The following is a 225,916-nucleotide window of genomic DNA, read 5'->3' as shown; positions in this document are numbered from 1 at the left end:
TCTGACCCTATAACAATAACGTCTATTGTTTGCTCAGGAAATACAGCGAAATCTGCCAGAATAAACCACATGCTGCATCCTGAGTGGCGTCTTTATTCCACTCATAAAGAAAGAAGAAACGACAGATGTAGCAGAATGTGGTGGATTAGAAAATACAAAAAGACATCAAAGGAAAAAGGCCCCCAAAAATGAGATGATTTCGTACACATACTTTAAAAATGTAAAAAATCTACTTCTGACTAAAAGAAATCAAACCTCATGACGTTCATGTGCAATAACTAAAATGTAAAATAAATCAAATAAAAACAAACAAACACATTTTTGCATCCTCAGGCTTGAGGGTTCGATTCCCGCCTCGGGTTCGGTGTACATTCGCATGTTCTCCCCGTGCCTGGTGGGTCTCCAAAGGGTTCTTCGCTTTCCTCCCACAGTCCAAAAACACGCAGATTACGATAATTCCTGTTAGCAAATTGCCTGTAGCGTGTGTGTGTTTGTGTGTGTTTGTGTGTATACTTGTAATGGATTGGTATTCTGTTCAGGGTGTACCCCACCTTGTGCCTGAGTCCCCTGGAATAGACTGAGATAAATAAAAACGTGTGAATATTATATATATAAAAATATATATAAAAAATATATATATATAATATATAAAACATTATATAAGTCCTACATGTTAAATTTTTTTTGCTTTTTTTAACATGCAGAAAATATTTAAATGAAAGGATGGAGGGAATTGAATATAAAAAATACTGCATGGCGTATACGTGATTACGTGATCAGTTAAAGTGATCCTAAAATAAATAAATCATAAGGAAAAAAAATTGTTTATTTAAAAATGTGTTATTATTACTCATGTATGAGGTTTGTGTAATTACCTGAAAAGTAAAAACTCAAGCTTTTTTGTGCTTCTTAACTGATTGATTAGTTGGTCACTTGTATTGTTAATTGATCGACTGATTAGCTAACTAAATGATTTATTCATTGATTAATTCCATTCATTGGTTGAATGATTGCTGGGTAATAAGTTGGTTAGTTGGTTAATTAGTTGGTTAATTGATTGGCTGATCAGTTGATCCCCTGAATGATTAATAGACGGAAAGTGAAAATACAGTAAGATTAGTTTTATTGATTGATTGATTAACTTTCTGTGTCTTGTGTGCTGATCTCTGAGCCCTCACTTCGAGATGTTCCTGTGTTAATCTTTACGTTTCTCCAGATTAAATCTGTCACGAGAACCTAATTCCCATCTCAGTTTCACGTCTCTTTCCCGCCGCAGGCGCACGCGGTTCTGCCTAAAGTGGGATATCCAGACTTCATCCTGAACAACACCTACATCAATGAGAACATCAAACAGGTAACTCCCATTCTCATTATTATTATTATTATTATTATTATTATTATTTACTCGATGACTGCAGCCCCCCCCCCCCCCCCCCTCTCCAGTTGTCGTTTTCAGAGAAGGACTATTTTGGGAATGTCATGCAGACGTTGCGTTTCATTGCTCAGTCGGACATCGGCTGGCTCAGAACCTCGGTTCCACGCACAGAGTGGGTTCTCTCGCACAAATCTTGAGTTGTAGATGTTTGTTTTGATTTGATTTTTGGCAAAAGGTTTTAAATCTCTCTACTTGTGGTTCAGGTGGTTCACGAGCCCGACGACTGTGAACGCTTTCTACAGCACCTCCACCAACCAGATCAGTGAGAAACACACACTGCTAATCTCTCTCACAACACTGTGTGTGTGTGTGTGTGTGTGTGTGTGTACTTGTATATAACTAATAAAGTAACTTGCTTGTTTAGGATTTCCAGCAGGAGAACTTCAGAAGCCATTCTTCTGGGGCCTGAACTATCCTCGGTGGGAACCAACACACACACTCACACACTCACACACACACACACACACACACACACTTGTTGTTTCATTTTCTAATCATTCTGTTCTATTTGCTGGTGATTCCTCTTCAGGTCGTTGAGTTACGGAGCGATCGGCGTGATCGTCGGACACGAGCTCACACACGCTTTTGATAACAACGGTACGGTGGAGAGGAGAGAGAGAGCTGTGTGTGTGTGTGGTTCTGTGCGAAACTAGGTTCTCATCACTTGTGTGTGTGTGTGTGTGTATTGATCAGGGCGGAAATATGACAAAAATGGGAATCTGAGCCAGTGGTGGAGCGACGCTTCAGTCACTAACTTCAACCAGGAGGTCCAGTGCGTCATCGACCAATACAACGACTACTTCTGGGAGGAGGCGGAGCTTAAAGTACAGTCACCACAATACACTTCCTGTTTAATTTCTGAACGAATTTTCTCTTCTACAAGTTTAGATGTTTTTCTCCTTGACCTTCTTAAAATTCAGGAAATGTTTATAAAATATTTAATAAATAAATAATAAATTAAATTAATTCATAAATAAATAAAGTTTCAATAATGGACTTCACATTTTGCAGTTGTAAGTGTAATGTCAGAACATTATACCATACCATAAATATGATTTTTTTTTTTTTTTTTTATAATTAGAGTGTTATTACATAGATCGGGGTGGTGTGTTGTGTGTAAGCGGTTTTTTTTTTTTTTTTTTATGGAATAAGATCACTGTCAAAAATATTTGTACGTAAAAAAAAAGATTTGTGTGTAATTCTGTCTTTTGTCTGAGTTTGATTCCAAAATCTACAGCCACGACAGCTTACAGATACGAGATTTTGTGTGTTTGTTACAATACAACTCTGAAATATACAAAACTCGTTTTTACAACTCCTCTGTTTTACGGACGAATTGCGAAATTACGCACAAAAATGCTGTGTGTTAAACAAAAATACGTCATCAAGGCCACATGCACAGGCATTACTATCCGAGGGAAGAGGAATCGATTCGGCGAATGCTCCCCGCCACCGTTTTAAACTCCGAGTAGCGCAGTGGTAAAGTGCTAGCCCTATCATCCGGAGATCGCTGTTTCGATCCCTGGGTGATGCTGAATGGTAGTAGTAGCCTTAATGTAGAGCCCCCTAGTGACGGGGAGGAATTGGCCACGACTAAATTAGGAAGAAAATCTGAAAAAAAAAAAAAAACCTCCTAAAATCTTACCTACTATTGTTAAAACACATCTGTAATTTTACTTCTCTTAAACATGTCCGAATCTGTGACAAAAAAGCGTACCTGAGACGATGAGAGAGCGCTCGGCTGCTAATCTGGCATTTTGGCGCCAGTGGTTTAAAACGGTGGCGGGGAGCATGTGCCGAATCGATTCCTCTTCCCTCGGATAGTAATGCCTGTGCATGTGGCCTTGATGACGTATTTTTGACAGTGGTTTAACACACAGCATTCGTGTGCGTAATTTCGCAATTCGTCCGTGAAACAGAGGAGTTATCAAAACGAGTTTTGTATATTTCAGAGTTGTATTGTAACAAACACACAAAATCTCGTATCTGTAAGCTGTCGTGGCCGTAGATTTTAAACAAAAGACAGAATTACACACAAATCTTTTTTTTTTTTACGCACAAATATTTTGACAGTGATTTTTTTTCCATATTTTTTTTTAATTCATGTTTTTATTCCCTTGTCTTCATGCTCAGGTAAACGGGAAGAGAACGCTGGCAGAGAACATCGCTGATAACGGAGGAATCCGAGAAGCTTTCAGGGTGAAAATTTTAGAAAACTCTCATAGTATCCAGAAATTCATTCAGAGGAAAGGTTGTGAGGATCTGTGTGTGTGTGTGTGTGTGTGTGTGTGGGTGTGTTTGTGTGTGTTTGTAGGCGTACAGGAGGTGGGTGCAGAAGGAAAGGTCAGGAGTCGAGGAGCCGTTATTACCAGGACTGGGTCTGAATAACAATCAGCTCTTCTTCCTGAGTAACGCTCATGTGAGTGTTTCACATCTACAAGTGCTTTATTCCTCTTATACCCCAGCAGGGGGCGATAAACTAGCCCTAACCCTGACTCTGACACTGGAGACTCCTTACATCAATTTTAACACTTAGAGACAATTCTTTTCGATTATTAACACCTTCTGACCAGAACTCAGCAAGACTCTGCGGTAAATACGGTGTGTGTGTGTGTGTGTGTGTGTGTGTGTGTTTCAGGTTCGTTGTAACAGTTACAGACGCGAAGCAGCTCGAGATCAGATCCTCAGTGGGTCTCACAGTCCTCCTAAATACAGGTGAGACACTCGAACCTTAAGAATTCCTCAGATGTCGTTCTACAGGAACTCTCCATGTCAGGTGGTATTCCAAGTGTCTACTATTCCCATATCGGAATCCTTTATTATCCAAGAAACCAAATATTTAGGACCAGCATGATAAACTTTTGACAGGTTCTACATAATATCTTCTTTAGAAGTCTTTAGATTCCTTAAACTAGTTCTATTGGTTTTTTCTCCTGATATGAAAAGTCTTTCTCACGGGGTTCCACACGTGTACGATGTTCTCTCGACAGGCTCGCATTTCAACCTTTTCTCAAAGGCATCTCCTCTGTTATCAGGTTTACATGGTTCTTTTAGGGTTCTGCCAGAAGGACAGATTAAAGAACTCTGTAGTACTTAGAGCTTAGTACTTGCAGTTCACTACAACAGCCGTCTTCAGATGTGTGCACACACTCTTTTTTTTTAGAGGTTTATTGTTTGAACCTCTGGAAGAACCTTTAAAAGTCCTAAATGTAAACTTGAACCCACAGAGAGTTCCATTTAGAATACTTTCAGAAGGCAAAGAACCCTGAGAGAGCTTCAAGGTTCTTCAAGGCTACGCTTCATGATAAGACAACACTTTAGCATTAGCATTAGTTCTCAAAGTTCTAGAAAGGTTAGAATTTTGCAAAACACATTAAGGGAAAAATTTAAGACCTTTTTTTCTCTAAAAAATGTTCTATCTAGCTGCCACCTGATTAAGGGGTTTTTCTTCTGTGAGAACCCATAAAGAGTTCTTATCAAGAAACCATTCCAAATAGAACACAATGATGTCAAAGAACTCTTTGAAGAACCCCTGAGAATAGCATAAAATGCTCTTTAAAATAGCTCTATGTAGAACTTGTTCTGAAAGGCATTACAGGGAAAAGTTTCTCCGGAGAATAAGCTCTCTTTAGATTGGAGTACACATCTGCTTAGACTTTGTTCTTTGTTTTCTAAAGGGTCATCGGTGCTATGAGTAACTTTGAAGAGTTCCAAAAGACCTTTAACTGCCCTGCGACGTCAATCATGAACAGAGGGGATGCGACATGCCGGGTATGGTAGCACTGCAGATCATGTCAAGCTCAGAGTTTTTGAACATGGGCCAAACCTCGACCAATGAACCACGCCACAGTGTTCTAACCCGAATCAGGCCCTCTGTGGACCACTCTATCTCCAGTTCTCCTCCACTGGAACCACGTTTTACATGTCGTCTTCTTCTCTTCACCACGGCCTCCTGATCTCTGCTGTACAACAAACTGGAACAAGTTTTTGGAATCTGAATATACTGCAAATGAGATCCATCCTCCACAGTTCTTCTTCCTCCACTCATGTAGAAGATTTCATGGTTCTGTGTGGGACCCAACCCCATACCTGTAAAACCTTTTTGGAAAGGTATAAACATTATTTTTTTAAGCATAACCTTGAAATTTTAGCTCCTAAGAAGAACCTGACTGTTTCAGGTAGGATTTCTTACATCTAATTAACCTAAGTTGCCCAAATTCATTGGCTAGGATTCTGCACAAGACATTAAAGGTTCTACCAAATGGTGGATGTATAAGTATTATAGATAAGTCTTTAAAGGATTACATTTTGAATGCTTGAGGGTTTTCTTGGGGTTCCTCTGGAGAACGCTTAAATGTTACATGTGGAATCCTACAGTAGCATGTTTTTCTCCCAGAAAAGCTCAAGGAAGAAACATTTAAGACCATTTATTTTTAAATCTAACTAGGTAGTTACATTTCTGAGAACTTAGTTAGCCAGATTAGTTAGCTGTTTAGGGTTCCACGCAGGATATCCATAGATATATTATTGAATGATGAGTTTCTATTTTATTAAATTTTTTGCCTGGAAGTGTGGTATGGCTTTTGCATTTAAAAACAAATTAAATTTAGAACCCTTAAGTGTACTATTGGTGTTCTTTGAAAAGTAAAAAAAAAAACCCTACAGTCAGGCTCAAAATTATTTAAACAAACAACCTCCGTTTACAGTGAAGTCAAGACTTTCAGCTTTAAGTAAAGGGGTTTGACAAAAGTGTGGCATTACTTATTTAGGAATTGCATCCATCTTCATTCACACACACACACACACACATTAAGTCTTGACATTTTGCTTGACTGTGTTTTCAGTGTGCTGGTGTGTGAGGCAAAAAAAAAAAAATTAAGTTCCAATAATTATGAACCTGACTGTAGGTCTGTACATAGAACTTTTTTTTTTACGTTCCCCAAAGGAACGCTTAGTGGTTCTACATTTAAGCTATATTTCTGAATGCAGCAGTCTTACAACACTTTGTTCAAATATTTAAGACCCTGGCGGTGAAGTATAAAAGAACCTTTAGAGAACCTTTTGATCCTTAATTTAATAATTCTTAGCTTCTTAGTTCTAACTAGAAGTTCTACATTGTACTAGCCGTGTGTGTTCCCCGATCAGGTGAGAGTACACCGCTTTACCACGTCACCTACGTTTGTTGTATTACTTTAAATAAAAACTTATCTTGCTCCTAGCTCGCTAGTTCACCACCTGGACACGTGATACGACATTTTAAATAACTTTATAATCCAGTGTTTACGGTACAGTAATTACTGCAAAAATCTAATACCTGACCTGAGGTCCATTAGTGTTTATAGCCTTATGCTGTTCAATAGCTAGCATGTTAGCTTATCTTAGCTGTTAATGAGCTTATTTATTATTTTCATTTTTATTATTATTATTATTATTATTGTTATTATTGTTTTTTTTAATAGTATCTTGGTTGTGAGGTGCTGGGAGCAGCATTATTCCAGGAGTAAAGCACTGTATCTGAATGTAAAATAGTAAATAATGTTCCTGAAATGTTCTTCTTTTCTCTTTTCTCAGTAGCCATAGCACTACATTGGGGCTTCGTAAAGCATTCATAAGCACTTCATTATGAGTGAAAAGTCACTCTGAGTTTTTAGTGCTTATATAAAAAAGACAAGAGAAAAAAAAAAACATAATTATTATATAGATGACACAATCATTTATTGTAATATTTAATGGTTTAATTATTTGTGTTTTTCCATGAACAGAACATTTATAAGACTTTATAATGCTTCTAGTTTTTTTTTTAGATGTTTAGACCTTATAACACGTGTAATACTTTATATTACGGCCATAAAAGTGTTCTCAAACGCTCTCAGTGTTCTCATTCGCTCTTAAATTAAATATATTATTTATATTATTTAACACTCTTATGAAGTGTTGCGCATTCCTCATACAGCTTTACTTATTCATAAACAAACAAATACATTTTAAACATAATTGAACAATATTACATTTATTTTAAATTATTATTATTTTTTGTTTAAAATAAGAATTAATTACAATTAACTTACATTTTAAGCTCTCTACTAAACATGACAACACTATTCTGTTGTTTTATGTATGAAATAATCCTTATTTATTCTTAAAAAAAAAAGTGTGTAATGTTTATAATTTTGTTATTACTGCCCTGTGTAGATTTATTCATATCCTCAATTTTTTTCCCAAAATGATTTGTTACTGTAGACACAAACTATGCAATGTTCAATGTTTTGGACCAACTTAAAATCTATTCTAGTTTACTCTGGTGATGTTTTAGACAAATTAAAATGATTTATTTAAAAAAAATGTTATATAAATATTTCTAGTAATTTGTAATAGTTTTTTAATGTGGCTAATATTAAGGATAAAAGTGCTGTTAAAGTGGGTCTCTCTCTCGCTCTGTGTGTGTGTCTGTGTGTGTGTGTGTGCGCGCGTGTGTTTGAGGAGTCTATTTCCAGGACGTCTTTTGCTATTTTTACTTCACCCCAATTTCCTGCTGTATGCCTCAAACTGCAATTACACAGATGAGCACACACACACACACACACACTAAATTCATTTTGGCATAAGGAACGCCATCATATACAAAATAAATAAATAAACAAATAAATAAATTAAATAATAATTAATAGTAGTAAGAAAAAAAAGAAGAATGCTTACTTGTTTTTATTTTCATCTTTTATTAAGTTATGGAAATTAACGTATGAAAAAAACCCAGATTTTTACGGTAAGTTTACTTCTCTTATTCATCTGATTTTTTTTTTTTAAGTAATAAAATAAACATAATAATTGTGGTAAAACAATCTGGCTGTATAATTCAGTAAATCATTTTTAGAATGTTGTACTATTAATATTATTATTATTATTACTATTATTATTATTATTACTACTACTATTATTATTATTATTATTATTATTATTATTATTATTATTATTATTATTATTCATAATCAGGTTTTGTGCAAGGTGTGAAAAGCAACAGGTGTTTGTTAGAGATTACTCTTATTACATCAGGCCCAAATATACAAATAAACTTTTTTATTACCCAAAAAAAAAAATATATATATATATATATATATATATATATATATATATATATATATATATTATCTTTGGTTAACTTTATTTTGAAGGTGTTATTTCAAAAACCTGCCACCAGGGGGATCAGTTTGAGAAACTCAGTTCTTAAAGTGAATTTTTTTAGCCTCTTGACATTTGAAGCTGTCAGACAAGCAGACACGACACACACACACACACACACACACACACTCCCTCTGCGTCGTCTTTTGGTAGAATTCATCCCTGGAGGCCTGAGAGGAGAAGATCAAGGCAGAAATGATGGAACATTCCAGAAGGCATAAGACTAAGAGCTGGAGGATCGAATCTGATGTGTTCTGGAACTTTCCTGCTCTCAGTAACCGTTCCTACTGAGAATTCCTCCCTTTGTCAACATGGAGGCAGTTTGGTGTCACAAGAGGTCGAGTCATAATAAAGATCTTATCTGTCACCAGATCACAAACATCTTACACACACACACACACACACACTGCTGAGACACTACGTACTTGTTTCTCTGCTGATGCTAATTAGTGGAGCACCGTCTCATGTATGACCTTATCTTGTATCATCCGCTATTTTAAAGTCTAAAAAACACACTGCAAACAATTAGTAAAGTTAATAAACTATCTTTTAACAAGCCTTTTACACCATTTAGACTGAAGCCAGCTTTGAGGTGAGCTGATGTGCTAACTAGAGAGCTAATTTTTAAACATCAAGCTAATTGCAACCGCAATCAGACTTAGCGGGTTCACGGAAAGATGGAACGCGGAAAGTTAGCTGTAAGACGCCTCGCTCCTTTACCTGATACTCGCTGTGTCGCAAAAATCATCCCGCCGTGACTTCCTCTGAGTTTGAGACGCTGCTCGAGGAAACAGATCTTCTGATAAACATAAGCGGCGGTTTAAAAATAATAAATTTGTTCAGGCAGGAAATTCACGACCTTTTCAACATGTATGAAGAAACTGGACACGTCCAGACAGTGGGAAAGATGGACAGGAGAAAGTTGTCCAAAACAATTTTACACTAGAGACGGCGAATCGTCCACTCGAGCTGAAAATATTAATAAATAAACTACGTGACTCAGTTTTAAGTGATTTCTATGTGTTATTTCAAACACTGACCACCAGGGGAGCAAATTCAAAACATTTCTGGAGAAACTTAATTCCTGCACTGGATATTTCAGTCTCATGACATTTGGAGCTGTCAGACATGCACACACACACACACACACACACACACACACACACACAGAGAAAAGGCGCCAGTTGTTTACATAACACTCTCTTAGCGTCATGCTTTATTGGAATTCAGCTAACATCCCACATAATCACACACACACACACACACACACACACACACACACACACACACACACACACTCACATATCCCATTAATGAGATCGGCCCTCTAAGATCCCTGATTGGCTGATTGCGTGTTAGCATTTAATCAACATAACAGCAAAATAAAAAAGAAAAATACACCAGGATTACAGTCGTGTTTTTGACAGTCACACAGCCAGATGGTAGCGGTGCAGCTGCTGAGACAGTGATCTATAGGCACGCAGTGTAGCGCTGCATAACACACACACAAAACGCTGTGTGATCATCTCTGTGTGCTAATAATACAGCAGGTATAAATGCAGACGTATACAATTTCCATCTTTCCTCTATTTTTAAGCGACTTCCAGTTTAGCGTTTATTGATTTCATCATCAAAGCATTGCAGTGTTATTTATAAATTATTGATTTGTAGTTTATCAGTAGAGCATTAAATATCAAAACAGTTTTAATAAAGTCATATACGAGGGAAGAAAAGTTCTCTTCATACACCAGAGATAAGCCATAGCAAAAACTCTATTATTTGTCACATGAACCTTACAGAATAGTGAAATTATTATTTTTATATCATAGAAAGGAAGCTGGGATCAACCAGAATACAGCGCCCCCTAGAGCATTAAGAGTTAAGGGCCTTGCTACAGTGGCAGCTTGGCGGTGCTGGGGCTCGAACCCCTGACCTACTGATCAGTAACCCATTGCCTTAACTGTTTGAGTCACCACTGACCTAAAATGTTATGGCAGAAGTGGGGTTCAAACCCATGCCTCCATTCAGAGGAAGGTCTGAACCTTGAGTCTGGCGCCTTAGACCACTCGGCCCTCCTGACATTAAAATCTTCTCGAACATCTCATACAATTCTCCTGTGTTTGACTCTTATTTGTTTTTTTCGATTTTTGTGTTTTGGAGTCTTTTATGTCGAAACTTGTCCTGGACTTCAGTTCCCATTACGTACTTCAACACAACCACATTGTATTAATTGTATTCACATGCTGTTTAGTTCACCGTTGCCCCTCCTGTTTATGCTTACTGGTGTTTTTTTCCTGTTAGTGTTACCTTGTTGGCCTTAGCTAAACTTACAGTAGTCATAGTCTTAGTTTTCAGGTTTGTATTTTGCATCAGTGTTTGTTTTCTTTTTAATCTTTAACTTCACTTTAACAATCCACCATCTGCCCTCGAGTCCTGCCTCTCCTCCATTAACATGACATCAATAATATACTTAACCAACAATTAAACATTTTACATCAACGACGGAATTCTGCCGATTTAACTAACCGACAGGAACGCCTCTGACCAATCACGAAGCGGCTTGTTGGAACGTCACTCGACATTTTGAAAGGGTTGTTACGATAAGATTTAACTGCAGACACGGTTAAGGTGCGGATCAGTCGTCTGCCTGAGATTGCCCCTCGGCTTCTCCAAGCGTGATATCAATCAGCACCAGCGGCTCCTCAAACCAAGCAGAGAAACTCTATGTTCTCTTCTTCGCCTTGTACAGGGTGGCTCCAAATGTAATTTATTTTTTATTCAATAGAATGAGCACAAGGTCGTCACCACCTGATGTGGAATCCATGTTTTGTAGTGTGAAGTCCTGCACTCGCATCTCCATGTCATGTTTGATGTGAATATCTCTGGTGCCTTTAATTCACCTTTAATTAAGACTTAAATGGCAACTTAAGCATTACAAAAAAAAAACAGATCAAAACTAAGAGTTTTGTTTTTACTAAGAAGTCAATTTTAAAGTTATTCTTTAAATGATTCTAAAGACCTGACTTAAATTAACCTCCTAATATATATTTTTTAATTAAAGGTAGACACATGGAACACACCCTAATGTGGGAGCTATGCTTAAAAAATATATATACGCTTTAGCCATTACATTAAAACCACCTGAGTTTTGGGTTCCCCTTGTGCCACTGTGGCTCCCCTTGGGTGTGCTGTGGAGTCTATCACCAGGTCATTGGCAATGGGTTTACTGGACCTCCGGGTATCAGACTTTTTTTGCCATTCCATGGAGCTCGATCGGACCGGGATCTGAGGGGTTTGGTGGCCAGGTCAGGGGTCTTTGGTTCTTTACCAGCAGTGGGCTGTGGTGCACTGGGTCTTCTGGTGTCCTCCTTTCAATACCAGTACAGTGGTTTGTGCTGCATAATATTTGCACAATATACTTTTATAATAAAAAATAGAACAAAATGTCTGGGTTTAGATTTTAGTTGGCAAAAAAAATATGTTTTAAAAATTGCAGAAGAGGCAGAGCTTTTAAACATAAATCGAAACATAAATGGTAAACAAACGAAAAAGGGAAATGATCATTTTAATAAATAAAGATGAAAATATTGGAAATGCCATCTGTGGGCTAAAATTAAGTGCTTTTTCCCCGGGCCTCTCAGACTCAGGGCTATTTTCTCCCAACAGGCCGCTTATCAATAATGCACTCATCAATAGGAGTAAATAATTCATGACTGAGGAAGAAGTGAAGACGGGAAGTGCCTTTTCATTTCCAGACACCCGGTTTTTAACAGCTCACACGGACCTGTAGCTCTCCTGAGTCTCCTGTAAATCACCTGCTGTTCATTAACAGAAATTAGAGCATTAGTGAAAAATTAATCAGATTTTGTTTACAAATGATTCACAGATTTTAAGTCACTGGAAAAATAGTTAATATTTATCTCTTATTGAGCCTTTACTTTACTTTATATTTAAAGTAAACTTAATAATGTACATTATTATTATAGTCCATAAAACCAGAAAGTCTGTTTGTCAATAAAATGTTCTCTATTTTTCAGCAGGTCAGCAGGTCAGTGTTTGAGTCAGTAAATCCTGAATCAATGAATCAGACGAACCTTTTTTCAGTGAATCAGTAAAGGTGATTGAATTTGTGAAGCCCGAGTCAGTAAACGTGTTCGTAGTAAATTTTTTATTAAGTGGATTAATTTGAGTTTGACTCAGGAAGTCACAGTTTATAAATTCTGAATCAGTGTTTGATTTAAACAATGCTAAATCATCAAATCAGTCTTTAGGTTTTTTGACTCTTGAATTTTTGAGGCAGTTTTTGAGTGAGGCAATCTTGTTAGTGAATCTAGAGTCAGTTAGTGATTTGCTTAATCAGTTTCTAAATCTTTGTTTAAAACATCTAAATTTACATTTAAATTCCTTTTTAAGTGCATCAGTGTTTAGGTCCAAGTCTGAGTCAGTGAGACAGTGTTTTTTTTTTTTTTTTTTTGGGGGGGGGGGGGGGGGGTGTAGGGGGGGTGATTTCATCATTATGTAAAAGTTTTCATGAAAATGAAATATTAAAACTATCTATGTATGATCATCTATGAACTATAAATAACGGCGATTAGCCAGTCAGAAATCAATATAGTAACGCGCCGCTCACAAGCTCACGCAAGTGTTCGTCATTCTTCACGCTGTTGCCATTTGCGTGACGGCCGAGAGAATAGTTCAAGCACAGCTTATGACATGTTTAAAATAAATTGTATTATTTCATTACTAATGTTTATCTAGATTTTTATTCTACTCTTATAGATTGTCCTTTCCAGATGAAGCCATGGAAAGGATCTAATGATGTTTTAACAATTGCATGTTTAAGTGAATATGTTTTGTTTTGGTGGCTTCAAGTTGATTTATTAAGCCTCACAATTTGTTAATAAAACTGATCTTAACAATTTGACATATTTTGCAATCATTTTGTATGGATAGTTGTAGCATGTAGTTGTTTTTTTTTTTACAACTCGACCAGTGTATATCAGTGAATCCCTAATCAGTGAGTCTTTGTTTGATCCAGTGAATCATCTCAGTGCGTCCGTGTTCATGTGAGTAAATCCTGATGGGATCCAGAGTTATTGCATCAGAGTTTGACTCAGTTAATCCTGAAGTAAAGGAAAATATTCGGTTTAATGGCTTGTGAGTCAGATGAAACTGATGGATGAGTAAAATCCTGAGTAAGTGAAGAGATAACTTTATGAATTAGTTAATGAGTGCATGAGTCAGTCAATGCTGAACCAGTGAATCACGTTTCAGCACCTGAATCAGTCTTTGAGTCAGTCAGGAGTCTTGAATGGTCGAGTTGTAACTAGATTTTTTCCATCACGGTCGGTTTGTCTGCTAAAAGCATGTTGCATTATCTCAGACTCCGGCAGCCTGATCGTGTGGTTTAAACCTCCGTCCAGCCTGAGAGATTAAAGTCCAGGCTGAAAGATTATTACTGCTGAACTCCATCATCCAAGAAATTGAAAAAACACATAAATCTCATATGTTTAGAGAGTCAGAGTCGGGTCTCACCTGCTCTCACCTCACCTGTATCTAAATAAAAACGCTTATAGTCACTTCATTATTTAATGCAGATGTGAATAATATATCAAACCTCTTTAGTTAGAGATGGAGGGAAGGAGAAAGAGAGAGAGAGAGAGAGAGAGGGTGTGAATTTCAATTGTTGGAAATCTCTCTCTCTCTTTATTGGCATGACAAATATTCACATTCATATTGACAAAGCTTCGAAATATGTTGGGGAAAATAAAAAGAGTAGATAAATAAAAAAATAATAATTCATTAATAAAAAAAACAGAATAGTATAAAAAGAGTAATAATAAACAAATATATACAAAATAAGAGAGTAAGACATTTAGTTCTGACACTATTTGCGCTTGGTACATGTCTGTGAGTGATATGATCCCTGTGTGTGTGTGTGTGTGTGTGTGTGTGCCCTGAGATGGATCGGCACGCTGTGTACCCCGCCTCATGCCCTAAGTCTCCTGGGAGAGGCTCCGCCCCCTGCAACACTGTATACAGAATAAAGCTAATTAGACGATGAGTGAGTTTAAAGATGAGCTGATTTTAATCAACAAAATCATTTTAAATTAATGATAATTTAATGAATCTTATGTCACTTAATCAGTGTTGGAGTCATTGGAGATAGTGAGAGACAGATACAGAGAGAGAGAGACAGAGAGAGAGAGAGAGAGAGAGAGAAAGACAAGGAGAGAGAGAGAGAGAGAAATTGCCTCCAATAGTATTCCTTTATTTCTACACAATCACTCTCATTTCCAAGGACACCTACTGAAGACATCAATTATTTTATGCATCAAAAGATCTCTGTGTGTGCTGCACGTGTGTGTGTGTGTGTGTGTGTGTGTGTGCATGCGTGTGTGTGTGTAGGTGTGTGAATGTACGTCATACTGTGACTCACTTCAACAAAAGTGCTTCTGTGCTGCTTTAGAACCTGGTGATCTCCGACCTCCACACAGCTTTTAATAAAAAATAATGTTTGTGGGAAAAAAAATAATAATGAAAAACTGATTGAAAAAAATAACAGCTAAAAAGCTTAATTCTCACCCAAGTTTCACCCAAGTTTTATCACCAATAATGATCCTGGACAAGAGGGACGGGTCGTCCATGGCAAAGCGCTCTTAAAGCACGCGTCACTCAAAACACCTCAAACGACTCGATGCAGTAGAAAGTGAACTAGCAGGATCGTGTTAAACATGACTGTGGCAGATTTCCCTTAGTTTCACACACATTTTCACGCTCCCTTTTTGTTCTAACTTGCCGTCCATGATGAAATAGCAGATGTGATAATGCATGTGGTCAGAGCAGCGACAGTTGCACAGCTCCTGACGTACACAGGACGATGTCTTTTGGCACGCTGACTTATGAAGGTCGGTGCTCACTGTGACCGTGTGTGTGTGTGTGTGTGTGTGTGTGTGTGTGCAGCCCAGTGCTGCCATCTGTTGGCGTGTTATAGAACTAGTCTCCAAACTTTTTGATTCTACCTCGTATGTTATGGTTTCCATAGTAACAGCAGTAAAGTACGGTAAAGGAGGTAAAGGTGTAGGTTTTTGTAAAGTTTTCTGACACCATCAGGGGAAAGGATTTTACAGATCTTTATGGGATTTTAGTGACACGAATAATGAGCAGCATTTTTGTCTTTTTAGCTTCAATATAGAAAATAAAGGGATGGAGAAAGAGATACAGAGAGGAAGTTGCAATAAGGTATTTGACAATCTGAACTATCTTCATGAAAGTTTGACAGCATTAATTGTAATACTCAATGGATTAAAACTTTTCTAATGGCTGGCAAATCTCTCTGCATTCTGTAGATGTTCTGCTTAAAATACACACATCATTTAGAGTTAAATCCTTGATGAACTGGATCAATCATCATCTGTATCATCATTTAGGTTTATTTAACACATTTAATTTTTTTAAATCTACCTCTACATACACTATTACAAACTCTTTATTCATTAAAAGGCCACGCGAAATGGATTTTCGAACGCAGCTGAAAGACTCAGTCTAATCCTGCTGTTGCTATGATACAGCCAGTTTAGTCTTACACGTTGCTCATTTGTTTAACACACACACACACACACACACACACACACACACACACACACACACACACACATCAAAGAAGATCCAAGAAAAAATTTCCTAAAAAATTAGTTTTATACATTTGAACAGAACTTGTTACGAAAACGAATTAAAAAAAAAAAAATCTTGTGAGAATCAAAGCAATGTTTAAAAGGTACAGAAGGTGGTATTATTTATATTTATATTCTAAACGCTGGCTCTGTCCATTGTCTCACTCACTGTCAATATCAAAGAGTATTAAGTTTGTCACGTCAGATTTGATGTGTGTTGCATCAGTGAGAAAGTTTATAAGAAATAGAAAAACTTAATTATTCAATGAATCAATCAGTTTGGAATCAAAAAGACAATTTTCCCCAATCATGAACCAATGTCCAAGCGAAACAAATCCCTAAAAGGCTGATAAAGTGGTCTGTATTGACCCTATTAGTGAGTAAAGAACCTTTAATTATTCATTAGACCTTAATGAAGCTTTGTGTTCCCAAACTACATCACAGGAAGACATTAACCCTCTTATACCAGACTGTCAGTATAATCAGACCCTGTGCCACGCCGACACACCAGGCTGTACTGTAACAGGCAGAAGTTTAGTAATCTGGCTACAGAGTAATACCAAATAACACCACAAGGGGCACAGAGGAAGTAGTTCTGTTGCAAAGCGGCTCGGATTAGTGACCCCACTAGGTCTAGCGAGCGGTGTAGGGTGTGACCGCTACATTCTACTGTTCATGTACAATTAATGAAAGTCGTATCACCAAGAACTAGCTTGTACAGTCCATATATATAAAGTTACAGTATGGAATTCCACATTCAGACAGATTTTTCAGTTCTCTAAGCTAACTTGCTATCTTGGCGATAATGCTAACCGCAGGCGTTGTTGGCTCGACATTTTACATTCCGTTTCTTCCCTCTGTATGAATCAATCGTCAATCCTCATTCATGTTTTATATGTAATGTGGAGACGTACTGTAGTATCGTAGTGTGTTTTAAAAGAGGATAAAAGTGCGACGTCCATGTTTTATTAGAATACTTGCAAGTGTAGTCGACATGCAGGCTGGTGTCTTAAAAATAAGTTTCTAAATTAATTATAAGCAGCAAACATACATTGTTTAGTTTTAGCTACTGTAACTGCTTGGTTATTTGAACACAAAAATGTTTATTGTCAGTAAGTGTCATATAAGATTATAGGAGCTGCAGAAAATACATTTGTTCACTCAAATCAGCACGAGGAGTTTTTATTTTTTGACTGCTCACTCATCATTGATACCGCTTTATCCTGTATTCAGGGTCGCAGGAGGCGGAGCCTATCCCAGGAGACTTAGAGCATGAGGCATGGACAAGGTGCTAATTCATCACAGGGCACACACACACACACACACACTACAGGTAATTTGGGAACGTTAATAAGCCTAATGCTTTTAGGACCATGGGAGGAAACCGGAGAACCCAGAGGAAACCCATCAAGCACAGGAAGAACATGCAAACTCCATGCACACAGACCCCGAGGTGGGAATCGAACCCAGACCCTGGAGGTGCGCGGCAAGGGCGCTAACCACTAAAGACAGCACTTTTTAACATCTGGTTCTAAAATGTGTAACGATGGACAATGAAAAAAATAAAATATTATTTAAGAACATACAAAATGTATACAGTTTATAAATGTTGCTGTTTAGGGTTTTTTTTATGCAGCAAAACTCAGCAGCATTTTTGTATTTGTCTCAAAAGTGCTCTTTTACATAATATACTTGTTTCTTTTCTGGTCTACAGATATTTTGCAGTACTGTACATATTTTAATCTATTGCTTTCAGTGCAGTCTGGCTCATGAACATTATTTATTTATTTATTTATTTATTTATTTATTTATTTATTTTGCTGCATGTAGAATGTAACTACATTTTGTGAGTGACAGTCTGAAAGAGCAACAGAAGTTTATTAATTAATTTATATATTTGTTTTATTTACGGTAAGATTTAAGATTTAAATGGTATATTTTGCTGAACCGACTGTCCGTGAAAGTGGACACTGTAGATAAAAGAGTTAAGAGATGGCCTCCGAGTGGCGCAGCAGTAAAGTGCTCGCCTCCGAGTGTGTGACTCCGCCCCCAACGGTGCGTGCACGAGCAGTTCAAAAAGATGCGGTCGGCTGGCGTCACGTGGTTCGGAGAAAACATGTGATAGTCTTCGGCCCTCCCGACTGAGTGGTGGTAGTGGCCTTAATGTCGGAGCCCCCTAGTGACGGGGAGGAATTGGCCACGACTAAATTAGGGGAAAAAAATGCATAACACATCTTAATGAAACCGTATGTGAGAATAAACCCACACGTTCTACATCTAATCAATGAATACTAGTTTAATAAATTGACAAAAATTTAATAAATTAGTTATGTGGGGACACAAAGCGTACTTTAATATAGATTTTTTTTTCTGTAGGTCAAATTTTGTTAGTGTGATGAGTTACAGTGGAACCTTGGATTACGAGCATAATTCATTCCGGAAGCGGGCTCGTAAACCAAATTGAAGTTTCCCATAATGGAAACTCAAAAAAATTATATAAAAATAATTAACTCAAAATATTAGGTAAAAATAAAAAAAAATTAAAAATAAATCCTGACAGATAAGTGTTTCCGTTTGTACACAACAGTTTGTCGCGTGTGTGTGTGGCATGGTGTCCAATGACGTGCGCACACAGACACAAAAATCAGGCTAATACAAAGAAAGAAAATGGATCTTTAACCTCTCCAATGAGACTTGCTTTTGCTTTAAACGCGCACTGTACACACATACGTGGTCACAGTGTTATAGTAAACAGTACATGTGTACATGGATGTTGATTATACCAGTAAGAGTACACTTAGACCCAGCAGCAGAGACGATTACCCACAATTCTGCAGCGCAAGAGAGAGAAAAACAGTTGGCTCAGTTGTGATCACGTGATGCTCGGCATCAAAACAAGAAGCGTATGCGTGATACATAATACTCGGTACTCGTAAACCAAGATTTGTTTGTTTATCAAGTCAAAATATATTAAAAATCTTTGCTCGTCTTGCGGAACACTTGCAAACCATGTTACTCGCAATCAGAGGTTTCACTGTATTGAACTAAACTTAATTCAACTAAAGTTTCAAAAAACTTAACTAAAGCACTTCAGAAATCTTTCACCCTGATTACTTCATCAATTAAAGTCAGCCTTTTTACAGTTCCGAATCTCCTTCTCGTTCTCAGTTACTCCATTTCAGTTTTCACCTGTACACACTCACCTTCCCATAAAACTCCTGTACAGCCCGTTCTTGTGCTAATTAACTAATTAATCTTTAATTGCACTCGGAACATTCATTGCTATTTTCTGTCCCTCAGGGGACAGCCGGATGTCATCCTGTTCATTTTTCCGGAATCACATTAACACTGAGAATTAAAGAATCCTCAAATAGCTTGGGAATGACTTATTCAAATAAAAGGCCGCGGTGACGGGAAATGTTCCGCATGCTCGAGCGCAGGATTCGCCTTTTCTCTGGGAAGGTTCCGTTAATGCCTGAGCGCTGAGGGTTCTCTGTGTGACGGCACAGAATCAGGACTTTTCATAAGACTTGCTTTGAAAAGGAAAGAGAATTTTATGCACAGGGTTAAGGCAGAAATCATGGCAGTGTGTTATCTTCCTCAAATACGAATGAAACAGGACAAAGACCTGCAGAATAAAGCCGAAGACGAAGAGAAACTTGGAAAGGCTGACCAAGACCTTTTTATTGATGTAGTATCTTCCTAAAACTTCCTCTTCTATTAATTGACCATCAGACATCATCGTTTTCATTGAAAAATTCTTCTTAATTCTCCAGAAGTCTTTATTTTTTTAATAAACAAGTCTTTCCAAGTCTTTAGCTTCAGTCCCGTTTGTGTTTAACTCTTTGTTTTCAATGAAGAAGTCTTTTACAATCGACATGTCTTTGAAGGTCGTTATACTGGAAGTCTTTGTAGGTTGTGTTTAAACAACAAGGCTTAAGGAGCCTCCTAAACAATTACAAAGACTCATGAAGACATAAAGACTGGGCGCTTGAAAACAAATACTTTCTGGTTAAAAACAAAGTATTACAAAGACTTTTGAATTAAAGACATTGAAAGATTTTAAAAGACTTTTTCTTTGATTCCAAAGTAATCAACAGTCTTTGGCTTCAACCATCAAGTCGTCCTAAGTTTTTGTCTTTATTCAATTAATCTTTATTAAACAAGTCTTCTAAAAAGAATTTGTCTTGAATCAATAAGTCCTCATATAACCTTTATTAACATATAACTATTATTAAGTATAACACACACACACACACACACACACACACACACACACACTTTCATTCCAAAGATACAGTATTGTGTGCACTCAACTGCTGTGTGTGTGTGTGTGTGTGTGTGTGTGTGTGTGTGTGTGTGTGTGTGTGTGTGTGTGTGTGTGTGTGACTCACTCATGAGTACTGTATGTTGTGTTCCTGTGAGCATGTGGTGAGGGGTTACCCCGCCGAGCGCAGGCCCGGTCTGATCCAGCAGGCTGCCGTGACTCAGACGTGTGTTTCCTCTTCATCCAGACCGTCACTGTGCTTTTCTCCTCTCAGATTAATCTCATTTCCCTCTTTCCTGTTATGTTTTATTCTCCTCTGCGTAACCCTGAGATTTCATCTGATCTTTAGGAGCAGACGGGATGATGAAGTGAAGCACCGGGAGCAAAGCAGAGCCAGGGTCGCGGGGAAGGGGGCGGGGTCAGGACCTGAAACAGGGTGGTGTATGAAGTGGCACAAAGGAAAACAAGAAAACAAATTAATTAATTTATTAAATGTGAAAATAAAGTACATTGTCATACTCTATAATATGCTGTATTGAGCTCCTTTTTTATTTGCTACAGCAGAGACTGTATTATATGCTGTATTATTCTTTATGGTGTCTCTTGCTAACTTCTCTACAGTTTTTTTCTATAAACAGATAAAAGCTTGAAGAATAAGAGGTTCTTTAATGAGCAAGATACATATACACACACTCACACACTCATTTACACTACAGCAATTTCAGAACGCCAATGAACCTAATATTCATGTCTTTGGACTGTGGAGGAAACCGAGGTACTCGGAGGAAACCCACCTAGCACAGGGAGAACATGCAAACTCCAGCACAGAGACGGGAATCGACCGTGGCTAAAATTCGAACTGTTTCCTCCCAAAGTCCAAAGATAGGCAGGTTAGGCTAATTGGCGTTCCCAAATTGCCTGTAGTGTGTGAATGGGTGTGTGTGTGCGTGTTTGCCCTGCGATTTTAGAGTGTTCCAGGCAGTGTATAGTACAATAATAATAACTGTACTGTAGCTAAACAGATGCAACAGCCCTGTATCAAAATTACTATTAAACTTTAAAAACTAATTTTAAAAATAATGGTCGTGTTTTTTTTTTCTCAACACTGACACAGAAACCAAATATTCATTTCAACTATTCTGAAATCTTTCCAGACCACAGCAGAAACTCTCTTTTTATCAACACAGAATCCAAGAATCACGACCACACAACAAAAGACTCCAGAAAATCACACCAAGCACCTGAAACCTAAAGGTAACCATGGAAACACTAACCATATACGTTTTTGTTCATTTGCTGGACAAAAGACAGTACTGCAGAAGAAGAAAAGTCAATGGTTTCCACGACGATAGTTCTGCGTGAATCTTATCATAATCACAGGTCAAAGGTCAGGGAGAGAGTGACAGAGAGAGAAAATTTGGAAAGCAATCTTGTTGGGCCTAAATATCCCTGATCACACAATGAAGACCGGAGCAGTGTGTGGAGTGTGTGGAGAGGAAGCAGTGCAGCTCTCGTCTCCAGTCTCACTTAGTCATTAGACATGCAGGGTCGAGTCTTCTCGCTCACACAAGTACTCTGAATATCTCTATACCAATAAATGTCCTGTACTCCAGAAGCCACCCGCCCACCAGTCGAGACTTTAGACACACACCGCGGAAACGTTTACCCGTTTAACCCGATCTCAAAATCCACTGCTGGGGTACTTTTAGGAATTTGACGCAATTTTAGGATTTACCCCAAAAAAATTGCATCATCTTCTTCATACTGAACTCATAATTGTGTCACATGACTGTAGCTGTTGAGGAAGAGACAATAACGTGAAAGGGCTCCTCACCTCTACACACCTCCCAGTTCCGTCCTGAACTCAAGTCACTGCAATCTCCAAAATTCACCAATCAGTACATTACTGGATTGCTGAAGGAAACCACAGAACCAAAATAAGAAGATGGGGAGAACATGCCCAGTAAGCCCACACAGACAGGATCAAACACTAAAGCTGTGAGGAGTCAGGAGTTCCCACTGTACCACTGTGCTGGATGGACTGTAGGATTTGATTAAAGACAAAACTCTCTAAATAAAATTAAAAGGATTTGAGTAGAGTATCACACAATATCACACTAATATCACAGAGTAGGTCTAACTCCAGAAAAATAAAGAACTGTTAAAGTGCACGTGTGGGTTTACTGTGGGTTCTCCAGTTTCCTCCCAAATCTCTACAGTGCTTCTTCTTTATCAATTAAATCTAATTTAAATTTTTTTATTTATTTCTGTTTTCATTAGATATTATGCAGATGGTCATAATGTTATGATCGATGTAGTTTTTTTTTCAGGTACCTTATGCAGCAGTTTTAAAATGCATACAGTTTGTATGTCAAATATATTGCTATGTTTCGTTAACTTTTCTGGTGTTAAATATTTTAGACTTGAATCTTAATTTGTTTATATGCATATTAAAGAGTTTATACTTATTCTATTCCTTTACCTAGAGACATTAATTCATTTAATTAGATCAATGAAAATAATATGAAATTGTTTTGTTGTTTGTTTATTTAAGAAATTGTGAAGATGCATAATAATAATTCTAATTTTATTAATAATAATAATAATAATAATAATAATAATAATAATAATAGAAGAAGAATACACAAAAGGATTAATACACCAGTGGAAAATAAAAACTTTTCTCTGTATTTTTTTTCTGTCACTGAGGTGGCATCACCACGGTCCAGTTATAATCCCTGTTTTATTTTAAAGATTTATTCTTGATGTGGCCGGTTTAACCTGTTAAACTACCTGGTGGAAATGAAGCATTTAGTTGCTAGGATCCTCTCCTGGTGTCCAGCATGAATGCACTGATGAGAGAGAGAGAGAGAGAGAGAGAGAGAGAGAGAGAGAGACAACCTCCTACCCTAACCCTAGAGACCCTGATGTTGTTGTTCTTTAAATTATTTACCTACTGATTTTCTTTCATATTTAACATATTTATAATGTTTTATATGTTTATAAATTCAGATGTATATTATATATAATAATAGCCTATTTTTCTTTTTTAATTGCTTTGGCAACAATGCATTTTTTGTCAACATTTATGACAATAAACACTGAGAGAGAGAGAGGGAGAGAGAGAGGGAGAGAGTGCGCGTACCCGTTATATTCGTGGACGAGCCCCGTAAAGGCGGAGTCAGCCCGTACCTCTCTCTCTCTCTCTCTCTCTCTCTCTCTCTCCTTCATTAGGAACTTCTCATTCAGTTCTCCGGTGATGGAGAGTCACATCCGGTTCGTCTCGTGCTGAAGCCGCCTCTGTCTCCCCGGGACCCACCGGGGGCTGAGTGATGATGTAGTCCGGAGCATCTTCATCATCATCATCACCATCATCATCACCTGCTCCCGCCTGGTCCCTGTGTGTGTGTGTGTGTGTGTGTGTGTGTGTGTTCACCTTCAGAGAGACACAACGCGCGGATGCTGGCGCTCAGCCGCACATGACTCGCTTCACACACCTGAAGGACGCAGCGCGCGCGGCGGCTCGGATTAAAAGCCTCTCGTCGCGCCGCACGTGCCGGGTTTATGCGGAACCGGATTCGGTGGCAGATTTAGGACGGGAACTTTAATAAGTCTCGCTCTGATTGCAGGAGAAAGAGGACAGAACGACAGGACCTGATGGCGTGAGGACGGAGGTGTGTGTGTGTGTGTGTGTGTCACGTTTTGTCCAGGATGTGTCGGAGATGACGCGCAGGTTCCAAGTTGGATTTATTTCTGCCTGCATGCCGCATAGACGCCGGCTCAGCGTGCGGCTCTCTCATGGTGTGTGTGTGTGTGTGTGTGTGTGTGGTCGGTTACCGCTGCATATTGCGTAACAACAGTCCTGAGACTTTATCCTCGTTTCTCTCAGCATACTAGGAGGATGATCATGTGTACGAACAAGGCGTAGAGGCGCAGATCACATCACACATCACATTACACATCACACATCACATCACACACCACACAGCGCATCACATCACATTACATCACATTACATCACATCACACACCTCACAGCGCATCACATCACACAGCGAATCACATAACATCACATTACATCACATCACACACCACATCACCACACCACACAGCGCATCACATCACATTACATTACATTACATCACATTACATCACACATCACACAGCGCATCACATCACACACCACATCACATCACACACTTCACACATCACACACTTCACACATCACATCACACATTACATCACATCACACATCACATCACACATTACATCACACATTACATCACACATCACATCACACATTACATCACATATCACATAACACATTAAATCACATCGCACATTACATCACACATTACATCACATTACACATTACACATCACATCACACATTACATCACACATAACATCACACATCACATCTAGGACGTCAGTCATCGCACATCAACCCCCCCAGTTGATGCTCGGGACCCCCGGTGATGACGGTGCGCACGCACTCGCGCACGCCCTCTCCGCCCGCGCGCTAGGATGTTGCGGCACGCGGTACGCTCGGGGCTGCGGGCGTCCTTCCACAGGCTGGGCCACTTCGTCGCCAACCACCCGGTGTTCTTCGCATCGGCGCCCGTGCTCCTCTCGGTGCTGCTCGGGGCCAGCTTCAGCCGGTACCGCGTGGAGGAGGAGGTGGAGCGCCTGCTGGCCCCCAAGCACAGCCTGGCGAAGATCGAGGGCAACCTGGTGGACAGTCTGTTCCCCGTTAACCGCTCCAAACACACGCTGTACTCGGACCTGCAGACACCGGGCCGGTACGGGCGCGTGATCGTGACCTCACGCCGGGGCAGCGTGCTCGAGCCTCAACACGTGGACCTCGTCCTGAAGGTGAGAAGATTAGAGTTCATCTGTGTGTGTGTGTTTGTGTTTTTCACACGTCACAAATCACACACATCAGTGCCCTTATAAGTTATTGTTGAATTAATCCTGAGCCTAAAATCACTCAAGCAGCTCTAAAGGATCAATAACCTCCACTTAGACCCAATGTATCAATAGAACTAAAAGAAATGTTTGGTCTGTATATTGGTCAGAACTCAGGACGAAGTTCTTTCAATGATATCGTTGTGTTTCATACGTTAGACCAGTCTCAGAAAATATCCTGTCTGAAATAGAAGTTTCGTTATGACCAGATTTGTGCCAGATTAAAACACAGCATCCAGCTTTTTTTTTCTTTTTGGAAGAATAAAGTGCTTTTTCCTTTGAGATGGGCGTGGCTATACAGGTCACTCAACAGAGCCAATCAACGGCCTAGTTTACTGTGTGTGCTTAAAATATGCAGAAGACACAGAAATGACCATAATGCACCTACAAGCCTATCCCAGGAGACTTAGGTCATGAGGCAGGGTACATGCACACACACACACACACACACACATGCTCATTCACACACTACGGGCAATTTGGGAACGCCAATTAGCCTAATCTGCATATCTTTGGACTGTGGGTGGAAACCAGAGTACCCAGAGGAAACCCAAGCACGGGGAGAACATATGGGAATCTAACCTGGGGCCTGGAGGTGCATGAAAATATTCTCTGTTTAAGTTTAGGTGTTGATGTTTAGACTTTTAAGCACTCGAATCAGGGAGTCGACTCTAAGCTCTGATCATGTAGTCTGTGATGTTGCATGCTTCATAACAGACCAACTACTTTGTATTTAAAATGAGCTTTTAACTGAAGAGAACAGAGGAAGTGATGTAAAGGAATCTCACTCACTTCAAAATATATTTAAAAAGTTCCCTTATAAAAATATTCATTTTATGTATTTTATGGTTATTGAAAAAAAAAAAAGAATAACCAAAAAAGTTTTTTTCCCAGAGGTCCGAGCTCCTTTAGGGAGGTTTGAATCCGCTCCAGCAATTACCGATCATTTTATTTGTTTTTGTTTTCTGCGCTATGTGTGTTTAACCAAATGAATTTTAAACAGGAAGTAAAAGTGAGCGTCCTTGGAACTATGCCATGCTTCCCTGTTGCCTAGCAACGGAGACCCTGCAGGTCTCGCCAGTCATATGCGAACGCTTTAAGGATTCGATACAATCACACACACACACACACACACACACACACACACACACACACACACACACACACTAAACCAGTAATTTCTCTGTCAGCTGAGCTGCAATTTTTTTAATTGTCCTTGTGGACATCTGGGCAACATATGCCTCCTTTTATTCAGGAGTTGGAAACACAGCTGTTACAAACGGGTCGGCTCTAATTTCATGTTATAGCATGGAAAATCCTCACTTCTGATTGGCTGGCGGGTGTACTCCGTGTGTTACTGGAATATGATATCCAGAATAAAATAATGAGTTACTTTTACGACTAGAAAGCTGACTATCTTCTAGAACAGCATGGTTCGATTCCTACCAGCGCGCGTGGAGTTTGCATGTTCTCCCCCATGCTTGGTGGGTTTCATCTGGGTACTCCGGTTTCCTCCCATAGTCCAAAGACACACAGATTAGCTTAACTGGCGTTCCCAACCACCAATACAGACCAAAGTATTTTGGGGAAAAATAAACACAACAGGATGAGTGTGTGCCCTTAGCACATTGGCACCCCATCCATGGTGTACCTCGCCTCGTGCCTAAAGTCTCCTGGGATAGGCTCTAGTTCCCCGTGACCCTGTATACAGGATATAGCGATACAGATGATGAGTGAGTGTTCCTTTTCTCGCTTATAGCAGCTATAAATATTCATTCCCTCACCAGCTTTAAGGAAGACACAGCTTGTCATATTTTCTCCATTAATCTACTAATTTATCAAATGTACGACAAAATAAAATGCTTAACGTGACCATGTGTCCTTCTCAACAGCTTCACAGTGCCATCACCCACATCCAGGTGCCGATGCTCGGCTTCAACTACACCTTTGCTCATCTCTGCCTGCTGGACGACAGCAAGAACTGCATCATAGACGACATCCTGCGAGTGCTGGAGGAGATGCGAGCAGCCCGTGCCTCCAACCAGACCGTTCCGCCGCTACGCTACCCCATCACACGACTCAAGGACGGGCGAGAGGCCTACATCGGACATCAGCTTGGCGGGGTGCAGACAGTGGGCAGGGAAGGCGTCCGCTCCGCCCGCGCTCTCCAGCTCACCTACTACCTGCAGGTCGCCAGCGCGCTGAACGAGGTGGTGGCGGCTCGCTGGGAGCTGCTGTTTTGTCTCGAGCTGGAGCGCTTCAGCACAGCACACCCCGAGCTGGTGCTCTACCCGTTCACCTCGTCCTCGCTGCAGAGGGACTTCCAGAAGACGAGTCACGTATCCGAACGCCCGCTGCTCTTCAGCCTGGCCGCGTGCCTCTCTGTCGCTGTGCTTTGCTCTTCTATGAGAGACTGTGTGCGCACCAAACCCTGGCTGGGGATTCTGGCGCTGGTCACCATCAGCCTCGCCACTCTCACCTCCGCCGGGATCTTTAACCTCACTGGAGGGAAATACAACTCCACGTACCTGGGCATTCCTTTCATCATGCTGGGTAAACCATCATCACAGTCACTAATCATCCTTCCATTCTGTAATAGTAATGAATAATGAAAACTCTTGTTTTATTTAAATTCTAATTATAACGACAGCTTTTGTGTTCTACTATTCTGAAAAGGTATTAGGGTATTTTTCATATCTTAAGACACTGCACTAGCATATGACTTCAGCATTTATTAAATGGACAGATCTCCACTAGTCCCTTAGAAACACTGAGTGATGCAAAAAAAAAAAAAAGTTTCATATATATATAAAGGAGACATCAATGTAGTAGAAGTCAGTAGAAGTCATTTCTCTACAAGCTTGTAAGGATGAGGAATTAGTGTGTTAGGTTTAAAGTCCTCTGGTGGCTCGGAGGAAAATTGCAACTGAAACAAAAACAGTTTCTCTTTGTTTGATCTCACGCCTCATTCCCTGTCTACAGGTATTGCTGATGGATTAAAAAGGAAAGAAAGAAAGAAAGAAAGAATGTAATGCATGATGCTCATTACAAGGACATAAAATATAAACACTAGTGTTTCCATGGCAATAATTTAAATCACATCCTTACTAACAAATGATTAGTACATCGTGCCTTTCCTCCTTCATCCTCATCTTGCTACGTCTAAAAAAGATGCGATGCGTCCTTTAAACAAAGCAAAAAGCACCTTTTAATCGCATGCAGTAAACCAAATTGGGAAAGTGAGCACTCCTGTTAAACAATCATCACCACTTGTAGCACTGCTTTTATAATCTCATTAATCATTAAAATCCAGATCAAAGAACCAGCTCGGAGCAAGCGTGCACTCTCAACGGGACTGCATGCTCTCATTCTCTTTGTACTTTATCCTTTAGGAACTCACAGACACATCGAATAACTGAATAGAACCAGAATCTCTCCGAATAATCCCATTTACAAACACAGGCCAAGACACACACACACACACACACACACACACACACACACGAACGGCGTACGCTGACAGATCGCCTCCGTCTTTATCTCATTCTCTCACTCCCGCTATTGTTCTCTATCTTTCACACACTCTGTAATTAGCACCGTGTGTAGGAGGAGGTTTCTGGAAACTAGAGCACTCTGTGGAAGTAACACGATGGAAGCGTGACAGACAGAGAAGAGACGCTCGAGAGGTTAGGAGCGCGCTCCGGGTTACGAGGAGGTAGGGCATGCAGAAAGGCACCTCGGGCGAGAAGACATGGAAGTGCAGAAGCGATGCACGGCTTAAAAGACCCCGAAGACACTTTCCTAAAAGGGAAACCGGTAAAAAGACAGTGAGCGTGCTGTCTAACGCTAGCTCTACACTCTGCACTTTCAGCCTGATGTGCAATTCAGATTAAAATCTAAGCATGAGCTGTGAAGCATCTCCAAAATCCACTTACAGGAGAAACCCAGATACAGTACTGGCGATGGAGAAATGTAAGTGAAGCACGCTAAAGAACAGGAAATGAATCTCCAAATTATCTCGAGGTCTTGGACGCCTGTTTTTCCACCAGCTGATTTCCAGATCAGATTTAATCTAAAGGTTGTATTTTTATTTTAGCTGCCTTGCCAACCAAAGAAAGGCTAAAAACATAAAAATCCTTAATGACTTGGCGAATGTTTCCTTAAGAATGTACACTAGCTACATTTCAAAGCAAAGGCCATCACTGCTCGGTGCTAGCATGGATTAGCTGCTCTGCGAGGCAGATTATTTCGCGTTAATTTGCATGGATAGAGAATCATAAACACTCAAGTGCCAAGCTGTCATATATCGCTCCTATTCACTACACGAATGATTTAATATACACTTTACGGCCAAAAGTATGTGGACACCTGCTCATTCAGCCAAAACATGGTATTGGTGCTAAAAATTCTCTCACCTGGGTACAAAAGATCTTATAACACTATTTTCATAATACTTAATGCTTCTTATCTCCCGATTCATGCTTCGTTTTTTGTAAACACTTTTTTATTTTTTATTAGATAAAAAGAAACACATTTGCTAAATACAATTTCATGTTTTTTTATGTTTTAGTGTCTGTAACATGTTTGGATTAAATTTTTTAAATGATCATAATTGTCATTCAGATAAAATTTTACGTGAAAAGAACCGGAAAAAGTGTAAAAGTATTATTTTAAAATGCGAAACTGTTAGGATATCACAACAGGAATTTGACAGGGTTACGGACACTACATATTCTTTGCTTTTTATGCTTTTACCAAAGAGCGGAATGCTTCAATGTAAGCAAAAATTTTTACACGTCATACTAAGCTTACACCAATTTTAGTCTCAATATTTATAAAGAAATATGAATTATTTGCAATTTAAAGCGAGTTTAAAGCGAGACAGTATTTCACTAAAAATTGCCATTTTTGGAGCAAATATAATTTTTTATGTCTTGAAATTTTTTTTTTTTGAAATTGAAGCAAGCTTGGTCACGTCCATGTTGCATAAACTTCTGAAGTAGCTTGTTTAGCCACACACATTTTCTGTGTTTTATCTACAACATTATATTTATTTTTATCAAACCAGTGCCCGAGTTAATCACTAATGCTGTTGTAGCTCAGTGAACTCAAATCCCCACTGAACGCCTTCTCAGGTGAGTGGAGCGCATACAAGAGCTAAAGGGATTAATCTGGAGTGAGATGTTTTTAAGATACATGTGGTTCTGGTTGGGGTTGAGGCTGGGGTGCACAAACTTTTGGCTGTAAAGCTGCTCAGCAAACTGGAGTAACAGCTTGTTTATCTAATCTAATGGACTGACCAAACGTCATTACATTGTTACGTTAGCGAGCAGTTGTTTTTTTTCCCGTAATTAAGATGCATTTTGATTCACCACCGGCGCGTTTCTTTGCCCAGTGAGCTCGGTAAAAAACAGAAGGATCGGGATTCACACTTTGAGGTCAATCACTGCTTCCATCTGTGCTCGAGTTCATCCATTGTGCGGCGAGGGAAAATAGAAACATGGGACGTGGTAATTACAGCATTACAGACTTCTTCCAGCGCAATGAGCGCTTATCTCTGTACTCCCCCCCAAAAAAAAAAATCTAATTCTATTACATAGACATCAGCTGTTGAACGACTCATTCGATAATCCTCCAACAATAACAGAACGACCGACAGAGGAGGTATGATGGGTCGTAATTGCCGGGATTAATATTACATTTATTGGGAGGAAGCTCTGGTTGCGTGCAGTCTAATGCGCTACCGAGCACCAGAGTGGTGCTAAAGATGCATGTAATGAGTTTTGTGATGCTCGTGATGTGCAGAAGGAGAAGGATTCCACACTCTTATAAACTGCAGGTTGATTCAGTGGAAAAAGAACTGGAGCAGGGCTTCTCAGAAAATATGAAACGGGTCACACGAAAAAAAACTGAAAGTGGGAGATCTTCTGAAAGATATACTGTATAAAGGAAAGAAGAGACAGAGGGAACGCGTTGAATAGCAGTGAAGAACGGAGATGAGCTCTTTTGATTAATTCTCTAAATCAGTATGACAGGTTTATTATAAAGTATATATATGGAAGTTCCCTCGTATTAAAGTCCTCCAAGGTCCTCAACTATCTGAAACGGCTTGTCATGTGAACATTGGAGAAGGTGAGAATAGGACAGAGGGTCGTTAGAGAGTAGAGGGGACGAGAGCTGTTACAGTACAAGGACATTAGAGAGAGATTAGAGGTGTAACGACCAGAAAGAGTAAACGTCAGAGTGAGAGTTATTAAGTGAGGTTTCTTGGTGGACGTTCGAAGAGGTCCTGATCCTCCCTGGGATACAGTAGATGAAAAGGCAGCATGAAAAATAGGAGATACAGTAGGTTGTGTCGAAGACCTCCACCTCTGTTGAGAGAAGGATGACTTCTTTCATGTCTCTCTTGAACCATCTATCCTCTCTGTCCAAAATGTGTATATTTTTATCCTCAAACATGTGTCCTTTGTCCTTCAGGTGAAGGTAGACTGCTGATTTCGGCCCCGTCTTACTCCTTCTTGCTCCTTTTGTGTTGATGCATCCTTTGTTTTGTCTCCTCTTATGTTTTGGTGTGCGGACTTTAGGGTGGACGAGTCTCTGTCTTAGTGTGTTGGTTGGTTTGAAGTGAAGCGGTATGTTGTGCTTTCCAGAAATCCTTTTTAGCTCATCTGACTCTCCAGCCACATACGGGATGATGAGATTCGTGTCTGGGCCTCAGCTCTCTTTGACATCTTTCTTTTGGATCTGGAAGCTATTTAGTTGAAGGCCCACTGATATTATATTAATATGCGCAGATCTCGAGCGCTGCTTTAAGGTGCTTGTGTTCTTGCTGTTTAATGTTTGTGGAAGGAGTCTCCAGTGTCAATCCGGACAGTGTAATGACCAGGACAGCAAATTTTACACAATAGATAATAAATTGCAGTTGCAGTGGCGTAAGAGGAATAACTGATAACTGATTTTAGAAAAAGATAATCAACTTCAGCCTGTACATTACTCAGTACTTTACTATAACAGAACAGAGCGTCTTATTCCTTATGTTTCTGGAAAACCAAAGCTTTGACACGGATGCTGAGTCACCCTCATCTGTTCCCCTCCTCTCTCCCTCTATCCTGAGAACTCTTTCTCAGGTCTCAGCCTGTAATAATTCACTCCATCCTGCGGGCCGTTTTAGAGGTAATAACTCACAGCTTCGGTTTAGGGGCCATAAATCCTAGTACAGTACCCTGATTTAACCCTAATCCTAAACCTAACCCTAACCCTAACCCAATCGTCCTATCTCCTAAGTCGAGTGAAAAGAAAAGGCCATGTTGTGTAGAAACAGATCTCAGGTCAGCTTAGAGGAGTTTACGGGGAATCTCCGTCATGGTGATGAGTCACCGGTGCCGTGGCAACCCTGGACGTAAGAACAAGAACAAGAAAGAAAGAAGAACAGAAAGAAAATACAAATGATAAGAATGTGTGCAAGAACAACTTATTAATTACACACAAACAAAAAATGTTTAAAAGATAAAATTTAAATCTGTTAAAACGTCCATCATCTTGCTCGTAGAAGCTTCTAAAAGTACCCTGACCCAGTTCCTCCAGCATCTCAGACTTACGCAGAGTCCCTGAGCACCAACACGAAGCTCTTCCAAGGCACAGTGTGTACGAGATCTCTCCTCACATCACGTCAATTATACATGACGGACCGCGCTGTGTGCACTGAGCTAAGCTATTAGAAATGTCTGCTGCTGATTTGCGATTCCTATAATGGTGTTATGAATCTTCAGGCTTAGTTATAGTTACAGACAGCGTCTTTCTATAATTCTCGCACACTCACAGTTCAGTAGGTCTATACGCTAAGGCGTTCATACTAGTGAGCAACAGAAGACCGCTTGTTTCCTACAGTACGGTGGCACAGAGCGTGTGCGACAGCGAGCTGCGATTTCCATGACGAGAGACAGTGTGAGAATTTTGCAACGATATGCAACTTTGCTATGGCTATGACATAATGATTACCACGACTGATATAACATACTGTAATGTGTTTAGAGTATGAGCAACAGCATAAAAGCAAGTACAAGAGAAAGCCACCTTCCTGTTACAGGCTGTTTGCATGCTGGGTTAAACAGAGCAGCAAAAGAAGAAAAAAAATTCTAACCCTTCTTCTTCTCAAATGAGTGCATCACATACTGTAAGCCTTCACTATCTCCGGCAGTTGAAGCAAATCAAATCTGACAAGCATGCCCCAGGCAAAGTTTGCGCTGGTATTTTTGGATCAGAATTCTGCCGCTGCTGCATAGTGGAAAAAGTGTTGGAGGAGTGATCTGTGACGGATAGATAAGATAGGGATAAAAGTAAGACTTGATGATGCACTGGCTTCTAAATTGCTCGTTGTTTATCATATTAATGAGAAAGCAAGTTTAGAAGTAGTGAAGATGCTGGCGCTAACCTTACCCGAATGCAGTGCAGCGGTGTGATGCAGGAGCGCGACGGAGTCGATGGCGCTATTAGCACGAGAGCTTTGGGAAGCCGATCCGTTTGAGAAGGTGTACAGGTGAGGAGCTGAGAGACTTGGACGGAGTAAATTCAAGGAAACCATTAACTTAGTCAAACTTTATAAATATATATAAATATAAAAATTGGATTCTGCATGATGTTCATGATGAAAGCTAATATGTGTGTAACGCTCAGGGTGGAATCTCTCTTTTCTGAATGTTACAAGTATGTCTATGGGAAAGGTAAAATAAGTAAAATAAAAGAGCGACTTAAAGGCCTGCGACATCCATTTGTTACTGATGTTTTAGTCCAAGAATCACCATCTTGTCAGGCTTTTAGTCAATTATTTATGCTTCCCCTTTCCCAGCAGGCACCTCTGTCACTTTAGGTGAAAGGCACAGCAACTTGAACCACTGAATGTTCTGGATAAATTAAGATTCTAAGAAAAACATCTCTCTCTCTCTCTCTCTCTCTCTCTCTGTATAAATCTCTCCTTCCTCTTTCTCTGTCTCTTTAAGGTCATGGCTTGTTCGGGACGTTCGAGATGCTGTCCTCGTGGCGACGGACCCGTGAGGACCAGCACGTGAAAGAGCGAGTGGCTGCTGTATTCTCAGACTGCATGCTTCCCTTCACAGCCAGCACCGCCCTTCACCTGGTCACCTTCGGCATCGGCGCCAGCCCGTTCACAAACATCGAGGCCGTGCGTCTGTTCTGCCGCATCGCCTGCATCTCCATCCTCTTCAACTACCTCTACATCCTCACCTTCTATGGATCCAACCTGGTTTTTGCAGGTTACCTTGAAAACAACTATCGCCACAGCCTGTTCTGTAGGCGTGTCCCCAAGCCTGATTTACTGCAGCAAAAGCCGGCGTGGTACCGCTTCCTGATGTACACGCATTACAACGAGGAAGCGTCTGAACCCGGTGACTTACATGTCTATGAGAACCATCTCCTGGTGGCCTTCATGAGGCGCTACTATTGCGACTGGATCACCAACACTTACGTCAAACCTTTTGTAGTGCTTTTTTATTTAGTCTACATCTCCTTCGCATTGATGGGCTACTTACAGGTGAGCGAAGGCTCAGATCTCAGTAATGTTGTCGCCACAGAGACCAGCACCATCGCGTACACCCGGGCACAACAGCGCTACTTTAGCAGCTACAGCCCTGTAATTGGATTCTACATCTATGAATCTATCGAGTACTGGAATAGCAGTGTGCAGGAGGACCTCCTCGAGTACACCAAAGGCTTTGAGAGGATCTCCTGGTTTGAGAGTTATCTAAACTACCTGCATGGTCTGAACATCACGACCAGCCTTTCGCGCAAAAACTTCACCGAGAACCTGCGCTCGGGCTTTCTCCGCCAGACCCGCTTCCTCCATTTTTCAGACGACATCATATTCGCCAAGCGGGCTGACGGAGAGTTTGACGTAGTGGCTTCCCGGATGTTCCTGGTGGCCAAGACAACAGAGAACAAGCGAGAGGAGATGTCTATTTTGTTGGACACCCTGCGCAAGCTCTCGCTGACCTCCAGGGTGAAGTTCATCATCTTCAACCCTTCTTTTGTCTACATGGACCGCTACGCATCATCAGTGGGTGCACCAGTGAAGAACTCGTGCATTGCTGCTCTGTTCTTGCTCTTCTTTTCTAGCTTTTTGGCTACCGACCCATTGGTGAACGCCTGGATAACTGTGACGGTGGCCTCAGTGGAATTTGGTGTGGTGGGATTCATGACCTTGTGGCAGGTGGAGTTGGACTGCGTCTCAGTGCTGTGCCTGATTTATGGGGTTAACTACGCCGTGGACTCGAGCGTGCCTCTAGTGTCAGCTTTCACTCTGGGACGGGAACTGACGCGTACGCGCTGGGTGAAGGTGTCCCTGGAGCGGCACGGGGTTCCTGCCTTGCAGAGTTACATGTGCTATGGTGCAGCGTTGTTGCCTTTAGCGGCCGTTCCGTCCAACCTTACACACACACTATTCAGGTGTTTTTTCCTCACTGCCCTCATAACAGCCTTCCACTGCTTGGCTATCCTTCCAGTCCTCCTGACATTCCTACCTCCCTCCAAGAAAAAAAGGAGGGAAAGGAAAAACATGGGTGAGCACCGGGAAGAGATTGAGTGCGTTGAGATGGCAGACAGTACCCGAGTGGTTGACCAGATTACCACCGTCTGAGGACGAGTCTGAAGTCTGACCGAGAGTAACATCAGGGCTTGGCCTCGCAGACCAGGAAGGAGCGGTCATGTCACAGAGGCAGCCATAACCTGAGCAAATGAACCTGAGCAGAAGAATTTGATCTCTCTGTTGTTGGAAGGAGGCTTTGTTGTCATGGTAAAAAAAGTGCTAGAAATGTCTCGCTATTAAGACGAGGCTAGGTTGTCATGGTGAAAGCCCCCGTGAAGGTTGTGCTGCACATCTTCCATCCCTGTGTGGATGCAGAGAGAGAGAGAGAGAGAGAGAGAGAGAGAGAGAAAGAGCAGGTCTTTGTTCACTGAGCTGAATGAGCCAAATTTTTTGGGCCAGCTGCGGATAATTACAGAGCAGCTCCCAGACTAGCGGCTAAATGCTCTCGATAAGGTTTCGCCTTAATGCAGTTCATACGTACTATACAAACCAATGAAACATTACTGTGATATTAAAATAAAAAAACCTCCACCACTCACATTTACAGGTGGTCAGGAGGTCCTCGTTGCTAAATCAAAGCAGCCATACTTGTTTCTTTAAATAGCCATGTCCTTTATTAGCCATATAAATGCAACCTCGGTCTAATTTGTGGTTTCAAGTCTTCACTGTCAATCGTGATTCATTTCTTTCTCGTCCTGTATGTTTCTGTAATAGTAGTCGATCTCTGGTTGGGAGTCGGATGCGGATGCTCGCACGGAGGTCGCGGTGCACTGCATCGCTTCCATGGTAACCCCTCATATCTCCGCTGCTGTCACAAATTACTCTTAGATTATACTGTAAAAACATCATTTTATCCCCCTCGAGTATTCCGTCTGCTCCTAATAGCTTCTAATGGGAGTCCAGGGCTGATTAAGTTATGCAGACAAGCAGGTTGTAAATAACCTACAAATGATTTTATGCCAGAGTTCGTGGAGTGCATAATTTTTTTTTCCTCATTCCACAAAAAAAAGGTTGAAAATCACACTGTCACACACACACACACACACACACACACACACACACACACACACACACACACAAGGCCTATCATTAATATGTATGAGCCAAAATCACTCTCTTTGTGTCCTTGCTCTCTCGGTATGAGAGGCACAAAGGAGGGAGGAGGTAAGCGCAGAGAGACACACAGAGAAAGAACAAAACAAACAGATATAGTTTTTGTTTTTTTAAGTTATAATGATAAGCCTCATTATTCTTTTCATCTAAGCTGCTGGATTCTGAGTCAGGATGTGTTGATTAATGTGCAGGCAGTCCTGGCTATAAGACGAATCACAGGTTGACATCAATGTCCTCATACTAATATGTTATCGTTGCCGTGGTAACCGCTTGTATACAGGGAATGACTTATGTACAGTGGACGCTCCACAATCAGATTTAAAGGTATAACTTTAGGTTTTTTTAAATCTTCAGGATAGAAGAGTTTTACGCTTGTTTGTATTTTATTTATTTTTTTGCAGTACCATGAGTAACCGGATGTTGAAGGAAGGAGCGTTTATAGCTGCTGAAATAGACGTAGAACACCAACTAAAAACATTAAATATATAAACTGATTTTTTTTTAAGTTTCCCATGTAATTTTTCTTTTTTAGTTAAATGAAAAATGTTACCATTTGCAAATTTTCAAGGAGTAACAGACATCAGGACGTGCTGTTGAAGGACAATAATCAAGTGTCAGAGCGGTAACTGACTCTGCCGCTCTGTTTTATTATACCAGCATGTGCGGATAGTGAGGATGATGCTGTAGGGGAGCGTGAATCGGTGTGTGTCGTGTCTCCTCTGGCAGCTCACCAACACAGCTGCTCTTTTCTCCTTATTCACGACAACACTGGATCTCATGGAGGAGGAAATCCTAGTGCTAAAAACTAAAACAAACCAAGCTGATGCAGTTCTTAGAGCTCTTACAGCTCCTGCTCGCTCAGACGTAGTACATCTCACATTCTAGTCTGTACTATCTCATACATCTCCCTCACACATTTGGCTTTTAGGCTCATTTTAAAGCGTTTCAGGCGCTTGCACCGTCTCAGTCCTGTTCTAGGTCAGAATGTACCATTGCATTACAATCTGGAGTGGACCAAATCCCAACCTGGATCAGATTGCACCTCTTTTTTAACTGTAGAAATAAGTCATCTTTTTGTTTTTCTACACATGTTATAAAGAAATCATACTTAAAAACTTGTTACCCTTAACAGATAATCTTTTTTTTATTTTTCATTTTAGAAATTAATCCATTTTTAAATCCACTGTATTTTGCATCATGTACATACATCTTACACATGCTTTTCTTTTCAGTGTAATCTCTGATTAGCTGCTGGTTTTAAAAAATATAATCCACATATAATGGAAAATATTGTTTCCATTATTGATGTTCCTCCATATTGATTAAAATGAGAAATCCATATAAACCCTTCGGTAGAAAACCTATTCACTCTTAAATCTCTGAACATGTCCTTGATGGTTTTTATTTTTATTTTTTGTTTTAACTAGGACTAAATTTTAAACACAGAACACAAAATATACACAAATTTATGGAAAATATTTGACGGTTTTCTATCTATTTGTATAAAATCCAAACTAATAAAGCCACGCAGAACATTTAAGCATTTTGTAGTGTTTTTTATTTTTTGTGAATTTCTGTTTACGTGTGCTGTACAGTAAATGCATACGTAAAACACTCAACCTCAACATTACTGCACACTGCCCTCATGTGGAGAACAGAAACACCATCCGGTCTGATTGCACATCATCATGCCATCCATAAAACTCTCGTCATATAAGGCATTGTTCAACACTAACACTAATTTTTTTGTTGATAGAAATGAGATTTTATCCTCTGATCTATCACACTGTCTCATCTCTGTAGACACGATGTGCATTATAATGAAGACACCATATGGGGTCTTGTAGAATAAAACAATCTTGTAGAACAGACAAACAAACACAGTGTGAAACGTGTCTCCCAGGATGTGTTCACAACTAGACAAAGGACAAAAAGCAACACAGAGGCATAAGGAAGCTCTCAGCGTGGAGAAGGTCTTCTCTGGGTAAGAAGTTTTATCATTTTTTGAATACATCCTTCTCTGTATCAGCAATTGATACCTACAGTATAAACATAATGTCTGCAAACAGAAAATAGAATTATAGACAATGTAGTTTCAATATGAGATTTCATGTCCTCATATGAAGACATTCAGGTCTCGAAGCGATTAATGGTTTATAACTCCTTTTAATTGTTTTGGGTTCGACTGAATCAGCTTTTTTTTTTTTTTTTTTTTGTCTTTCGGCTGCTCCCATCGAGGGGTTGCCACAGCGTACCATCTGTTCCACACACAACTTGGCACAAGATTTTTTACGCCGGATGTCCTTTACACGTTTCTAACTGGGCGATGGATTGGCACTGGCTGGATGGTATGGGTTGAGGGTCTTCCCCAAGGACCTAACAGGGGCAACCCACCGGCAGCAGGGATCTTAAAAGTAGGAATCCACAGACAGTGACGTTACTGTACATCAGCGGTTCTTAAACGTGATCCTGAAGAACCTCGTGTCCTTCACACTAGTGTCTCAGTCCAGATTTAACTAATTAGCCTGATTTAATTAAAAATCTTTTTTCCTTAACCGGAGCCAGATCTAAATTAAACCTGGACGATGTACAAAACATGTACAAAAATTAACAAAATTTAGTTGGCAAAGGTTTTATCAATATGGAATTAAACTTAGTCATCTTTTAGCCTATCAACTGTCCCTACCTTTAATTTCAGAGGAGGACCAGGCTTTCTTTAACACTCCTCTTACAAAAGGAGAAGCCAAAGGGTTGGATGGTTTTCCTCTAGATCTTTTTAGAAAATTTTGTCACAACTCTAACCTATTGGAAGACAGTCTAAGCTAGTGCTGGGCGATATGGAAAAATCATATATCACGATATGGATTATTTTATATCACGATAACGATATATATCACAATATACCACCCACAATAAAGTAAGTTTTCAGTTTAACAAAAATATCATTGCATACTTTTTTTTGCAACTTTATTTTGAAGTGACATTTAACTGAACAGTCACAAATGAGAAAAATACATTTTAGTTTAGCAATATAAATGTATCAACTGACAGATGTGGTGGAGGTAGAGCTACAGTAGCCTTCACATTTTTTATCCACATCATAGTTATTTAAATAGTATTATCAAAATAAACTTTATTTAAAAAAAAAAAATTAAAGTGCACAACCATTTCAAGTTTCGCGTCTTTTGGCAGAGTTTGCACATGATTTTCTTCTGCTCCGTGTCAAAGCTCTTGAAGCCAAAATGCAACCAAATCACTGACGTACCCCCACGTTTCGGTAAAAGTACTTCTTGGGCTGCTTCCTGCATAGCAGTTTCAGTTTGTTGCGACTCCGAGCATTCATCTTCAACCTCTTGCGTCTCCATCTTTAAGCACTCACGAGTTAACTAGCGTAAAGCATGTCGCAACAACGTAAAGCGTCATGTCGCAAAACCACAAGACGGAGTTTCTTTGCGAAAAAGTTCATTTTTATTCTTGATCATCACTTATATAAAGGGTAGAGTATGCACTGCATAGCGATAAGACTTCATTATTTTTTTAAGGCCATGTCTCTAGTATCTCTGAGTCTCCGTTTGCCTATTTAATGCAATATTTTCTATAGTAATTGATAAAATTAGGTTAGAAACGATAGAAACGATAGAAAAGAAATAGGACGATAGACACTTTTCTATCTTCCCCACGATATATATCGTCATATCGCCCAGCACTAGTCTTACCCCAGGTTCCTGGAAGACTGCCTCTTTTAGGTTGTTTCTCAAAAAACGAAATTCAAAAAAACGAAAAAAGGACTCATTGGACTGTGCCTCATACCACCCAATCAGTTTACTAAATGTGGATTTTAGGGCTAAAGATTTTAAGGCCAAAGCCTTGGCTCGCCCTCTGGAGAGAATTCTACCTAAGATCATTAAACCTGACCAAACTGGTCAGCAGTTCAGACAGCATGCGTCGTCTCCTGAATATAATACAGTATATCAGTTAAATACAGATGGTGACCTGGCCGATATAATATCTCTGGATGCATAAAAGGCATGGATGCAGTGTTGGAAAAATTCAATTAGGGCTCCAACTACATCAGACTAGTTAAACTTCTTTACTCTGATTCAACAGCTGTGGTTAACACCAGTGGATTATCATCAGGTAGATTATCAATTCACAGAGGCTGCTGTCAGGACTGCAACCCGTCGCCTCTGCTGTTGGCCTCATTCATCGAACCCTTGACAGAAAGAATCCGCATAACGGCATCCAGAGGGTGAAGGCAGGTGGGATGGAACATGAGGCAGCCACAGTCATCAATTCCTTGTGTGTTGGAGACAGATAATCAGTATAGACAGTGTAGTGGATACAAAAGAAACTTATACAAAAATAAAATATTAAATTACAATGTCCATTTTACATCACTGACCCTGGGTTTCCGAGTCTCTAGTGTCTCCGAGTCTCCCCATGTCTCTAGTGTCTGTCTCCGAGTCTCCCCATGTCTCTAGTGCCTCCGAGTCTCTACATGTCTCTAGTGTCTCCAAGTCTCCCCATTTCTCTAGTGTCTCCGAGTCTCCCCATGTCTCTAGTATCTCTAAGTCTCCCTTTGTCTCTAGTGTCTCCGAGTCTCCCCATGTCTCTAGTGCCTCCGAGTCTCCCCATGTCTCTAGTATCTCTGACTCTCCCCATGTCTCTAGTATCTCTGAGTCTCCCCTTGTCTCTAGTGTCTCCAAGTCTCCCCATGTCTCTAGTGTCTCCAAGTCTCCCCATGTCTCTAGTGTCTACGAGTCTCCCCATGTCTCTAGTATCTCTGAGTCTCCCCTTGTCTCTAGTGTCTCCGAGTCTCCCCATGTCTCTAGTGCCTCCGAGTCTCCCCATGTCTCTAGTATCTCTGAGTCTCCCCACGTCTCTAGTATCTCTGAGTCTCCCCATGTCTCTAGTATCTCTGAGTCTCCCCTTGTCTCTAGTGTCTCCGAGTCTCCCCATGTCTCCAGTGTCTTCAAGTCTCCCCATGTCTCTAGTATCTCTGAGTCTCCCCTTGTCTCTAGTGTCTCTGAGTCTCCCCATGTCTCTAGTGTCTCCGAGTCTCCCCATGTCTCTAGTGTCTCCGGGTCTCCCCATGTCTCTAGTGTCTCCGAGACTCTTGTCTTGTCCCCGTTTCAGCTTCATGTTAGCTTGAGTCTGTTTTTCGTCCTTAAGTTTGTGTCTCAACATGGTGCTTATATTTTGTGTAATGGGTATTAGAGCCTGTGTATTGTCAGTTAAGCAGGTATTTCAGCATAATGCTTATGTTTTGTGTCTTGTCATAGAGCCTGGGTATTGTTTAGTTATGGGTAGTATAATTTGAGTGTGTTAGTTTCTTTGTGTGTTTTGTTTCGTTGTGATTCCTGTTGTTCTATGTCCTGATTAAAGACTCTTTTGTTCGAAAACACCCCTCTGTGCCTATGCCTGCCCTTTTCTGCCCACGGCAATAACAGCCTATTAATGACAGCAGATGCAGGGGATCCAGTGTCTCAGGTAGTGAAGAAATGATGAAGCCTCTGACCAGCCACTCACAGCACATCACAACTGAGGTGATAATCGTGGGGAAAGTAGGATGGCGGTCCTTTGGGAATCTTTTCCCCTTAATGACAAAATTTAAGCAGGATATGAATAGGTGGACCTCTTTGTCAATTCTTTTTATTTATTAATTTTTTTTTTAAATGAACACAATTAACATGAAAGTACTTCAAGCAGCTGGTGGCCACACCAGATACTGACTGGTACTTTTGATTTTGAGCCTCCCTTCATTCAGGGACACATTGGGAAACATTTTTAGTTTATGTCTTATGGTGTTGACTCTTTTAGTGTTCATACAAATATTTACACATTAAGTTTACTGAAAGTAAAAACAGTTAAAAGTCAGAGGAGGTTTCTTTTTTTACTGTATGTATTCAAAATGATTAGATTGTCCCTGATTCTCCCTGATTCTCCCTAATTGTGCTGGTGCTGAGGACTCTGTGCAGATTGCCGCCTGTTCTTGAAAGATCGATATTTCTATATTGGGCAAAAGCTTCTCCGTGTATCGCATGATGGATTTTGTCACAGTGGCCTTGTTTACACAGAGGATCAAATCAACATCTGTTTCTCCTTCTGAAGCGGATTATAAAGTTCTTATTCAACTCCTTTGGGCAGATCTTATATTCCGACGGAACCGATACATCTATCAGATGATGAAGAATTCAGTATATATGATGTCAGACCAGTTGTTATTAATCTTAACATCAGTTTGCACAGGCATCTCACATAGGACTTTTGGCTGAGGAATTTTCCCTCATCTTGTCCTCCTTCAGATTCCAGTTCCACCATTGCCCCGGCACGTGGAACATGCTGTCCTCTTGGCTAGTGTCCGGTGGATGTTTTTCACCAGGTTGTTGTGTTGCCATATATACAGTAGGGCGTGTTGACCATTGTTTCACACATACTAACAATATAATTGTTAAACTACAACTAACAAAGCAACTGACACAAATTTATCAATCAAAGAAAACATGGTATCGGTGCTAAAAAGTGGAGTGGAAAAAGTAACTTTTCAGATAGGATCATAGAGCATAATTTTTATAATACTTACAGTAATGCTTTTTATCTCCTGATGATATATCATCTTTATTAAATATGCAAATACAGTTATATTGTTATCAGAAAAACACACTTGGTAATATACAATTTCATGCCCTTTTAAGTAGTGTCCATAACTTCTTTGTTCAAATTCAAATCTTTCAATGATCTTATTTGTCATTCAGATGAAACTTGGCCAATTAAGATTTGACAAAGCATACACCTGAAAAAGAATATTATTCTAAAATGCAAAACTAATGTAACATTAATTTGACATGGTCATGGGCACTACAGATTTTTTATTTTTTTTACTTTTAACAAAAAAGAATTTAAGCAACATTTTTTTTACAGGTCACATGCTTCTAGAAGTTTACACCAATTTTAGTACTGTATCAATACTCTTAACGAAATATGAATAATTTGCATTTTAAATGATTATTGTTTAATGTAGAAAAATTGCCATTTTTTTGGGCTCATATAAAATCATCTCTCCAAAACAGCTAAAGTTAGCAACTTAAAATGTTTATGAAAGCAAGATTGGTCACTTCCATGTTAGACATAACTTCGTCACACACATTTTCTGTATTATATGTATAACATAAATAAATAAATAAATAAATAAATAAATATATATATATATATATATATATATATATATATATATATATATATATATATATATATATAAAATCAGCACCAATCCTGTTCCGTTCCAATTGTTCTGTTCCACCAATTGGCCGATTATTATTATTATTATTATTATTATTGTTGTTGTTGTTGTTTTTGTTGTTGCTGCTGCTGATGTTGGCGCAGATAAACACGTATCATCATAATATCAAGGTAAGAAAGATTATTAATGTGACAAAATTATATTTACAAAACACAACCACTAAAAGTGAAATTCCTACAGGTGATTAATTTCTCACGTTTGTGTTGGTGTGAGCCATCAGCTCCTCCTCTGTAGTTTCAGGATATAATGAAAGCCACACCTTCCTCATTGAATTACAGGAGTGGTTTAATTACATCCTTCTGTTTCACGTAAAAAGGGTGCCAGCTTACAAACGCACACAATCACTTCATCTCCCGCAGATCGCACTTCCGGTCTTTCAGTCAACCGAGAATGATTAAATCTCATTAAGGGTCAAGTGGTGGGATCTGCGGCTACCCAGGGGACACACAAGCCCTTCTACAGCTGAGGGTTTTTCTCTGTTCTGTCAGGTAGGTCTGATTTACCGGCTACACCTTTTAATGCTTTATGCTTTATCAATGTACAGTATTATCTTCTATCATAAAAAACTGAATTATATATATATATATATATATATATATATATATATATATATATATATATATATTTATATATATAATATGTATAATATATATAATATTATTTAATATTATATATATAATAATATAATATAAAGCTATATATATATATATATATATATATATATATATATATATATATAAACACAAACAGAAGCTGTTCAAGTCAAAGCGGGACTTTTGATTGTGCAGATTATCCCAGTGTTTCTCTAGTTCTTGTGTACTATCAAGGTAAAAAGTATTTGTCCAAACCTGTTAATCTTTAAATTCAGGTTTTTTAATCTTATCGCCAGTAAAGGACACTAGTTGGTTGGTTTAGGAATTTTCCTGGCTTTATTTATAAAATGTATTTAAAAAAATCAAGCTTTGAAATACAATATTCCTTAATTTGTGCAATAATTAACAATTTAACTTCTTTAATACTCCTTAATTAGCTTGAACAAAAACCCACTTTAATAATAATACCTTATACAATACAAATATGCAACTGGTGAAGTGGAACAGAGGAAAATGTACACAAAACAAATTACGTGAAAATTTGCATGAATAATTTTTACTTCAAAAAATTGATTTGAGGGCGCAGTCTATTGTCATATATAAACTTTACAAAACCTAAATTAAAGTTTTTTAAATATTCAACTCATTTAAATCCCACAGATTAACTAATGACGCAAATGCACTGCTTGTGATGGAGACGATATTGATAAACACCTTTATATAGGGGAAGAGCTACTCTACCAACACGCAATCTGAACCACTTATGTCATTAAATATATATTTATATATAATCTAGCCATTCAAGTTAAGGTTAGCGCTGTCCTGAGTATGATTGTTTATCATCTGCATATGAGTCTACTTCACTTAAGAAATGTCAAAATGACTTATTTGAACAACATACTGTCAAAGGAAAAAGTCAAATAAAGTGTTGAAATATGCAATACTTCTTAATTTACTGTTTCACTTTAACCGTAACACGTTTTCATATTTTACAAATCAGCAAATGAAATGAACCCCTAAAAAAAATAAATTAGGAGTGAATTAGACTTTCAGGTACAGGTCACAATCAGCTTTATATACAGTATAAAAAAAATTTACAAACCCGAATTAACCTTTTTAAAAAATTTATTACTCCTATTTAAATCCCACAGATTAACTAAGCAACAGCTTTTCATCATTAAAGCACAAATATACAGTATGAAGATACTGAAGACCATAAGCGTAACTGTCCCACTTTACCAATATTCACCTAATTTACAAACAAACAAATGATAATAATTGAGTTATTTGACACACTTGTCAAACCTAAAGTATATCTATTAAATCATATTTCTATATACTTAATATGAATAAAGTTTATTGTTTATTAAACACATTTTTTATTTTAATACTTTTATAATATTTGCATTTAATTTAATTCAAATGAGGAATTGTTTTAATGATATGTTTATTAGGCAACTAATATTTTAAAATCCTATTATCTGATATTTTTAGGGGGAAAGTATTGAAAAAGATTTCAGTATCATCCACAGATTACAGAAACACCAGTAGAAATCTGGAGACAGTGCAGTGTATTACCCGAGACACACAGAATAAAATAAAATTCTAATTTTATTCATCACATTTACAGCTATAATAGTACGATATGCAATAAAATGCTTATCTGATACCTAAAATAGAAAATTGAGTATTCAAATAAAGTAATAAAATATGAAATAAGAGAAAATTATACAAATATAAAAACTGTTGGACAATTTACAACATGTACAAGTGATAAAATAGTATTCAAATAGATGTTAAGTGTATAGGTTATAGAGAATAAGTTACTGTACAACTGCGGGCAGTTAGTCCTCATTTGTGTAAAAAAATGACAATGTCCAAAGACAAGCAGAACAATGTGTTAAGAGCAAAGAATAGTTTTAGAAAGTCTTTTATTCCACAGGATGTTTTGCCAAATAAAGTTTTAAATCGTTTTTTATTTATTTCTGTACATGCAGTGCATTTAATAATAGCAGACTGAATCTATCTAACTATATACAGTATCTGACTGTCTATCCATCCATCGATCAAGGCATGTCGAAAATGTTTGAAGAATGTTAAGAATGCTCTTAATGATCTTCATTGTTGGCTCAAAAAACCTCATTATTTCATTACATATATTTTTTCTTACAGGAAGAAACTAAATACGAAAATGGGCACGCATCATTTCCATCATCTTCTTGGCCTTTGTGTTTTCCTGCTTCTCATTTCTCAAGGTACAAACACACATTTTGCAGATCTACAGAATGATAAAGTTAATATAGACTTTAATATAGAGCGCACAAAATGTGCAAACATCACAAAAAAAACAACTAAAAAAAACTAAAAAAAAATACAACTACTGGAGCCTTAGTCTGAAAAATTTACATTTTGGCATTTGGCAAGTACCCTTATCCAGAGCATTAAGGCATTTTTATCTTATTAAAAATGCGAGCCATTGAGGGTAAAGGGTCATGCACAAGGTGCCTAAAAATGGCAACCTGGGATTTGAACCTGGGACCTTTTAGAATCCTAAGTGAATCCTTATAGAAAACAGTTTTCAATTTTCTTGTCTCATATTTAAACATAAACCCAGGTGTTATTGTGACCCTATTGACAAGGTCTCTGTAATAAATAAATAAATAAATAAATAAATAAATAAAAGCACCATGTGGTTAATGTGAATGACACAGGAGGCTTATGGATAGTTTAAAGTCAGAATAAATTAATGCACGAGCTGGTTTGAGCAGAAGTGTTTACCTTAAGGCAAAACAGTAAATTAGCATAAATTCCACTTGTTGATGTTCTTTAATAAATAGTTTAATTAGTTTGGCTGCATTCTTTTGTTTATGATGAAGAAATATGTCAGCATGTTAAAATCTAAAATGTTAATTTTAATTGGAGTAAAGTAATTTTGTACTGTATTATACCAACATAACACCAATTCTAGGCCAAGGGTGGAGACAGAGTTCCTGGAAGCAATCAAAGCAAATATTTTAATCATTACAGGAGTGATTACTTCAGGTGATAACTGGGTACAAAAATGTTGCATCGCAATGTATTTCTCAACTCCAGTCCACACCTTCATCTGATAAGAAGGAAGAACCAGTACGCAGGAGAGTCTTTTCATGTGTAGTCCTTCTTCCAAACTTCAGTTAGTCCTTAACGCCATACCCTTGGGTATTCTGGTAGTCGATCACTAATGCCGGGTATTATTAAACCTCAGTGAATACAACCAATACTGTCTTTATGATACTGAAAATATTACTATTACACATTCTGTGGTTATACTGTACACTGCCCTGCCAAAAAATGTCACCACCTGGATTTAAGCAATAATAATTACTGCAGTGATTAATACGGTTCAGCAGCAACACGTCTGAACAACTAATCTTTTTATTTCTATAAACAACCATGTCATTGTGGTCGTGAGGAAGATGTTTCAGAAGGGTCAAATTATTGTACTGCATCCGGCAAAGACAACAAAAAGCAGATTGCTGAAATTGGGTTCACAATTTTCCAATACATTATTAACACCTGGAAGGACAGTGATTTCGAGGGATTTTTTACTTTTAGCGGTTCAACTCACCCATCATCAACACAAGTTTTGGAGAGACACTAATGTAACTCTGAACAGCAATAAATCTTGTGACATTGCCTAAGTTTATTGTACCTAGGCCACAGTGAATGCATGCCACAATCAAAAATTTGGCTGGGAAGAGTATTTTTCTTGCAGCCAAAAGATTATAACATGGAGCTCGCTCATTAACAATACTTTCATGAAAATTGTCGGCCAGTCAACAACCAAGTCCGTGTTTTTGCTAAATGCTGGATGAATGTATTACATGAGTATTTTAATGACACAAAAATCTAGAAAACAAACAATATCACTATTTCCCATTTTGTTTCCTTTTTCCCAGGACACAGTGACTTCGCAATTAATTCAAAGGCCGTTCTGCAGAAATGCACAGACCAGTGGACCCTGAAGGAAACCCAACCTGTACCGCGGCTTTCAAAAATGACCGTATGCCTGGACATGCGCTTGTTAACCATAGGAAAGTGGATGGCCTTCAGCTACACCACCCCTCACTCACCGTCCTATGAACTGGCACTGCAGGGTGACAGGGATGCCGTGTACGCCTGGCTCCAGGGTGTGCAGCACCGTTTCCCTGTGCGACTGGCACCTGAACATTGGCACCGTCTGTGTCTACACATTGACTCAGTACGTAACCGCATCAGTCTGAGCGTTAACAGCAGTAAGGATGTGCATGAGCGTATGGTGGCTGTTAAAGCCTTGCGACCCAGTGGCAACCTACAGCTGGGGTTTCATTCCTGGGAAGTCTGTCCAGGAAGCAGTATGGCCACTATTGAGCTACATCTGTTCAGAATATGGGGGGACATGAGGGAGCATTCAGACTGTGAGGATGGAACGATCGTAAGCTGGGACTCAAATTTGTGGAGAATCAGTCGAGGCCAGACCTGGATCCAGGACAACACACTCTCCTGCAGTGAGTACAATAAACATAAAGAGTTTGGCTTTAACCAAAAAGATTTTTAATCATTTTGGAAGTCTGGTAGTAACACACCTTAAAATTATGACAACAATTTTGACTGGAAAATAATGACATAACCATTCTTGAAAAAAAAAAACAACAACAGGTATGTAAGGGTAGTAAACCCCAGGCAGGATAGAAATTAGGATGGAGAATGAAACAATATTTAAGCTTCATATAACATTTGTATAGTATCACACACTTTTGTAAACTATGTACTTGTAGTTGTGATGCTGAGTTTACGTTCATGTTTCTATATAATCTGCATTATGACTCTACTCTCTTTTTATCCATGCAGAACCTTACACTACTACTACAATTAAAGCTCCAGTTGCTAATTCTACAATCAGGAGTACAACATTGAGAACTACACATAATTCATCAACTAATACATCTGCCACAACATCACATACTTCTAGTATGGGAAAAACTGTTAAAAGTACTACTGATACTCCGAAGGTATCTCAGTCTTCTGGAGATTCTACAAAAAGGTCTTCTACTTTGCCCAATGGTGTTAAACATACGACTCCTACATCCAAGGGTACTCAACCCACCAAAAATTCATCTTCTTTGGCCACTAGTGTTAAATATACGACTCCTACATCCAAGGGTACTCAACCTACCAAAAATTCATCTTCTTTGGCCACTAGTGTTAAATATACGACTCCTACATCCAAGGGTACTCAACCCACCAAAAATTCATCTTTTTTGGCCACTAGTGTTAAACATACGACTCCTACATCCAAGGGTACTCAACCTACCAAAAATTCATCTTCTTTGGCCACTAGTGTTAAATATACGACTCCTACATCCAAGGGTACTCAACCCACCAAAAATTCATCTTCTTTGGCCACTAGTGTTAAATATACGACTCCTACATCCAAGGGTACTAAACCTACCAAAAGTTCTTCTTCTTTGGCCACTAGTGTTAAATATACGACTCCTACATCCAAGGGTACTAAACCTACCAAAAGTTCTTCTTCTTTGGCCACTAGTGTTAAATATACGACTCCTACATCCAAGGGTACTAAACCCACCAAAAGTTCTTCTTCTTTGGCCACTAGTGTTAAATATACGACTCCTACATCCAAGGGTACTCAACCCACCAAAAATTCATCTTCTTTGGCCACTAGTGTTAAATATACGACTCCTACATCCAAGGGTACTCAACCTACCAAAAATTCATCTTCTTTGGCCACTAGTGTTAAATATACGACTCCTACATCCAAGGGTACTCAACCCACCAAAAATTCATCTTCTTTGGCCACTAGTGTTAAACATACGACTCCTACATCCAAGGGTACTCAACCCACCAAAAATTCATCTTCTTTGGCCATTAGTGTTAAATATACGACACCTACATCCAAGGGTACTCAACCCACCAAAAATTCATCTTCTTTGGCCACTAGTGTTAAACATACGACTCCTACATCCAAGGGTACTCAACCCACCAAAAATTCATCTTCTTTGGCCACTGGTGTTAAATATACGACACCTACATCCAAGGGTACTCAACCCACCAAAAATTCATCTTCTTTGGCCACTGGTGTTAAACATACGACTCCTACATCCAAGGGTACTCAACCTACCAAAAGTTCATCTTCTTTGGCCACTGGTGTTAAACATACGACTCCTACATCCAAGGGTACTCAACCCACCAAAAATTCATCTTCTTTGGCCACTAGTGTTAAACATACGACTCCTACATCCAAGGGTACTCAACCTACCAAAAGTTCATCTTCTTTGGCCACTGGTGTTAAATATACGACTCCTACATCCAAGGGTACTCAACCCACCAAAAGTTCATCTTCTTTGGCCACTGGTGTTAAATATACGACTCCTACATCCAATGGTACCCAACCTACCAAAAGACCTTCTACTATAGCCAGCACTCTAACATCTGCTTCATATCTTACTCCATACGCTAAAGGTTCTACTTCTTCGAAAGGGTCTACTTTTAAGCCCAATTCAGCTGTTGTGACTGTTCCTAGCCTTATTAAAACTTCTCTCATCAAAGATGCGACTACAAATCCTTCTCCTACCAACGCATCAGCACGTGTAACAAATGTTAGCGTGACTTCCACCAAAGCTGTTACAACAAGCAATACAGCCCAAACAAACACTAGAAGAAGTGTTACCCATAATTCAAATTCTGATACTTTTACTACTACTACATTTAATCATGATGCCACCAAAGACACTACAAGACAGACTAATCATACTTCAGTCTCTACTCCTTCTACTACTACCAAAGCTGTTACATCTAGTAATGGAATCACCAAAAATAATACGAGAAACATTAGCCATAATACCACATCTAATGCAGAATTACCAACTGCCAACAACACTACAAGAAATAAATCAGAAAATACAACTTTGAAGACTTCTACTCCTCGCAAGGCTGTTACCACCATGGGTACTATAAGAACTACTATCCATAGAACATCTTTGAATCCTTTACCTACTGTTAAATCTGTAACAAGTAGATCAAGCACCACAAAAGGTACTACATAACATTGGGGCCATGGTGTAACTTATTCTTTGCCCACTGGTATTACATATAGGATGTCTAATTCCAATGCTTTTTTTGGCATATTAAAAAATCTGCTAGGAAAAAAAATCATTGACAACAATGTACAGATAACAATATACAGAAAGCATGCATAAGAAGACAAATGTTAATATAATGTAGTTTCAGTTCACATATTCATGTTAATTTTTCAGTGCACTACTCTCTTTTGAACCGAAAAAAACTTAACATGCTGGAACTACCTTTGTGTGCGATGCATCTCTCGCGCAGTAGCTCTTGCCCTGTTCTTAGGGTCTCTATGTAGCAGCACCAGGCTTGAACTACAGTATATTGTAATGATAACGCCTGTCTTTGTTCAGACAACAGTTTATATTTTTGTGTGTGTGTGTGTGAGACAACCTGAAGTTGTGTCAAAGACACAAATAAATTATGTTTTTTGTTTTTGTTTTGTAACCATGTGAATTTAAATTAAATCTGTTGAACTCATAAATAAAATCTGCCTCATCATTGCTAATGTAATGTTTTTCAATGACCATAAAAACGTTGTAGTATAGAAAATGCATTCAGCATTTGTAAAAGATCTTAAAACCCTTTAACACCTTTGCAATACAGTATATAAGGTATATACTAGCAGGTATATACTATATACCATATACTAGCAGGTATATACTATAGCAGTATAAAAGATATATTATAACAACCTGTAGTTAAGTGATTTTGATTTTATATATTTATATATTTATATAATATGTTTAAGTGTACATTATTATTAATTGGAATTGGCCAAAAGTATAACAGCATACTACTGCTGCAATAAGAATATAATAATGGTATATTACTTGTATATTCATTAATCGTTGTGTCCGTTATGTATGTTATGTATGCACACACACACACACACACACACACAGACACACACACACACACACACACACACACAGCCAAATAGTGGCATACTAAGTGTACAACGTATACTTGAAGATGTTCTACTTTAGAACATAAAAGTAGACTTAATACAGTTAAACCTTGGATTGCAAGCATAATTTGTGCGCTTTATATTGTATATCAAAGCAAATTTCACCATAAGAAATAATAGAAGCTCTGACAATTCGTTCCAGAACCCAAAAACATTCATATAAAAAGAATTAGGACAAAATGTAAAGTAGAATAAAAATAAATTAACCTGCACTTTAACATTGAAGAGAATTATACTGTAACTGGTGTTAGAGGATGGAAGAAGCAGGAGCAGGGAGACTACTTCAACAACTTCCACATACACACACACACACACACACACTAACCGAATCAATCCTTTCTGACAGAGTCTCTGGTCACTGGAATCTTCTTCTTTTGCGTGACTTTAATGAGGAACTCTACTAGAATCTGTTGGAGAACTGCTCGAGACTTTTAACCTTTTTTTTTCCTCACGAGGGCAGTTGTTGCAGTACAGTGACTAAAGAAAAGTCACTACACTTGGACACAAAATTTTAAAAAAGCTTTACATGCGCTCACACATGTGGTCAAAATGTTACAAAACCAGTACACACACACACACACACACACACAGATGTTGACTATATAAGTGACGCACGTGGACTGAGACTGAGCATGGGAGACGATTACCCACAATCCCACAGCGCAATAGAGAGAAAAACCATTGGCTCAGTTGTGATCATATGACACTCGGCAGACACAACGATTAATAAATACACAACTCCAAGTGCATGCGTGCATGCGTACTACTCATATTTCAAGACCTCACTTGTTTGTCAAATACATTTTTTTTTGTACATTTTGCTCATCTTGCAATACACTCACAGACGTAGTTACTTGCAATCCAAGGCTTTACTGTACACTTATAATTATAACTTAAATACTAGTACAAAATAACAAAATAAGCAAAATAACTTATAGCTTATTTTTAGCTTCAACCCATTTAAATATTTTTACAAACTCGTTTTCCTGTCAATGACGGGTACTTCAGCTACATACTGTATAAGTATACTAGTCTGGCTGAAAGCACACTTACAGTGTCCTGCAAAACTATTCATACCACTTGAACTTTTAATGGCAGTTGGTTCAACTGGATTTTAGTTAAGTCAAGTCAAGTAAAGTAGGCTTTTATTGTCATTTCACCCATATACTATACCCATATTAGTGGAGTTTGGCGTTCCACAGGGTTCATTTTTAGGTCCACTGCTTTTTTCCCTCTACATGCTTCCTCTGGGCAACATAATCCGTAAGCATGGTATTAGTTTTCATTGTTATGCTGACGACACACAGCTTACTAAAGTTGAGCAATGTTTGCAGGACATAAGAAATTGGATGCTAACTAACTTCCTTCTGCTTAATCCGGATAAGACAGAAGTTCTAGTCATAGGACCGCATACAGCTAGGAGTAAAATTTTAGATCACACCGTAACTTTAGATGGCCTTTCTGTTCCATCAAGTGCAACAGTGAAAGACCTTGGTGTGATTATAGATTCCAGCCTTTCATTTGAAGCTCATGTAGATAATATTACCAGGATATTCTTTCACCTCAGAAATATTGCCAAGATAAGAAATTTATTGTCGCTAAACGATGCAGAAAAACTAGTTCATGCTTTTATCACCTCTAGGTTGGACTATTGTAATGCCTTACTGTCTGGTTGTTCAGCTAGATGCATAAATAAGCTTCAGTTAGTCCAGAATGCAGCAGCGAGAGTCCTCACTAGAACCAGAAAATACGAGCACATCACCCCTATCTTATCTACACTGCATTGGCTCCCTGTGAAATTTCGCATTGATTTTAAAATACTACTTTTGACATATAAAGCATTAAATGGTCTCGCGCCGCAGTACCTGAGCGAACTGCTAGTGTCTTACGAACCGCCACGCCTACTTCGTTCAAAGGATGCAGGCTGCTTGTCAGTACCGCGTGGATGCCCCGTGTGTCTCTTTGGGATGCGTCTGGTGTCTGGGGATGATTCTCTCTACCTAGAAGATGGTTCTGGCCTTGACTGGTGTTGGCAGCTGTTTCTCTGGGGACTTGACAGTTTGATAGTTCAGGACTGGAACTTCCTACAAGTCTACCTGAGTCTCTAATAACTACCTGGACTTCATATTTCAGTTTTCGACTTCTCAAATGTTTTTCTGAACATTGTAACCGGCGGAGCAGCGGCACTGTTGAAATGCTTTAAGAAGCGCAGGCGGGGGAAGAGAGCCGGCGCGCTCGTCAAGCTCCGACAGCGCGGCTTTAGAACTGCGCTGCCGAGTATACATCTGGCGAATCTCCGCTCTTTACCCAATAAAATGGACGAACTTTTCCTGCTCTCCAGGAAAAATAAGGACTTTTCAAACTCTGCTGCGCTGTGTTTCACGGAAACCTGGCTGAATGAAGCCATTCCGGACAACGCGCTACACCTGCCGGGCTTCCAGCTGTTCAGAGCGGATCGCGACACGGAATCAACGGGGAAATCGCGAGGCGGCGGGACATGCTTTTACATCAATGAACGTTGGTGTACAAATGTGACACCATTGAAGAAGATGTGCTGTCCTGATCTAGAGGCATATTTCATCAACTGCAAGCCTTTCTATTCGCCGCGGGAGTTTACCTCGTTCATTCTTGTGAGTGTGTACATCCCTCCACAAGCGTGTGTGAACGCAGCATTGCAACAGCTGGCTGCTCACATCACAGACACGGAGCAACAACACCCGGACTCGGTTTTAATTATACTTGGGGATTTTAACAAAGCAAACCTTAAACGTGAACTGCCTAAATACAAACAGCACATTACATGCCCCACCAGAGACAAAAATACTTTGGATCACTGCTACACCACAATAAAGGATGCATATCGCTCCGTCCCCAGAGCAGCTTTAGGACTTTCTGACCACTGCCTGGTTCATCTTCTCCCGACCTATAGGCAAAAACTTAAAACTGCTAAGCCTGTAGTAAGGACAGTAAAGAGATGGACCAGTGAAGCAGAGCAGGAATTACAGGCCTGTTTTGACTGCACTGATTGGAGTGTTTTTGAAGCTGCTGCCACCAATCTGGACGAGCTCACAGATTCTGTAACATCCTACATCAGTTTCTGTGAGGACATGTGCATCCCTACCAGGACTTTTTTAACATATAACAATGACAAACCATGGTTTACAGCAAAACTCAGACAGCTTCGTCAGGCCAAAGAGGATGCCTACAGGAGTGGGGACAGGATCTTGTACAAACAGGCCAGGAACACACTAACAAGGGCAATCAGAGCGGCTAAGAGAAGCTACTCTGAAAAACTAGAAAATCAGTTTTCTGTAAACGACCCTGCTTCTGTGTGGAAAGGCCTGAAAACCATCACTAACTACAAGACGCCAACCCCCAACTCTGTAGGGAATCAACAACTGGTTGATGACCTGAATGAGTTCTATTGTAGATTTGAAACACCCAGTTTCACACCACACCCCTGTCCTGACCCTCTTTCTACACCACCATTATCACCCAGTTTCACACCACACCCCTGTCCTGACCCTCTTTCTACACCACCATTATCACCTCTAGCAACCATCCTCTCTTCCCCCCCTGCACTCCAGGTCTGTGAAAAGGATGTTCGCCAGATCTTTCTAAAACAAAAGAGAAGGAAAGCTCCAGGCCCAGACGGCGTGACACCAGCCTGTCTGAAATCCTGTGCTGACCAGCTGGCTCCCATCTTTACACAGATCTTCAACAGATCACTGGAACAATGTGAAGTGCCTTTGTGCTTTAAACGTTCCACAATCATCCCCATTCCAAAAAAACCTAAAATCACAGGACTTAATGACTACAGACCAGTCGCCCTAACATCTGTGGTCATGAAGTCATTTGAAAGACTGGTGTTGGCCTATCTGAGGGACATCACAGGACCCTTACTGGACCCCCTGCAGTTTGCCTATAGAGCAAACAGGTCTGTTGATGATGCAGTCAACATGGGACTGCACTTCATCCTCCAACATCTGGACAAACCAGGGGCTTATGCAAGGGTCTTGTTTATAGACTTTTCATCAGCTTTTAATACGATCATCCCAGCACTGCTTCAGACCAAACTAAACCAGCTCTCTGTTCCTAGCTCTATCTGTCACTGGATCACCAGCTTTCTGACAGACAGGCAGCAGCTAGTGAGACTGGGGGAATTCATGTCCAACAGCCACACCACCAATACTGGAGCCCCTCAGGGATGCGTTCTCTCCCCACTGCTTTTCTCCCTGTACACCAATGACTGCACCTCTACAGACCCCACTGTCAAGCTCCTGAAATTTGCAGATGACACCACAATCATCGGCCTCATTCAGGACGGTGACGAGTCTGCTTACAGAAGTGAGGTTGAGCAGCTGGCTGTCTGGTGCAGTCTCAACAACCTGGAGCTGAACACGCTCAAAACAGTGGAGATGATTGTGGACTTCAGGAGGAACCCACCTGCACTTCCCCCACTCACCATCATGAACAGCACTGTGACAGCAGTAGAGTCATTCCGGTTCCTGGGCACGACCATCTCTCAGGACCTGAATGTGGGACATTCACATTAACTCTATTGTTAAAAAGGCCCACCAGAGGTTGTATTTCCTTCGCCAGCTAAAGAAATTCAACCTGCCACAGGAGCTGCTCACACAGTTCTACTCAGCCGTCATTGAATCCGTCCTGTGCACTTCAATAACTGTCTGGTTTGGCTCAGCTACGAAAACAGACATCAGAAGACTACAAAGGACGGTTCGGACTGCTGAAAGAATTATCGGCACTGCCCTGCCCACGCCACAAGAACTGTACACATCCAGAGTGAGAAAAAGGGCTCGGAATATCACTTTGGACCCCTCACACCCAGGCCACATTTTATTTGAACTTTTGCCGTCGGGTCGACACTATAGAGCACCTAACACTAGGACAGTCAGGCACAAAAACAGTTTTTTTCCCCAGGCAATCTCCCTCATGAACAGTTAAACATCAACTGTCAATAAATATATGTGCAATATTGTGTACAGTATCACAGTGCAATATACTGTATAATACCACAGATTTCAGATATTTATATAACTTATTTTAAAAGTATCTCACACCCTACTCCATTTGATGTCAAATCTTTTTTTTTTTTTTTTTTTTTGTCGTGCTGTTTTTGTCTTGTCATTTGTTTTCTGTTCTGGAAGCTCTGTCACTAAAACAAATTCCTTTTACGTGTAAGCGTACTTGGCAATAAAACTCTTTCTGATTCTGATTCTGATTCTGATATTAACATCAGTTAACATCAACTGTTATACCTGAACTGGCTAACACACCTAACACACAGTATGAGTGCAGATCAATCCCTGCTATCCGTTATCACCCAGATGAGGATGGGTTCCCTGTTAAGTCTGGTTCCTCTCAAGGTTTCTTCCTATTACCATCTCAGGGAGTTTTTCCTTGCCACTGTTGCCCTCGGCTTGCTCACCAGGGACAAACTGACCATTTTGATTCATACAAATTCACATTTCATACAAACTTAAATTATTCTTTTGATTGTGTAAAGCTGCTTTTTCGGCAATTGCAATTGCTAAAACGCTATACAAATAAAATTTAATTGAATTGAATTGAATATACAGTTCACTACACAGTTTAACAAAACAGCGTTTCTCCAGTACCAAGGTGCCTCATAGCTAGCTAAGACACCTAATTAGCTGACTAGCTTTGAAAGTACGTTCAAAAGGACAACAAAATGACAACATAAAGTGCACATGCAAATGTGCAAATGAGAAACACGACAAAATTTTTTGTTGAGATGGCAGGAGGGTGAAGAGTGTGTGTGATCAGTGTGTCTGATTAGCCACAATTCTGGTGGCTTTGCGGAGGCAGTGTGTGGTGTAGATGTCAGTGATAGAATCCAGATGATCTTGTCGACTGTCCTCACATCGTCCTGATCTTGCTGTCTGAGATGACGGTGATGCAGCTGCTCCAAAGCGCTTGATAGTCCCCCTATATTAGGATTGGTGATTGAACCCAGGCCTTCCTCACCCTTCTCAGAAAGAAAAGATACTGCTGGGTATTCTTGTGCAAAGAGCTGGTGTTGACGGACCAGACGAGCTTCTCCTCCAGGTGGACACCCAGGAATTTTGTGGTGTTGTTGATCTCCACAGAGGAGCCATTGATGTTCAGCAGAGACTGGTCGCTCTCTGTCCTCCTGAAGTCCACAACTCCTTTTGTTTTATCTGTTTAGAGACAGGTTGCTGTCAGTGGGTCTAGAAAGGGGGGGGTGGGGGTGGTATAGTCTTTATGTGTCTTATTCATGCGGCAATGAAAATTGCTAAAAGCGCTATACAAATAAAATTGAATTGAATTGAATTGATGAGCCTCTCGAAGCACTTTATGATGATAGGTGTGTGTGTGGAACAGGACGGTAATCATAAAGACTGGACACAAAAGACAATTGTGGGGGTCTTGAGGCACATCATATGAATAATGGCGCTGCTTAGAGAGATGTTAAAGATCTCGCTGGATTTAAAGTTGCACATTCCACAGAGATTGCCCCTTTGTCAGTCACTGAGAAGGTGCATGCTGCGAGATCAGCTAAATACTTATCTGTCCTCTTCCCCCTGGAACTGTCAGCTGTATTTGACACAGTGAACCACAAGATTCTAATATTTGTTCTTACATGCCTTGAAAACTGTGGGACATTATGGCAATAGTTTGCTTCTTAGACCTAGAAAATAGGTCATATGAGGTGACAGAGGGGATTCATATCTGCCCCACGCAGACTCTCTACTGGTGTCCCAAAGGGCTCAGTACTGGGTCATCTTCTGTTCTCCCTCTATACCCGATCTCTTGGTAAGGTCATATTTTCGCAATGCTTTTCATACCATTGTTATGCAGATGACACAAAACTTACTCTCTCCTTTTCTCCCTCAAACACTCAGGTTTGCACCTGGATCCCAGCATGTCTGGCAGAAATCTTATCCTGGATGGCAGCTCATCAGCTGAAGCTTAATCTCAGTAAAACCAAATTGCAGTTCATCCCTGGTGATCCATCCCCAGGTCAAGGCCTTGTAATGTCCCTGGACAACAATCCGTTCTTCAGTCACTGCCCGCAGTCTTGGGGTAACTCTGGATGATCACCTGTCCTTTCCCCCACACATTGATAACCATACTTGCTCTTGTTCAGCAGAATCCACCTATTTCTTTCTTCACATCCTACTCAGGTGCTTGTTTAGTCCTTTGTTATTTCAAGACTATACTACTGCAACTCACTCCTGTCAGGTCTGCTTCTGTCCACCATTTGTCCTCTGCTGCTGATCCAGAACGCAGCTGCACGTCTTGTTTTCAACCTTCCCAAGTTCTCCCACACTTCTCCACTCGCTGCACTGGCCTTCTGTAGCTGCCTCATCAAATTCAAAACCCTGATGCTTGCCTACAAGGCCAAAAATGGCCCAGCACCACATACCTCTCATCTGTAATCACACCTCGCACTGCACCATATTCCCTCAGATCCTCCAGAACTGTTTGGTTTGTCCCACTATCCCAGGGATTCAGGAAGGTGTGCATTTACTGTATACGCTTTTCCCTTCTGGCACCTAAGTGGTGGAAAGAACTTAACAGTGGTGGGCTAAATTTCTGTACAACTGAGACTCTGGCAATCTTTAAAAGACGACTTAAAACATATCTGTTTCTTTAGTATGTTAATCTTTCTGTGCCGTGTGACTGCTGCCTTTGAAGTGGTTGTGGATTTTATGGGTATTTGCATGCTTCACCTCCCTGATGCCCCAGGAAATTTTGTCACTTGTTGTTTTTAGAGCCACCTTGTCCCTCCACTCTAAAGGCAGTCTCGACTCTTCAGAAGTGCATGTACCTTTGCAGTAATCCTAATTTTCTTGGAGACAGTGACATTATTGGTGGCCTTGTTGATGCAGCTGGTTACTGATCATAGTGTCATATGATCACAACTGAGCCAATGGTTCTTCTCTCTCTCGCGCTGTGGAATTGTGGGTAATCATCTCCCATGCTCAGTCTCAGTCCACGTGCTCCTCCAAGCAGCCTGCCTGAACATGTTCCAGTCAGAGTTCTCATAACAGTCCTGAAGAGCAGAGATGTCTCTTGCTGGCCAGGTTTTCACCTGCTTCAGAGCCAGTTTCGAACACCTGATGAGTGGTTTGTATGCTATCTTTATATGTATCTGTATTAGCGCTAAGTGAAATTAACAATCCAATTATGAAAATAGTGGTGAATTTCAATGGTAAATAAAAACGTTACTAACAATGAACAATAGCTAGAAACCAGCAAAACGTTTTAACACCATTCCATGTTGAAATAAACACAGAGCCACCGCCACGAGTCTTACCACACAGATCTACGTTTCTGTTGGCATGTAACGCGGTTAGTCCCTCTAGCTGAATGGCAGCGTCTGTGATACTGTCGCTGAGCCATGCCTAAATTAAACAAAGATGTGGTAGTCTCTAAACTCACGCTTTTTAGCCTGTTGGAGTCAGATGTAATCAAATTTATTGTCCAGGGAGCAGACATTGGATACAATAAAGGACTGGAGAGCCAGCCGGCTAAAGATTGTTTTTAGCCTAGCACAGACCCCTGCCCACTTGCCGCACTTTTGCTTCCTCTCGCAACGCTTTTGATGTCCCCTCCTCCAAACACTGGCATCAGACGATGCTGAGGGCTTGAGGCCTGGACCCTGCAGCAACCCGAGAATGCATAGTTTTTTCTGCAGCTCATCCTGTATGTTGTTTATTGAGTTGTTGATTTGCAAAAGTGTCTGGCGGTGGTATGTACAAACACCAGTTGTTCCAATGTCCATATACGTGCTACAACATTCAAAATAAACAAAAGTCACACTTACGTCTGGCAAAGGCCCCACCCAGATATTACAGGAAATGCTTCCAGCAGTACAGCTAATCCCTCTAAAACTACAGAAGGAGTTACAACTATTAATGCCACTCCCAAAGATACGTATTACAAGTACTATCTCTACTACATCCCCTGGACTGAGCGTATCTCTCTCAGCATCACATTATTTCTCCATTTCAATCACAAATAAGTTTAACTTTGTTTTTATGTTTTAGCCAAAAAAAGTTTTTTTTTTCCTGTTTAGGAATAAAAGTACCTCCATAGGTTTAAAAGTGTTATTTAAAATGTAACATTTTAGCTTTATTACAATTATGCCACTTTTTCTCAGGTTGCCATATACAGTATATGTCCCATAGATTGGTTAGTGGTAGAAATAGCCTTCTAGCTGACGCACTGTAACTGGAAAAGTGTTAGTTAATCAGATAGTTTAGTGTAGTTTAGTTTTTAGTGACTGAGTGAAGTACCCTATTTTTAAATATATCTGTTAGGATAAAAATACAATCTTCTTCACAGTCTTGAATTCTGAATAAAGTGGTCGCATGTTTTTGAATTTGAAAGCTGATCAAGAAGAAGCACAAACAAGAAATCTGAACACCTTTTTTTTTTTTTTTTTTACTTTTTTCCCTTACCAGACCCAGTTGTCATGAAGTACACCTAATCACATTTATTTGATAAAAAAAAAAGTTAGTAAGAACATGTTGTACTGAAATTTTTTTTTAAACGAATTCACATTGTCTCTCAATTGTAGCATATTACTGGATGATTGTCAGTATCACAATAGAAGGAGGCAATAAAAGCAAAAGAGATGTTTAAGCCTCTGTATGTAAACCATTTTATTTAAAATGAATAAAAATATTAAGGACATAAAATATGTCACATACGGTAATTGAACTGAAAAATGTAAACAAATGAATGCAACAATTATAATTATAAACCCTATTATTGGTTTACATTCCCCTTTTATATCATCATTAATTGTGAATTAATGTTTGACCTACTGCACAATCTGAGTAATTAAGCATTGTCATGAGAGGGAGCGCTGTGTTGGTTGATGCATGGCGCGAGCATTAGAGCTAATCTTTTTCCGGAAATAGTACACTCAAGCGTCAAGTGTGATACTGCTTTTAAACAACAGTTCAATAAACAACATTTATTATCAACAGATTATGATTTATTTTTTATTTAATTATTTATTTTGCTCCGCCAACACGTATCCTTTAACATGGGTGAAAGTAGTTTTAAATTCTTACTGGTAGCCTGTAGCCAAAAGACATTAGAATATCAGCTCCGTTAACATCAGGGTTCTGGGGTCGAATCCCAAATAATGTTAAATAGAAAGCTAGGCTGCTATGATGGCTGTACAAACACTTGTTCCACACTTTTGGCAGTGCCCTTGATCAGGGAATTAGAAAGGGATTTGGGATTGAGCCTTGTTTAAGAAGCGAGTTTGCTTTGTAGCGTTAGCCGTGAATAAAAGAACACAGACGGTTCAGAGGCGATTCAGAAGGACTTAGAAGTGATTAGTGCAGAGACGGCGTGTTGTTTAAGACGACACAACGTTATCAGATGTGTGTTCTTACTGAAAGTGCTTCTGTGACTGGGTGTGAATGTGGGTTTAGTCAGACAGCTGCTCTCTCCTCAGTACTGCGGACCGTACAGACCTACTCTCACCCACGCTGAGACACACAGTTAGTGTCATTAACCACTGGACAACACCTGGGACACGCCCACTGTCAGATCCACAGTAACTGTTGTCAAATACACGTATTGAACACATATCTAGGGACTATTAAAGTAAATTGTGTCATATTGTACTATACTGCAACGCATCATATTAGATTCAGTGACACAGAATTGTTTCCTTTTGAACAGAGAGCATATTGCGTGGTAGCCTGAGGTTTAAACCCATTGTTCCAAGTGTGCTAACACGGTATGTGCAGCTGATACAGAATGAGTTTGTTGATATTTGTGTTGCTGGGTTTTAATTGTTCAGATACTGTTTGATGATGATGATGACGTACTTCTGGAATCCCCAAACCCTTCATTAGTCAGACACAATATACCATTATCTCATACATTATATATAAATTACTTGTTCATTTTAAAGCATGATTACAGTAATGAGAGTCTATGTTTGAAATGTGATTTACACTAAAGTAGTATTTACTGTATCGCTATGACCAAAAGACATTCTTGAAATATCTACACTAACTGCTGTCGAAATGACAAGTAAACACTAAGATTTTTTCCCTCTTTCTATTAGTTCTCCGATCTTTTTCCATCCATACATGTAATGTTTTACAAGAAATGAAAAATCCATCCACTGCATATTCAAATGAAGTGATTAACATAAAACAAACAAAAACAATATCACAAGAACAATACCACATGCCTAAACAGGTCCACGCCAAAATTCCAGGTAATAGATCACAGCTTTTGTGTTTGGTACAATTTCAAGACTTAATTGCTGTTCTTATATGTGATGACTAAACCCTGAGGGTTGATGCATTTATTTATTACAAAACATTAACCTGAAGTGTATAGAGGACATGAATTTTAGGTAAGTCACAAAAAATCCACTAACACTAAACCAGAGTTGTATTTTTTTTTTTTTTTTTTTTGCTTTTATCATTAAATCAATCAATTAATCCATAAATCAATCAGTCACTCAGTGCTGTCTCCTCCAGGACAGAAGCACTAAACGCTTCAGTTAACAGCCTGGTTCGATTAATCATCTTTATCAGAAAAGCAGCAACAGCACTTTATGAGCTCCGCTAATGGGAGAGGTGGAGAGACTGGGGGAGTGAAAGAAACTGGATTTTATTCTTATTAAGTATTTAAGTAGACGTTCACAAAGTAGGTCTGCTGATACATCGGTAACCTCAAAACTTAAACAATATTCCAGGGATGGGTTATTCAACTATTTTAATACTAATTTACAGTACCTCCATGGGTAAAGGATTGCGCATAGATGAGACCGCACCACCACCCGGAGGGAACAAGTATGATATTGTGGTTTGTTTTGGAGATTTTCACATATTGTGAGTTATTAAATATATAGAGTACGATTTTGGACTGAAATTGGAACTGTTATTCTGCACAATTCAAAGTCCTGCATAGACTGGAACACTTGTAATTTGAGTTTACATCTATATTTGATTACATATACATCAAAGAGAAAGAACAACATTAATGAGTTATTATTGCTGAATTGCTCTTACTGAAAATTTTTTGTCTACCCGTTTCTTATTGTGGTCTGTTTTTATCCTCAGCTCTTCCAACAGTTTTCTGGTTAACAGGTTAAACAAGATTGTGGTCCAACCCTGCACTAACTAAAACACCACTGTTTAGTTGGAATGTGTAAAGATCATGACTTGTCATGTCTGAGATAAACAGCTGAACTCTCGTGACTGTTGAACATCCAGTAATTTGACACTGTGCCGGTTCACAAACATGCACACACACTTAAGGCGAGAGAGAGTCTGTGGACCGGCACGTTGTCAGATTACGCGCGCACACACATAACGTTAGGCGAGGGAGAAATGCATTTTTAACCTTGATGGAACAGAAAGGCCATCTAAAGTTACAGAGTGATCTAGAATCTTACTTTTAGCTGTATGCGGTCCTATGACTAGAACTTCTGTCTTATCTGGATTAAGTAGAAGGAAGTTAATAAGCATCCAATTCCTTATATCCTGCACACATTGCTCAACTTTACAGTACACATTAAGTGATAACAGTTGTACATCTTTAACCAGGATAAAAGCCGTGCTCGATAACAGTGGAGCTCACTGAAATATTTACACTTCTGACCTGATTTGACTTGTTCACTTACGGTTAACTCAATTTCGTGGTCTGTTATTTAGACAATAAAGTCTGCATGTTGAGTTATTGTTAGAGGACAGTAGATCTGTACTGACACACAGGCTGCACATTAACGACTCTAAAGTAGATCCAAGTTTCATTTCTATAGTATTGTCCCGTGAGATCAGGTAATAAAGTGGTTGCTGAAATGTGAGGGGTGTACTTACTTTTGTGAGGGTATACTCACATTTCTGAGATACTGTATCTATAGCAGAGGCTCCACTAATAATAATAATAGTAATAATAATAATAATAATAATAGTAATAATAATAAAGTTTTCCTGTGGTGATGTCCTCTGTGAGGAGAAATATGTTTATGTAACATCAATGATACACAATCTGCCACAATTGGCAGAAAACCACAATTGAAAAAAATTATATACTGTAGTATGTTAATTGAATTGTTGTATCACCCAAACGGGGACGAGTTCCCTTTAGAGTCTGAAACCTCTCAAGTTTTCCTCTTCATGTTCATCTCAGGGGGAATTTTCCCTTACCAACTCACACATTTCTTAATCTTTTTTTTTTTTAAGTTTAAAATCTAAAATTGAAAGATTTAATGCTTGTTGTGACAATGCCTATTATTAAAAGTGCTATACAAATAAAATCAAATAGAATTGGATTAAACTGTATTTAATTTTATTTTGTTACACTTACTTGTATTTTCAATTTGCATCTTATCTTATTTTATCTACATTTTTGAATGAAATAAATGTTGCATTACGAAATTTTGACGTAACACTCGTATAAAAGGTGCTCCATGAAGTTGTAATATATTATATAGTTATGCATATTCTTATTAAACACCTTACTGGATTTTATATTGATGTTATTTTACTCTCTTTCAGGAATCTGTGTAAAAACATTTCTACAGTTTCTTGTGACGCTCAGATGAGCAGCTATTATGTTTTCTTACTATATATTTATGTGCTCATGCCATAACAATGGATAACATTTGGTTGTAGGTTTTTTAGGTGTGTCTGATTGCGTGTACAGCTAATCAAACCTAGATTAGTCTTTGGAACTACAGTGGCAAGTATGTGAACCTTTTTGGAATTTTATTAGTGGTGGCCGGTCATTAAGAGGCGTTGGGGCGCCGCCCCCTTAAAGTTAGGCAGAAAAGAATGCTACTTTAACATGTAATTATTTAACATAGTAATAATTTATTTTTATAATAAATTTTGTTTTTAAACGAATCTTTAACATGACTCAGAAGAACTAGTATCGCGGAGAGTGATTTGTTCATCTTCTACTGGGCGCGCATGCGCAAATCATGGGTTATGTACAGGAAACAGAATTGAGCGATTCTTTCTTAATGACTCTTCTACTTCGAGCCATTTGTTCCTTTGTCACGTGACACACATAGATGCTATGCAGTGCAAGAGATTTAAAAGAATGAATGACTCAGACTGGAAGATATAAGAGGTGAGCTACTCAATCTCACTCACTTACTCACTCACTTACAGACTCAGCTTCTATACCGCTTTATCCTGTATTTAGGGTCGCAGGGCTAGTCATTCTGTTTATTATGATATGTCCTTAGCTGCATTGTAATATTTTCATTACTGGAACTATGGCCAAAATTTTTGTATGTATGGAATGGAATGGAAGTATGTATTGGGACTCTTTTTATTGAAAGTGCAACATTTTATTTTATTTCTGATCAAAAGAATGAAATGAACTAAATGACTCAAAAAATAAGTCGTTCATTTTGATGAACGAAATTCAAAGAAAAGTCACTAAAATGATTCAAACTTCCCATTACTAGTAGGCATATAAATTTTTGAAAAGCATGTGATTTGAGGCTGAGCTCTAATTGGATTTTTTCAAATTATCCTTGGGGCGGATTACTGTGTGCCCCGAATCCTCCCACTTTTGTTCTTAGTGAATCAATATTGTTTTTAAATATTTGGGCTCATGTGATTGGACCATTCTCAATGAGTCTTATTAACGCTCAGCGGATTGTTAGTTAATGTATTAAATACAGTGGTGATTGACGTGGAAGCAGCTAAATATGAGAGAAAATTCTGTAATTTCTTTGCTAAAATACCCCTTCGCAAGGCCATCGGGTGAAGAAAGAACAAAAGGTAAAGAGCTTGGATCAGATCGACCTGATCTTCTAATTAAGCAGCAGTCACGTGATCACAGCTGAGCTTACACTGGGTGCTTTTCCAGCACTTCCTATGGCTATTTACAGGCGATTATTAAAAGTTTAACTTTAATTTTGTTCACACATTCTGATCTTTTATGTCTTTATTGAGAACAACAATAAAAACCTCATAGTGCTAGTGGAAATACTGTAGTATGTGAATCCTTGAGTTAATGACCTCAAAAAAGCTATTTGGTTTCAGGTGTAGCATACCTAGGGTATGAAAATGTGTTTGGAGGTGTGGACTAGAGCTACTTTGACTGATAAAAAACACTCAAACTTTTTGAGTTTGCTGACCACAAGAAGAGTGCGCTAATGTGAGCCACACCTCGCCAAAAAGAGCTTTCAGAGGATCTACAATCTTGAATTGTTGATTTACATGAACCTGGAAAGGGTCACAAAGTGTTTTCAAAGATTTTATAAATGCACCAGTCTATAGTTAGGTAGCTTGAGACACTTTGGGACTGTAGCTAATCTATCGAAAAGTGGGGGCCCAGTCAAGATGACCCGAAGAGAGAACAAATGACTCATTAATGACAAAGAGGCAAAGAAACAACCCCAAGGGCCAGCTAAAGATTTGAAGACATCCTTGGAAGTGGCTAACATCTGTGTTCATGAGTCTACAGTACGTAAAACATTAAACAAGTAAGAGGTCAAACACAAAGAAAGCCACTGCTTACTAAAGAGCACACTGTACAATTCCTTTTATGATTTTGAGATGTACGTCATATAATTAATATGATTAATATTTCTTTTGATTGTGTAGAGCTGCTTTGCGTCAATGACAATTGTTAAAAGCGCTTAAATGAATTACTGGACTTAATTATGGTTAAGAGCTAGGATTAATTTTATCAAAGCTTAATTACATTCGAGTGTATTATTTTAATTATTATTATTATTGTTATTATTATTATCATCATTATTTTTCCTGATTTAAAAGACTCATTAAAATTTTGATTCATAAAACAATTCTATTCTTAAATCATAATTTGATCGTTAACCATATGGTTTAAATGCAATCCTTAATGTTTCACAAAATGTATACAGATATTGATAAGTATAAGATTAGTATTTATAAACACAACTTTTATTAATGAACTTTAGTTATATAGTGTAATATAGAGTAATTGTGTTAGTTGTAGTAGTAAGGGTTAATTTTAATATCAATTTCAAGTTAGTTTTAAATTTTCTTAGGCTTACACTTTGTTTGAGCTCTGTTGTATTTTCCTTAATTTAGTAAACCGCAGGATAAATTCTTGCCATAGCTTAATTTTGACTCATTTTGTAGGCTGGCATTTTTATTATACAGCCTATAATAAAAGCAGTGGCGGACTGGCCATCTGGAGCTCCAGGAGTTTTCCCGGTGGGCTACTGGCCAATGTGGGCCAGCCCAGTCAGTACACAAATATATAGAAAATTCCACCCATATGAGTCCGTCGATCGCACTGACGCCGCAGACAAAGAGCACGTGTTTTATGTTACCGCGCATGCGGATGTATTGGCGTTCCCTAATATTAATTATTTTGGTCTATTCCACCTTACTACTCATCAGTGTAAGATATAGGGTACCACTCATCAGTGTAAGATATAGGGTACCACTCATCAGTGTAAGATATACAGTACCACTCATCAGTGTAAGATATACGGTACCACTCATCAGTGTAAGATATACGGTACCACTCATCAGTGTAAGATATACAGTACCACTCATCAGTGTAAGATATACGGTACCACTCATCAGTGTAAGATATACGGTACCACTCATCAGTGTAAGATATACAGTACCACTCATCAGTGTAAGATATAGGGTACCACTCATCAGTGTAAGATATAGGGTACCACTCATCAGTGTAAGATATACGGTACCACTCATCAGTGTAAGATATACGGTACCACTCATCAGTGTAAGATATAGGGTACCACTCATCAGTGTAAGATATACAGTACCACTCATCAGTGTAAGATATACGGTACCACTCATCAGTGTAAGATACACCACTCATCAGTGTAAGATATAGGGTACCACTCATCAGTGTAAGATATACGGTACCACTCATCAGTGTAAGATATAGGGTACCACTCATCAGTGTAAGATATACAGTACCACTCATCAGTGTAAGATATACGGTACCACTCATCAGTGTAAGATATACGGTACCACTCATCAGTGTAAGATATAGGGTACCACTCATCAGTGTAAGATATACAGTACCACTCATCAGTGTAAGATATACGGTACCACTCATCAGTGTAAGATACACCACTCATCAGTGTAAGATATAGGGTACCACTCATCAGTGTAAGATATACGGTACCACTCATCAGTGTAAGATATAGGGTACCACTCATCAGTGTAAGATATACAGTACCACTCATCAGTGTAAGATATACGGTACCACTCATCAGTGTAAGATACACCACTCATCAGTGTAAGATATAGGGTACCACTCATCAGTGTAAGATATACAGTACCACTCATCAGTGTAAGATATACGGTACCACTCATCAGTGTAAGATATACGGTACCACTCATCAGTGTAAGATATACGGTACCACTCATCAGTGTAAGATATACGGTACCACTCATCAGTGTAAGATATACGGTACCACTCATCAGTGTAAGATATACAGTACCACTCATCAGTGTAAGATATAGGGTACCACTCATCAGTGTAAGATATAGGGTACCACTCATCAGTGTAAGATATACGGTACGGTACCGTATATCTTACACTGATGAGTGGTACCCTATATCTTACACTGATGAGTGGTACCGTATATCTTACACTGATGAGTGGTACCGTCGGTACCACTCATCAGTGTAAGATATACGGTACCACTCATCAGTGTAAGATATAGGGTACCACTCATCAGTGTAAGATATAGGGTACCACTCATCAGTGTAAGATATACGGTACCACTCATCAGTGTAAGATATAGGGTACCACTCATCAGTGTAAGATATAGGGTACCACTCATCAGTGTAAGATATACGGTACCACTCATCAGTGTAAGATATACGGTACCACTCATCAGTGTAAGATATACGGTACCACTCATCAGTGTAAGATATAGGGTACCACTCATCAGTGTAAGATATACGGTACCACTCATCAGTGTAAGATATACGGTACCACTCATCAGTGTAAGATATACGGTACCACTCATCAGTGTAAGATATAGGGTACCACTCATCAGTGTAAGATATACGGTACCACTCATCAGTGTAAGCTGTAAGTACAGCAGGTCAGTGATGATGGACCAGTGCCTGCTGATGATGACCAACATCTCTCCCCTGATCTAAGTGAAAAGAATGGCAGGTAAGCTAAAATAAAATCAGTACCAGCATTAACTAATTATTATGGTAGTCAATATTAATTCAAAATAACGTTTCGCTGCATTATTTCGAATAAATATTGACTATCACACAGAAACCTGTTACATGTACTAAAATGTAATATGTGTTTTGTACATAATAATTTCACGTTTCCAAGATGAACATGAATAAATTATGTTGTATTTACACGAAATATAACAACTTGACATGTATTAGATTCAATCATGTTGAGATAAACCAAAGAGATCTTGTCACAATGAAAACCGGAAATAGCAAAACCGGAAATATCGCGAGAAGATATCGCGAGAAGAGAACACAGCGTGTTGAGAAGACAAACGTTTGGCGGGCGTGTGGAAAAGGTAAGCAGGAATTAATTCCTGTCTTTCTAAATAGAAACGAAATACCGAACATAAATGTCACCTGCTGTTTAGCGATGTTTAGTCACGTTATTTTGGTTTAAGCTATTTCTTGTATTTTTATTCACACTTAAAATACCGACGGTTATATGCGCGTGCTTAATCTGCGGTTCGGTTCTGGTTCGGTCTGTTCTCATGAGTTGTGAAGCGAGAGGAACAAAGTATAAATATTGTTAATTGTTAAAATATTTTAATTGAATATCTATCAAGATATCTATCTCTGTATTTTTCCACAGGTGTTTGTGAGTGAAAGTGTCCTGTCTGCATCTGACTTCAGGAGTTACCTCAGTGACCAACCGTCTCTAACCGTCATATTTAAAAGTCATAACGGACAGTTATAAAGTACAAAACGGTTCTGTTGGTGTTTAATTGTTTTTCTCTGATTAATACTTATTTGTGGTGTTTTATGTTTTGTACCTTTTAAATTGAGACCTCATTTGTAAGTTGCTGCTGGTGTAAAACAGGGTTTTTCTATTAAATATAAAATAAAAATCTCTGTTTTATCCTGTTTGTCTTATGTTTTTTTCCTTCACAGAATTCTATTAATCAGGGCTTGAAATGTAAATTTACTTAAGTTGGATCAACCCTGTTCATTTATGTTAACAGTATTAAATTATGTTGGACACAGCTGGAGTAAATAAGTTCAATGAACCTAATAAAATTAATTTAACTGATTAATTTTTTAAAATTAAAATTTCATAAAAAATGTAAATAATGTAAGCACTAAGAAATTGTTAGACTTTTCAATGATAATGGAGTATCATAGACATAATTCAATTACATTACAGTTGCACAATCAATTGCTATTGCAGTAAATTATAAAGATTGTTATGTCAACATGATTCTTTCACACAAGTTTAACATGAATGAAATACTTCAGTTTAGCAGGCAACATTTTTTGTAATTTGGCCACATTTTGATGATGTGGGACCGATGTACACATTAAAATCAAGTAAATTCAAAGGATTATTTTTTTCAGTGCAAATAATTAACATAACCTAAGTAACTATGTAGTTTACTAGCGTGAGCTTCTACTTTTTTTGTTTCAGCTTACCTGTTCAGTTTTATTGCCATTCTTTTTAAAATATTGTCTTTATAGTTTTTTATGTTGTTTGTCTTGACATCCTTTCCCTTGTTTAGTTGTTTTACTAATATGACCCAATATATGTCCAGTGATGCTTCAAATAATATATTTAAATAGCATTAATTTCTGTATTGTGTTATATTTTTATACTAGTAACTGGTAACTAATTAAAAGTGTATATCAACATTAATAAGCCAATGTATTATGATGTGGGCTGCTGTGGGCCAGGAAGCCCCTGCGTTAAAGTACTCTTTCCTTTTGTTTTAATCTAAACCCGTAGCTGCGCTCATCTCGTCCGAGGATTCTCCTGAGAGCTGGTGCCCAGACCCAAATCGGTATAATAAAAAAAAAAAATGCAACCAGTAAGCCAGAGGGCTTCTGGTTATCAGATGTTAAACATTGACTTGCTTGGAGAGCTAATTTACCGATATGTAATTTAAATGCAAGACATTTTTTTTACAGGGTCTGGATTCGATTCCTAACAAAGTATGATTCCCGTCTCTGTGTGCATGGAGTTTGTATGTTCTCCCTGTCCTTGGTAGGTTTCCTCTGGAAGGGATTGGCACCATGTCCAGGGTGTACCCTGCCTCGTGTCTTAAGTCTCCTGGGATAGCCTCCGCCCACTGCAAACCCTGAATACGTGAGATGGCATAGATCATAAGTGAGTGAGTGTGTACTCCTCTAGTGTATTGTTTTTCAAGTCAAATAAAATTGCTCTTTTTATCATTCTTTTTTTTCCGTTTGACTGTACAGAGGTACGACAGTTGTGCAATTTAGTCGTCCGCTGGACGTGTGTATTCTCAGTAAGGTTCTGGATACTTTGTTTTGGTCCAGTGCTGTAATCATCTATAATGGCACCGTCACAAGAGTAGGTGAGTGTGTGACAATTTGCATTAAACACGCCACTCTTAAAGGTGAGTTTCTTTTTATCATGCTTTAGTCTATGTATATAAGATGCATATAATAATCTAATTATTATATAAGTTAATTGGAAATGACACGTTAAAATAATTAGCAGATGGTCATGGTGACGGTGTGAGATTCTTATCACTGCTTAACATCTGCTCAGTTTATATTGTAAAGTCAGCCTCATGTCAGCATGATATGGTGGAAGGTAATTAAGTACATTTACATTGTTACATTGTTACTGAACTTTAAATTTTAATAAATACAATTTTTACTTGACTACATTTCTGTATGATGTTGCGTTACATAACCAGAGTGGTGTTATGTATCTGAAGTGGTAATATCGCCACCTGCTGACAGTGATTAGTAGTTGCATAATCTGCCTTCCCTCTGTGAAACACTCAATTATGTAGCAGGTCTTTAAAATCAGAAGTGGAGATGGTTTTAGACAGCAATGAAAAGAGACTGAGGGAAGATGAGAGAAAAAGAGGGAAATAAATAGAGGCAGAGGTCTATGACTTGAAGGCTACTGTGAGCTAAAACAAGTTTATTACTTTTGATACTTTATTAAGGTTGAAGGTAAGAACTTTTTTACTTTTACTAATGTAAAAATGTAAATGCAGGACTTCTACCTTCACTTGAGTTATATTTTCCCTAGGGTTCCTCTACTTTTACTCAAACACCCTCACCTGCTCACCTTACTCAAACACCCGCACGTGCACTTGTTTGTCTGTTGTCTGTAAAAAATAAAATAAATCCTTGTAGATAGTCTTCTCTAGATAGTTAGTTTTTGTTAATTTATGTTGTAATTTGTGTTAGGTCAATCTGTCTTGTCTCTGCTAGCCAGCTGACTAGGTAGCACCTTGGTCCTGGAGGAACGTTGTTTCGTTTCACTGTGTACTAACTGTATATGGTGGAAGTGACAATAAAGCCTACTTGAACCTGTTACATTTCACACACACAGTACAGCTGTGGTCATAGCTCTCTTTGAACATTGTTGGTTCTGGCATTTGTTTAAAATCTCCTGGTTTTTACAAAAACCTGAACAAAAAAAGCTGGCACTTTTTTTCTGTTTTATTTTTAGATATAAACACTCAAACTGTACATGCACACTTTCAGATGAACTGTTTTGGATAAGTTTGTACTTTTTGCAAAAAGAAAAATGTTTTTCTCAAGCATGTCTGAATGCACTTATCTTATTTTGCAGTGAAATCCATTAAATAACTATCAAAAACATACTCATTAAACATATTTGTGGTAAATATCCTTTCAGTGGTTTGTAGCAATTTTGACACAAGATGTCAGGAGTCAGCTTTCTTTTAGATCTCTTTGCAGCTCTATGTGGGATCGCCGAAGGAATCGAAAGCTACACTCTTTAGTTCAGTGTTGACTTGGAAACCCTAAAGTAAAAAAATGTGTGATCTATCAAACAACCACCTGCTCCACTCCCTCAGCAACCAGTCTAACTGGAAAGCAATGTCATCAGAATGTTTTAATTAACATACTTTATCATTACTGGTAATTATCTCGGACACAATGTTTCCAACCATTATTCCCTTATTTTTCTTTATTTGTATATTATACAGTACTCAAGGTCAGGTACGAGCTTTACTGCTAAAAGAAACACCTCTCTAGACCAGTCCCAGAAACTACAAACATACTAAAACTGCCATGACGTGGCACAATCGAAGTTTATCCTAAACACACTATCATTTTTCTATAATATAAAGATTTAATTACCATCCCACATGACATGACATAATCAAACACCATTTTAGGCAACTAAAGTATGAAACAATTAGTTTGTAATCAATTTAAAATCAAACATGCAATAAACACAAATGGGTGTTAAAAATATAACACCAGTAAGGGTCCATGACATGACATACAGTAATTAAACCCTGTTATAAACACAACTACATCATTATTATTACTGGATAATGCAATATACAGTGTAATCAAACACAACCTTAGATGTTACAAAGTCATCACCATTATCATCATTATTCCATTATTAACCTGACAGAATTAAACTTTGAATGTTAGAAATATACAAACACCATTTTACATTGTAATAGTTACAGCATGACATGACAGCAGTTTGTCCAGGACATGAGAGAAGCCAACACCACCATAAACACTTTATCAGCATTAACCCATGACATGGCAGAATCGAACACCAAAGGCAGCTTCAGTAATTGTTAAATTGTTAATTCATTACATCATCATCTCATTACATTGAAGGTGTCACAATGACACCATCCTGAGTACACAGTGAAACGGAATCAAACACCACATGAGACATTACGAGTCAAGTTTAAGTCAAATAGGCTTTTCTTGTCATTTCAAGCCTTTACAGTTCAGTACACAGTGAAACAAAAGTGGTTCCTCCTGCACCAAGGTGCTACATACAACACGTTACTGTACAAATTAACAAAAGTTACTAACTAGGTAACTAAGACACCTAATTAACTGACTAGCTGAGACAAAACAAATGAACACCATAAATTTATTATTATAAACTATTTAAGTACTATACAAAAAAAAAGACATCAATGTGCAACAACATGACACAATGCAATACGTTGCAGTAATGAGTTGAGTGCAACTTGTCCGTAAGATGATCGATGAGAAACAGTAAACAGTTCTTGTTAAAGTAGCAGCAAAAACAGAAAAAAAATATCAGCGTATTCAGTGTGTGTGTGTGGACGTACAGTATGTTTATCAGTCGTAACTTGTTGAGGAGACGGATGGCTTGTGGAAAGAAGTTGTTGCACAGTCTGTATGTGAGGCCTGAATGCTTCTGGACTTTTTTCCAGATGGCAGGAGGGTGAAGAGTGTGTGTGAAGGGTGTGTGTGTCTGATCAGCCACAATGCTGGTGGTTTTGCGGAAGGAGAGATCCAGATGATCTTCTTAGCTATTTTCACTATCCGCTGTAGGATTCTGCGGTCCGAGATGGAACAAATCCCAACCAGACAGTGATGCAGCTGCTCGGGATGCTGTCGATAGTCCCTCAGTAGAATTCAATTCAATTCAATTCAATTCAATTTTATTTGTATAGCGCTTTTAGCAATTTTCATTGCCGCAAAGCAGCTTTACATAGTCAAAAGAATTATTTAAGTTTGTATGAAATGTGAATTTGTATGAATCAAAATGGTCAGTTTGTCCCTGGTGAGCAAGCCGAGGGCGACAGTGGCAAGGAAAAACTCCCTGAGATGGTAATAGGAAGAAACCTTGAGAGGAACCAGACTCAACAGGGAACCCATCCTCATCTGGGTGAAACAGAAAGCAGTAAAAGATGAAGTAGAAGATGGTTAGAATCGGCTGTGGAGTGAAAGAAAAGATGCTACTTGTTTGAAGGGCTGGTGTTAAGGGACCCGGAATTTGGTGCTGTTGATGATCTACAAATTAATGTTCAGGAATTCGGAGTGGCCACTGCGTGCTACTGCTGCCCCGCCATCTTGTGTATCCAACACCCACGCTGTTCCGTAGCATGAATGCAACACAACAGAAGAATCGCATCCTTCCTAGGAAAGTAAAGAGTATTACCTGTTAGAGATCTTTGGTCTACAATTATTTAAGCTTCGTTAGCTGCTTGTTGAGGTGTGTGCATACTGTACAGTAAGTGTTGAAGCTATTTGAGAATTTTAAGCTTCAGTTCGTCTCTGAAACATCCTGAGCAAGCTGAGACGAACTTCCTAAAACCACCAGATCATTTACATCACTTTTAACATCACGAGCTCCCGAGTCATATAAATAAATATATATTTAATCTTGTTAAATATATACTTTTTATGGAGACTCATTCAGATGAATTGTTTCACAATTAGATTTTTGTTTTGCATAGTTTATAAATTCATAAATGGTATGTTAAATCGTAAATGTAAAAAAAATAGTTTCAATAATACACTATTATATAGGTACTGTATTTTTTTTTAATTCAATATGCAAATAAAATTCATTATTATACATTAAAAGTTAGCAGTCATTTTATTAGGTACAACCACAACCTTTATCTCAATCATAAATATTTATTATTTATATGATATTATAATATTAAAAAAACACCATACAAATAGCATTTTTAAACATTATAACCACTGAAATACTAAATGTGTATGTGCGTGTGTGTGTGTGTGCGTGTGTGTGTGTGTGCGTGTGTGTAAGAGAAATTTCCATCACGTCATACAGCAAACAAATACAAGGTGACCGTAAATGATCATAGATGATTAAGTTAAAAATGAAACTAAACTAGTAAAGAAATTATATAAACCTGCAAATAAATAGAAAAACCTTATGGTGCTTTAGTGCTTAGTAATCTCTGTACCAGTTTCAACATCAGACTCAAAATAAGACAAAATGTAGAATAAAAAGTTTTACCAAAATCTAACATAGCGTTACGTCCTGAAGTTCCACCCCATATTAAGCATCAGGAAACAACCAGAGAACAGGATCTAGATTATGAACAGAAACTAAACACGCTGGAATGCATTAAAGCTAGCTAAAGCTAACTACTACCACATAATAGCAACAATAAACAATAACAAACACCCAAAACAAAAATACACCCACCAATCAGAAACATAACACAAAACAAATGAAGTGATTAAAGGCATGAGACACTCCGGGGCTGATAGGAGATGTAGTCCAGTGTCTCCAGGAAGATTTATAAGAATATTTATTCTTTTTATAGCACATCAATTACAACCAATTTTTTTAATCTATTTCTACTGTTTCTAGTACATTTTCTTACGTGTAAACGTCTCTGTCCTGAAAAAGTTGGAAAGGTTTACATGAGACGTGTGATATTTTAAAGCACTAATACTGAAGACTCCTTCCATAGAAATTCAGTTATTCCATAACTTTTGCCAAGTGTTCAGCTCTGAATAGAGCAAACAAGGTGTTTAGATAAACAAGTAAGATTAGCTGCACTCAATTAGTCAACTCATTAACTCATGCAATTACATATGACCTTTACAATGCTGTAACAACATTTTTTTCATATTTGATACTAGGGATGGGAACAACCCGTCACCACCCGAAACGATGTTATCTTTATACCTCGATTATATCTTTATAATCATGTATATCACGATTTTATAAACATCCCAATTAGCTATTAGAATTTTTCAAATTTTGGTACAAATTTAAGACCATGATCCTTAAAAAAAAATAAAAGTTTCCATAACTCGAAAGTTTTATACCTTAGCTTTATTCAGCAGCTTCACAACTGAATTGAACATGAGTAATTAAATGTAGCGTGTTCTTTATAACATTAGTTTTCACACATAAAATCCAAGAGAGACATTAAAACAATGCAAAATAACTTCAACTTTAAATGTTACAAGAGCGTAACATTTAAATGAAACAAAAGGCTACATTGTCACTGAGCAGCACGTACCTCTGTCATCCGCCATGATTATTATTATATTATTATTATATTACCAGAGGTGGGTAGAGTAGCCAAAGTAAAAGTAGCTGTACTTCAAAATAATATTAATCAAGTAGAAGTAAAAAGTAGTCATCCAAAATATTACTCAAGTAACAGTAACAAAGTATTTGGTAAAAAATACTACTGAGTAACTGAGTAGTGAGTAACTGTTTCATTGTAATGTCCGATTCATTTTGTTTAGAAATTATCTAAGCAGCCAGATAAAATGATAAAATAATGTACAAATTCTGACATTTTCAAATATTAAAATAATCTGTGAAGAAGAATGTTGTGATCAACAGTATTAAAGAGCCGGAGACAAGTCCAACAGGATGAGAATCGATGGAAAACCAGCATCAGTCGACATCAGCAGGTCATTCGTGACTTTAACCAGAGCTGTTTCCACGCTGTTGCAGGGGCGGAAACCAGAATGGAATTTCTCTAACAAATTATTTTGTTTTAGATGAGACTGAAGCTGTGCAGCAATTACTTTTTCCAGCACTTTTGAAAGAAATGGGAGGCTAGAAATGGGCCTGTAGTTTGCAAGTACTTCTGGATCTAAGGTGGATTTTTTTAAAAAGAGGTCTGATGACAGCAGAATTCAATGTAGCGGGAACATTTCCATTCTAGAGAAAGTGATTTATTATCCTGGTAATCAGGGGACTTAAAGCACAAAGGTTGGATTTAACCAAAACTGTAGGAAAAGGGTCCAAAGCACAATTTAAAGGTTTTATCTTTCTGACAATGACCTCAACCTCTTTCTGCCCAACTTTAGAGACACAGCTAAAGGTTGCAGATTCCCTGGCTGTGGGTCATCCATCAGGACAGGTAGTGCAAAGGAACTTGATAATGACGAGCGGATGGTATCCACTTTTTTCCTGAAGGACGTAATGATGATATTGCATTTCTCCTCCGTAGCTTCCAGATGAGATTGAAATTGTGGTTTCAATAGGCGATTAATAGAAGAGAAAAGGTGCTTAGAATTTCCAGAGTTATTGTTAATGATATTTGAAAAAAAAACTGTGATCTTGCAGCTCTCAATGCTCTTGCATATGCCTTGATGTTCCCTGTAAACTTGCTTATGAACAGTGAGTCCTGAGGTTTGTAGACGTCGCTCAAGAACACGCCCAGCTGTCTTCATCTTCCGCAGCTCACATGTATACCAGGGGGCTGAACGTAAGAAGCAGACAGTTCTATGTCTGACAGGGGCATGGAAATCAAGTAGATTACTGAGGGATTGGTTGTAGAAGTCAACTGACTCAGTGACTGAGAAACATTCAACAGAGGAGAGATGATGAAGATCTTTGCTCAGAGTATCTGGGTTTCCAAATTTCTGTAACATATTTGTCGTTTTGCTTTTGTAAGGAAACAAGTTTTGTGGGAGTGACAGCTCCATTGAAACCCGTGGTCGGACACCCCCAGATCATACGCAAAAAGGTTGCTAATGGGTACAGAATTTGTAATAACCAGATCCAAGTTATGCCCTCTGAAATGTGTAGGAACATTCACATGCTGTTGAAGATTAAGGCAGTCCAGGCAGTCAACTGCCAAATTGCAGGAGAAAGTGTCTACATAAACATTAAAGTCACCGAGTATAATTATGTTGGCAGAAGTGGTACAAAGGGATGTAAGAAACTCATGTATATGCTGAAATGTCTGTCTGTTTTGTCAGACAGAAAAGACACCGCATTATGAAGCTGTTCTTTTGCACTGTGTGTAAGCAAAACATGCTTTTTAAATGAGGCCAGGGGTGTTCATCCTCTTCTGTTGTAGCATTGAAGACAGACGACTCGTTCTCCTTCACGCCTGAAGATTTTTTTCCCGCTGTGTAGCAAGTTTGTGTGTGGCCATATGACTACATGTGGTTCTTGTTATTGCGGATGCTCGGTCAAACGGAGTCATGTGATTATTGTTGCTATGCCTAATTGATGAAAAACTATCTAATGTGTAGAATAAATGGTTAGAAAAGTAACGGATCGTGTGGAGCTGAATGTAGCGGAGTAAGAGCAGCGTTTCTCCTCAACAACTCTACTAAAGTAAAAGCAAAAAGTATGGTGAAGTAAAGCAGGGTGGGTGAAAATAAACTAGGGAATATTTAATGGGTATAGAACCCATTGTAGTATCACTGGAGCGCCACCCCATGGTGCAGCTCCCCATTTTGCTTTTCCTGTGCGTGCGCAGTTAGACCAGGATGATCCAGGACGTTGGCTGGGACGACACAGACCTCAAGGACGGCCTCAAAGAAGTCCAGATCTCACCTCATGTGATTTTTTTTCCTGTGGGGCGATGCAGAAGAGGAGGTGTACGGGACAAAGTCTCGTACTCTGGAGGACTCGAAGACATGCATTTAGCAGGTTCTCAGCAATATCCCAAACCACTTCCTTCAAAAGACTTTGTGTTCCATCCCCAGCCGTTTAAAGAAATTGGTTGACGCCACCACTGCCTGCGTTAGAGATTTACTTTCATCTTTTGTACAGTATGTAATAAAGTACATGTACAATTGGTTTCAGTAAATTTGTATGAGGAATATGGACTTCATTACCAATTTCTAATGCCTAGTTACTCCATACCCACACTGTACAGTAGTATCAGATACATGTATTTCGCCCTCTAGTGGATTACACACTGTATAGTCCAGTTAAATACCTGGAATATCATTTGTTTGTCCTGTCAGAGTTTTCAAAGATATGGATGATTGATGATTCAGACTTTAAAGACTATCAAACTTACCAACAGATGACCTGAACAATTTGTACAAACACATGTAAATATTTAAAGTGAATAAATTACTTCCTATTTGGAAAGGAAAATGGTAAATTTTGTTTCTAAAATCTCAATTTGGGATGACAAATAACCCCAAATTATGAAAAACCAAGACATCATATTTGGAGGGCATTATATTTATTCTCATTTTCCTTCTAAATGTGTGATAAAGAGTTCATAGTAAAAGATTTTTATTTCATTTATCAGACTTTTAGTTTAATGCAAAAAGCTTACAATCTTATAATATATAGCATGTAGTGTACTGTCTCTAGCATGCATTTTCTTGAACCAAAGAAAACGTAAATTTTGCAAACAACTGGTTTCTTTTTGCACCAGTGACATAGCTCACATTCACTCCCTGACTTCATGCAACTCATAAACTCGTGCATGACTCATAAGGACATAAAATCGATATTACAATTAATCTGACGTGTATGTGGAATGAAAAACAGGAAGAGGCGTATGGCAGTAAGCACACTAAATAAACCCAGAGATGCTAAACCGGTCTGCACACCTTCACACCATCTAATATTTAATATCTAATATCTAACGCATGTGAACACCCTGTCCTCTGGATGTGTTCCCGGCACCAGAGGACACCATGCTTATGATCTCTGCTTCAATCCATACGTTTTATGGATCACACTCCTTTATCCACATGTTTCATCACAGTTCTGTGTACTTGCCCTAAGGATAGCTACGTATAAGTTATTGACTTGTCGTCCTTTCAGTCTGATCCCCTTACGCAAAAACATGACACCACATCAAAGCCCTGAGGTTGATTTGTGTTTTTTTTTTTTTTTTTTTTTTTTTATAAAACTCACAAACAAAGGATGGGTTACATTTCTGGCATCCACAGCACAGACATCCTGGAAATGCCCAGATCCTGCTCACATCCTGATCCTGATCATGATCTTGATTCCAGAGCAGCTGCTGCATGAGCTTTTTAATCTCATTAAATCCACTAAAGTCACACCAAAATCTCTCTTAAATGTGGTTCGATGAGAAGTACAGATTCTGTGGATTGTCAGTAAGACCAGTGATTAAGTTTGTATTATTGAAAATGTTTAGTCCAAAGACATGCAGGGTAGACTAAATGGCGTTTATAATCTGCCTGGAGTGAGAGTGTGTGCTTGTGTGCCCTGCAGATAGGCATTACGCAGGGTGCACCCAACCCATTGCCGGGCACATGCACACACCTCCATCTTTCAAGATAGGAACATTTGGAAACACCAATCAAATTCAAATTCAAATTTTATTTGTCACATCAGCCTACAGTGCATGTTTTTGGCTCGTGGGAGGAAACCTACCAAGCATGAGGAGGACATGCAAAGTCCACACACAGATAGTGGAGGCAAGATTCAAACCTCCAATCCTGGATGTGCGAGGCGATAGTGGACAAACCTCCCGGGCCGTCTTTGTAATTTTAAACTCCCTGTGGCTTAAAATAGTCACAATTAACTTTTACAACTATTTAAAATGCAATTTAAAGCATGAATAGGGGTGTATTATTATTATTTTTATTATTATATAAATAAAAAAAGTTTTTGTCTGTACATTGGGTCAGAACTCGCTCTTTCAATTATATCTTTATGTTTCATATATTGGAGGACAGAATTTTATGAAACTTTGTCAGTACTTAAGGATTTGTCTAATTTAAACCTGCTTCATTAATTAAATCAAAATGTTAAGTAAAAGGAAAGTTATGAGGAGTGATGTGCCAGATTATAAACCACAAGTTTTAAGAGCGTACTGCGCATGCATCAAATTGTGGCCGCGTCTTAAATCCACCACTGGACCATATTTAATGAAACTTTTGCAGTTCTTACAGTACAGTAGATACAGTGGTGGACTGGCCTCCCGGTGGGCCGCTGGCCAATGTGGGCAGGCCCAGTCAGCTTGCAAATATATATAAAAACAATGACGGAAACCATAATATTGCATCTCTTTTCTATGCAGACGAATAAGTGCCTCGATTGTGTGTTTGTGTGCATGTGAAAGTATCGCCCTCCCTATTAAGGGTTTATTCCATACATGTCCTAATTCCATAGTAATTTACTGAGGAAGAGGTATTGACCCCTTCTCAATACAGTGAAATAATTAATAATTTCCATGGATGAAAATGGGGGGAAAAGAAAAGGTTTGGGCTGAAACGTTACATGAAAAAAAGAAAAGGTCTTGAAAGGTAGATGCTGTAAAATGCTTTAAATTAACATATTCTGCCTTTGGTGTTAGGGAAAGTTGCAGTTCCACAGGGTCTGACGGCTCTAACAGAGTCAGTGATGATGAACCAGTGCCTTCTGATGATGACGAACACCTCTCCTCTTCTCTACCCAATTCGAGTAAAAAGGATGCCAATCAATCTGAACCGGTAAGCTAGAATAAAATCAAGCTTAGCAGCATTAGCTCAGGCTAGTAAATTAATTACTCGTTTTTATTATTATGGTAGTAAATATTAATTAAATATAATGCTGATAAACATTATTTGAAATTAATATTGGCTATCATGATAATTAATAGCCTGAGCTAATGCTTCTACTGATTTTATTACAGCTTACCTGTTCAGTTTGATTGGCATCCTTTTTACTCTGCTCAGGCAGAAAAGTTATTAATGTCATGGTATTAATTATAAATGAATTATATAACGAAATGCAGCGGAATATTGTGACTAAATGACTTTATTTTAGTATTAAAATAAATAATTATTATGTTAAATAATACATGTTAAAGTAGCATTCTTCTCCATCCTAACTTTAACTGGGTAGCACCCCTGCGGCCCTTATTGACCGGCCGCCACTGGATACAAGATAATACGTACTGTACTGTACACCCCGACCAGCTAAAATATTATCTTTATTGTTTTATTTCTTGTTTATTCTTTTGTTCTTTCCTTTGTCTTTTTGTTTTAGAAATATAATCCAACAAGTGTTCAGTGATACTTCGAGTACTATGTTTAAATGGCATTTATTTCTGTATTGCGTTATATTTTTATACTAGTAAGTAGTGTTAAAAATGAATCTTCACATTAATCAGCCAATGTATTATGATATGGGATGTGGTGAGCTGCTGTGGGCGGAAGTCCAGGGTCACTTTTTAGTCCCAGTCCGGCCCTGCTTAGATCTCTACCTGTAGTTTAATCTGCACCATCAGTGAATCTAAATGTAGAGTAAAAGTGATGTTATGAACAGTTATGTGTGGGATTTAATAATCTACTTTAAAATAATCTACTGTCTCAATGTAAACAAACACCTGCACCAATAGATATTAATTAGAAAAGATAAAGTGAATATTTTGACTGGGATTAGTTCATATTTTCACTTTGGCTGAAATAACAGCGCTGAAGTGGTATAAGTGAATTTTAACACGCTGGAGTGGTTTTAAGACAAAACTTCATCTTTATCCTTTGATCTACTTTTTTCATTTCTCATCTGTGATTCACTCTCCGATTACCGAACAGGGAGTGTATTTGTCTGAGCACCAAAGAAGGACAACTTAGTGTAAACAAGGCGTAAGATACTCAACCTTACAGAATGGGATTTCTTTGTATTAATAAGTTAGACAGAGAGTTCTGCTGTACAGAGAGACACACAGACAGACATCAGATTAAAAAAAAAAAAAAATCTTTAATCTTTTAACTGTTTCTGCAAACTATTTAACTGTCCGAGATGCGTCCTAACACTAGTAATTGTGGTTTGTCTGGATCTGATCCTCTGTAACCGACTTCACTACCAGGAATGGATGGATGAATCCCAGGACGGATGCGTGAGGAATTTCGGTCTTGTCGGAGACACTGCGGGTTTGTGGAGGGTGTGTCCTGTTTTCATCTCTCTAACACACACGCACACACCTGTGGCACAGACAGAAACAGGTTTATAATGTAGCGCTGCTCCTCCTGCAGCAGTGAGTCACGGTACAGCCGCACCGAGCAGAGACACGGCGCTTCCATTAGCGGCTCGCGGCGCGTTTAGACCCGCGCTGAACGGAACACGCGACACGAACACGCGGTGCACTCTGGGGTCACCGCGCGCAGCGCATGAGGAGGAGCCCCGCGGGGGTCTCCCGGGAACACCGGAGCGCACGCGCTGCTCGCGCAACGTAGGATGTGCGCGCGCGGCGGCGGCGGCGGCGCGTCGAGGCGGCAGAAGGTGAGAGACGGGGGAGGGGGGTGGAGGGGGGTCAAAATATGCAAGCACTACTGTATGTGAGAACCTTTAGCGTGTGTCCTGTACCCTGACCGGCGCGTGTGGTGTCTAAACATGAAAGGCTTTAAAATCGAACTGTAACTCTAAACATTGTATCCTCATCGCTCCCGGTGCACGTGCTGGTTACAGACTAAAAGTAAAGAAAGTGAAAGAAAGTAACGATCAAAGTACAGCTGATACTTATTATATTATATTATATTATATTATATTATATTATATTATATACTAATGCTATTATTCTATTCTTCCAAAAGCTACTTATGTCCCTTAACTGTTTTATTATATGCACGGTGATGGTTTATATTCTCTGATACAATAGTTATAACGACTTGCCTATAAGAAAGGTACATTTTACTACTGCTTTCTTCTTTTAACGGGGTCGGTCGGGGGTAATAAGAGGGGGGGGGGGGTGTACTTCGCTGTTAAATTAGAAATTGTATAAAAATTTAAAATGCTTTCATTTTTTAAATTAAAGTGATAGAGATTTCGCTTCACATATTCCCAGATGAAAATTACATATTAAAAGTAAAAGAAAATAACAAAGCACAGCTGATACTTTATTTATTTAAAGTATACACCTACACTACACTCTGGTAATACAGGCCCCAAGCTGTACTTTGTCCTTCCCCTTGCATGGTACTGTCAGGGCTACATCTTTATCTGTAGTATCTTTTACATACTGTCCCTTAGATGCTTTATAACATTTGTTATATGCACCATATACTGTATATGTCTACCATATATGTTCAATATATGTACAATTTATCCACTTTTCTAATTAAAAGAAATGTGTGAAAGGTAGAAAAAGTGTAGCAACCAAAGATATTCAGAGTGTAGGCTGAATACTTGTTAGACTATCACAGGGGGAAATTGTACAACACTGTAAAAGTAGAAATTCTTTAAAAATAAATCCATAGACCGTGGGGCTAAAGCTAACTTTTCATTTTTTAAAAATGGAGGAATAGAATTTTCCTCTAGCAGTATTATAAAGTGGCATACCTTTTTTACCTCTAGGAAGTGTCTTTAAAGCTTTTATAAATAAACTACAGTACGTAATCGGAGACCACAAATGAAAAGCTAATAAAAGCTATGTGCCCCTGTATCACATCAGCAATAAGAAATACCTTTATTTATCAACATCTCACATCTATATAATGTATATACACATCAGGAAAAGAAAAACTTATTTAAAAAAAATTACATTACTAAATTTTTATTATACATTATATATAAATATATAAAAACGTTATTAATACTATATTAATATATTATACATCATAAAGTGTATACATTTTTTTGGCTGACATTGTCTCTCCCTCTGGCTGGGCCACATCGTGTGTCTGAAATTCTCTGTTTATCAGCAAAGAGAGAAATATTCAAGCTTTTTGTCAGGTGCTCTGTGTTACATACGTCCCATACATCAAAAGTTACAGTTATCAGCATGTAAGTCACAGTGAGACCCAGAGATAGACAAGATGATAACCAACACTTAAGCATTCTCTGGTTAGACAAAAGGGGTTCAGCAAATGCTGTTTGTATGTATATACGTCTGGACACAGGCTGGAGGAAGTGTTACCATATATGGAATCAGGAAACACGTACAGAGGCATGCCAAAGCACATAAAATTGTTAATATTTAACAGTCAATTAGTGAATAATATAATAATTGTGCTAATAAGAAGTAGAAGAACACTCCTCTCGGTACAATAATATTTGAACAATACTAGTTGTGTTTTCATTTCAGAACTTCCCACACACTGGACCCTGTTGATATTAATATCTTGATTCTTAGAAATATGTATGAATATCTATGCTCCATAGTTTAGCCAAATGCTAGCTTTTTCTTTTGTTTTATTATTTTTTTTAGAAAAGGAAAACACAAAAAAGCAGACGTCACACACCCGCCTCAATGTAATTCTCAGCCTACGCTGGAACACTTGCTTGTCATGCCTTTCATCTACTAATTAAACAAAATCATCTAAATAATCCTGACACACCAGTTCCACCAGTTTAGTTCAGAACATTGATTGCTTTGCACGCTCACACACAGGCATTTATGCACATTTAGAACGCTCAGCTCAAACTTCCTGACGCGAAATCATCACTAACAACAATTTGAGTAACAAACTGTCATCTGAATGTAACAGGAACAAAGAACAAAACACCACTTTAGCATTTTAAGATCACTTTACATGTACAAAAATGTTGTGCATCAAAAAAATGTATATAAAGTTGGTTAATCAAACAAAAAATGCAGTAGCAATAAAAAAAACTGCTGGAATGTCACATCCTGACTCTACTAAACATATTTACAGTAATTACCTTAAAATTAAATATTAAAATAATATTTCAATGTGTTAATGCCCTCATACTCAAAGAAAGCAAGAAAGAATCAGGTAAAGTAAGAATTAAGTAAATAAAAACTGTTCTTAATAAGACCTGGTCCAGGTTGAGTTTGGCAGGGGTACCTCAGTGGTTAAGGCATTAGACTACTAATCATAAAGTCCCAGGTTCAAACCCCAGTACCACTAAATTGCCAATAAATTGGGCCCTTGAGTGAGGCCCTTAACCCTCACTTGCTCATACTGTATGTTTAATGAGATAAAAGGTGAGTTAAATCTAGATATGAGTGTCTGTCAAATGCTTTAAATGTATATACGTACATGAGTTCCAGGGTTCTGGTTCTATGGAAAGTCCTGAACCCTGCAGCAACAGAACAGCTGGATCTGTGAACATGAACGTGGTCTGAAATGGTGTTTTGTTAAGGTTGTGTATTTGCAGATGTTTTTGTTGCTGAAATACTGAATAAGTGTGTTCAAGCGATCAAGAGTTATCATTATCATCCAATAGAGTTTTATTCTATTTACGATGCAGCAGTTCGCCAACAAGTGCGATGTTGTATTTGTTGAATTTATAGGGTAAGCTCCGCCGCTTTATAGTTTATGGTTAACAAGAAGGGCATATTCCACTTTAGGAACTAAAAGTTTTATAATAAAATGATTGAGGTCAGTCCTGGTTTCTCCAGCTCATCCTGAGTTCTTGCACTGCGAACATGTTTATGATGCTTTTTGTCCTGCTGCTTTTTTCATGCACTAAACCTCAGTTATAGGCCTTTAAAAAAAAAAAGAAAAAAAAGATGACGTCTGTTTACTCTCCTGGCCGCAGGTCTGTCTATATTTGTCTCCAAAACAACAATTATAGGAAACCTTTATAATGCAAAACAAGCCAACTTCTTTTTAGTGTTTGAGAGAAAGAATGGTTTTTGACATATTTTTATTTTATAAAAACCTGTTATAAAACCAGCACTTCTCCCCGTATCACTTACGGCAGAACCTAAAGACCAGCTCCCGTTTCAAAATCTTTTGTGTCAGAGACTCTCCCTGAGAGACCTTTGAAACATGAGAGTGAAAACATACGAGTCAAAATGAAGAAAAGTGCTAAAGTGCTTCTGGCCATTTGGGGAGGATGTTTGTCAGGCTGCATGTGTGCTTTCTACGCTGTGTTCTTCACAATTACTGCACATTTATTTTTTTCTTTCTTATTAAGAACTGTTTACAGCTGCTATAACATAAGTGAGAAAATGAGTTGTTTCATCGATGCGCTAGAACATTTACTGTAAAGTAACTCTGAAATTACTGTACTGTGTTAAAAACTTTTTTCAAGTAAACCTTAAATATTTTTTATTCTTTTAAAGTTACATAGTAGATGGAGAACAAATATATCTATATATATATTATAGTCCTGCCGCTCTTCTCTCTCACAGGATGATGCCTCAAACATACAGAAAGCTTTTTCCCGGACGAGAGAGGACGTCCACTTATCTCCTCCGTCTTTGGATTCTGATTCCTCTCATTGTTCAAGGTACAAATGCTACATTATCAGTTTATTGATAAAATTATAATTCTTTAATTTAAAAACATCTGTAAACAGATCAATCTGATAACAAACAACAAGCAAATAAACTATGAACTGATTTAAAGATAAGAATAAAAGACTAACCTGTTTCACTGAAACATAATCAAAATACGTTTAACAGGATTCAAAACTTTAGAAATGAAGTGATTTATATGAGGTGCGTTCAAGTCAAAGTGGGACTTCTAGCTCATGAACAGTTAAATGTTTTTCCTCGGCAATAAAGCTTTTCAGTTTCTGATTCTAAATGATTGTTTAGAATAACGAAGAAGTTTTTATACAAGACAGACATGAGGGAAAGTCTTAAAACTGTTTTTTTTTCTCGACATGGGATTCATGAAGTAAAAAGTAGTTCTGGGTTTAGATAGATCTAGTTTATATTGTCCTGAAGGTTTTGTCGCATCCAGACACTATCAGAGAGACACACAATTAAAGTGAGAAGATTAACCTAGTAACTTAACCACTCATTAAATGGAGAATCATTTTCAGAATTGACATCTTTGATTTTATTTTTATTATGGTACAGGTAGGCACTTCCTTTAAAATAAATAAAGTATCAGATTACCACCTGGACAACTCTGCAGTCGTTTGGTTGATTTAATCTTGTCTGTGATTCAGCAACAATCAAACCTTATCTGCTTTCCTTAGGAGGAAGAAGTGATAGAAAGGGTTTGTTTATCTTTGTGCGATGAGTAAAGCGTAATAGCTACCGAGTACCAAGTAGGTGTAAGATGTTTAATTTTGCCTCTTCCTTCTTTAAATGCACTTTTATTATTATACCCGGGAAGGATAGCGCTGAATCCATTAACTTCAGGGAAGAAATGCGATTAGAAAAACATCCTAAATGAGTGTGATGGGAGATCACTTAAACGCTTAGTGAAGTCGTATGTTTCATAGTGAAAGCAAGAGCATTTTACACACACACACACACACACACACACACACACACACACACACACACACACACACACACACACACTCACAATGTAATGATTGGGATCATGATTTGGATAACTGTGTGTCCATAAGAAAACCACTTTTTATTGGGACTCATCAGAAAAAACCCTTAGTTTAAGAGCTAGAGAGAATAAAGACTGGACTTTGGATTGATGGGGAAAAGGTCATGTGACCTGATGAGTCCAGACTGAGCCTATTCCAGAGTGATGGGCGTGTCAGGGTGAGAAGTGAAGGACATGAAGCGATGCTCCCATCATGCATAGTGTCCACTGTACAAGCCTCTGGAGACAGTGTTATGATCTGGGGTTGATCAGTTACTCAGGTCTAGACTCAGTAACGTTATGGGGCAATAAAATGAAGTCAGCTGACCACCTGAATGTACTGAATTACCAGATTCAAAGCCAACATCAAAGCTCGTCATCCTTATGTAGGATAGTCTTATACTGTAGTAATGCATCCTTTAGATAATAAATAAATCTTTTAGATCTATCTGTTACATCAATTATCTCTTTTTATGCAGCATTACAGAAGAAATGCAATGTAGAGTAGAGAGTGTAATATGCAGTGTATAAAATGTATAAAAGCAGACCAACATGCAATATCTCCACCATCTTATCTTTAGAAAAATGTGTATTGTACTGTATCTGTGCCATATACTGGGTTTGCCTTCGAAATGTTTCTAATGAACAACAGTCTGGAATCTGGTCTAACACGACTTGAACACTAAATGAGCACATCGTCATTCCTACACTAAGATCCTGTAGTGACGGACTGCAATGGAATTCATTACCATAGCTACAAAGATTCTGAAAAAAAATGGCTATCCTTTTAATGGTTCTCTTCACAGACTAGCAGTGTGTGTGTGTGTGTGTGTGTGTGTGTGCACGCGCAGGTAGGGTGCTGAGATGTTGTGAGCTATCAGCATTAATGTAGAAACCTGAAGCATTAACCAGGTAAAGAACTCTTTGAGGAACATGCTGTTCTAGGAGTGGTGTCTTGAGGGTTCTGTTCCATAAGCTGTAAAAGTTGACATCATTAGAATGTAATTATCCGTGATTGTGGAATGGGGAGAGAGATTTTTCTAAAAAAAAAAAAAAAAGGATCTAAAAAGTAAAATCTTGGCCCAAGAAGGAGGCTCTCTTGGCAAACCATAAAAGGGCTGAGAAATAATGTTGCGTGATACTGTACGCTCTAGATGTGTTTAGATCTCTAGCATTTAATTTAGTTAGTTGGCAGAGCTGAGAATGTGGCGTGCCATGGTCAACCGTGGTATTATGGAGCAAGATTTTATCTTTGCAGGACTTTTCACTGGACTGGAGCAATTATGATAATAACTTATGAGTAATCCTGGTGTGATGGATTTTGGGAAGGGACTATAGAGATTAAGTGAGCTAGCACCCTTAAGCTGTTAGATAGAAAAGCTCTTGTTTGCTTTCTTGTGGCCAACACACAGTTGGTTACAACTGGTGTTATGACTGCTTTATACCATCATTCTCTCTGAGAGCCAGTGACCACCACCCAAGGAACAGACAGGGAACTTTACTATTTAACCACTGAGCATTTCATTTAAGGCTTTCACTCAACACTGATCCAATTTCTTGTACATAAACTATATATACAGTGGGGGAAATAAGTATTTGATCCCCTACAGATTTTTTAATTTTGCCCACTTACAAATAAATAATGGGTCAAAAATTTTTATCATAGGTTTATGGTAAAGGATTGAGATAGAATATCAACCAAAAATCCAGAAAAAGAACATGTTACAAATGTTATGAATTAAGTTGCATTTCAATGAGGGAAATAAGTATTCGATCCCCTAACAAACCAACAATAATTCTGCCTCTCACAGATTGGTTATGTGCTCTTGTGGTACATATTAATTTAAGAAGGTGCTCCTAACAACAATGTGTTATGGGTATAAAAGCCACCTGTCCACAAAATCTCTATCTTCCATTCAAACCTCACCACCATCGACAAGACCAAAGATCTGTCAAAGCAAGTCAGGAACAAGATTTTAGACCTGCACAAGGATGGAATGGCCTACAAGACCATTAGCTAGAAGATTGGTGAGAAGGAGACAACTGCTGGAGCGATTATTTACAAATGGAAGAAATACAAAGTAACCATTAATGGCCCTATACTGTATGCAAGATTTTACCTTATGGATTAAGAATAATCATAAGAAAAAAGAGGAACCAGCCCAGGACTACACGGGAGGAGCTTGTGAATGATCTCAAAGCAGTTGGGATCACAGTCACCAAACAAACCACTGGTAACACAATACGCCTGCATGGATTAAAATCCTTCAGCGCAGCAAGGCTTCCCCTCCTCAAGAAGACACATGTACAGGCCCGTCTAAGGTTTGCCAATAAACAGAGATAGATTGGAATAAACTGCTGTGGTCAGATGAGACCAAAATTGAGCTCTTTGTCATCAACTCGACTTGCTGTTTTCAGAGGAAGAAAAATGCTGACTATGACACCAAGAAGACCACAGTCCCTACAGTCAAGCACGGAGGGGAAAACATTATGCTTTGGGGCTGTTTCTCTGCTAAAGGTACAGGTTGACTTTGCTGCAGTGAGGGGCCAATGGATGAGGCCATGTGTTGTAAAATTTTGGATGAGAACCTTCTGAAGATGGGTTGTGGATGGGTCTTCCAGCATAAAAATGACCTCAAACATACTGCCAAGGCAACTAAGGAGTGGCTCAAGAATAAGCACATTGGAGTCATGGAGTGGTCGAGCCAGTCTTCAGACCTTAATTCAATAGAAAATTCACGGAGAGAGCTGTAACTTCGAGTTGCCAAGCAACAGGCAAGAGACCTTAAACATTTAGAGAAAACCTGTAAAGAATAGTGAATCAAAGTGCATCTCAAGATGTGTGCAAGTCTGGTAAACAACTACAAGAAACGTCTTCCCACTGTGCTTTCCAGCAAGGGGTTCTCTACCGAGTACTAAGTCATGTTTTGCTTGGGGATCAAATACTTATTTCCCTCATTAAAATGCAATTTAATTCATAACATTTGTATCATGTGCTTTTTCTGGATTTTTGGTTGATATTCTGTCTCAATCCTTTACCATAAACCTACAATAAAAATTATAGACTCTTCATTTCTTTGTAATCGGGAAAATCTTTAGGGGATTAAATACTTATTTCCCCGACTGTAAACACAAACGGTCAGACCTATACATTTTTCATCCTACTGTATGTCTTTTAAAATTGTATCTGTACATTGGCTGGCCAGAAAAAGTCACCATTTAAGCAAGATCAAAATGTCCTGCATCAAGCAAAGCAAACAACTATAGAGATTGTGGTAAAACAACTGGAGTTAGGTTAAAAACTGTCAAACACATTATTAAACCCTGGTGACCCAACAACTACAGATAGGAAATGTGGTCAGAGAAATATCCTGAATGATGGGAGATCACTTAAATGCTTGGTCAAGTTGCATGGTAACATAAATGTCCAGTAGAAATAAGAGTTATGTTTAATAGTAAAAGCAAAAGCATTTACATACACACACACACACACACACACTGTATGATGAGAACTCAAAAGATTTGCACTAAACAGCTGTGTGTCCATGAGAAAACCACTTTTTCCTTAGTACGACTAATCAGAAATAAAGGCTTCCGTTTGCTAGAAAGCATAAAGACTGGACTTTGGAGTGATGGAGAAAGGTCATGTGACCTGATGAGTCCAGACTGAGCCTATTCCAGAGTGATGGGCGTGTCAGGGTGAGAAGGGAAGGACATGAAGCGATGCTCCCATCATGCATAGTGTCCACTGTACAAGTCTCTGGAGACAGTGTTATGATCTGGGGTTGATCAGTTACTCAGGTCTAGACTCAGTAACGTTATGGGGCAATAAAATGAAGTCAGCTGACCACCTGAATGTACTGAACCACCAGAGGATCACATCTATGATGTTTTTTTTTCCCTGATTGTGGATGTACATGTTTTTGATTGGTTCTGGGAGCATGAGGAATCGTTTTTACACATGACCTGGACACCACATTGTGCGCTGTAATCAAAGCTAAAAGTGTTTGAATGAAATATGTGTGCACCCTTTATTTGTTGGCCAGGCATTGTACTTTTTAAAGCAGCTAGTATTAAGTTAAATCCTTAGAAGTCAGAACCAGACCAGCCTGTTTTATTCAGGGCAAAATATTGCATTTCATGATGGTACATTGCTGTCATACACTAGGACAACGACAGCAAGAGAATTAGGCAGGTGTATTGAGGGGACTGCAGTCTGAGCCACAGTGGCTTCCCACAAACTTTGAAATGAAAAAGACCCAAACCCTTTTTTGTTTTTATGTTTGTTTGTTTGTTTCGCACATTATGGGTAAATTGACCAAGCTTAAAACTATCTGAATTGAACTAAATTTCACAGAAACACCGTAGAGGCTGTTAATAAGGTAATGAGGCTTATTAAGTTATTAAATATGATTGCTAATTGCAATTACGAAAGCAAATTCTTTCTGATTGTTGCGGAGACGTTATTATCGGGATCAGAAATGGGTGTAGCACACATTCACAATCGGAAGGGCTTTTATGAAATGCATGTCATATTTTACACATTTCTGACGTATAGATACGAACAAAGACTTACAGTTTCTGGGGATTTTTTTCTTATACTGTAAATCTTGTTAGTTTCAATTAAAATGATTTTGAACTGGCTGCATTTTAGCATTTTAGTTAAAAAGACTTTATTTTAAACAATTAGAAATTAATATCTGAGGCATTTAGGAAATTCTAATTAATATTATTATTTCTTTTGTAATAAATCAATAAGTGACTACAATAATAAATCATTCGTTGAAAATTTACAGATTAGCCGTTAGCAACGTCCCTGTGGACAAACAGCACAAGAGAAAAAAAAAAAAACCTCTGGGCCATTTCTACAAAAAACTGTAATTAATGTACATGTGAGTGATGTCTATGGATGTAAATTAATTTATTAATGAATAGAAATTAATATATCTAAAGGTATTACATGCACAAAGTATTACGTACACACTTTGCCCCCATTTAAAGACAAAAAAACTGAAGGTTTCAAGATTTGTCTCCATGTTTTAAAATAATGAACCATCAAGAAAAATAATGAAACCTTCAAAAAACAAAATAGTTATTTGTGTTTTGTCTTTAAATGATGGAACGTTTTGTACTGTATGTAATACAGTTGTAACGATTCCTGTATTGAGAATCAAGTTGTATGTGTTTGTAACATGATTCTTGTAATACTAAATTCTCAATGAGTTGATAAAGTTGGCATTCTGATTGTTAAGACTTGGTCTTGCGTTAGGTGTTTACTAGGGTTGCGCGATAATGCCCATTGTCATATCGTCCTATCGTCAGCCTGTAAGATCGCCGATACACGATAGTAGTCAAAGCCCAGGGATTCTGCGTGCTGTCGCGTTGTATTCAGAGAGTAGTACATATTTTTGTGGTTATTTTTTTTTTTCATTTCATGTCTGTTGTTTTATCGATAAATCTGCTCATATCTGCGCACGCGTTTATCAGCCTTTTGATCAAAAAGTTGCACGCGCAACTCACTTTCACTTTGCACAAGGCAGTGTTTATTGTTTAGTGTATATTTAAAGCGCATAAACACAATAAAACAATTGTTTTAGGCTAACATATCATACCTCATTGTAGTTTTTTTGCACACACGCGCGGGTGCGTTACAATAATAAGGAAAAATCACCATAATAAATTCGGAGCAGTACTACTAATAATAATTATACTGAATGAAGAAAGCGCCGTCGAAGAAGTATCATCATTGAAGGAGAGAAGAAAATGAAGAATTAATACATATCAGTATTTACAGTTTGAGCTCGACATGTTTATGAGCTCTGTCGCTTGCTGTCAATGGGTGACTAGGAGAGAGAACACATTTTCGGCTTCAGTAGACACACAATACTTCAGACTGAAACACGACTGCCCCCTACAGGTAATGAAGGGCATTTTCACAGCTTGCCGTGCGCAGCCGTGGCAAGTCACGGGATTCCTTTTCTTGAAACGTGGGTTTTTAATGGCGACATCTGTATCGTCCATATAGCTGACTATCGTCGATAGACGAGACTATCGTCGATAGACAATAGTATCGTCTATCGGCACAACCCTAGTGTTTACCTCAAACACAGAAGATTGAGACTAGTCAGGAGACGAACCCTAGTCACGGCTCATGATCATGTAGTCATTGTCTCACCCAGGCACTTTTTCGCAATAACTCACCGCCTACAGCAACAGTCAAAGAAACATAATGAATATACACACTGCACACGCAAGAACCCACCAGCACCAGGATCTCATTCCTGTTCCCTACCATGATTTTTAACCCTTCCTGAGGCCCCGACCTGCCACCTCTCACCTCCGCACAGTCAGAGAAAGACGCATGATTGGAGTTTCAGATGACTGCAGGGTGTGTTGAAAGGCAAGAGGAGATCGGGGCTATTTTTAGGCTAGTTGACATTCCACCTCTATTATTGTATGATTAGTAAAGAAGACAAAGAGGTAGCACGTAAATGGACTAAATAAACTCAAAGGTCATTTTAAATTATGTCTGGTTGATCCCTGGAATAAACAAACTGCACAAGAAGGGTTTAACCTCCAGCCCTCTAACCAGTGCATCAGGGCAATCAACCCCCAGACAAGGAGACTCAAGAACAGTTTCTTTTCTAAGGCAATCGATAATTTCAATCAAATTAAACATGCAAAAAAGAAAAAAAAAGAAAATTACCATTCTATGGGAAATATTAGAAATGATCTACACCATGTTACAATAATTATGCAAACAAATATATTTATTTTAAACAGAATTTTTTTATGTTATTTACAGTATTTTTAGTTAACAATGGCACTATTTGAAGTAATGCTCTAATTTCATTGTATTGTGAACAACACAATATTCATAAAAGCTTTCTGTTTGTTCTCTCCAAAGTGATTCGGTCAACAATGTTTCAAACGTTTTAAAAACCTTTTTTCTTGCCATCAATTTCAATTATGCACTGTATTAAATTTCTTGGAGCACAGGGAAAAATTCTAATAGTAGTATCGGTTATATCATATTAAAGCGACTTTCTATGAAGCTACTGAAATGATAAATATAAAAAATTATTCAAAATCAATAAATTTAAATTAATACTCTGCATTATAATGATTGATCTAAAGCAACAAAAGAACAATGTCTCTATTAATGTTTTTTAATTTAAATTTCTTACATTATTTATTTACATTAGTTGTAGAAATAAAAAAAAGAACAACAAGATTTTATTTAAATTTATTTTATTAAAGCAAGGTTTAAACTGGACTTAAAGCTAGGCAATTTATCTCATCTATAGCTAGCTATCTAACATTCGCTAACCAGCCTAATATTTTAAATATATAAAACATCAGATTTTTTAAAGTTGTCAATATGTAATTAGAATTCAATTAGAATTACTTATACAAAATAATGATAAAATATTCTGGAGCAACGTTGAGACAATGACCCTAGAATATCATTGAATAAATAATGTTGTACTGTAAATACAACCTCAAAACACCATACAGGCATGTTAATATATTTATGTGTTTTACTTAAGAACCTTGAAATACTTATAGTACTAATGCTTTTTTTTTTTCCTGCCAGTGATTGCACCAGTTCTTTAGACAGGAATCAAACCCGGTCTATGGCAGTTAGAGAGCTGAATGCTAGGCTAGCCACTGGTCCACCTGACTGATGAATCCAAAAATATCCCTTTTTAAACATTGTGCACTACAAAAGAACTTCTGCAAGCACTAAAAATACTATACAGTATTCTATTCTATACAGAATTTTGATGTGGGCACGAATGGACGTTAACGATCATAAATGCTATAAATGAACATTTATATGACATTGTTTTGAGGTTGTACGTAACTGCAACGTTTTGGGTATCATTCGTTTGACATTATCGTATCCCATCATAATTTTATATATTTTTTTTAAATCGTTATTTAAAAAAACACATTTTAAAACTATGTTGAAATGATGTTGTGCTTTAGGTGATGCCATCACAAGCTAATTATAACTATATGACAAACATCATAGAATGTTAGAGATCATGCTGGGATCCCAAGTTGTATATTTCTTTCTTGTTTTTTTGTTTTCTCTTGTTTAAATTATAATTGCTCAGATTATACATGCATAACATGAGATTTTAGATTTGGTCTTTTAGAATTTTGTTCAGCATCATTTTTTTTTTTACATTTGTATAAAAAGCATATTTAGCAATAAAATGTAGTCCATAGGAACACACGGTGACATCAGAGTTACTTATTTAGCTTTATTCTTGACTTTAAGTCTTGAAGTGTTAAAGTGATGCCTACTCAACATCCTGGTGCAGTCTTGTAACAGTCTGTGAATTTGTGTACCTGTGACATAATTTCCATATTTCACAATTTCAGTAATTTAATAACATCTCATATTTACTATTTAAGCTGTTCTGACTGCATTTCTCAAACAAAGTGAAATAAAGCAAATTAAGAAAATACAGATGAAAAGTTTTTCAAAATTGTGTTCCATGTGGTCTTTTTGGTCTGTGTTACTGTATATCCCCTACTGTATATTGTCTCTTACAGGAGAAATGCATCTGGGCTCTTTTACGGTAAAATACAGTAAAACGAGAAACTTGCCCCAGCCATTTTTATAGTCTAAAATAATCAGTACAGTCTGTTATTATTCTAAATAAATTTTACTCTAATATCACATTAAATATTAATAACAAGTGTGATACGCTGGATATGCGTAGAATGTGAATTTTTTTAGAGCGTGTGAACATTCCATTCCAAGTGACATAACCAACCAGACAAGCAAACCCAAACCGGAAAAGCTACTTGCTACTGGTCAGAATGTTTTTCTGAAAAGAAAAAAACAATATTCATTATCTTTTCAATAGAGGTCATTATGAGCTCTAATAAAGCTAAAGTTTTGTTTTTGTCAGTTGTTTTGGAGTCACTGAGTAATTTTTTTGGGAAAATTTAAGAAATTTATTGCTATATATTATATTTACTGTATGTGATAATATCATGATAATAATAAGAAAAAACTGATTTTATGATGAAATTTCCGATGAATGTAGGTGTAAAAGCGATTTACATTTACAGACACATAAAGACTTCAAGCACAGCACAGTGGTGAGACTTCGCCACAGTAAAATTGTCATATGTCCATGAATGACAATCCCAGCTGAGGTGGCTCAAAGCCCACTGCAGTTATTCCTGTGAAGACAGACAGACAGACAGACAGACAGACAGACACACAGACAGACAGACAGATAGATAGATAGATAGATAGATGGATAGATAGATAGATTTCTTCTCAAAATATTGTGATGTATGACATTACAATCAGACCTCAAAAACACCATTTGGTTTCCGGAGACATAGAGACACTTACTGATTCTGTCACTTTTTTGTCTCTTCTCAGTGGACAGCTACTTATTGACTGATACGAAGGCCGTCCTGCAAGAATGCACAGACCAGTGGACCCTGCAGGACAACCAGCATGTCCCACAGCTCTCTCAGATGACCGTGTGCTTGGACATGCGTTTGTTGACTGCGGGAAAGTGGATGGCCTTCAGCTACACAACACCTCCCTTCCCATTCTACGCCCTGGCACTGCAGGGTGATAGCGATGGCGTGTACATCTGGCTCCTGGGTGTGAAACACCGCTTCCCTGTACAACTGGCACCAGAACTTTGGCACCGGCTGTGTCTGAGCATTGACTCGGTACGTAACAGCCTTAGCCTGAACGTCAGCAGCAGTCAGCAAACACACAAACGTACTGTCTTTGCTCATGCAATGAAACCCAATGGCAAGCTACAGCTGGGATGTCAGCCCTGGGAGGTCTTCCCAGGAACCCAAATGGCCACCATGGAGCTCTATATGTTCAGGATATGGGGGGACGTCAGGGAACATGCACTATGCGAGGACGGCACGATTGTGGGTTGGGACTCGAGTATGTGGAGTATCAGTCGAGCCCAGTCCAGCATCCAGGATGACACACTTTACTGCGGTGAGCACACTACACACGACTTGCATACAGTGGTACGAAAGCAACCAATAACCAAAAATTTTTATTTGCCAAAATGTCAGTATCCAACTTTTTCTCTAGTTAGCAAGTGTCTAAATCGGACGAGAAACATTTCCATGCTGGGAAGTTTTGGAGTAACATTTGCAAAAAATGTAAATTAGGTCTGTAAACCTAAATTTTACTACACATACTGTATATAGCAACATTACAACTGATGCAAATTACCCAACACAAGGACCATGCATTAACAGGTGGAATATCAGAACGTCTTTGACACAAATGCACAGACGTGAATGTGCGTGCTTATCTTAATACAATCAGAAAACAAAGAGCAGCACAAATGAAAATATGTGGTTTTGTATTCTATAGAACAAACACATGCCTGCTTTCTGTCTGTATGAACACATAGTTTCCATAATTTTTTTTCACTGTTTCATGACTTGACTCTGCCTCATTTTGCACATAGCCATTTTACGTAGCTGAACATGAAATATGTTTAACTATATGTAAACTTAAACATATAGTTAAGGTGTGAAATGCATGAACAGAAATGTTCGTGTAGTCCTGTAATATGTTTTGTGTTTGTCCAGTCCAAAGCTTTCATCCATTTTCCAAAATGGATGTGGTTCTTATCTTCTTGCATGGCTTTCCTCTAGGCATACTCAGTCTTTTAGACCTTGTACGAGTGAAACGCAGCCCACCATCAGAAATTCCAAAGAATATTAACGGTAAGTGTCACATCATGAGCATCTCACTTAAATGAGTATGTTTGTGGTGAGTTATACCAATCTGTCCCTATGTACTGTAGGCTTGTTAATATCAGCCCAATGCATGCTGAGGTTTAGCGCCTGTGTTGATATTTTAAAAAGTCTTTCACGTGAATGTGTGGACTTCATCGAAGAAGATGAAATTGGTTCTGGAACTTCCCTAAAAAAACATTCACCTTACTGTCCAGCTATTTTAAAACTAAATATGAGGAATGCACACACTAGACAAGTTTCTTCATATAAAGATTTTGTTTTTACATTTTCTAGCGCTATTAATCTCTGAGATTTTCAAACTGAACACTTACAGTGCTGTAAAAACTTTTTGTATTTTTGCATATTTGTCACTATTAAATTATTCAGATCACCAAACAGTTTTAATATTATACTAAAATAACTAAATTAATACAAAATGCAGTTTTAAAATGATGATTTCATTTATTAAGGGGAAAAATCTGTCCAAACCTATCTTTACCCAAGACAAATCTATTTACAAAAATGCTTTGTCAAAAAAATAGGTTTTCGCCTAATCGCTGAGACTGTGTCTGAGTCCCAAACATTAATTGTAAGACTATTCCATAACTTTGAGGCTTTGTAAAAAAAAAAAAAGCTCTGTCACCTGCTGTAGTTTTCATAATACGTGGTACTGGCAAGCAGCCTGCATGCTTTGATCGAAGTACAGTAGGCATGCCGGATCATAAGACACTAACATTTCACCGAGGTACTGCAGTGCAGGACCATTTAATGCTTTATACATCAAAAGTAGTATTTTAAAAGCAATGCAAAATTTTACTTTTAACTGCGTGTGGATAAGATAGGGGGTGTGGATAAGATGGGGGGGGGGGGGGGGCATCATATCATCTGGTCCTAAGAGGACTCTCGCTGCTGCATTCTCAACTAACTAAAGCTTGTTCATGTACCTACAGTAGTTAAACTTCCATGAAGGCGTTACTATAATCCAACCTATAGGTGATAAAATCATGAACTCATTTTCTGCACCATTTGAAAAAGCTATCATATTATTTACATGAGATTTAAATGAAAAGTTGGAACGCCTAAATCACATCAAGATCTTTTACTGTTGTACATGACAACAGAAAAGCCATCCAAAGTTACTGTGTGATCAGAAAACTTACTTCTAGCTGCATGTGGTCCTAGTACCAGTACTTCTGTCTTGTCAGGATTAAGCAAAAGTAAGTTAATTTACATTTTGTCTCTTACTGTACTGTATGTCCTTTACACATTGCTCAAATTTATTAACGTGGCTTTTCATATAGCTGTGTGACATCAGTATGATAGTGGAAACTAATATGCAAATTATGTTGCCCAGAGGAAGCATGTGATGAGAAAACAGTAGTGGGCCTAAAACCGAAACCTGTGGAACACCAAACCTCACTTGGGAACATGCATAATAGTCACAATTTAAGTCTACAATCTAATAACTACCAGTCAAATAGGATCTGAGCCAGGAGAGGGTTGTTTCCATGATTCCTACATTTTCTAATATATATTTTGGCAGAATACTATAATCAATGAGGTTAAAAGCTGCATTAAGTCAAGCAAAGAGTCACAATTCTAAACAGAGGCCAATGGAAGGTCATTTACTACTTTAAGAAGTAATGTGCTATGATAAGGTCTAAATCCTGACTGACATTCGGGAAATTATACAGCATACAGTATTACTGTATGAATCCTACTATAATATACCATAACCTGCCATAAGATACCATAATATACAGGATACAGGATCTCCCCTTTGAGAGAGCTCGGCCAATCAGCTCTCTCTAGACCTCCAGCTGCAAAAGGTTACAGCATCATCTGGAAATCAAACCAGCGATCTCCGGATAATAGGGCAAGCACTTTACCACTGAGCCACTCGGAGGCGTAGTTTGCTCTCTTGTTAATCAGTTATGGTAAATGTTCACTATTCAATACTACGAAAGAGACTGGGCAAAAATGTCATCTATGGTCAAGTTCCAAGGCAAAAACAACTGCTCACCAAAAGGAACAAAGGGCTCATCTTACATTTGTCAAAAACATTATGATTAGCCCCATGACCTTTGGAAAAATACTTTGTGAAGTAATGAGACAAAAGCTGAACACAGGGCATAGAGGTTAAAATAGAAATTTTGAATGTTGCCACTATGTCTGGTAAAGGGGGAGAGCTAGCTTATATAACATAAATCTATAAGTAGATGTACTGTGTGTACAAGTGACCAAGTGGAAGGGAAGCAAGGCTAAGAATATTGGTGGTGTGTTCAAACTGTTTTACTATGGTGTAGATAATGAGAAATGGTGTACAGTAGGTCTAATACTGAGGATAGAGTATGCAAAAAGTGTAGTGGAATTAAGGAGAATGTATGATAAAGTGATAAGTGTGAAACTGGATGTAGAAGGGGTCATAAAAAACATCATCATTCTAACGCTCGACAGGTGGAATGTGAGATGGTAGAAGGCAGATTTCTGGAGTGAGTTAGACAAAGTATTAGTTAATGTCCCCCAAAAAAAAGATTGCTTATTGGAGCTGAACTTGATGTGTATGTTGGAGAAGGAAAAGAGGTGATGAAGAGATTATGGGTAGGTATGGGACCCAGAAGAGAAATGTGGAATAACATTATTGTAGATTTTGCAAAAATAATGGAAGTGGCAGTGGTAAAAACATATTATAAGAAGAAAGAGGGTGAAATACAGTATAAGAATGGGGGAAGTAGGAGCATAGTTCATTTCGGAAGTGGGCTTGTATTCCAAACATAATCGGATTTTCTCATAAAAAAAAAATGAGAACTCAAATTATTCATTCCACAGCCCCAAAAAATAAATACATAAAAATAATTTACACAAAATATAAAGTAAAAATAAAAAAATTAACCTGCATTTTACCATAAAGTTTAAAAAGTTTAAAAAAGTTTTTAAAAATCCTGACAGATAAGTCTTTCCGTTTGTGCACGCAGGCGCTGTGTGTGTGTGTGAATCTAAAGTAAGCTCCCCTCTCCCCCTTCTCGTCTTACACAGTTACCCTTCCAACACTCTTTTCACACACACGCGCGCACACAATGAAAATACTGTTTTATCTGAAAAGTAAACAAGAAATCTCTCTAATGACACTCGATTAAGCGACACACAATCACTGCTGTAAAGTAAATCGCAGTGTTTCTGTGTAGAGGGGTCTGTGTGTGTGTGTGTGTGTGTGTGGCACAGTGACACAAAGACCAGGCTAATACAAAGAGAGAAAATGGATCTTTAACCTCTCTAATGAGACTTGCTTTTGTTTTACACGCGTGCTGTACACACACACATACAGAGACAAAATAAAATGTTTTACACACACACACGTGGTCACAGTGTTATAGTAAACAGTACACGCGTGCACAGATGTTGATTATACCAGTAAGAGATGTGCACTAGCACCCAGCAGGGGAGACGATTACCCACAATTCCGCAGCGCGGAAGAGAGAGAAAAACCAACTACAGAAACATAAAGCTGATGATCCACACCATAATGTTATGGGGAAAAGAGTAGTGGAAGCTAGGTTGAGAAAAAAGGTGTCAATCTGTGTGCAGCAGAAGAATGAGCACCACAGATGCCATGTTTGCTTTGAGAATACTGATAGAGAAGTTTAGAGAAGTTTTAACTCTAGAGAAAGCATATGACAGAGTGCCCAGAGATAAACCGTGAGATTGCATGATGAAGTCAGGTGGGACAGAGAAATATGTGAAGGTGGTGCAAGATACGTACAAAGACAGTGTTACAGGTGTGCATGTTACTGACAGGTTTACGGTAGAGGTGGGACTACACCAAGGATCAGCTCAAAGTTCTTTACTGTTTGCAGTGGTGATGGACAGGTTGACAGAAGGGGTTAGACAAATATCCTCATGGACTCTGATATTATTATCAACAACGACAGTAGGAAGCAGGTTGAGATAAGTCTAGAGAGGTGGAGGGATGCATGGCAGAAATAAGGCACAAAGATTAGTAGGAACACGATGGAGTACATGTGTGTAAAGAGCAACTTAACTCAGCAACTGAGAAAGAGCAACTGTCCAAAGCAATAGGGAGTGTGGTAGAGAAGTGAAGAAGAGGGTGCAAAGAAAAGAGAGAAAAAGAGAGAGGTGTGACGTAGCTGGTGTGATATGTGACAGAAGGAATCGGCAAAAACGAAAGGGTACGTTTACAGGACAGAAATGAGACCGGTAATGTTGTACTGTTTGGAGATGTTGCCACTGACAAAAAGGCAGCAAAGCTGGAGATGCTACAGTTTGCTTTGGGAGTGACAAGAATGGACAGGATTAGGATGCTGTGATGCTGTGGCGACCCCTAACGGGAGCAGCCGAAAGTAACATCTATGTGGATTATTAAAATTTGCTTCATGATCTCAATCATTCAACTGTAATAAATATGCAAAAATAATAATAACAATAATCAGAAAGGGCAAATGCCCTATTGTTCATATGTATTTTATTTCATGTTGAAATAGCCACTAAATTTTAATTCTCTGCTAATTCTCTTACAGGTTTAATCAATTCCAACAACAACTCCAGTAAGTGTACAATTAAAGTTAACACACTTTACATCAAAAAGGAAATTAATTTTAGTTTTTATCCCTAACATCTGTCACCCACTATAATATATGCCCAGGTTTAATTAAATTCCAGATGTGTTGCTCAGAATACTTTTTATGCAGATGATGACAGGTACTTGTAATACTTGTGTTTCAGATAAACAGCAGGGAAATTCCAAATCTACTAGTGCAAGCACAACACTAGCACCGCCTATTAACAGTACAAATCCAAACACTACTGCAAACACAACTCTAGCACCGTCCATTAACAGTAAAAATCCAAACACTACTGCAAACACAAATCCAAACACCACTGCAAACACAACACTAGCACCGTCCATTAACAGTACAAATCCAAACACAACACTAGCATCATCCATTAACAGTACAAATCCAAACACTACTGCAAACACAAATCCAAACACCACTGCAAACACAACACTAGCACCGTCCATTAACAGTACAAATCCAAACACAACACTAGCATCATCCATTAACAGTACAAATCCAAACACTACTGCAAACACAAATCCAAACACTACTGCAAACACAACTCTAGCACCGTCCATTAACAGTAAAAATCCAAACACTACTGCAAACACAAATCCAAACACCACTGCAAACACAACACTAGCACCGTCCATTAACAGTACAAATCCAAACACAACACTAGCATCATCCATTAACAGTACAAATCCAAACACTACTGCAAACACAAATCCAAACACCACTGCAAACACAACACTAGCACCGTCCATTAACAGTAAAAACCCAAACACCACTGCAAGCACAACATTAGCATCATCCATGAACAGTGCAAATATAAATATTACTGCAAACAGTAAATTATCATCAGTAAACAGCACTATAAATGGAACCCTTAATCTAGAACCTACAAACGCAACAAAATCATCAGTTAACAACACTACAGATCCAACTACAACTCCAGACCAGACAAACACAACACAGTCGTCGGTTAAAATCACTAAGAGGGCCACCACAATTCCAGACCCGACAGACACAACACAGTCATTAGTTACCAACAATTTAAATGCAACTACAACTCTGGGCTCGACAAACACAACACAGTCATCACTTAACAACACTACAAATGCAACTGCTACTACAGACCCTACAAACACAACACAGTCATTAGTTGACAATGCAAACACAATTTTAATCCCTACAAATACGATACAATCATCAGATAGCCACACTACAAATTCAAGACCTACTTCAGATCCTACAAACACCACACAATCGTCAGTTAACAACATTACAAATACAACTACAACCCCAGAACCATTAAACACAACACAGTCATCACTTAACATCACTGCAAATGTCACTACCACTCCAGATCCAACAAACACAACACAGTCATTACTTAACAACACTGCAAATGCCAATACTACTCCAGAACCAACGAACACAACACAGTCATCACTTAACAACACTGCAAATGTCACTACTACTCCAGAACCAACAAACACAACACAGTCATCTGTTAACAACACTGCAAATGTCACTAATACTCCAGAACCAACAAACACAACACAGTCATCTGTTAACAACACTGCAAATGTCACTAATACTCCAGAACCAACGAACACAACACAGTCATCACTTAACAACATTGCAAATGTTACTACTACTCCTGAACCTACAACCACAACACAGCCATCCCTTACCCACACTGGAAATGTCACTTCTAGTCTAGAACCAACAAACACAACACAGTCATCTGTTAACAACACTGCAAATGTCACTACTACTCCAGAACCAACAAACACAACACAGTCATCAGGTAACAACACTGCAAATGTCACTACTACTCCACAACCAACAAACACAACACAGTCATCAGGTAACAACACTGCAAATGTCACTACTACTCCAGAACCAACAAACACAACACAGTCATCAGGTAACAACACTGCAAATGTCACTACTACTCCACAACCAACAAGCACAACACAGTCATCACTTAACAACACTGCAAATGTCACTACTACTCCAGAACCAACGAACACAAGACAGTCATCTGTTAACAACACTGCAAATGTCACTACTACTCCAGAACCAACGAACACAACACAGTCATCACTTAACAACACTGCAAATGTCACTACTACCCCAGAACCAACGAACACAACACAGTCATCACTTAACAACACTGCAAATGTCACCACTACTCCAGAACCAACGAACACAACACAGTCATCACTTAACAACACTGCAAATGTCACCACTACTCCAGAACCAACGAACACAACACAGTCATCACTTAACAAAACTGTAAATGTCACTACCACTCCAGAACCAACGAACACAACACAGTCATCACTTAACAACACTGTAAATGTCACTACCACTCCAGAACCAACGAACACAACACAGTCATCACTTAACAACACTGTAAATGTCACTACCACTCCAGAACCAACGAACACAACACAGTCATCACTTAACAACACTGTAAATGTCACTACTACTCCAGAACCAACGAACACAACACAGTCATCACTTAACAACACTGTAAATGTCACTACTACTCCAGAACCAACGAACACAACACAGTCATCACTTAACAACACTGTAAATGTCACTACTACTCCAGAACCAACGAACACAACACAGTCATCACTTAACAACACTGTAAATGTCACTACCACTCCAGAACCAACGAACACAACACAGTCATCACTTAACAACACTGTAAATGTCACTACCACTCCAGAACCAACGAACACAACACAGTCATCACTTAACAACACTGTAAATGTCACTACTACTCCAGAACCAACGAACACAACACAGTCATCACTTAACAACACTGTAAATGTCACTACTACTCCAGAACCAACGAACACAACACAGTCATCACTTAACAACACTGTAAATGTCACTACTACTCCAGAACCAACGAACACAACACAGTCATCACTTAACAACACTGTAAATGTCACTACTACTCCAGAACCAACGAACACAACACAGTCATCACTTAACAACACTGTAAATGTCACTACTACTCCAGAACCTACAAACACAACACAGTCATCACTTACCATCACTGCAAATGTCACTCCTACTACAGAACCTACAAACATAACACAGTCACCTGTTAACATCACTGCAAATGTCACTACTACTACAGAACCATCACACACAACACAGTCATCTGTTAACAACATTACAAATGTCACTACTGCTCCTGAACCTACAACCACAACACAGCCATCCCTTAACCAAACTGTAAATGTCACTTCCAGTCTAGAACCATCAAACACAACACAGTCACCTGTTAACAGCACTGCAAATGTCACTACTGCTCCAGAATCAACAAACACAACACAGTCATCACTTAACAACACTGCAAATGTTACTACTACTCCAGAACCAACAAACACAACACAGTCATCACTTAACAACACTGCAAATATCACTACTGCTTCAGAATCAACAAACACAACACAGTCATCACTTAACAACACTGCAAATATCACTACTACTCCAGAACCAACAAACACAACACAGTCATCACTTAACAACACTGCAAATGTCACTACTACTCCAGAACCAACGAACACAACACAGTCATCACTTAACAACACTGCAAATGTCACTACTACTCCAGAACCAACGACCACAACACAGTCATCACTTAACAACACTGTAAATGTCACTACTACTCCAGAACCAACGAACACAACACAGTCATCACTTAACAACACTGTAAATGTCACTACTACTCCAGAACCAACGAACACAACACAGTCATCACTTAACAACACTGTAAATGTCACTACTACTCCAGAACCAACGAACATAACACAGTCATCACTTAACAACACTGTAAATGTCACTACTACTCCAGAACCTACAAACACAACACAGTCATCACTTACCATCACTGCAAATGTCACTCCTACTACAGAACCTACAAACATAACACAGTCACCTGTTAACATCACTGCAAATGTCACTACTACTACAGAACCATCACACACAACACAGTCATCTGTTAACAACATTACAAATATCGCTACTACTCCAGAACCTACAAACACAACACAGTTAACTGTTAACATTACTGCAAATGCCACTACTACTCCAGAACCAAGAAACACAACACAGTCATCACTTAACAACACTTTAAATGTCACTACTCCTCTAGAACCTACAAACACAACACAGTCATCACTTAACAACACTGCAAATGTCACTACTACTCCAGAACCAACGACCACAACACAGTCATCACTTAACAACACTGTAAATGTCACTACTACTCCAGAACCAACGAACACAACACAGTCATCACTTAACAACACTGTAAATGTCACTACTACTCCAGAACCAACGAACACAACACAGTCATCACTTAACAACACTGTAAATGTCACTACTACTCCAGAACCAACGAACATAACACAGTCATCACTTAACAACACTGTAAATGTCACTACTACTCCAGAACCTACAAACACAACACAGTCATCACTTACCATCACTGCAAATGTCACTCCTACTACAGAACCTACAAACATAACACAGTCACCTGTTAACATCACTGCAAATGTCACTACTGCTACAGAACCATCACACACAACACAGTCATCTGTTAACAACATTACAAATGTCACTACTGCTCCTGAACCTACAACCACAACACAGCCATCCCTTAACCAAACTGTAAATGTCACTTCCAGTCTAGAACCATCAAACACAACACAGTCACCTGTTAACAGCACTGCAAATGTCACTACTGCTCCAGAATCAACAAACACAACACAGTCATCACTTAACAACACTGCAAATGTTACTACTACTCCAGAACCAACAAACACAACACAGTCATCACTTAACAACACTGCAAATATCACTACTACTCTAGAATCAACAAACACAACACAGTCATCACTTAACAACACTGCAAATGTCACTACTACTCCAGAACCAACAAACACAACACAGTCATCACTTAACAACACTGCAAATGTCACTACTACTCCAGAACCAACAAACACAACACAGTCATCACTTAACAACACTGCAAATGTCACTACTACTCCAGAACCTACAAACACAACACAGTCATCACTTACCATCACTGCAAATGTCACTCCTACTCCAGAACCTACAAACATAACACAGTCACTTGTTAACAACACTGCAAATGTCACTACTGCTCCTGAACCTACAACCACAACACAGCTATCCCTTAACCAAACTGTAAATGTCACGTCCAGTCTAGAAGCATCAAACACAACACAGTCACCTGTTAACAGCACTGCAAATGCCACTACTACTCCAGAATCAACAAACACAACACAGTCATCACTTAACAACACTGCAAATATCGCTACTACTCCAGAACCTACAAACACAACACAGTTAACTGTTAACATTACTGCAAATGCCACTACTACTCCAGAACCAAGAAACACAACACAGTCATCACTTAACAACACTTTAAATGTCACTACTCCTCTAGAACCTACAAACACAACACAGTTATCTGTTAACAACACTGCAAATGTCACTACTACTCCAGAACCAACAAACACAACGCAGTCATCTGTTAACAACACTGCAAATGCAAATACTACTCCAGAACCTACAAACACAACACAGTCATCACTTAACAACACTGCAAATGCCAATACTACTCCAGAACCTACAAACACAACGCAGTCATCTGTTAACAACAATGCAAATGTCACTACTTCTCCAGAACCTGCAAACACAACACAGTCATCACTTAACAACACTGCAAATGCCAATACTACTCCAGAACCAACAAATACAACACAGTCATCTGTAAACATCACTGCAAATGGGGCTACTACTTCAGAACCAACAAACACAACACAGTCATCACTTAACAACACTTTAAATGTCACTACTACTCCAGAACCTACAAACACAACACAGGCATCACTTAACAACACTGCAAATGTTACCACTACTCTAGAACCTACAAACACAACACAGTCATCTGTTAACATCACTGCAAATGCCAATACTACTCCAGAACCAACAAACACAACACAGTCATCAGTTAACAACACTGCAAATGTCGCTACTACTTCAGAACCAACAAACACAACACAGTCATCACTTAACAACGCTGCAAATGTCACTACTACTCCGGAACCTACAAACACAACACAATCATCACTTAACAACACTGCAAATGTCACTACTACTCCAGAACCAACAAACACAACACAGTCATCTGTTAACAACACTGCGAATGTCACTACTACTCCAGAACCAACAAACACAACACAGTCATTAGTTACCAACACTGCAAATGTCACTACTACTCCAGAACCAACAAATGCAACACAGTCATCACTTAACAACACTGCAAATGTCACTACTACTCCAGAACTAACAAACACAACACAGTCATCACTTAACAACACTGCAAATGTCACTACTACTCCAGAACCAACAAACACAACACAGCCATCACTTAATCACACTGCAAATGTCACTACTGCTCCAGAACCTACAAACACAACACAGCCATCACTTAACCACACTGCAAATGTCACTACTACTCCAGAACCAACAAACACAACACAGTCATTAGTGAACAACACTGCAAATGTCACTACTACTCCAGAACCTACAAACACAACACAGCCATCACTTAATCACACTGCAAATGTCACTACTGCTCCAGAACCTACAAACACAACACAGCCATCACTTAACCACACTGCAAATGTCACTACTACTCCAGAACCATCAAACACAACACAGTCACCAATTACCAACACTGCAAATGTCACTACTACTCCAGAACCATCAAATTCAACACAGTCATCAATTACCAACACTGCAAATGTCACTACTACTCCAGAACCTACGAACACAACACAGTCAATGCTTAACATCACTGCAAATGCCACTACTACTCCAGAACCATCAAATACAACACAGTCATCAATTACCAACACTGCAAATGTCACTACTACTCCAGAACCAACAAACACAACACAGTCATCAGTTAACATTACTGCAAATGTCTCTACTACTCCAGAACCTACAAACACAACACAGCCATCGCTTAACATCACTGCAAATGTCACTACTACTCCAGAACCAACAAACACAACACAGTCATCAGTGAACAACACTGCAAATGTCACTACTACCCCACAACCTACAAACACAACACAGTCATTAGTGAACAACACTGCAAATGTCACTACTACTCCACAACCAACAACCATAACACAGTCATCACTTAACATCACTGCAAATGTCTCTACTACTCCAGAACCAACAAACACAACACAGTCATTAGTGAACAACACTGCAAATGTCACTACTACTCCACAACCTACAAACACAACACAGTCATTAGTGAACAACACTGCAAATGTCACTACTACTCCACAACCAACAACCACAACACAGTCATCACTTACCAACACTGCAAATGCCAATACTACTCCAGAACCAACAAACACAACAGAGTCATCTGTTAACATCATTGCAAATGTCACCACTACTCCAGAACCAACAAACACAACACAGTCACCCCTTAACAACACTGCAAATGTCACTACTACTCCAGAACCAACAAACACAACACAGTCATCAGTTACCAACACTGCAAATGTCACTACTACACCAGAACCAACGAATACAACACAGTCATCTGTTAACAACACTGCAAGTGTCACTACTACTTCAGAACCTACAAACACAACACACTCATCAGTTACCAACACTGCAAATGTGACTACTACTCCAGAACCAACAAACACAACACAGTCATCTGTTAACAACACTGCAAATATCACTACTACTCCAGAACCAACAAACACAACGCAGTCATCACTTAACAACACTGCAAATGTCACTACTACTCCAGAACCAACAAACACAACACAGTCATTTCTTAACAACACTGCAAATGTCACTACTACTCCAGAACCAACAAACACAACACAGTCATCACTTCACAACACTGCAAATGTCACTACTACTCCAGAATCAACAAACACAACACAGTCATCTGTTAACAACACTGCAAATGCCACTACTACTCCAGAACCATCAAACACAACACAGTCATCAGGTACCAACACTGCAAATGTCACTACTACTCCAGAACCTACAAACACAACACAGCCATCCCTTAACATCACTGCAAATGTCTCTACTACTCCAGAACCAACAAACACAACACAGTCATTAGTGAACAACACTGCAAATGTCACTACTACTCCACAACCTACAAACACAACACAGTCATCACTTACCAACACTGCAAATGTCACTACTACTCCACAACCTACAAACACCACACAGTCATTAGTGAACAACACTGCAAATGTCACTACTACGCCACAACCAACAACCACAACACAGTCATCACTTAACAACACTGCAAATGCCAATACTACTTTAGAACAAACAAACACAACACAGTCATCCCTTACCAACACTGCAAGTGTCACTACTACTCCAGAACCTACAAACACAACACAGTCATCTGTTAACATCACTGCAAATGCCACTACTAGTCCAAAACCATCAAACACAACACAGTCATCTGTTAACATCACTGCAAATGCCACAACTACTCCAGAACCAACAAACACAACACAGTCATCACTTAACAACACTGCAAATGCCACTACTACTCCAGAACCATCAAACACAACACAGTCATCAATTACCAACACTGCAAATGTCACTACTACTCCAGAACCAACAAATACAACACAGTCATCAGTTACCAACACTGCAAGTGTCACTACTACTCCAGAACCTACAAACACAACACACTCATCTGTTACCAACACTGCAAATGTCACTGCTACTCCAGAACCTACAAACACAACACAGTCATCAATTACCAACACTGCAAATGTCACTACTACTCCAGAACCTACAAACACAACACAGTCAACGCTTAACATCTCTGCAAATGTCACTACTACTCCAGAACCAACAAATACAACACAGTCATTAGTTACCAACACTGCAAGTGTCACTACTACTCCAGAACCTACAAACACAACACACTTATCAGTTACCAACACTGGAAATGTCACTACTACTCCAGAACCTACAAACACAACACACTCATCAGTTACCAACACTGCAAATGTCACTACTACTCCAGAACCTACAAACACAACACAGTCATCACTTAACAACACTGCAAATGCCCCTACTACTCCACAGCCAACAAGCACAACACAGTCATCAATTAACAACACTGCAAATGTCACTACTACTCCACAACCAACAAACACAACACAGTCATTACTTATCAACACTGCAAATGTCACTACTACGCCACAACCAACAACCACAACACAGTTATCTGTAAACAACACTGCAAATGCCAATACTACTTCAGAACAAACAAACACAACACAGTCATCCCTTACCGTCACTGCAAATGTCACTCCTACTCCAGGACCAACAAACACAACACAGTCATCAGTGAACAACCCTGCAAATGTCACTACTACTCCAGAACCTACAAACACAACACAGTCATTAGTGAACAACACTGCAAATGTCACTACTACTCCACAACCAACAAACACAACGCAGTCATTACTTAACGACACTGCAAATGTCACTACTACTCCAGAACCTACAAACACAACACAGTCATCAGTGAACAACGCTGCAAATGTCACTGCTACTCCAGAACCTACAAACACAACACAGTCATTAGTGAACAACACTGCAAATGTCACTACTACTCCACAACCAACAACCACAACACAGTCATCAATTAACAACACTGCAAATGTCACTACTACTCCACAACCAACAAACACAACGCAGTCATTACTTAACAACACTGCAAATGTCACTACTACTCCAGAACCAACAAACACAACACAGTCATTACTTAACAACACTGCAAATGTCACTACTACTCCACAACCAACAACCACAACACAGTCATCTGTAAACAACACTGCAAATGCCAATACTACTCCAGAACCAACAACCACAACACAGTCATCACTTACCAACACTGCAAATGTCACTTCTATTCCAGAACCTACAAACACAACACAGTCATCACTTAACAACACTGCAAATGTCACTACTACTTCAGAATCAACAAACACAACACAGTCATCAGTTAACAACACTGCAAATACCACTACTACTTCAGAACCAACAAACACAACGCAGTCATCACTTAACAACACTGCAAATGCCACTACTACTCCAGAACCATCAAACACAACACAGTCATCAATTACCAACACTGCAAATGCCACTACTACTCCAGAACCAACAACCACAACACAGTCATCAGTTAACAACACTGCAAATACCACTACTACTTCAGAACCAACAAACACAACGCAGTCATCACTTAACAACACTGCAAATGCCACTACTACTCCTGAACCATCAAACACAACACAGTCATCAATTTCCAACACTGCAAATGCCACTACTACTCCAGAACCAACAACCACAACACAGTCATCAGTTAACACCACTGCAAATGTCAGTTCTACTCCAGAATCTACAAACACAACACAGTCATCTGTTAACAACACTGCAAATGTCACTTCTACTTCAGAACCAGCAAACACAACACAGTCATTACTTAACAACACTGCAAATGTCATTTCTACTTCAGAACCAACAAACACAACACAGTCATTACTTAACAACTCAGCAAATTCCACTACTACTCCAGAACCAACAAACACAACACAGTCATCAGATAACAACACTGCAAATGTCACCACTACTTCAGAACCTACAAACACAACACAGTCATCACTTAACAACACTGCAAATGCCACTACTACTCCGGAACCTACAAACACAACACAGTCAACTCTTAACATCACAGCAAATATCACTACTACTCCAGAACCTACAAACACAACACAGTCATCTGTTAACAACACAGCAAATGTCACTACTACTCCAGAACCAACAACCACAACACAGTCATCACTTCACAACACTGCAAATGTCACTACTACTCCAGAACCAACAAACACAACACAGTCATCACTTCACAACACTGCAAATGTCACTACTACTCCAGAATCAACAAACACAACACAGTCATCACTTAACAACACTGCAAATGCAACTACTACTCCAGAACCATCAAACACAACACAGTCATCAATTACCAACACTGCAAATGTCACCACTACTCCAGAACCTACAAACACAACACAGTCATCTGTTAACAACACAGCAAATGTCACTCCTACTCCAGAACCAACAACCACAACACAGTCATCACTTAACAACACAGCAAATGTCACTCCTACTCCAGAACCAACAACCACAACACAGTCATCACTTAACAACACTGCAAATGTCACTACTACTCCAGAATCTACAAACACAACACAGTCATCTGTTAACAACACTGCAAATTTCACTACTACTCCAGAACCAACAAACACAACGCAGTCATCACTTAACAACACTGCAAATGTCACTACTACTCCAGAACCAACAAACACAACACAGTCATTACTTAACAACACTGCAAATGTCACTACTACTCCAGAACCAACAAACACAACACGGTCATCAGTTAACAACACTGCAAATGTCACTACTACTCCAGAACCAACAAACACAACACAGTCATCAGCTAACAACACAGCAAATGCCACTACTACTCCAGAACCAACAAACACAACACAGTCATCTGTTAACAACACTGCAAATTCCACTACTACTCCAGAACCAACAAACACAACACAGTCATCAGTTAACAACACTGCAAATGTCACTACTACTCCAGAACCAACAAACACAACACAGTCATCGGCTAACAACACAGCAAATGCCACTACTACCCCAGAACCAACAAACACAACACAGTCATCACTTAACAACACTGCAAATGTCACTACTACTCCAGAACCAACAACCACAACACAGTCATCACTTAACAACACTGCAAATGTCACTACTACTCCAGAACCAACAAACACAACACAGTCATCACTTCACAACACTGCAAATGTCACTACTACTCCAGAACCAACAAACACAACACAGTCATCACTTCACAACACTGCAAATGTCACTACTACTCCAGAATCAACAAACACAACACAGTCATCACTTAACAACACTGCAAATGCAACTACTACTCCAGAACCATCAAACACAACACAGTCATCAATTACCAACACTGCAAATGTCACCACTACTCCAGAACCTACAAACACAACACAGTCATCTGTTAACAACACAGCAAATGTCACTCCTACTCCAGAACCAACAACCACAACACAGTCATCACTTAACAACACAGCAAATGTCACTCCTACTCCAGAACCAACAACCACAACACAGTCATCACTTAACAACACTGCAAATGTCACTACTACTCCAGAACCAACAAACACAACACAGTCATCAGCTAACAACACAGAAAATGCCACTACTACTCCAGAACCAACAAACACAACACAGTCATCTGTTAACACCACTGCAAATGTCACTAACACTCCAGAACCAACAAACACAACACAGTCATCAGTTAACAACACTGCAAATGTCACTACTACTCCAGAACCAACAAACACAACACAGTCATCAGCTAACAACACAGCAAATGCCACTACTACCCCAGAACCAACAAACACAACACAGTCATCACTTAACAACACTGCAAATGTCACTACTACTCCAGAACCAACAACCACAACACAGTCATCACTTAACAACACTGCAAATGTCACTACTACTCCAGAACAAACAAACACAACACAGTCATCACTTAACAACACTGCAAATGTCACTACTACTCCAGAACCAACAAACACAACACAGTCATCTGTTAACAACACAGCAAATGTCACTACTACTCCAGAACCTACAAACACAACACAGTCATCTGTTAACAACACAGCAAATGTCACTACTACTCCAGAACCTACAAACACAACACAGTCATCTGTTAACAACACAGCAAATGTCACTACTACTTCAGAACCAACAAACACAACACGGTCATCACTTAACAACAGTGCAAATGTCACTACTACTTCAGAACCAACAAACACAACACGGTCACCACTTAACAACACTGCAAATGTCACTACTACTCCAGAACCAACAAACACAACACAGTCATCTGTTAACAACACTGCAAATGTCACTACTACTCCAGAACCAACAAACACAACACAGTCATCTGTTAACAACACTGCAAATGTCACTACTACTCCAGAACCAGCAAACACAACACAGTCATCTGTTAACAACACTGCAAATTCCACTACTACTCCAGAACCAACAAACACAACACAGTCATCAGTTAACAACACTGCAAATGTCACTACTACTCCAGAACCAGCAAACACAACACAGTCATCAGCTAACAACACAGCAAATGCCACTACTACTCCAGAACCAACAAACACAACACAGTCATCTGTTAACAACACAGCAAATGTCACTACTACTCCAGAACCAACAACCACAACACAGTCATCACTTAACAACACTGCAAATGTCACTACTACTCCAGAACCAACAAACACAACACAGTCATCTGTTAACAACACTGCAAATGTCACTACTACTCCAGAACCAACAAACACAACACAGTCACCCCTTAACAACACTGCAAATGTCACTACTACTCCAGAACCAACCAACACAACACGGTCATCTGTTAACAACACTGCAAATTTCACTACTACTCCAGAACCTACAAACACAACACAGTCATCTGTTAACAACACTGCAAATTCCACTACTACTCCAGAACCAACAAACACAACACAGTCATTACTTAACAACACAGCAAATGCCACTACTACCCCAGAACCAACAAACACAACGCAGTCATCACTTAACAACACTGCAAATGTCACTACTACTTCAGAACCAACAAACACAACACAGTCATCTGTTAACAACACGACACTTACAACAACTACTCCAGAACCTACAAACACAACACTGTCATCATTAAATAGTAGTCCAAATCCAAACACAACATCATTAGTGACTGAGGATAGAAATTTAAACATCACTCCAAACATAAACACAACAGAGGCATCCTCCACTACCAGTACAACAGCAAACACTACTCTCAATGCTTCAACAACATCTGGGCCCTATATTACAACACAACCAATCACTACAAACATAACTACTACTCCATACCCTTTAGACACAACACAGTCATTAGGTAACATCACAACAAATACAATGACTACCCCATATTCTTCAAACACAACAATGTCATCAAGTAACAGCACAACAAATCCGATGACTACTTTAAGCTCTTTAAACACAACATCATCAAGTAACAGCACAACAAATCCAATGACTACTTTAAGCTCTTCAAACACAACAACCTCATCAAGTAACAGCACAACAAATGCAATAACTAGTCCAGCTTCTACAACCCCTACACAGACACCATTAAGTAGCAGCACAACACAGAACTTTAACACAACAGTACCAAGCACTATCTCTACAACAACAACACCACAAAGTACCATTGCACCGACGAGAAATAATACCATCTCCACCACCTCCATCACCCCTAGCCGGAGCACTAGTGGAACAAGTACAACAGGTTAGTCCATTGATTTGCTTCCAGTCTGTTCTACTTAAGTCATTACAGATTTGATTTTTTTTTTTTTTAAACTACAAGTAGAGCTTTATACAGGTCCTTCTCAAAAAATTAGCCTGTTGTGATAAAGTTCATTATTTTCTGTAATGTACTGATAAACATTAGACTTTCATATATTTTAGATTCATTACACACAACTGAAGTAGTTCAAGCCTTTTAATTATTTTAATATTGATGATTTTGGCATACAGCTCATGAAAACCCAAAATTCCTATCTCAAAAAATTAGCATATCATGAAAAGGTTCTCTAAACGAGCTATTAACCTAATCATCTGAATCAACTAATTAACTCTAAACACCTGCAAAAGATTCCTGAGGCTTTTAAAAACTCCCAGCCTGGTTCCTTACTCAAAACCGCAATCATGGGTGAGACTGCCGACCTGACTGCTGTCCAGAAGGCCATCATTGACACCCTCAAGCAAGAGGGTAAGACACAAAAAGAAATTTCTGAACGAATAGGCTGTTCCCAGAGTGCTGTATCAAGGCACCTCAGTGGGAAGTCTGTGAGAAGGAAAAAGTGTGGCAGAAAACGCTGCACAACGAGAAGAGGTGACCGGACCCTGAGGAAGATTGTGGAGAAGGACCGATTCCAGACCTTGGGGGACCTGCGGAAGCAGTGGACTGAGTCTGAAGTAGAAACATCCAGAGCCACCGTGTACAGGCGTGTGCAGGAAATGGGCTACAGGTGCCGCATTCCCCAGGTCAAGCCACTTTTGAACCAGAAACAGCGGCAGAAGCGCCTGACCTGGGCTACAGAGAAGCAGCACTGGACTGTTGCTCAGTGGTCCAAAGTACTTTTTTCGGATAAAAGCAAATTTTGCATGTCATTCGGAAATCAAGGTGCCAGAGCCTGGAGGAAGACTGGGGAGAGGGAAATGCCAAAATGCCTGAAGTCCAGTGTCAAGTACCCACAGTCAGTGATGGTCTGGGGTGCCATGTCAGCTGCTGGTGTTGGTCCACTGTGTTTTATCAAGGGTAGGGTCAATGCAGCTAGCTATCAGGAGATTTTGGAGCACTTCATGCTTCCATCTGCTGAAAAGCTTTATGGAGATGAAGATTTCATTTTTCAGCACGACCTGGCACCTGCACACAGTGCCAAAACCACTGGTAAATGGTTTACTGACCATGGTATTACTGTGCTCAATTGGCCTGCCAACTCTCCTGACCTGAACCCCATAGAGAATCTGTGGGATATTGTGAAGAGAAAGTTGAGAGACGCAAGACCCAACACTCTGGATGAGCTTAAGGCCGCTATCGAAGCATCCTGGGCCTCCATAACACCTCAGCAGTGCCACAGGCTGATTGCCTCCATGCCACGCCTCATTGAAGCAGTCATTTCTGCAAAAGGATTACCGACCAAGTACTGAGTGCATAACTAAACATAATTATTTGAAGGTTGACTTTTTTTGTATTAAAAACACTTTTCTATTATTGGTCGGATGAAATATGCTAATTTTTTGAGAGAATTTTGTGTTTTCATGAGCTGTATGCCAAAATCATCAATATTAAAACAATTAAAAGGCTTGAACTACTTCAGTTGTGTGTAATGAATCTAAAATATATGAAAGTCTAATGTTTATCAGTACATTACAGAAAATAATGAACTTTATCACAATAGGCTAATTTTTTGAGAAGGACCTGTATACCAGTTTATCATTGTATTCAAATTGATGAATGTTGTTCAGACAAATAATTTTAGATACAAGAATCATGGTTAGGAGGAATCTCTCAAATATAAATACAAGTATTTCCATAAACACTTACCTTCACTACCATGTAAATGGTAAATAGTAAATGGCTCTCTCTTACCTCATGTTACAGTGACCACGACAACAGAGGATCCTCAGTCTGTGGTGAATCAGCTTCTGGACCAGTCCAGTGACTTTAACAGCATGAACTCTTCTCAAGTACAGAATTTGGTCAACAAACTAGAAGATGTTTTATCGGCACCAAACATCAGCTCGCTTGTGGGGGAGGGTGCTATCTCTGTTATAAACAAACTCCTTGATGCTCCTCAAAGCACTGTAGCCTCCTCATCCAACCGGTAAGAGACATCCTCTGGATGAAACACCTTAGCTAGAGAACAATGCACATGACTATATGAGAATTTAAGGTAATGGTGGAATTGATGCATTGTTTCTTTTTCAGCTTGATCAAAGTTGTAGATGCTCTGGCGATGAAATTGGTCCTTTCGGACTCGTCAGTAAAGATAACACGTTCATCCCTTGCGATGGAGGTTGTAAAAATTGATGGAACCAACTTTCCAGGAATGTCATTCTCCATGAATGACCCATCAGACATAGCGGTAAAGGCGGAGAATTAATCTGAATATGGAAAAGGCATGAGTTCTTGCATAGTAAAATTTAAAAGCCAGTCATGCTCCAATTATGCCAGTGTAGATTATAGAGCATTTTATCTTAATTATCACTTTAACCTAAGGCATGTGAAGCACAACAAATATTTACAGTATGTTTTGCAATTAACTGTAAAGTACTAAGGTATTTCAACACCTTTTTCTATTTCTTCCACAGCAATGTGTCAAAGCTTGTTTTATTTAATAAAAAAAATATATGCCATATGTTTTAGTAATAATACTTTTTATTAGTAATTGGGGTGTTACTGGGATGTTCACTAATTAGCCATAACATTAAAACTGTTAACATTAAAAACACTTTGGTTCTGGCACCTTGAACCATGGTGGCACAGGGCCTCTTGGGGTGTTCTCTGGTGTCTGGCACCAGCTTTTTTATTATTATTATTGTGAGTTTTGTGGTAGGGACCCCATGGATCAGATGTGTTTGTCTGTGCGTCCCATGGGGCTCAATCAGATTGGGATCTGGGGAATTTGGAGGGTGGGTCAGGGGCCTTGAGCTCTTTGCAGGCTTTGGTGCACTGAGTGTTCTGGTGCCTTTCTATTGTGGCCAGCATTGCTTTTTTGGGGGGGGATTAGACCTGGCAGGTTTGCATTTTGTCCCTGCAGGTTTGGGTGTTCATGATCCTGTCACCAGTTTACTGGCAACGTTTAGGCTGATTAATGTATATTTCTATTTAATGTTCTGTAAGGTTGATAAACCAAGTTAGTTTAGGTATTTTTAAATGTTGTATTTTGTATATTTTAAATATCTTAATCATAAAAAACAGTCATTTTATTAAGAAACAGCAGATCACAAACTCCTGTCTTGAAGACTTCGCAATGAATGAAATCAAAAGTTTACCTCTGACTGTGATAAGTTCAATCCTGTCCTGATATCGCTCTAAGTGTTTGTGGTTGTGTGTTTGATTCCAGGTGAAGAACAGAAAAAGGAGGTCTGTAGCTAGTCCCGTGGGTTCCATCACACTCCCGGCCTCTCTGACAAACGGCCTCACGCCAGAGCAAAAGAAACAGGCGTCCCGGCTTCAGTTCACATTCTTCCAAAAGACCACCCTGTTTGAGGTGAGGAATTCTGAGAGAGAGATGTCCTTTAGTAGCCATTAATATGACCAAGATGATGATACAATGTGTGTGTGTGTGTGTGTGTGTGTGTGTGTGTGTGTGTGTGTGTGTGAATGATTGCAGGACAAATACAATAATAAGACCTTAAACAGCCTCGTTCTGGGGATGAGCGTGGCCAACCAGTCCATCAGAGACCTGAGTGATCATGTGCAGATCTCTCTAAAGAACACAAATACTCAAAAGGTACTCATACACTCTCTCACACACAGCACCATACCAGTTACTGTCATTTATTGTTTTTGTCAGCCATCTGATTTCTTTTTCTTCTCCTACAGGGAAACCGGACTTGTGTTTTTTGGGACTTTAACAAAAATGGTAAGATACAATACTATCATGTATGCCATGTTAGATCACTAAACTGTCAGGAACAATGGCAGTACCCTACACAATTGTACCCTTGCTTGTAATGTTTGAACAATACATATTAAAGTTACAAGGTGTGTACTCTTAAAAAACATTGTTCAAAGGTTTTTGCATTACCTTCTTCGGGTGAATACAAAAGTTATAAAGGTACAGGTCCTTTTGTCAGTACCAGATAAATACAGTGGTGTGAAAAACTATTTGCCCCCTTCCTGATTTCTTATTCTTTTGCATGTTTGTCACACAAAATGTTTCTGATCATCAAACACATTTAACTATTAGTCAAAGATAACATAATTGAACACAAAATGCAGTTTTTAAATGATGGTTTTTATTATTTAGGATGAAAAAAAATCCAAACCTACATGGCCCTGTGTGAAAAAGTGATTGCCCCCCTTGTTAAAAAATAACTTAACTGTGGTTTATCACACCTGAGTTCAATTTCTGTAGTCACCCCCAGGCCTGATTACTGCCACACCTGTTTCAATCAAGAAATCACTTCAATAGGAGCTACCTGACACAGAGAAGTAGACCAAAAGCACCTCAAAAGCTAGACATCATGCCAAGATCCAAAGAAATTCAGGAACAAATGAGAACAAAAGTAATTGAGATCTATCAGTCTGGTAAAGGTTATAAAGCCATTTCTAAAGCTTTGGGACTCCAGCGAACCACAGTGAGAGCCATTATCCACAAATGGCAAAAACATGGAACAGTGGTGAACCTTCCCAGGAGTGGCCGGCCGACCAAAATTACCCCAAGAGCGCAGAGACGACTCATCCGAGGGGCCACAAAAGACCCCAGGACAACATTTAAAGAACTGCAGGCCTCACTTGCCTCAATTAAGGTCAGTGTTCATGACTCCACTATAAGAGAGAGACTGGGCAAAAACGGCCTGCATGGCAGATTTCCAAGGCGCAAACCACTTTTAAGCAAAAAGAACATTAAGGCTCGTCTCAATTTTGCTAAAAAAAACATCTCAATGATTGCCAAGACTTTTGGAAAAAATACCTTGTGGACCGACGAGACAAAAGTTGAACTTTTTGGAAAGTCCGTGTCCCGTTACATCTGGCGTAAAAGTAACACAGCATTTCAGAAAAAGAACATCATACCAACAGTAAAATATGGTGGTGGTAGTGTGATGGTCTGGGGTTGTTTTGCTGCTTCAGGACCTGGAAGGCTTGCTGTGATAGATGGAACCATGAATTCTACTATCTACCAAAAAATCCTGAAGGAGAATGTCCGGCCATCTGTTCGTCAACTCAAGCTGAAGCGATCTTGGGTGCTGCAGCAGGAAAATGACCCAAAACACACCAGCAAATCCACCACTGAATGGCTGAAAAAAACAAAATGAAGACTTTGGAGTGGCCTAGTCAAAGTCCTGACCTGAATCCTATTGAGATGTTGTGGCATGACCTTAAAAAGGCGGTTCATGCTAGAAAACCCTCAAATAAAGCTGAATTACAACAATTCTGCAAAGATGAGTGGGCCAAAATTCCTCCAGAGTGCTGTAAAAGACTTGTTGCAAGTTATCACAAATGCTTGATTGCAGTTATTGCTGCTAAGGGTGGCCCAACCAGTTATTAGGTTCAGGGGGCAATTACTCTTTCATACAGGGCCATGTAGGTTTGGATATTTTTTCTCCCTAAATAATAAAAACCATCATTTAAAAACTGCATTTTGTGTTCACTTGTGTTATCTTTGACTAATCGTTAAATGTGTTTGATGATCAGAAACATTTTGTGTGACAAACATGCAAAAGAAAAAGAAATCAGGAAGGGGGCAAATAGTTTTTCACACCACTGTATAAGATAAGATAAGATAAACCTTTATTAGTCCCACAAGTGGGAAATTTGTTTTGCAACGGCAGCAAGTGGACAGTACAAAGTTAAAAATTAAGAAACAACAGAATAAAGTAAAAGAAATCAAAAATGGGGGGAAAAAATACTAACAGTATAAATATTAACAGTGGATATAATATTACAGTTTGTATTTCAAATCATGTATTAAGTTGCATTTAGTTTGATTTGAGTTTTTCTCGCGTTACTTTGCTGTAACCCTGTTCCCTGAAAAAGCGGGAACGAGATGCTGCATTAAAACGCAATCTTTCTGTATTGCCGGTTGTGAAGCATGTGTGTGTCAAACACGCCAAATTTTGGCATATATAACCTCGGTCAGGTGATGTCACCTGATGAAGCACACCTGCAGGTTATAAATAGAAGTGAATCGGAAACATTCCTCAGAACAATTTTGTCTGAAAGGACGTCCAGTCACGCAAGCAATGGGACATTGGAGCGCAGCATCTCGAGCAGAAAGTAACCCGTGACTTTCCCTTTCAAAAGCTTCACTCGATGCTGCGTGAAAACGCTTTGGAAACGAGAATACCAACGCTGCCGCACTGCAAGTGTCTGGACCCCCAAGGTTGTGTAGTGTGTACTCACAAAGGACAAGGAGGTCTCAGAGCTAGCTCTGGGAGGCTGACTCGAGGACCCATGAGCCCGGAGTAGCATGAACATCCAGAATATAAAATCTGACAAATTTGTGCGGAGAGGACCATCCCTCCGCATGACACACTCGCTGCAGGGGGACACCTCTTGCCAGCGCAATAGATGAGGCAATTCCCCTGGTTAGATAAGCCCTGATTCCTAGAGGCGAAATGGGACCATGTGCCTCATAGGCTAGGGCAATAGCATCTCTCACCCAATGTGACCACCTAACAGGAGCTGACTTTAGTCGTTCAAAAGAGGTGTCAATCAGACCTTTGAGCACAATAGATAAGTCCCCAGAAAGGACAGTGACTCTAGTGGGCGGCCTCAACTATTTAGCTCTGAAATATTGTTCCCTGTGCCTGAGACAGAAGATCCCCCCTCACTATTAGTCAGAGGCGCGAACCCTGTTGACGACCCTGGCCAAGGCTCCCGGGAGCAGAGCTATCAGGAAAACGCATAAAGGCGTAATCTGGGCCACGTATGGGCCAAGGCGTCCAGACCCAGGGGAGCTGGAAGAGTCAGAGAATAGTAAAGGGGACATTTGCTATTTCCTGCGAGGCAAAGACGTCCACCTCTGCTACATGAGAAATCTCTTCCAGATAGACTGACTACTTCGGGGTGGGGGTTCCATTTCCCGCGTGTCAGAGCTTGACTGGACAGTAAATCTGCTTCCACATTATATGCCCTGGAATGTAAATCGCCCTGAGGGACAGGAACTTGTCCTGTGCCCAAAGCAGAACCTGGTGCGCTAGCTTATTCAAGCGCCGCGAGCACAGTCCGCTCTGGCAATTTATATATGAGACTAGCGTAGTGTTGTCCACCTGCACTAGGACTTGGTAGCCTCTCAACTGCTGGAGGAAGTGCTTTAGGGCCAAAAATAGAGCCATAATTTCTAGGCAATTGATGTGCCATGTGAGAATGATGACTTGCATTACATTTGGTAGACGCTCTTATCCAGAGCGACTTACATTTTTATCTCATTACACATCTGAGCAGTTGAGGGTTAAGGGCCTTGCTCAAAGGCCCTACAGTGACAACTTGGTGGTTGTGGGGTTTGAACCTGGGATCTTCCGAACTGTAGTCCATTGCCTTATCCACTGAGCTACCCCCAGCCCTTGTGGGGGGGGGGGGGGGGGGGGCTCTCCAGCTCCCTTGGGCCATCTAAGACCGACCCCAGCCTGTGAGGGAAGCATCTGTCATTAGCATCTTGCAACGACAAGACGGACTTAGAGTGGGACCCAAAGTCAGAAACCGGGGTCTGAACCACATAGAAAGGGTACGAAGCTCCTGGCGCGTAACCCTTATTGGGGATTGGCCCTGGAGTAAAATCCCCTGGTTCTTAGCCACAACTGAGATGCTCTCATGTGTAGAAGGCCCAAAGGTATTACCGTGGATGCAGCTGCCATGAGAGCTAAAGATCTCTGAAAGTAATGAACAGTCACTTTCTGGTCTAGCTTGTGTTCCTTGAGGGTGTTGAGAATGGATTCGACACGAGCGGGAGACAGCTTGGAAGGAAGTGTTGGCTTTTCAGGGAGGATGATGTCCCAGAAGAGATAGCCTGGAAGCGTCTCTTCTATCTGGGGCGTCATCAGATAACCTCGCGTTTCCATGTCAACTATATTTAAATAAATAAATAAGTCGACGGCACGAAAACACGGAATGAATAGCTTACTCCATGAAAGGGTTAACCCATCATGGAGGTTACTAAGGAAAGGGAGAGAGCATCATTGAGGCTCAGCCCCCCGGCCACCCGACAGAAACCTGTCGTCTAATTTGAGTGCTTGGAGGCTATTTCCATCTCTGCGGAAGCGAGAGAAAATGTCTATCCTGCCGATTTCACAAGAAGCGCAAGGCGCGCTTGAGAAGCGGACGGAGGAATTTCCCGATCCAGCGAGCGCAAGAGAAAAGAGGGGATCCGTCCCCGCAATTTTTTTTTTTTTTTGGTCTTTCCTATCTATTTACAAGAAGCGCCGAGGCACGCTTGAGAAGTGGACGGAAAACTTCCTGATTCGGCGAGAACACGAGAGAAAGGGGGATTCCTTTCCTTCTGCCTCTATATGATATTAAGATTTCCCTGCTATTTCTTAAAAATAAATTCATCAGCAGCATGTTTTTCTATCACAACTGGAAGTTATGTATCAACAGATCTTTACACTTCCTCTACTGCACTCTATTGGCCTTGGCGGCAAACTAACCTGGATGACTTAACACCTTGACTTTATATGATGTGTCACATGGTTGTTCCCTCACCAGACTTGTTTTTTCCCTATCTCTTGATCTTAATGACTAAAATAAAAACACTGATTGTCATGTTAGCAAGAGAACAAAAACAGCATTAACTCCTCTGTCCTGAAAATGGAGAAAAACTTTAAGTTTCAACTTTATCTGTTACAAAGATACTGACACTGAAGACTCCTTGAAAAAAAAATGTTTAAAAAATGTCATATCCTTGCCGATAACTTCTTGCCGAAATCTATCAATGACTCTGAATATTTTTTTTTCAAGTTATGTTGTACAATAACTGTGAATTATCTGTTACTACTGTACACATACAAAACACCTCTGGATCAATCAGAATAAAGGAATCATTAGAGCTGTGGTATGACTGTAATTCTAATCACTTTTATAACGTATTGCAGGTGGAGCAGGAGGTTGGAACACTAGCGGCTGTTCTCTTGTGAACAGCACAGATACCGATACGACGTGTAGCTGCAACCACTTGACCAGCTTTGCTGTGCTACTGGTGAGCATCAGTAATTGAAATCTGTGTTTCTTTGTTAAAATAAAGAATGACGTGTTCAAAAGAAATACATATTTCTGTCTAAATATGATTGCATTCTGACGCATCACACACTGTTTGGTATCTTCATGAAGGACCTCTCCAGAGACACCAATATTGATCAAGTGCAGAGCACCATCCTCACCTTCATTAGTTTTATTGGATGTGGAATTTCCTCCATCTTCCTTGCTATCACACTTCTCACCTACCTGGGCTTTGAGTGAGTCCAACAAACCCTCCATATTCTCCATATACAAATATAAAATGATGCATGATGTCATGCTTTCTTTTTATTCATTCATCCTCTTATACTTATCTCCTCAGCAAACTTCGCAGAGACATTCCCTCCAAGATCCTCATCCACCTGTGTTTTGCCCTTTTCCTACTCAACATGACCTTCCTGCTCGACTCTTGGCTGGCGCTCTACAAGGACGCCGTCGGCCTCTGCATCTCCACAGCCTTTTTCCTGCACTACTTCTTGCTCGCCTCCTTCACGTGGATGGGTCTGGAGGCTTTGCATCTCTACCTGAGTGTCGTCAAAGTCTTCAGAAACTTTGTATCACATTACATGCTGAAGTTCTCCCTAGCAGGATGGGGTGAGTTCCTCCAGAGAAACAGCTGATGCAGTTGCATTTGGACGGTGATTTAGTTTACTATTGGTGTGTTTATGCATTTCAGGGATACCATTAATCGTGGTTATCATTGTGATTTCGGTGGACAAAAATAACTACGGCCTTGTTCAGTATGCAAAATACGCCAATGCAACTACGGACGATTTGTAAGTTGAAGCAGTCTGGAAAATAAGTTCATCCCAATGGAGCTTGATGGTATTTTTTTTACAACTTTGTTTGTTTTTCTTTTCAGCTGTTGGTTTAAGAATAACATAGCCTACTACGTGTCAGTTGTGGCCTACTTCTGTGCGATCTTCGTGGTCAACATGATCATGTTTGTGGTGGTCATGGTTCAGCTGAGACGCATCAAACGTCAAAATCCCCATAACAGCAAATACCGAAATGGACTTCAGGATCTCCGTAGCGTTGCTGGTCTGGTCGTCCTACTTGGCCTCACCTGGGGATTTGCTTTTTTTGCTTGGGGCCCTCTCAACTTACCATTCATGTATCTCTTCAGCATCTTCAACTCCTTCCAAGGTGAGAGCAATTAACATCTTGTTACAACTTGTATGCACTAGCATGCAGGAATCATGAATTAATGTGTGTTCTTTCTATGTCCAAAGGTCTTTTCATCTTCGTGTTTCACTGTGCGATAAAGCAGAGTGTCCAGAGACAATGGCGGATATACCTCTGTTGTGGCAAATTCCGAATAGGCGAAAATTCAGGTACAATTTTCGACATTTACTTGCAAACAGGTTGCACATTCTTCTTTTCCTTAACCTTAAGCTCCAATCCCCCCAACCCCTTAATGCACCAGGAAATTATCATTGTATGAAGTTCTAAATCATTCCTTGCTTATGTGTACAGATTGGAGCCGGGTAGCTCAAAACAAAAGTAAGGTCTCAGTTACAACAACCCACCTGTCTATATCCTCCAACAATTCAACTCCTTCAAGAACCTCCTCAATGAGCGGTGGTAGCTTAGAAGTACCATCATCCTTTAGAGGTGAGTTATAAGTGGATATTGTTTGATAAGGGGGGCTTTTCATTAACCAGATATTTATTTAGGTCTCATTTATGGAAAGAGTCTTTGGTGAGGGAACTTTATTTTTTGTTTTATTTTATTTATCCTTTATTTAACGAGGAGAAGCCCATTGAGATTAAAAATCTCTTTTGCAAGGGAAACCTGGCCAAGATAGGCAGCTAAAAAACATCACATTACATACATACAACAATAATAGAAACAGTTTAAAAGCCAAATTTTGCACCTACAATGAAATCTCAATCAAAAACATTGACATATGACACATCTCATTTTTAACTTAAAAACACTCAAAGGAATAAATTTACTAAGTTTTAAATTGTTCTGCAGCAAATTCCATGTAAAGGGTGCAGAATAAACAAAGGCCCTTTTACCCAACTCAGTACTAATATGTATGAACTGCCACTAATAAAGCTGGAAATTTTCCTTCAATTAAAAAAAAAAATTTTTTCCGGACAGTTTAGTTTTTGCTTTGTTGCAGTTTCTGAGTAACATGACAAGCTTGTGTTATTTTGTCTCATTAACTTCAACAGAGAGAAAAAAATTCAGCCTGGGGAGAAAAAAGTGTTTATAGTTGGTATAGTGTAAGTGATGACAGCAATGAACTAATTTTAAAGATGTTCCATGGAATTAAATGTAATAATCAGGTATGAATTATGACTTGTTCTTTAAACAACACAAGTCAACTCAGGTCTCGGAGCTCCCCCAATGTGTGTGGGGGTTTGTGTTAGTGCCCCAGCTGAAATACCCCTAGGATATGCCTCAAACTATCTCTGTTTTACTCCTCGTTCAAATGCACCAATTTAGTGTCTATGTACAGTAAGTCCCCTACATATGAACATTTATGTTAAGAAGTTCCGAAGATACAAACATGTGTTTAAAGCTAGATCACATGTCTTGCATACATTGTCACATGCAGTGTGCATCCTTTACAAGTGGTTGTGGTGTAGTGTACAGTATCGCAGTTCAAGCGTAAAAGCAGCGTCGACGAAGCTGGACCTGCTAAGATGCGCCAAGCAATAACCTTGGAGACAAGAGTGAAAATATACAACCTCAGGAGTTTTACTTCATTACGCTTTCCTGTTTTTTTTTAAATTTATTTTATTAATTTCATTCACAAATAACTATAGTAATATATTATAACAGTTTTTTTAATTAAAAAAATATATTGATTGATTCATTAGTTTATAATTTTTATTGTTTTTTTATATTTTTTTATTTTTAATTTCATTTTACTAAATTAAAAAGTTTACATATAAAAATATAAATTCAGTTTCTTTAAATAAACTTTTTCCAAGTCGCATAGCATTGTGAAATATTAAGCAGAATACATAGTGTGTCTGTGCCCTGAGAAATATATGCGAACCTAACCCCTTACCCTGACCCTAAACCTAAACCTAGCCTTAACCGCTAACCTTCACCCAGACCCTAACCTAACCCTAACCGAGAGAATGTAATATACTGTCTTTAGTATCCTAGTACGTAGATACCTGCAGTCATTCAGCGCTTCTTAAACTCATTCAAATTTCCAATCTTTAATAATGTAGTAGATGTAAATATTCATATGCAGCCTTTAAACTTATGTCGAAGTAAAAAAAGAAAAATATACAATTTCAAACTCTAGCAGAAAAACAGAATAAACAAACGTAGTGGATTGTTTTGAACACAGAACTGAGTTAATGAAAGTCGTGTGTTGGGTGTGTGCCCATAGCAAAACAACTAAATTATAAAACGCAGAAAGACTTTTTATTTAGTTTATTTATTTAGTGACTGTCGTGCCTAACTGTAAGAGCCGCAGTTTCATTGTTGCATTTCTGCGCCAGTATGTATGACTTTTTATTGATAAACTGCTCAAATCAGCGCGCACGTTGATTTGACTTTTTATTAAAGTGTTCATGAGAAGATTTTCTAAAAGTCATATTCACAACCACATTCCAGCCATTCACAGACAATGTGCTTTGTGCTATGTTGTTGTTTGTGGTCGGAGTTTATTATGAGTGAAATAAGGCTGCTCACATCAGCACGAGCTCCCATTGGCCAATAGGAACATTGCAAAATTGACAAAAAGGATTTTTCTCACTTTTTATTTGTTTGTTTGTTTGTACATGCACATCACAGACCCGTCTGAACATCTTAATATAAACCAAAATAGATTTTCGCATAATTGGACCCCTTTAATAAAAGATTTTTTAACCAGAATCTGAAGGCAGGAAAAAAATCAGCACTAAATAAATAAATAAATAATCTTCCACTGTAGAGTTAATTACTTTCCTCCATCAGCATGACATTAAAGTTTTTACTTTATTTCTGGTTTCAGATTTATTTTTTTTATGGTTTGGTATGTTTTTTTAAAACAGCACATTTTTCATTTTCACATTTCAGGCTCACCGGGGAACGACAGCGGATTGGGGTCTTTCGAGGAGTCCAACAACCTCATGCATCGCCGCTCCGTACGCTGACGTGAGTGACGTGTGCTCATAGGATTCCCACGCAATCTGTGAACAAAGTCACCTTTTTTGCACTACAGTCACTCTGAACAGGGACGAACTGTGAATTCTTGATTGACTCAGGGATTCTGGGAAATCTTTTCTAGTTTTGTTCCCTAATCCTAACAGAGCTTCTGGATGGGCTGCGACCCTGAGCAAAATAAAACGGATAATAAAGGTTAGATTAAATGTGAAACAGAGAAATAGTAGTCTGTCGAAGCTGAGATGCATTTCATATGCTTACAGAGGGTGACAAAGCTTGAGGATGGAGACAGGTTTACAATTAGGCAAATATATTAATCTAATGAACATCAGTTTATGGTCAAGAATTTAATGTTTTTTGTTTGTTTGTTTTTTGTTTGTTTGTTTTTTGCCAGAGGCTCTGTTTCAAGAAGGAAATAAATTTTTTAGATGAACAAAAACTGAGAAAAATACTTGAAAAAAACTAAACTATATAAAAAAAACTCCTCTGTATATAAAGAATGTAGACAAAAGAACAGAAAGCAGTATTATACACGACCTATCCATTAAGCTTCATATTTCACATACTGATATTATTTAATGCTTTTATACCATTTTGAAATTGATGAATGTACAAAGACACCGTAGATGTCTATATTTATACAAACAAAAATAAGTCTGTAAACTTTAAACAGAGAGGTTCGTTTCTCTATGAATTTATTATTTAATCACTTTATTGAAGGTACTATATGTCTTCAAAAAAAATTCTATCTCTAAAAGTTTTCTCATCGATAATCGTATTCCCACATGACACCCAGCGTTCCCTGGACGTTCTTCGTACCCTCCCTGACCCGGACCGAGATAAAGCATTCGTAAAAGATGAAGGAAAGTAATTTAGAGGACTCGTGTTTAAATTACCAGCACTCAAGTTTATCTGATTCTGTCTTATCATGGGGTACTGCTGCACTTTAAAACGCTATGATTTTTCATGTTTAACATTATTTATTTTTCAAAAATGGAAGAAAATGTGTACGTTTTGGTCCTGAATTTCCTATTCTTCTAGAAAATATTATATTAAAAAATTTATTTCTGGGAGAAATTATACAGTTCTTAAACTTGCCTGTTCTTACAGGTTATTTTTAACTATAACCTGTTTTAAATTTTAGGTCACTATATAGTCACAATAAACATGATGATTATTATTATTATGATGATGATGATTATTATTATTATTATTATTATTCACTCTATGTTGTTTATGTTCCCTGGTGGATAAATAAAGCAGTTTTTTTCTGGTATTTGTCATTGTTGTTGTTGTAGTTACAGGAAATTTAACATACTTTTTGTTGATTTATGACCTTTTTAAAAAGTTTGATTGAAAATTTAACATTTTTAAAAAATGTTTATCTTAGATTAAAGATGGCCTTCAACTCCTGTTGATGTCTTAATTCAACTGAAAATGTTTTAAAACATTTTTACTAATATTATATTCACTTCGATAAACAAGGACCATGTTGCTTGAAGTGCATTAATGGTCATCATCGAGAAAAATGAACTCCTCTATTATTTTACTCCGTTAATTCAACTAACACTAAAGACTCCTTCCATTAACTTGTTTTTCTAATCTCTTAATGTGAAATGTCTTTTATTGTCACAAGCTTATTCTGACATGAACTAATCAGCATGATCGACAAAACCGCCGCGTGTAAGAACAATCTGGTACAGGGTTCAAGTTCATGTGTTCGAGAGGTTCAGGTGTAGATGCTCCAGTAGATGATGTTAAAGGTGAGGTAGGCGAGAGGGAACAGGACCCTGGAGTATGAGTCGATCATGTAGCTGTTGCTCATGAGCAGGTGGAGGTGATGACTCAGAGGAGATGATTTTCGTAGACGTGTGCCCAGAGCAGGAGGAGCTTCAGGGACGCTGGAGTTCTGCGAGGACACGGGAGGATCCGCACCAAGGTCCGTCAGCTGAGGGAAGGTGCTGAGCGCCATGTCGTCGTCATGGAAACAGCCGTCGAAGGCCATGGCCTGGGAAGTCTCGAATTTGGAGCGCTACAGTACACACAGCACGGAAGCAAAAATTCCTCAGGATGTGACTTTCACACCTGTTTAAAACTGACATGCACATTTCTACCAGCAGAGGGCGACATTCAATAGTATTTGAATCTTTCATATTTTTGAAATGCAAAAAAAAATATGAATTTTACAGTTAAAAATGGATCAAGCTCAAATGTACATATATCTAATTGTATACCGGTTACAAAGCCCCGCCCACTAAATGTTTTAGCTTCTTAATAAAGCTGAATCTTATGCTTTACAAAGCCCCGCCCACTAATTGGTTTAGACATGGAAAGAAATGGGATTATAAAGCCACACCCACCAATTCTGTTAACTCACAAATAAATTGGAGAGATTTAAGCAAAGCGTGATGTCAAGTCTAAAGAACACGAAGCTGCAACATTACACTTCTAATGGCTGTAAGAGAAGATCTCCACCTTTCCCTTCTTCAACTTCCTCATCTCCTCCACGGTGGTGAAGTAGTTTACAGCAGCGTACTCAATCACCGACAGGAAGACGAACAGGAAGCTGGCCCACAGGTAGATATCTACTGCTTTTACATAGGACACCTGGGGCATGGACGCTGACACGCCCGTGATGATGGTGGACATGGTCAACACGGTGGTGATTCCTGGATCAGAGCAAAATAAAAATAAAAAATTCAGTTCGATAAAATTCTTCATAGACGATCATCAAGAGAATAAGTAATAAATGATGACACCTGAAAACTATTATAATTCCTAAGCATTAGGAACTCATTTATGTTTTTAAGTGGAAAAAATAAACATCGATTTGAATTAGTTTGGCACTGTCGCCTCGCACCTCCAGGTCGTGTGTTCGATTCCTGCCTCAGGTCTGTGTGCATGAAGTTTGCAAAGACATGCAGATTACAGTAGGCTTATTGCTGTTTCCATGTGTGAATGCACATGTAAGTGTGTGTGCCCTGCTATAGATTGGCACCCCATCCAGGGTGTACCCTGCCTGTGTCCTAAGTTGGCCTCGTGCCCTAAGTTTCCTGGGATCGGCTCCAGGCCCCCCAGTGACCCTGTACGCAGGATAAAGCAGTATGGTGACAGAATGATAGACGATGAAAAGTGAATGATTGGGTGAATATTTTTTATGTCAGTTGTATTAACAAGTATAATACGTTCACATGCATCTGTTGTTTCTGTTTTGTAGGTATACTGTATGGTTAGTGTTAGACAAAATGCACTATGGGACTGTACATGTGTGTGTGTGTGTGTGTGGTACCAAGTGAGACGCGAGCAGGCACGGCTCGTCTGTCGATCCAAAAGGACACCCAGGAGAGCACGACCATTAACATCGTGGGAAAGTAGGTCTGTAGCATGAAGAAGAAAATGTGTCTCCTGAGGATGAAGTTGATGTAGAGTCTGTTGTACCAACCTGAGCAGAAACGGAGATAAAGCCAACTGACCCTCAGCACTTTGGTCAAAGGACAAATGAGCAATCCCAAAAGGAAGAAAAGGAGAAAAACACAAACGGTACCGGTACTGCTGTAGAAGGCCAGGCCGCTGGACGGGTTGAACTCTTCTATAAAGAACTGCGAGAGAACAATCTCATCGGTTCTCAGGGAGTCGTTCCCGTTCTTCCAGTACAGCATGAGGTCGTTTTCATTGTAGGCATCTGTGTGATAAAGAAATCAAGACTTTTCAAGATTTAAAGGACTTTATGAATCGGTGAGGGAAGTCACTTTGCCTCGTTTCAGCTGCTCGCTGTTCGGAAAAGTACGGAGGAAAGGAACCACATCAACACCGTTACGGTCTAGGACGAATAACAGCTCTAAACGTGAGGGTCGCAGTTTACAGCCGCGCTCTACAGAGGAGTGACGTGAAGGGAAATAGAGCGACAAATATATTATTTCTGCATTGTACTATTTTGTGTTTCACTGCATGTGGTGCTGTTTATGGTCGTGTATGTGAAAAATAAAATTTCTAAATTTGAAATCGATCCTCCAGGATGGTTCCTCACCCGACCTGAATAGGCGCTTTAGGTGGAAAATAGAGACGGTAAAACTAGAGGGAGAGTCATGTGACAGACACACCTCTTACACCCCCTCCTGACCCTGAAAGCGCTCGTTAGGTCTGGCCTCTACTGTAGGTGTGTGAGCTGTTATTCCTCCTGCGAGACAGATTGCGTTTTCCATTTTCACACCATACATCCTCTGTGTACATCGTTATCTTCAAGTGTGTGCCCTGTAAATGAAGCTACACTGCTGGCTCTGGTCGCGAGGTGTTGATCGTCCCACGCTCGGCCGTCCTCAGTGTGTTGGAGGTTTTGAAGTAAACAGGTATGTGATGTTTTCTGAATATCTATTTAGCTTTTTAGATACATCTGCTACGTCCTTCCTTTCTCCCTTTCTTCCTTCTGGCTCTTCAGGAAAGTGTCACCTAACTACATTTTACTGCATCACTCCAGGATTGTACACTTGGCTACGTCCATGAGAGCTGCTTTAAAGGTCCCATATTTTGCTATATTTTCTGTAACAGGTAAACCCCAGACACCCCCAAACTCTTTCTGCAGATCAACCAGCCCTCATACAGGTATAATGCATTTTGCACACCTTAAACTTTTTTTATTCCACTCCTCCTTCAAACGCAGCATTTTAGTGTCTATGTAAATGAGCTCCTGCTGAGCCACGCCCCTTCTTGAGAACAGCAGAGCTGAGCAAATTTGTGACCTGATTATAAGGGAGGGGCTCATCTTATACCGTAATCAGGTCACAAATTTGGGGAATGCATGGAAAAAGGACAGAAAGCAGGGAATCTTATTTTTATGACTTTGTTTGTTTGTTTGCTTGTTTTTTTGTACACAGACTGGAGACCCGTCTGTCTGTCTAAACATGCACGATAGCTTAATAGGTCCGCTTTGTATCTTTTTTCCATGTGTGTCTCATCTTAATATTGTGACTGGTATAGTATTTAGAGTCGCATATTAAAATATTTATTGACAAAATCCAGCGTCCGGCCTTTCGAGTGAGTCTGCCGTAAACACGTGTTCTGTTGTTTTCTTTTCGCAGATGAAATGTTTATCTTCGGTTAAAAGCGAGTTGATTCTGGAGTGGTGTTTTATCTGAACAGCAAACAAGGTCAACACTTTATTAAGACTATTCTGTCAAACACTGGAGTACTTGAATTATTATGAGAGTAAACACTCACAGCTCTCCAGCTCCAGGGAACAGTTCTGAGTGTCCAGAGGAAAACTGCTGAAGTCCATGGAGCACTGAGCCGTGACTGTGATCCTGCAGCAGGAGACAGACTCACCTCTTAAAATCCCACAAATTTTTATCTAATAGCTAACACAAATCATTTCACATGGCAGGATCACATGCAGAACGTCATGTAGATTTATCTCTCACACAATCTATATAAATATTGGAATTTTGTGTCATAAATTAACATGAAACTAATTTTAACTGCAAAATTTATGCTTTGAGAGAAACTTAATGTATTTAAAGGTAAAAAAATTGTAGAAAACTGCAAATCGTAGCATTAAATTATTTAAAGTCGCATGTACAGCACGTTTGTGAAACCGCTATCACTAGAGTAAGTCTTATAATAAAAAGAGAACATCTTCCCCCAACCACAGGAGCTCACCTGACACTATAAAGAACATTGCCGTCTGGGTAAACCCTCAGCATGATGTTCTCCATAGTGGTGTCGTGAATGAACGAGCGCTTCGAGTGGACAAAGAAGACGTCAGGCACCCAGATCTTCTTCACCAGCCGGGCGTCGAACGTGCGGCTCATGTTGTTGCCCGAGGGAAAACCCAGGCGCTCGTCTTTCCAGTAGTGCCTCAGGTACAGCGTCATGGTGAAGTCCTGAAGAACAAACAGGAACTGTACTCACACCAGCATTCGGATGCAGACTCATGGGTGCAGATGTTTGGATAAAAGTCTGACGTGTTTACCATGTTGACCTCGGAGATGCTGTCTAAGCTCTCCACCTGGACGTCGATGCCCACGGGAATAGCAGAGCCTGCCGAAAAGACGACAAAGGTGTTTCAGGTGTGGAACATGAGATCCAGAGGGATCTGGAGAGATAGCAAAGCTGTGCTTTTGTCACCTGTGTGGAATGTAATGTGCTTGAAATGGCAGAAGCAGATGCATTGTCTCAAGGGTTGTTGTTTAAGAAAGTGCATGGTGGTGTCTGATGTCTGATGTGCTGAAATACTCAGTTAAATGTAGGCTAAAGGCAGAGATGGGACGTAACTACATTATTGTACTTAAGTACATACAGTACAGTATTTCACATAGAGGCTTATACACTTGCTCCCCTCCAAAGTATGAGAAATACTTACTTACCTAACTCCATTTCTCCAGGTGCACTAGATGTTTGAAATCAGAAGGTGAGACTGGTTGCAGACAGCAGTGAAAACTGCACATTTACAATTGGGTGAGATACAAAGAAAGAGAGATAGAGAGAGATGTTTTAACTATGAAAAAGGCTACTGTGAGCTAACGCAGGGTGATTTACTTAAAAGAGTCCCCAAAGTTTCTGTAATACTCTAACTCTCACCATGATGAAGCAATCTGAACCGAAAAATACACTATGCACCATGATGTACTGTACTGTACTGTATGTGTAATCAATCGCTTAACATGCAAAAAATGCTGCTCATTACTGTACACCACCATCCTGATGAGAAGTCGAGTGACTGAGTGAAGAGGAACGGCACCCTGTATTACCCTGTACTATATTTTTGATATTTGAAAGGGATACTTCTGTACTTTTACTCAATAACACTAGTAAATAACACGTCTGCATGTCACGTCAATTACAGGATTTGTGTACTTTGCCCACCTACAGTATATCACTGAATTAGTAGTTTTATGTATTATATTTTTCATTTAGACTTTTTAAAATGATATTGCACTAGACTCTTAATCTCTGCATTCTAATTGGTCAGAAGGTGTTGATTAATTCCCTATAAGAAGCTTTGACAGCAGTTCAGACGCAAATCATACTGTAGGTTCATACTAATAACTAACAGTTAATACATCATCATTTCCATAGCAACAGATTGTCCACAGGGACTTGGTAACATTTCAGGGTATAAAAAATGCAAGAGAGTTTTTAGGCTTTGAGGTTAACATTTATGGAAGGAGTCTTCAGTGTCAGAGAAAGTAAAGAATTAAAAAAAGAATTAGTTATATGAATTATAAAGAATTAATTATATAATCTAAGATGGTACTGGTGAGGTCGACTGCCATCACGACTGCGCTAAACTCTCTTTCCTTGTTTTCATTTTTTAAGTTAACTTTCAGTCATTTTAAACGGGCAAATTCTTCACCACTGATCACATTTGGTATTATGAGATACTCTTATTTTTGTTCGTTTAAAATTTACTTACAATGTGATGGTTTTAGACCCGGATCCAAGCTGACCATAAGCATTTCACTGCATATCTTACTCTGTATGGCTGTGTATGTGACAAATAGAATTTAAATTTAATTTAATTTAACACCTTCTGACCAATCAGAATTCAGAAATTAGGAGCAATGTGGTGTAAAAGAATAATAATATTGGGCCTAATACAGAGCTTTGTGGGACACCTTGTTGCAAAATATTTATTTAAAATGCTTAAATGTAAGAGCAACCTAAACCATCTGAAACATCTAAATGTCAGAACAAAAAGCAATCTACAAATCATGTGCTCATTGAGATGATTTAAAATTGTGTCTTCATTTAAGGAATTCAAGTCCAAATAGTTTAAAAAAAATACTTTGAGAACCAGATTTGTTTTTTTATAGCTGACCCAGTAACTCTTCAGCCCTGACTCTAAACACGTTTTCCACAAAGTATTTTCCTTTTACACATTTTAGATGTCTTCTTAACAAGATCACGTAAAACTCTAATTGCTCACACATGTCTAGACACTGATTGTATAGTGCAGTGGTCCACCGAGCAGACGTACTGTAAAGCGGACGTGCATCTGTTACTGCTTAAAGACTGAGACGGTTTGGGGTTTGGGGTTGTGGTGACGATGGGAAGTGTGTATTTGTGGAAAAGTCATGTCACGTCGAGAACGAGTAGAGCCTGAGTTGTAAACTTCTAAAGGTTTTCAACAAGTGTGTCAGCAGACAGATTTGCTTATAATTAGATTGTGTGATGGTACGAGGAGCTGGAGCTGCTGGTAAACTGTCGGGTGAATACGAACCCAGGTTTTTAGCCAAGGAGATTTACACAGAAGGATTGTGACTGCTTCAGGGATAAATCCTTCAGCTAACCAGGGGGAAAAGCATAGTGTGAGGTTTTTTTTTTTATATTATTATTATTACTATTATTATTATTATACAGGTGAGTGCAAAAGAAGAATTCTTTTCATGTCTTATTCTCCTACATTGAAGAGATAAATCACTGGAAATGTCAAACAAATACAACAGAAGACAAAAAGAAAAAAAAGCTCCCCTGGCTGCAAAAATGTCAGCAGTAAAGAAGAGGAAGATGGTTTGAGAGACGAGTGGAAAAGAAGAAGGAAGTACTTATTAAATGTAAACTAGAAATGATGAATTGTGATATACTGTAAGTCTATTAGTTACAGTAGGATATTTGTGTCTCTATATAGTGAACAGATGAAGAGTAAAGCGGTGCAGTGTGGTGCGAAAGTTCTGCACGTGTTTTAGCAGTAAAGATGTGCTCAGTGGTTACTGCATAGTGAATAGAAACTGTGATCTGAGACTCGTCACTCTAACACGGTGAAGAGCCTCGGAAAGGTGAAGATGTTCTTATGGTAGACTTTTTTATTTTATATTATCCCCTGTATTAGAAAATAAAGCAAATCTGTTTTGAAATAAAATATTTTCTAGTAGTGAGTTTTGTTTTGCTTTAAAAATCGAAGCCAGAGCAAAGACCTCACAAGCTGGGAAGGTCAGAACAATGAGTCGATTTAGACGAGGACTTGGTTTAGGAGACGATTAGTGACATTTTATTTACTGTTAAGATTACACTGCTAGAAATCTTCTTTCCTAAAATAAATGTAACCCACTCTGTTAGTTAGTCTCAAGCATGTAATTAACCAAACTTACCTTTTGGGCTTTCTTAAGAGAATATAAAGAACTAAAAAAAGAATTATGGTGCTGGGATTCACATCAATATTAATGAACTTTGATATGGTAAATAACAAATAATTATCCTTGAATTCTTTTCAGTCCTTTTCTTTAGTTAATTTTTTTTTTTTTTTTTGTTACGCTTAATGCTCCCTTATTCAGAGCAATTTTTGTTCATGTGGTTTGAACCTGGGACCTCCTAAACCATAGTCCAAAGCATTGAGCTAGCCCTGACCCCTGTATAACATCCTGAGTGTGCTTTACTCCTCACAGAGCACCGCAATTTGTCATGGTTATCATTATTTATTTATTAAAGAACATACAGTAATAACATTTTTATCAGTTTGTATTTGTGCTTATTGGTTTAAAAAAGTGCAAAAAAAAACAACTTACATTATAGCAACTATAAACTATAAAGCAATAAAGATCCTTTCTTTCTATTTTTTCTCTTGAAAAATTCTATAAATATCTCATAAATCTCAATAAATCTCCTACAGGAAACGTCACCGCATCAAGAAGTTTTATTGAACACCTTTTGACCAATCAGATTTGTCTGATTTAAATGTCTGATTTTTAATAAGAAACACATGTTCACTTGTTCCTCTGTGGTTCTTAAAGCTCTTTCTGAGTGAGATACACTGATATACTGTGGAATGGTTAAGAAGAAACACATTTTGAAGACTTTGCCCCACCAGGGCTCGCTGAGCCGAAAGGTGTTTATTAGTTTGGTTTTAAACAGCCATGTCTTCAGTTCGGTTTCTGTCTAGCATCTGTTTTGATCTGTTTTTGTACTGTGTTGTTCTCATATCTTTTCTATCCATGCCTAATGTCGTAGTTTTAGTTTTCCTTAGGTCGTAGTTTTATGTTTAATTTGTTTTCGTTTTCTTTACATTATTAAAAGTCTTAGCCTCTGCAGTTATGCCTCGCCTGCGATTCTCCAACCTTGACAGAATTTCAGGTCTATCTTGTTTTTCTGTCCTCATAAGGAAGTGAAGATCTGCTGCAAATCATATCTCTACTTATTACACATTCTCCCCACCTAAATCAAATTTGTTCCTTCTCTCTCTCTCTCTCTCTCTCTCTGTGCTGTATTGGTTAAAAATAAATAAATAAATAAAAAACCTAGACCATAATCCAGATTAACACTCCTGAACAGAAATCTGGGCCTCAGGTGGCTGCTGTCTGATTTGCGTGGCACAGGATCTGGGTCAGCTCGACATTTAGGTCACTGAAGTTGATGTAATGTTTGCGTATTGACCACTTCAGCGTGTTTCTTTTGAAATAAAAATCAGTGAAACATGGAGAGTCTCCTGTTATAGGTTCTGACCTCCGAATCCCGGTCGCATGGCGAAGTCATGTTCCTCGATCCTCAACAGCTGCTCGGTTTTGATCAGGAGAGATTTGGTGCTGTCCTGCTTCTTTAGCTTGTAGTCAATCCGTCTAGGTGTGTGTGTGAGAGAGAGGGAGAGAGAGAGAGAGAGAGAATAGAAAGGGGTCGGGATTAAAAACATGAAGTGTAATCCGTGTAAACACACACTGGAATTGTTCCTAATTAATTGGCACATAGTAAAATAAATTATTGCATGTAATTATCATTTTACTGAATTTGTATGTTTTTACTTCTTATACAAAGCATGTTCAAGTCAAACTGGGACTTGATGAAATTTCTGGTGACTGAAGGTGTAAACGGTGTAAAACATTTGAACGGTGCAAACGTTTTAAAGAAGTGAATGATGGAAGAGACGCATCTGTCTGTGTGAACCTTTACACAACATTCACCAACACAACTTGCACATTACGGGAACTCGGCTGGATGTTATTCCCACGTCCCCCCATACAGTCCTGACCTCGCTCAAAGACATATCCACATTTTGCATTCCACTCTAAAGGAGTTCCTGGGAGGCCGGCGATTCACACGTGAAGCAGATCACGGCTCTGGTGTACCGACTTAAACAACCCTTCATATTCTTCATTTAGACTTTTCCTGATATTGTACAACACTCTTAAATGCTGCATTCTGATTGGCCATAAGGTGTTAAGAGGTTTCTCTAAGAGCAGCTCTATCAGAAGTGCAGGTTTATATTAATGTAACTAGTTAAAAAAACAATTCGCAGCAACAGATTGTTCACATGGACTTGGGTAAATTCCAAGGTTTAAAAAATGCAACTGAGCTCTGAAGTTTTCTGACAGGAGACGTCTATATCTTTAACGTGTGTGGAAGGAGTCTCCAGTATCAGCACTTTGTAACAGGTAAAACGCTGTACAGCTGTAGGAAGTTTACCGTGTATTTATCACTTCCTTTTTAAACCTGATCAATTAATCAATTTTTTTCTTCTGTAAAGTATTTACCGTAATACACTCGTCTTTGTTTACACTAAGTAAACCCTGTGTGTTTTACGATTATAGGGAAACAATCAACAACAGGGTGCTGTAAGAAAATAGAATTATTGTTTTTACCACCATTGTTTTTTCATTTTTTTTTATAAAAGAAATATTTTATTTCTTTAATATTTTATTTCTCTTATACTGTAGAAAATACCAACAAATCACTTTTTACTTTTTATCCATTTATAGTTACCTTTAATGCCGTGCAATATCAGTAAATAGATTGTGTTATAAAGCAACATAACAAAGCGCGCAGGTTAAACACGTGCCTCCTGTAGATTTATACGAGAGCAGAATAATATATGCATTAATAATATAAACCTGAGCTACTATAAGAGCAGCATGTTATCAAGAATTAATCAACACCTTCTGACCAATCAGAACGCAGAACTCTGTGAAAGAGTAGGATGAGCAGAAGAGAAGGATGAGAAGGATGACCTCATTCAGTGAAGTTTAATGCATTTTGCAGTTGAACCCAAAAAAAAATACATGGACGAGCCACAAAAAGACACGTTTCAGAGTCACTTTCTCTGGATTCCACAATCATCTGGATTTCGACTTAACTGACATTCGGATGATTTTAAAGCTTTTTTGTTTAAAGGATTATGCTTTTTATGTCCTTGAGCAATGCTACTGTATGTGAAGTGCAAATGAAAAGCCGTAAAGTTTAGGCTTCCCTCCTGGCCTGAGGGTTCTTCAGCAGGAATGAGGAGCAGAAACCACAAAGGAAATAACATTTTAACCCGACCATCAACACTCCCTTCAAAAACTGAGCTGAGACACTAAAAACAAAATTTAAATGAAAGAAGTAAATAAACAAAGCCTACAAACATGATTTTATGATCAGAGAGTGAGAAGAACAACAGAACAGAAGGATTTACCCCACATATTTGTGCTTGGCGTGTTCCCCCAGGTACACATCCTTGTTCTTCTTGCGTGTCGCAGGCCGGTGGTTAAGCGGCGTGACGGGCCACAAGCCGGCCAAACACAGCAACCCCAGGCTCAGCAGGATTAACTTCATCCTCAAGCCAAAGTCTGGAACTTTTCCTCTCCTTCCGAACCTTCAGGCCGTGTCACGGTCTTCCAGAGATGCCTTAGAAGGTCAGCGAGGTCCTGGTGTCTCGTCTTTGCCATTGTCTGACCCAAAAAGTCTTGAGAAATGCAGAAAATGTAGATTCAAAAAAGATTAGGGTGAAAGCCGGTCAGCTCGTGTGATCTGAGCCCAAATCTGATCTTCTCCAGGTCCATCGTATGTGAGTGTCAGGCAGGTGTGCGACTGGCTCTGTGGTTCACTTCAGACGGTCAGACGCTCAGACACTCCAGACGCTCAGACGCTCAGACACTCCAGACACTCCAGACGCTCAGACACTCCAGACGCTCAGACACTCCAGACGCTCACACACTCCAGACGCTCACACACTCCAGACGCTCACACGACTCACATCAGTACAATTTCATTCTCACAGTAATGAAAGATTGGAATTAATTCCATCCTGAAATCCTCTTATGTGTTGCACTGAAATCTTTCTGTAACCTACAAACAGCACAGGGGCTGCACACACACACACACACACAAACACACACACTGTGCTGCCTCTAATCAGGATTTTTACAGAGCAGGACTAAGCATGTTTTAAGGGCAGTAAACACTGTTATACTCTGTATCACATACCTGTACACACACACACACACACACACACACACACACACACACACACACACACAACAGTTTAAAAAACTATCAATGTCAGGACCAGATCCACCCCCCCCCCCCCTCCTTTCACATTGGTATATTTAGGGCCCAAGCACTATACTGTAGGCTGTGCAGGACCCTCTTGTTTTCCTAAGGATTTTTTTTCCCACTATTTTGGGCTTTTGGGGTCTTAACATGTGAAAAAACTTATAAAAAATTGGCAGACAGTTTGGAATCTGCTGCCATTATGATGCCTGAGAGTCTGGGCCCCGGGCGTGGCTAGGGGCCCTCACATGAGAATTTGCACCACTTGCACGTATGCACACGAAACTCGATACACATTTAGATCTCATTGAGCTGAACAACATTCACACTTCATGTCCTGGGCTCAAACTCAACTCAAAAGGAAGTCAGTTATTTTGGGTCAATCACAAAACGATGGTTGTTTTGATAAACGCCTCCCAGGGAATTTTCTATGATCGTCACCAAACTGGGCCGATGTGATCTAAAGATACCGAGGACACAAAATTGTAGAGTGATTTTTGATATCTCAAACGGATCAGCCGTGACGATAACTTAAACGTACGCTGATTAATAACTTTCTGTGTGGTATTATACTGAGTGACATTACAGTATAGTCAGTAACACGTACAGTGACATCGCATTGAGTAACATCTTAGTGTGATGCTTTTTTTCCAGCATCTGTGGCCACATGCATGTACACATGAACACATCATCGCTTGCAACTATATTTTTAAATTAATATTACATTTTCTTCCTCTTCACATTCTTAGCTTATTTCTTTCCTTATTTTCTCTTATTTGAATTTTTGTATTTTTCCTTTTAAAAAGATTTGATTTATTCCTGTTTTTCATTTCCGAATAGTTTTTTCATCTCATAAATCAACACCCTCTCACATTTTTTCTCAGTTTCAAAATTTTCTACATAATGCATTCATATTCTATATTTAAACTTTTACTTAAAAAAATCCTTTTTTTAACCTAATGTTATGAAAGTAGCAAAATGGGTTTATAAAACTGTCAACAGGTAAATATTTTTGCACGCAGGTAAACAGGATCATATGAAAAAGAAATGCAGAGCGAGGCTTGAGTTCGGGCGGAGACTGAAAAAGTATCGAAAAGGTCGAATAATGTCATCTCGCCCTTTGATCTTTTAAATTCTGTTCAGATTAGAAAATATGAGATAGACTTTACAGATGTACAACAGATTACACATCTGGAACACTTCCTGGGCTGCACATCATGAGTACAGCTGGAGTCAGAAGTTTGTACATAACATGAATCTAATGGTAACACTGGGCTTTTAAAGCCTCTGGACTGCTGGTTTTTTGGAGCAGCATTATTGTATACACACACACACACACACACACACATATAAAAGAAAATTGCTAAAGTTTTGAGTACAAATGTAATATATTTTGTGTTTTCTGAAATCAACACAGGATCAAAATTATACACACCCCCTCTTAGATTATTAACTCAGTGCTACTTAAAGTTTTCTACATGCTGAGCCCCGAGTCATCGCAACTTTCTGTTCGTGTCGATGATGGACTCCAGCTGCAAGTGTGTGTGACATCACTCAATGGATTGAGCAAGAAACAGTAAAATAAAACAGTCCGTAGAGCTCAACGCAGATCTGAGAGGGGAGGTGATTAATTTTTACGTCTCTCAGAGCCGGTTCCAAACATCTGCAGATCATTTTAAATAAAAAATAATAATTGGGGAGGTGGAGTCACCAAGATCTGGAAGAAGACCCAAACTGACCCCTTCAGCTGAGAGGAAACTGGTTCTGATGGAACCGACAGAGCCCCAGTGCTTCTGTCTTCAGTCGAGCCAATCATCATGGACCCGAAAGCTGAATTCCAAGAAAGAATCTCCTGCTCCAAAATCCAAGGAAGAGAGAGAAGGAAGAGAACCTCAGGATTCTTCAGCAGAACCTTAATTCATCAGCTAGACTGTAGAAACGTGTAGAAACTGGAGTGTTCCCCCTCTCTTTTAACATTTTCTTCTTTTCCTTTGTCTTTTTTTCTATTAATTTTTGTATTTTTCTTCCATATTCTTTTTTATGCATTTTTTTATTGTGTTTCCTTTTTCCTTTTCTTCTTTTTCATTTCTTTATTAGCCTCATTTTTTTTTGTTTTTTTCCCCCTTATTTTTTTCTGATTTTTCCTGTTATTTTTTTCCTCTCCCCCTTTTTAAAAGCCTATAAACAATTAACTGTGTATATACAAAAAAAGAAAGAAAGAAAGAAAGAAAGCCATGAATTAGTTTTCAGTGACAGAATTTCTATCACCAGGTGGAAGGTTACAGTGAGAAAGAGTGATGAGAAAGATGGAGAGATGTATACTGTACTGTATTAAAACATGAAAGAAAGGGGAAAAACGAATGTTACAGTAATCCCAGTATGTGGTCTAATCTGGTGGACTAAAACCCAATGATGAGAACCAGTGATGCGTGATGATTTGAGCATACACACCCCACACTCTTAGACCCAGCAACCCCCCCCCCCCTGCACACATGCACACACACCCACAACACGTACACACATATACACACATACACACACCCTTTCTGCTATAACACTTAATGTGTGTGACCAGATCCCATTGTCCCAGTTATGAAATCTGATAATACGGGGTGGATCACAAGCCTCTCTCAGCCTGAGCGCTGTGTCAGCGTTTTCCTGAACTGAGAAGAGAACTGAACACCTGTTTACTTCAACACTCAGTTAATCTGGACGTCTGAAGGCAGCTATTAATGTAAATGAAAAGGACTTGAATTAGCACTTCAATTAAATAAAACAGCATTGTGTGTGTTTTTCTTACTTTATTACTCTCTCAACAGGGCTTTTTTAGATAGGTGGTATTAGGGCTGAAAATTAGTTGTGTAAAATAACTATAAATAAATATGAACTGTACTGTATAAAAAGCTAATGCAGCAAAACAAAAGGAAAAAAAAGAAGAAGAAGGTAAAATAAGTAAATTAAATAAATTAAATAAATAAAGTGTGCTAGAGCGCCACCTTTAGGCTGACAGGACACCGCTCTTTTTGGTGCTCAGCCCCTAATTATGGCTCATAAAGTTCTTTCATAAATCTGTGTTGATTTTATGGAACCTAATCCTCCATGGCATGGCTCTCTATGACTGTTATGAATATTTGGATGGTGGAGGTTTGTACCTGCTGTTATCATAAACACTTTCATGTCCTCGTCCCAGGATTCTTATTCACAAGCTGTAATTACAACACAAAGGAAAATGTTTGAAACATTCAAGCTGGCTCAAAAAAAAAAAAAAAAAAAAAAACACAGGCCACGACATCAAACCCTGCACGAATGTGGCACCATCAAGCCGACTGGACTCATCTCCCGGTGGTGCCTGGTCCCCTAATTATAGACCAAAAGGATCTTTTATAAATCTTTGTTGTTTTTTTTTGTTGTTGTTGTTGTTTTTATAGACCCAAAATAGGCTCTCCTATAAGGCATTATTTTCAGATGATGAATAGTCAGGGTTTAGATTTCAGGATTTTCTTTTCCATGTGCTTCTGAGTTTTTGTTATTTAATCTGGCGTACTGAAGGAAGTGTAACCAAACCCAACCCACATGAGGAGGAGACGTGTGAACCGTGGAACTGCTCTCCTCATGCCGTTGCCCTGCTGATATTTTTAGGGGTGTGTTTGGGAAAGAAACCTGTCCATCTTGTTGCAGCTGAATTCCAAATCACTTTCAACAAACGGCAGCTGGAGTCTCGCTCACACCCATACACACACGTGAGTCGTCTTTGTTTAACTTTGTTTAATGCTATGGATTAAAAAAAGTTGAAACCTCACTAATAAGATAATTCTGGTAAAATCAGGATAAAGTGCGTTACATAATTACAGCTGATGATGAGTAACTCCAGTCTGACTGTTAGTGTTGTCATTATCTTTATTTGAAGAATCTGGATTAATAAGTCATATTTTAAACATAAACCCTTAAAGAACCTTTAAACGTTTGGTTTCTTAGAGTGCAGCAAGAACCGGCAGGTACAGGCTGCATTATGCAATTCTATCACATTGTGCAATGTTTTAAAGATATTTATGCCTGATAAAGAAACGCTTTGCTGTAAAGATCAACATGTTTAAAAAAAAACAACAACTAAAGAGTAACCACCAGTAAACCATGTTTTATATTAAATATGTATTTAACCCTGTACTAAAATTGTAATGTTGGAAGGTTTTAAGTAGAGACTAATAAGCATTATCTGAAGTTTGAACCATTTACTGTACTCTGTTTTTCATGGGTTCCTCACCACGTGGATTGTATAATAAAAGGTTCTTAACTTTCCACAGAGGTTCTAAGCATTAAGGAGAAAATGATGAGTCCTAATTTGGAGCTTGGACCACGGACACACACCCAGTTAACACCCATAAAATTAATATGTTATATAAAACCTCATTTAAAAAATCTGTTTAGATCAGGAAGTCGGTATCTGATCAAAAACTATTTTTTCCTCAAAGTGTTACTAAATCTAGTCTCATCCCAGATCCGATAAGGATCCGACCCATGCCCATGCCGCAGCAAAGGAAATGATTAGGGAAACATCTGTATATTTTTCTTCTTTTTCCACTGCACTGTGCAAATTACTGTCATTCTTGAGCGCTGACAGTGTGACACCGAGAAAAAAAAAAACATACATTTTGAGAGTAAAAGTAATGCAGAATGCCAATACAGGTGGAAAAAAAACAACAAAAAAGAACAAAAAGAGCATTGCTCTTGATTTGTCCAAAGCTGATTTTGCTCTGATAACAATCACCAAATACCAGATGTTTTCCAGATGTTTTTGCTGAAGACACATTGATGCTGTCCGTGTTTTTTATTACTGTTTTGACAAAGACAGAGATATTTTAGTCAGAGATAATGATGTCATTAAAAACAATGTAATAAAACACGCACAGTGGTGTAGTGGTTAGCACTGTCGCCTTGCACCTCCAGGGTCCGGGTTCGATTCCCGTCTTTGTGCACATGGAGTTTGCATGTTCTCCCTGTGCTTGGTGGGTTTCCTCCAGGTCTTCCGGTTTCCTCCCACAGTCCAAAGATATGCAGGTTAGGCTAATTGCCGTTTTCAAATTGCCCGTAGCATGTGTGTGTGCGGTGCGATGAATTGGCATCCTGTCCAGGGTGTACCCTGCCCGTGCCCTAAGTCTCCTAGGATAGGCTCCAGGCCCCCGCGACCCTGAATACAGGATGAAGCGATATAGAAGACGAGTGAGTGTTTATCAGCTTTTTAATCATCTCAGTGTTAATTGTCTTAGAGGGAAAAGCCCTGACATTTTGAATAGAAAATCCTCCCCTGTTCTTAAGTTGTCACTCCAAGGAGCGCGTAAAGCTTTTAGGTGGAAAACTAAAAAAGTGATTTTGTTACATGGTGTGGTATGGATAGCTGCACCACAAGATTTAATTATTAATAAGAGGCCTAATGCAGGGCTTTAGAGGGGTTAAATGTAACAGGAGTTTGTGAAAGTGCTTGTGATACGCACGGGAAGGCCTCTCCCGTTTGAAGACACAGTAGCAAAAGAAACAAAAGAAAACAGATAACACAAAATAAAAAAAAGCTCCGCCATCTGTGCCAGTTGATGCAGAGGTTGTGACGATGTACCCAGGGGAACCCTGGCACTACTCTCTGTTCTTGCTTACCAAAAACGAGATTCACTCTTAGTGACCTCCGAGCCATAGTATAACTGGGGCCGTCCTCTGCACCACACACCCCGACTTAATAGGCTGGCCGGCCAGGGAGACCAAATGGATGGCGGAAGGGACCGGGCTAACTGGAATTCCAGCTAGCCTCCCATCAAAAAAATTTCCTGTGGCTTCTGAATCGATAAGCGCCTCCGTTTGGGCTCTCCGGATCCCGGTCCCTGAGAGTGTAGCTGGCACTCCTCTCTCCTGGGGTGACCCCGTCTGTGGCTTGCTGCATGGGCGCCTATCTGCATGGGCTTCCCCATGTCTTCAAGCTCAAGTTCTTCTTCAGACTCAAACAGTAAGGATCTAAGTAATAAAAAAAAATACTGTTATAAAAAAATAAAATACTGTAATTAAATTTAATGTAAATTTGTTTTAAACAGTTTAATGATAATTAAACTAATAAAAAAAAGAAATTAATTAATTGATTAAATATTAATAATAATAACCTAGATATAAAAAAAAAAATACTGCAATTAAATTAAATGTAAAGATTTTGAACTATTTTATTATTATTATTATAATTATTATTATTATTATAACAACAACAATAATAATAATAATAATTATAATAATGATAATACAGTAATAATAATCTTGGTACAAAAAAATTCTGTGATTAAGTTAAATGTAAAGAACCACAGCAGCCCATTTGGATAATCGTAATTAAAAACAGTTGCAGAATGATTAAGGCTTCCAAAAAGTTATTTCCCCCCCAATGTACTTATTACAAAATCTACACCCTTAGAAGTCGAAACTGGATCCCTCTGCCCTCTGAGCTCACTGAAAAGTTCAATTATATACAAAACAAAACAATCTTCTGTACTGAAAATATGATAAAACATGTTCTAGAAATAAAGGATACATGTGCATAAACCTACAGTATAGAGTATTTGTACAATAGACATGTAGTGTGGATGATGTAACAGCTCTGTCGCTCATGTTTCTGCCACAGAGAGCGATGAGAAGAACAGTGGCACATGTCTGGACCTGCGTGCTTTTCACATATTTTCTTAGAAAAACGGATGGAAGACCTGAAGGTATGAATGCACGGCTTTTCCAAGTAAAATGTAGGCACGTGATAGAAAACAGAAAGGAGATCTGTTACCATCAGTAAGATCCTCACATACAGCGGAAATCACTGAACTGTGGGAAGATGTTCCTGTACAGAATCTCAAAAATGATCTGTTTATTATTAATATTATTATGAAAGAAAATCAGTAAATATGGGTTTGTCCTGGTTCTCATGGAAGTCGTACAACTACATGTAAACAAGCCCCGCCCATAAGCCTATCGTTAACATGTTGTACACATATAACCCCCCCCCCCCCCCCCTTCTAATTTACATTTACTGTATACACAGATCCGGCATACCATCAACAGCTCTAGCATGGAAAGTGAACAATGTTGTAATAATATAATGTATAATAATTTTAGACAGTAGGGAGGGGGTGTTATTTCCCAAGTGCAATATCTGTATATGGAGTTATGTTCAGTTTGCAATACATTATTTTTCTTTGTTTTGTTTTTCGCCCACCCTTGTCCAATTTATTACTCTTTTCCTTTACTCTTGGAAAACCACCATAACCAAGACTGAGCAATTTCCCTTTGGGATTAAATAAAGATTAAATAAAAATAATGAAATCTTGAATCCACAGCGAGTGAACAGACGGTTCCTAAAGCAGGAGAAATGTGCAAGCTGTTATTTTGGCACAAATACACTTAAAATCTGGTAGATTTAGATAATCTAAATAAATAAGACTTTTTATTCGAATAGATTGTACTGTATTTGGATTCAACTTCATTCTTTGCTTTCTTCTGTAAGGTTGTTTATGAAAGTGTACAAATATTTGCATTCCATTCTGCGAAACATTTTAATCCCACCGAGTCTCCGAATATTTACTGTATCACAGCTACAACAGTGGAACGTGATAGTAACAATGCATTTTTTTTCTTTCTGTTTTGTTTTTTAACTTAATTGTAATTTTGCATTCCTAATTTTACAATGAAAGAAAATGTACAGGACCGTAGACCAGGAAACTGAGTTTTCTGGAGCTTTTCAGGTTCAGGTTTCCATGTAATTATCAGTAATCCTGAAACGAAAGACGTCTCCTGTGTAGAAGGTTAGAAAGAAGAAAGGAGCATGATTAAGAGCTTTGAGGTTTACCCTGATACATATATTTGTTCTTTCTTCTACCAGAGGTTCATGTAGCCTGTCGGTACTCTGAGGACTGCCTCCTTCCCTGCAGTTTCTCCCCGTCAGGCAGGGAGGAGATCCGCTGGTTCAGGATGGGACAGGACTCCCTGATCTACAGCCATCCGCCGAGCGCAGACTCGCAGGATACGAGTTTTGTGGGCAGGACATCCATTTCTGCTCACGAGCTGTCACTCGGGAATGCGTCACTCCTCCTGCAGCACTGCATCGTGAGCGACAGGGGGCGCTACAGGTGTGAAGTCTCGAAGGGTGAAAAAAAACACAACGTCTTAGTTACGCTTAATGTGGAAGGTGAGTTAGTGCTACCAGCCCCACTTCAATGAGTACACTTTTCATCCACTAATGAATGACTTTTTATCCCATCAATCACAGAAACATGTCCTCACTTGCATTATAGCAGATTTGTAAGCTCTTCTGGCTTTATTTTATCCTCCTGTCACTCATAGCATGTTGCCATGTTACCAAAAAAAAAAAGGCAAACTGATACTGGAGACTCCTTCCATCTCCTAACAGTCTTGACAATTAGACTGATCGCCAACAAGCTGCTACTGTTGAAATATATTACAACAAGCACATTATTATTATAAATGTACAGAAATCTTAGCAACACCTTCTGACCAATCAACAGCTAGAATTTAACAGGACTGCGCTGTTTCCTCTCCAGCTCTTATACGCTCTGTGGATGTTGAGCTCACTCGTCTGAGCGGTTACGAGGAGATCAAGTGCACCACGGACAATGTTTACCCGGCTCCTCACGTCTTCTGGGCCACCGATCCGCCCATGGAGAAACTCCAATACACAACGAGAAAGAAGGCCAACGAGGAGGGGCTGTACAACATGGAGAGTAAACTGAAGAAGCTTGTTGAGCTTCACAACATCACCTACATCTGTACCATCAACTCGTCCGATGCTGCTCAGACGTGGACCGCATCACTGAGCGAGACAGGTCTGATCATCGTGTATAATAATAATTAACGTTTGTTTTCAGTCACGTAGACCTGAGATGTGATCACCCTGAGATTATCCACATGAAAAAGTGTAATTATTAACACTGATTTATGGTTCACAGTTGCCCGAGCGTTCACCTTGGGAAATGAGCTTAAACGCCCCAGCGCACGTTGAGTTTAATTACCGTAGACGCGCGTTGGTGCCGGAGTTCTCCTTGGCGTACTTGCCTGAACCTTGTTTCAACCCTTACACTATTCTCACCTTGTGTGCTGATATGTGATGCAAACACTGTAACCATGACAACACAACCACCTACTGTACCGATTACAATCATTATTTGTACCAATAAATAATATGTTTGTGTTTCAATACACATTCCAATGACCAGGAAAGAGTTCGTCTCAAAAGATTTTGGTTTTGAAGACAAAAATTTAATTTACAATCAACAAAAAATTTAATTTAAATACTGACACTGAGATGTTCTAGACTGGAAATAAGCATCAAGTTTCTCACTAACTAGAATTAGAAAATTCTCCTCTTCCAATTTGGTGCGATTGTCCTCTAACACACCACCGCAGCAGCAGCAGCAGTAACTCTCCCCCGGAGCTGACTGGCCTCCTGATGCTGATCGGTCTGGAGATAGAAATCATCTGATGCCGCTCAGTGCTTTACAAAAACAAACAAAAGATAAAAACCCGACTTATTTTCAGCACGGTAATCTCTTCTTGGAAAAACATTCATTCCGTCTTCGTGCAGTAAGAACATTTTCATTAACACTGTTTATTACTGTGAAAAATAAATAAAAAAAATCATCCAGGTTTTGTTACTTTGTAGCAGATAAACAAATTACAGATTTGACACAAAGCAAGATTAGTTTAATGGATGACTTTGTGAAACCGACATCAGACAAATTGATTTTGATTAGCGAAATTAATGGCAAGTAAAACGAAAAATGGATCAATTTTAAGGAAGAAACAGTCCTTTCCTTTCCTGAAGAACACTTTAATATTCTTATAATATAATTTAATAGTTCTGACAAATGATTTCAACATCAACAAACCTGTTTTTTCTTTTTATCCATTTTTAAAGAATAAATGTCCAAGGTTTATTCAGTTTAGATATTTGCACCGACAGTTCAGGTGACGATCAACACTACAGATTATATAGACGTGGAGAAATCAGGTGACTTTAACACGTTTTATTCAGATGAAGTTCATTCAGATTCCTGATTCCTCCCTGAGCATCACTTTCCTCCACATGTCATTATCACGAACCTGCTTTCCTTCTGTTTAGATTTTAGTCCTGGTTTTAATTTAACGTTTGTTTATGCACATTTTCTTTACGCACTCATTGTTCATATGTTTTCTGTTTCAAGGCGTGCGGCTTAGAGTTCTTTATCCTGATGTGTTTACGATCCCCTCGGTCTATCCATATGTTTTCGTTTTATAACCTTCCCATTTTGTTTATACTGGCAACAAAGTTTGAGACACAGCAGACCATGAGACATCCCGAGACATCTTTTAGTCCTGGATTTCCTTTTTGAAGTGGTTTTATATTCCTTTGCCACTGTTTCAACTGACAACGCTCTCATAATGCCCAGGTTTACATAAATGAGCTCGTAGAGGTCTTAAAGCAAACCTAATTTATAGCAAATAAGTTGATTACATTTTTTTAATCACAATGTGACATCATATAAGAAGAGCCCCTCCCCCGGCTTGTTGCTCAGCGCTGCAGTTCTCTGGAAGGGGCGTGGCTCAGCAGGAGCTCATTTACATAGACACTGAAATGGCACACACAGTACGGGGAAGGATTTAAATAAAGGAACATTGAGGTATTAAAAAAGCCTTATCTGTACAGGGGTATTTCAGCTTTTCATGCACACTGTGGATGCTCTGAGAGCTGTGTTAAAGAAATAGTAAAATATGGGACCTTTAATGTCCAATCATGGCAAAGACACAATTTTTTGTGCACAAAGCATGTTCATATTAAATTGTTTAAAAAACAAATAAACTGTAAAAATAAAGTATGTTATAATTGAAATACATTTCTCAAGCATGTTATATTTAGGCAGAAAGTCTTGGAAACCTTTAAACTTTAGTCATGAGTCTTTAGTGAAAATGAAACAAAAACTCAAATTAAAAAAAAAAAATCATTTGTATTTTTTTGCCAAAATCAAATTGAATGCATACATAACGTGAAGACTGTAAAAAAAAAAAAAAAGAGCACTATTTGAGGTTTGTTGCGCTGCTTTACACACATCTGGTCTTTCTTTCAGTTCTTAACAACAACACCGTCACATCAAAGCTGCACGCGTTTTCCACCAGGACTGAAGTTAACTCAGCTGAAGGGCAGGACATCATCATCCCCTGCAGAACCTCCAGGAACATGCAGAACTTTACACTGACCTGGTTCTTCAGCAAAGTTCCAGACCAGTCCACTGTCATCTGCACATACGACAGCAGGACGCAGCAGATCCTCAACCACTGGAACGGCACAGCGCGGCTCGAAACCCAGAACCTGCAGCGAGGTGACGGATCCCTGAGACTGAAGGCCATCCAGAGCCAGGAACACATGGGAGTGTACACCTGTAACATCTCAGCACTCCAGTGGAACCACGTTGGACAAACCAGCGTCAACATTACATCACCAAGTTCTCAAAGTACAGTATAGCTGCAATTTATCTGACTTCAATTTCTAAAAGTTTCACAATCAGTGACAAGGAAATAGGACCTGGACTAAACTAAACTAAACTAAACTACCGACTAGTCTTTAATAATAATAATAATAATAATAATAATAATAATATTGGTTGAAAAGGGTTTTATATTTTTAGTTAAATAATAAATGTTAAAAAAAAACACAGTAAAAAAACTGAGAGCGCCACCTACAGTTTTAAAATTTCAAATAAAAGGAAATGTTAGAGGCTGGCTTAGTGGTTAGGATTCAGTGGTTAGCACTGTCGCCTTGTACCTCCAGGGTCGATTATTGTATTTAAGATTTTTCTCTTGTCTTTAGCTTATGAGATGTGACCTCATGTGATATCACGAGAGAAACTCAGGATCTCCTTATTTATATTTAACAATTTAATGCCACAAATATCGCTCTGAATATGATTGCGCTACTATTTCGACTCTGACTGTCACAATGAAACAAACGATGCTTAAAGATGTAGGTGTGTGTGTGATATTTTAGAACAATGCGTTAGAACAATGGGGAACTCGAGGACTTGGTCGAACAAATAAAGAAGAACAAATCATGAAAGTAAACATAAAAGTACACTGAAAGCAAACGGTCTATTTGGGAGAAGTTTATAAAGTTTAGGATTCTGACCCACAGCACTACTGTAAGAGTACAGCTACTGTATAATAATATATTTTCTTTATCTGTCCGTTAACATCTGTTTCAGAGACTCAACAAGTGGAAAGAAACAAACATCAGAAAAATGAACACAAAAAAAAAGGTTTTGCGCTTCTTAAAGCTTTAAATCAAAAGTGGGACATAAAAATAATGAGAAATCCTGAAATCTGTGTAAAGATTTTTCTTTTTCACTCAATGTGTTGATGATATTAATATTTGTAAGGATGTAATTTTTTTATTAAATTAGAAAAAAAAAAATTTTTTTACATTTTTTACATTGTTCTCAGTTTCATTTTTTCTTCTTTCGCAGAGATGGAAAGTTTCTAAAAGCTGATTTTTCTTTAATTCTTTGTTTATTGTTTTTTTTTCTCCAGACGAGACTTCACACAGCTCCAAACCCTGGTGGATTCCTCTGGTCGTTGTTCTCGCTCTAGTTTTCATCATGGTGGCCGCGATGATAGCAATAGTCAAAATCCAAAGTGAGCAAAATCTGTGGGATGTTATTAGTAAATAATTCATTTTAATCTATAAAATAATCCATTTCCATAATTTATGCTCAATACATTTTCCTTGATAATTAATGAGTCTGAATTCTTCTCCAGCCCAGTGCTCACAAAGCGAAACCACGGCAACGGCCAGGTACTCCAGGGAGGTTAAAGGTAAAAAAAATATATTATTAAAAAAATAAATGAAAGTTTTAAGTTAAAATTTTTGTTTTGTCAGATAGAGGAACTTTAATAATGTGTAATTTACAGTTTCCATAGATAAGGGTGGAGAAACAAAAGAAGGAAGTCATTTAACATCTGAAAAGTGAAGAGCACGCATGAGGAGGACTGAAGCATCATCTGCGTATCTACAGAAACCTCAGAGAGCAGAGCAAGTTCTACTGTTTATAACCGCAACAATGGATTGTTGATGAGGCTGAGAATTTTCCCTCATTTTGCACAGAATTTTCTCTATTAACTACTTTAATTAACAATATAATTGAATATCAGATTAAAGATTTAAAGAGATTTATTAATTAGTCCAAAAAAGAAATTGCTTATACAGTGGAACCTTGTATTACGAGCATAATCTGTTCCAGAAGCGGACTCATATTCCGAAACATTCAAAGCCATAAGAAATTATGGAAACTCAAATTATTCATTCCACAGCCCAAAAAAATAAATACATAAAAATAATCAACACAAAATATTTAGTAAAAAAAAAAAAAAAAGAACCTGCACTTAACTTTTAAAAATAGAGTAAAAATAAATACCGACCGATAAGTGTTTTCATTTGTGTGTGTGTGTGTGTGTGTGAATCTAAAGTAAGCTCCCCTCTCCCCCATCTTGTACACAGTTACCCTTCCTCCACGCTTTTCACACACACACATACGCGCTTAACGAAAACACTGTTTTATCGAAAAAATAAACAAGAAATCTCTCTATTGACACTCGATTTAGTGACACACAAACGGAAACACTGCTGTAACGTAAAAATAAAAAACAAAGAAACCTGCACTATACCTTTGGAGAGAATCGCGACACAGCAGTGTTTCTGTGTAGAGCAGAGAGAAAGAGGTTGTGTGTGTCTGTAAAGGTGAAAGTAGGAGGGAAGAGTGTGTGTGTGTGTGTGTGTGTATGCACACAGGCACAAAGATCAAGCAGAGCCTTGATACAGAGAAAGAAAATGGATCTTTAACCTCTCTAATGAGACTTGCTTTTGCTGTACACACGCGTTGTACACACACGCATACAGACACAAAATAAAAGATGTTTTACCCACACACGTGGTCACAGTGTTATAGTAAACTGTACATGGGTGCACGAATGTTGATTATACCAGTAAGAGACGCGCACTAAGACCCAGCAGGGGAGACGATTACCCACAATTCCGCAGCGCAAGAGAGAAAAAACATTGGCTCAGTTGTGATCACATGACGCTCGGCATCAAAACAAGAAGCGCATGCGCGATACATGATACTCGGTACTCGTAAACCAAGACTTGTTCTTTTTCCAAGTCAAATTTTATAAAAAATCTTTGCTCGTCTTGCTGAACACTCGCAAACCGCGTTACTCGCAATCTGAGGTTTCACTGTATATAATTAATTATAGTATGAGAGGTTACACTGCTGGTGTGTTTTGCTCAGGGCCAAGCTTTCAAATAAAAGAACTTACATTTTTAAAGTATTTAGAAATGTGCTGAGTTTCATGAACACCACAAGTTCTGAGAAGTTCTGAACTGACAAAAATATAAAAAACATTTATATTTATATTTATTCTTGAATATATTGCTTTGATTTTATAGTATAGATTAATTACAAAACAAAGTTTTTATATTTAACTATGTATTTTTTGTAAAAGTTTTTTTTAAAGATTTTTAGAGAACAAAGTTTAGAGTATATATATATATATATACTGACTTAGCCAAAACTTATTGAATATATATATATATATATATATATATATATATATATATATATATATATATATATATAATAAAATTAATAAGTGCTACACATTATATATTGATATATATGATAATAACATTATAATATTATTAATATTATATTAATATAATATACATCATACTATATAAGTGTGTATACTTTTTTTTTTTGGCTGACTCTGTATATGCAGCCTCTAATTTGCATGAGCATTTCATGAACACACAGGTGCAATAGCTTTACATCACCACAAGAGGGAAGTAAAAATAAATGATCCCATAAATACTGTATAATTGTTTTCCATCACTCCTCTAATACAAATGAGTATGGTAGAGTGGTAAGAGTGTAAAGTTCATTTTGTTTGGTTGTTTGCTTGCTTTTCGGCCATATATCTTTATATTTGCTCACAAGCACTCTGTTGGCCATGTGTTTGGTCAGAGGTTTTAAAAAGCCGCTTTGTGTTGCTCTGCATTTTTAGAAATGTTAAACTTTTTTTCACCTTTTTGAGCTTCACTGTGACCAAAGAAACAACCAGTTTTCATACGCAGTTACTTTGAATGGATTAAAGTTTAACGTGAAATAACAGCAAGAAGGTAATTAGTCTTAAACCATTAATGTGCAGCATGGAGCCCCAGGAAATTCATTTAGTTTAAACCTAATCTCACCCACACACACACACACACACACACACACACATGCATGCATGCACACTCACACAGACATTTTATTTAATCATTGTTCCTAAACCATATGAGTCATATGTAAGTCATAAAATATAGAACGTGTCACAAATTCCACTCACGTGACTCTCACCATGAATATAATTAACACTGTGATGTATTGCAGGTGTGTCCGAAGGCTCTCAGGTTATTTTATTTATTTATTTTTTATGGTCAGATAATGAAGAAATGCAGCTGTTCTAATCATTTTCTAAACAACATGAAGGATAAACAGCATCATTAAATTACTTTCATGTGAAATACACTTGTTGTTTATGCAAAACAAAGAGTTTCTGATTGTCTTCCTTCCTTTAACAACTTTAACTTTACCATAATCTTTAAAATGAATTGTTAAATAAACACCTGATGATTTTTTTTAAACAGGCATTTCATTAATTATTTTTTTATTTACATAGAAATTGATCAGGACCCTTACTCTATCTTCGGGAAGGGAAGTTTCCTAAAACATAATGTTCTGTATCCTGAGATGGTGTAATTATAATCATTCACAGTAACCTGATGGTATTTTTATAAACTGACATTTTATTTGTTATATTTAATGATTTCTTCCAGTAGCTCGTTTCACTCCATCACACAGTTCATGTATTATGAAGCTCACACTGGCTTTGGGTTGATTGGATCAGGAGTGTGATCTTTAGTCCTGATCCTGCACTTTCCAAACAGTTACAGATTCATTTTATTTGTTTAATGCACTAAAGTTATTTCGTTTTATTTTTTCAAATGTTAATTTGTTATTAAAACTTGAAGCATATGATCCTGCAATTTTTTTATTTTATTTTTCGCTTTGCTTTAAACGTTAACATTGACTGTTACAAAACACTGACACTGGAGACTCATTTCAAAAATGTAAATAAACATCTTCCAAAAATAAAATTAATCTTTTATAATGTTTTATTTGCTTACTTATGCAAGGGGGGAAAATAAATTCTGTAAATATTTGTATCCTGTAAATAAGGTTCGGTACAGTATTTATGTGATCATTTATTTATCTTACCTGCATCTGTATGAATGTGTTAATGTGTAAGAGCTCAGTGTGTGAGAAACGCTTCACATTAGCAAATACAAAAATCACTGTTAGGTTAAAGTTTACTGGAAGGAGTCTCCAGTGTCAGTGGTTTGTAACAGTCTGAGAGTTAAGACTTTTCATAAACCTGACAAGCTGAGATTGTTGTCTTGTTAACTTCAAGAGAAAGATTTAAAAAAAGAGTGTTTATTATACTGCTATAATAAAAGTGACAACAAGAACTACTGTAATTTGTTAAGTATACGTTTCACAATATTAAATGTTATTATAAAAAGCAAAAAGTGCTAGATACAGTAAGAGTTTATTAAAAGGTTGGACTCTCCCGTCATCACTACATGACCTCAAAAAATAAAACTATTAAACTCTGGAGGGAAATAAATGTGACATTGCACACGGTTGTCTAAACACTGGCACGGGGCATGTGCACCTGATCAAAGCCTTAAACCGGCGCAACAAAAATACTAGCGGGTTACTTTTTTTTTTTTTATCAGGCAGTTTACAGTACAAAAAAAGGTAAAAATATACACGACATCTCAAAAGTTTGGACACCCCTTCTAACTCCACGGTCGTTCCTGATGTTTATTTCTCTCTACACTGTAAAACAACACTGAAGGCGTTTATTATCCCAAACACACTCTCCTCTGAACAGTTGATATTGAGATGTTTATCTGCTCCTTCTGCTCTGTAAAGCTTCATAACGGCTCTAATCTGAGGTGCTGGTTGTTAATTGGTGATTTCTGAGGCTCCTCTGCAGCAGAGCTCAGTTTTGGTCTTGTTTTCCTGGGAAGATCTTCATGAGGTTTCATCATGGAGCTTGATGGGTTTTACAAACACACTCAACACGATACTGTTCTTATACTTGAACTGTTCCAGAACAGCCGACCTTCATGTCTTAAAATAACAACGGTTGTTATTGTTGTAGGATGTAGAAAATAATTCACTGAAGAAAAACAATGAAATTTGCCAGTGATCCCAAACTTTTGTGCGGTAGTGTATATATACAGGAATTACAATTTAGTGTAGTGACTGATCAGGGCTACTTTCAACAACACGTTAAATTCGGTGTTATGCTCGTGATCTATTGTAAGTCCCGGCCTTAAAGCACAATGCAGAGAAACCTGTTTAACTCCTTGGTACTTTTGATTATCTAACCAAAAAAGAAAGCAACTCCTGTGGATCTCACGCTGTTAGAGGAAACAGCAGTTCGGTAGACATGATGAAGCAGGAGATATGGACTTTGGTGCTGCTTTGGTTAATACCACTAACCACCGGAGAAGGTAGACTTTATTATTATTATTATTATTATTATTATTATTATTATCTTTATTACTATTATCTTTATTTACATCTGGACAAACAACACGGCTGTAACACATGCTGCTTTAACAAATTGGGTAAACTTGCATTAAAAGATGTAAACATGGAAAGTATAAAGCCTCCAATTAAACTGCTCGTACCTGCTACATCACCCCCTTTAAAACTTCTCATTATTAGACTGATGATTCATTTACATCCTTCATTCACACAGACATCACAGTGACCTGCTTTTTCTTCAGTGACTGTGTGCTTCCCTGCACATCCACTTATCACCGCTTCATCCAGTGGTCCAAATCCAGTAAAGCAGTCCATACTTTTGAAAGTGATAAAGATCACCTGGAAAATCAGGATGAACGGACATCTCTATTCACAGATCAGATCTCTCAGGGAAATGTCTCGCTGCTGATTAAAAGGGTCAGGGTGGAAGACGAGGGGATTTACACTTGCTACACCTCATCTGACTTGAAGGACCAGGAAAACATTGTGCGGCTGAATGTGAAGGGTGAGTCTCAGACCGATGAATTAGTCAAACATGCAGAGCAGAAATGTTTTTGATTAAAAAAATTAATACAGGAGACTCGCTTGTTTCTTTTTTGACACCTTTAAAGCCTGTCCAACAAAGCTTCCACTCAAGAGTCTACACACAGTACTATATCAATCACAAAACAGGGGTAGCTCAGTGGTTACGGTGTTGGACAACAGTTCAGAAGGCCCCAGGTTCAAAGCCCACGGCCGCCAAGTTGCTACTGTTGGGCCCTTGAGCAAAGCTCTTCACACTCAACTGCTTAGGTGTATAATGAGATAAAAATGTAAGTGTACAAATGAATCGAGAACAATCATACTTCTTAAAATCGTTTCTAGTTCTGTAGCAAGCATAGTGTCATATTAATTAGTTTAAAGCTCCACTCGTCCAAGGCCTATGTACTGGGCATCACTCATTTCAGTGGCATAAACAGTTTAATAAATATGATACAGATTCATTTGTTCAGTATGTCGGCAACTTTAACTAAGGGTCAATATGAAGACGTGTGTGGTGCCCATGGTTTTTTTTTTTTGTTTTTTTTGTTAAATAAAACTCTGGGCAGGGGTAGATCAGTGGTTAAGGTAAGGGCCAGACTCGAACCCCAGCACCACCAAATTACCACTGCTGGGCCCTTGAGCAAGGTCCTTACCCGTCAACTGTACAATGAGATTATAAAAACATAAGTCACTCTGGATAAGGGCATCTTTAAAATGCTGTGGAGGAACAGGTAACCTGATTCAGTGCAGGGATCTACAGAAGGTTCACTTGTCAGGATGCAAGCTTGTCCTTTCCTTTCTGTCTTTTCCATAACCGCTTTGTTTTTCTCCTTTTCTTTCAGCATTGATTCATAAAGTGGATATAAAGCTTTCAAATGATAAAGTCACCTGCGACATTAGAGAAGTTTACCCAGAACCAATCGTGTCTTGGTATGAAAATGGTACTTTACAACTAAATTTTACAAATGAGACGCAGAACGATACACAGGGACTCTTCTCACTGACGAGCAACTTCAGTTACAGCAAAGATGTACCAACCAAAACATACAGAAATAGGTTTATAAAGCTGAAAACCATAGTCACCTGCTCCTTCAGCTTCAAGGACAAGAGCCAGAATTACAGCGCTACCCTGAGTCAAGGTGAACATCTCACACACACACACACACACACACACACACACACACACACACACACACACACACATCTTCTAACACTCACATAACCAACATTTCATCTTTAACCATGTGTTATAAATACTGTAGACTCACTGGCAACATTATTAGGTACAGTAAACCTGTTCAACTACTCATTAGCGCAAATATCTAATCAGCCAATCATATGGCAGCAACTCAACACATTTTCTGGGTGTAGCATGGTTGTTGGTGCCAGACGTGCTAGCCTGAGAATTTCCTGGGTTGATGCCAGAGGTCGGAGGTCAGAGGAGAACAGCCAGACTGGTTCGAGCTGATAGAAAGGCAACAGGAATTCAAATAACATCTCGTTACACCCAAGGTGTCCTGAAGAACATCTCTGAATGCATAACACGTCAAACCCTGAAGGAGATGGGCTACAGGAGCAGAAGACCACACACCAGATGCTTCTCCCGTCAACTAAGACACTGAGGCTGCAGGTCACATGGGCTTTAAAATCAGGCAATAGATGAGTAGAAAAACGTTGCCTGGTCTGATGAGTCTGGATTTCTGCTGTGACAGTCGGACCTGTAGGCTCAGAAGTTGGCGGAAACAACATGAGAATAAATGCAAGATGAAAGCATGGATCCATCCAGCCTTGTATGAGCGGTTCAGGATGGTGGTGGTGTAATGGTATGGAGGAAATTTTCTTGCCACACTTTAGACCCCAATGGAGCTTGGTTTAAATGCCACAGCCTACTTGAGTGTTGCTGCTGACCGTGTCCATCCTTTTATCAACACAAGATAACGCACCATGTCATAAAATCATCTCAAACTGGTTTGAGGTCACTGCACTCACACGGCCTCCACAGTCACCAGAACCCACTCCAATAGAGCACCTTTGGGACACGGTGGAACGGGAGAGTCGCTTGCCAACAAATCTCCAGCGACTTTGTGATGACATCATGTCAATATTGTCGGAAATTTTTAAAGAATGTTTCCAGCACCCTGTTGAATCTCTGCCATGATCCATGTACCGACCCAGTATTAGCAACGTGTACCTTATGAAGTGCAGGTGAGTGTAGAATACTGTACAAAAAGCTAGTAGTGTTAACAAAACTTTTCTAATTTTTGCAGAAATGGTTGACATTTATTCAGGAGACGACGCTAAAATTCGCTGTCCTGTCTCTCGGGGAGACACTGAAATCATCACCCTGAGATTTGGAAACTCTTCTACCATCCTGGAGTCACAGCAAACTAACATCACGGTGCAGTGGAGGGGAACAGACGTCCACCTCGGACATGACGGGAACGTCACGCTCCACAACCTGGACATGGACAATCATACCGGAAACTACACGTGTGAGAGATCGACTGCACTGTCCAAGATTATAGTGCACACCACAGTACACATCATACCAGGTGATGCTCTAAATATCTGGTGAATATTTTTTTATAATAAAGGATTAACTAAAATGTTTAATTTCTGCTTGTAGATATCCACAAAAACACCATCACCGAATCTTATAGTGTCGCTATTGCTGGCATGTCCTTCCTGTCTCTTCTAATCTACTGTTTGTGCGCAAGAAACGGTAAGGTCACTTCATGGTCACGTGTAATGTCTATGATGCAGTAGGTGATATTTATAAATTATGTCTAAAAAAGTGTACATAAAGTTCAATCGCAGTGCTTTCTGCCTCTCAGCTGGAAGGTTGTTGATTAACAGAGGTGTTTACAAATCTTCATGGTTTGATTGTATCTCTCATGATCTCTTTACAGAACATAAGAGAAGAAGTGGAAAGATCTCCAGAGAAAACAAAAAAATAGAGACGGAGCTGGAACCTCTCTCAAGGGAAAGCCATAGCAGTGACACATATTCGTCCAACGGCAGCGTCAATGTAGAATGATCTCAGGCGAATGATTTTATCTCTATGGCGACGCCAGTGAAGTCGGGATGTTTATCCAAGCAAAGCTGGGTAGATGGAAGGACAAAAAAGAAGCTTTTATTTGTAAAATATTAATTTATTTGTAAGATAGACGTTACACAGAAAGACTTCCCGTCACACGTGCCAGATTGTTGGGAAGCTGGGGTCAGAGTGCAGGGTCGGCCATGACACAGCGCCCCTGGAGGAGAGAGCAACAGCTCCTTGAACCTTGGACTTGAACCCCTAGCAAACCTAATATTAGGCGCGTTCAAGGCAAACTGGGACTGAAATTTCTAGTAAGCAAAGCAGTAAAAGTGATTGACTTTTACAGAAGACTTACTGATGTAGAGTACAGTGATGAGACTCTTAGCTGCAGGGAAACATTTAAATTAAGGCCAGTGTTTCAGATGTGAAGCGGACAGGTGTACTGAGAAAACTTTCTAACTTGATGGTGTCCAAGCACTGGTGAAACACTGGGATAAGTGCATTAGAACTCAAGTCATTCTTACTCTTAGAACTCAATCAAAAGTCCCAAAAGTCCTCCTGAAACGTTATCAGGTCAGACTGTTCCTCTACTGAGAACTGTGAAGGCAGACTGTTACTCACTCAGTCAGCTAAAGACAGGTGAGAGCTCTGCGCGGACGTCAGAGACACGACAAACCCTACAGTTAATACAGAATGAAGTCTGGATTTCTGGAGTCGCTACTTTCTGTTTTTATTACTTTAGATCAAGTTAAATTATTTGTTAGCTATATTTATTGAGACTTATTGTAAGTTGTATACCGCACAAAAAAATAAAGAATAAATCGTTAGCCATTGCTGTTAAAACTTGTGTACATTTTGTCATGATAAATCATATTTACCCCAAATATTAATAAATGTACAGTATTGTTGCTCTGTATTTCTGTTTAATTTGTCAATTTATATGGCTGTGTTTTGGAATTTCCTGAATGTTTTAGATATTTTAATCAGCATTTTGAAAAAGTGGTTAGTGAGATAACCTGGAGCCCGCGGTCACCCAAACAATCACACTTTATAACTGTAGTGAGCAGAAAAAGCATCTCAGACAGCTCAACACATCACCTGGTGATTTCCTGTTTAGTCCAGGCTGTGACATCTGTTCTTCACTGAAAGGAGAGGAACCTTATGTGAACTTCTACTGTTGTAACTCAACCACCTGAAGGTTTAAAGTCTTGTGCATACTGCGATGCTTTTCTGCTCACAGTGTGATCATCTGAGTTACTATAAGCCTCCTGTTCTGAAGTTTCTTTGAGGTTTCTGGAATAATGAATCAACTAAGATAACTGATGTTTGACATCAGGTTAACTGAAGCTTTTGACCTACAATGGAACCTTGGATTACGAGCATAATTCGTTCTGGAAGCGGGCTTGTAAATACAAATTCAAAATTTCCCCATAAGAAATAATGGAAACTCAAATTATTCGTTCCACAGCCCCCCAAAAAAAAATAGTAATAATAATAATTAACACAAAATATTAAATTCAATTCAATTCATTTTAATTTTATTTATATAGCGCTTTTAACAATGGTCATTGTCTCAAAGCAGCTTCACAAAAAATTAAAGAATACTTTTGTTTTTTTTTAGAAAAGAAAAGAAAAGAAAATATTTGGAAGTGTGTATGTGTGAGAAAAATGTGTCTAGATAATAATGAGATGAACGAATGATGAATGAAATGTTTTTGATTAGCAAGCCAAGGGTGACGGCGACGGTGGCAAGGAAAAACTCCCTGAGATGGTAATAGGAAGAAACCTAGAGAGGAACCAGACTCAACAGGGAACCCATCCTCATCTGGGTGATAACAGATAGAAATAACATCATGTGTGTTGTGCAGGTGAAAGTTCAATATAACAGAAGTTATTTAAATTAACATGAAGTCCAGTTCAGCACAGGGAGTCAGTAGGTGCAGAGGGCAGATGGGGTCTGGATCACTGGGAGCACAGGAGCAGGATGTGTAGCTCCAACCATCATAAAGCAGAATCCAGCTGGAGCTGGTCTTTCTCTGGATGCCTTAGAAACCTCGCAGGGTTGGCCTTGGTCTACTAAAGCTGGCACAATCTCTAGATGCCTCGGGATGGGTAGAAAAATACAGAAAAAAATACAGTAAATATTAAGTAAAAATAAAACAAATCAACTTGCACTTTACCTAAAAAAAAAAAAGTAAACATAAATCCCGACAGATAAGTGTTTCCGTTTGTGCGCACAGGCGCCGTGTGTGTGTGTGTGTGTGTGTGTGTGTGTGTGTGAATCTAAAGTAAGCTCCCCTCTCCCCCTTCTCGTCCTACACAGTTACCCTTCCTCCACTCTTTTCACACACGCACGCACACAACAGAAACACTGTTTTATCGGAAAAATAAACAAGAAATCTCTCTAATGACACTTGATTGAGCGACACACTCAATCAAGGGTTTGTGTGTGTCAAAGATCAGGCTGAGCCTTGAGCAGAGAGAGAAAATGGATTTTTAACCTCTCTTATGAGACTCACTTATGCTTTACACACACGCTGTACACACACACACATATACAGACATTTTTATCTCATTACACATCTGAGCAGTTGAGGGTTAAGGGCCGCGCTCAAGGGCCCAACAGTGGCAACTTGGTGGTTGTGGGGTTTGAACCTGGGATCTTCCGAACCGTAGTCCAATGCCTTAACCACTGAGCTACCCCCGGCCAGTACACGTGTGTACACAGTACACAGTACACGTGTGCACGGATGTTGATTATACCAATAAGAGACGCGCACTAAGACCCAGCAGGGGAGACGATTACCCACAACTTCGCAGCACAAGGAAGAGAAAAACCGTTGGCTCATTTGTGATCACGTGACACTCGGCATCAAAACAAGATGCGCATGTGTGATACATAATACTCGGTACTTGTAAACCAAGACTTGTTCGTTTTTCGAGTCAAAATTTATTAAAAATATTTGCTCGTCTTGTGGAACACTCGCAAACCCAGTTACTTGCACTCCGAGGTTTCACTGTTTATAAAGGAACAGGTGATTCTATTAAAGTGGAAGTTTGACGTATGATAAAATAAAACAGAGAAAAAAGTATTTAAATTGAATTTACTGTAGTGCAGTGATTGATCAAAGCTGGTTTCAGCACCACAATAAAGTTAAAGAATTAAAACAATCTCCACCTGGCTAATCAATGCCCAACCTTAGTCCCGGTTTCAAGTTCAAAGCAGTAAAACCAGTCAAGCACCTTAGGTATGTGGAAGTGACTCGATTTAAAAAAGAAAGCAGCTCATTAATCTCACACTTTCAAAAGGAAACAGAACTTCACTTCACATTATGAAGCGAGCAATTTGGATTTTTGTGCTGTTTTGGTCAATACCACCGACCGCTGCAGGAGGTGAGTAGAAACTTTAACTTTATTATAATAAACTAAACAGCTGGTGAAAATCAAAACAGCTGTTTCTGTGTCAGGATCTGAGCTTTAGGTTAAACAGCTCATAAACTTTGAGATCCATAAACTATTAAAGAAAAACAAAGACTTGGATGTTGTATTATGGTCGATAAACAGCTGTGACAAGAAAAAAATATATAATAATCCGTGCTGGAGAATAAAACTGGAAGTGTTATTAAAAAGTACTGACACAACATCTGGATTATTGTGGATTAAAGTCTAAAGGTTAGATGTGAAACGTTTCTTTTCTTTAAAAAAATGATTTACATTTTATTATATATAAAATAAAGCAGATTCACTGAAAAGTAAAATCTGAGTTGAAAATTAAGTAACCTTTGAAATCAGCAACAAAATCATAAACCAGAGAGTTTGACCAAAAAAAAAGTATATAAACACAGTCAGCTTTATTCAAAAATAAAGTGAAAAGTTAAGTTTAAGATTTAATTTAAAAGATGTTTTGTCTGACATGGCCTTAGACTTGGCCCTGGTTTCGTTCATGCCATTGAGCTTGCCTTTCTGCATTCCAGTCACTTTCTTTATTTAGAATAAGATTAAGACGTGTACATCTGACTAACTTGTGTTTAATTCACACAGACGTCACAGTGACCTGCATCTTGACCAGCGACTGCATCCTGCCCTGTAGATCCTCTTACCATGACATCATCCACTGGTACAAAGAAGGAAAAAACGACCCCGTCCATACCTTCTATGATAACGCAGATCACCTGCAGTACCAGGATGCAGAGTTTAAAGGAAGAACGTCTCTGTTTAATGATCAGATTTCTTATGGAAACATCTCACTGCTGCTGAGGACCATAAACTTTAAAGACGAGGGCAGATACAAGTGTTACACCGCAACAGACTCTCAGAACATGGAGCAGTTTGTCTCACTAAAGGTCCAAGGTGAGGAAAATAATTAAACAGTGACATACTTTTAATTCAATAAAGTTACATTTAACTACATTTACAGTTATTTCATGTGATAATAATATTGTAGCAGCTTTAAAGTCATTTAGAAACGTCTAAATGTTTCTAGTCGTCTTTTTATTTCCTACATCCATTCTTTCTTCCTTTTAATTTCTTATCTTTATTTTCAAGAACAACTTTTTTTTACTTTCTTGTTCATTTCCTTCCACTTTTGTCAATATTACAGTTTTCCTTTTCCTTCCATCCTAGTTTTCTTTTGTTTAAGCCTAAACACCTTCCAGTAGTTTTCATTTGTATTTTTGTTTTAGTGCCCATTAAATCAGTGGATCTACAATTGACAAGTGAAGGAATTTCCTGCAGCACAAAAGACGTTTACCCAAAACCACAAATCTCCTGGTACCAAGACGGCAGCAAACTGGATAACATTAAGGTGAACCCGATGGAAGATGAAGAGCATCTGTTCTCAGGGAGCAGTGTTTTCTCTCAAACTGTCAAAGAAAACACCACATACACCTGCTCCGTCAGCCTCGGGGATGAGAGTCAGAGTTACACCGCCAGCCTGAGAAAAGGTGAACACCTCATCAAATACCTCATACACTATCATACACCTCATAATGACCCAACAACTCAGCAAACCCCTTCATCAAACCTCAAACACCTGATCCAACACCTCATCATTACTGCAAAAAACATCTCAATAACTTATTTCCATCAACCAACACCTGAACCAGCAACCCACCCAACACCTCATCATACCCTCCATCAAACACCTTATTAAACACCTCATTAAACAACTCATCACACAGACAAACATATTATAATTAATATTTAAAAATATTAGTTTTATATTCTTTAACAATCCTTTTCTTATTTTTCAGAGAATGTTTTCTTCTCTTTAGGACGGGATCCCACTCTTCACTGTCCTGTCTCTCAAGGAAACAATGAAAATAACACCATCACCCTGAGGTTTGGTGAGTCCTCTACCGTTCTGAGGGAGAGAGGCAGCACAGGGCAGTTGAGGGGTAAAAAAGTAAACCGCTCTGGTGACGGGACCGTCACAATCCACAGCCTGGAGGATTCAGGAACCTACACATGTGAGAGGGTGACTGCACGATCCAAACAGCTGGTGATCACCTCAGTGCAAATTCAATCAGGTGAAGCTCTTCTCCATTTCCCTTCACTAATGACAACAAAATACAAGAATATAACTATCTATGAACAAGTGGCATTTAAATTTTTTTACATTAATAAAATCAAATATAAATTATTCTCCACAGCTAACCACCAAATTAGTGAAGGTGGGAAAACTGCTGCAATTGTCATCAGTGTCATCGTTGTCATTAGTGTCATCGGTATCATAGCTGGTGTAGTCTGGGGAAGAAGAAAAAACAAAACGGTGAGCTCACTTCCTTTCTGGATGATTAATGAAAGAATAGCTATAATACAGTGTAAAATTATTTACTAAAGTAAAAACTCTCCTGACAAGAAAAATAAATCTGCTCAGCAAATCACACACTTTCGAACATCAGTGCACTTTTCATTAAAATTATTAAGAAATTAAAGTTGCATTGCCTGACGGAAAAAAAGGAAATACTTTTAGTATAAATTAGTATTTCCAGTTATTTTAAAAATCCTTAGTTGTCCTTTTTTTTTTTTTTGCTTGATAAAGGACTATTATATGCCCCTTTTCAATAATAACTTTTTATATACATTTATATACATTTTATGATTACTTATTATAAACACAAAAAGGCCAATGAGATTTATTGCTTGTGTTAATGTTATCTAGAGTTTTCTCTATCATTGGACATTAATAGTCATGGACTGTGTTCTAATTTTTTACACACAGAGGAAAATGCACAAGTCAACAGGTATTGAGAGCAATAATTCAAGTGACAAAAGACAGTCAATTGCTTCCCAGGAGAAAGAAAAAGGCAGTGACAATCATTCAAGTCAAGCTATGAATGATGATGATGAAACTCACAAAACTGAACCCCTTTTGAAGGCCTGTTCCTTGAAAATCGATGATAACTTGTCGCCAACTTGTGTAAGAGATGCATCTGTGTGAACTGTACACACAATCATTCACCAACACCACTTGCATGTTAAACTCGACTGGTATTTATTGCCACGTCCCCCAGACAGTCCTGACCCTGCTCCAGGACATTTCCACAAAAGCCATTAAAGGAGTTCCTGGGAGGCCAGTGTTTCAGATATATATCTCATAATGACTCCTGGGAAGTTATCAGGTCAGACTTCTCCAAACAGACTCTGTTACTTTTACATTTTACTGTTACGTATTTGTTATTTTTATTTATTTACTTTGTGCGTACATATTGTCATTTTAATTTCCACAAATGTTAATAAGTGTAATGTTCACAAACTTTGTATTTGTATTTGCACTGGAATTTCACTCAGGTAAAAGGAAGGAAAACAGACATTTATATGAAGGAAAACAGGAATTTACATGAACATTGTGCTTTATACAATAAGAAAAATATTTTTTGATCCCAAGCAGATGTTGTAAGTTTCTCCACTTACAAAGAAATGAAAGGTCTATAATTTTTGTTATAGGTTTATTGTAAAGATAGAACATCCAGAAAAAGCACATGATACAAAGATTATAAATTAATTTGCATTTTAACGAGAAAAATAAGTATTTGATCCCCAAGTACAATAAAACATAACTTAGTATTTGGTGGAGAAACCCTTGTTGGGAATTACAGAGACAAGACCTTTCTTGCAGTTTTGCACTCGGGAGGGATTATCCTTTACGATATTCTCTAAATCTTTCAGGATTCTTGCCTATCGATTGGCAACTCGTAGTTTTAGCTCCCTCCATACATTTTCTATAGGACTAACATCTGGGGACTCACTAGGACACTCCATTTCCACCTCTGTGCTTGACTGTAGGGACGGTGTTCTTAGGCTCACAGTTAGCATTTCACTTCCTCCAAAAACAGCGAGTTGAGTCGATGCCAAAGAGCTCAATTTTCATCTCATCTGACCACAGCACTTTCTCCAATTCCTTCTCTGTTGATTGGCAACCTTTAGATGGGCCTGTGCATGTGCCTTCCTGAGCAAAGAGACCTTGCAGCGCTGAATGATTTCAGTCCACAGTGGCATGTTGTGTTACCAATGATTTGTTTGGTTACTGTGGATCCAACTGCCTTGAGATCATTCACGAGCTTGTCCCGTGTAGTTCTGGGCTGATCCCTCACTTTTCTCATGACCATCCTTTTCCATGAGGTGAAATCTTGCATGGAGCTCCAGACCGAGGGTGATTGATGGTTATTTTGCATTTGTTTCATTTGCGAATAATCATTCCAACAGTTCTCTACCAAGCTCTAGCTGATAGTCTTGTAACCCATTCCAGCCTTGTGCAGTCTAGTCCCTGATGTCCCCTTTGATCTTGCCCATGGTGGGTGGTGAGGTCTAAATGAAATGTGGAGATTCTGTGGACAGGTGGCTTTTATGCACATTACGAGTTGTCGTTAGGGGTCTGTCTTAAATAAATCTGTGTACCACATAAGCACATAACCCGTCCCGGCACAAGAAGCAGTGCCAGTCTGTGGGGTTGTGAGGCCCTAGGCTAGGTTATGAAAACTGGGCCCATTGGTGTAAATAATTAAATATTAAAATATCACACACATATCTGTATGAGCAAACTGTACCACAATAAAACTGTGAATGCAAAATTGATGAGAAACAGATTCTGGTCTGTTAAGCCATGGGCTCTCCATCTCCGAATCTGATTTATATTTCTGTAGATGTTCTTTTTTGTTTACATGGTGAACTAGTTGCCACCCTAAAGACATGCACATTTAAGTTCAGTCTTAAATTCAGCAGGTGTACATAACCCTACCTTGTCCAGACATTAACTACACATTTAGCCTGTACGCTTCTCCACTCTACAACCTTAAAAACCCTAATCATATGTGACACAAGTCTGTCTGAGATCAACAGAATCACTGCATTTATTAAAACTAAGTACTGATACTATAGCAATAAATCACACATTATGTATAACAGAACATGTACCAGTACCTTTAGTTTGAGCTTGCTTTTCTTCCTCTGCTTTTCTCCTCTTCTTTTTTTCGGCTCCAGAAAGATACCATCTGGTTGCCATGTCATTTAAAATTAAATAGCATCAATCTGCATCGCATAGATTCGAAATTGCACTGCAACGAGACAGACGACATTATGAGAGGCAATACACTAATCGGTTAAATCCATATTACCACAGAGATTAAAATATCAGGAACTTTATTTTTAACAGCTCCTTTTTTGGCATGCAACATTTTGACTTTCTATCAAATGTGAGAAATTTTAAGAGATATAGTGGAATCCATGTACACAAATACTATAATTATTACAGCACTTCAGTTCTCCCAATATATGGCAAGCAGTGTTTAGCAAATTAGTATGTGGTGCTTCTGTGTATGTTTCAAATCTTTTATGCTTTTATTTATACTGTTGTTTTGAATTTATTATCATTTTCAGCAATTTGTCATGCTTTAATTTGATAAAGCTATTCTTTTTATTTAATATGGTGAGTAATGTTTGTTTCTCACCGTTGTTGTGAATTGTATCATGTTTAATGGGTCCATGTGTTGTGATTATAACAATATGTTTATGTATTCACGTTCTATTGTGGTGAGAAGAAAATGCTTTTAATAATGTGCGCGGGCCCTAGTCGACCACATGTATTGCCTGTTGGAGGGGCAGGAACTTTTCTGGATTTTGAATTGATATTCTGTGTCTATCCTTCAAAATAAACTTAACTTAACTTTACACATGTTCACACATGATAGTCTGTAGAGTTTAAACAGAATGGTGCACTAGATTGGCTGACTGGATAACTACATGAAGTTACAGGTGATGACTGTTAAAGTGTGACGTAAGATAGAATAAAATAATACATTTAATTTGGTGAAGTGATTGATCAACGCTGGGTTCAGCACCACAATAAACGCACTGTTCATTGTTTATGTGAATGAGTTTCCGGATTTTTCTTTTATCTCACAACAAATGTAAAGGAACAAAACAGATTTTTTTTCAACAAGGTTATCTCCAGCTTGGTTAATCAATGATATGCACTCAACTTTAGTCCCGGCTTCAAAGTACAACCTGTTAAACAACTTTGAAGACAACTTTGTGTCTTGAACTTCACTTACCTTAATAAAATAAAGCAACTCATTAATGTTACACTTTTAATGAAAACACCACTTTTTCACATTATGAAGCAAACGATTTGGATTTTTATGCTGTTTTGGTCAATACCACTGACCACTGCAAGAGGTGAGTAGGAGCTTTAACTTTATTATAATAGACTAAACAGCTGGGGAAAAACTGAACAGCTCTTTCTGTGTCAGGATCTGAACCCGTATTCACAAAGCTTCTAAAGTCTAAAAGTTTCTCCTAGTGATGAAATTCTTGGAATTATGACAGTTCTTAGAATTTCCCTTAAATTTAGGACTAAATCTTAGTAAAGATAAAAATGATTCATGAAACATCTTAGCTCTAAAAACAGCTAAACAGGTAAAAATTGTTTAGAGTAGAAAGAAGGACTTGATGGTGAAAAAATGGTGGAAAGAAGAAATATTCTCACTGAACTTAAAGCTAAAAGTAAACACTGCTCTTCTGTCCAATTAGGTTTTCTTGTTGTTTTACTTTCATCTCCCTTGGATATGGTTCTCTACATACTATCCAAAAGTGCAACTTAAACAGACCGTCTTGTAATCATGTAAACTGGTAAAAGCTGAGACGTTTTGCTCCCATCAATCTGAAATAGATTAGAAGTAATAAATCAGTATGGTGAATAATTGTAAGAACTTAAGTATAATAACTACTGTGTCCCTTAATTGGTTAGACACATTTTCAACATTTGGCTGTTTTAATTATCTTTAAGATGTTTAGCCTATAACAGACACTTTGGATAAAGTAGCCTGTAGTCATGATTATACAATTTCTTTATATACAAACATGATTTCACTGTCTGTTCTATTATCATATACAGTGGAACCTCGGATTACGAGCATAATTCGTTCCGGAAGCGGGCTCATGTTCCAAAACACTCGTAAATCAAAGCAAATTTTCCCATATGAAATAATATTATTCGTTCCACAACCCCTCCCCCCTAAAAAATACATAAAAATAATTAACACAAAATATAAAGTAAAAATAAAACAAATTAACCTGCATGTTACCTTAAAAAAAGTAAAAATAAATCCCAACCAATAAGTGTTTCCATTTATGCGCACAGGCACTGTGTGTGTGTGTGTGTGTGTGTGTGTTTTTCTCTCTCCTGCGCTGCTGAGTGTGTGTTATGTGTGTGCGCAAGCGTAATTTGACACCGTGCCGGTTGTGTGAGAGTGAAGCACCCCCTCTCTGTTTTACACACACACACACACACACACACACACACAAACACATTAAAGGTGAAAGAGAGAAAGCGAGAGAGAGAGAGAGAGAGAGAGAGTGTGTGAACTGGCACGATGTCAAATTATGCTCGCGCACACACATAACACACACACTCAAAAACTGACACACACTAACGACCAGAGTGTGTGCGGCACTCTGCAGCGCAAGAGAAAGGAAAACACACACACATAACACACACTTAAACACTTACACACAGTAAAGGCGAGAAAGAGAGCGTGTGTGTTTGTGTTTGAACAGGCGCCGTGTCAAATTAAAACACGCACACACAACACACACACTGCAGCGCAAGAGAAAAAAACACACACACTTAAACACTGACACACAGTAAAGGCGAGAGAGCGCGTGTGTCAAATTATGCGCGCACACACATAACACACACACTCTGCAGCGCAAGAAAGAAACACACACACACACACGGATTGATTATACCAGTAAGAGACGAGCACTAAGACCCAGCAGGGGAGATGATTTCCCCGCAGCGCCAGAGAGAGAAAAACCATTGGCTTAGTTGTGATGACGCGACGCTCGGTGTCAAAACAAGAAGCGCATGCGTTATACATGATACTCGCTGCTTGTAAACCACGACAACGCTCGTTTTTTAAGTTCAAATTTATTAAAAATCTTTGCTCGTCTACCGGAACACTCGTAAACCGCGTTACTCGTAATCCGAGGTTCCACTGTATTCTATTTTCACAAAGAGCGCATTTAAAGACCTCAGAGGTCAGAGGTTATTTATCAACTAATCACAGTCCTTGAACTGCTGCATCATCCCTAGCAAAAGGTTCGACCACACCTCCTCATTAAGATAAAGGTTTTTGTACTTTCCTCATTAAGAGTTGCTCTAAATCAACTCTAATAAAATAAATGCTCTAAATAAAAACTTTCCTAAATCACTTTTAGTCTAGGACTCCCAGCTAGGACTTTACGCTAAGATAGGAGCTCTCTGAGAGAATTCTAAGAAGCTTTGTGAATACGGGCCCTGAGCTTTAGGTTAAACAGCTCATACTGTAAACTGAGCCCTGTTAACTATTAAAGAAAAACAAAGACTTTGATGTTGTATTATGGTCAATAAACAGCTGTGAAAAGGCAAAAAAAGTTATAATCTGTGCTGGAGAATAAAACTACTGACAAAGTCTGGTTTATTGCAGATTACAGTCTAAAGGTTACATATGAAATAGTTCAATACCAGATTTTATACTTTTTCTGTACTATATTTTCTTTCCTAAAGAAAGTAATTTAAAAGTTATATAAATAAGCAAGTTTAGTGATTTTTACCTGAATAAAAAATTAACTGGCCTCTGAAATTAGTGAGCATATGATTAAACAGAGGCTCGTTTAAAATTTAAAAAAGTGAAATTATTCAAAAATAATAAAGGTGACACATTTCAAGTCAAGTCAAGTTGAAAGTGTTTTTCTGAGAAAACCTTTGGCCTTGGTGTTAAACGAAGCCCCTGCAGCAAAGTTAGCATTTCCCAGCGTTCATTCTTATAATCATTAGTTACGTCCCTCACATTCATGTTTAATTCACACAGACGTCACCTGCATCTTGACCAGCGACTGCGTGCTGCCCTGTAGATCCTCTTACCATGACATCATTCACTGGTACAAAGAAGGAAAAAACGACCCCGTCCATACCTTTTATGATAACGCAGATCACCTGCAGTACCAGGATGCCGAGTTTAAAGGAAGAACGTCTCTGTTTAATGATCAGATTTCTCATGGAAACATCTCACTGCTGCTGAGGACCATAAACTTTAAAGACGAGGGCAGATACAAGTGTTACACCGCAACAGACTCTCAGAACATGGAGCAGTTTGTCTCACTAAAGGTCCAAGGTGAGGAAAATAATTAAACAGTGACATACTTTTAATTCAATAGAGTTACATTTAACTACATTTACAGTTATTTCATGTGATAATAATATTGTAGCAGCTTTAAAGTCATTTAGATCATCATCGTTCTCTTACATTTCCTCTACCCTTTTCTAGTCGTCTTTTTATTTCCTACATCCATTCTTTCTTCCTTTTAATTTCTTATCTTTATTTTCAAAAACAACTTTTTTTTTACTTTCTTGTTCATTTCCTTCCACTTTTGTCAATATTACAGTTTTCCTTTTCCTTCCATCCTAGTTTTCTTTTGTTTAAGCCCAAACACCTTCCAGTAGTTTTCATTTGTATTTATTTTTTAGTGCCCATTAAATCAGTGGATCTACAATTGACAAGTGAAGGAATTTCCTGCAGCACAAAAGACGTTTACCCAGAACCACAAATCTCCTGGTACCAAGACGGCAGCAAACTGGGTAACATTAAGGTGAACACGATGAAAGATAAAGAGCATCTGTTCTCAGGGAGCAGTGTTTTCTCTCAAACTGTCAAAGAAAACACCACATACACCTGCTCCGTCAGCCTCGGGGATGAGAGTCAGAGTTACACTGCCAGCCTGAGAAAAGGTGAACACCTCATCAAACACCATCACACCTCATCACAACACACCTCATCAGTACACCTAAACAAACACCTCCCCAATAACCCACAATACACCTCAAGTCTGACTTACAGACCCATTCAACACTTCACCTACCAACTCATGAAACCTTTATCATACACCCCTTGATTCATCTCAACCAACACCTAAACAAGCGCACAATCCAATACTTGATCTAACAGGTATGCAGTACATCTCAAAAAAAAATCGCATATCATGAAAAAGGTAATTCAATAAGTACGGTTTGCAGCTCTTAAAAATCAAAAATCTAATCTCTAAAAGCATTTACACAACAGAAATGTCCAAGCTCTGATTTCATGTACTCTATCATCTTCTTTGTCTTTTGGCTGTTTCCTTTCAGGGGTCGCCACAGCGAATCATCTGCCTCCATCTAACCCTATCCTCTACCCTTCCCATTCCCTACCCCTCATCCTTCTACCGATATATTCACCATCTCTCCTCTGAACATGTCCAAACCACCTCAATCTGGCCTCTCTGACTTTATCTCCAAAACATCTAACATGGGTTGTCCCTCTGATGAACTCATTCTTAATACTTTCCATCCCTGTCACTCCCAAAGAGAACCTCAACAGCTTAATCTCTGCTACCTCCAACTACCTCCTGTCTTTTCGTCAATGCCACTGTCTCTAAGCCGTAGAGCATCGCTGGTCTCACCACTGTCCTGTACACCTTTCCTTTCATTCTCACTGATACTCTTTTATCGCACAACACACCTGAAACTTTTCCCCAACCATTCCCACCTGCCTGTACCCGCCTCTTTACCTCCTTTCCACACTCTCCGTTGCTCTGGACCGTTGACCCTAAGTACTTAAAGTCCTGCACCTTCTTTACCTCTGCTCTCTGGGGCCTCACCATTCCACTTGGGTCGCTCTCATTCACACACATTTAGTCTCTTTTTGTATTCCGTCTTGCTGCGGCTAACCTTCACTCCTCTGCTTTCCAGAGCGTACCTCCACCTCTCTAGATTTTCCTCCACCTGTTCCCTGCTCTTGCTTCAAAGCACAATGTCCTCTGCAAACTTCATAGCCTGTGAAGACTCCGGCCTAACCTCATCTGTCATCCTGTCCATCACCAGTGCAAACAGGAAGGGGCTCATAACAGATCCTTAATCCAGACCCAACTCTTCTGTCACACCTACTGTACAGCACATCTCACCACGGTCTTACAGCTCTCATACATGTCCTGCACCACTTTAACATACTTCTCTGCCACTCCAGACTTCTTCATACAACACTTCAGCTCCTCTCTCGGCACCCTGTTGTACTCCGTCCCCTTCTCTGTACTTTTCCATCAGCATCCTCAAAGCAAATACTGCATCCGTTGTATTCTTTCTAGGCATAAAACCATATTGCTGTTCACAAATACTGACCTCTGCCATTAACCTAGCTTCAATTGCTCTTTCTCAAAGCTTCATTGTACTGTATGGCTTATCAGCTTTATTCCTCTGATCTCCCTTGTTTTTAAAGATCAGCACTAATACACTTCTCCTCCATTTCTCTGGAATCCTTTTACTTTCCAAGATCTTGTTAAACCGACTTGTTAGAAACTCTCCTAAGCACTTACATACCTCACAGGTATGTCATCAGGACCAACTACTTTTCCATTCTTCATCCTGACTCTTACTGATTTTTGCTAGTTCCTGTTCCACAACAGTCACCTCTTCCACTCTTTGTTCTCTTTCGTTTTCCTCATTCATCAACTCTTTAAAGTACTCCTTCCATCTTCCCATCACCCTCCTGGCATCTGTCAGTACATTTCCATCTCTATCTTTAATCACTCTAACCTACTGCACATCCTTCCCATCTCTATCTCTCCGCCTCGCCAACCTGTACAGATCCACCTCTCCCTCCTTACTGTCCAATCTAACATACAAGTCCTCATATGCTCTTTGTTTGGCCTTTGCAATCTCTACCTTCGCCTTACTCTGCATCTCCCTGTACTCATGTCTACGACCTTCAGTCCTCTCAGTGTCCCACTTCTTATTAGCTAGCCTTCTTCTCTGTATACACTCCTGGACCTACTTGTTCCACCACCAAGTCTCCTTGTCCACTTTTCCCTTACCTGATGATACATCAAGTACCCTAATACCTGTCTCCCTGATCAGCTTAGCTGTAGTCAACTGGAAGCACCTCCTAAACACCCAGAGCCTCAAGTCTCAACTCCTCCCTGAAAACTACACAACATTCTTCCTTTTTCACCTTCCTCACCACCAGGGTCATTTTACACACCACAATTCTCCCAATCACATTCTCTCACCTCTGGGGAGGCTTCATCTAACTTGTTTCAGAATTTTTCTCTCTTCTAACTCGCATCCTACTTGTGGAGCATAACCACTAACAAAATTGCACATCACACCTTCAATTTCCAAAGGTTTTAAATTATTTTCAATTATAATTTTGAAAATAATTCAACTAAAATAGGATAACTCCCACTCCATTTCTTTTCCCATCCACACCAAGGTAAAACAACTTGAACACTGCTCCTAAGCTTCTAGCCTTGCTACCTTTCCACCTGGTCTCCTGGACAGACAGTATATCCACCTTCCTTCTCTGCATCATGTCAACCAACTCTCTTGCCTTCCCTGTCATTGTCCCAACATTCAAGGTCCCTTTGTAAATACACAATTTACTTTGGACCACTGAGCAAAAGGCTTCTGTTGTCTCTGGTCCAGGAGTGGCTTGATACAACAGTTGTAGTCCATTTCCTGAAGACGTTTGTGCATATTGGCTCTTGATGCACGGACTCCAGCCTCTCTTCACTCCTTCTGAATCTCTCACAAGTTTTTGTAAATTATTTGCTTCTTTCTGTTCCAGTCAAATTTCCATGAATATGATTTGATACAGTAATCTGTGAACAGCCAGCCCCATTCAGCAATGACCTTCCTTGGCTTACGCTTCTTGTGTAGGTTGGTGTTGATCGTCTTCTAGACAACTGTCAAGTCAGCAGTCTTCCCCACGGTGTGCTGAACTAGACTGTGACATACACAGTATTTATACTGTACGAATAGTAATTTACCCAAACTAGAAAAGAAATATTCTAATATTTTGAGATATTGCAGTTTGATTTTCATGGGCTATAGGCCATAATCATTGAAATGAAAAAAAAAAGGAATGAAAGATTTCACCCTTACATGTAATAAATCTTTTTTTTATTAAATTACAAAAAACAATTATCTTTTTCAGGATATTCAAATTTAACATGCAAATGTTTAAAATAGTTTTTTATTCTTTACCAATCTTTTCCTTTTTTTTTTTTTAGAGAATGTTGGCATTTCTCCAGGACAGGATCCCACTCTTCACTGTCCTGTCTCTCAAGGAAACAATGAAAATAACACCATCACCCTGAGGTTTGGTGAGTCCTCTACCGTTCTGAGGGAGAGAGGCAGCACAGGGCAGTTGAGGGGTAAAACAGTAAACCGCTCTGGTGACGGGACCGTCACAATCCACAGCCTGGAGGATTCAGGAACCTACACGTGTGAGAGGGTGACTGCACGATCCAAACAGCTGGTGATCACCTCAGTGCAAATTCAATCAGGTGAAGCTCTTTTCCATTTCCCTTCACTAATGACAACAAAATACAAGAATATAACTATCTATGAATGAGTGTTATTTTCTTTTTTATTACATTTATGACATTAAACCTAAATTATTTTTCACAGCTATCCCTATCGGTATGATTGTGGGGATTGCTGTAGGTGTTGTGGTTGTTATTGGTGTTATAGCGGGCATAATATACTGTTTAAACCGTAAAAAAGGTAAGAACACTTCTTTTCTTGTAACATTCACTAATTGATCAGTAACAAGAAGAGTACAGGTCTAAACTAATAACACAAGTGCAAGTTCGTATATAAAAAAAAGACCAAAAACTTTCCCCACTAAGTTATCAAGGAATAAAAGCTGCTTTCTTTATAATGTCTGATTATACAAACTAACTAAATAAATAATGTTACTGGTTTTAACCAAAGATTAATGCTCTCTGTTGTGTAATTAACCTTACAAATAAAAAAAAAAAATTGTAAACTAACCAGTGATCTGTTTTTGAAATATAGTAGGGAGAAAGTTTTTTTATTTTTATGCAGGACTTAAGTAAAGCACAAAGACTTGTACAGTGCTTGGACCCGCAACTCTCCAATGGATTTACTCATTCGTGTAAAATTGTTATATGGTGATTACATTCTACCTAAATTTCTGTCTTTTTACACTAGGTTACAAGGAAGCTTCAAGAGGAAAATAAATCTTCTAATGGAATTTGGACAAATTCCGGTGTGATGGAGGGAACGCTACAGTATGAGTGCAGATCAATCCCTGCTATCTGTCATCACCCAAAAGGGGATGGGTTCCCTGTTAAGTCTGGTTCCTCTCGAGGTTTTTTCCTATTGCCATCTTACGGAGTTTTCCCCTCAGCATGTCGCTATCAGCTTGTTCATCAGGGACGATATGATAATCAAATATTACACATTTTTTTTCAGACATTTAATACACATTCTTTTAATTTTTCATTCTGTAAAGCTGCTTTTGGACAATGACCATACTGAATTTAATCACTGAAAGACACTTGAACGTTGGACTTAAACTGCAGCTTGTTCACAGGAATATACATTTCTGTAAAAGAGCACGTACACTGAGCATGCCCAGTGTGTTTGCAAACACAGATGCAGCAGCACACTGGGGGACGAATTTCTCTTTCTGATGTTTTTCTTATTTTTATAATAAAACCTACTATATAGTCTAATTATAGTCTGTTAAAAACACTCCCTGTTACTCGTACTTGATTTGGCAGAGAAGCTACCGCAGTAAAGCATTCTATATTCAAACTCATTATAGCTGTGTTGCACAAGTAGTTAGTTAGAGAATTAATAACAATCAACAGAGAAAAATAAAAGTCAATTATCATGGCAATTAGGCAGCAAGTGATATTCGATGGTAATATCTGGTTTGTTACTGCTGTTCATATGTCGTCTATTGTCTGGTGTGACAGTGTGGCACTGTATGCAGAGGGGTGGAGCCAAGTTCAAGGCCAGAAAAGAGAAACTTAGGCTATTTAATGCATAGTAACATTTCTGGTTCAGGCACCTTAATGTAAAAATGTGAAGGATTTAGGAACTATGTATAAAGAAACAGTACAGTATCATGTGTATATAATATAAATAAATACATATTTTTCTTGTATTTATATTTTCTTTTTTTTGGTAAATTAGTAATAAATTCATCCGTCCCAATTTTGTGTATTTTCCATCAGCATTTTTAAAAGCTTTCTAAATAAAACACATTTCAGAAGGTAAACAGTAAAAAGATGACGTGAATAACGTGAACTGTGCAGGTGGAGCAGCTTCATTAAGGCATGAGTTTCTGTGATCACGACAATGAGGAAAAGCAAGTTAAAAGAATAGATAAGAAAAGGCTGTATGAAGTTCATCGCATTCCAACCCAGGGCTCGTCACTCGTCATCTCACGAAACAAAACGGAAACTGCTTTCTCGTTCATTACTCAGCCAGTAAAGCACAGAAAACACCTATGTCCTTTATACAGCATGAACACAAACCCTGAACAGTGAGACAGCAGCAGTTACTGGGGAAAAAAAAAATCTGTTGAATAAAAACCTAACACATTAAATATCTTATCGCTGAATTTTTTGACTCTAGCACACCTGTGTGATTGATGCGTTTGATTTAATCACTGTACCACACTTAAAACCTAAATAGAATGGAGTTTATTAATCATCATAAGGCGCAACGCCATCTACTGGCTGAAAAGTCAAATGTTTCTATTTCTCATTTAGATCAATAAACCAAAAATGTATTAATTCTTTCACTCCATGATGAAACTGAATCGCTTCACATGACAGTGGCAAATTAAGTATTTAATCAAGAAAATGATGAAATATTTATTTATTTTGTTAAAATATGATGTAAAAAGAATGACCTAGAAAATTACAGACAGAAATACGATATAAAAAGACAATAAGTTACCTGGATCTCAGAGTTTAAAACATTTAAAAAGTTGTATTTGTCATCCGAGTTCATGGCTTTGTGTGCGTGTGTGTGTGTGTGTGTGTGTGTGTAGTGCATTTAAACCAAACAGTGGAGTCTGGAAAGAGAGCCAATACTTCTGGAATCCATGAATCTGGATATGTGTACAGAGTGTACAGAATGTACAGTGTGTGTGTGTGTGTGTGTGTGTGTGTGTTACAGAGAAAGGTTGGCGGTGGCATCGTTCTTCAGTTTGCCACTGCTCAGGCTGTGTATCATGGCGATCATGTGTGTGTGTTTGCTCAACTCCTCCTCCTTCTTCTGCAGTTTGGACTCAAGTTGAGATCTCTGTAGCTCCAGAGACGAGGCCTGTGGAGCAGAAATGCTCGAGATGATGCACAAATATTACACAAATCCTTTAAGCTTGGAACACACTACAAGTCTTTTCCTTAAAACAAACAGCAGCGCTTCCTCTTTAAAGCAGAACCCGACAGCACAATCAGCCTGGGTAATACCTTCCGGCGACTGAATCAAGCATCAGAATCAACTTGCCTGCTCGGGGTGGACAATCTGGTAGAGCCATTGGGAAATTCAAATTTTTTTCGCTAACTTGGTCCAAAGGCTAGTGAAGCAAGTCACCCTGAGACCTGACGCTAAGCAAAAATCCGACTTTATCTTAGAAAGTGACCACTAGCCTTATAGGACACTCCCCACCACATTCCACATCTAATGGACATCATCTAGCTGCACTCCTGCAATCGCATACAGAGACAATGGCATTATTCATTCAAGCATCAGGGCCAATCAATAGCACCGCCTTCTTAGTGTCCTGGACAGGCCCCCAAAATGCCAATGGTTTACGGATTGACAATATCTGGGGTACTACATTGGGTGAGGTATTCTTCAGTCCCAGAAGTAGAGTTTTGACTTTTATTTGGGGCTAGCATATACTATTTCCAATTTGTGCCCATCTTATTTTCCCTGGCAACCACCCTTCTGTCCAACCGGCTTCAATGGACAGAAGCAACAGAGCACATGTTTCCCGAAGCTGAAGGAAGCCCTTACCAGCTCCCCAGTGATACCGAACCCAGACATTGATCCGTCCATTAGCTACACACAGACACCTCGGAGACAGGCTGGGCGCTCTGCCGTCACTGGTGTGCAAGAGTGAGGAACATTCAGTTCCTGTCTATATGTTGGAGTCTCACACCAGCAGAGAAAAAAACTGTAAAAAGGGAAGTCCTTGCTGACATAGAAAATGCAACAGATCGAAACTCACATGTTATAAAAGGACATCGCACCAGCAGCTGGGTGAGTAAAAAAAATTAAAAATTAGCCTTTTCTTTTGGTGTCCGTTTGCATTCAGTTATCAAAACAACTAGAAGTCAGGGGTGGCTCAGTAGTTAAGGCATTGGACTATGTTTCGGAAGGTCCCAGGTTCAAATCCCACAACTACCAAGTTGTCCCTGTTGGGCCCTTGAGCAAGGCCCTCAACCCTCAACTGCTCAGGTGTAGAGATAAAAATTATTATTATTTTTTTTTTAATGTCGTTCAGGATAAGGGCATCTGCCAAACGCCCAAATGTAAAAAATGTAAAACGGTGAGGATTAAATTCAGTTTAATATTACGCTTTTAATATTTTTCATCTCTGTACCTGTATTGATATAAACCTGGTTATGTTTTAAAGCTGACCGGTTACTCTCTTCGCTCTTACCTTGATGCTGGCGTCCTTCCTGGCCTGCTCCGTCCTGGCGAGTTCCTTCCTCAGTGTGTTGATGTTCTCCTCCATCTCTCCAGCCTGCTCCTCCTGTCGCCCTACCTCAGCCTGCAAGTCTGAAACAAAGATCAAATACTTGGGGTCAGCTGCTTCTACATTGGAGCGTCATTTCTAGTAGAAAGAAAAGAAAAAACCTTTCTGGCCTTTACAGTTTAAATCTGAACACATGCACATACAGCTCGTGTCTCAGCGAACCACAGCGTCTCCTCACCTGCTATCGTGTCACGCTTCTCCTGCAGGTCTGCTTCCACTTCTGAGATCTTCTCCTCCTTCTGCTGCAGCTCTAATGACAACCTGGGAAAACAGCGTGAGGTCTGAATTAGTGATACGCGATATAACGAAAATATTATATCTCGATAGTTTATTATTGCTATTAAAAGTGAGAGTGTGAGAGGAATGTGTACAGTATTATGGATTTGTTCATTATGATCTAGACATTCTACTGACTGGACTGTGCAGCTAGTTCACATTTTTAAATCTTTTCGCATTTCTTTAAGAACCCTATCATTATCACTAAAGTGATTTAGATTTATTGTGACCCCGGACTGACCTTTCCTGCTGAAGTTTCAGCCCCTCGTTGCTCTTCTTCAGGGTTTCAGCCTGTTGTGTGAGGGAGATATGAGCAGCCTGAAGCTCCTTCAGCATCAATTCGCCTTTATTGTACCTACGGATATGAAAATTTTACATCATTATACAGGATTTAATTTATTTAAAGTGTTTTTTTGTAGCAGGATAAACAGGATGATAAGAGTTGCGTGGATTCTGCAGATAAATGCTTCTATCCCATTAAGCGCACTGGGACTTCAGACAGCAGGGTCCTAAATACCCCAAGAGATGATAGGAGCACGTCCTGACCTGTTCAGGAGCTGGTTGTAGGTGCTTTTTAGGTTCTGGTGTTCATCAGACACGGCCTGCAGACGGCTGTTGTGCTGGAGGAGCTGCTGACTGTCGCTCTTCAGCTTCTCCACCTCCATTACCTGATCGCTCAGCTCGGCCTGCAGCTCCTCCTTTCTCTTCTCTGTGTCCTTCAGCAGAGAGGCCAACTTTCGGGCCTTCAATACAAGGACAACATCAGAGAGAGAAAGTGTGAGAGAGAGTTAGAGAGAATGTGTGAAACTTATAAGATGATTAGATATCAGAGGAATCAGCCTGTGGTTTTGAGAATGGAAAAAATAGCGAGCGTAAACTGTGCACCAGACTAGTGCGATATAAACTGCAAACATTTGCATATCTGTCTGTCGGTCTGTCTGTCTGTCCTACCTCGGCCTCGGCCTGTGCTCTCTGACAGCGGTACTGAGCGATCAGACGATCAGCCTGAGACAAAGCAAAAGCTTTGGCCTCCAACAGGTCCTGCAGACGGCCTTCCTTAGACTGAACAGACACACACATTATGAGACCTTATGAGATAGCACATTAGTGCAAAATCATAAATCAGATAGACAGAGAAAAACAGAAAGAAAGAGAGGCCAAAATATGGTTTAAGTAAGGGCTGCATGATTTAAAAAAAAAAATCAGATTATTATTTTGCACATATTGTGTTCGTGATTTAAATTGCAATATTTAACTATGAAATGTATGATTTTGTATTTAAAAGAATTTATCAAAGATAAAAGAAAATAAAAACAGCACCAATGATCAAAAGGAAAATAAAAAATGTAATTACTGACTACATAAATTCCAGACCATGTGTATATGACCTGCATGCAAACTTCTGCAATTAAATAATTGCACAGGCCCATACCATACATAATTTTTTATGTGATTAATTTGTGCAGCACTAGTTTATGTGAAGTTGGATATAATTTTGCTGTTTTTCTTTTTAACACAGCTAAAATATTGTATAAAAAAAAAACTAAATATGATGTGTGTAACATTACAATATACCAGATAAACAGAGAAAACATTAACCTAGAACCAGAACTAATAAAAACGTAATGATTAAATGACAGATATCTGGTGGTTAAGGTTACGTACAGCCAGGGCGGAGAGTTTCTGTTCATAAACGTCGATGATCTCTGACATGTGCACATCTTTAATCTGCTCCTGTAACTTCAACAACAAACAACACAGAATGAGCCGAAAGGAAGAGAAAATTATTTTACCCACTCATATTCGTGTGTGTGTGTGTGTGTGTGTGTGAGAAAAGATCAGTAATCGGTCGAGCACAGCAAGTGGCTTATTAAACACTGCATTATTAAAACACTAAATTGGGCAACGGGGCAAAAAAAACATTACAGAGCGTTAAGGCCATTAAGGATTTTATCTCTCTACACTTCAATATCACTCTGATTAACAAACACAACATTAAAAGTACAAACACAGTACAAGGTGATGTTATTGACCTTAAGTCTTATCAGTGTGTCCAAGTCCAAGGACCTTGTGAATTTTTAAACTAGAGTTCACACACAGGACAGCAGTTTGGAAAACAGAGATCATGGGAATTGGACACACGGCATTATATCGGATTGGTTCAGTTTTTGAACTAATACTTCCAGGTCGGTTCAAATGCTACAACTCATGCACATTTTCGAAATAGAAATTGCATTGGATCAAACTATTCGATAAGCCAATACCTTTGAAAAAACACAAAATTTAAAAAATGACATTAATAATAAGAGTATATAATAAAAACATTATGGTGATACAAATTTAGTCCATAAAAAATTTTATTACAAAAAAAGCATGTAAGCAGTGTTTTCCACATATGCTGTGGCGGGCCACACAAATATATTGACAATACCCGAGTATTTTTTCCTCCCTTTCTTAAAAAATGTACCAGGGAGAATGAGGCCATCCGCAATCAATTAACTAGTCACTATTTGTGGTTAAACTTCATCATTTTACCTCGATTTTGCTGAAATAAAAAAATCATCATTCACTGTCCAGTTCTTAATGTTTGTACGTCATCTTACTCTTCACATGTCGGTGGAGGAAGCTGGGAGGGATTAGTGTGTTAAAAGCTTTTGCACATTCCTCTGGCTACCACCGCAAGTATTTTTTCACACCAGTGGGAAACGCTGTACAAAGCACACGCAAATAAATGAAAATGAATTAAAAGTAAATGATGCACACACCTGAACACCGCTCTGCAGTTTCTCGATCAGACTGTCGATACTCTGGCGAGACGGACTGTCCGGAGCAGCACTAGACACGGTGAAGCTCTTCGCTGGGGCGACCCCGTCCTCCTGAGCGCTCAGCTCACCCTCGCGTTGCCGGTACGCGTTATTCGCTGCGATGCTTTCACCCAAACTGAAATAGGGAAAAACAGTCATGCAATAATCATGCACACAGAGCAACACATCTAACAAGCCCATCTGCCTCAGCACTACAACTACAGTTTTGTGTCGAGTGTGTTTGTAAAACCCATCAAGCTCCATGATGAAACTGTCTTTCATGAAGATCTTCCCAGGAAAACAGGACGAAAACTGAGCTCTGCTGCAGAGGAGACGTTCATTTAGAGTCACCAGCCTCAGAAATCACCAGTTAACAACCAGCACCTCAGATTAGAGCCATTATGAAGCTTTACAGAGCAGAAGTAGCAGATAAACATCTCAATATCAACTGTTCAAAGGAGATTATTGTGTATTTTAGATGCCTTCATGAGATGTAGGAAAAAATAAAATGGCACCGTTTGGATAAGTTTTCAAATTCACAACATTTATTTTTTGTTTAGCGTTGCATTAAATTCTCTCCAAGATCTTGTACTAAAGATGGGAGAGGCACACCGCTGTGGTGCCCGGGTCATGTGTGAAAGTTAGATCTTATGCTCCCTGAAACACTCTTTCACGGTTTGAACCCAATGAATAACTTGTTGCAGTTGAACCATATTAATCAATTCATTAATTATTCAATAGAAGGCTCTTAATTATTTGCTTAGTTAAATTAAGGTGGTGCCTTTTTGTTTGGTAACTGTATATGTACAGTAAATACTGAGATAATCTAATATGGAATTAATTATAGGTAAAAGAATACAAGTATCAAACAAACATAGGATTACAAACGTATGGGAATTACTGCAGATCATGACTAAATTAGCTTTTTATTTACAAATTAAGCTGTATAAATATCCCTCTCTTTATTGCCTTTAAATATTTTTTATTCTAATGTTTATATAAACAGTTTTAATTTGGATTAATTGGCAGTTTAATTCTAATATTTTCTTACGTCGATCTGCTCATACACTCACATGACGGTGGGGAAGTCGGGCAGAGGAGCAGCTTCGAACAAGACGCGCAGGGCCGTGTGGACTCGCTCTCGGTGCTGAGACGTCAGGGCCTGGGACAGAGGCGTCACCAAGCGCTGGTCCTGCAGCAGGCACAGCGTTTGTTGTTCAATACACACTTTCTAAAAGCCACAAACACACACTTGAAACTTTAAACCTTTTACCTGCAGCATGCGGTAAAAGCAGGTCTCCATGTCGGCGACGTGCTGCTTCAGCTGGCTCATCAGCTCCAGAGTCTTCAGGACCGTTTCACCGCACGTGTGGCTACAGAGGGCAAAGGTCACGTCATAACCACACACTGAACAATTTGCAAACAGTACTAAGCATATCTCATTATTCTTGTTCTTTCTCTAATTCCTGTTCTTAGTTCTCATGGGCTCTTGAGTTCTTACTTATTACCAGACTAAATAAATAAATGTTTTACTGTTTACGTATTTTAAATTCTTCCTCATTCTGGCTGACGGATATTCGTCTCACCTGAGTCGAGAGTTTGAGTCCGAGCGGACGGAGCTGATGTAGTCCTGACTGTTAGACAGCAGCAGCTCCATCAGGGACACACACAGCTCCGAGCTCACGTGCTGCGCCACCAGAGACTTCAGGACGTCGTCTCCGCACAGGAGTGAGCGTGTCAAGGACATTTGTTTAGATGGTGCTTGTATCAATATATCAGGTTTATATCAATGCGCTCATCCTAATACATTGTTTCCGTAGTAACAACTCATTCACAAATACTCCATAATACACCACACAAACTGATACCATTAACTGTTTTCTGTGAGGAGACGTTTATTTAACATTTACGGATGGAGTCTCCAGTGTCAGAGGTAAAGCTGTAACAGAGGTGTAGGTATTGTGTAGGATATCTAGCAGGAGGTCAAGCGCTCGCCCAGCTCTCGCGCAGTGCCTCTGCAGCAGCTCGTCTCCAGCGCTGAAGTCTGGAGTCTGCAGTAAACTCTGCAGGGCCGGAAGAAGGAGCTCCAAAAACGAGCGAGCGGAACCGGACTGCGAGGAACCGATCACCTCCTGAGGATAAGAACACACCGCGTTTATAAACAGACTCTATTAGAGCGACACAAGAAGCCAGATTCGGATTCATCAACACACATGATCGCTATTAACATTTAAATACTGCATTCATGGGGTGTTGAAATGATCGGAAAAATTATTCATTTCCTTAATTAGAAAAATTTTGAGAACGCTTTGATAATACAAATCCAAAACATTGTTGCAGTAATGTTACAGTCCGTTTTATTTTCGAAGATTAAAAGTTTATTAGATTAGATAAAAAAAATTAAAAGCACAAATCATCAGGAAATGAGAGACCATCCGAGATGCACGTGAATGCAGCAACTAAGGTTACACTCGCAGGAGGTCTACCGCTATCTTGGCTTGCTAAATTAAACAACTTTCGTTAAAATGCCTAAATCTGAACAGTCGAAACGCAGTCATACCAACCATAGCAGAAAGGAGTCCACCGATTATAATGACGACAGCAGCCTTCCCGCAGGTTAGTCGTAGGCTAATGTAATGTTAATTACAAAATGCAAATCTTGCATTCATGATAACAAATGGTCAAACGATTTGTAAAATACTAATGTAACATGGATTCGGTTTATAATTATGATTTTCCAGCTAGTACCAGTAGTACTACAACAGTGACCCCATTTACCATTGCAAAGAAGACTTATTTAACTAAGGAGAAGGTGGAGGAACTCGACAGGGCTGTGACCAAATTTGTGATCTGCAAAAGACTTGATAAAATTCGAAGTGGTTTATTTATTGTAGTTGTTAGGTTGCTTATGTTTTGTTGTTTTTACTTATATAGTCATATATTCTTTAAACTTTTAATATATTGTTTAATTTCAAGCATTAAATTTTTTAGTTTAATAAAAATGTATTCTTGAGTCATCCACCATTATTTTGTGACTTTTTTCATTTTTTTTTTCTTTAAAGCGTTGACTGATACGATGACGATATCAATATTATGACACATCATGCTAAAATGAACACTTATGGAAATATTGCTATGTATAACAAAAAAAACACTAATGAATAAATGGAAAATAATTTTTAAAAAATAGATTTTTTTTTTCTTCCGATGATAAATATAAAAAATTTCTACATATTATTATAGTATTATTTTAACATAAAAGTTTTTGTGACATTGTATTACTATATTTAAAAAATTGAGTTTCACATCTTAATGCAACATTAACTGGTGATTTTGTAAAAAAAAAAGAAGAAAAAAAAGAAGTTTTTTAAAACATTATGTGTATTTATCACGTATATACACAATGCACAGAGGACTGGCACAGAAACCACTGCGTGTGTTGTGGCTGAGTTTTTTTCTGAACTTAAAACGTGTTCATACGACAGTAAACTTTTTGCACCCAAGTTTTTCGGACAACAAAAAAAATTATGTATGTGCATGAAGCAGCAAGGATCAAAGAGTGGCAGGGTTTTTGTATCCGTTCCTCTGTAAACCGCCACGTTAGATCTAAACTAATATAAGACTGAAGCACAGACTTACTTCTTTCAGAATTAATTATAGAGCTAAACCAAATGCTGGAGAATTAAAGCCATTTTCACTTCCATTTTCACAGACCTAACAGTAATTAAACAGCTGACTCCTGGCCTATTTGGGGACAAATTAAAGTTTCATGGGACTCTTTTGATGCACTCTAAAGATAATCTTAAAAATAAGGAACACATTGGTAAGCACAGAGCCACAGAAACCATGCATGCAAACCATAGAAGGAAACTGAAGTAGATGATCACAGAATTGTTTCCTTAGTGACTAAAAAAGACATTCACAACATCTAGCTATGTCAAAAACACTCTGAAAGGGGCAAGAGTGACGCCAATCAAGAGACGCCTACATGAGAGTGTTTAGTTTGAGATGCAGAACTCAGGAGCAAAAAAGACAGCCGAGACTGATCAGTTCTGATAAAGAATGCACAAAGTAACAGAATGACTGGAAGTAAAGAAAATGATGAAGGGAAGGAAAGGAAGGGGTCATGATCCAAAGCGTACCACATCATCAGCAGACATGGTGGGGGAAGTAGCACTTCACAGTATAGATGGATGACGATCCAAAGCAAAGCGTGAAAGCATTAGAAGACAAAGAACTGGAATGTCCTTAAAGGGTGGAGTCCGTCATCTGACCTCACACACTCAAACACACACTGATGTCATACTGACTAGCTCAGAAGAATTAAACATCACGCTGGTACAGGATGCCCTGCTAGATCTGATCAACTGCAAGTGTTTTTATTCTAAAATTAAAGTGTTAAGGAGAAATAAAAGTTTCGGCCACAAAGTGATAAACCACACAAACTCTCAGATCAGGGCTGATGACCGCTTAAGCGTGTTGCACAAAAACAAAAACTGGTTATTCTTGTCACTGCAGAGCTGTAAACGGCCTCTGAAATCAACATCAAGACGAAAACTGTGTCTCCAGAGCTTTATAAAAGAAATGTTTCATGGTCGAGCACATGCACATAAAACTAAGATGGTAAGCGTTGATTTAGAGCAGCGTTAGGCTCCGACAATGGACCCTGGAGAAGCGGGAAAACCTGCTGAATTAACCTTTACTCTTAAGGAAAATTTTAATTAGGATTAAGGCATTAATTTTGTTATTGATGCCTTTTAATCAATTTATTTATAATAATTTTTTCTTAAGATTTAATTTGCCCTATTGTGTCTATTTTCACATGAAGTGTGTATTATATGAAGAATAACATAATTCAAAATTAAGAAAGATGTTTAAGACTAAATTTTGCATGTCTTGTTTTGTGCATTATGGCATGGATAATTTTTATCATAAAGATTAGTTGGTTTTCTCATCACACTCACCTCAAACAACTCAGTGAAGAGCTCCAGCGCGAGCAGGCAGCACCGCTCCAGTTCCTGCAGGGGGGCTGTTGCCCATTGGAGCAGCGCCAGGCCTGGCTCCGCCCCCCTGACCTGGGCGGGGTTTCTGGTGGCGAGCTGTAGACGAGGGGCAGCGGGTTTTAACACAGACTGACAGATGAGCCTGCGTAGGGGTGGAACCGAGCACATAGACACGAGCAGCTCCAGAACCTGCACACAAACCAGACGTAAATGTTTATAACTGACTAAAGAGCCGGTATTGTTTTATTATCTTTGCTCAGGATGCATTACCTTTACCGCTGTGTCTGGGTCTTTCCTGTGAAGAAGGCCGACCACCTCACTCAGACACACAGGGAGGTGTTTATAGCTACACAAACCCACAGAAACAAAAAGAGGAGAAGATAGTGTTAAACTCGGTCAAACTAAAATAGGGCTGCTTTCACACTTTAGGCATTTCACCTGCAACAGTGTGAAGAACACACACACACACACTTGAGCTATATATATATATATATATATATATATATATATATATAGCTCTGGAAAAAAAAAGAGACCACTGCAATTTACTCCAAAAAACTTCTGCAGTTCACCAAAAATAAAACCAAACCATTCATCTCACCAGTACATGCACCTGTAAGAAAAAAAACATAAGAAACTGATTATGCTAAAGTGGTCTCTTATTTCTTTCCAAAGCTGTGCATGTGCACATAAAAATAAGGAATAGATAAACACACAAGTCAGGGTGCGTGAAAGAGAAATTAATGTTTAAAAAGAATCTTGATAAATCTTGATAAATCTATCCTTACAGTAGTAGAGTTGCAGTGTGGATGCGCCATCAGTCAACAGAGTGTTTTATTTTTTTTTATTTTTTTTTTTTTATTATTGCTTTTGTGTTTTATTTATTTATTGCTCAGCAATAAGCCTACTTGGTGAGGTAATCTGCAATCTTGGCGTTTTTGAGCAGATCCACCAGCAAGTCAACGGCGTAGTTCCTGGTCAGGGTGCCGTCTCCGTTCACAGTGATGTTAAAGATGAGCTGGAAAGTCTGATGAATGTTCTTTGCATTGAACAGCTAAAACCACAAGTGCACAGAAACAGAAAGTTATGGTCTAAGACCGCAGCGCAGCGAGCAGCAGGATCAGACAGATGGTGTCAGTGTGCACCTTTTGGCCCACTTCCTCGCTGAGGGTGAGGCTGGACAAGATCGAGAGAGCGAAGACAACCACGGTAAGACAGTTGTGCCCGAGGAAGTTGAGCAAAGCTCTGTAGAAGGCTTTAACATTACTCTGGATGGTATAAAACACACACACACACACAAACACACAGAGAGAGAGAGAGAAAGAGAGAGAATGGACGTTACATATCAACAGGTGTGTCATTTAAGCATGGAAATAAGGAGGCGGGGCAAGAATTGAGGGGGCGTGTCCTTACCTGAGACTTTATCTGGACCTGTACAGAGTGGTTGTGTCGGCACAGATTAGCCATCAGGCCCAAACACGGCTTGGTGACATCATCATTCTGAGACTGGCTGCAAGCACAGAAATAAAGCAAGTCGGCGTTCAGTATTTTACAGACGACTCCAAAAAGTATTGGCCCCTTTGACATCAAATTAATGAAGATTAATTTAAACATTCGGGGATGCTTTATAGTGTAAACATGTTTTCATCAGAAATGTGTCCCTTCCTTGCAAAATGCTGCTTTCATAACTATTGGCACCCCACTATAATTATCTGGTTAAGCCTCTTGCCTGCAGGAGAGAATAACTGAATTACTCCCTGTGACATCTAACAAATCTCGAGACACTTGTAAAGCATCTCATATACTCATCAATGTCGCTCTCTGATTATTCACAGATCATCTGCAGCGCTTACACTGCTCTTAGGAGGTAACAAACGCAGCATTGTGGTTTTGCTAAAGCAACACAAAAGAATGGTCGAACAGGAAGAGGTGACTGTGTGGCTGAGCCTCAGATATAAAGTTCACAGTACATTGTTTCCCCTCAAGCTTTTTATACACGCAAGAATGCAAATAATAGATATGCACAATATATATTATATAGTAAATGATAAAATGAATTGTACATGTTGAGCACGAGGAACGTGAGGAGGTCGTCTATGTGGGAGGCGCAGTGCAGGATCCTGACGTTGTAAGTGAGACGCTGCAAGACCTGAAGACACTAAAAAACAAAAAGCAAAAAAAAGAATGCTGCAATTTGTGATGTAAAGATGTGTGTGTGTTAAAATGTACAAAAACCTATGCAAGCTAAGTAAGCTGCAAAAAAAAAAAAAAAAAAAAAAAAATTAAGCAAAATATCAGGTCTGTTTTATCGCCACGATAAATATCCACTTTTTGGGTGTAAAACAGTAGTTGGTTACGTTTTTTTATCTTTAACATTTTAAAGGAACTTTAAAATGTGTCACAGATGAATACTGTGCATATAAACACATTTCTGTATCAAATCCAAGCCCTGCATCTGCACAAGAAAAGAAGGTGATTTTTACCTGCAGTACGATCGGCTCCTCAGGTGTAGCTCTGTTCCAGTGAATGACGCCCGCCAGAGTCCCGACAATGTTAAAACGGCTAAGAAGTGTCTCTTTACTCTCATCATCAGATGCTGGAGAACAAAATCAAACAAAGAAATGCATAGTACTAAGTCACCGAACTAAGTCTAATACTAATAAAGTTCCTTCTGATCCGCCAGCACTGCTCGACTGGTCTCAATGATCAAGGAGGGCCTGTGTCTAGACTGTTTCCTGTTTTAATGCTGAAATGGTAAAATAAACTACCTTTTCTTTCACTGTTTGTCTAAACATGACCCTTAAAGACCTACAATATCTGCTTATTAGGTATTTGGTTTAGTAACTGCCCCACTATCCAAAAACAAATCCTTCCCATCAGTGTTTGATGGTGCTTCTGGTCGATAACAGGGCGTTTTGACATTATGGTTTTGGGGTGATTTCTAAAAACACTTGACCGCAAGTCTGGTTCATTTTGACTCAGCGATCTACATGGAAGTAGATCGCTCTTTAGACACGACACCTTTGTCTCCTCCAGAATTAATCTAAGCGGGGTTAAACATGACCCACTGAGGCACACAAGAGCGTTGCTCTTAACATTAACTAGGAAATATCACTAATATTAGGTGTAGTGCAAGGGTTAACATCCTTGTTCTCTTCTTATTTAATAGTACTCACAAACCAAGTAGGTGCATACTGCCACCTGCTACTCATTCCTGAGTACAGTACAAATCAATCTTGATAAAAAAAATTTAAAAAAAAGAGAGAGATCTTTGCTCCTGACAGACCGTACCGAGCTGGGCAAGCAGAGACAGGACGCTCCCTGTGAAAGCAGGACTGGTGTTGGGATCTCCAGCTACTTCCAGCAGACCGTTCAGACACTCGCTGGGGAGAACCTGACCCGAGGACAAGATCCTGGAGCACTTCAAGGCAGACAAATCCTGCAGAAACACCACAGTACAGTCTGTCATTTAGACACCTCAGTACATGAAGTGCACTATGTAGGCCACAAAGGCAGCTCACATGCAATTAGAAGAGTGTAACATATGCAATTCATTTTGCTGTAGTGTTAATTTTGTCAACGAAAATAATGATGTAAAATATTGGCTGACAACCTTTTTTCCTGTGACTAAGACCTATCACGGATATCAGCATGCAATATTGTTGCCAAAAAAAATACGAGACTTTAACTCTTCATCATCAAAGCAGTATTACTTAGGCCAAAAAGAAGAGCGGATATTTGGGCCAATTTTCTCCATATTAAACCAAAGAAAAAAGGCGATGTGTCGTAATAACGGAGGGGTAACAGTGGGGGGAAACATGATCGCTGGGATAAATACCACAAACCTGAAGAGACGCATTTAGGCATACCATAATAATCACCTAGTTTTACAGCCTCTTTGTGATCATTTTGTTAACATACTTTTGTTGTAACACATTAAGCTATTAGGTTAGCAAATAATTGTGACCCGTAAGAGCTATCCTTACTTCAAGGCAGACAAATCCTGCAGTCCAAGTGTGTAAATTGATGTGTGTGTATATAAAAGTATACTGTTCCTATTGTTTTATAGTTTGGACATGTGCAGAGGAGGGAGGTGAGCGTTCGAGATGGAGCTGGCAGGCAGGAGGAGAAGAGAAAGGCCCAAGAGGAGGTTTATGGATGCGATGAGGGAGGACATGCAGGAGGTTGCAGTGACAGGGGGAAATGTGTTAGACAGAGTTAGATGAAGACAGATGGTCGGCTGTGGCGACCCCTAACGGGAGCAGCCGGAAAACGGCAATGATGATGATATACATGACCATATATGAGCTCAATTTAAGGTTTAAGTGTATGTATATAGGAGCATATATTAGAGTGTTTAAGGTAATGTGACCTGTCACTCACTTCGATGTGTTTCTGCAGCAGAGATGTGTTGAGTGTGCCCCTGTTGTTGTTGTAATGTCGAATAGCGAGAAGCAGAGACTTCAGACACGTCGTTACGTCCATTCTGAAAACAAAATAACGTTTACATTTAATAGAAATCCTAATCCTTATCGGCTAAACTTATAAGTCACAAACGCTGATCTAATTAGCTTGCCTGTTAGCTAGCAATGTTTACTAGCCTACTTTAGCTTATTTTTTGATGTACGTGAACGTTATAAAGGATTCCACCTCCTCATAGACTCATAATATCCTTATTATTCTTATTGTTATAGTGTTCATCAGATTCACTTCATACAATTATTTAACTTGAAGTGTTTTGGGTTTTTTTTTATATATAATAAACAACCTGAAGTCTATGTTCTCTGAGCTCGCGCTGGAAAACTGACTTCCTCCCGCTTTCACCTTCGAAATGTTTCTGGAACGTTCCATTCTCCACTCAGGGGGGACCACAGAAGACAGAGCAACTAAAACGCCTTAGAACATTTTTTATAACAAGTACCCAGCCTATCAATACACTTAACATACATCTATAATATGTATCCGGTCACATAATGGCTGTTTAATTAAATTAATCTTTAATGAAAGATATTTCTTTAAAAATTGATCCACCCTAAGATGGCTTTAGAAGCACGTAACGACGCAATGACGTAACGCATAGGTTAGCCACGCCCCTTCTGCTACTGCGTCCACGCTGTGAAGTTTCCAGTGTGGAAGAACAAGTGTATAAAAATACAGCTGTTTCATGAATAATATAAATGTTATTAATATTGATATAAGAATTTAAAGACAATATAATATACACATTTTAGAAACGTTTAAGTGTGTGTTTCTTTGCTTGTTTGGTTTAAATTTTTATCTTTATGTATGCATGTATATACAGTACAGTATTTGTGCACCCATTTATATATTTGTTTATTTATTTATGTATTTAATAATTCCAATTAAATTATTTAATGCATTTTAAACAGGGTTTAATGTGTTGTATGTTGGGAGTTTATAATAATAATAATAATAATAATTATTATTATTATTATTATTATTATTATTATTATTCATTAAAAAAGGCCCCTAAGGCCCTGAATAAAGATGAAATTTAATTTAATTATTTAAAAATAATTTATCAATGTTTTAATGTAATCAGTGACATTATCATTTCAGCTTGAAGCCCACGTACATGTCTGTCTGTCTTTCTGTACACAAAGAAATCCCATTCTGTAAGGTTGAGTATCTTACGCCTTGTTTACACTAAGTTGTCCTTCTTTGGTGCTCAGACAAATACACTCCCTGTTCGGTAATCGCAGAGTGAATCACAGATGAGAAATGGAAAAAGTAGATCAAAGGATAAAGATGAAGTTTTGTCTTAAAACCACTCCAGCGTGTTAAAATTCACTTATACCACTTCAGCGCTGTTATTTCAGCCAAAGTGAAAATATGAACTAATCCCAGTCAAAATATTCACTTTATCTTTTCTAATTTATATCTATTGGTGCAGGTGTTTGTTTACATTGAGACAGTAGCGCATTAGTAGATTATTTTAAAGTAGATTATTAAATCCCACACATAACTGTTCATAACATCACTTTTACTCCACATTTAGATTCACTGATGGTGCAGATTAAACTGCAGGCAAATAACTGAGGACTGGCAAAATTCCATAAAATTCTGTATAGGCAGTTCTGCATGATGCTGTGAAATAATCTGGCTGGACAGAGAGACAGACAGACAGATATACAGACAGGTTTCTGATCCGCCAATATATGAAACATAAAAATACAATTGAGGGAGCGAGTTATGACCAATATACAGACAAAAACTTTCATTTGTATAGATAATACAGTATATACAGTGCATCCGGAAAGTATTCACAGCGCTTCACCTTTCCCACATTTCGTTACCCCACAGCCTTATTCCAAAATGGGTTAAATGTATTTTTTCCCTCAGAATTCTTCACACAACACCCTATAATGACAACATAAAAAAAAAGTTTACTTGAGGTTTTTGCAAATTTATATATATATAAAAAAAAAAAAAAGAGAAATCACATGTACATAAGTATTCACAGCGTTTGATTAATACTTTGTCGATGCACCTTTGGCAGCGATTACAGCCTCAAGTCTTTTTGAATATGATGACACAAGCTTGGTGCACCCTATCCTTGGCCGGTTTCGCCCATTCCTTTTTGCAGCACCTCTCAAGCTCCATCAGGTTGGATGAAAAGCGTCGGTGCACAGCCATTTTAAGATCTCTCCAGAGATGGGATCGGATTCTAGTCTGGGCTCTGGCTGGGCCACTCAAGGACATTCACAGAGTCGTCTTGAAGTCACTCCTTTGATATCCTGGCGTGTGCTTAGGGTCGTTGTCCTGCTGAAAGATGAACCGTCGCCCCAGTCTGTGGTCAAGAGCGCTCAGAAGCAGGTTTTTATCCAGGATGCTTCCATACATCGCTGCAGTCATCTTTCCCTTTATCCTGACTAGTCTCCCAGTTCCTGCCGCTGAAAAACACCCCCACAGAATGATGCTGCCACCACCATGGCTCACTGTAGGGATAGTATTAGCCTGGTTATGAGCGGTGCCTGGTTTCCTCCAAATGTGACGCCTGGCATTCACACCAAAGAGTTCAATCTTTGTCTCATCAGGCCACGGAATTTTGTTTCTCATGGTCTGAGAGTCTTTCGTCTGTCCACTCTACCATATAGGCCTGATTGGTGGATTGCTGCAGAGATGGTTGTCCTTCTGGAAGGTTCTCCCCTCTCTACAGAGGACCTCTGGAGCTCTGACAGCGTGAGCATCGGGTTCTTGGTCACCTGCCTGACTAAGAACCTTCTCCCCCCATCGCTCAGTTTAGATGGCCGGCCAGCTCTAGGAAGAGTCCTGGTGGTTTCGAACTTCTTTCACTTACGAATGATGGAGGCCACTGTGCTCATTGGAACCTTCAAACAGCAGAATTTTTTCTTTAACCTTCCCCAGATCTGTGCTTTGAGACAATCCGGTCTACAGACAACTCCTTTGACTTCATGCTTGGTTTGTGCTCTGACATGAACTGTCAACTGTGGGACCTTATATAAACAGGTGTGGACTCCAATTAAGCTGCAGAAACATCTCAGTGATGATCAGGGGAAACAGGATGCGCCTGAGCTCAATTTTGAGCTTCATGACACAGGCTGTGAATACTTATCTACATGTGATTTCTTAATTTGTTTATTTTTAATACATTTTCAAATTTAAAAAATCTCAAGTAAACTTTTTTCATGTTTTCATTATGGAGTGTTGTGTGTAGAATTCTGAGGGAAAAAATGAATTGAATCCAATTTAAAATAAGGCTTTGAGGTAAAAAGTGATGCACTATGAATACTTTCCGGATGCACTGTTTATCATTTTATTCTATTCTTAAACCAACATCATTGACGGTGGGTTGACGTCACTGCTGTAAGGTGGTTCCTCCGACTCGTTCCTGACGACCCTATTTCCTCTTAACCTACATACTGTATGCCCACATACACACACACACACACACACACACACACACACACACAAATCATCATTACTCTATGGGCAATTTGAAAATGCCAATCAGACTATAGCACGTGTTTGGAGTGCAAAAGGAAACCAGCCTACACTGCAGAAACCCACGAAGCACACAAGGAAAGTTCAAACTCTCAGTCCGGAGGCGGGATTCAAACCATCCGTGGAGGTGTGAGGCGAGAGTGATAACCGCTACATAACCACCTAGTAACTTTTCTTCATCAAAACATTGTGACAATGCTACTTTGTCAACATTGTGGACGATGGAAAACCACTGAAATTAAATTCTCTTTTCAAAAGCTAGAAATGATTTCATGAATTGAGATTGCATCAAAGTTGAGATAAAGTTGAATGAATAATTCAAACACATTGTTGCAAAAATAATTATACATTTTTCTTTTTATCTCCTAACTGAATCACCTGCTTGAAAGTACTCATACTAGTACGATATTACTTTCAGCATTTGATGCCCCCGCTGTCTGGGGTTCGAGTCTGGGTCACAGCCGCTGGTCTACCATGGAAGCGGGTGTTGAGGAGGCAGCAATTAATCAAACCATTTAATCAGGAAACAACTGCAAATGGGCAGGAACAGGATATTACAGTATGGTCGCTACATCGCTCAACATCTGAGATCTGTTCTGAGAAACTAAACCTCATGCAGTTTGAATGCAAACACCATGTTACAGTAGAGTACAGTAAAGTAGTGTAGATATTGAACCGAGCAAAGCGGTATCAGATACTGCGGTGTTACAGCCACTGATTTTTCTCCTTTTCCTGGTTTCACTTCCAAATCACAGTTTCTTCATGACTAGTACTGATTTCGCTGTGAGCCGTGATAAGAAGATAAATTAAAAAGATAACAACAGCCTCGAGATGTACAAGCACTTTGTGTCTAAGAGACATGAGATACTCGCACTGTGTGCAGAAAGCTGGTGATATTGTCGCGTTCTTCCGTCAGGATTTCTGAACTCGGTTAAAGATTTCAGAGACCCTGACTTTACTATACATCATGTGCATATAAATTCTATAAGTAAATGTAAATATTTTCTTGTATTTGCAAAATTGTTTTGTCATCCTTCCATTAACTGTAACTCTCAGAAGTTAGATGGACGATGTTTCAACATAAATACAACACTATGACAACATTAAGCAACTTTAGGGTTCCTCCTGGGTGTGGTGTCATAATACACTGCCTGGCCGAAAAATAAAATAATTATGCTTTCAGAACAACTCTGTCACACTGAGTCCTGGAATATGGTGCGTGCCACCAGGGAAGAAGAAACCCTCCATAGATGTGATGACCTGGTGATTCAGTACATTCAGGTGGTCAGCTGACTTCATTTTATTGCCCCATAACGTTACTGAGTCTAGACCTGAGTAACTGATCAACCCCAGATCATAACACTGTCTCCAGAGGCTTGTACAGTGGACACTATGCATGATGGGAGCATCGCTTCATGTCCTTCCCTTCTCACCCTGACACGCCCATCACTCTGGAATAGGCTCAGTCTGGGCTCATCAGGTCACATGAACTTTTTTCATCGCTCGAAAGTGCAGTCTTTATTCTCTCTAGCAAACTGATGAGTCTCACTAACAAGTGGTTTTCTCATGGACACACAGCTGTTTAGTCCCAATTCTGTGAGTTCTCATCACTATGTGTGTATATATGGAAATGCTCGTACTTTCACTGTTGAACACAGCTCTAATTTTTTCTGTCTGTTTTTTTGTGATTGTTATGCATAATTTATTTGCAACCTCATTTCAGCTCAAACTCTTCTCCGGGCTTTGATAATGTGTTGAAGGTTCTTAACCCAGTTCTGGTCATTTTAAATCTCCTTAGTTGTTTTTTTTTTTTTTTTTTTTGCTTGATGCAGCCTAATAAATAAATCCTTTTGAAATTATTTTTATTTTTAATTGTCTTGGCCAAGCAATGTGCATGTTTGTATGTATATATATACTTATCTTGTATATTTATTTATTTTACTATTATTATTACAAATTAATATTATTGTTAATGAAATGTCAAACTTTATTTAATTATTATTATTTATTATTATTATTATTAACATAAGTAGTAGTAGTTATATATATATATATATATATATATATATATATTAAACTTAAATATATAAGTTTTTAGCTTTGAACTTTCATTAGCAATAATATTAATCTGTTACTGAACACGATTAACTCTCTAGTTAAAAAGTTCAAGTTAAAAGTTAGAAGTCAAAAGATGCATCTAAAATGATGCAATCCTACAAAGAACACAGCAAACTTTTATCATTATTGTTCACAATGCCCAGACGTAGACTTCATTTCAGAACAGCGGTCTTATTATCTTATTACGTGTCATGTCTCTGCTGCTCCGTTCACTTGACTTTCCATCCACTTGCAAGTCATCAGCACTAGTGTTAGTGTGACAGTAAATAAACGAAGCCCTGGATCATGATTCAAGCTGCAGTCAGTAGAAAAGCTGACGATTGATTATTTGGTTCTGATGTGGACCCGGAGCGTAGGAGCACCAGGGCATCTGAACAACAATCTGGATTTATTATTCACATCCTCCATGACGGCAGATACAGACCATGGACACCTACACATGTTCCCACAAACTCAACAGTACTATATATATATAAAGTTATTACTATTTCCATTGCTGTAGCTTTTTAACCGGATGGAAACATAAGTGTGTGTGGTTAACCAAATGTAAGAACAGACAGACAGACATGCAAGCAGGTAGAGAGAGAAAGTCCAAGTTTTGCACATAGACGAAGACAGCCAGACAGAGGGACACCCACGGAAAGACAGATAAAGGTTGGTTACGTCCCTGAAATCATAAACATGAACGTTTTGTCTGTACTGTGTGCTGTGTTCATGCCCCCGATGTTGGTGGGATGATGGAGGTGTCACTTCCCCCATTTCCGGGTGTAACCCACAACAGCGTGCCTCGTTCCTGTTCCTGACACACACTGAATCATCGCTCACGCTGCACTCACTGCTCGGCCCCCTGCTTTGCATTTGGACCAGACGATTATATGAACCCTGTCCATCCATGCTGTCGTAGATCAGTGGCTTTACTTTGCTGTGTTTGTTGTTGCTTTAATTCTCTGTGTGCGACACTCTGCATGTGACCCTCTCGTTTGCGATCACCCGATCAGTTGAGTCGTGTATGACCTTTTTCTTTGACCTCATTTGCCCTTGAATTAGATTTTTGTTTGTAAATAAATAACAGGAAGTCAGTGGCATTAGCTTTACACCTGGTTTTGGTTAACTAGACAATAAATAAGAAATGTGCACTATATTATTGATTTTGCTTATTTGGTTCACTTTGGGATTAATTTGTTCATTATCTCAGCTTTTGTTGGCTTCCAAAGATTAGCACTTAAGAACACGTTGTACATAAACACAAAGCAAACACACTATTGGACTCACCCCTATTTTTCTCATTGCGGTATGACCCACAGTAGACCCGGTCGTAACAGAATGAGGGGTTCTTCTGGTGCTTTCCTTCTATTGGTGCCCTTTCTCGCTCAGTGGGTTTGTGCATTTTCTCTGATGCTTTTTATCTGTGTGGTGCTTAGGTTTCTGTTTCTCAGACATGGCTGTCTAATTTATTCTTGAGCCGTTCAGCAGCTGCCCTGCGATAGACCGGTTTGAGCGTTGCGAAACACAACTCACATGATGTGGCTCAGAAGTTGTTTGATATTCGCACGTCACACCAGAAAAAGTCCTGACTCAGCAGCTACAAAACCTGTCAAATTTTTCTCTATTATGACTTTTCTACCCAAGTGCTGTCGGAATGTTTAAATCCGTTTTATTAAATGTTATTCACGGCAGTTATAATAGTTTCATTCAAACGTTACGTGAGCTAGCGCTACTTTAATGCATAAGACATGTGGTGATTTTCTAAGGTCAGTCTGACGACCTGAAATAACTGGCACTAATGCTTCTAGTAACAGAGTAATCTCGTCTCTGTTCCTCTCTGACGGTAAATCACAGGATATTTCTGACTGTAATGAGATAAGTCACAGCGGTCATTTAAAGTTGTGTACACCATTACGGGCAATCCAAAAAAACATTATGAGTATATCTGTCCTCGAATAATACTCAGAATAAGAAAAACCTCTGAGCTAAAAGTCAAAAATCGCAGATTATAAGTGAACACAATCTCACAACTTTCACAGGTGCTAATGGAGATTTTATAATTAGTTATCAGTTAAGATTAACCAGTTTAAAATTCACTAACGTGCAATATTTGCTGAATATAACCTTAAGATAGACTCACTGTATTTGACATTTTATTATTACAAGCCAAACATTCAGGTCGTGTAAATCCTGACGTATCACTCCAGTCTCATTTATTAATCGATACCTGAGTCAGGCCTGTACAGGACTGCAGATGAACAAAGATTTATGACCCTTTTTAAAATGTATTAATTTTATTGCTCAGTCATGTTTGGGTAATTGATTAAAATGAAATAAAATTCAGTTCATCACATTGCACATTTTGTGTTGAAAAACAGGATATTACATCCTCCACTGCACAAACCTGACCACTGTATGTGTGTATTCTGAGTTTTAAAGAATACACACATACCCAGCACCCACTGTTACTGGTTCCATGTGCAAAAATTCTACACCTTTCAGAAAGTGTGGCATAAATCACAATAAAACATGCCCATAAAATTAACACATTTATTTACATATAAAACATTGTCCTGAAAGTATACAACATTTACATTCATTTCATTTGATGTCCAATTATACACAAAGCAAAAAATATATATTTTGTCTTGCCCCCCCCCCCCCCTTCTTCATATTAAATAAAATTAAATGATGTAGATCAAACTAAGAAATGGGAACAATGATTTCACTGCGACAGGCTGCAAAGTGCCTAATAATTTAAACAATTAAATATCATCTGATTGCGTAACAACCGCAGCAGCGACCTCATTTTCCCTCTCGTCTGTTCCAACCACTCAGCCTTCAGCATCACCGGTATTACTAATCACCTGATCATCTGTCATCATCTGCACCTGTTTCTCACTGGGTCATGACTTACAGTAAGTTAGATGTTTTTTATGCTTGAATAATTCATAGGTCACTGTGTGGCTTAACAAACAAAAAACATCCCTCTGAACCTGCACAGGTACAGCAACTGGACTGAACATGATGAGAGACAAACAAAAAAGTCCTTCAGAAAGCCTGGAGAGCGATTCCTCGAGACTAGATTAAACACGTAAGAAAGTCTGCAGCTTTGGAAGCAAAATTTGAAGAAATGGGAGTGCACAGTACTTTATGTATTTAACGATTGTATCAGTTTCAACAGGAGGAACAAAAAGTCATCAGAGTCAAAGACCCATGAACCTCACTTTACTTTTAACTCACAGTCTGTTTCTGTTCTGTAAAAGCTTGATGTTATTGTTGGGTTTTAAAGTTGAGTTGATTAGAATCACTCTGGCAGCACGGCAACATAGTCGGAGTCCACGTCTAAGACAGAAATAGACAAAGGCAGACATTAGAAGCATGTCCTTTTTATGAGACAAGGTTTTATTAAAAATAAAACAAAAAGTTCTTTCATTGCTTACTCTCATAGTCCGGGGACTCGTCAGGGACCTCATACTCCTCTAACGCTTGTTTCCTCTTCACAGGGTGACGCAGACGACACGCTAAACCCTGATTTTTCTTGTAATAGTGATGAACGAGTTCTTCCATCGTTTTAAAAAACTTCTCCTGCACACCTGCACTGGTCTGAGAAGACACACAATACTCATTAGCTGGTTTATTCTCAACAACTTCAAGTGTTTTATTTGTCTTACAGTTTATTAATTCATCATTAAAACCAAAGACGTCTATATAAATAAAAAAAAGAGTTTTCACTCTCTCAATGATCTCATTATGTTTCGTACATTGGAGGACCAGAAACCAGTCTCAGAAAAAAGATCTGTCTATCAGGAAATCAAAATGTTGAGTAGAAATGAACTTATGAGCAGTTTTGTGCCAGATTTTGTCACAGAATCACAGAAAACTCTGAGAATTTAATGAAACTTCTGCCTGAAGTTTAATCTGCACCATCAGTGAATCTAAATGTGGAGTAAAAGTGATGTTACGAACAGTTATGTGTGGGATTTAATAATCTACTTTAATATAATCTACTAATGCGCTACTGTCTCAATGTTCTACAATTCTTTGTATTAATAAGTTAGACAGAGAGTTCTGCTGTACAGAGAGACACACAGACATGTACGTGGGCTTCAACCTCAAATAATAATAATAATAATAATAATAATAATAATAATAATAATAATATCACTGATTACATTAAAGATCAGCAAATTATTATTAGCTTTAACACTTAACGGTTTCTACAAACTTCTTCCCCGTCAACGAAAGGAAGTTATTAAAGTTTTTTAATAAAGGTTGACACGTCATACGTTGCCGGATGTTGATGAACTTAGTTTCCGTTCTCACTTACATTGTTTCCTCATCAGCAAGTTTTTTTTTTTTTTTGTCACACTTGGAGTTATATAGAAAATTCTTTTTCATTAAAAAATCACAACTTGTCATGTAACTGATAAACCTCAAAGGACCAGTGAACTCCTGGAGACTCCCTCCACTAATGATAAACCTCATTAATGTCTCTTTTAAAATGAATAAAATTGTGAGCCGTTGCTATAGAAACGACAATTTATTATAACACGTGATTCAACGTAAAACCTCTCTGAGCAACTGTTGTAGAAAACTAATCCACACGTTTTGATTAATCAGAATCCAGAACTAAAGAGCGTTGAGACAACATTTTAACTTACGATGAATATTACTTGAATGCAAAAGTTTGTACACTCTGCCTGACAACACAATAAACATTTCTAAGGGAAAAAAATTACTTGACAAATTGTGTTTAAAATGAATAAATATTTGTAGCAGTATGGTATCAGTTGAGGTCAAAAGTTTTTACCCCCCCCCCCAAAGTCATATACCGTAAGCATAATCTAATAACTTGTCCATGTTTTTGCTTTAATTCTGTCTCAAATATCCTTTAAAGTTTCCTTCAAACATCCTCACGTTCAGTTTTTCCTTTTAAAATCTGGTCTGTAGACAAAGCTCATTCCTACACAACGACAATCCATGTGTCGACACGCAAAACAAGAATAAAGAAAAAGCAGAACTGAAAGAAGATTTAAATGAGATCTTATTTTGATTCAAACATTACTGATGCCTGTTTACGGGCATCAGAAAACCCTACGACATAGCAGAGGTACAGTACGAGAGAGAGAGAGAGAGAGAGAGAGAGAGAGAGAGAGATGTACAGTAAGTACCGGCTGTAGCTAACATAACTTATATACAGGTCTAGCAAATGTGCTGATTTCTGTGATTGTTCACCATTTTTCACATTATTACTATAAATTCTAGAGATTGCTGTGTGTGAAAATCCCAGGCCATCAGTAACACCTGAAATACTCAAACGAGCCAATCTGGACCAGGCCGGCCGTGCCACATCACATATGAACTGCATTTGATGATTGTTGAGAACATTAACAGCTCGGGACTCATATATGCATTATTTAGTGTATTGTGCTGCTGCAACATGATTGGCTGAATAGGAAACCGCATAAATAAAAATGCTGTACCTGTTCCTCAAGGTTATACAGTATATATAGCAAAAACACTTTACATTTCCGCATTTGGCAGATGCTTTTATCCAGAGCGACACTTTTTATCTCATTATACAGCACATCTGCAGGGAGTCACTACACTTTGTTACTGTGGTTGCAGTCACTCCAGCAGTCATGAATAACAGGTACGGGTCACTTAACATGTGCAATACGTTCTGTGAAACAGGAAATCTGCGATTTGGATAAAGTTTGAACACAAACTCAGAGTAAATAGTTGACAAAGCAAAGCTGGAAATCGCAGGGTGAGCGCTGTGGTGGAGTTTGTAATGCAAACCTTCCGTTTCAGACACACAGTTGGTTGATGCATGAACGGACGGTAAACGGGCCACGTCTGTAGTATGATAGGAAGCTGTCAACATGTAGGCCTACAATAGTAAAACCGAGGCTAGAAGAGAAGGAAGCTGATGATGTTATTTTTGTATTGCTTCTTCATGTTTCTAATGATGTTCAAGAACTTATGTAATTAAAAAAAAAAATGTGCTACAAAATGCATCACTTCTTTTTTAAATATAATAATAAAATATACATATTAAACTCACCAGAAAAACCACAATCAAAGCATGAGTTGGTTATATGTTTTTGTAAAATTTAACCAACATATTACTAAAACGGAATTGCGCATTTAAATAACCACAAACACAACTGCAGGCTGATTTATCCAAAAATCTATGGGAGGTGGAGTTATTGCATACTGCATACATATATAGCCCTGGAAAAAAAAAAAAAAACAAGAGACCACTGCAATTTACTCCAGAAAACTTCTGGAATGTCAGCAAGAGGAAGATGGATGATTAGAAACAATCAAGCAAAGCTTTTAAGCTGTTGGCGTTTTGGCAAAAAGAGTGGTATAAAGTTACGCAACAGCAATGTATAAACTGGTGGAGAGCTGAAACTGCAAATGCAAATACTAATTCCTTAATGTTATTTGGCAAAAGCATTAACACCATATGTTTACAAATTATTTGCATTATATTCTATATGAATTAATAAAGCTCTGCAAATACTGTGTGATGTGTTGTGATGTCATTTTCTTTATTAAATATACACTCTAAATAACAATAGTTATATTTTGAATTTAGGAGAAATATTGTCAGGAGCACACCCAAAAAAAAAAAAAAAAACAGTTAATCTCACCAATACAGTACATCCAAAAAATTCCATTGCAGTGCTCTCCTATTTCTTCCCAGAGCTGTAGAGATACAGTACACACACCTAGATGGGGCTTGTGTGGTCCGGACTTGTTTGTCCAGCACGTCCCACAGGGCTCGAATGGATTGCGATCTGGGGAGTTTGGAGGCTTGTAAGTGGGCTTGGGCTCGTTGCCGGCCCATCTGTGCACGGCGGGCGGTGGTGCACTGGGTGTTCTGGTGTCTTTCTTTCGTGGCCAGAATCGACGTTTTTCAGAGATTTGTGCTGCATCGGCTGGCGGCGGTGTTGGTGTTATAGCTCATCGGTACGTGTATAAATACATACAAACACTTTATTTTTAAATTGCTGACTCATACAATAATGGCTCTTAGGACTGTGGTTTACAGATAAATAAAAAAACATGCAGCAGTTTCAGCCACATCGTCAACGTCAACAGTGTCACTAGGGAAGTTCTTTTGGCCTATTACCATTTTACAACGTTTCATACTTGCAAAAGGCTTTCTGGAAAATTTACGAATTAAGTAACATCGGGCCTGTTTCCCATTAGGGCTTGATATCTACCTCTACTGTATGTCTTTAGCCTTTTTTGGCCATGTTTATGTCAAGAAAAGCTAAATTATTTGTAAAGAAATAAAAACTTAAATCAGGTTGTGAAATTTAGGAATACTATTTGTTATTTGCTAACATGAAAAAAATTAACTAAAAATGCATACTACATGCGCTTTTTAGGGAACTGTGACATTGAATGAAAGTTACATGCATACTTCCTGTGGAAATATCTCATAACACATCTCTTTCTCTCAAGCCTTTTTTTAAATACAGTTCTGCTCTGCACAATGCCCAGCTATTAACTTCCTCACCCACTTCTTCTAAGCAGATGACTCTAAGCTGGATTTATTATTAATTAATGACATTGGAAATCTCTGCACATCAGTGAGGACGCCTGAGTCAAAGTCTGATATGATGATAAAGTGTGAAATAAAGCATCAGACAATCTGTATGTGCATGCACTTAGCACTCACTTTACAGCTGATGAAATAAATACAGTCTGGAATAAAAGCTGCAGTGTGTGAGGACGATCTCACTCTCTCCCTCTCTCTCTCACTCTCTCCCTCTCTCTCACTCTCTCTCTCTCTCTCTCTCTCTCTCTCTCTCTCACACACACACACACACACACACACATTCTCACTCACCTGTAATGTGTAATATCCCGTGTGAGTTTGAAGGATCCTGTACGTGTACACCACTTTGTTTTTGCTGTAGAAAGAGAATTTATTAATGTAAACCGTGCACAATTTTAAATGAATGAAATAATAATAATAATAATAATAATAATAATAATAATAATAATGCTTATTTATGCATTCCATAACTTCAAGGTCACAATGTCACACAAACCAAGCAAACATAAAAGGAATAATTAATAATATAAATGATTTCATTCATTCATTATTTAAAATACACGAAAAGGAATCATAAAAGGTACATTGCTTCGCATCTTTGTTTTTTTAGTTATATATACAGTTTAATAAATTAAAAAGCCCAGAAATTAGAATGTTAATCTTTTTTTAATGGTAATACAAACAACAAACAAATAAATAAAAATAATTAATAAATAATTAAAATAATAAATAAAATATTAAATATTAAATATTACACATTAGATATTACATATTAAATAATACATTTATTTTTGTTCTTTTTATTATTTAAATTAATGAAATAAAATTTTTGCATTATTTTTTTTTAAGCAGCAATTTTACTGCAATGGAAAAATTGATGTGTAAGAAAAAAAAGAAAATTGCATATGTATCATAAATTGAAAAAAATATTTTACTCTTCAATGTGGACCCCGCCTCAAAAATCAACACACTAACAAAAACAGTAAAGACAAAAATCAGAATGGCTTTGTTTTTGTGATGTGAAAAGGCTAGTTAATTGTTTTACATTTTTCTATTATTACGATTCTTCTTCTTCTTCTTCTCATTATTATTATTATTATTATTATTAGTGTCAATAACACCCATGACAGCGACTAACAAAAAGTACAACATATAAAAATTAAAATAAATAATAACAAACTATTATAGAAAATAAACAAAAGATTTTTATTTAATTTTAAAAGATTTGTATTTGCATTTCGGGTGAGACTTAAATAAAGTATGAACAGAGAATTAGATGCTGTTGGTTGTGATTGCTCGCTAATGTATATTTTGTAACCTACATGTGACTTCACCAGGTTGTGAGGAAGTTCTGCTGGTGACTGAGGAGCCAAAAAGATCTGTCCATATAAAGCACCGGTATAACTCACCTCCAGCCTTCTTCTGTCTTTAAGAACTCTATTCCTGCCTGCATTTCCTTTTCTGAAGATCTGCAGACGAGACACTGACTGAAGGTGCATCGGTGAAAGACAAGAATACTCACTAGACGCAGAGGCACAGAGCTCCGTGGATGGTCTCGCTTTCCCTGATGAGAAACGCTCCACTCTTTCCCTTGGCACCCAGGATCTCCTCACACCGCTCTCTGCTGATGGGTCCGTGGTAGAAGAGCAAGTCCTTGTGGTCCATCACCCCGGCTCAGTCACCTCAACCTCCACCAGAAATGCTAACACAATCCTTTCGAAAATTACCACCAGAAGAAGAAAAAAAACTTTAAGTGAAAATTTAATTTCAGAAAAATGAAATCTTAAAAGAAATCCTCAGAAAGGCTGAAGATCCATGGCTGATGTTAAGTGATAATCGCTGCTAGAGAAGCTCGAACACTGTGACTGTGTGCTGCAGTGTCATCTTTCACACAGGAAGTGTGTGTGTGTGTGTGCGAGTGTGATTATGCGTGTGTGTATGTCTTCGTGCAAATATTTCCAACATGCAAAGACTAAATAAAAAACTATTTCCTACTAGTAATTTTTCCATCATGGTTAATTTTTTTTTTTCCTCTGCAGAGTTCCTTTTAATGTTTCATGAATTAATTGAAGGATAAAACACTGATAATTTGTTGTTCTTTTGAATTCTGGTTTGAAGAAAAGTGTACATTAATGTCCTATAAGTAGATTCCTTATTATTATATATCATGAATTCATTTTATTTTAAGTCTACGAAAGCTTTATTGTCTAGATATGACATTCAGTACTACTTTTGCACGTACGGTGCAGTACAGCAGTCAAATCAGGACAGTGCAGTGATGAGAAGTGTTGCTGCAGTGAAACATTCGAACCGTTCAGATGTGAGCAGGCGGTCCGATCACAGCGTCTGCGCACTCAAAGAAAACCTTTGACCTTGATGGTGTCCAGCACCAGTGAGACGCTGGGAGAAGTGCATTAGTCTAGCAGGAGAGGATACAGTATAGAGAAATAAAGGGAGTTTTTACTCTCAGACCTGTATTCTATCATTCTGCACTCTGCTGTTATCAAACGTCCCGCTTTGACTCGAACGCCCCTCATACAATGGTATTCAGCAACAGTAGCCTGAAGCAATTGTTTTCTGTAGAAGATAATCAGCCTCTGAGATCCTTGTCAGATTTCACTGATCTGATGTTGTCATTGGTTCTTGCGCGGCTCTTTCAGAACCCAACCACAGCGTCTCGGCGATGTCTGGGTCTACGCTTCAGATCATTTCTGTTTCACATTTCCCCATTTGTGGCACAAAAAAAAAAAAAAGCAGAAAGCTGAGTAGAGTTTTTCTCAATTACAGTAAGTCTACATGACCATAATGTAGTTGCAAAAGAGGCGCCAATCATCACCCCTCCCCCATGTGACTATTGTTAAGAGGTGTTTGTGGTGTTACACTGTTTTTTTTGGGGGGGGGGGGGGTTGTTTGAGGTTGTTGTTTTTTCTTTTTCAAAAATGAAGCTGTTGTTGATGTTAAGATATCCTCAACCTTATCAGCTTAACCTTATCAGCTCAATGTTTCAGAACCTTTTCTGGTTTAGATGCACTTTCGTCAATCTAAATTATACTCAGGTTTACCGAAGTGCTTTTTCCGAGTCACCTTTTCAAGAAGGCTGCGCTTGCTTAGTCTTTTTCTAAACGTGCTCTCATGAACATGAACAGTTTCTGTTTGCATCTCTATAGCATTAAAAGCTCCGACCTTGGACTGTACTGAGAAGATCAGCAGCAGTCCCGATGGCCCTCCATTTGTAAACGCTAAACCGTTCGGAGACGGCAACAGTAACCTCTCGGAGCAGCAACAGGTTATGTCTAATGTTCTCTGCTAAAAAAAATTCTGCTTTCATAAAGATGTAGTCACACTTGTTGAGAAACTGGGTTAAGCTCAGTGGGTTAGAGCTCTGCATTACTAAACCGAAGGTCAGTGGTTCAAGCCCCGGCTCTACCAGCTCTGTGAGTTGTGCAAGACTAACCCCAACCCTACCCACGCCTGCTTCAGGACTGCCCCTGTGCACTGACTCGACCTTCCTATCAAAGCTTAGACATGTAAAGAAAATGATTTCTCTCTACTGTATAGTCTACTTCTACTCTTGCAATACCTTTAGTAACGCCTGGTTGCTGATTTCTCTCTTAATGTTTGTAGAAGTAGAAAGGGTGCACTTATTTTTCTTATCTTGTTTTGCTGAGACAGAGGCATGGTTAGCACTGTTGATTTAAACCTCCATGGTCCAGGTTCAATTCCCACTACTCCATACAACTCCATACAACTCCAAGTTCTCCCCGTGCTTGGTGGGTTTCCTCTGGGTATTCCGGTTTCCTCCCTCAGGCTAAAGACATGCAGATTGGGCTCATTGGCGTAGTGTGTGATTGTTGACCGGAAGTCCTACCCTGGTTCTAAAATAATAATAATAATAATAATAATAATAATAAAATACAACGGTAATCTCCATTGTCCTCCACGGTATCTAGTTGGACTACGGAGGTTGGATGGATGGATGGAAGGATGGATGGATGGATGGAAGGATGGATGGAAATACAAGGTTAATTAGGTTAATTAATGTTTCATAAATTGTCTGGTTTTATTTATACAGAAATTTTATCAATGCACTGGTTTTTAAACACCTGCTTCATGTTGGTTATCACCTGCCGGGGGGGTGGGGTTAATCTCGAGCTCCGTTGGTGAGGAAAGCGGGAGGGATAAAGAGAGCGATTTAGCACTAATCTGATTATCGCTCTGAGGAGCGTCACTCACCCTCGGTTGGAGTCACTCTCGGGGTGAGCGTCGCCTCGCACAGGTTTCGTTAGGGTCGGATTTTACACTATGAATTTTAACAGGTTATAGTGACGTCACACGGCAGCAAGATGAGGACCAGGCCGACGGGTAACGCCAGCAATGCCGACTGGATGGGTTCACTGTGTCCCACACTCACCGCCATGCCACTCAAATACTTCGCCGTGCCCGGTGGGTCGAATTATCTCATAATCACAAAGATCTCCTTTTAGTCCAGAAGATTTATTTTATTTAGACAGCTTTCAGTAATGTAGCGTGCGCAAGTACAGTATTAGAGTGTTTAAAAAGATTTTGTGTATAAACTTTTATTATTATTATTATTTATTTTAAAAACTTTTTCGATTTAAACAAAATGATTCCTCCTGTAGAGCAGGATTCTTTTTTTCTGGTTAATTCTTCATTTGAAATCATTTCTCTATTAAGTATTTTATTTAGTCAACCACTTTATAATCTATTAAATTTTTTTTTAATTAAACTTGAAATGTTGATGAATGTAGTTCTGTACAGTGTATGCATAGTAGCAATCAAATATTTGCAATCATATATATTATAATACAGTGAGAAAGTAATACAATAATTATAAAATAATAATATACTGTAAGAACAATAACAAAAACGGGGGAGGTGATTAGTTTGTTTGCTAAATCTGGTCTGTTTTATTAAAATCCAAATAAAATAAAATTTTAATGTAAATGTAGATAAGTTAAGGTGATTGAAAGAGAGAAATAATAATAATAATAATAATAATAATAATAATTTTTAAAATATGAGCAAGAACATATATTTAAGAGAGATGTAGTGATCATTTAATTACATTTTTTTTATTTAATTTAATTTTTTTTTACCTGCTCTTATCTCTGAATTATTTGGCCACACTAAGAGGCAGTTTGCTTGTAATACTTTATATTGTTATGTTTTTCCAGCATGGACATATAATATAGCCTGAATCGTATTTTGCATCAAATTAGAGAATTTATAAACTATAAAATTCTCCACACATTACTGCTATATTTAAACATTCTAGTGTTGTTATCTAAGCTAGCATAACCATGTATCTGGCTTTTATGATCGATGCATCTTAACTAATTAATCATCTCTAATTCATTACAAAACTGAAACATAACCTCCTAAATGACTCATAAATTCTAAAAAAAAAAAAAATGTAATCCTGTCAAGACTTTTAAGATGTCTTGGACACGTGCTATGCTAATGTAGCTAATTCTGAGGATTGTCTACTCCAAAAAATTCCAACAAGTCAAAATCCAAACCAGTCATAATAATTATTCCCATAAAGCAGGAAGCATATTGTAGACCTTAATTATGCTATTTTTGCTGCAATTGCAATCTATTTTTACATTTTTTTTATTTTTTGCTCCTTTAAATTCTGCTCCTATGTTGGAACTTGCTTTCCGGTTCTGCTCCACACCTCAGGCTCTCACGACTCGTTCAGTTTCTGGGTGGACGAACAAGCCCCGGTCGGCCCTGATCAGAAGGCGTTCGTCAAGCACCTAGCGTTCGTGTTCCGTCTGCTGGCCAAAAAGGTGATGAAGAAATGGTCCATGACTCAGAACCTGACCTTTAAGGAGCAGCTGGAAGGCGGCATCCGATATTTCGACCTCAGAGTCTCGTCCAAACCCGGAGAAACAGACCACGAGGTCTACTTCATCCACGGCCTGTTTGGGCTCAGAGTGCGAGATGGACTCAATGACATCAACGCCTTCCTGAACTCTCACCGCAAAGAGGTTATCTTCCTGGACTTCAACCACCACTACGCCATGGACGAGCAGCATCATCGCTACCTGATTGGCATGCTGAAGGAGGTTTTTGGACCAAAGCTGTGCAAGATCAACAAGGTGGAGAACATCACGCTAGACTTCCTGTGGGAGAAGAAGCACCAGGTACTCTGAGATTTTAAGGTTTGTTGCTTTGGGTTTATTATGTTAATTAGGGTGTGAATACTTGGTATAGCAGAAGAACACTGTAATGTCTGTATTCATCCATATTCCTTGAGATTCATTTTTCTTAAATTAATTTTATTCCAATAATTTATGCTCAGGGTTACTGTGGGTCAGCTTTGACTCTGTGCTCAGACCTTAATCTCAGAATCAGATTCTTAGAATCTTAAAAATAAAAGTATTACTTTGTGTCAGTCTGACTTCCTGTGACTCTGATACTGGCAGGTCCTGGTATTTTATCATCACCCGTCTGCTGAAAGCTGCCCATTGATGTGGCCTGGTAGTAAAATGCCAGCGCCGTGGGCCAACACCACCGACACCAAAAAACTCATCCAGTTTCTGGAGACCACGCTGGGCGAGAGGGCCGAGTACGGCAGCTTTCACGTGTCCCAAGCCATCCTCACACCCCGCATCAGGACCATCGTCAAAGGCCTGGTCCGGGGGCTGCGCAACTACCTGGTCGAGAAGTGAGTTGATGACGTGGGTTAAGAGAGGATGATTATGATTTCTAAGAAGGTGTTGATTTATTTTCTATCAGCAAAATTACTCACTCACTCATCGTCTATACCGCTTTATCCTGTATTCAGGGTCGTGGGGGGCCTGGAGCCTATCACAGGAGGCTTAGGGCACGAGGTGGGGTACACCCTGGACAGTATGCCAATCCATCACAGGGCACACACACGTACACACACTATGGGCAATTTGGGAACGCCAAAGTTAGCCTAACCTGCAAATCTTTGGACTGTGGGAGGAAACCGGAGAACCTGGAGGAAACCCAGCAAACACGGGAAGAACATGCAAACCCCATGCACACAGAGACGGGAATCGAGCCTGCCCGGGAATCGAATTCAGACCCTGGAGGTGCAAGGCGACAGAGTGGTAATAAAAATATTAAAAAATTGGTAATAGTTGCTGAGGTATAAGAGGAATAAAACACATTTTTCCACAAATGTTTTATTACTTTATATATATATATAATACATAATATATTTATATCACATGTTAATGTTTACTGTTGAATAAATCTGTCTATTATTCTATACTTATAAACCTAAAAATTAAGGAAAAACCACACACAAAAAACACAAAGATTAGTTATAACAATCTTAGACAGTGACCAGTAAATTAAATCAAACTTTGCTCCAGTGTTTAATCAGTTCAGCTCAGCCTTTATTCTTCACACCAGCTGTGTTAAAGCACGACGTCAGCCATTACATGGGGCCCCTGAGGCAGACAGGGTTAAGGGCCTTGCTCAAGGGCCCAATGGTAACAACAAGGTGGTGCTGGGGCTCGCACTGCCGACCTTTAGAGCCTTAACACACTGAGCCACCACTGCCAACTGTTTAATTGTGTAAAGGTGCATAAAAAATGGCTCTAATACTGTACATAATGGGACAACAAATTTTTTGCATCTTTTTTGCATGTAAGAATATTAAGTTAATGTGATGTAATGAGATGTTTTTTATGTTATGTTGTTATATATCATGTTATGTTATGTTAGTACGTCATAATATGGCGATGCAAATCATAAAAACCACACGTGGGCTTGTTACCTTCCAGCTCATCTCTGAATGAATCGTCAGTGCAGTGTGCAAAGTAGTCACTAGGTGGCAGTGATGTACTCAACAGAGTCTGAAGTATTCACTATAATTTACATTACAGTATGTGGAAATAGTGGAAAATTTTAGGAGGGGAAACATGAATGATTCACGGGACAGAGAGCGAGAGAGAGAGACAGAGCGAGAGAGAGAGAGAGAGAGAGAGCGAGGATTGATGATCTGTCAGATGATCGTCTGTGTAATTGTGCCTGCGCAGGGGGAAGTACTGTATGAATGTTTGTTATTTCAAGATCTTTCCTGGATAAACTGCACTCAGGCTTCTCGCTTCCTGGTTTTGTGGAGCGCAAGGAGGGAAAAACTTTCTCATTCTGCCTGTAGTTTCACTCTGAAGTAAAGTGCAAACTCATGCTTGTGGAAGATTAGTTAGGTTTAACCTACATACCGTATCCTGTGCACAAACACAGACACACACTCACACACATAAATAAAGTGGATAAAGTTGGCCTGGTCTGTTCATATGGACAGCCAAGTGTGTGTGTCACTGACCAGGGGAAGAGATGGCACCAGGAAGCCTCACGGCAAGATGGCGGTTGGAGGTTGACACATACCACATCCGTGAACGCTGCTACAGAGCGAAGATCACGAAAACGGTCTTCCCTGATGGCATGGGCCTCTTTCAGCAGACTAATGCATTGTTCAGGAACGGTTTGAGGAACAATCCAGAGAATCCCGAGATCTCAATCCAATCGAGCGTCTATGGGAAAACAAGTCTGATCCATGGAGGAGTATCTGCTACTGATGGCTTGGTGCCAGATACCACACACACCTTCAGAGATCTAGTGGAGTCCAGGCCTCGACGGATCAGGGCTGTTTGGTCTGCAAAAGTAAAAGCTGCTCAATAACGTGTCCATGGCAGATCAGTGTGTATAGTGGATGTTGTAATAGAAAGTCAGAACCGAGCTTGAATGTCTCTGAGGCCCTCTAGTGACGCTCATGTTGGAGATTGTCAAAGAAGTCAGATTTAAATTTTGACTTACAGTTCCAAGGCTTAGTGGTTATCACTGTGGCTTCGCACCACTAGGGTTCGATTTCCGCCTTGGCTCTGTGTGTTCGTGGAGTTTGCATGTTCTCCCCGTGCTTGGTGGGTTTCCTCTGGGTACTCCGGTTTCCTCCCACAGTCCAAAGACATGCAGATTAGGTAAACTGGCGTTCCCATATTGCCTGTAATGTGTGAATGAGCGTGTATGTGTGTGTGTGTGTGTGTGTGTGTGTGTGTGTGTGTGCTCTGTGATAGATTGGCACCACATCCAGGGTGTAGGAGAGATCTACTGGGATTGGCTCCAGGCCCGTGTGACCCTGTATACAGGCTAAAGCGGTATAGACGGTGAGTGAGTGAGTGAGTGAGTGAGTGAGGTACTGTACAGCTCCACAGAAACAGTTTTTTAGTTTTATTGACCTTACCCAGTTTTTTTACCCAGTTTTTTGATGATGAATAAAAGTTTGTGGCTGATGCGGTGTTTAACAGATTAGGGTTAGAAGTGATAATCAAGCCTCATGAGCGTGCATGAGCTTACGAACACAAACCTTTCGTGAGATTTCGGTCCAGCGAAACTGGCTTTAAAACTTTGTAGATTTATAGTGTTGATAACTTTGATTGATCTGTAGAAAAGCCATATCTTGTTTTTGTTGAAACTGTTAGAACAAGCCCGCTGTTTTGGCCTGTTTATTCTGGTATGCTCAGTATTTCGACGTCTTGCTGTAGTGAAGTTACAACCATCAGACCAGAGTGAGTGAGTGAGTGGGTGAGCAGCTTGTTCAGTTATCCAGCCGCTCGTTTAGCCACAGTAACGTCTCTCTAAGTGTGATCTTTCCACCTGATATTTAGCTGCACATTGAAAATAAACCACATGCACATTCAATCTCACCGCGATGTGTTTCCTGTCACATGCAGGAACTTGCCGGTCATCATGGCATGGGTGGAGACGCAAAGGCCTGGCGTGAACGGTGTCAACATCATCACCTCTGACTTCGTGGAGCTGGTGGACTTCGCCAACACCGTCATCAGACTCAATGACCTCCTCCTCCTCCTCCCCCCACCGGACCGGGCAGTTACATGACCACTACGGTGCGCCTATGTCATCACAACCAGAGTCACGAGACCAGAATGAACTGTAGAAATCACCTGATCACGTTGATTATGGATAAACTGCTGTCATATCCATAAATATTGGCACCCTTCTTTATGGGTGGATATTAGTGTTTATCATTTATACCCTTTTTGGGCTAAACCCCATGATGAGCAGATCCCAGAGGGGCATAAAATTAGTTTAGAAGTGTGAGGCTGAATCCCCAGGGTACACAAAGTTAGATGGGTTGCACAAAAGCTTTTGGCAGCTCCTGGCAGAAGCCTCCTGGTTGCCAAA

At 38.8% G+C, this 225,916-nt stretch overlaps 10 protein-coding genes across 13 annotated transcripts in view; 7 read left to right on the top strand and 3 right to left on the bottom strand.

The window, feature by feature from the left end:
* The window catches only part of phex (phosphate regulating endopeptidase homolog, X-linked), a 16,368-nt gene extending 10,130 nt beyond the window's left edge, over nt 1-6,238 (top strand). The window contains exons 13-22 of the mRNA XM_053488362.1: nt 1,277-1,354; nt 1,444-1,547; nt 1,639-1,697; nt 1,800-1,854; nt 1,965-2,032; nt 2,129-2,259; nt 3,569-3,634; nt 3,750-3,854; nt 4,074-4,150; nt 5,113-6,238. Of these exons, the coding sequence (XP_053344337.1) occupies nt 1,277-1,354; nt 1,444-1,547; nt 1,639-1,697; nt 1,800-1,854; nt 1,965-2,032; nt 2,129-2,259; nt 3,569-3,634; nt 3,750-3,854; nt 4,074-4,150; nt 5,113-5,215 (846 nt within the window). The 3' untranslated portion in view covers nt 5,216-6,238. The remainder of the gene's footprint in view (nt 1-1,276; nt 1,355-1,443; nt 1,548-1,638; nt 1,698-1,799; nt 1,855-1,964; nt 2,033-2,128; nt 2,260-3,568; nt 3,635-3,749; nt 3,855-4,073; nt 4,151-5,112) is intronic.
* An 18,829-nt stretch (nt 6,239-25,067) lies between these two features.
* ptchd1 (patched domain containing 1) lies at nt 25,068-36,444 on the top strand. Its single transcript, XM_053488013.1, has 3 exons — nt 25,068-25,424; nt 27,410-28,070; nt 34,514-36,444. Exons 1-3 carry the CDS (start codon nt 25,077-25,079, stop codon nt 36,163-36,165), a joined length of 2,661 nt encoding a protein of 886 aa, XP_053343988.1. The 5' UTR covers nt 25,068-25,076; the 3' UTR covers nt 36,166-36,444.
* Nucleotides 36,445-44,901: 8,457 nt separating this feature from the next.
* LOC128514306 (mucin-5AC-like) lies at nt 44,902-52,710 on the top strand. The gene is made up of 4 exons (XM_053488101.1): nt 44,902-45,015; nt 47,293-47,375; nt 49,059-49,646; nt 49,990-52,710. The coding sequence occupies exons 2-4, from the start codon at nt 47,312-47,314 to the stop codon at nt 52,203-52,205; spliced, it is 2,868 nt and encodes a 955-aa protein (XP_053344076.1). The 5' UTR covers nt 44,902-45,015; nt 47,293-47,311; the 3' UTR covers nt 52,206-52,710.
* Nucleotides 52,711-100,662: 47,952 nt separating this feature from the next.
* Nucleotides 100,663-119,479, top strand: LOC128514047 (mucin-2-like). The gene is made up of 6 exons (XM_053487689.1): nt 100,663-101,107; nt 101,782-101,853; nt 106,401-106,427; nt 106,606-106,719; nt 115,909-119,107; nt 119,449-119,479. The coding sequence occupies exons 1-6, from the start codon at nt 100,663-100,665 to the stop codon at nt 119,477-119,479; spliced, it is 3,888 nt and encodes a 1,295-aa protein (XP_053343664.1).
* Nucleotides 119,480-119,584: 105 nt separating this feature from the next.
* On the top strand, nt 119,585-135,485 carry adgrg2a (adhesion G protein-coupled receptor G2a). Its single transcript, XM_053487330.1, has 14 exons — nt 119,585-121,050; nt 122,929-123,151; nt 123,256-123,412; nt 124,394-124,540; nt 124,664-124,783; nt 124,876-124,915; nt 130,086-130,189; nt 130,321-130,445; nt 130,550-130,821; nt 130,904-131,003; nt 131,090-131,373; nt 131,460-131,561; nt 131,704-131,841; nt 134,260-135,485. The coding sequence occupies exons 1-14, from the start codon at nt 120,678-120,680 to the stop codon at nt 134,334-134,336; spliced, it is 2,262 nt and encodes a 753-aa protein (XP_053343305.1). The 5' UTR covers nt 119,585-120,677; the 3' UTR covers nt 134,337-135,485.
* Nucleotides 135,486-135,934: 449 nt separating this feature from the next.
* On the bottom strand, nt 135,935-147,083 carry LOC128514153 (gamma-aminobutyric acid receptor subunit rho-3). Its single transcript, XM_053487875.1, has 9 exons — nt 146,717-147,083; nt 144,778-144,890; nt 140,312-140,379; nt 139,999-140,222; nt 139,561-139,643; nt 137,891-138,028; nt 137,636-137,788; nt 136,822-137,015; nt 135,935-136,378 (listed from the first exon to the last, which is right to left on the bottom strand). Exons 1-9 carry the CDS (start codon nt 146,854-146,856, stop codon nt 136,076-136,078), a joined length of 1,416 nt encoding a protein of 471 aa, XP_053343850.1. The 5' UTR covers nt 146,857-147,083; the 3' UTR covers nt 135,935-136,075.
* Nucleotides 147,084-151,227: 4,144 nt separating this feature from the next.
* On the top strand, nt 151,228-162,158 carry hhla2b.1 (HERV-H LTR-associating 2b, tandem duplicate 1). 3 transcript variants are annotated; one of them, XM_053488060.1, is made up of 8 exons: nt 151,228-151,313; nt 154,220-154,304; nt 155,465-155,770; nt 156,144-156,425; nt 158,703-159,086; nt 160,159-160,263; nt 160,387-160,443; nt 160,540-162,158. In XM_053488060.1, exons 2-8 carry the CDS (start codon nt 154,226-154,228, stop codon nt 160,596-160,598), a joined length of 1,272 nt encoding a protein of 423 aa, XP_053344035.1. In that variant the 5' UTR covers nt 151,228-151,313; nt 154,220-154,225; the 3' UTR covers nt 160,599-162,158. The 3 variants fall into 3 exon arrangements, with proteins under 3 accessions (XP_053344035.1, XP_053344036.1, XP_053344037.1); XM_053488062.1 differs by lacking the exon at nt 154,220-154,304 and having other exon boundaries at nt 151,258-151,313; XM_053488061.1 differs by lacking the exons at nt 160,159-160,263; nt 160,387-160,443; nt 160,540-162,158 and adding an exon at nt 159,834-159,997.
* A 24,284-nt stretch (nt 162,159-186,442) lies between these two features.
* cip2a (cellular inhibitor of PP2A) lies at nt 186,443-202,961 on the bottom strand. 2 transcript variants are annotated; one of them, XM_053488354.1, is made up of 22 exons: nt 202,805-202,961; nt 202,420-202,522; nt 201,328-201,475; nt 200,520-200,632; nt 200,100-200,194; nt 199,450-199,546; nt 199,182-199,304; nt 198,945-199,090; nt 198,307-198,382; nt 197,998-198,225; nt 195,006-195,165; nt 194,620-194,761; nt 194,307-194,406; nt 194,107-194,225; nt 192,995-193,169; nt 191,895-191,963; nt 191,181-191,291; nt 190,776-190,972; nt 190,471-190,584; nt 190,132-190,214; nt 189,858-189,976; nt 186,443-188,512 (listed from the first exon to the last, which is right to left on the bottom strand). In XM_053488354.1, exons 1-22 carry the CDS (start codon nt 202,885-202,887, stop codon nt 188,360-188,362), a joined length of 2,754 nt encoding a protein of 917 aa, XP_053344329.1. In that variant the 5' UTR covers nt 202,888-202,961; the 3' UTR covers nt 186,443-188,359. The 2 variants fall into 2 exon arrangements, with proteins under 2 accessions (XP_053344329.1, XP_053344328.1); XM_053488353.1 differs by having other exon boundaries at nt 191,895-191,969; nt 202,805-202,960.
* A 7,638-nt stretch (nt 202,962-210,599) lies between these two features.
* si:ch73-264p11.1 (uncharacterized protein LOC100000923 homolog) lies at nt 210,600-217,650 on the bottom strand. The gene is made up of 4 exons (XM_053487485.1): nt 217,230-217,650; nt 215,999-216,062; nt 211,569-211,731; nt 210,600-211,470 (listed from the first exon to the last, which is right to left on the bottom strand). The coding sequence occupies exons 1-4, from the start codon at nt 217,370-217,372 to the stop codon at nt 211,433-211,435; spliced, it is 408 nt and encodes a 135-aa protein (XP_053343460.1). The 5' UTR covers nt 217,373-217,650; the 3' UTR covers nt 210,600-211,432.
* A 2,400-nt stretch (nt 217,651-220,050) lies between these two features.
* On the top strand, nt 220,051-225,610 carry plcxd2 (phosphatidylinositol-specific phospholipase C, X domain containing 2). Its single transcript, XM_053488284.1, has 4 exons — nt 220,051-220,150; nt 221,411-221,877; nt 222,160-222,401; nt 225,445-225,610. Exons 1-4 carry the CDS (start codon nt 220,051-220,053, stop codon nt 225,608-225,610), a joined length of 975 nt encoding a protein of 324 aa, XP_053344259.1.
* Nucleotides 225,611-225,916: the final 306 nt, after the last annotated feature.

The sequence above is a fragment of the Clarias gariepinus genome, chromosome 26, assembly GCF_024256425.1.
Source record: "Clarias gariepinus isolate MV-2021 ecotype Netherlands chromosome 26, CGAR_prim_01v2, whole genome shotgun sequence".
Lineage (NCBI taxonomy): Eukaryota > Metazoa > Chordata > Actinopteri > Siluriformes > Clariidae > Clarias > Clarias gariepinus.
Note: the sequence above shows the minus strand (reverse complement) of the source record. Positions and strands in the feature narration are given on the sequence as shown.

Bases quoted from the DNA above. Each gene is read 5' to 3' on its own strand.
- ptchd1 (XM_053488013.1), top strand. From the start codon at position 25,077: ATGTTGCGGCACGCGGTACGCTCGGGGCTGCGGGCGTCCTTCCACAGG. The intron at 25,425-27,409 runs GTGAGAAGATTA...CCTTCTCAACAG, and splicing joins ACGTGGACCTCGTCCTGAAG to CTTCACAGTGCCATCACCCA. The intron at 28,071-34,513 runs GTAAACCATCAT...TGTCTCTTTAAG, and splicing joins CATTCCTTTCATCATGCTGG to GTCATGGCTTGTTCGGGACG.
- LOC128514153 (XM_053487875.1), bottom strand. From the start codon at position 146,856: ATGAAGTTAATCCTGCTGAGCCTGGGGTTGCTGTGTTTGGCCGGCTTG. The intron at 144,891-146,716 runs GTAAATCCTTCT...ACACACACCTAG, and splicing joins GCCAAGCACAAATATGTGGG to ACGGATTGACTACAAGCTAA. The intron at 138,029-139,560 runs GTGAGTGTTTAC...TTTATCACACAG, and splicing joins TTCCCTGGAGCTGGAGAGCT to ATGCCTACAATGAAAACGAC.
- hhla2b.1 (XM_053488060.1), top strand. From the start codon at position 154,226: ATGAGAAGAACAGTGGCACATGTCTGGACCTGCGTGCTTTTCACATAT. The intron at 159,087-160,158 runs GTACAGTATAGC...TTTTTTCTCCAG, and splicing joins TACATCACCAAGTTCTCAAA to ACGAGACTTCACACAGCTCC. The intron at 160,264-160,386 runs GTGAGCAAAATC...ATTCTTCTCCAG, and splicing joins AGCAATAGTCAAAATCCAAA to CCCAGTGCTCACAAAGCGAA.
- LOC128514047 (XM_053487689.1), top strand. From the start codon at position 100,663: ATGGCCTTCAGCTACACAACACCTCCCTTCCCATTCTACGCCCTGGCA. The intron at 101,108-101,781 runs GTGAGCACACTA...GCTTTCCTCTAG, and splicing joins GGATGACACACTTTACTGCG to GCATACTCAGTCTTTTAGAC. The intron at 119,108-119,448 runs GTCATCACTTAA...CTACTACTTCAG, and splicing joins GAACCAACAAACACAACACA to AACCAACAAACACAACACGG.
- adgrg2a (XM_053487330.1), top strand. From the start codon at position 120,678: ATGACTACCCCATATTCTTCAAACACAACAATGTCATCAAGTAACAGC. The intron at 123,152-123,255 runs GTAAGAGACATC...TTTCTTTTTCAG, and splicing joins GTAGCCTCCTCATCCAACCG to CTTGATCAAAGTTGTAGATG. The intron at 123,413-124,393 runs GTAAAGGCGGAG...GTTTGATTCCAG, and splicing joins ATGACCCATCAGACATAGCG to GTGAAGAACAGAAAAAGGAG.
- plcxd2 (XM_053488284.1), top strand. From the start codon at position 220,051: ATGAGGACCAGGCCGACGGGTAACGCCAGCAATGCCGACTGGATGGGT. The intron at 221,878-222,159 runs GTACTCTGAGAT...TGATACTGGCAG, and splicing joins TGTGGGAGAAGAAGCACCAG to GTCCTGGTATTTTATCATCA. The intron at 222,402-225,444 runs GTGAGTTGATGA...TGTCACATGCAG, and splicing joins CGCAACTACCTGGTCGAGAA to GAACTTGCCGGTCATCATGG.
- si:ch73-264p11.1 (XM_053487485.1), bottom strand. From the start codon at position 217,372: ATGGACCACAAGGACTTGCTCTTCTACCACGGACCCATCAGCAGAGAG. The intron at 211,732-215,998 runs GTGAGTGAGAAT...GTGTCTTCTCAG, and splicing joins CGGGATATTACACATTACAG to ACCAGTGCAGGTGTGCAGGA. The intron at 211,471-211,568 runs GTAAGCAATGAA...TTTCTGTCTTAG, and splicing joins CGAGTCCCCGGACTATGAGA to ACGTGGACTCCGACTATGTT.
- cip2a (XM_053488353.1), bottom strand. From the start codon at position 202,887: ATGGAACGTTCCAGAAACATTTCGAAGGTGAAAGCGGGAGGAAGTCAG. The intron at 201,476-202,419 runs GTGAGTGACAGG...GTGTTTCTGCAG, and splicing joins TGCTGCAGAAACACATCGAA to GATTTGTCTGCCTTGAAGTG. The intron at 191,970-192,994 runs GTGTGTGCATCA...TTGTTGTTGAAG, and splicing joins AACTGCAGAGCGGTGTTCAG to TTACAGGAGCAGATTAAAGA.
- LOC128514306 (XM_053488101.1), top strand. From the start codon at position 47,312: ATGGGCACGCATCATTTCCATCATCTTCTTGGCCTTTGTGTTTTCCTG. The intron at 47,376-49,058 runs GTACAAACACAC...CCTTTTTCCCAG, and splicing joins CCTGCTTCTCATTTCTCAAG to GACACAGTGACTTCGCAATT. The intron at 49,647-49,989 runs GTGAGTACAATA...TTATCCATGCAG, and splicing joins GGACAACACACTCTCCTGCA to AACCTTACACTACTACTACA.